At 48.0% G+C, this 221,938-nt stretch overlaps 8 protein-coding genes across 10 annotated transcripts; 5 read left to right on the top strand and 3 right to left on the bottom strand.

Moving 5' to 3' along the window:
* The first annotated feature begins 28,141 nt into the window (after positions 1 to 28,141).
* Positions 28,142 to 36,570, top strand: POLR2I (RNA polymerase II subunit I). The gene is made up of 6 exons (XM_063140071.1): positions 28,142 to 28,248; positions 30,649 to 30,703; positions 34,113 to 34,186; positions 34,948 to 35,022; positions 35,140 to 35,191; positions 36,347 to 36,570. Exons 1-6 carry the CDS (start codon positions 28,190 to 28,192, stop codon positions 36,407 to 36,409), a joined length of 378 nt encoding a protein of 125 aa, XP_062996141.1. The 5' UTR covers positions 28,142 to 28,189; the 3' UTR covers positions 36,410 to 36,570.
* Positions 36,571 to 38,452: 1,882 nt separating this feature from the next.
* On the bottom strand, positions 38,453 to 43,081 carry OVOL3 (ovo like zinc finger 3). Its single transcript, XM_063139767.1, has 5 exons — positions 42,988 to 43,081; positions 41,620 to 41,750; positions 40,779 to 40,922; positions 40,516 to 40,699; positions 38,453 to 38,745 (listed from the first exon to the last, which is right to left on the bottom strand). The coding sequence occupies exons 1-5, from the start codon at positions 43,079 to 43,081 to the stop codon at positions 38,453 to 38,455; spliced, it is 846 nt and encodes a 281-aa protein (XP_062995837.1).
* A 6,930-nt stretch (positions 43,082 to 50,011) lies between these two features.
* On the bottom strand, positions 50,012 to 79,872 carry WDR62 (WD repeat domain 62). Its single transcript, XM_063139768.1, has 30 exons — positions 79,765 to 79,872; positions 77,956 to 78,047; positions 73,585 to 73,647; positions 72,906 to 72,963; positions 72,203 to 72,373; positions 71,768 to 71,902; positions 70,887 to 71,069; positions 70,192 to 70,352; positions 68,116 to 68,290; positions 67,069 to 67,206; positions 66,653 to 66,828; positions 66,231 to 66,322; positions 65,868 to 65,993; positions 64,695 to 64,762; positions 64,142 to 64,263; positions 62,548 to 62,623; positions 62,182 to 62,293; positions 59,428 to 59,491; positions 59,055 to 59,177; positions 58,775 to 58,944; positions 57,684 to 57,736; positions 55,765 to 55,968; positions 54,885 to 55,027; positions 53,914 to 54,050; positions 53,268 to 53,414; positions 52,712 to 52,832; positions 52,508 to 52,616; positions 51,376 to 51,442; positions 50,878 to 50,963; positions 50,012 to 50,597 (listed from the first exon to the last, which is right to left on the bottom strand). Exons 1-30 carry the CDS (start codon positions 79,870 to 79,872, stop codon positions 50,331 to 50,333), a joined length of 3,747 nt encoding a protein of 1,248 aa, XP_062995838.1. The 3' UTR covers positions 50,012 to 50,330.
* Positions 79,873 to 81,821: 1,949 nt separating this feature from the next.
* THAP8 (THAP domain containing 8) lies at positions 81,822 to 88,601 on the top strand. Its single transcript, XM_063140158.1, has 4 exons — positions 81,822 to 82,017; positions 83,894 to 84,086; positions 85,027 to 86,076; positions 87,175 to 88,601. The coding sequence occupies exons 1-4, from the start codon at positions 81,935 to 81,937 to the stop codon at positions 87,319 to 87,321; spliced, it is 1,473 nt and encodes a 490-aa protein (XP_062996228.1). The 5' UTR covers positions 81,822 to 81,934; the 3' UTR covers positions 87,322 to 88,601.
* Positions 88,602 to 95,389: 6,788 nt separating this feature from the next.
* CLIP3 (CAP-Gly domain containing linker protein 3) lies at positions 95,390 to 126,678 on the top strand. Its single transcript, XM_063140319.1, has 14 exons — positions 95,390 to 95,454; positions 101,868 to 102,024; positions 109,521 to 109,660; positions 111,556 to 111,649; positions 112,863 to 113,024; positions 116,596 to 116,714; positions 117,962 to 118,198; positions 119,265 to 119,400; positions 120,893 to 121,033; positions 122,616 to 122,750; positions 123,190 to 123,313; positions 124,002 to 124,066; positions 124,364 to 124,436; positions 126,187 to 126,678. Exons 2-14 carry the CDS (start codon positions 101,889 to 101,891, stop codon positions 126,239 to 126,241), a joined length of 1,617 nt encoding a protein of 538 aa, XP_062996389.1. The 5' UTR covers positions 95,390 to 95,454; positions 101,868 to 101,888; the 3' UTR covers positions 126,242 to 126,678.
* A 6,020-nt stretch (positions 126,679 to 132,698) lies between these two features.
* On the top strand, positions 132,699 to 141,620 carry ALKBH6 (alkB homolog 6). Its single transcript, XM_063140323.1, has 7 exons — positions 132,699 to 132,746; positions 134,689 to 134,907; positions 136,051 to 136,119; positions 138,819 to 138,879; positions 139,343 to 139,494; positions 139,689 to 139,805; positions 140,625 to 141,620. The coding sequence occupies exons 2-7, from the start codon at positions 134,854 to 134,856 to the stop codon at positions 140,895 to 140,897; spliced, it is 726 nt and encodes a 241-aa protein (XP_062996393.1). The 5' UTR covers positions 132,699 to 132,746; positions 134,689 to 134,853; the 3' UTR covers positions 140,898 to 141,620.
* A 4,068-nt stretch (positions 141,621 to 145,688) lies between these two features.
* On the top strand, positions 145,689 to 175,047 carry SYNE4 (spectrin repeat containing nuclear envelope family member 4). 2 transcript variants are annotated; one of them, XR_010026084.1, is made up of 14 exons: positions 145,689 to 145,761; positions 153,567 to 153,844; positions 156,073 to 156,223; positions 157,633 to 157,809; positions 159,799 to 159,936; positions 162,097 to 162,291; positions 163,874 to 164,153; positions 165,314 to 165,414; positions 166,339 to 166,417; positions 168,290 to 168,450; positions 168,983 to 169,138; positions 169,932 to 169,993; positions 172,499 to 172,867; positions 174,831 to 175,047. XR_010026084.1 is itself a non-coding variant. In XM_063140316.1 (13 exons), exons 2-13 carry the CDS (start codon positions 153,723 to 153,725, stop codon positions 172,722 to 172,724), a joined length of 1,848 nt encoding a protein of 615 aa, XP_062996386.1. In that variant the 5' UTR covers positions 145,689 to 145,761; positions 153,567 to 153,722; the 3' UTR covers positions 172,725 to 173,760. The 2 variants fall into 2 exon arrangements, 1 of the variants encoding a protein (XP_062996386.1); XM_063140316.1 differs by lacking the exon at positions 174,831 to 175,047 and having other exon boundaries at positions 172,499 to 173,760.
* Positions 175,048 to 181,066: 6,019 nt separating this feature from the next.
* LOC134408169 (transmembrane protein 87A-like) lies at positions 181,067 to 217,943 on the bottom strand. 2 transcript variants are annotated; one of them, XM_063140318.1, is made up of 20 exons: positions 217,782 to 217,943; positions 213,609 to 213,675; positions 212,313 to 212,401; positions 212,041 to 212,142; positions 210,863 to 210,925; positions 210,057 to 210,263; positions 207,487 to 207,574; positions 205,003 to 205,067; positions 203,393 to 203,576; positions 198,807 to 198,906; positions 196,907 to 197,000; positions 194,991 to 195,061; positions 192,275 to 192,381; positions 191,132 to 191,190; positions 190,781 to 190,884; positions 188,683 to 188,762; positions 187,527 to 187,588; positions 186,132 to 186,184; positions 184,516 to 184,546; positions 181,067 to 183,396 (listed from the first exon to the last, which is right to left on the bottom strand). In XM_063140318.1, exons 1-20 carry the CDS (start codon positions 217,932 to 217,934, stop codon positions 183,355 to 183,357), a joined length of 1,821 nt encoding a protein of 606 aa, XP_062996388.1. In that variant the 5' UTR covers positions 217,935 to 217,943; the 3' UTR covers positions 181,067 to 183,354. The 2 variants fall into 2 exon arrangements, with proteins under 2 accessions (XP_062996388.1, XP_062996387.1); XM_063140317.1 differs by lacking the exon at positions 194,991 to 195,061 and adding an exon at positions 196,715 to 196,794.
* Positions 217,944 to 221,938: the final 3,995 nt, after the last annotated feature.

Here is a 221,938-nt window from a genome sequence, read left to right on the forward strand (position 1 = left end):
TTACACTTGAGGACTTATCTTCCAACAGAAACATAACATAACATTTCCCTGAAGTTCTGGACAGTTTGCTCAACAATGGAGTAATCATAAGATGGCAGGCCTGATTATAAAAGCTACAGGACAGAAGGATATGCTCCATCGTCTCCACTTCCATATTCCTACAGGGGCACCGTCGTTCCTGATAAGGGATACCAGCATATCTGCCCTGAAGTAATTCAATAGAATAAACATTGCATCTGGCCTTGGAGAAGGCAATACGATATTTAGCGACCGACAAGTTCTTTAGATAGTCAGCCAGCTGAAGAGGCCCAACGTAATGAACGTGCAATGCACTGGGAGAGCAAGAAACATGAGAGCGAGCGCGTAAGTCGCAGAAGGCTATATCCCACAGTCTTTGTTTGATAGCTTTAAAAGCAAAATTCAGGGAAGAGGAAAGACCTATTGAAGCTGCCTTCCTGGCAAGAAGCTTGGACCAGCTGTTCACGTAGTTGTCCTGAGCCAGACAGGGAAGCAGACCTGAGCCCCTCCCAAAAAGACTAACTTCCATCCAAAATTTTAAGGCAGACCACCAAGCCCTAAGCGAAAGAGAGCTTTCCCCGGTTTCCAACAAAAGTACCGAATTAGGGACACACTTTGGGAGTTGAAGAAGGGTCCTCAAAAACCTTGTCTGCAGCCTATCTATCTCAGATGTTAATCCCCCTATCCAGATATTGGAGGCATATAAAAGCTGGGCTGCAGACTTGGCATTAAACACTTTGATGGCAGACGGTATAAACATTCCCCCTTTAGTAAAGAAAAAGCGTGTTATTACAGCTGAACTGACTGAAGCTTTATTAAGGGTGGCCGATCTATGGGCACTCCAGGACAGGGTATGATGGAATAGCAGCCCCAGGTAAGAGAAAATTTTCACCTGTTCCAGGATATGCCCATCAAGGGACCACCGACGTTGAGAAAATCTATTTTCAAAGACCATGACTTTAGATTTCTCAAAATTAATTTTCAGATCGTTGGTCAAACAAAAGTTGGAGAATTTCATTAAAAGATGTTTCAAACCAGGTCTAGAGCGGGAGAGAATAACAGCATCGTCTGCGTAAAGTAAAATAGGAATTTTCCTTGCACCAAGTTTGGGCAAGTGTCCTTCATGGTCAGACAGGGCCTCCTCAATATCATTTATGTAAAAGTTAAATAGTGTAGGTGCGAGGATACAGCCCTGTCTTACTCCTCTAGACATAGGAATTTCATTTGAAAGCTGTCCCTGTGTGCCACATCTAACTTGCATCCTGCTGTCGCTGTATAGAACCATTATAAGATTAAGAAGTCTTTTGTCCACCAGGATTTTATCTAATTTCTCCCATAGTTTAGTTCTAGGGATGGAGTCGAAAGCGGACTTCAGATCCATGAAGGCGACAAACAGTTTGCTACGTAGAAACTTAAGATGTTTCTCGGCTAAGTGAAAAAGAATCAGACCATGATCAGAAGTGGAGTGATTCTTTCTAAAGGCAGCTTGGGCTTCCGTGACAACATTATTGGCCTCGAGGATGTCAGTTAGTCTATTAGATAGAAATCGAGCATAGAGCTTGCCTATTATTGAGAGGAGGCTGATAGGTCTAAAATTCCCAGGATCCTTTGGATGTCCCTTTTTGTATATCGGAACCACAATTGCGTGTCTCCAACTGTATAACGGTAAAAAGAGCGGCTAACCACAGGGTTGGCGGCTTTAGAAGCGGTGCAACTCCCAGAGATGTCCTGGTGAAATTTTCAAGTTATTACAAGAAAGAGCACCTTATGAGGGAGTTAAGAGCATTGGGAGAGTTGAAGTCCCAGGGAGCAACAGTGCAGGTCTTTAATGATCTGTGCCAACAAACTTTGGATTGGAGACGCAGTGTCAAGTCTATAACAGGGGAATTGAAGAAGAGGGAAATCCCCTATGCATGGGGATATCCGATTTTTCTGCGTTTCTCATATAAGGGGGAAAATCATAAGGTTTTCTCCCTTCAGCAAGGCATGGAGCTTCTGGAGAGCTTAGGTTTGGGTCCGCAAGGAGAAGCCGGTGGTAACGCAAAGAGTGATGACGAAGAAGAAAGAGGTGCAGTAGGGGGAGTGGTGTAAAGTGGATATTATAGGGATGATAAGAAGTATAATCATATTAGATCCTACTGGCTTTGGGTTCCTGGCTGCTTTCCCCCCCCCCCCAAGGGTTAAAATAATGGCCGGAGTGTTAGACTCCCGGAGATATATTGGGGGGAAAAGAGATGGGAGGGGTAGGGGAAGTGGGGTGGGAGGGAAGGGTTTGTGTGGGTTGTTGTATTTTTATGTATGTAAGTTAAGTTTTCAACACGTTCGGGATCGAGAAGAAGTTCAAAGAATTAGATATGGATAAGAAGATAAGAATCTCAACACTCAATGTTAAAGGTCTGGAGGCGGTCGTAAAAAGGAGAAGGATTGAACAATTGCTAAATAGGGATGGTTCTGATATAATTTTTTTGCAAGAAACTCATCAATTTAAAGAAAAAAATAATGTTATTCGTTTGAAATGGCCAGTGTTTTACGAAGTGTCTTTGGGGACATCAAAAAAAATGGAGTGGCCATCTTGATTTCAAAAAGAAGTGGGTTTGTGATGGAAAATATTAAAAAAGATGAGAATGGGAGATATCTTATGATAAAGGGTCAATTGGAAGGGAAAATGTATACTTTGATTAATATGTATGCTCCAAATAATAAACAAAAAGAATTTTATGAGGAGGTATTAAGAGAGATTGAAGAATTTAAGGAGGGGTATGCTATTTTGGCTGGAGATTTTAATATGGTTATGAATAATAGACTAGATAGGTCAAATCCCTCTGAGATAGAAAAAAGAAATAATATCACTATGTTAAACAAATTAATTAAAGAAAAGGATTTTGTTGATTCTTGGCGAGTTCTTAGAGGGGCTGACCCAGGATTTACATTTTATTCTCCAGTCCATCACACATACTCCAGGATTGACCATATTTTTGTATCCAGAGATTTTTTAACTAAGATATGTAAAATGGAATTGGGGACAATCAAGGTAACGGATCATGCATTAGTAAGTTTAGTTTTCGCAGTTGATAAGGATTACAAACAAGCATTAAGGTGGAGACTGAATACTAAGATATTTAAGTACGATAAAGTAATTGAGAAAATGCAGAAGGAACTGTCAGAAACATGGGAAATAAATGAGAAGGGGGGAACAAGAACGGCAGTGGTTTGGGATACCATGAAGGCTGTGTTTAGGGGGAATTGTATTAGGGAAATGTGTAATCTAAAAAGACAACAGGAGGTAAGGCAGGTTACTTTAGAGAATGAGATAATGAAGCTGGAAAATGAATTTTGGCGAACTAAAAATAAATATAAATTAATAGAAGTACAGGCAAAAAAAAAGGAACTAGAAAATATTAATTTAGAAGAGGTTCAGAGGAACTTAATTTATATGAAAAGGGAATACTTTCAAAATAGTAACAGGAACTCGAAGATGCTTGCCAAACTCACACAAAAGGAAAAAGCTAAAAATGGGATAGGGGCAGTAAAAAATAAGCAGGGTAATTATTGTCATATGATGAAGGATAAAATAAAAAATTTTCAGCAATTTTTTGAAGATTTATACAAAGAAAGAGATACTCAAACGAAGAGGAAGGAAGAGTATGTGGGTAAATTTGTGAAAAAAGGATTAGAAAAAGAGCATAAGAAAATTATGGATAGTAACATACTGCAATGTGAAATAGAGGAGGTCATAGATCAGCTTAAAGTAGGGAAATCACCGGGGGTAGATGGCTTGGGACCAGAGTTTTATAAAAGATTTAAAACATTAATAGTGCCAAAGTTGTTGAAATTATATAATGCAATAATGGAAGGGGAGAAGATTCCAGAGTCATGGGAGCATTCCATAATAATTTTAATCCCGAAACCGGATAAGGATTTGACTCTCCCTGATTCATATAGACCAATTTCGTTAATAAATCAAGATGCTAAAATTTTTTCAACTATTTTGGCCAAAAGATTAAATAAATTTATAGCAAATTATGTAGGGGAAGACCAATGTGGTTTTATAGCAGGCAGACAGATGCATACATTAATAGGGAGAGTCTTAAATGCAATACAGGGGATAAAAAAGTCAAAGAATAAGGCGGGTATTTTAGCGCTAGATATTTTTAAGGCTTTTGATTGTGTGAGTTGGCAAACTTTAAAGCTGATTTTAATCAAAATGGGATTTGGTAATAAATTCAGAGCAATAATAGAGCAGTTATACTCTAAAAACACAGCTGTAGTGGTAGTAAATGATGGAATAACGGATAAGATACGACTAGCCAGAGGGACAAGACAAGGATGCCCACTCTCGCCAGTCCTGTTTGTATTGGTGATGGAATTGTTGGCAAATGCAATAAGAGAAGATGGGGAGATAGAGGGGATAGGTAGTAGAAAGAAAATTAAGTTGAATATGTTTGCAGATGATACATTGATGACTATCAGAGATCCGATAAGCAAAATGGAAAGAATTAGACAGCAGTTAAAAGAATTTGAAGAAGTTACGGGGTTAAGAATAAATTGGGCAAAATCCGAGTTGATGTTATTTAATTACACTAAAAAGGAAGAGAAGGAATGGGAAGGGAAGGCTTCAGTTTTGAATACTAAAGAAAAAATTAAATATTTGGGTATTAAGATTACTAAAAATTTAGAAGATTTGGAAAGTGAAAATTTAAATGGATTGAAAAAAGAGGTAATAGAAAAGCTAAAGAAGTATAAGAAACTGAATCTTTCTTGGTTTGGAAGAATAGCTTTAATAAAGATGAAAATTTTGCCAAAGATCAATTTTATTTTCAGGATGTTACCAATAAGAATTTCAGATTTAGAGTTAAAAAGTTGGCAGAATCTTATAAATAATTACTGCAATGCGGAGAAGAAAGCAAGAATTAACAAAAGTAAATGGTATATAAATCAAAAGAAGGGTGGATTGGGTCTCCCGAACCTTGAGTACTATTATATAGCAAACAGGTTAAGACACATTGCTGAAGCAATTTTAGGGGTAGGGGACTTAGAATGGATGGAAGAAAATACATTAGATAATATTGAGCTAAATTTGCAGAATGTATTTTTTAAGGAAAAAGGGAAGGGTAATTGGCTTAACGAAATAGATAATTACTTTTTGAAGTTCCATTGGGAACTTTGGAATAAATATAAAAAGGAATTGCTTTCAATTAATTCCCCTTTAACACCAGTGATAATGCTAAAGAAATTTCCTGAAAATTTAAAGAATAGATTAGGTAAAGTCTTAAAGGAGAAAAATAAAATGAGATTAAGTGAATGGTTAAAGGGGATGAATACAAGAGAGAGGTTGGAAGATGTTTTAAAAGATTTGAAATTATCATGGTTAAACTATGGGCAATTGGAACAATGGACTAAAAATTGGGTAAAAGAAAATAGAGAGTGTGGAGAGAAGACGAAATTTGAGGAATTAATTGAAAAAAAAGGAATTGATAAGGGACAAAATATAGGGATAAAAGGGTTAATGAGTCAACTATATAATATATTAACTGAGAAAGGAGTGTGGGATAGTAGTGGGAAAGTGGTTTGGGAGACTGATTTGAAGATACAGATAGGACAGCAGAGATGGGAGGGATTATGGAGACAGAGAGTGTTGAGAAATATGTCAGTAAGAATAAAGGAGAATTACTACAAACTGGTATGGAGGTGGTATTTAACTCCGGTCAGATTAAATAAGATTAATAATCAGCTTTCAGCAGATTGTTGGAGGGGATGTGGTGAAAAAGGAACGTATTTACATATGTGGTGGGACTGTAAACATGTGCAAAAGTTGTGGAAGATGGTTTTTTATGAGATTGAGCAGATAGTGGGATTTAAAGTAGAAGTCACACCAAGGATTGCACTACTTTCACCGCAAGAAGAACTTAAATGTAATAAAGAAACGAAAGAGCTAATAACGAATCTGTTGACGGCTGTGAGACTGATTGTAGCCAGGAACTGGAAGATGCAAGGAGACTATTGTATTGAAGAATGGTATAAAGAAGTGTGGGACATTGCTATAAATGATAAATTGACATGTAATATTAAAATGAAAAAAGGTATAGCAAAAACAAATGATTTTGAGGGTATATGGAAAAAGTTCCTGGAGTTTGTATTTTCTAAAGGCAGTGGGAAACCACCAACAGAAGAAACTATGAGTTTTTGGAAACAGGAATGAGATCCCGAGGGGGGGGGGGGAGCACTGTTGTGTTTAGTATAAATATGTTTAATAGGCAAAATTTGAATATTTGATATTAAGGTAATTTTATGTTTATGTAACAAGTGTTTTTATTTGATGTTTTTGTTGTTGTTATATGTTGTTTAATAAAAAATTAAAAAAAAAAAAAAAAAAGAGCGGCTAACAAAGGGGCCCACCAATCCTGATTGATTTTAATAAATTCAGCAGGGATAAAATCTATGCCGGGTGCCTTACCCCCTTTAAGTTGTTGGATTAATTCAATCACTTCCTCCTTAGAGACTGAATTCCAGGGGGGGAGGGAAGAGAAAGTGACATCCTGCATATCAACCTGAGCTGATTGTATAGTGTCTGGGTCGGTAAAAATGGCTCTGAAATGATCCTCCCAGACCTGAGCTGGAATTGTACAACTGGGTGCTTGGCAGTTGGATCGTAAGGCGCCCGACACAATCTGCCAAAACATTTTTGAATCATTATTCAAGGAGGCATTTAACAGCAGGGACCAGGAGTTTCGTTCAGCTTGGCGTCTTTTTTGGGCTATGAGGGACTTATATTGCTTTTTTAGCTGAAAATAGGTCGAAGGGAGATAATTGTAGCCTGATTTTCTGTAGGTTATATTGTTAGATCAATGTTCTTTTCACCCAAGGACGAGATCCAAACAGCCCTTAAGCACGACTTCACCATTCCAACGACAGAGGGTTCAAAAGCGCTTTATTGATTAGTAATCAAGGCCTGGTCTCTTCAAAAGGGAGCAATCAGACAAAAAACATAGGGAATATGGTACAGTATTAAAGCTTTCAAGGGGCAGGGCCCAGTAGCAGCATTAACCAATCAGAATGTAACACCAGAGCCACCCCCCTTATCTTTTGCAAAACATTTCCTCTGTAACAGTACATTCCGCCTGGGAACATAAAGCTATTGTTCTGGATAGATAAGATAGTCACACAGGAAACACCCTTGAAGACATTCTTGGTACGTGACATCTCGCTTGGTGTGCAATAGAGATTTTACAGTTTCCTGTTAAAAATGGAGGTGGTTCTGCTAACATTTCCCCCCTTTAAAGCAATACAAAACTCAAGCTTGCTAGCTTCTTTTAGATCATCTGTGGCTAAGGCTTCACAATACAAATACATTTGCTGGTGGATTACAGATTTTGCAAGATTTTTCACAAAAGACAAAATACAGGGAAGGCAAAAAAGCAAGGATAAACAAAAATCATTACAATGGAACAAAATACAATGCAAGAAATCCCTCTTTTAATTACTCCATATTGGATAACTAGTGAGCCATCTAAATAGATCATCAGTGGGTGGTTCAACTGCTTAATGAGGAAGGCAAATTGATAACAGACAACAAAGAAAAGGCTGAAGTGCTCAATTCCTATTTTGCCTCGGTCTTCTCTTAAAAGCGGGTCTATGACTCCTTCCTGGAAAAAGTGAAGCAGAAGTTGAGGAGGCAGGATTGCAGTTTGAGATTGATAAAGAAATGGTCAAAGAACCTTAAGCACCTTAAGTGTTCTTGCATCAGTATCCTTTGAAATTAGAAGCCAGAAGAAGAATACAGCTATTGCTTTTTAAAAATGGACTTGTGAAATGATTAAAGCAATTAAAAACTCCAGCTTGCATTACTGTGTTTGCACTACCAGCCTCAAGTGTGCTGTGCCAAAAACGTGGCACAGACCAGTGGAGTACAGTAGAAGAAGCTGACACCTGAACCCTGCCTGCCAGTCCAGATATGAGATCAACCTCCTTGTGGACCCAAGGCTCGCCTCATTGAATCCTGCCACGTTGATACCTGAACTACAAAGAAAAGAACATTGATCTAACAATATAAGACTCCCTTAACTCATTTTTCTTCAGGTAACATTCTCTATCAAACCAAGTAGAGCCCTTATAGATCGTAGGGGCAGTATTGTCTGGGGCTGACCTGCCTGCATGAGTTAAAGCATCTTGGAAGGAGTCGATTAAATCATCATAAGCTTTTATAGAGGATGCAGCCGATTCCTTCCACAAAATTGCTGATCTTTATCGAATTATTGAATCGGAGTTTAATCTTTCCTCTAGAAGACTGCTTAATTTATCAGACCATTTCACCCTTATTCTGTGTGGGCACTCAAACAGGACATCAGTTAAATGGGTATGGGGTAGTCTTAAATTAGGAGTTGGGGCACATAAAGTAAGGGTTAAAGGCTGGTGATCGCTACAGGTTCTTGTACCTATATAAAAATGATAAACTAACTGGAAGGCATTTCTAGACGCCAGCCCATAATCTATTGTGCTTGAACCAAATAAATTTGAGAAGGTAAATTCACCTGAGCCTTCCCAAAGGTCCACCCCATTTAAAATAATTAAATCTAGACTGAGCTGAAGTTGAGCCAGGCAAAAGCCAGCGTAATTCAGAAACTGATCTTTTGAGTTTCTGTGTGGAAAATTTCGATTTTCCCTAAGTTATTATTATTATTATTATTTATTTATATAGCACCATCGATGTACATGGTGCTGTACAGATAACACAGTAAATAGCAAGACCCTGCCGCATAGGCTTACAATCTAATAAAGTTGTAGTAAACAATAAGAAGGGAAAGAGAATGCAAACAGGCACAGGGAAGGAGAGCGAGGAATCAAATATAAAGCCAAGACTACGAGCTTCCTTGACCGGAGTAAGCGTGACAGGCTGAAGAACTAGGCCACCAATTTTTCGTTCTATTATTCCAATATCTGGTCCACTATTGGGGGCTGTAGATAAACAGCCTCCATTATTGCAGTGAGGTTCGAAGACCAGATCTAAGCGGGGAGGGCGGGGTGGAGGTTGAGCCTGGATGCCTTGGCAGAGAAGCTTTTCTGGGAGCCACGTCAACAGTTTATTTAAAGAGCTAAGCACAGTTTCTAAGTTAGAACTAATCGATTGGAGTGTCCTCGCTGTTAGAAAACATTGCTCAGCCAGTAATTCAAAGGAAGAAGCTTCACTTTGGGAGTTTTCCGTGGATTTGCCAGTTGGCTGGTTTGTTTGAGAAACGCCAGCGTCTCCTAAGATAGACTCACCAGTAACTTCGCCTCCCTCGGCCAGAGGAGCATATCTGTTAGACAAAGTGATTTCATCTCTCGGAGAAGCAGCATGAGGACGCTGCTGTTTGTCCCCCTGTTTGTTTATTTGTTTGGAGTGGTGCCAGGTACTGGTTTTGGAGAACTTGTCTACAACCAGGGATTGATTTAAAAGATGTCCCCGGCATGAGGAGGCTGCCAAGCAATAAAACTGTTGAGCCTGCACTGTTTGGCGCGGGGCGCGTTACTTGCATTTTGTGGAGGTGATAAAACTCATTTCCTTCTCATGGTCAGCCAAATGACCAAGAGGTAGGCAAGCTAAAAAAATCCACCCTACAAAAAGTTTAAAACCCCTTTCAGGGAGTGGCAACTAATACTCGAAAGCTGCCAAGTGTTAATTAAATTCTTGGTAAAAAGCAGTTTGCAGTTCAAAGAAGGAGGCAGCACGTCAAGAGCTGCAAAACTGCAAGCTGGAAATGCAGAGGCAGTAAGAGCAATTAAAAACAAGTGAAAGAGTAAAACAATAAAACAATAAAACTGCTTAAAATAGGTCAATAAAACAGTAAAACTTCTAAACTAAATTCTATTGAGTCACGGAGACTCACACACCACTGCAGCCTCCAACGCCATTTTCCCGGAAATCACCTGGCACAAATGATATCAGCTATACTAGAGTGACCAGATTTAAAAGAGGGCAGGGTGCCTGCAGCTTTAACTGTTGTGATGAAGAGGGCATTTCACCAGGTTCCTTCGCCTTCTCCGTGAGCCCCTGCCAAAGGAAGTGAGGCAGGTGGCTACTAGGAGGAGGGCCTTCTCCGCTGTGGCACCCCGGTTGTGGAACGAGCTCCCCAGAGAGGTCCGCCTGGCGCTGTCATGCCCTGCATGGAAATGGAGTCGGGAGATGAGGGGGAGCTGGCAGAGGCTGGACCTAGTGCAGAGGGGCCTGGCTCAGGTGATGAGAATAGACTGGCAGAGGCTGTGGCAGAGCCCAGGGAGAGGAGCCAAGGCCAGCAGGAACCTCTGCCAGCTCTGAGGGCCTGATGCCAGCAAAGACTCTGGAGGAGCCGCAGGGATCTGAGGAGGAGACGGAAAAGCCCGGTTTCAGCCAGTTACGGGCGGAGAAGGCCACCAGATGCCGGTCTAGCCGTCTCCAACAGAAACGCCAGGCAATCAGAGATCAGCTGCGAAACTCTAACTCAGCACTCTGACTGAGGATAAAAGAGCAGCCGGGAGCCCTGCCAAGTTGTCATATAAAATGGAATAAATCAATAAATAAACAAAGGAGGGGTGGAATTAAAAGCAGCAGTGTTGCTCAATAAACAGCAAGAAGAATTTTTTAAAAAAGGCTATATCTGTCTTTTACCAGCAATAGGGGGACGTGCCCGGGGGAAGGGGAAGCAGCTGCCAGTTCAACTCAAGACAGCCACCAACAGCTCTGAGATTAAGAAGTAAATGCTCACTTCAACTCATAACAGGCATCGCTCCACCACTAAGAAGTAAACGCTCACTTCGACTCATAATAGGCATTGCTCCACCGTTTTACTCTCTTTGGAAGGCTCTAATGGCCTTCCAGTGCAGGAGAGAGTGGGGGCACGTCCACGATGAGATGCCCTAGGGGAGCTCATCCCCTTGCACCACATCTTTTCAGTTGTTCCCCAAAGTTAGGGTGCGGAGCAGTGCTGTGTTTCTATCTCTTATTCTTGGCTTAGTATATGATTTCAGGTTGTGTTTGTGCATTTGGTGGGGCTACTGTTTTAAAAAAACACTGGGAAAAGCCCGTTCAGATGAAGAAAGAGAAGTTTCCCAGAATCCCAAGTTACCCGTTTTGCCTATGCCCTCCTCTAACTTTGGGATCATGTGATCATGACCGGGAGCTGACTCTGCCCCTCAGCCCTTTGAAAAAGGTATTTTTCCCGCCGATTTTTTAAAAACTTCTAGCGCGCGACCCGCACGACGCAGAAAGTTGAGAGTAGTCTCAAAATGACCCCCATCCATGACTCTCTGTGCACAAGAATTTTCAGAACGATAGCTTAAAAACCAACCCAGTTATGCCCGAGTCTTTCCCTCAATGCAATCCTATGGGCGAAAAGCCGAAAACGGCGTTTGAGCCGCGCGGTTGACCCGATTTTCAAAAAAAAATAGCACGCGACCCACACGACGCAGAGAGGTGAGAGTGGTCTCAAAATGACCCCCATCCACGACTCTCTGAGCACAAGAATTTCCAGAACGATAGCTTCAAAAAGAACGTAGTTATCCACGATTATTTGCCGCAATGCAATCCTATGGCGAAATGTTTTCAAGATGGCGACCGGAGCGCTCCGCCTGAACTAGGAGCTCCGAAAAATGGTCGCTTCTCTTCGCCTTGCTTCTAGGGGTCCGCGGTCCGCTCCTACTCCGCCTCTGGGTAAGGCGGAGCAGGCCAATCCGCTACTGCTTCTACGCTCCTAATCGGAGCGGATCACACCCCTAGTAAAAAGCAGTTTGCAGTTCAAAGAAGGAGGCAGCACGTCAAGAGCTGCAAAACTGCAAGCTGGAAATGCAGAGGCAGTAAGAGCAATTAAAAACAAGTGAAAGAGTAAAACAATAAAACAATAAAACTGCTTAAAATAGGTCAATAAAACAGTAAAACTTCTAAACTAAATTCTATTGAGTCGCGGAGACTCACACACCACTGCAGCCTCCAACGCCATTTTCCCGGAAGTCACCTGGCACAAATGATATCAGCTATACTAGAGTGACCAGATTTAAAAGAGGGCAGGGTGCCTGCAGCTTTAACTGTTGTGATGAAGAGGGCATTTCACCAGGTTCCTTCGCCTTCTCCGTGAGCCCCTGCCAAAGGAAGTGAGGCAGGTGGCTACTAGGAGGAGGGCCTTCTCCGCTGTGGCACCCCGGTTGTGGAACGAGCTCCCCAGAGAGGTCCGCCTGGCGCTGTTATGCCCTGCATGGAAATGGAGTCGGGAGATGAGGGGGAGCTGGCAGAGGCTGGACCTAGTGCAGAGGGGCCTGGCTCAGGTGATGAGAATAGACTGGCAGAGGCTGTGGCAGAGCCCAGGGAGAGGAGCCAAGGCCAGCAGGAACCTCTGCCAGCTCTGAGGGCCTGATGCCAGCAAAGACTCTGGAGGAGCCGCAGGGATCTGAGGAGGAGACGGAAAAGCCCGGTTTCAGCCAGTTACGGGCGGAGAAGGCCACCAGATGCCGGTCTAGCCGTCTCCAACAGAAACGCCAGGCAATCAGAGATCAGCTGCGAAACTCTAACTCAGCACTCTGACTGAGGATAAAAGAGCAGCCGGGAGCCCTGCCAAGTTGTCATATAAAATGGAATAAATCAATAAATAAACAAAGGAGGGGTGGAATTAAAAGCAGCAGTGTTGCTCAATAAACAGCAAGAAGAATTTTTTAAAAAAGGCTATATCTGTCTTTTACCAGCAATAGGGGGACGTGCCCGGGGGAAGGGGAAGCAGCTGCCAGTTCAACTCAAGACAGCCACCAACAGCTCTGAGATTAAGAAGTAAATGCTCACTTCAACTCATAACAGGCATCGCTCCACCACTAAGAAGTAAACGCTCACTTCGACTCATAATAGGCATTGCTCCACCGTTTTACTCTCTTTGGAAGGCTCTAATGGCCTTCCAGTGCAGGAGAGAGTGGGGGCACGTCCACGATGAGATGCCCTAGGGGAGCTCATCCCCTTGCACCACATCTTTTCAGTTGTTCCCCAAAGTTAGGGTGCGGAGCAGTGCTGTGTTTCTATCTCTTATTCTTGGCTTAGTATATGATTTCAGGTTGTGTTTGTGCATTTGGTGGGGCTACTGTTTTAAAAAAACACTGGGAAAAGCCCGTTCAGATGAAGAAAGAGAAGTTTCCCAGAATCCCAAGTTACCCGTTTTGCCTATGCCCTCCTCTAACTTTGGGATCATGTGATCATGACCGGGAGCTGACTCTGCCCCTCAGCCCTTTGAAAAAGGTATTTTTCCCGCCGATTTTTTAAAAACTTCTAGCGCGCGACCCGCACGACGCAGAAAGTTGAGAGTAGTCTCAAAATGACCCCCATCCATGACTCTCTGTGCACAAGAATTTTCAGAACGATAGCTTAAAAACCAACCCAGTTATGCCCGAGTCTTTCCCTCAATGCAATCCTATGGGCGAAAAGCCGAAAACGGCGTTTGAGCCGCGCGGTTGACCCGATTTTCAAAAAAAAATAGCACGCGACCCACACGACGCAGAGAGGTGAGAGTGGTCTCAAAATGACCCCCATCCACGACTCTCTGAGCACAAGAATTTCCAGAACGATAGCTTCAAAAAGAACGTAGTTATCCACGATTATTTGCCGCAATGCAATCCTATGGCGAAATGTTTTCAAGATGGCGACCGGAGCGCTCCGCCTGAACTAGGAGCTCCGAAAAATGGTCGCTTCTCTTCGCCTTGCTTCTAGGGGTCCGCGGTCCGCTCCTACTCCGCCTCTGGGTAAGGCGGAGCAGGCCAATCCGCTACTGCTTCTACGCTCCTAATCGGAGCGGATCACACCCCTAGTAAAAAGCAGTTTGCAGTTCAAAGAAGGAGGCAGCACGTCAAGAGCTGCAAAACTGCAAGCTGGAAATGCAGAGGCAGTAAGAGCAATTAAAAACAAGTGAAAGAGTAAAACAATAAAACAATAAAACTGCTTAAAATAGGTCAATAAAACAGTAAAACTTCTAAACTAAATTCTATTGAGTCGCGGAGACTCACACACCACTGCAGCCTCCAACGCCATTTTCCCGGAAGTCACCTGGCACAAATGATATCAGCTATACTAGAGTGACCAGATTTAAAAGAGGGCAGGGTGCCTGCAGCTTTAACTGTTGTGATGAAGAGGGCATTTCACCAGGTTCCTTCGCCTTCTCCGTGAGCCCCTGCCAAAGGAAGTGAGGCAGGTGGCTACTAGGAGGAGGGCCTTCTCCGCTGTGGCACCCCGGTTGTGGAACGAGCTCCCCAGAGAGGTCCGCCTGGCGCTGTCATGCCCTGCATGGAAATGGAGTCGGGAGATGAGGGGGAGCTGGCAGAGGCTGGACCTAGTGCAGAGGGGCCTGGCTCAGGTGATGAGAATAGACTGGCAGAGGCTGTGGCAGAGCCCAGGGAGAGGAGCCAAGGCCAGCAGGAACCTCTGCCAGCTCTGAGGGCCTGATGCCAGCAAAGACTCTGGAGGAGCCGCAGGGATCTGAGGAGGAGACGGAAAAGCCCGGTTTCAGCCAGTTACGGGCGGAGAAGGCCACCAGATGCCGGTCTAGCCGTCTCCAACAGAAACGCCAGGCAATCAGAGATCAGCTGCGAAACTCTGACTCAGCACTCTGACTGAGGATAAAAGAGCAGCCGGGAGCCCTGCCAAGTTGTCAGAGATTATCTGAGTTCTTCGGCGGAAGCTTTGGCTCTGAGATCTCTTGACCACGCACCTTGCTCCAGATACCGAGTTCCTGAACCCAGCCTTGACTCCCGGACCCCGTGACCACGTCTGACTACTTCTGGAATCCTGTTGCGACCTTGGACTGCCTTTTGACTACGTTTTGCCCGTGCCTACTAGGGGTGTGCACGGACCCCCCGCTCCGCTTCACTTGCAGATCCGCCATTTTCCGGATCGGGCTGCTCCGCCCCGCCCCCACTCCGCCCACTTCCGCTCCGCTCCGCTCCGCTCGGAGCTCCGGATTCGGATCCGGAGCTCCGTTTCCCCCCCCCCATAGGCTTGCATTGAAAGCTAAAAAATTATACAACTTTTTTTCTGTTCAAGTTAGAAACCTCACGTTTGGCACCATGACACCTCATGGGGGTATACACACACACGCCAAGTTTCAAAGCAATCCCATCATGCCCTGATTTTTGGGGAATTTTTGAAAATCGGGCACCCCATTCACACCCCTTTCCATAGCGCCGTCAATTTGCATGTTAGAAACCTCAAACACGCCACCATGAAAGCTTATCCAGGGATACATACGCACGCCCAGACTCAAGGCAGTCCCATCATCCCCTGATTTTTGGGGAATTTATGAAAATCCAACACCCCTTTCCATAGCTCCGTCAATTTTGCACGTTAAAAAAAACCCTCAAACTCACCACCATGACAGCTTATCCAGGGATACATACGCACGCCGAGACTCAAGGCAGTCCCATCATCCCCTGTTTTTTGGCGGGGCTTAAACCTGCAAAATTTGGAACTTCCAAAACTCCAAGTGAGCGCAGGAAGGACTTCTCCCCTGAGTCAAAGCCACACACACACAACATCCCTGCGAGGTGGGCAGGGGAGGAGGGAGGGAAGGCAGGCAGGCATGCAGCTGGCATTTCTGGGGGCATAAGGAAGTGAGCCAAGGATAAGCCAGTAATGCATATAAAATGGAATAAATCAATAAATAAACAAAGGAGGGGTGGAATTAAAAGCAGCAGTGTTGCTCAATAAACAGCAAGAAGATTTTTTAAAAAAAGGCTATATCTGTCTTTTACCAGCAATAGGGGGACGTGCCCGGGGGAAGGGGAAGCAGCTGCCAGTTCAACTCAAGACAGCCACCAACAGCTCTGAGATTAAGAAGTAAATGCTCACTTCAACTCATAACAGGCATCGCTCCACCACTAAGAAGTAAACGCTCACTTCGACTCATAATAGGCATTGCTCCACCGTTTTACTCTCTTTGGAAGGCTCTAATGGCCTTCCAGTGCAGGAGAGAGTGGGGGCACGTCCACGATGAGATGCCCTAGGGGAGCTCATCCCCTTGCACCACATCTTTTCAGTTGTTCCCCAAAGTTAGGGTGCGGAGCAGTGCTGTGTTTCTATCTCTTATTCTTGGCTTAGTATATGATTTCAGGTTGTGTTTGTGCATTTGGTGGGGCTACTGTTTTAAAAAAACACTGGGAAAAGCCCGTTCAGATGAAGAAAGAGAAGTTTCCCAGAATCCCAAGTTACCCGTTTTGCCTATGCCCTCCTCTAACTTTGGGATCATGTGATCATGACCGGGAGCTGACTCTGCCCCTCAGCCCTTTGAAAAAGGTATTTTTCCCGCCGATTTTTTAAAAACTTCTAGCGCGCGACCCGCACGACGCAGAAAGTTGAGAGTAGTCTCAAAATGACCCCCATCCATGACTCTCTGTGCACAAGAATTTTCAGAACGATAGCTTAAAAACCAACCCAGTTATGCCCGAGTCTTTCCCTCAATGCAATCCTATGGGCGAAAAGCCGAAAACGGCGTTTGAGCCGCGCGGTTGACCCGATTTTCAAAAAAAAATAGCACGCGACCCACACGACGCAGAGAGGTGAGAGTGGTCTCAAAATGACCCCCATCCACGACTCTCTGAGCACAAGAATTTCCAGAACGATAGCTTCAAAAAGAACGTAGTTATCCACGATTATTTGCCGCAATGCAATCCTATGGCGAAATGTTTTCAAGATGGCGACCGGAGCGCTCCGCCTGAACTAGGAGCTCCGAAAAATGGTCGCTTCTCTTCGCCTTGCTTCTAGGGGTCCGCGGTCCGCTCCTACTCCGCCTCTGGGTAAGGCGGAGCAGGCCAATCCGCTACTGCTTCTACGCTCCTAATCGGAGCGGATCACACCCCTACCACAAACCCACATTGATCTGCTCCTATATATTCTGCCAAAAATTTATTTAGCCGTTTGGCCATAATAGATGTAAAAATTTTAGCATCCTGATTTATTAAAGAAATAGGTCTATAAGAATCGGGATTAGTCAAATCTTTATCTGGTTTTGGGATCAGAATTATCACTGAATGTTCCCATGATTCAGGTATCTTCTCTCCTGATAATATCCTATTATAAAGTTCCATTAATTTTGGAACTAAACAGTCTTTGAAGACCTTATAATATTCTGGACCCAAACCATCTGCTCCCGGTGATTTACCAACTTTTAACTTATCAATAACCTCTTCAACTTCTCTTTGAGTTATTACTGACTCCATTAACTCCTTATATTCTAATTTTATTCCCTTCTTTATAAACCTTCCAATATACTCCTCCACCTTTTCTTGTTGAATTTCTTTACCCTTATACAATTCCTGATAAAATTCCTGAAAAATTTTTATTTTAGCTTTCATTGCATGACAATAATTCCCTTGGCTATCTTTCAACGTTTCTATCCCATTCCTCCCTTTTTCTTTTTGTGTGAGCTTGGCAAGCAACCTCGAGTTCTTATCACTGTTTTCAAAATATTCCCTTTTCATATACATTAAATTCTTTTGAATCTCTTCTATATTTAAATTTTCTAATTGTTTCTTCTTAGCTTGTATTTCCACTAATTTATATTTATCTTTAACTCGCCAATATCTTTCCTCCAAGTTTTTAATTTCTATCTCTAACTTTTCCTGTTCTGCACGTTGTTGTCTTTTTAAACTACATGTTTCTCTAATACAGATTCCTCTTGCTACAGCCTTCATGGTGTCCCAAATGACTGACCCAGCTGTTCCTCCTTTTTCATTAATTTCCCATGACTCCGACAGTTCCTTCCGAATTTTATCTACTATTTTATTATATTTCAATATCTTTGTATTCAGCTTCCATCTATATGCCTCTTTATAATCTTTCTTAACTGTAAATTCTAGACTTAACAAGGCATGATCAGTTACTTTTATTACCCCCATTTCCATTTTACAAATCCTCGTTGCAAAATCTTTTGAAACAAATATATAATCTATCCTGGAGTATGTATGATGAACTGGGGAAAAGTATGAAAATCCAGGCCTATTCCCGTTAAGTAAACGCCACGAATCTAAATAATCATTTTCTTTTACTAATTTATTCAATATAGTCATATTGTTCCTCTTTTCAGCATTAGTGGGATTTGACCTGTCCCGTTTATTATCCATAACCATATTAAAATCCCCAGCTAATATAGCATACCCCTCCTTAAATTCTTCTATTTCTTTAAACAACTTTATAAAAAACTCTCTATGCCTCTCATTTGGGGCATAAACATTAATCAAAGTATAGACCTTTCCCTCAATTTTACCTTTTAACATAAGATATCTGCCCTTATCATCCTTTTTTACTTCTTCTAATATAAACCCACTTTTTTTTGAAATCAAAGTGGCCACTCCATTTTTTTTCGATGTCCCTAATGACTTTTCATAATAGGCTAACCACTTTAATTTTATCATATTCGAATTCTCGGAGCCTTGGTGTGTCTCTTGGACCATTATAATATCTGATCCCTCTTTATTAAGCATTTGTTCTATTCTCTTCCTTTTCACGACTGCCCCCAAACCTTTAACATTGAGTGTTGATACCTTTATCTTTTTATCCATAATCACCCTTTTGAAATCTCTTCCGATCCCTTGTGCTCAGCAATTCAAACTTGCTTACATAAAAAAACAAACTCCATACATAAAACCCCCACCCTCCTACCCCAATCCCTCCTCTCCTACCTTCCCCCCCTCCCCACCCCCCCCACTCTAATCCCCCCCCATATCCCCGTGAGTCTAGTACTCCAGCCATCTACTTTAAAGGGGGGGGAGGCAGTGCTGCGCCTGGCCGGCAGGTTTCTATATTAGCATTTCTATTTGCAATTATCTCCAAACATAATTAACAATTCTCTTACTCTCCAGATGTCCCAGCCTCATTCCCTCCCCCACCCACTCCAGCCCCATTTGCTTCCCCATCCAGACCCAGCCTCTTCAGCAATTCTTTACCTTGATCCAATGAGGTTACTCTGTGTTCCCTCCTCCCATATGTAAATCTTAAGAAAACCGGGTAACCCCATGCATATGGAATTTTGTTCTGCATTAACATTCCAGTTATTGGTTTAATACTCCGTCTCCAATTTAATGTATGTTGAGAAAGATCATTATAAATTTGCACTACTTTGCCTTTATATTGTAACTGGGTCAAAGATCTCAATTCTTTCATGATTTGCTCTTTTTTATAATAGTTACCAAATTTCACCAAAATATCTCTAGTCCCTTTGTAGTTTTGCCCCCCCACGCGGTGGACTCGGTCCAGATCCGATCCATCTATTGGTATGTCAGGCATCAGCTCTTTGAACCAGTTCAGAATGATTTCTCTAAGATCTTCTCCTTGTATCTGCTTCAGCTGCTTTATTCGAATCGAAGATCTACGAGATTGGTCTTCCAAGGCAATCAGACGTAATTCCCATTCCTTAAATTGAATATTTGTTGATTTTTCAAAAGCCTCTTGCTTCTTCTGGTCCAATTCCGCTTTTGCCTCTATCTCTTTGATCTTATCCGAGTTTTCTGCGGTCTTATCCGAAAGAACACGCATTTGTTGTCTAAATTCATTCATTTGCTGATCCATTTTTTTAAAAATGATGATATTATTCTCTACAATAACTGCCTTAATTTCTGCTAGGGAGGGAAAGTTGCTGTCCATTGCTTTTCCCCCTTCAGCCATATTCTTTTCTTTATTTGGTACTGTATCCAAAGAAACTGGGTCTATAACTTCGTCTTCCTGGTCTGTTCCAGGGGCTGTATCTTCCAGGTGGGAGAGGTGGGTTAAATTATGATTTGAAGGTTTCTTTTTTTGTATATTCAACTTTTCCCACTTCTTAATCTTTTTTTTAATGTTGGACATAGGACCCTTCTGAGTAGGGCATAAATCTTAGAGCCCCCACTTCCTTAGCAACTTTTACTGGCTTCTCTTCTATGTGCCAAACACACCACCTTCTTCCCGAGGGGGAGGAAATATATTCAGTTCACAACAGCATTCACTAGAGGGGATCAGATCCAATCATTCACAGTTTCTCAAAATCCCACATCTCCCTCACAGAATGCTGTTTCTTCCCCTTCACCCCCCCCCTTCTCGGCACACCGCAAACAGCTTCCACTTTCCACTTTACAAAGATTACAGCAAACAACTTCAAAGCCAGTATTTCAATCTTTCCAACTTAAGATAAAGGATGAGAAGTGAGGATCGCTGTAAATCAGATCAACGTCTAACAAGCATAAGTTCTTTCTTTTCAAACTGCGACATCAATCATGTTACTTTCGGTTTTGCCTCTGCAGTTTATAAAGACATTCCGTCAAGCTCACCTCCTCCCATCGGCTCTTCTCAAAACTTTCCAGCTCCGATAGCTTTTATAATCATTTCCTGTCGTTTGCTCAAAGATTTATGCCCATTAAAAAATAGATAATTGCTTTTTCCGGCAAAGCCGCTCAGAGCCTCAGAAGAAACCTGCCACCGCCATGGCTGCCAAGCTCCGCCCCCCCAGGAGGATGCTTTCTGAGGAGATCAATTCTCATCAGGATTGGGAGTTGAATGTGCCTGTCATCGCTTCCAAAAAAACCAAAAAAATAAATAAAAAAAAACTCAAACCCCAATTTTTAACAAAATATTGCACGTGAACCACAGCACGCAGAAAGTTGAGAGTAGTCTCAAAATGACCCCTATCCACGACTCTCTGTGCACAAGAATTTTCAGAACGATAGCTTAAACCCCCCCCCCAGTTATCCCCGATTCTTTCCCTCAATGCAATCCTATGGGCGAAAAGCCGAAACGCAGTTTGAGCCGCGCGGTTGACCCGATTTTCAAAAAAATATAGCACGCGACACGGACAACGCAGAGAGGTGAGAGTGGTCTCAAAATGACCCCCATCCACGACTCTCTGAGCACAAGAATTTCCAGAGCGATAGCTTCAAAAACAACGTAGTTATGCGCGATTATTTGCCGCAATGCAATCCTATGGCGAAATGTTTTCAAGATGGCGACCGGAGCGCTCCGCCTGAACTCGGAGCTCCGAAAAATGGTCGCTTCTCTTCGCCTTGCTTCTAGGGGGTCCGCGGTCCGCTCCTACTCCGCCTCTGGGTAAGGCGGAGCAGGCCAATCCGCTACTGCTTCTACGCTCCTAATCGGAGCGGAGCACATCCCTACTTTAAAGCTCTTTAAAAGCAGTAGTGTAGATCCCCTTGTGCCATCATTTTTCCACCTTGCTGTCCTCATCTGACTCTGGGCCAGTTTTATATTGTTTTGACCCAGGCTGGCTCACTTCTAGTGCTTCGTTCAATCCTTGTTCCTCGTATTTTCAAAACCTGGATGCCTCTGCTTCTCCCAGCTCTGGTTCTGACCTGTTTTGTCCCCACAATTTCAGTCCGGTTCACCCTTTCTCCTCCTCCCTCCACCTTGCCCAAATCCATCATCTTCCTTCTCCCTAATCCTCTCATACCAACCCATTGCCTTTCCCCAAAGACCCCCTGGCAGAACCAACCTGCCGCAAACTCACCCAAGATCTCCTTTCTCCTCTGTGTGTGTGGCTGATCAGTGTAGACCCATTCAAAATCATCCCTGCTTCCAGGCTTTCTCATACTGAACCTTCCAAAGAGTCCCTCTGCTGGTACTGCCTTCCACTGCCCTCGGTTATTTGGCTGTACCTCTAAGAAACACCCTCATGGAGAGACTAAGTCCCATCCCACCTGCTATGCAAAAGCCACCTGCTCAACCAGTTTGTCTTTCTTCAATCATGGATGGAACACTTACACCAGTTCAAGGATGAAACAGCTAAGACTGGAGCGACAGCTAATCCATACAGTCCATGGACACTTCAAGAGCATGCAATTAACATCAGGGACTTAACTTAACTTTCTTTATTGCGATCTATAGATCCATAAAAAGAAAAGAAACAGACAACAAACAACCAAACACAAGAATCAGACATGAAATCATACAGTTAGAGCTATTATCAACTTTAGTCTAATACACAAAGAGCTCTAATCTTGGCCGCCACTGTAAGAAATTTAGCAACAGCCAAAGTTACACTTGAGGACTTATCTTCCAACAGAAACATAACATAACATTTCCCTGAAGTTCTGGACAGTTTGCTCAACAATGGAGTAATCATAAGATGGCAGGCCTGATTATAAAAGCTACAGGACACAGCACGCAGAAAGTTGAGAGTAGTCTCAAAATGACCCCTATCCACGACTCTCTGTGCACAAGAATTTTCAGAACGATAGCTTAAACCCCCCCCCCAGTTATCCCCGATTCTTTCCCTCAATGCAATCCTATGGGCGAAAAGCCGAAACGCAGTTTGAGCCGCGCGGTTGACCCGATTTTCAAAAAAATATAGCACGCGACACGGACAACGCAGAGAGGTGAGAGTGGTCTCAAAATGACCCCCATCCACGACTCTCTGAGCACAAGAATTTCCAGAGCGATAGCTTCAAAAACAACGTAGTTATGCGCGATTATTTGCCGCAATGCAATCCTATGGCGAAATGTTTTCAAGATGGCGACCGGAGCGCTCCGCCTGAACTCGGAGCTCCGAAAAATGGTCGCTTCTCTTCGCCTTGCTTCTAGGGGGTCCGCGGTCCGCTCCTACTCCGCCTCTGGGTAAGGCGGAGCAGGCCAATCCGCTACTGCTTCTACGCTCCTAATCGGAGCGGAGCACATCCCTACTTTAAAGCTCTTTAAAAGCAGTAGTGTAGATCCCCTTGTGCCATCATTTTTCCACCTTGCTGTCCTCATCTGACTCTGGGCCAGTTTTATATTGTTTTGACCCAGGCTGGCTCACTTCTAGTGCTTCGTTCAATCCTTGTTCCTCGTATTTTCAAAACCTGGATGCCTCTGCTTCTCCCAGCTCTGGTTCTGACCTGTTTTGTCCCCACAATTTCAGTCCGGTTCACCCTTTCTCCTCCTCCCTCCACCTTGCCCAAATCCATCATCTTCCTTCTCCCTAATCCTCTCATACCAACCCATTGCCTTTCCCCAAAGACCCCCTGGCAGAACCAACCTGCCGCAAACTCACCCAAGATCTCCTTTCTCCTCTGTGTGTGTGGCTGATCAGTGTAGACCCATTCAAAATCATCCCTGCTTCCAGGCTTTCTCATACTGAACCTTCCAAAGAGTCCCTCTGCTGGTACTGCCTTCCACTGCCCTCGGTTATTTGGCTGTACCTCTAAGAAACACCCTCATGGAGAGACTAAGTCCCATCCCACCTGTTATGCAAAAGCCACCTGCTCAACCAGTTTGTCTTTCTTCCATCATGGATGGAACACTTACACCAGTTCAAGGATGAAACAGCTAAGACTGGAACGACAGCTAATCCATACAGTCCATGGACACTTCAAGTGCATGCAATTAACATCAGGGACTGCTTAATGTTCTATTTGATTTGCCTATTATTAGCATCTACGTGCGATTTTATTTGCCCAAAAACCAGGGCAGTGAACAATGTCCATTTTTTAATTTTTAATGTTTTTATGCCAGCGGGGGGGATTCTACACACCGTTCTGAAGGCGCCCCGGAGCCACTTGGGGGCGCCCCGAAAACGCTCGTGTAGTACGTACCTTAACCGTCCCCAGAAGAGGAGGCGTAGGAGGCGTGCTTCGGCGGCGCAGACTGCGGGCGGGCTGCTCCAGGCTCCGTTTCCCTTTAGCCAGCAGGCCCTGCGAGAGCTCCCAGCAGTGGGGCTGGGTCGTGGGAGGGAAGAGAGTGGACGGGCGAGGAGAGGGGCGGTGGCGGCGGCGGCCCCTGCGCGGTCCCGGGGGTGTGGGAGGCGCCCTCCCCTTTCCTCGCCCATCCAGTAATCCAATTACTGGAAGCGGAAGCGGAAGCGGAAGCCGAGCTCTCCGACCCGGGTGGCTCTTACCCCGGCAGCAGGAGGCCAGCGGGGAGGCGGCAAGGACGCGGCCGGTTCCCCAGCCTCCTCCTCCTCCGTCTCTTCCTCCGTCTCTTCTTTCGCCGGCTATACCATCGTTTTGACGATGCACTGGAGGCGCACGGAAGTGACTTCAGTACTACATGTAGATTTGGCCCAGGTCCCAGCAGTGAGAGGTGCATTTCATGCCATTGGGGAGGGGGGGTGCCCTGGCATGCACTGGACCTCTGTGTGCATTGCCGGAAGTGACAGGACCTGTGTCCCTTATGAGCAGTGTGTTGGGGGCACCATGGATATGTTAAAACAGACATACATGGGCTATTCCTAGAAAGCACATGTGCTGTTCTAGCCTGAATCAAAAGAAACACGCTTGTAATAAATAGCCAGGGGATGGACATGGATGAAAGGCCAAACCCAGAATAAGGCCACTTCAGAGTAACAATGCCCCTGGCTGTTCAGTTGATTTTTTGAGCAAATTTTATTTGCTCAAAAAAAAAGGGTGGTGAACAATGTCCATTTATTTATTTTTAATGTTTTTATGCCAGCTAATTTGCTAAAAAGTCATCAAGGCATTTTACAACAATTTAAAACAATAAAAGCTCGTAACGATAAAAACAAGAACATCAAAAATAGTAAAACTATGAAAACATTAAAAACGACACCTTTTGGAAAAGATACATCTAGAAAAACGTTTTCTAAAGGCCAAGAGAGTGCGGGCCAATTGTAGTTCTTGAGGAGCAACACAGGAGAAAACCCTTTAAAACTATAAAAATGTAAAACAACAACAACAGAACAACTCATACAGACAAAACCATATCTTGCAACCAACCAGACATAATGGTCATAGACAAAAAAGAAAAACAGACATACCTCATTGACATAGCAATCCTGAATGACAAAAATGTTGTTGAAAAGGAAGGGGGAAAGAGAAAAATATACACCACTAGCCATGGAAATCAAAGAATTATGGCAACTGTAAATGGTCACAATTATTCCATGAGTCACACCAGTCACCAGCATCACATCAAAAAACTATACAGAAAACCTTCAGAAATTGGGCATACCAAAATACATCCACACCAACGTCCAGAAAGCAGTCATATTTAAAGCATGTTCAATAGTCAGGAAATTTCTGAATCTTTAAAAGACAGCATGACTTGGCAAAGCCCGTCATGTCCATGAGCGAGAAAGAGATAAAATAATCATTATGTATTTATTTATTTCTTACCTGTCTTTCCCTTTGGATCGAGGTGGGGAATAGCATTAGTACAACAATACAATAGAACTCAAATACATAGAATTTCATGGATCATCAGGTGTCTTTTATGCTGGCATCTGCACATTGATGGAATTAGATTTTCTTGCAATTCGCCCAAATCCGCACTTGCAAAAATGCAAAAAATAAAAAAATAAAATAAAAAAACCCCACTCCCGCCCATCCCAAATGCACAGCACTTCTCCAACATGTGCATTTTCATGCTTTAGCCTTTGGGGGAAATGCAAGTTTTTGCCTCAAGTTTGTTGCCTGTTACAAATGTCCCACCCTGGAACATGCCATGTACAACCCCTGAACATTCATAGGCTGCCTTTGTAATCACCTCATTTCCCAATCAAACTAGATGCAAGAGAAGGTCACGTTGATTGCATTGTTATGCAAGGCAGGGATGGAGGTAAACTACATTTTTAAAAAAAGGATCTACGTGGCTCTCCATGATCCACCAACGTGTTTTAAACAAAGCTCTGGAGGGAATCTACACGTAGTACTGAAGGCGCTGCCTCCCTGCCGGCCTCCTGCTGCCGGGGTAAGAGCCACCCGGGTTGGAGAGCTCGGCGGAAGCAGAAGCCAAGCTCTCCAACCCGGGTGGCTCTTACCCCGGCAGCAGGAGGCCGGCGGGGAGGAGGCGGCAGCAGCGGCGGCAGCGGCAAGGACGCGGCCGGTTCCCCAGCCACCGCTTCCTCCGTCTCTTCCTCCGTCTCTTCTTTCGCCGTCTACACCATTGTTTTGACGGCGCACTGGAGGCGCACGCAAGCGCCTTCAGTACTACGTGTAGATTCCCTCATTATCACAGATCCAGTACATCTGATTCCTGGAATGTTTATGGGTGGCACCGACCTCAAGATTGGATTACTGCAACGCGCTCTTTGTAGGACTGCTCTGGAAGCCGGAGCTAGTGCAGAACGCTGTAGCTCAGCTGTTGTCCGGAACTGCCCCTTTCCAGCATGGAACTCCTCTGCTGAGGGAACTGCACTGGCATACACACATAAAGCATTATTCTTCTGTCAACAGGATTTGAACCTGGCTCCTCTGCCAAAATGGCAATCCAATGGACAGCAGACAGCAGTGGTCTGATGGGAAGAGAACTGCCTGCCCACAATGGCACACACAAGCCAGGGGTGGGTTACAGAGCGCCACTGAAGCAGAGCCCTCTACCCACTGGAGGCGGTTGGCTTCTACATTGGCAGGGCAATGAATGCGCTCAGGGCTTCAGTCAGAACTCTAAAGGAGCTATCTGGGGGTCAAAGGTTCTGGCTGAAATCTGGAGCCACCCCGCTGATTTCTCAGCCACCAGCCTCCGTCGGTCATACCACCAACATCTTGTGCAGTGCAGCAAATGGATCTTTCTGATCTGAGGCTCGCCTCGAGCGTCAGCGTCCTGCGCCTCCCAACCCTCTCTGCATTGTTCAGGACACCCTGAACCCCAATACCAGCAATACTAATACATTGTTACAGAATATACTTCCCCAGCCAGGTGTCCTTCAGCTCAGGCGCCAGGCCCCACGTCTGGTAGACTTTTATGGCCACTCAGCTATTCTACTCCCCCCTCCCTCCGGATGGGCCATTTTTTCCCTTCACAGATGCAAATTGCCCCAAGCCCACTTCTCTCGCCTTGACGGAGCCAGGAGATGGCCTCACGCCCACGGCCAGGTGGAGAGATAAGCGGTACTTCTGCAATTCTATAACAGACAATAGACAATGAATAAAGAATTCTTAAAAACAGCAATTCTTTGTACACTTAACCCCTTCCTTACAGTTTTATTATGGTTTTCATTTTTGTGAACCGCCCAGAGAGCTTCAGGTATGGGGCGGTATAGAAATGTAATAAATAAATAAAAATAAATAACAAAAGTGCCCTGGTGACATCATCAACCCATTTCTATTTTGTTGTTGTTTATTCGTTCAGTAGTTTACGACTCTTCGTGACTTCATGGACCAGCCCACGCCAGAGCTTTCTGTTGGCTGTCGCCACCCCTAGCTCCCCCAAGGTCAAGTCCATCACCTCCAGAATATCATCCCTCCATCTTGCCCCTCTTCCTTTTGCCTTCCACTTTCCCTAGCATCAGCCTCTTCTCCAGGGTATCCTGTCTTCTCATTATGTGGCCAAAGTACTTCAGTTTTGCCTTTAATACCATTCCCTTAAGTGAGCAGTCTGGCTTTATTTCCTGGAGTATGGACTGGTTGGATCTTCTTGCAGTCCAAGGCACTCTCAGAACTTTCCTCCAGCACCACAGTTCAAAAGCATCTCTCTTCCTTCGCTCAGCCTTCCTTATGGTCCAGCTCTCGCAGCCATAGGTTACTACGGGGAATACCATTGCTTTAACTATGCGGACCTTTGTTGTCAGCGTGGTGTCTCTGCTCTTAACTATTTTATCGAGATTTGTCATTGCTCTCCTCCCAAGAAGTAAACGTCTCCTGACTTCCTGGCTGCAGTCAGCGTCTGCAGTAATCTTTGCGCCCAGGAATACAAAGTCTGTCACTGCCTCCACGTTTTCTCCCTCTATTTGCCAGTTATCAATCAAGCTGGTTGCCATAATCTTGGGTTTTTTGAGGTTTACCTGCAACCCGGCTTTTGCACTTTCTTCTTTCACCTTCGTCATAAGGCTCCTCGGCTCCTCCTCGCTTTCAGCCATCAAAGTGGTGTCATCTGCATATCTGAGGTTGTTCTGGTGTTTTTAGACTGTTGGTTGTTTTATTATGGTTTTCATTTTTGTGAACCGCCCAGAGATCTTCAGGTATGGGGCGGTATAGAAATGTAATTAATAAATAAAAATAAATAACAAAAGTGCCCTGGTGATGTCATCAACCCGTTTCTATGGAGGCACGTAAACTGATGAAGGAGCTGGACGTTATCCGCCCCGCCCCCATTCAACTTGACCCAGCGGCAAGAGGAGAGAAAGCGGTTTTAAGGGAATCCTAGAGCGGCCGCATTCAGACCTATGGCGGCCCCCAACGGCTTCCGTAGCTAACCGGACGAGGAAAGCAGTGACGCAGACTACGTCAGCCGAAGGCTGGAAGGCGCGCCGTCCGGTTTTGCGCCTGCGCACTCCCTCCGCAGGTGGTTGCCATGGAGTCGGAAGGGGCCTACGAGCCGGGCTTCGTCGGGATCCGCTTTTGCCAGGAATGGTGAGTCGGCGGGAGGGTAGAAGGGAAGCGGGGCGAGACCGGGGGGCGACGGCGGGACGCATTCGCCGCTCCCTCACCCAGCGGCCCTTATCTCCGGCCTTTCCCCCAACCGGGCGCCGGCGAGAGGGGTTGGACTGCAAGCCCCATCATCCCCAGCCGTCCGGGGATGGGGATGATGGGGCTTGCAGTCCAACCCCTCTCGCCGGCGCCCGGTTGGGAAAGGCCCACGCGAGCTATAAGGTCTCCGAGGAGAAAGTCAGGAGATCCGAAACGTTGCACCTACTGAACCCGTGTCTTCTGTCCACACGACTCTGCTCCACGTGTTTAGTCTTGGGATGCCTTAGGACGTACTTGAGACATAGCTTGCCTTGCCATCCTTTACCCTGAAGTAAGTTCCATTGAGTTCAGTGGGACTTCCTCCCGGGGGTAGCCCCAAGTTAGGCCTACTTCGAGTAGTCCCGTTGAAATGAATGGGGGGGGGGATCCCACCTGGCTTCATCGCCTCCCTTCTTCTTGGGCAGACGGCCTTGCATTGAAGGTTCACCAAGAACGAGTATTGTTTGCAAAGCGTTATTATTTATTCCACTTTTATACCGCCCAAGAGCCGAAGCTTTCTGGACGGTTCACAACAATTCACAAAAATAAAATAAAATAAAATAAAAGCAAACAACAACATTACACAACATTACGTTATACAACATTACCCCTCCTCCTCCTCCCCTTTCCTTTTGTGTCATGTCTTTTAGATTGTAAGCCTGTGGGCAGGGACTGCCAAATACTTTTGTAAGCGGCCCTGAGAGCCTTTTTTGGCTGAACGGCAGCATAAAAATGCTTAAATAAAATAATTTATTTTATTAATTACATTTCTATACCGCCCAATAGCCGGAGCTCTCTGGGCGGTTCACAAAAATTAAAAACATTCAAAGTATAAAACAACAGTATAAAACTGTTAATATAAATACAATATATAATATAATAAAAATAATATAAATACAATAATATAAAATACAATATACAAGCTCAACCAGATAAAAACAGCAGCAATGCAAAATTACAAATTTAAAACACCAAGTTAAAATTTATTTATAGACTGTTAAAATGCTGGGAGAATAAAAAGGTCTTCATAAATAACATAAATAATACATAGTCTCCCCCCCAAAAAAAAAATTAACGTAGAAAAATGTAAACGATTTCAGTAATAGACCTGTTCCAGACAGCTGACACAAGTGCCTCATCAGATGCCATTAAATGATTGGGAGGAGAGGGCAGCCTTCTGTTTATTTAATTAATTTATTTATAAATTTATTACATTTTTATACCGCCCAATAGCCGAAGCTCTCTGGGCGGTTCTCAAAAATTAAAACCATAATAAAACAACCAACAGGTTAAAAACACAAATACAAAATACAGTATCAAAAGCACAACCAGGATAAAACCACGCAGCAAAGTTGATATAACATTAAAATACAGAGTTAGAACTGTAAAATTTAAATTTAAGTTAAAATTATGTGTTAAAATACTGAGAGAATAAAAAGGTCTTCAGCTGGCGATGAAAAGAGTACAGTGTAGGCGCCAGGCGGACCTCTCTGGGGAGCTCATTCCGCAACCGGGGTGCCACAGCGGTTGCTGAAAAGACTACAGTGTCCATGTCAGGCAGACCCTGGAGAGCTCAGTGGGGCCACCACTGAGAAGGCCCCCTCCCATGTTGCCACCTCCTGAATCTCCCTTGGAGGCAGCACTTGGAGGAAGGCTTCAGATGTTGATCATAATGTCCAGGTTAGGTTCAGGTCGGGAGAGGCGTTCCGTCGGATATTGACGGAATAACCCCCACTCCCTGTGTCTGCAGTGAAAAAGCCATGCACATCAAGAGCTGACCCTCACGCCCCACACAACGCTGCCCAGAAAGTAATAGAAGAACTTCGGTCACACTCTTCAAATACTTAAAAGGTCACACAGAGGAGGGCCAGGATCTCTTCTCGATCATCCCAGAGTGCAGGACACGGAATAATGGGCTCAAGTTACAGGAAGCCAGATTCCACGTGGACATCAGGTGCGACAATGGAATCAGTTACCTAGGGAGGCGGTGGGCTCTCCCACACTTGAGGACTTCAAGAGGCAGCTGGACAGCCACCTGTCAGGGATGCTTTAGGGTGGATTCCTGCATTGAGCAGGGGGTTGGACTCGATGGCCTTATAGGCCTCTTTCAACTCTACTATTTTATGATTCTATGACTCCTATGCATATTTAAACAAAAATTCCCTACAATTCCAAACATTCCCCAGCCAGCCAGCCCCCCACAAAAGGAGGGGGGAGCGTTCCTAAAATTTTGCAAGTGCCTTATTGCTTGAGTGTCCCATTCCACAAATGTTAAAAGCTTATTTCTTTCTCTCTTTTTATCAGCAACAACATGTTGTACCCCAAGGAAGACAAAGAGAACAGGATCCTTCTCTACGCAGTGAGTGTATGAAAGTTGAGATCCCAGTTTGTATGGGATGCTTCTAGACAAGGCTTTGATTGTGCCATCACCCAGCCTCATTCATGGAATTTTAAGGGGCGTTGAGATGACATCTACCGTTTAAAACTCTCCCATGTTTTCCCACTGCTTCTTATGCCTTTTTTCTTATTATTCTTATTCTTATTATTATTTATAATAATAATTTATTTATAAATTATTTATTTATTTATATAGCACCATCAATGTACATGGTGCTGTACAGAGTAAAACAGTAAATAGCAAGGCCCTGCCGCATAGGCTTACAATCTAATAAAATCATAGTAAAACAATAAGGAGGGGAAGAGAATGCCAACAGGCACAGGGTAGGGTAAAACTAGCAGTAGTAGAGAAAGGACATTAAGGAAGGAAAGGCGGAATACCGGCACAATGGAGCTGTTCACAAGTAACTCTGAGCCACCATGGGTCAATTCCCCCACAGGGCTTAGCTGAGTCTGTCTGCCATTAGTGGCCACCACAAAGTGCAGGGAGGCTCTCAAACAAAGGTGTGGCCACCTCACAGACTGTCCCTGAATGAGGAGCTTCACTTCAGGCTATTATCGGTCACAGCCATTGAATGGCCTCATTTTCTCCCATCTATGTATTCCTTTGAAAAAGCAATGTTAGCAACGTACCGGATTATGTGATGATGAATCCCACCAGCATGATCTGTGGAGGATCAGGGGGTTTGCACTAGTGGGCATATGATTCGGTTGTTGTCTGGAGCTGCCCCTTTCCAGAATGGAACTCCTCTGCTGAGGGAACTGCACTGGCTGCCTATTCGCTACCGGGCCAGGTTGAAGGTTCTTGTGCTTGTGTACAAAGCCCTAAACAACTTGGGACCAGGATACCTGAGAGAGAGAGAGCGCCTCTTGCCAACCTGCCCGGTCACTGAGGTCATCCGAGGGCCTGCTCCTGGTGGTTCCACCTAGATCCATCCTCCGATTGGAATCCACCAGGGGAAGAGCCTTCAGCGTGGTGGCCCCCCTCCTGTGGAATTCCCTGCCTCTGGAGGTCAGGCAGGCGCCAACCTTGTACTCCTTTTGGCGCCTCCTGAAAACATCTTTATTCCAAGAAGCCTTTCTTTAACATGCAGCCTTGGATTTCTGTTTTAGCTTCTTTTAAATTTTGTTTTAACTGTTTTATTCCGTTTTTATTTTCATTTTACCTTTTACACCGCTCCGAAATTTTTCAATGGGGAGCGGTATATAAATATTCTAAATAAATAAATATGATTCGTGGAACCGCTCTTGTAAAACAGTGCAGTTTAAAAGACGGAGCAAAGTATTGGTAGTAATGCCCAACCGAGCATCCTGCTGAAGCAAAGAGAGAGTATTTTCTGTATCGTGATAAGAAGTAGGGACAAGAACCGTACTCGACTGGTTCAGACCACAATATACAGAAAATTGCGGGAGTATGGCGTGGCTTCCCGCTTCCGCAAGGCATCTGCCTCACTGCTTCTGGGAACGTAACGCTGGAGTAGATGGCCCCTGGGTTTGAACGAGCAGAGCTCTTGTTACATGTTCTGCCTGCCTCCCCGCAAAGCTGGGATGTAATAATGGGTTACCTTTTAAACTAGCGGCCACCTGTCTATTATTATTATTATTATTATTATTATTATTATTATTATTATTATTATTAATTTGTATCCCGCCTTTTGCCCAATGCTTGGCCTCAAGGCGGCCTTACAAAGTTTAAAACATACATTGTTGGGGGAGGGGGGAAACAAAACCTTAAATGTTTAAAATACACAACAAAATTATAAGACATTAACATAGATGGAGGGCCAGATTATTCTCCAAAGGCCTGCTGAAACAAACAAGTTTTAGCCTGCTTCCGAAAGCCCATCAAGGAGGGAGCCAGCCTAGCTTCCCCAGGAAGAGAGTTCCAGAGCACTGGAGCAGCCACCGAGAAGGCCCTCTCCCATGTTCCCACCAAGCGTGCCTGTGAAGAAGGTGGGACTGAAAGAAGGGCCTCTCCAGAAGATCTCAAAGCACGGGCAGGCTCATAAGGGAGAAGACGGTCTTTCAGACAACCTGGACCCGAGCCATATAGGGCTTTATAGGTCATAACCGTCACTTTGAATTGTGCCCAGAAACAGACTGGAAGCCAGTGGAGCTGTTTTAACAGGGGGGTTGTGTGCTCCCTATAACCAGCCCCGGTCAACAATTTAGCTGCAGCTCTTTAAACCAGCTGGAGTTTCCGAACACTCTTCAAAGGCAGCCCCACGTAGAGCGCGTTACAGTAATCCAATCAGGATGTAACTAAGGCACGTGTCACCGTGGCCAGGTCCAACATCTCTAGGAACGGGCGCAGCTGGCGCACTAGCTTTAACTGTGCAAATGCACTCCTGGCCACCGCCGAAACCTGGGCATCCAGGCTCAGGGCTGAATCCAGAAGTACACCTGAGCTGCGGACCTGTGTCGTCAGGGGGAGTGTGACCCCATCCAGCACAAGCTGAATCCCTCTTCCCTGATCTGCAGTGGCAGTTTGTAAGCAGAGCCCTTTCCGAACTCTCCTTCTGGAGATCTTTTCCCTGAAGTTGACACGGGTACAATGCTGCGTGTAGAGGATGAGCGCCGTCATTTTTGCTAAAGTGTTTGCAAGCTTGGAGCTGTGGAGGCTGTGGGAGGCAGGCAGATTGCTGGGCGCGGATAACTGACGTCAAGTCAACTTCCCCCTCTTGACATCAGTCTTTGCTTATTCTGATAGTCTACCCTTGGTATTATTTATTTATTTATTACATTTCTATACCGCCCAACAGCCGAAGCTCTCTGGGCGGTTCACAAAAAGTAAAACCGTAATAAAACAACCGACAGTTTAAAAGCACAAATACAAAATACAGTAGAAAAAGCACAACCAGGATAAAACTACGCAGCAAAAATTGATATAAGATTAAAATACAGAGTTAGAACAGTACAATTTAAATTTAAGTTAAAATTAAGTGTTAAAATACTGAGAGAATAAAAAGGTCTTCAGCTGACGATGAAAGGAGTACAGTGTAGGCGCCAGGCGGACCTCTCTGGGGAGCTCGTTCCACAACTGGGGTGCCACAGCAGAGAAGGCCCTGCTCCTAGTAGCCACCTGCCTCACTTCCTTTGGCAGGGGCTCACGGAGAAGGGCCCCTGTAGATGATCTTAAGGTCCGGACAGGTACATATGGGAGGAGGCGTTCCTTCAAATAACCTGGCCCCAAGCCATTTAGGGCTTTGAATGTCAATACCAGCACATTGAATTGGACCCAGACCTGGACTGGCAGCCAATGAAGTTGTAAAAGGACTGGCGTAATATGGTCTCGCTGGCCAGTCCCCGTTAGTAAACGGTAGGGGTTTGAATGTGCAGTTTTTTCTGTTTCTCTTCTCTCACCCCACAAGTGCCGGAATTGTGACTACCAGCAGGAGGCTGACAACAGTTGCATCTATGTCAATAAGATCACACATGAAGTGGAGTAAGTATTGACAGCTGTCTCAAATGGCTCAGAAAGCCTTGCCACTGCTCTGGCAACTTCCCACGGAAACGTACGTTTTTATTAATGCTAAGGTGGGATTGGGAATTAAAACTTGGAAACAGAAGTGCCGGGTCAACAGAGGGAAAACACCTGCTAAGATAGAGTGGCCCTATGGAAAAGGAGGACAGGGCTCCTGTATCTTTAACAGTTGCATAGAAAAGGGGATTTCAGCAGGTGTCATCTGTATGCATGCAGCACCTGGTAAAAATTCCCTCTTCATCACAACAGTTAAAGCTGCAGGAGCTATACTAGAGTGACCAGATTTAAAAGGGGGCAGGGCACCTGCAGCTTTAACTGTTGTGATGAAGAGGGAATTTCACCAGATGCTGCAGGCATACAAAGGACACCTGCTGAAATTCACTTTTCAATACAACTGTTAAAGATACAGGAGCCCGGTCCTCCTTTTCGTAGGGTCACCCTAGCTAGGAAGAGCAAGAAGTGCTTCAGGATTTATTTATTTTTTGAAAGCTTGTAATGAGGCAGCTAGTTGGATATTGGGAACGGCGGCAGCTTTCAGTGGGAAGAGGCCAAAACTGAAGGACGAGAAGTGCAAGAGCCTGGCAAAGGATTTGCATTATCCAGCAATGATTTCTAAAGCTTGAGCCATCCCGTGTGTGTTATAAGCTGCCCCAGTCTTTAGGGAGTGGCCAGGCTAAATGTTGAAAGAAAAAATTTAAATAGCTGCAAAATCTTGGTTTTAGTGAATTAACCCAGATCATCGCTGACGTTTCTCAGGATCCAACTCTGCCCCGAACAGAGGACCACCCCTGTCAGAAGTGAGTACTAAGCCGTCCAGCAAATGCACTTAGCGTAGAACAGCCTTGGGCAAAATGCTGAAAGTCAGGCTCTGCCCAAGCTCTGTGTTAATCAGGCCTTTTTACTCTGCCTTCCAGGTGCGGCCACAAAGAAGCTGTGTTTTTCCAGTCTCACAGCGCGAGGGCTGAGGTGAGAGGATGCATTTCTAGCTTTGCAATTGCTAGGGAGTTTCCTCTTGAAATCCAGTGAACAAGAACATCCCATCCTTTTGCATCCTACACAACTAGGTCACGCTAGCTGAAATAATACCTTTCAGGATTCCCTCTCAAATCAAAAATATTACTCAAGGCCTGGTATTCTCAATGGCGAAACCGTGTTGTTCTGGGTCAACAAAAGCGCAAACGTCTCAGCAATATTCATGCTGTTAAACGAAGCGGAGATCTATGGGTTAAAGCTGGGGTATTGAAGCTCTCTCAGCCCAGGGCCGAATGCCATTTGGGAGAACCCTTGGGGACTGCACTCCAGTATTGGGGGGGGGGCAAACACTCCCCCAAATAACAGCATAATCTTAGTTCAAAGCACTTACTGCCAGAATGTAGGCCTTACCTGAGGGACTTCAACCTTTCAACTGATAGCCATTGAAGGCTATCAAGGGCTACTAGCCCTGATGGTTATGTGCTACCTCCAGTATCTGAGGCAGTAAGCCTGTGTGCACCAGTTGCTGGGGAACATGGGTGGGAGGGTGATGTTGCACACATGTCCTGTTTGTATGTTCCTGGTCGACAGCTGGTTAGCCACTGTGTGAACAGAGTGCTGGAGTAGATGGACCCTTGGTCTGATCCAGCAGAGCTCTTTTGTTGTTTGTTTATTTATTTATTTATTTATTATATTTCTATACCGCCCAATAGCCAGAGCTCTCTGGGTGGTTCACAAAACCACCCAGAGAGCTGGGCGGTTTTGTTGTTGTTGTTGTTGTTGTTTATTATATAGCCTAGGCTCTCTGGGAGGTTTACATAGGATAAAAACACTTAAAAACAATATACAAAAATTTAAAATCACAAAAACATACAATTTTAAACCACAAAAGCATACAAAACCAAACCCAGGCTAATTACATATTGCCTGTTCTTATGTTAATGGGGGAAACCAACCAACGGTTGGGGGAGGGGGGAGAGCCAGATTTGGCCCCTGGACCTGGGTCAGGGTCTGTGGAGATGGGGAGGGCCCCCGGTCCTGTTGGGTTCCAGGTCTTCCTCTTTCCTCAATGTCTTCCGGGGCAAGGAACGTTTATCTGGAAATACCCACACCCGATCCGTCTCCTCCTCTCCCCACTTTGCCTTCTAGGATGCCATGAGGCTGTATTACGTCTGCACAGCCCCGCACTGTGGCCACCGGTGGACGGAGTGAAGTGCTTCAAGCTGTCGACTCCCAGCCATCCTTCAGTGCTCACCCGGGTTCTGGGGAACTGCCGGCTCGTTCATCTGCTGCTCTTCTCTGGTTAATCGCCCTCTTTGAATTGGGCTGTGTTTTTTGATATGTGAATAAAAATGGTTTATTTTTTGCAGGAATCTCACCCTGGTGCTTCCTCGGGACCTTCTGCCTGGGGTGGGACACTTCTACAGAATTGAGATAGCTGGGCTGTAGACTTGCTTCAAACCATGAAGTGTGCCTGCGATTCCGGTGAGATAGACGAGAGACAGGCTCTGGTGCTATTGGAAAGTATAAAACCTTTAATAGTTCTTTTTGCATCAAAGGTGGAATAAAACAAGATCCTTCTTCAGGAGCTGAGGCCTGACACAGGCTGCTGTGAAACAACCTGTTCTTGTATAGTAGAAAACCTTACGCTTTTCTTTCTCCAAGGCGTTCCGTGAACAAATTGTGTTGTGCTGAAAAGTTTCGCGTGATAATGAGCCTAGGCACCTAGACTCGTCATCACAAGAAAGAACTTTTCAGCACAACGCAGTTCGTTCACAGAACGCCTTGGAGAAAGAAAAGCTGAAAATTTTCTAATATGCAAGAATAGGTTGTTTTACAACAGTCTGCGTGTCACGTCAGTTCCTGAAGAAGGATTTTGTTTTAATCCGAAACGTCGAGCCTTTGATACAAAAGAACTATTAAAGATTTTATACTTTCCAATAGCACCAGAGCCTGTCTCTCGTCTATCACCTGTTCAGTGGTGCTTTTTCCCTCTTACCACACACGTGCATGCAATTCCCTTATTATAGCCTTCTCCTAATTAACTAGGGTGGTGGGTAGCCTGCTTGGGTGTGTCTTTTAAGATAGGGTGATCCTATGAAAAGGAGGACAGCGCTCCTGTATCATTAACAGTTGCATAGAAAAGGGAATTTCAACAGGTGTCATTCGTATGCATGTCACACCTGGTGAAATGTCCTCTTCATCACAACAGTTAAAGCTGCAGGAGCTATAATAGAGTGACCAGATTTAACAGAGGGCAGGGCACCTGCAGCTTTAACTGTTGTGATGAAGAGGGAATTCCACCAGGTTCCCCATATGTACAAATGACACCTGTTGAAAATCCCTTTTCAATACAACTGTTAAAGATACAGGAGCCCAGTCCTCCTTTTCATAGGGTCACCCTATTTTAAGATAGCTCAAGTTCTGCCACTTCCCCCCCTGGTTAGCTGCTAACCCTGGCAACTGGAAAACAAGATGCTCATCTTCAGTGGGAGGGTTGGTTGTGTTGCTGCTTTTCAAGGGGGAAAGGGACAAAACATTTTCAAGGCTGCTCACATTTTCATTTGTTTAATTCGGTCAAATCCTTCAGCACCATTGAGCCCTGAGGCGGCTCATGACAAATAGATTAAGCAATAGCGATGATGAAAAACTAGATACAACAACCCGCCCAAACCCCAGCAGATCAATTATTAACTAAGCAAAGTGCCGCAAATTAAACGCTGCCAAAAGATTGGGCAAGTTAAGAAGGATTCACTTGGTACATAGAAGACAGCAGCTTAGGGCTTTAATGTGCCTGGGGAAAGTAGCTTGGACGCCACTCGCTGCACAAAAGTCCTCATCCCTGGCCATCGCTCACCTCGGCTCCGAAGGGGAGGGCACCCGAGAGCAGGCGGTGGGTCCCAGGCCTTGGATGATGAAGGCAGCCCAAAGATGTCTGGGTATGAAATGTCTGCATTCTGAGGTTCTGCTTCAGTTTTTGAAAATATGTTTCTAGCCCTTAAGGCTGCCATAGTGATTTCAAACAGCAGGTAAGGGACCTGATGAAATCTTGGCGAAAGGTGAAGCAGGGCTTCCTCCCCTCTGGACGTGCTGCAGATTCAACACTCGGCGTCACTAGTTGCTGTGTCTATGGCTGGCAGAATGACCTATGCCAAATAAGACCATAAAGGCACGATTTGGCCAGTTTTCAGTCTTTCAAGTGGAGGGTTTTCTCCGCCTTGCTCCTTCCCCCCTTCCCCCCCCCCCCCCCAGGACTCAGTAGGCAGGAGGGTAGAGAACGGTGAGCCGGCTGTGGAAGTCAGCCGGCCCCAGCTTCTGAAAGTCCTTCCCGAGGAGGCCGTTGGTGGGATGGAGCTGGCGCACGTGGCTGTAGTACTCGTCGCTGCCGCTGCAGGTGAAGCCGCAGTCCTCGCACACGAAGAGCTTGGAGCGGCGCTCGCGGTAGGCATAGTGCTGCTGGACGCCGTGGATTTTCTTGAGGTGGGACTCCAGGGAGCAGCGCTGGGTGAAGGCTTTGTCACAGACGCAGCAGCAGTATGGGCGGATGCCTGCAGAGGAACCGAGAAGGCAGCGTTCGTTAAGGACGATCAGGGGCCTGGAAACAAAGCCCTAGGAAGAGAGACTGAAAGAACTGGGCATATTTAGCCTGGAGAAGAGAAGATGGAGGGGAGACATGAGAGCACTCTTCAAATACTTGAAAGGTTGTCACACAGAGGAGGGCCAGGATCTCTTCTCGATCCTCCCAGAGTGCAGGACACGGAATAACGGGCTCAAGTTACAGGAAGCCAGATTCCAGCTGGATATCAGGAAAAACTTCCTGATTGTTAGAGCAGTAGGACAATGGAACTGGTTACCTAGGGAGGTTGTGGGCTCTCCCACCCTAGAGGCCTTCAAGAGGCAGCTGGACAACCATCTCTCAGATACCAGAGTGGACTCCCACACTCCAACTCTCTCGTAGCTTCAAACTTCAAAGGCAAGGCAAAGAAGTAAGTAAAAGAATTAAAACAAGTAAAATTAAAACCTTAATGGAGCTCCAAAAGGAACTGTTGCTGCTGCAGGCGCCATACTTTCATCACTCCTATTTTACAAGGAATCCCTGGGAGATCTGATGTGTTCTATACAGACTCTCTTTTGGCTGATCAGAACTCTCAGATAACCTCCAAAGGTGGCTCAATTTTGTGCTGTGGCAATTGCTTGTCGGCGTGGGATGATATCATCTGATTGTGATCATGTTTTAATCTCTTAAAATATGTGGGACATGTATTAATTAATTGTTACCATATATTGTTTTGTTCATAGTCCCATTTTATTCCGTCCGTTTGGGAATATTATATGTGCTCATATTGTTGTGTTGTTTTGCTGGTCTTGTGACTGTAAATAAAAATCACCATCATCTGTCAGGGATGCTTTAGGGTGGATTCCTGCATTGAGCAGAGGGGTTGGACTCGATGGCCTTGTAGGCCCCTTCCAACTCTGCTATTCTATGATTCTATGAAGTTCACAGCAGAAGAGAGGGGAAGCGACCAGGGCTAGGGAGGCAGCAGCATCCACTGGCCGTTTCCTCTGCTGGCTGGTTTGGGTCTTGATCCGCCCCAGCTGGGTCCAACTAAAAGCCCTTCCAGTCCAGAATTCTGCTTCCCAAGCTGGCCTCCCAGAAGCCCCCAGGCAGGGCAGGAAGGCAACTGCCCTCTCGCTGCTGCCCCCCCACTCCCAAGCATCTGGTAGAGACCCCAGTTAATGGTAGAGCACCAGTTTTGCATGAAGCAAGTCCCAGATCCAGTTAAGAGGCCTGGGAATCAGGTGATGGGAAAGTCCCCGACTGAGACACACACACACACACACACACACACACACACACACACACACACACACACACACACTCCATCTGATTATACGCGTGGCTCAAGTGAAACGGCAGCGTCTGTCGTTCAATTGGAACCACTAAAAGGAATATGTCTGATCTGAAGTTAGCAGCTTCGAAGGCCTTGTTGAAAAACAGGTAGCCGGCAAGTACGCTGAAGATTGCATCAGGGAGTTAGAACACCAGAGAAGGAAGGATCTAGAAGAGCAGCAAAGGGATCTGGATAAAATTGGCTAATTGATTTTTTTGCAAGGTGATGACTTGAAAGGCAAAGCCAGGAGAAGGAACTTGACAATAACCAGGTTTGCACAACATGGCAATCCACGGCGTCAGCCTTATTTGTTTTGCTAACCGCGAACAAGGCACCCAGAAAATCCATGGCTTGTTGGGTTCAGAGCGGCTTGTTGTGACATGTGAACTCAGCATAATGACTTGTGGGTGGCTTGCCGGGTCCCACCTGTGTGCGTCCTCAGGTGCCTCTTGAGGTCAAAGGTGTCGTTGAAGCCCTTGGTGCAGTACTTGCACATGTGCTTCTTGACGGCGCTGTGGCACTTGAGGTGCCGGCTCAACATGCGCTGCAACAGGAAGCGCTTGCTGCACACGTTGCACTGGAACTCTGCCTGCTCGGGAGGACGCCTGCCCTGAATGAAACAAAAAGGGACCATGCTTCCTATCAGGAATCAGAACCTCTTGCCTGAGAACTTTCCACATCTGACCCACGGAGCCACCTTGGGTTCCTTCAGCGGGCAGGGCTTGGCCAGCAGGAGTCTTGGAGTTAAGAACGGGGGTGCGGGCATTTGGCAAGTTGGAGATAAGAGCTGGGGTGAGGGCCATTGGGAACTTGGAGATAAGAGCGTGATGCAGCTGTTGGGGATAAGAGCGGGGATGTGGCCCATGGGGATTTGGAGATAAGAGGGGATGTGGCCCATGGGGATTTGGAGATAAGAGCGGGGATGAGGGCCGTGGGGATTTGGAGATAAGAGCAGGGATGCAGGCCATTGAGGACTTGGCTAGTGATGTCTGATCTTCCCAGTGCCGATTGAGTGGACTGGCGCTTTGTGAAGCCGTGGACACCGACGCCACTGGGTGGCAGCCTGTTCTCCAGAGCTGGCAAAGTCCTGTGTGTGGCAGGTGCTGCACCTAGCCAGGGACATGGCCGGGGCACCGAAAAGACTGGCTGCTGCTGCTGCTGCTCCCACTATCAGCCAAGTCTCATTTGCCTCACCTCTCACACACACAGAAAGGCAAAATGGGACAATGGGCGTGGCTGTGCCCACTGATGTGCTCCGGCCCACAGAGAGCCTGGCGAGAAGCAATTCTGTCCCTTATGACCCCTGGTGTCCTATTCTACAGGGGATGAGAATCAGGAAGCTTTATGACAGCCGTTCCCAACCTGGTGCCCTCCAGATAGGTTGACTACAACTGCCATGTTCCCAGTGTATTGTGGATGATGGGAGTTGTAGTTTAATCCATTACTCCCAACACCAGCCCGGCATGGAATCCAATGGGGCCTAAACGTCCACGTATTCTAAGCAGACAGTCTGCCCACGCCCCGGCTCACCTTGGTGCTCTGAAGACCGTTCCCCACTGCCCTCGGTGGTGAGCGAAATGGGCTCCAGGTGAGGCCTTGAGGGTCTCCTCTGGGTGTCCTTCCCCACACGCTCACGCTGCTCCGTCCAAGAATCCTGGGATCTGCAAGGGGTTGCGTGACGCTGCCTTCAAAAGGATCAAAACCACAAACAATAAAGGGATGCTGCCTCTTTATTATATTGCTCAAAGGGAAGGGTGCAGTGCCAGGAGTGATCGAAGAAAAGGGAGGACATGGAAGGGAGGGGGATGAAGCCACATTTTGTGGCAGGGACAGCCTGATCTGTGGGCAGCAATTGGACTCTGAAGCCCTACCCCGCAGCTATGGCAACCCTGTGATTTGGGGCAGGGGAAGGAGAAAAGCATGTCCCAGAGAAAAGCTTTGCAGAGAGGGATCTCCGTCCTTTCTTTGTGCTTTAGGGCCTCCAGACACAGTTGCCCAGAGAAAACCACATCTGGCTAAATACTTCTTTGTTTACTAAAAGGTTCCCAGAGCGGCTTATACAAGTTCCATAAGAAGAAGACGGTCCTTGCCTGCAGGTTTGCAGTCTAATATACATGACACAAAAGGAAAAGGGCATGAGGAGGGCAGAGGAAACATGGGCAATCTTGGACACGGATTCTTAATGTTACAAAGTAGCTGTGATCATGGAAACAGTAGAGCAGGAATTGCAAGCCTTTCTCGGTCCAAGGGACAAATTCCATTCTTGGAAAGACCTGAGGGCTGCGTTCTCTCTGTGGACGGGCAAAGTAGGTGTGGCCAAAAGGAGGATGGGCCAGGGCCAAGTGTGATGCTTACCTATTCTAAGCCTGCCCTGAAGTATGCAGGATAAGGCCCTGTGTGTCTACTCATAAGTAAGCAGGACAGAATCAGCAGAACTTTCAAATAACATTCTATATACCTTGCCCCTGCTCAGACGGATGCATGAGTATGTCTACTCACTGAAAATCAATGCAAGCCTGAAAAGTAAATTCCACTAAATCACTCAGCAGCTCCCTCCCCAGGCCCTGCCTGCCCCCTTTCACCTGCAAGGGAGACGTTCTCCTCTCTAGCCAGTAGCTGATGGGGATAAGGGCTGTTCTTTGCTGAGCGATGAGAAAGGGCCCCTTTTTCAGTGCTCAGCAAATAAAAGTCCTCATCTCAGATCAGCTGCTAATCAAAAATAAGAGCTGGTCTCTATAGTGGAAGGAGCAGGAGCTCTCTGGGGATGATGGGAGTTACAGTCCAACCTATCTGGAGAGCACCAGCTCAGGGAAAGCTTATTGAGGGTCAAGTCAGGAGAATAAATCTAAGCTGGGTTAAAGACAATGCAAACCAAAACTGTTCAGTAAATATACCTACCTGGGATGTACAAATCCCCTCGGAGCTGGTCAGAGATCTCCCCCCAGTTTTGGGATCTTGAGCTGCGTCGTTTCACCAGGAAAGATTTAGGCATGGCTGATGCAAAGGTACACTTGGTCCCCTGGACCTATTTCCACTTTGGAAACGCCAGTCTGAACAATACCAAAAACCTCAAGGCCAAGGAGCAGGAAACATTTCTTATTACGCAGATTTGGAATCTAGGAATCCCAGTTCCTTATCCTTGCTGTTGCTGCAATGTACAGACTTAGCAGAATCTAGGAAGTCCGCCACCACCCTAGACCAACCACCCCATTAGATTCTACACCGTGGTTGTCACTGTGGACTCAGGGCCATGTGCTGTAAGATTAAGCCAAATCCAACTCTTAACCTTCCCGATAGAAGACAAAAGGATGATTTAAGCCGTTTTGAAGAGCAACTTGGAGTTCGGGACCCTAAGATATGTTAAAGGACCAACCCCTTATCCCATGCCAGTTTTCCAGTACAGAATCTACAACCCCAGTGCCTCCCTCTAACACCCACCCACCTTCCAGTGAAAGCAGGAAGAACACTTTAAAAGCCCCGACTCAACTCCTGGTCTACCCCCAAGCAAAATCCAAAATCTCAGCAGACGTCCTAATGAGCAGGAATGATCTGGGGGGGAGCATGGCACGGTGAGGGCTATTTAAAACAGCAATGTCCTAGCAATTTGAATTGGCCATGTGTGTGTGTGTTTTGAATGAGAGACCTCCAACTCCTTTGCATACTCTCTGCTCCTAACTGCAAAGCCAACAATGCTCCCCGTCCGCTCTATGCAAATCCTACGCTTGACTACAGAGCAAAGAGCCGAGGACGGTTAGACAGCCGGTCTCTCTGGCTGGACAGCTGCAGGTCCTGGAAAATCCACCTGATCTTCGACAGGGTGAGATATAAGAACCAGACCAAAATCAGTATGTTAAAGCCAGAGCAAGGCAACCCCTCCTCCTCTTCCTCCACAATCATCAGGTAGCCTAGATGTGGAATAAGGCAGGTTGTGAGCTGACACACTATTCCGCTGTGAGATCTCCAGTAGCTGCTCCCAATTGTTTCTCAGTTTAATTCAATGCGCTGCTGTCGGCCTTTAAAGTCATATAATCATAGAATAGCAGAGTTGGAAGGGCCATCGAGTCCAACCCCCTGCTCAATGCAGGAATCCACCCTAAAGCATCCCTGACAGATGGTTGTCCAACTGCCTCTTGAAGGCCTGTGGGAGAGCCCACCACCTCCCTAGGTAACTGGTTCCATTGTCGTACTGCTCTAACAGTCATGAAGTTTTTTTCTGATGTCCAGCCGGAATCTGGCTTCCTAACTTGAGCCTGTTATTCCATGTCCTGCACTCTGGGAGGATCGAGAAGAGATCCTGGCCCTCCTCTGTGTGACAACTTTTTAAGTATTTGAAGAGTGCTCTCATGTCTCCCCTCCATCTTCTCTTCTCCAGGCTAAACAGGCCCAGTTCTTTCAGTCTCTCTCCATAGGGCTTTGTTTCCAGACCCCTGATTATCCTGGTTGCCCTCCTCTGAACACACTCCAGCTTGTCTGCATCCTTCTTGAACTGTGGAGCCCAGAACTGGACGCAATACTCTAGATGAGGCCTAACCAGGGCCGAATAGAGAGGAACCAGTACCTCACGTGATTTGGAAGCTATACTGCTATTAATGCAGCCCAAAATAGCATTTGCCTTTCTTGCAGCCATATTGCACTGTTGGCTCATATTCAGCTTGCGATCTACAACCATTCCAAGATCCTTCTCGTTTGTAGTATTGCTGAGCCAAGTATCCCCCATCTTGCAACTGTGCCTTTGGTTTCTTCTTCTTCTTCTTCTTCTTCTTCTTCTTCTTATTATTATTATTATTATTATTATTATTATTATTATTATTATTATTATTTATTTATTTATTTATTTATTTATATAGCACCATCAATGTACATGGTGCTGTACAGAGTAAAACAGTAAATAGCAAGACTCTGCCGCATAGGCTTACAATCTAATAAAATCATAGTAAAACAATAAGGAGGGGAAGAGAATGCCAACAGGCACAGGGTAGGGTAAGCAGGCACAGGGTAGGGTAAAACTAACAGTATAAAGTCTGCACAACATCAAGTTTTAAAAGCTTTAGGAAAAAGAAAAGTTTTTAGTTGAGCTTTAAAAGCTGCGATTGAACTTGTAGTTCTCAAATGTTCTGGAAGAGCGTTCCAGGCGTAAGGGGCAGAATTTCCTAAATGTAGAACTTGGCATTTATCCCTCTTAAATTTCATTCTGTTGTTTTCAGCCCAGCACTCCAGCCTATCAAGATCACTTTGAAGTTTGTTTCTGTCCTCCAGGGTATTAGCTATCCCACCCAATTTTGTGTCATTTGCAAATTCGATAAGCATTCCCTGCACCTCCTCATCCAAATGATTAATAAAGATGTTGAAGAGCACTGGGCCCAGGACTGAGCCCTACGGTACCCCACTCGTTGCCTCTCCTCAGTTTGAGAAGGTTCCATTGATAAGTACTCTTTGAGTCCGATTCTGTAGCCAACTTTGAATCCACCTAAAAGTTGTTCCATCTAGCCCACTTTTAGCTAGTTTGTTAATCAGAATGTCATGTGGTTCTTTGTCAAAAGCTTTGCTGAAGTCAAGATATATGACGTCCACAGCATTCCCACAGTCCACAAGGGAGGTTACCCTATCAAAAAATGAGATCAGATTAGTCTGACGGGACTTGTTCTTGACAAATCCATGTTGGCTTCTAGTGATCATCGCATTGATTTCAAGGTGTTTATGGACTGACTTCTTTATAATCTGCTCCAGAATTTTCCCTGGGATGGATGTCAGACTGACTGGTCTGTAGTTCCCAGGTTCCTCCTTTTTGCCATTTTTGAAGATAGGGACAACATTAGCCCCCCTCCAGTCATCTGGCACCTCACCCATCTTCCATGATTTTGCAAAGATAATAGACAAAGGTTTTGAGAGTTCTTCCGCTAGCTCCTTCATTACTCTAGGATGCAGTTCATCGGGCCCTGGAGATTTGAACTCATTCAAGGAAATTAGGGTTCTGGACCTGCTTCCCAGCTGTAAGAACATGCAAGATTCCAAGTAAAACAGCACTCCTTGATAGGCACAGGGGTGAACTGAGTAGCCTTTGGCAGCTCAAGTAGAATGTGGGGTTTAGTTTACAGTTTTAGGTGTTTTGCAATGCCTCACTGAAGGCATGTCCTAAGGGGCTTCATTTTAGCTGGAAGTCATTGCATACATTTTAGTCTGGAAAAATCTCTTATTGGATATCCGTGTGCTTTTAAATTACATCCCTGGGATGTGGATATTAACAGGTGGACACCGAGAGGCCTTTCGGTTGCAAAGACATGATCTTACTGCTCTTGCTGCCTTTGAAGGTACGTCTAGTTGTCAATTTCACATGGATGCTTATTTCGAGGTTTGGTCTACTGACATTAATGTGTATACTAAAAAAGGACCAGTTGAAGTCTTTTTACCCCTCCTCTGCTTTTTCTTTCCTATATCAAGGGTGACGTAAATGGTTACTGTGTATAGATAAGTTTCACGACATGGTCTTTCTTTCTTCCCCTCCCCCTTTGTTGCTGCTGCTGTTATAATTGTTGTATTTGCAAATAAAAGGCTTTTCAAAAAGACAGTTGTAGGTGTTTTCGTGTATTTTTAAATAGCTTTGCTACTCTCACCATAGGAAAGGTAGGACGTAAAATCATGAATATCGTCCCCTTGTGGCTGCTGTAGCCGTTGCAATTCTTCCACCTCCGGTCCCAAGTGCTGAAATCCGGTTCTGTGCCCTTTTCTACAATGGAGAAAAGGCCTTTGTCGTTCTTTCCCACCACCCAAAAGCCACAAGCTTCCAAACAGCAGTAAAGCCGTCTTAAAGTCAGAGCTGTGTCCTGCGGGGCTACGTTTGGGAGACGAAACCCAAAGGGAGTCTCTGCTATCCAACCCACTCTTGCCAGGCAGGCCAGCTGTGGGAGCAGGCAGATGCAAAAAGGTCTCTCTTCTAGAGAAGCTGTAAAGGTGAGAGAATTTCACCAAGCATACCTCCCCTACCCACCCATTTGACCAGCTCAGCCTTCTCCAAGCTGGAGCCCTCCACATGTGTTGAACTACAACACCCTCATCAACCCTGGTTCCGGGAGTTGTAGTCGTGAGAACATCCGAGGGGCCCTGCTGGATCAGATCAAGGGTCCATCTAGTTAGTCCATCATTCTGCTCACACAGTGGCCGACCGGCTGCCCACGGGAAAGCCGCAAGCAGGGCATGAGTGCAAAAGGATGCTCCTCCAACATCTGTTCTCCAGCAACATCTGGAAGGGACCCAGCTGGGGGAAAGCTGGACTAGCTACACCTAGTCGCATAACCAGGAACGCAGCACTCTCCAGCCTGGTGCCTGCGTTGGACTGCAATTCCCACTTCCCTAGCCAGCAGGGAAGGCTCTATGAAAGGGGACAAGAGGCCTGCTTCACAGCCTCCGACACAGCTGTTCAGCAAAGCTATCACAGAGTAACATGACTATGAACCCCGTTTGCAAGCGCATCGAGCCAGGGCTCAGGCAGATGGGACTTCTGCTGCTTCCTCAGAGCTCGGCCCAGGCGCCCGTCTTGGCCGTGGCGCTGAAAAGCAAACACCCCTCTCCTTTCAAACGAGAACTGCATTTCCATGTCTTCCTCGGGGCTCAGATTTGAATAGACCGGTTTCCATGGACAGCTTTTTGAGCAGTTTGATTTTATGCAGGTGCTTCACTCTCTCCCTCTCCCTTTTTGGTTAACAAAGCATGCCAGGGAGCTGACCCGAGGTTGATCTTACCGTTTCGCAAGTGGAGCTTTTGACAACTGTTGGGGCCCAGGACACACTGCATATATAGTTGTCAAAACTGTTATAAAGCGCTTTAAAGCAGTAGTGTAGATCCGGCCATAGACACACTTTCTCCCCCATATAAACATCTCTAAAAACGGGGTGCGTCTTTATACCATTCTTCAATAGAATATTCCCCTTGAATCTTCCAGTTCCTAGCTACCATCAATCGCGCTGCAACCAGCAAACTTGATATCAGCTCTATAGTTTCTTTTCCACACTTTATATCTTCAAATAGTGACAGCAATGCAATCTTTGGTGTTTGTTCTATTTTCATTCCCACTATTTCTTCAATTTCTGAAAACACCATCTTCCATAATCTTTGTACATATTTGCATTGCCACCACATATGTAAATACGTTCCTTTTTCCCCACAACCTCTCCAACAATTTGCGGAATGCTGATCATTTATCTTATTCAATCTAATCGGGGTTAGGTACCACCTCCATAAAATTTTAAAATAGTTCTCCTTTATTCTCACTGATAAACTTCTCAACACTCTTTGTTTCCATAGTCCCTCCCAGCTCTGTCGCCCTATTTGTACCTTCAAATCTGATTCCCATACCATTTTCTCTGGGTTCTCTCTAAACTCCTTCTCTAACAGTAATTTATATATTTCACTCATTAACCCTTTTAAAACTATACTACCTCCTTTCCCTTTTTCCTTATTTACTATTAACTCTTCAAACTTCGTCATCTTTCTACAAACTTTATTATCTTTAATCCACTTTTTATTCCATTGTTCTAATTGCCCATATTCTAACCAAGATAATTTTTTCTCCTTTAACAATTTTTCCATATCTTCAGTATGGGATATAGCCATTAATGATAAATTGACATGTAATATTAAGTGGAGAAAAGGCGTAACTAAAATAAATGAGTTTGAGGGAATCTGGAAACAGTTCCTAATATTTGTGTTTACTAAGGGAAGTGGGAAACCACCAGCAGAAGAAACGATTAGATTTTGGACTCAGGAATGATCCCGAGGTGGGGGGTGCACTTTTATGTTAAGAATGATGTTGTTGTAGTATGATAAGGTATAGGTAATAGTTATTCAACATATATGTACTCAACATTTATTCAATATGTATGTAGCAGTTGTTTGATGTTTTTCTTTTTGTTATTATTATTATTATTGTAATGTTTTATGTATGTTTATATAGTGTAGAAAACAAATAAAAATTATAAAAAATAAAAAAAAAAATAAAAAACGGGGTGCGTCTTACAATCGATGGCGTCTTAGAATCGAAGAAATATGGTAAGTATGTCAGGAAGAGCAGCCAGTCCAGCCTTTGGCTCCCTGGAGACACCAACCGCACCTGATCTTTGAGAAAACACTGAGTCAATGTTTTCATCCGGCTCTCCACAACCCCAGTCAAGGTAGCAATCCCAGTCCTTTATGCAACAGTGTAAGAGCACACCATACCGCTATAGCTAGGCTGTGCCATTTCAGACCCCAGGTCAAGTTGGACTAGTTTGAATCTCTCTCCCTGCTGTCCAACTCAGTTTGTCTAGGGATCCTTTTCATACAGGGGACCAAACAACCCACGGTTAAGCTTCATCTTCAGAACCCAAAGGGCTAGAATGAATTCCAGCTTAGTGTGGTGGTTGTAGAAACATGGAATACAGCTCTGCTTCAGACTGAGCTGAAATATCTTTAAACTACAATGAAGTCTGTAGCACTTTAAAGGCAAAAGACAGTATAGCATAGGCTTTATATCAGCTTTCCTCAACCTGGGGCGCTCCAGATGTGTTGGACTGCACCTCCCAGAATGCCCCAGCCAGCTGGGGCATTCTGGGAGGTGCAGTCCAACACATCTGGAGCGCCCCAGGTTGAGGAAGGCTGCTTTATATCATAATAATCCCATTAATTTTAAAAACGGTACAAGACTCCGTTGCATTCGCTGACACCAACTAACACGGCTACCTGTCTGGAAGGTCTTCAAACATCACTCCATCCTCCATATCTGTATTTCAGTAAAATAGACAGTTGCGCAGACCCCTTTTAAAGTGCAATAACCAAATTTTATTATTTTCGGAACGTAGAAAAAACAGGGAACATTTAAAAACTCCTGCCGGAAAGCCATGTGCTTCCACAAACATAAAAAAAAAAAGCACCACAGGGAAAACTCTGAACACCTGCATGGACTTCAAAGGCTCTTCTCGCTTAACTCATTCTTATAAAGAATGCTTTTGATAAGAGGCTGCTGACAAAAGCTGACAAAACCAAACAAACACAACCCAAACTTGTCAGTATTTGTGTGTAAAAGTTTGAACTTTCCCCCTGGAAGCAAAGGAATGCCGGAGGTGAAATACTAATCCATTATTTCTAAGAACAGCCAACTCCTCAGGAGTTACATAGAAATACATGTCCGTATTTTCTCATGTCTAACCAGTGCATTAGAATTTGGGGCGTGGGGAGGATGGGGAAGCAAAACGGATGCTGCTCGTGGAGGTTCAGGCCACGTCCTCCTTGTTAGCTTCCTCCAGCTTCTTCTGGACCATATTCAGCAGCAAGTCGGAGTAATGTTTCAGGAGAGCACTGGTCTCGCTGTCCTGAAGGCGCTTAAGCCAGAGGGACGGGCTGTCGGTGGTGGTAGCCACATCCATGTTATTCTTTATGGCTCTAGAGTCCAGTTCCTTCTTCATCCAAGAGGAAGTACTAACCAGCTTGTCCTTTACATGGAGGAACTCCTCCTCCGTTGAATCATTGCAGGACGTCACCTACGTAGCAAAGTACGGACGCTTTCATATCCGCAAATCCACGTAAGTCATCCTGGCTGTAACCAGCCAAGGATCCCCCCCACCCCCAGGAGAACTGGAAAGGAGAAAAGCCTCCCGTGACCCAATATAAAACAACCCCTCTAGAGACATGACGAGCCCACCGGAGTTAAAAGTAACTGAATCGAGGAAATATTTGGACTGAAAAACCCAGCCACGTCTCTCTCCGTCCACCCACTTCTTTTAATGGCCATTTTACGTTGCCACCTGCGTTACATCTTACCTGGTCGTAAAGCTGCAAAGTCTCTTGAAATTTGGTGCAGAAAGACTGCAGGCTCATCTCAAAGTTTCTGACAAGAACCTGTGCTTCTGAGAACAGGAAGAGAGGGGGTGGGGAAACGATTTCCATATTTGGAGATTTATTATTATTATTATTAGAATGTAAGCCTATGAGGCAGGGTCTTGCTATTTACTGTTTTACTCTGTACAGCACCATGTACATTGATGGTGCTATATAAATAAATAAATAAATAAATAAATAAATAAATAATAATAATAATAATAATTTACTAAAGGTAGGTGAAGGAGAAAAATCAAAGCCTAGTAGAAATGCAAACTACTTCATTCTGTCAGACTCAGAAGGGCACTGGAAGAGCTACAACTTGCATTTCCATCACTGGAATTATTTACAAAGTCAAATCGGTCCCCCGCAGCAGATTTTATCCAAAGAAAAGAATTAGGACAGCAGCCACAAATGCAACATTCTAGGCAAGCTTCTTACCTGAAACACCGCGTGTTTTAGCATCAACCTTTTCCTTCAAATCCGAGTGAGTTTCTGCTGAAGGCTTCTAGAAGCAGGTATTTTGAAAGACAGTTAGAAATCAAATTGCAAGGGTTCGAAGTTTTCAGTTTAAATGTGCTAAGGCAGCCTTCCTCAACCTGGGGCGCTCCAGATGTGTTGGACTACAACTCCCAGAATGCCCCAGCCAGCTGGCTGGGGCATTCTGGGAGATGCAGTCCAACACATCTGGAGCACCCCAGGTTGAGGAAGGCTGTACTAAGGCATCAAAGAACAACCCCTCCATCCTTTTCAGGATCACAATATGCATTTCCCCACCACCATCGGATATGTACTGGTTCCTTGGGAAGAATACGCATGCATTTCAGCAGGGGTATATCTCAGGACTTAGTGCCGGGATACATTCATTTTCGGCAGGATATGGGAGGACTGCCGAGATGTCTCTCCACCCCTGAGAGAGTTTGTGGGAGAGTCTTATTAACAGCTCTGGGGTGACACCTGCATACCAAGCTGCCTTACGCCAAGTCAGACCGTTGGTCTATCTAGCCTAGTTTTGTCTACTCCGACTTACAATGGCTTGCCAAGGTCTCAGGACTTGAGAGGTCACTACCACAACATGTGGAGAAGGCCACCAATTTGGACGGATTTAAAAGGGGGTTGGATACATTCCTGCAGGAGAAGGCTATCCGTGGCTACTAGCCTGATGGCTATGTGCTTCCTCCAGTATCTGAGACAGTAAGCCTGTGTGCACCAGTTGCTGGGGAACATGGCTGGGAGGGTGCTGTTGCACCATGTCCTGCTTTGCGGGTCCCTGGCTGATGGCTGGCTGGCCACTGTGTGAACAGGATACGGGACTAGATGGGCCCCTGGTCTGATCCAGCAGGGCCCTTCATTGCCCGTGCTGCCAACAGAGACCCTTTATTGCAGATTCCAGGCAGTGACCCTGGGGCCTTCTTCATGCTAAGCAGCTGTTTTGCCACTGAGTTACAGCCCCCGGCCTTTCTTCGCAGAACGAGTTCAAGGCCTGGAGTGAAAACGCCCACGGCGCTTCCAGGCTGCAAAAGAAAACAGCTGGCCCCAAAGGTTCTCCCACGTCTCAGTGGGCTTGACTTGCCTCCGGTTTCTTGGGCTCGCGGGGTAACAGGCGCTCCTCTTTGCCCTGCTCCGCAGCAGCGGTTGCCGGCATGGGCTGGCGGAACCTTGGAGGAAAGGCAGCGGCAAACCTGCGGGAAAGGAGCATGGCCTCAGCGCAGGTTCTGATTACAGTTCATGGATGGGTAAATGGGGTATATATATATTTTTACAAACATCCTCCAACCTGCTGGTTTTTTGGCAGCGAGAGAGAAATCGGGCAGAAATGCTGAGGCGAGGGTTGAGAAACCGGGGGTCCTCGTCCTCTTCAGGCGGCTTCAGATCCTTTATGCAACTGTCAAACTTTTCTGCATTCAAAAAAAGGGGGGAAGGAAGAGAGAGAGAGAGAGAGAGAGAGCGCTTTCCTGAGTTCTCAATAGCTTTGGCACTGAATGGTACAGAGAAACATGGAGACATTAGAGCAGTAATCCTGCCTTGGGTGAAGCAGGTGCGGCCTGTCATTCCTAGATGACTTGAGGCCTGTTCGTACTGGCAAGCCGCCAAACAGCAGCAGCCGGCGTGTGAACGCACATTCCAGAGCAAATGACGCCGGATCAGTCCCTCGAGTACCAGCGCCCCTGAGCATGAGCTCCAAACCCAAGGAATAAAAGGAGCGGCCGCTGAGCAGCTCCCTGACAAATTGCCACTGTACACCGCGCGAAGTGCTCGATTCGGTGGACGGCTCTTGGTTGAGGGACAACTCCGTGACTGTGTGCTTATCATCCCCATCGCTCAGGCGTTACCTTCAGCGTGGGCGTCAGCCAGCGTCTCAAAGTGGTGCTTGAGGTATTTCTCTTGCTCGGGGGTTTGGGGCAAAGAGTTGCTCTGCTGGAAATTCTCCTCTAGGTCAGTCACTTCGGCTTCTGCCTCCGAAAGAAGAGACTCTGGGTCTAACAGGAGATTGCACAAAGCCAAGGGGAGAAAGAGGCACCGCGTGCAAGCTGTAGAGTACAAACTCATTTCTGAGTGCTGGACCAGCTTCCGGGTTCTCACCCAGACTCCCAAATCACCTCGGCTTGATCTTCCTTCCAGCCACCGCACGCCTCTTCCACCAAAACTGGCTGGGCTAATTGCCACCTCCCAGCCTGGTAAAACTCCATTCCTCACCTTCACCCTTCAGGGTCATTGTGAGGATTAAACACAAGACAATTCTGCCAACTGACCCCCTTCGCCCTTCTCCCAACCCCACGGCTCGATTTGGGGGATGAGGAGAGAGAGACCAGCGACCGTCAGCACACTGTCCTCTCCCTGGGACAGACGAACCCCTCCTCAACCCCACCCCCACCCCCCCGGGCATATGTACTTCATGGAACGAATCAAGGGGTCGGGTCCGAACGCTTCACTGATGGAATCAGCACCAAAGAAGCCACACGTCTCTCGGAAGCTTACCTTCCTGTTGGTGACCAAAAGCAGAAGCCTCAGAACCGAAGGAAGCCACAGAGTAGATTTTATCTGGCGACTTCTCTCTTGTCTTATCAGCCTCCTTGTGATAAACTGGCTGAAGGGGCAGCGCCTTCACGGATCTCCTTTAAATGCAACACATGAAAGTGCTCCTTGAAAAAACATTCGCCCATCAGCTCAACTGTATTTCAAACTCTGAGCGGTGAGGATTCAACAGGTCGAGGCAATTGAGAGATGCGCCCTGAGGACTGCTACCCGCAGAAGAGCTAGGCCCATCAGCCAGTCTTGCAGCTCGACCCTAACCATGTCTACTCAGCGGTAAGCCCCACGGAGTTCAATGGAACTTCCTGCCCAGTAAATATGCTTCGGGTTGCAGCCCTGAGCATGCAGCAAGGACCAACGGAGGCTGGTGGATCCGACGTCAGTGGGACGATGAATCCGCTCCGGGTTTCAGTCAGAACGCTAAAGGCGCTCTGCTTCACACCCTGGATAGCTCCTTTGGAGTTATGACTGAAACCCGGAGCGGATTCACTGCTGCACGGACAGCGGCACCACCAGCCCCCGCTGGCATGCGCTAACGGTGCAGCGGTTCTCAACCTGTGGGTCGCGGCCCCTTTGGGGGTCGAATGACCCTTTCACAGGGGTCGCCTAAGGCCATCGGAAAACACATATTTCCGATGGTCTTAGGAACCGAGACAAAATTTCATTTATTTGTAATTAGAAATAAATATTTCACAACATATGATTACATATTGTTTTTGTGATTAATCCCTATGCTTTAATTATGTTCAAGAAAATACATCCTGCATATCAGATATTTACGTTACGATTCATAGCAGTAGCAAAATTACAGTTATGAAGTAGCAACGAAAATAATTTTATGGTTGGGGGTCACCACAACATGAGGAACTGTATTAAAGGGTCGCGGCATTAGGAAGGCTGAGAACCACTGCGCTAACCTCTGTCCAGCAGATGGGCTGTTGCCAGCCTGCGGGTCACACGGGCGGCTCTCGCTGACCTCGAGCTCCTGAGCCACCTCATCTTCAGAAGACAAATCTGGCTGTTTGAAGTCTTCGATGATGTTGCCGGGGGAGCTCTCGGACTGCAAGAGAATCAAACGATCCAATTACTCTCTTGTTAACGGCATTCATTCCCATTATTCGCCCTCAGATGCCAAGACGACACGAGGACAGATTGCAAGAAAGTTAGAAATCACAGACGCCCCCGAGCCAGAAACACGATGGGTGTGATTGCAGGAACCCCAAATTCTGGATTGTAATTAACTAATGCAAAGAAAAAAAGGTAAAATTGTATACTTAATTTTGCATTAAGAAATAGCCAACGATGAGGACACAGCAAAGGAATTGGAGAGGGACAGGCAGCTCAACTAAAAACTTTTCTTTTTCCTAAAGCTTTTAAAACATGATGTTGTGCGGACTTTATACTGTTAGTTTTACCCTACCCTGTACCTGCTTACCCTACCCTGTGCCTGTTGGCATTCTCTTCCCCTCCTTATTGTTTTACTATGATATTATTAGATTGTAAGCCTATGCGGCAGGGCCTTGCTATTTACTGTTTTACTCTGTACAGCACCATGTACATTGATGGTGCTATATAAATAAATAAATAAATAATAATAATAATAATAATAATAATAATAATAATAATAATAATACAAAACCAGTTCCAGAACAGATTTACAGACGGTGGCTGGCAGATCCCAGGCTCTTGTCGCTTTATCTTCCCAGGCATTTTAGCCTTTTCGTTCGGTTGTTTTAAATGTGCTATTACATTTCAAACCTCTGCACGGCTGCTAGGTTTTGGTCAAACATTTCTCACCTCCAGGAGCCGCTGCTCTAGATTCTGCGGCTCCAATTCAACGTCATCCATGCTGCGGTTTTTCACTGGGGTGAAGTCAAAAGGCTCAGCATCCAAGAGGGTTTTAATCGGCTCTTTGTCTGCCCTTTCTGCCCATCGTCCTTGTGGCTGATAACTCACCCTGGAGTTAGACGTAGAACCCTCCGCATTATCTGCCTCTCCTAGCTAGAGGGAGGGAACGTTTAGAGGGCATTTATTTTTTAGACTGCTCGTGTGTACCGGTGGAAAAAAAAACCCAGCAAAGGGAAATAACCATGACGTGTTGACTGTAGGTCAGCTTCAGCCAAGACTTCAGCTACATTTGCACGGCTTTTGCATCGATTTAGATTCAAATATACTCATGTACACACAGTTCACAGTCGTGGGCCGCCAACGGGATTATTACCGATAGCCTAAAGAGGAAGACATTTGCCGTTCCTTCAGGGCCTGGTGTATCAGCTTCCACTCTTGCCTGTGCAGACCCTATCCTTTCTCATTCCCAATATCCATGCAGAAGCTGTGCTCTAGGGACTGATGCACCCAACTGCGTAAGGGTGAACTGTAGGACTGGTGCCCCTTCCCCCAATGCCTCGCTTTTGGGGGGTGCGAATTCCTGCTCCCTGCCTGCACGGAGGTAAGACACCACCGTGAACCCTAACTGGAATTCAGGGGGAACCCTTTATCTCAGCCTTCCTCAACCTGGGGCGCTCCAGACGTGTTGGACTGCATCTCCCAGAATGCCCCAGCTGGGGCATTCTGGGAGTTGTAGTCCAACACGTCTGGAGCGCCCCAGGTTGAGGAAGGCTGCTTTAGCTTAACCATGATTTAAGCTGGTGCCAGTATGACGCCTGATTACAGGAGAGCGCGTCTGCGTGCACACAAAGGGGCAGGAAACACCCGAGCCTACGGCCCATTCTCAATTGTTAAATTAGGGTTAAGCAAACGAGCGAGAGAAGGTGGCGGGGACCAGCGAAGACGGAACCAACGCAAACCAGCGGTGGAGCTTTCGCTGTGCTCTATGGCCTCAGCTAGACCCACCTGAAAGCCCGCGAAGGAGGAGGGAAGCTCTCGCGTTGAGATCCCTCCTCTGTTTACAGAGGTGTTGCGCCTGCCATTTTTAAATTCTTTTATTAAAGGGCCAGCAGCGCACGAACGCTCGTGCGCATAAGGTCAGTGGTTTTTTAAATTTAAATTACTTTCCCTGCTCCCCCCACCCTGCCCCTGATGCGCGGAGTGGGGACAACTCCCAGGACCACGGAAGAAGCGTGTTAGCATAGGTGCCTCCATTTTTTAAAGGAAGCGATGAAGTAGCCATTATACAGCAGGCGAAGTGTCACGTACGCGAGAGCGTCTCCTTGGATGTCTCCTTGTGTCTGTCTTATCTAATGAAAACCTAGCCTCGGCTCCAGTGCAAAAGTTAGCTTACAGTAACCTTGCTTAGAGTAGAGCAAAGGGGATTGTTTAGCATAAATTAGCTATGCTCCAGTGTTGCGTTCTGATTGGCTCATGCTGCTACTGGGCACTGCCCTTTGCAGGCTTCAAATGCTGTGCTGAATTCCCTATTCTCTGTCTGACTGCTCGCCTTCAAGAGACCAGACCTTGATGACTAATCAATAAAGCGCTTTTGAACCCTCTGTCGCTGGAAGTGTGGAGTCGTGCTTACGGGCTGATTGGATCTCGTCCCTGGGTGAAGAACATTGATCTAACAAGCGGGGCCAAAGGGGAGGGCGAGATCCCGGGGCAAGGGAGGAATCATCCCTCCCTGATCCCCTGTGCGTCATGTGGACGCACAGGGACGACCCTGGGGATCCCCCTGGGATAAAGGCCCGTCTAGCTATGGCCTATCTTTACTCCCTGGGACTTTGCGTCTCCTCGGCCATCCGTGATGACGTGCTACTCACCAATCTCTTTGCCCACATCGGCAGTTTGCCATTGGTGAGGAAGCAAGGTGGAGCTGGAGAGCAGCAAGAGAAAAACAACAACACACACACACACACAACAATGAGCACAAGGTTAAACGTTGCGCAAGAGAAACAAGAAATCTGCCCTTCGACACATTTAATAATTAAGGCAGCAAAGAAACAGTCCTAAGCAAACCTAAACGGCTTGGGGCCAGGTTATTTGAAGGAACGCCTCCTCCCATATGTACCTGCCCGGACCTTAAGATCATCTACAGGGGCCCTTCTCCGCGAGCCCCTGCCAAAGGAAGTGAGGCAGGTGGCTACTAGGAGCAGGGCCTTCTCCGCTGTGGCACCCCGGCTGCGGAACGAGCTCCCCAGAGAGGTCCGCCTGGCGCCTACACTGTACTCTTTTTGTCGCCAGAAGACCTTTTTATTCTCTCAGTATTTTAACACTTTATTTTAACTTAAATTTAAATTTTACTGTTTTAACTCTGTATTTTAATCTTATATCAATTTTTGCTGCGTGTTTTTTATCCTGGTTGTGCTTTTTATACTGCGTTTTGTATTTGTGCTTTTAACCTGTTGGTTGTTTTATTATGGTTTTACTTTTTGTGAACCACCCAGAGAGCTTCGGCTATTGGGCGGTATAAAAATGTAATAAATAAATAAATAAATAATAAATTAATAAGCAGAACTGGGTCCTGTGGAAGCTTTTTGCCTACCAGGTTCCAGAAACCCCAACAAGGATTGGAAAGAAAAGACCTTTTAAAAAAAGTAAGGCATAAGTTTTCGGATTTCCGATTTATAGGGTGCGTCTACTTGTACTCTGTCTTTTGGGCAGGTTCCTTGCCCTTTGCCACGCCTCCCATACCAGCCATTTTGCAGTGGTGCCCAGAAGAGTTTCGCAAACTTCCAAATGAGTCCATGGCTCAAAAAGCTTGCCCAACGCTGGGCTATGGAGCCCACACCTTGGGCCAGCCTTAAGCAGGATGGAGGTTTGGGATGTTCCCGATCCACCGTGGTTCCTGCCCAGACCTCTCCCACTCCCTCTATGCGTACAGGTCTGTGGGGAGTGCTGCGCGTCTCCATACCTATATCAAGGTCATCTTTAGTGGGAGTATGAAGAGAGGCTTCTTCCTCTTCCTCCTCCTCCTCTTCTTCTTCCTCCTCCTCCTCCTCCTCCTCCTCTGTGACGTAACCAGCCAGGGGGTCAGAATCACGGGGGAGCTTTCTGCTTGGCCCAGCAACATAAGCCTCCTGCCTGAAGAAGAGTATAGTTAGAAGAGTCCTTTCCCTTATACAGCAACAGCAGAGTCACCCTGATCTGGAAAGCAGCCTTCCAAGACCATAACGCTAACATTGTTTCAGTACCTGAGCCGATGAGACCAGGTGTGCTCCCGGGCTTTCTTCCGCTCTTGGACCTGATCCAGTTCCCTCAAGTGCTGTTTCATACAGCTGGTAATTTCAGGGCTCAGATGCCACACAAAGATGCAACTGGAGAGAGGGAAGGGTGCCATTAAAATGCCGGCCTTTGTCTCGCCTTGAGGCTGTTTGCTGCTCTTTCCTGCCTAATGCTGAAAATGCCAGCCGCGCCTCAAAGCCCCATCCAAATGCCCTTCCCTTGAGGCTGGCTGAGTGCCAAACAGACCGCAAATGATCTCATTTCCATGCCTTTTTGGCAAGGGGTCGAAATCTCAGAAATTTCGAAGCCGCAGAAACGTCTTCCACGGCTCACGCTGCTCACCTGTCTCCCGAGACGGTGATCAAGTGTTTGCAGTCAAAGGTAAATGTCATCCCTGTAACGACTTCTGCAATATAAAGATTCACTGGTTGTTGCATTGTTCTACTTGACTGGTTTTAATTGATTACAATTTTGTATTCGTCTTATTACTACTGTTTATATGACGGACCTTTACACAGGCTCAAAACATCTTTCTTTCAGTACTAGCTAGAACCAGCCCTCACAGGTCTCATTCTAGAGCAGGGGTGGGCAGCTTTGGAGGGTCCAGGAGCCAATTCGCAACCCCTGGAACCCACTGCAGGTCACGCTCCGCCGCCCCTGAAATCGCCACCATCTAAATTAACCACAGCAAAAAATGCCTTTTCTCCTTTAAACTGCGCAGGGAACATGTGCCTTGTCTTAACATATAACTGCGCCCGTGGAAAGTTCAAACGTGCATTAAAACAAGATGCGTGATTTCTGCACGCCTTTTTATAAGGGAAAATGCGCCTTTCCCCCTCCAGCCATGACACCAGAATCCAGCAGCAATTCAGAGATGGGCCTGCTGCAGAAAAGGCCCAACGGGTCCTGTGCTAGCCCACTCCTATCCTAGAGCTCTTACTAGATCCTAGTACTTGGGATCATCCAATAAAATCAACCCATAGTAAGTTCAGGGCAGAGAAAAAAAGAAGTCCTTCACACAACAGATGAAGGAATTTGCTGCCACAAGGTGCATTGATGGCCTCCTCCTCCAGGAATTTGTCCAACCCCCTTTTCAAGCCCTCCAAATTGGTGGCCATCACTACATCTTGTGGCAGTGAGTTCCATAATTTAACTATGTGCTGTGTGAAAAATGAATGAATTTTATTTACAGTCACAAAACCAGCAAAACAACACAACAATATGAGCACATACCGACGGAATAAAATGGGACTATGAATAAAACAATATATGGTAACAATTAATTAGTACATGTCCCACATATTTTAAGAGATTAAAACCTGATCACAATCAGATGATATTATTATTATTATTATTATTATTATTTATTTATTTATTTATATAGCACCATCAATGTACATGGTGCTGCACAGAGTAAAACAGTAAATAGCGAGACCCTGCCGCATAGGCTTACAATCTAATAAAATCATAGTAAAACAATAAGGAGGGGAAGAGAATGCAAACAGGCACAGGGTAGGGTAAAGCAGGCACAGGGTAGGGTAAAACTAACAGTATAAAGTCCGCACGATATCATCCCACGCCGACAAGCAATTGCCGCAGCACAAAATGTAGCCGCCTGGGAGGTTATCTGAGAGTTCTGATCAGCCAAAAGATAGTTCGCATAGAACACATCAGATCTCCCAGGGATTCCTTGTAAAATAGGAGTGATGAAAGTATGCCGAAAATCACAATAAAAGGAGCAGTACAGCAGTACATGATCCACAGTTTCTATCATGCCAGCTTTACAGGGGCATAGGCGCTTAGAATATGGGATATTATTATATTTACCCTCCAAAAATACGGAGGGAAGCACATTAAATTTAGCCTGCGTGAACGCTTTCCTGTATTTTGGACTAGTTAAAGAAGTTACAAGTTCAACCGCAGCTTTTAAAGCTCAGCTAAAAACTTTTCTTTTTCCTAAAGCTTTTAAAACTTGATGTTGTGCAGACTTTATACTGTTAGTTTTACCCTACCCTGTGCCTGTTTGCATTCTCTTCCCCTCCTTATTGTTTTATTATGGTTTTATTAGAATGTAAGCCTATGCGGCAGAGTCTTGCTATTTACTGTTTTACTCTGTACAGCACCATGTACTTTGATGGTGCTATATAAATAAATAATAATAATAATAAAATATGTTGCAGGAAGGAGAGCCTGCCCCCTATCTCTAAATTCAGGATATGGGGTTGCTGCTCTTATATGATCTTGTAACTCAATGTCACTAATACGCTGGTATATATCCTCCTTGGCTTTTGAAAGGCCTAATGTCAAAATGGCATTTTGCGAGAAACCCAAAATACACAATTTTCCGTTCACAGCCCTTTTCCGTTTGGACTGAAATGCATCAGTCAGAGTGAAAGGGGCCCAGCCTTGAGGAGAGAATGTAATTTTTAGCCAGAAGTTTAACTTGTACCTCCAGGCACGGGATTCAACCGAGATTTGACCTGTCTTTAGACGTAGAAGTACGTTGGGCACACTGTGTGAAAAAGTCCTTCCTTTGGATGGGATGACCCCGCTGGGTTCTTGTATTATGGAGAGAGGGAGAAAAATGTCTCCCTCTCCACATTCTGCAAACCAGGCAGAGTTTTGTACGCTTCTATCGTGTCTTAGAACCAGAGAGTTGCGAAATGTTGCACTTCAGATCCAAAACGCCAATGAATTGCATACATGACATGGCCATGCAAACTTACTAGACCAGCCTTCCTCAACCTGGGGCGCTCCAGATGTGTTGGACTGCATCTCCCAGAATGCCCAGCTGGGGCATTCTGGGAGATGCAGTCCAACACATCTGGAGCGCCCCAGGTTGAGGAAGGCTGCACTAGACCTTCTTTGCACACGAAGCCAAGCGAATGATAACTTCTCAGTCTCAGTTGGGGAGATGAATGGGAATTTGCAGGATTTGGCTCTTTTTCTTGCTCTTCAAGGGACTGTATCCTGGAATTTGCCTCAAAATTAGCATGCAAGTTTATAGTGAGGACAAGTGAGAGGAGGCAGAGGGAGACAAGAGGCCTGCTCTTGGAAATTAACTGAACCCAAAGGTAGCAATACTGCCAAACCAACCTGAATGTCCAAACATTTTGGCAACACACTCTCTGGAGTGGAAGTCGATAATGGAAATGCTCTTGTCAGAGCAACTGGTAGCCAGGAATGTTCCGGAAGGATCCAACTGGACCTACACAGGGATAAGAAACAAAGAGGCCCCACTCACTCCCTTAAATCTACTTGGCCATTGGTTAAAGAACGGTTCTCTATTCTCAGATCAATAAAAGAAGTGCTTCACATGCCCCACCCCTATTTTGTAGAAACAAGGGCTCAGTCAGAGATGAAGCCATGTTCCAGGGCACACAGTTGTGAGCATCAGTTTCTGCTTTTGCCCTGGGGAAGCCATGTTTCTACATGCCATTTCCCCCATGTGACTCGTTTTACCTTCAGGAGGGATCCGTCTTCACCTTGCGAGCCTTTGTAGCACCACTTCTGCTTCCCGGTGACCGTGTTGTATACCCTGGGGGAAGGTTGTGAAGTTAACGTTGCATGTGCGTGAAACGGCTTGTGAACTGCAAGGTGGCTCTTTGGTACTAGGGGTTTTCTGGCACGCCCACAAAGCCTTTGAGGGAGCTGCAGAAAGCCGTTTCATTGTGCAGACGGGCGTCCTAGTCTCTGGGGAATAGGTGCACTTTAAATGCACAGCTGGAATCCACCCTAAAGCATCCCTGACAGATGGTTGTCCAACTGCCTCTTGAAGGCCTCTAGTGTGGGAGAGCCCACCACCTCCCTAGGTTACTGGTTCCATTGTCATACTGCTCTAACAATCAGGAAGTTTTTCCTGATGTCCAGCCGGAATCTGGTTTCCTTTAACTTGAGCCCGTTATTCCGTGTCCTGCACTCTGGGAGGATCGAGAAGAGATCCTGGCCCTCCTCTGTGTGACAACCTTTTAAGTATTTGAAGAGTGCTATCCTGTCTCCCCTCAATTTTCTCTTCTCCAGGCTAAACAGGCCCAGTTCTTTCAGTCTCTCTTCACAGGGCTTTGTTTCCAGACCCCTGATCATCCTGGTTGCCCTCCTCTGAACACGCTCCAGCTTGTCTGCGTCCTTCTTGAATTGTGGAGCCGAGAACTGGACGCAATACTCTAGATGAGGCCTAACCAGGGCCGAATAAAGGAACCAGTACCTCATGCGATTTGGAAGCTCTACTTCTATTAATGCAGCCCAAAATAGCCTTTCTTGCAGCCATATCGCACTGTTGGCTCATATTCAGCTTGTGATCTAAAACAATTCCAAGATCCTTCTCGTTTGTAGTATTGCTGAGCCAAGTATCCCCCATCTTGCAACTGTGCATTTGGTTTCTATTTCCTAAATGTAGAACTTGGCATTTATCCGTACTAAATTTCATTCTGTAGTTTTCAGCCCAGCACTCCAGCCTATCAAGATCACTTTGAAGTTTGTTTCTGTCTCCCAGGGTATTAGCTACCCCACCCATCACTACAGGTGAGCAATGGAAGAGGGCAGCCATGAGACGAAGCAGAACCGCAGCTGTCTCCCATCTTTTCCTCTCCCATCCCAGCCATCCCGTCTGCCATACGCGAGTGCCGGGCCTTGCCTGAACTGTAGCGCTTCAACACTCTTCCTTTCCCCCATCCCCAACCGCAGGGATAATAATAATAATAATAATAATAATAATAATAATAATAATAATAATAACCCGCCTCTCCCTCTGGATTGATGCAGGGTACAATACAAAACACCATAAAATACATATAATTGATTAAAAACATATAAAACTAATACATTATTAAAAGGCATCTTAAAATTCAGCTGGGTAGGCCTGCCGGAAGAGATCAGTCTTTATGGCTTTCTTAAATTCCAGAAGACTGTTCTGTTGTTAAGAAGATTGGGGAGCGTTAGGCAAAGGTAGGTTCATTTCTTTCAGTGCTCCAGAAAATCTAGAATTCTGCACTTCCAAGGTGCAAATTGGATACTTGAACGTGTTTGTGAACCGTCTGGAAATTATGGAACGTTTTACCTGACATTTCTGTCCTGACAAGCCACAGCGACGTACTTCTGGGTTATGTCGATATCCATGTCGTACAAGGTTGTTTTCTCGGCGACATGGTGGGTTCTGACGAAGTTAATTCCGTCCGCAACCTGGAGAGAGGAATCAATCCAACAACACTCTTAAATGGTGCTGGGGTTTTATTTTATTTCTTTATTTTATTTATTACATTTTTGTACCGCCCAATAGCCGAAGCTCTCTGGGCGGTTCACAAAATTTTTGTCCCAGCAGCATTTAAGCCAGCTGCGACAGGCTCATGCAGGATATAGGCAGAGTGAATCTGTAAAGCTCCGTTATCCAGATACGAAAGGGGAAAAGGAACAGACCTTTGGATGGAGGAAGACAAGCCCCCCCCCAATCTCTGCAGGAACAGGCATACGACAGCATGGTGCCTCTGAACAGGGGGGTTAAATTTCAAGGTAACAGCCAATAGCTGTTCGATAGAACTATCCTCCAGGAATTTGTCCAGTTCCCACTTAAAATCAGCGTGTGGCAGCAAATTCTGCAAATGAATTGTAAGAACCTTTTGATGACTGCGAAAATAGATGCTTTTGTCAGCTCCACAGCTAATCATTTGAATGTGCCCATTTCCTGCAGGAAAGAAAAAAGGGGATTAACAGCAGGGAAATGAAGTCTGATGGGAGAATCCTATAGGGTTTCACTTTTATTTACTGTTTAGCTTTATATCCTGCCCTTCAAACATATTATCCAAGCGGCTCCCATTCAAATATTATGAACACCATTAAAAATAATCCCAGTGGAAACCAACTGAAACAACTGGAGTTGTGCAAAAGCACAGAAACCGAACACGTATTTTAACTCTCCAACTGAAGCCGGTGAGACTTTAAAAGGGCTCAAAACAATTATGTCGGACACTATTGCTGTTAAGAGCCATGAATCATTCAACTTGGGACCAGGATACCTGAGAGAGAGAGCGCCTTCTCCCTTACCAACCTGCCCGGTCACTGAGGTCATCCGAGGGCCTGCTCCTGGTGGTTCCACCTAGATCCATCCTCCGATTGGAATCCACCAGGGGAAGAGCCTACAGCGTGGTGGCCCCCCTCCTGTGGAATTCCCTGCCTCTGGAGGTCAGGCAGGCGCCAACCTTGTACTCCTTTTGGCGCCTCCTGAAAACATCTTTATTCCAAGAAGCCTTTCTCTAACATGCAGCCTTGGATTTCTGTTTTTGCTTCTTTTTAAATTTTGTTTTAACTGTTTTATTCTGTTTTTATTTTCATTTTACCTTGTACATCGCTCTGAAATTTTTCAATGGGGAGCGGTATATAAATATTCTAAATAAATAAATAAAATAAAGGAAAGGAAAGGAACCTCTCGTGCAAGCACTGAGTCATTACTGACTCTTGGAGGGACGCCAGCTTTCGCTGACGTTTTCTTGGCAGGCCTTATAGCGGGGTGGTTTGCCGTTGCCTTCCCCGGCCGTGATTGCCTTTCCCCCAGCTAACTGGGTACTCATTTTACCGACCTCGGGAGGATGGAAGGCTGAGTCGACCCGAGCCGGCTGCCTGAAACCAGCTTCCGCTGGGATCGAACTCAGGCCGTGGGGAGAGTTTCAGCTGCAGAAACTGCTGCTTTACCGCTCTGCGCCACACGAGGCTCTTAAAATAAATAAATAAGTGTATTAAAAAGCGGGGGGGGGGATTTCCCCCAGAAATACGAGTAGTTAATGCAGACTTACCGTTGAACTTCACAGCAGTTATGGCCGAGGAATGGTCATCCAAGGTCTGCTCTAGTTTATAGTTTTGCTCCACATTTAACACGTGGATCAGTCTGTCCCGGCTTGCTGAAGCTAGCAGAGCCAAACCTACAGACAGCAGAGAGGACACTGAACCGTGCAATGGTTTCAAAGAGGTCTAAGGTGGCTTATTTCCAAAAGAGTCTGCAAAATCCCCCCATCGAGACAGTACTTAAGAGATGGACGGGATTATGAGAGAGAGAGAAAGAGAGAGAAAGAGAGTGTATAAGTATGCGTAATTACCCAGATCAGGCACCCTGGAGTATAATGTCAGCGATAAAATGTTCAGATGATTAGAAAATTTACCAGTTTCTGGCTTGGAATATTCTAAGCAGAGAACTTCTGAATCATGGGCTTCAACTTTCATCACCTCGTCCATAGATTTTAGCTCGTGTATCCTGTAAGAGAAAAACATATTTTGATAACTTTAAAAGCGAAGTCATTTGAACACCACACTGTTACAGTTAGCATTCATTGAGAGCTGTAAAAGGTAACATTTGCAGGTAACTGATAAGAAGAGTAAATTGCTCCTAAAGAAGAATTTTTGTTTTGAAATACATTGGGTATAAAGAAAGTTAAGAACAGCTTCTCTCCTGCTTGTATCTGCATTCAGCATCTCTCCCCCTTTTGGTTTTGAAATGTTTGGGAGCCAATTGAAGAAGTTGGAGTTATATTGACCCCCCAAACTGGAACATGATGGAACTAGAAAGACACGCCCAGGGACCCACCTCAAATTTCCAGCTCTGTCACCAGAGGCCAAATGCCGGCCATCAGGACTGACTTGCATCACACGGATACCCGATTTCACATCAAGGTAGCCGACATTTTCAACTCTGTCTGGCACACTGGCTGAATCTTGCAAATGCTGGATGTTCTTTTCCACATACACAACCTTCAGCAAGTTCTTTAAAGAGGAAGGAAGAACATAAAGTATTATATAATACTAAAAGAAAACCCATCAAATGGATAATTACGGGGACAGTTTGTAAGTGACCAGGAGGCAACTGCTTCAGCCTCAAATCAGTTACAATCTCTAACCTGCCCAACCTTCCAGACCTTGAAATAGACTCAACATAGTCACCAACTGGTGGAAATCAACTGTAGGGGCTAATCTGGCATCATAGCATGAACACATGAAGCTCACATCACTGTAGACGTTCTTATGAAAATCCACTTGGGGGCCATTTTCCAGGTTCCAAAAACGTACAGTGTTGTCTGATGAACACGTTAGGAAGGATCCTGGCGGCAAACAGCCTTGATCGTCTTCGAACTCGGGATAAACCTAAGATGTACACAGAACAGGAAAGGAGATTGAGATACAAAATCCAAGGAGGTACGACGGACCTAGTTTCTTTCATCCCCATGCTGGGCGATCCATCGACTTGACAACAGAATCAAAAGGAGAGTCAAGATGCAAAGCTTTCAAAGGCAAGAGCGACTAATACCAGGGAGTGGGGACACGGACTATCCTCGACAGAACCTGAAGAACACCAGAAGAGCCCTGATGCTGGATCAGACCAAGGGTCCATCTAGTCCAGCACTCTGTTCACACAGGGCCAGGCAGCTGTAGGCCAGGGACCAACAAGGCAGGACATGGTGCAACAGCTGTCAGGGCTGGCAAATTTACCCACAGAGGGTTAAGCCCTGGAAGAAAGAAAAACTGGACTTTGGCAGGTGCTACATATCAGTGCTGGACTGTAAATGCCAAGGTTAATTGAATAATTGAGTGATGGAACTGTGTCATCATACTCTGTGTAAAATGTATATAAAGCTGTACAATTGTATAAAATGTTTGATGAGGTAATGGATGTGGTTGTTGTCGTCGTCATTGTTACTATTTATTGCTGGAAGATTCTTGTACTGGAAGGTGTGATTTATGCTGAAAACCTCAGTAAAACTCTTTGCTGTCTGTGAGTATTTTTCTTTCCTGAAAGGCTCTTTGTGCAGAGCGGGAGGTTGTGAGCTGGACTTCTGTTGCTGGAATCTCTGTTTCAGTACCCAACAACAGCACCCTCCCACCCATGTTCCCCAGCAACTGGTGCACACAGGCTTACTGCCTCGAATACTGGAGATAGCACACAACCATCAGGGCTAGTAGCCATGGATAGCCTTCGCCTCCAGGACACCCGGTGCATTTTTAGAAAAGTATGTTAGACGTTCACATCATTTCCAAATAGAAGCATCCCCTCACCTCAACGTTCCACACGAACGAGCTGTGGAAGAGGTCGGACCACACTCTCCCAACTTGGCTGGTGTTCTTCACGTCCCAAATGTATACACTGTGATCCTTGTACACGCAGGAGAGCCAGTGATGGCAGAGGTCAAAAGCCAAGGCAATGGTGTCCGGGTAGGTAGCATCGGGCCTTCTTGAAAACACCAAAGGGAAAAGAGTATTCTTCTTGGTTACCCTCCCGCCAAAATCCAAAACACTGAGCTTGTTTTTACACATTTATGACCAAAAAACCCACACCCCATAGGAGAGGACTCAAGCAAATGCTCAAGGCGCAAACACAAAATCAGAAGAAAGAGCCACACAACGATACGCCCGTCCTGGAACGAGAACCAGTGTTTCTACCTATCTAGAAGCGGGGTGGCTGGCCCTGCTCCCTTGCCAAATGGCCCAGATTCATGAACTGGACTGCACGTAGCTGTGACAGTCGCTACTCCAGCCATGAAGCCACCAGCCTTGCTGAGCAAGGAAGAGCAAAGCTTAGAAGCCATGCCTTTGAATGACATTAAGGGGGCAATTCTATGAGTACGTAGGCAGAAAAAGTCCTGGCTGAGGAATACTGGGACTTGTAGGACTTTTTTCCTGTCTAAACATGCACTGTTGCACTGTTATTGCTTGTTTTAGCAAAAAAAAACCACACACACTGAAGCCCACAGTCACCTCAGATATGAGAGAAGAACACAGGAGAAGTTAAATGCCGCAAGACAGTAGCCTTGTGCTGGAACTGTTCTTCAGGGACCAGCCATTCCAGCACAGGTGGGAACCAAGGTCCTAAGCAAACACAATGTTTGCTTTTTGCAGGTTATTGGCTTGACTTATACCCCGCCTTTCTAACAAGGAAATGGTGCTCAAGGTGGCCGACAAAAATAACAACCAAAATCTTTACCTTCTATATAAATAAAGGGAAGCGTTTAGTCTGTATGTCCTTGATCGACTCGAAAACCGTACATCCAATTGTTATAAAACTTTAAGATTATGAAACTTTTAGGATTTGTTCTACCTCTCGCTGGGATGGTTTTGGGCATAGTGAAAATTCCAACCACCATTTTGAACCAAAAAGGCAGCAAATCAGAAAATGTATAGATATACGGCTTCAACACCATTTGATCGATTTCAACCAAACTTTGTATTATCATGATTCAGCACGGCAGCGAGCAGATTTTAACCATACTTCATCTTTTTCATTTTTTTTAAGATGTTAAAAAGAAGCCCCAAATATTGAAAAAACACAAACACAACAAAGCATGTTAATGTACGACGAAAAGAACAAGCAGAGTTTGAAGACAGGGAAGATTAATAGGCCAAGATGCAGGGCTGGTCCCTCCCCTCTGCAGTGGGGATGGAGTGGACAGACCCCTCCCTCAGGGGGCTATGGGGTGGACGATGACGGGGGCCGTGCCTAGGGGTGCTGGGAGGCGTGCCTTCACTCAGGCCCAAACTATCCAACTGCGACAACTGCATACGTTTTGCTAGAAGGCTTCTCTGTATCAACCTAAAAGCAATTCATGCAACCCAAGCAAAGCCAGGTCTGTTCGTTCGCTAGTTGAAAATAAAAACATCATGAGGGGACAGGAGCAGGCAGAGGAAACATTGGGGCCTGCTCCTGTTGGACTCCCCTCCTTCGGGAGCAGGACAATCCCATCAGCCCTGTTGCCGGTCCACTTCATTTCTCTCTCTCTTTACCTCTTCTGTCTTGGACTCCTTTTCCTTACGTGTCATGTCTTTATTAGACTGTAAGCCTGAGGGCAGGGACTGTCTTTTTTGCTAAGTGTAAGCCGCTCCGAGAGCCTTTTTTGGCTGAGGAGCGGGGTATAAATACGATAAATAAATAAATAATACATTAAAATTACAATGCAAAACGCAACCATCCACAGCACCCAACCCAACGGGGCAGTTTCTATGCCAAAGGTTCACAGGCAGGCTGGGGAAGCGGGACGTTCCTATGAGCCAGCCTCCAACCCTCCAAGCCCAACAGAGCGCCGGGGCATTTTTCAGCCCCCCTCCCCCCGCCGCCAGTCATCTCTCAGAACTTTGTACCTCAGCGCCTCTTCGCTGGCAACGTCAATGCCCAAATAGTGAGGCTTTGGCAAGTCTGCGAGGTACTGCAAGTTGTGCGTGTTGAAGATCCGCACCGTTCCGTTAGCGCAACCGCAGAAAATGAATTCTTCGCTGACGCAAATGCAGTTGGCCAGAGACACCTAAAGGGAAGAACACGAACACGTGTCCAGTGAGGCCACAAGGGAGCAGGAGTCGCCTCTTCAACAGCTCAGAGGAGGGCAACCAGGATGATCAGGGGCCTGGAAACAAAGCCCTATGAAGAGAGACTGAAAGAACTGGGCATGTTGAGCCTGGAGAAGAGAAGATGGAGGGGAGACATGAGAGCACTCTTCAAATACTGGAAAGGTTGTCACAGAGAGGAGGGCCAGGATCTCTTCTTGATCCTCCCAGAGTGCAGGACACGGAATAACGGGCTCAAGTTACAGGAAGCCACTTCCTGACTGTTAGAGCAGTGTGACAATGGAATCTGTTACCCAGGGAGGTTGTGGGCTCTCCCACACTGGAGGCCTTCAAGAGGCAGCTGGACAACCATCTGTCAGGGATGCTTTAGGGCGGATTCCTGCATTGAGCAGGGGGTCGGACTTGATGGCCTTGTAGGCCCCTTCCAACTCTGCTATTCTATGATTCTATGATTCTACCGGGAACAAAAGCGGCTCACAGAGATGCAGACTTACCTTCAGGTCAACCCATTTTTCCAGCACACGCCTCTCGTTGAATTGGCAGAGGAGCCCGGAATAGGAAATGCAGAAGGTGCTGCCTGACATTTTGCCCTGCCCGCAGGCCACCCCGCAAAAGATATTGTTGTGGAGTTCTCCAAGCAGTCCACAGCGACCGACCAGTGGAACCGTCTCTTTAATCTGCAACGAGCATAAAACTTGGCTTTAAGGCGGCCTGGGTTTTGCATTAGAAAAAATACCGCAGGCGAACAACGGTTTCTCTCGAGGACGTCCGGAAATGCAAAGAAACTGCTTAGTACCTTCAAGGAAACAGATTCTCATTTTACGTTTTCAAACACAAGGCAAACCTACGGACATGACGAATTTGCTTGTTAAAATGTCACAACAGCCAGGGAGACATCTGTGGCCGTGATCACAATAGCGAGGGTGCAAACAGATGTTTAAATATAGAATTTGAGGGCTTTGTTCAAACCCTGAGAATATTAGGTTTTGCAGGGGTTGATGGTACAGTTGCAAAAACAAAACGAAAACGACCCAGCTCATTGGGCTGAGAAGGGCTTTTTACCTGGTAGATAAAAGAAAAATCAATGAAGAAGAAAAACCACAAGAATCACCATGTAGCCAGTTTACTTAATATACTGTATTTCTTCGATTCTAAGACGCGCTTTTTCCCCATATAAACATCTCTAAAAACAGGGTGCGTCTTAGAATCGCGGGTGCGTTTTAGAATCAAAGCTTTTTTTCTGTTGGTGGTACTGAAATTAGTGCACGTCTTACAATCGATGGCTTCTTAGACTCGAAGAAATACAGTAGCTAGAGAGCTACTCTGAAAAATTCCCTTCCTTTTGCTCTCTCTGTACCCAACTACTGAGGTTTACCTTCACTTCCCTCGACACGTCCAAGAACCAGAACTTCACGTGGCGGTGGCCGACGGTAACAAAGTAGCTGTCCTCCGAAAAGGAGATGGCCATGACTTTGCAAGACACTTTGTTGGATGCAATGAGTGCGTCCTTCTGCGAGACCCAAAAATAAATACCAACAATAATTTTTGGAAAATGTACAAAGGGCGTAAGAAAACTTTCACAGGACCCACAGTAGTGCATCACGTCAACCTTCTCCCGCTGGAATAGCGTAAATATAAGCACACCCGACTGTGGAAGTCATCCTGGGCTTCGGATTTGGATCCTGCCATTGCAGAATTTGTTCTTTCCAGGTCCTGGAACAACTTCTCCCAGCTAGACACATTTCAGACCGCCCTCCTGCCCTCGGATGTGGCAGGACTTAATTGCCTATGAAACTGTGCGGTTTCTTACCTTCCAGTCCCACACGTTAACAACCATGTCATGCGGATAACCCACCGACACAAGGTACTTCATGTTGGGAGAGAATGCCACGCAGGCCACACCGTGGTTGTGGCCGTGGAGCTCTGACACTTGCGTCTTCTCTTCGACATCCCAGACTCGGACTGCCGGCCTGTGCCCGTTCTACGGAGGTGGAGGGGGGAGAACTCAGAACAGCGCTTGGTGCAGGCCTCCGTTTGAGCCATAGCTGATCAGTGCTTAACCAACGGCAGCCTTAAAAGAGGCGCAGAGCACTTTTCGCTCACCATAACTCGTCTGGCGGTATTTCTTGCGGAGAGAGAACTTTCAGATCAGAGGGGCAAGGCTTCCAGGCCAGCTTAAGTTTCAGCTCTCTCTTTTTAAATTTGAGACTAGAAGCCAACTGCATCTCAAACGTTTTGCACTTACATCTTGCCCCATCTCTTTTCTCAGAGGTTTGTGATGGTCTGTGGCTGCCGAGTTTAAGACCACGGGGCCACCTTCTTATGTGGCTTTTGCTGTAACCTGAAACAAGCTGCTGTGGCTGGTAGTCCAAAAACGGATATAGTTGTGATGGAGATCCTCTCACTGAAGGGCGTTCTAACCACCGCAAGCTACAGGTGATAAACCTAGGCCACTCAAATGTGCATTCTTTGTACGCCTTGCATGATTTATAACAAAAACTTTAATAACTCACCTCACCAGTTACGACATATTTCCCATCAGGAGAGAAAGACAAAGCACTCACAGTCTTCCTAAAAGAAAAGAAAGACTTTCCGTTTCTCTCTCTCTCTCCCTCCCTCCCTCTCTCTCTCTCTCTCTCTCCATAGAAATGAATTCCAGAGGAACAGCACTGTGAGTTTGTTGTAGCAAAACAACACCATTAACACCATGTTTAAGGCACAATCCTATGCATGTTTAGGCAGAAAAAACCCCTACAACTCCCAGCATTCCTGGCTGGAGAGTGCTGGGAGCTATAGGACATCATAGGATCGTGCCCTTATTGTGGCAAAATTGGTGCAGACCACAACCGACTTCTTCTGACGCATGAAGCGATATCGCTTCACACCCCTGACAAAGTACACAAGAAAGCTTTGGCCACAATTAAGTTTTGCCTTTATAGAAAGAAAACTACCAAGAGTCCTCCTGTGGCACTTGAAAGCCAATTCCCACCCCACCCCACGCACCCCCTTACGTTATTTTCCCAATTAAGACTCCATTTCCTTAAACCACTTAACTGTCTGACAACACGCTACTGTCTGTGAAATCACTGCCAATACCTCGCACCCACACTTCGTCAAGAACCCACATCCAAGTAGCAACTTTACGAATAAAAACGCTATCAGAAGTGATAAGGACATTGAAATATACATTACCTGGACGTATTAAAGATATGCCTTTGTTTATTCTTTCGAGGATCGAAAATCACAACCACACACCTAGGAAGAAGGATCAAGACATTTACAGGAGGGAAGATTTCCCCTAACTAAAAAGGGGTTGGGAGGGGAGAGAGGTTAACAGGCAGAGCCTGAAAAAAGGGTCTCAGATGAGGAGAATATTCATATATGAAGAGCTGTTCAATGTTGCTGCTGTGTCCGTCCTGTGACGGCGGTGTTCAAACGCAACACTAGACCATAGTTTAGCACTACGTGGATGAGGCTGAGTGAGCTCCTAGCACAGTCACAAGGAGAAGACTGGAAGCATTTGCTGTTTTAAATTATCTACGATTGGTGTGGCTGAGCCAGGAGCAAACGTGGCTCGTTTTAATGATGGTCGTCCAAAGAAATCATTTTCAAACCGGTTTACCATCCCGTCTCATTCAAATAAATTAGAGTGAAAAAGAATCACAGTTCCTGGACTGGGAAGCAATAAACTGTGGGTAAGTTGGAAATGGAAGCAAACCCTTCCAGGCACGGCTCGCTGTTGCACTGGAAGAAGAGGGCAGGGGAGGCTGAAGCCCACCCAAGCTTATTCCTGTGGCACTATGGCATAATGTTAAGTCCAAATAAGGCCAATATGAACGGGCCACAAAGACCTTCTCCTCTGGGACAACACAACTGCAGTTTCCAAACCACCTTCAAGGGCAGCCCAACATAAAACACATTACAGTAATCTAATCTAGAGGTTAACAGAGCATAGATCATAGAATAGCAGAGTTGGAAGGGGCCTACAAGGCCATCGAGTCCAACCCCCTGCTCAATGCAGGAATCCACCCTAAAGCATCCCTGACAGATGGTTGTCCAGCTGCCTCTTGAAGGCCTCGAGTGTGGGAGAACCCACAACCTCCCTAGGTAACTGATTCCATTGTTGTACTGCTCTAACAGACAGGAAGTTTTTCCTGATGTCCAGCTGGAATCTGGCTTCCTTTAACTTGAGCCCGTTATTCCGTGTCCTGCACTCTGGGAGGATCGAGAAGAGATCCTGGCCTTCCTCTGTGTGACAACCTTTTAAGTATTTGAAGAGTGCTCTCATGTCTCCCCTCAATCTTCTCTTCTCCAAGCTAAACATGCCCAGTTCTTTCCGTCTCTCTTCATAGGGCTTTGTTTCCAGACCCCTGATCATCCTGGTTGCCCTCCTCTGAACACGCTCCAGCATGTCTGTGTCCTTCTTGAATTGTGGAGCTCAGAACTGGATGCAATACTCTAGATGAGGCCTAACCAGGGCCGAATAGAGAGGAACCAGGACCTCCCGTGATTTGGAAGCTATAGTTCTATTAATGCAGCCAGAAAGAGCATTTGCCTTTCTTGCAGCCCTATCGCACTGTTGGCTCATATTCAGCTTGCGATCTACAACCATTCCAAGATCCTTCTCGTTTGTAGTATTGCTGAACCAAGTATCCCCCATCTTGTAACTGTGCCTTTGGTTTCTATTTCCTAAACCAAAGGCACAGTTTGGTTTAGGAAGATCACTGATGTGCTGCTATCCCCGTCTAGATAGGGTCACAAATAAATAAATAAATAAATAAATAACAACAACAACAACAACAACAACAACTAAGCTACCGACCAAAGCTGGTCGAAGGCACTCCACACCACCAAGGCCACCTGATCCTCCAATGACAATGATGGATGCAGTAGGGCCTACAAGCTGTGCACCGGCCTCTTCAGGGCAAGTGTGACCCCATCTAGCGCCAGGTGCACTTCTAGCATCCGGACAGAGGATCCACCCACCAGCAGAGCCTCAATACTGTCTGGACTGAGCTCCAGTTTATTGGCTCTCATCTAGTCCATTACTGAGGCCAAACGCAGCTCATCCGCCACACCAGCCTGAGCTAAAAAGACTTGTGCATCAACAGTGCACAGATGACAACGCACCCGAAAACTCTGGATGATCCCACACAATGGTTTCATGTGAATGTTAAACATGGGGGATGTGAAGGAAAGCTGGGGTCCACCCAACCTCCCTGCAGGGTAGGCTTCCGGATCAAACATCCAAATCCCCGGACAGCCCCCGCCCCCCTAGCCTTGCCCAAGCCAGCCCTTTGGGAAATAAAACCACACACACACACACACACACACACACACACGTTTAAGGACTGAAGCACTTTATTACAAACACTAGACTAACACGTAAGGCTTCAGTCAGACACATAAATGACACAGACAATAAAATATTAAAAGGGGGAGGGGGAAATTGGGACAATACTCTAAAAACAGGCTTTACAGAAGAAATGGAATAACAGGTTAAAAACACGCTTCACAGCAAACCGTTGCACACAGCAATCAACTAAGACTCTAACCCAACCCAACCCATGCCCTAAGGCAGCCTTCCTCAACCTGGGGCGCTCCAGATGTGTTGGACTACAACTCCCAGAATGCCCCAGCCAGCAGAGCTGGCTGGGGCATTCTGGGAGATGCAGTCCAACACATCTGGAGCGCCTCAGGTTGAGGAAGGCTGCCCTAAGGCAAGCAGATTTCCCTAGAACCTCCAGACACTTGAACATAAGAAACCTAACTAAAGACCAAGCGTTTACCCCACTCACCAGGGATCTCCCTCTTTGCATATGCGTAAGTCCAGGGAGGACGGCTGGCCCCTGGTTGCCCACTCCTTTATCCTGCTTCGGGCCTACAGACCCCGTGACTCACTCAAGCCAATCCCAGGCAAGTCTCGGGTGGCTGGCACCCCCTCCCTCATCAGGCCACGTCCCAGCTGTAAACGATCAACACTCCAAGGAGTGCGACCGTGGCTGTTCGAGCGAAACCGATAAACCGCCCAGAGAGCTTTGGCTATGGGACGGTATGTAAATGTAATAAATAAAATAAATAAATAATAAATAAACCCACAGGTGCTACTGCCGTGAGACCAACTCTAAGGAACGTTCCCCGAAACTCCCTCCTCCTGGCCCAGAGGCCGAAGCCAAACTGAGCAAAACTAACTGGGCAGGACTGCCGCCATGTTGGCTATTCTTCACAGGGGATAGGATCAACTCCTGCGGAACATCACATGGAAGGATCTATGGAGCCAAGCAATACCCCACACGCACCACCCTCTGGAAATGATCATCGAGTCAGCAGCAGGACCACTGCAAAGCACTGCCACCAATTCAGACAGCCACTCTAGCATCCCATTATCGATGGTACTGAACGCTGCTGGGAGATCAAGGAGTACCAACAGGGACACACTCCCCCCTGTCTCCCTCCCGACACAGGTCATCATACAGGGCAATCAAGGCAGTCTCAGTACCAAAACTGGGCCTGAACCCCAAATAAAATGTATCTAGAAAATCCGTCTTATCCAAGAGTGCCTGGATCTGGTCAGCAACCACCCACTCAAGGATCTTGCTCAGGAAAGGGATCTGTGCAACTGTCCCACAATTGATCAGGTCTCCTAGACCTAGGGAGGGCTTCTTAAGGAGTGGTCTTATGGCCAGCTCTATTTAAGACCATAAAGTCATTCTCCCCCGTCCCAAGATTGTCCAGAGTGCAGAACATGGAATAATGGGCTCAAGTTAAAGGAAGCCAGATTCCAGCTGGACATCAGGAAAAACTTCCTGACGGTTAGAGCAGTACAACAATGGAATCAGTTCCCTAGGGAGGTTGTGGGCTCTCCCACACTAGAGGCCTTCAAGAGGCAGCTGGACAACCATCTGTCAGGGATGCTTTAGGGTGGATTCCTGCATTGAGCAGGGGGTTGGACTCAATGGCCTTGTAGGCCCCTTCCAACTCTGCTATTCTATGATTCTAAGGATGCAGACAAGCTGGAGCGTGTTCAGAGGAGGGCAACCAGGATAATCAGGGGTCTGGAAACAAAGCCCTATGAAGAGAGACTGAAAGAACTGGGCATGTTTAGCCTGGAGAAAAGAAGATTGAGGGGAGACGTGAGAACACTCTTCAAATACTTAAAAGGTTGTCACACAGAGCAGGGCCAGGATCTCTTCTCGATCCTCCCAGAGTGCAGGACACGGAATAACGGGCTCAAGTTAAAGGAAGCCAGGTTCCAGCTGGACATCAGGAAAAACTTCCTGGCTGTTAGAGCAGTACAACAATGGAATTAGTTGCCTGGTGAGGTTGTGGGCTCTCCCACACTCGAGGCCTTCAAGAGGCAGCTGGACAACCCTCTGTCAGGGATGCTTTAGGGTGGATTCCTGCATTGAGCAGGGGGTTGGACTCGATGGCCTTGTAGGCCCCTTCCAGCTCTGCTATTCTATGATCCTTCTGTATTTCTCTTGTAATGTATTCTACAGCTCCTTCGCTAGAAACACCTGGCCTCTGGTTTTTTAACCACACCTGCTCCAGCAATGCACTTACCCTGTCGGATATGCTATCTGCCCCGTGTTCGCGTCACAAGCTAAGCCACTGCTGGTCTGAGTAGTTATTCCCAACACTTTCTCAAGCGTAACCTGCCCAAAGAATAAAAAGGGAGCAAAATGTATTAGCATATATAAAACCATGTTTTCCCAGTGTAGTGTGAATTTTCAAAGAGAGATCCCAGCAATTACAAGTGTGAAATCAGCTTTCACTTGACTGCTGGCCCAGTCAGCATTCTGACTGGGCCAGCAATCAGAGGGACAAAGGAGATATGGTGTCCATATACACTCACCATGAATGCACAGGAAGTGGTGGTGTCTACACCCCACCCAGTGGTCAATGACACACCTCCCTCTCTCTAGTGTTTGTTCCTCTACTACATTAGCAATTATTTTTCAAACTTGCATCCTTAAAAGCTGCATAATAAGCAGAAAACTGGCCTGAAGCTTTCCTGGCATTCAAGCACGCGTCCCATTAGCCATGATGGCTACGTGAGACCTCCATGTTCAAAATCAGAATGCCACTAAATATCAGTTGCTGGAGAACTGCTGCAAGGCTGTTCTTCTGTTGCCCCAGACTGCAAAGCTGAAAGGAAGAACTCTTTGGCCTCTGCTGCGGGCCAAGCGATCAAGGGCTGGGTGAAAGCCTCTGCACCCCTATCAGTGGTCGGCCGCTGTGCAAACAGAGTGCTGAACTAGATGGTCTGATCCAGCAGGGCTCTTCTTATGTTCTTAAAGCTGGAGGGGGGCACGTTCTGGCCCCAACCACTGGCCAGGGGGCCAAGGGCTGCTGAGCTGGGATGTGTGTGTAAATACTTGTGCATGTGAATGACTATAAATCTATTGCAGGTCGGTTTGAGAATAGTCTACTGGAAGGCAGGGTATTGACCTGAAGGCTGGCCTCCAGAGTCCCTGTTTCCCACGCTGCTCTACGTTACTGGCATCCAAATGCGCACCCAGCCGCGTGCCCTGGAAGTTTCACAAACAGCGTCAGCAACATGCAGCCTCTTAATCACGTTTGAAAGACCGTCTTCTCCCTTATGAGCCTGCCCGTGCTTTGAGATCTTCTGGGGAAGCCCTTCTTTCAGTCCCACCATCTTCACAGGCACGCTTGGTGGGAACATGGGAGAGGGCCTTCTCGGTGGCTGCTCCGGTGCTCTGGAACTCTCTTCCCGGGGAAGCTAGGCTGGCTCCCTCCTTGATGGGCTTTCGGAAGCAGGCTAAAACTTTTTTGTTCCAACAGGTCTTTGGAGAATAATCTGGCCCTCCAGCTATGTTAATGTCTTATAATTTTGTTGTGTATTTTAAACGTTTATGGTTTTGTTCCCCCGCCCCCAATGTATTCCAGCAGGCCTATCCAGTGAAATTTTAGAATGCTTTCAGTATGTTTTAATCATGTATGGTATGTTTTAATTCGTTTTAATGTGTATTTTATATCATATTTTTATACTGTTTGTTTTATACTTTCAATTGTTTGTTTTTGTGAACCACCCAGGGAGCTTCGTCTATTGGGCGGTATAAAAATACAATAAATAATAATAATAATAATAATAATAATAATAATAATAATAATAATGTTTTAAACTTTGTAAGGCCACCTTGAGGCCCAGCAAAAGGCTGGATACAAATAAATAATAATAATAATAATAATAATAATAATAATAATAATAAACCACGCCCACTGATGTTAAGCCCGCCCATTCTCTCTCTCTCTGACTTTCTTTCTCATTAGGACCACGCCCCTCCCGGGCCTTATGGACACGCCCACCCTAGTGACGCGCCCCGCCCACCGGCGGGCCCCGCCCCTCACCGCTTCCTCTGGGCCTTGGTGCTTCGATCTTCGCCTCAGGCTGAGGAGCGGCGGCGAGTCAGCGCCGGAGCCCGCCGCTCGCGTGTAAAAGCCCCCGCCGCTGGCCATTTCGCACCCACCGACCCGTTGAACCAGCGCCGCGTCTCCTCAGGCGCCGGCGCCGCCTGTCCGGCTAACCGTCTCCGTCCCTGAACTGCGCGCGGAAAACGGGGGCTGCTCTGCTATTGGGTAGATACAGCGCCAATCACGGCCCAGTTTGCCCAATGACGCGAGAGGTTTCCCCGCCAACGCCTTTCCTCCGCTTCAGAAGCCGCCTCAGCCACGCGCGCTGTCATCTCGCGATTAGCCAATGAGAAGGCGGCGTTGCCGCCCCTCCTACCTCTGAAACGACTCCTGGCCCTGGGTTCGAATCCAACACCACCCTACGTGCACATTGGACGCTTTTCGTTAGTCTTCGGATAATAGGATTTATTTTGGTTTATGTTTATATATATATATATAAATATAAGGCTTCTTTTCGTCAGTCTTCGGATAATAGGATTTATTTGGTTGGTTTATATATAGGCCTCTTACCAACCAGCCTTTCAACGTCGCAATAAAAACAGCCTTCCCCAAACCCCGATGCTTTCCAGTCCAGATGTGTTGGATTTACAACTCCCAACATCCCCAGGCAGACATGGGAGTTGTAGTCGAACACATCGGGCTGGAGAAGGCTGTGATTAATCCAGAAGAGGACAGATCTCAAACCATGAAAGAGGAGAGGGGGGAAAGAGCTTCTGGGCATCGGAAGTTAAATTATGGAACTCACTACCACAAGATGTAGTGATGGCCACCCATTGGCATGGCTTCAAAAGGGGGTTGGATAAATTCCTGGAGGCGAAGGCTATCAACGGCTGCTAGCCCTGATGGTTGTGTGCTGTCTTCAGTATTCGAGGCAGTAAGCCTGTGTGCACCAGTTGCTGGGGGACATGGGTGGGAGGGTGCTCTTGCACCATGCCCTGCTTGTTCATCCCTGTACAATGGCTGGTTGGCCCCTGTGTGAACAGTGCTGGACAAGATGGACCAGTTGCTGGGGAACATAGGTGTGAACCGAGTGCTGGATCAGGTGGGCCCTTGGTCTGACCCAGCCTCAGGGCTCTTCCGATGTCCTTATGCAGAGGGGGAGACCCCAGCCTGCCTTGGCCTTGAAGGCGGCACCGGAGGCGCGGCTGCTGCTCGTATCAGGGCGCCATCCTGGGGCTGTTGGGACAGACAAGAAGCCCGACAAGCCTGGCTGGGCCCCAGGCGCCACTTCTCGGCCTCCTCCCCACCCCTCATCACAGGCCAATTACAAGTAGGACGGAGCACTCCAGATGTTGTTGGACTACAACACCCATCTTCCCGGTGGGTGCTGTAGTCCAAACGCAACCACTCTTCCCCACCCCCGGAAGGCAGTGTTAGCATTGGTGACCCCATTTCCAAAAGGAAACTATGAAGCAGCCATTAAGCAGCAAAAAAGGATGTCTCCTTGTGTCTGTCTTATCTAACGAAAACAAGAGCCTCGGCTCCAGTGCAAAAGTTAGCTTACAGTATTGCAAAGGGATTGTTTAACAAAGATTAGCTATGCTCCAGTGTTACGTTCTGATTGGCTCATGCTGCTACTGGGCTCTGCCCTTTGCAGGCTTCAAATGCTGTACTGAATTCCCTGTTTCTCTGTCTGACTGCTCGCCTTTGAAGAGACTCAGATCTTGATTATAACCAATAAAGCGCTTTTGAACCCTCTGTCGCTGAAGTGTGGAGTCGTGCTTAGGGGCTGATTGGACCCTGTCCCTGAGCGAAGAACATTGATCTAACAGCAGGGCGTCACGTAGGAAAAGCCTGAGCGGCGATCCGAGGAGTCGGCCCCTCTTGCCTTTTCCTAGCTCTACGTTCACCACCGGCTCCAGAGAATGACGTCCCAACGCCCCGGATGTTGGCTTCGGCGTCCGCTGCGCATGCGTACGCGGAAGCGACCAGCCGTGGGTGGGGAACGAGCCAAAACAGGAACTCGGGGGAAAGGGGGCGGGCGTGGTGACGTCACGACGTCAACAAACGCCCGTTGGAAGGCGCGAGGTCGGGATCGACGCGTTCAAGGTGCCGCCGCCGCCGAGGCCCCGTGAGAGGCGCTGTCCGAACCGAGCGAGCGGCCGCCATGACCAAGTACTGCCGGGCGCCCAACTGCTCCAACTCCGCGGGGCAGCCCCGGCCGGACAACCAGCGCCTCAGCTTCTACAAGTCAGCGAACTTCCGGGAAAGGGGGGAGGGGAGGGGATGTTGGGGGGCGTGACGTCACGGTGGACCGCAGGCTGCGACGTCACGGGGAGGGCGTGACGTCATCCCTTGCCCATTGGGGGGGGCTTTCTCCTGTTTTCAGAAGCCTCCGGACAAGGGGTCTTGGGGCCAGCCAGCAAATGTAGAAGTTGCCACCCGAAGTGGGCGATGGGCGGCCTTGCCCCAGTTGAGTTGGATGACAAGCCCCATCATCCCCAGCTAGTATGGGGGCTGTAGTCCAACACATCTGGAGGGCGCCAGGTTGGAGAGGGGCGCATGGCGGGAGGGGAGGGTCCCTTGGGAGACTCCTGGCTTGGGCTCAGCCCCCCTCCCCTTGTTAGTGACCTGACTGCATTGAACTGATCAGCTTGGCAGACCTGTGTGAGCATTGAGTCTTGCGTCCAGTTCTGGGCTCCACAGTTCAAGAAGGAGGCAGGCAAGCTGGAGCGGGTTCCGAGGAGGGCAGCCAGGATGATCAGGGGTCTGGAAACAAAGCCCTGTGAGGAGAGACTGAAAGAACTGGGCATGTTTAGCCTGGAGAAGAGAAGATTGAGGGGAGACATGAGAGCACTCTTCAAATACTTCAAAGGTTGTCACACAGAGGAGGGCCAGGATCTCTTCTCGATCCTCCCAGAGTGCAGGACACAAAATAACGGGCTCAAGTTACAGGAAGCCAGATTCCAGCTGGACATCAGGAAAAACGTCCTGACTGTTAGAGCAGTATGACAATGGAACCAGTTACCTAGGGAGGTTGTGGGCTCTCCCACCCTAGAGGCATTGAAGAGGCAGCTGGACAACCCTCTGTCAGGGATGCTTTAGGGCGGATTCCTGCATTGAGCAGGGGGTTGGACTCGATGGCCTTGTAGGCCCCTTCCAGCTCTGCTATTCTATGATTCTATGATCCCTGAGCAGCGCAAGCCAGGCGTGCTTGCTTGGCAGTCAGGCCCAGTTCGCCACCTCGGGTCTTACTTCCCAGTAAGCACGCACAGGAGCAGCCGCTGCACCTCATGACTTGACCTCATCCTATTGAGGAAAAGACTGGAGCAGGGAATTTTGCTGACTAGCAGCCTTTCCCTATCCCAGTGTCCTCCAGATGTATTGGATCTCTGGAGTCTTGTCTAGTTATTATTGTTATTATTATATTTATTTGTATCCCGCCTTTTGCCCAATGCTGAGCCCCAAGGCGGCTTTATAAAGTTTAAAACATACATGGGGGGGGGGAGAAACAAAACCATAAACGTTTAAAATACACAACAAAATTATAAGACATTAACACAGATGGAGGGCCAGATTATTCTCCAAAGGCCTGCTGGAACAAACAAGTTTTAACCTGCTTCCGAAAGCCCATCAAGGAGGGAGCCAGCCTAGCTTCCCCGGGAAGAGAGTTCCAAAGCACTGGAGCAGCCACCGAGGAGGCCCTCTCCCATGTTCCCACCCAACGCGCCTGTGAAGATGGCGGGACTGAAAGAAGGGCTTCTCCAGAAGATCTCAAAGCACGGGCAGGCTCATAAGGGAGAAGATGGTCTTTTAAATAACCTGGACCCGAACCATATAGGGCTTTATAGGTCATAACCAGCACTTTGAATTAGCTCGCCCCTGGAGCCGTGTCCTCTGTTTCCTGCCTTGTAAAATGAGGATCATTCCCACCAGGCTGTTTATGCTTTGAATAAAAGGGCACGTAAGCATGCCGATATATCTCTGTATTAAGGGCCGTACGTTCTAGAAAATGAAATGAGGGAGACAACAGAGGACAGGCAGGGAAATGGAGGGATAGGATAAGCTGTTTTAGTTACACATACTTTGATTTAATTAGGCATTTAATTGCCTGTTCTCTGCACAGGTTTCCCCTGCACAACCCTGAGCGTCTCCGGCAATGGCTGTCCCAGATGAACCAAGAGAAGTGGGTCCCAACGAAACACCAGCACTTGTGCAGCGAGCACTTTGCACCATCCTGTTTCGAATACCGGTGGGGAGTGCGCTACCTGAAGCCCGACGCCATTCCCACGATCTTCCAGCCGTCGGACAGCCCGCTGGTGAGTCTTTGCCAGCCTCCCTGCATGCCCAGCTGCTGATGAGTTGGCAGTTTGTGAAAGAAGACCTCCGAGAATTAAGTGGACCGTTTTCAGGCTGCTTCGAAACTGTTTTGCTGAGGTGGCGCATTACTTAAAACGTTAATTCAATTAGAGCATTTTACCCACCCACCCCTTTGGCCAAAATCTCCCAGAGTAGCTGATATAATGTCAGTAACAAATAAGGCAGCCCTTATCCTCAGGGATACAATCTAAAAGACATGACACAAGAGGAAAAAGCAATGAGGAGCAAAGAGGAGAACCGCCATGCCCAGGTACTGGTTCTTAAAGATACAAAGCTCTTGAAGTGACCCCCTTGAATGGACGCAGTTCAAGGACAGGAGAAGCCAAATGGAGCTGGTGTCTTAGCAAAAATGTATAAATATGTTTAATAGAAAACATTTTCATAAAATGTATGTATATGTATATTTCTAGCCTATCCCATTCTTAAAAGCTACTGAGTGCTGACAGCACACACGCACGCACGCACAGAAGTTTTTTGTGTTTTTTTTTAAATGGAAATAACCAATCATCTTTTAGCTTAGAGTTCTTTCTGCCAGTAAGGAAGCCTTAAGAGAGGCGTCTCATCTTTTAAGAATGGGAAAGAATCTGTACGAAAGCTATGAAAGCAACGGACGATTGGTGGTTGGAGAAAAGTGGGAGGTAAGGCCACAGAGGAAGACGGCTTGGCCTTTGGGGGACCTCTGGAGGGGATTTGGCCCCCGGGCCTGAGTCTCTGCACCCCTGTTGTTCAGCATCTCGAAAACCTTTGGCCCTTTCTACACCGGAGGAAGGAATTTGCTGTGTCAGCCAGGAGCTCTTTGTTTCCGAACCTTCCCATCCATGTGTACGGATTGGTAGCCCTGTATTGTTTGATTTTTATTTTTATTTTATTTTATTGCAGAAGAGGGAAAATGCTGCCAGGCCTCCCTCAAATGTACCAGCCAAGAAGCTCATCCTTGAATGTCATGGGGAGAGGAGCCTGCCGGGGCCCCAGGCCCTCAGCCGCCGGGAGCCGAACGCACTGGAGACGCTCGCCATCGCCATAGATCCCAGCGTGGCGGCTGCCCCGATCTACGTGGAAACCCAGTCCCCTGCCTCTGACCTCGACTTCCACGCCCTCTCCGGCCCCCTCGTTGGGGCTGTCAACCTGGTGCCGTTAGTTCAAATCATGGAGCCGCTCAAGGCCGTGACACTGACGGTGGCTTCCCCAGGGGAGGCTGTCCCGGGCCATCCTTTCCCGGACCCGGTGGAGCAGCAGGTGGTTGATTTCGTGGCCGCCCTGCCGCCACCGACTCTGGAAACTGTGCCGAGCTCCCCCGTCGGGGTCTCTGGTCAGTTCTGCGCAGACGTCGCGGTGCCGTGCGAGGTGGTGGCGGCGGCGGCAGACCAGCCGCCGTTGCAGGCCCTGGTGGCCGATCAACCAATGACAGCAGAGCAGGGTGCCCTCATCATCGAGAACATCTCCATCGAGCCCTTTCTGGAGGCCGGCCCTTCTGCCGCTGCCGCCCTGTGCTCCCTGCAGGAGTCCTCCACCGAGATGGTGGCCTACTTCGAGACGATCCCGACGGCGCCCATCACGGCGGCTGCCTCTTCTGGCGTGACGCCCCCCGAGACGGTGCTGTCCTCTGCCCTCAGCCTGCCCATCGTCTCCACCGTCCCCATCGTCTCCAACCAAGCCTCCCCGGAGTCCTCCCTGACCGAGGAGGCGAGGCTGGAAGAGCTGAGCTCTGCAGAGTCATCGGAGGAGCAGCTGGAGGAACATCGCTACCACAAGAACGAGGGCACCACGGCGGAGCTGGTGGACGTGGTGATGGGCCTCCAGAAGAAAGTGAAGGTGCTCCAGCAGCGGCACCGTCGGCACTGCGCCAAGCTGGAGGCCATGGAAGGGGTGGTGGAGCAGCTGAGGAAGGAGAACCTGGTGTCCGAAGAGAAGCTGAAGCTCCTGGAGATGGTAAGTTGGCTTTGTGGGGTGGGGAGGGGGGGGGGTCGTTGGGCGGGCGGGCGGGCACACACACACACACACACACATACACCCTCCGGTCACGGGTGGAAACTCAGAGGCAACCGCTCCATGTAGGCATGGGATTTGTTATCTGGTCTACTGGGATGTCTTGGCTTCTCTTTTGGTTTTTAAGAAAATGTTTCTAGTCCTCATGGGTACGGAGGAAAGTCTTAGGAGTATATATACAACATTAGCTGAAGTTCTTAGTGCAGGGCTCTGCAATGCCTCCAGAGATCAGGGAAGTGGAGTTTCCATATGCAGGAGCATTATTTACAGAATCGTAGAATAGCAGAGTTGGAAGGGACTTACAAGGCCATGGAGTCCAACCCCCTGCTCAATGCAGGAATCCACCCTAAAGCATCCCTGACAGATTGAAGGCCTCTAGGGTGGGAAAGCCCACCACCTCCCTAGGTAACTGATTCCATTGTCATACTGCTCTAACAGTCAGGAAGTTTTTCCTGATGTCCAGCCGGAATCTGGCTTCCTGTCACTTGAGCCCGTTATTCCATGCCCTGCACTCTGGGAGGATCGAGAAGAGATCCTGGCCCTCCTCGGTGTGGCAACCTTTCGAGTCTTTGAAGAGTGCTATCAACAAAGCAAAGAGAATGGAGGCACCGTACAGTTTAGATCCAGTAAGGGTGGGGAAGAGGAAAAAGGAAAGAATGGAATAGGAGAAGCAGGGAGTCACAAGCAAATGGCGTTACACGTATTTAGACTTCGTTACTAATTTTTTGTGCTGAATGCTATGGTTTTAATTGTGGTGAAGAGTGCCCAGAGAGGATCACCTATTGGGTGGTATATAGAAATATAATAAATAGCTGAGCAACAAGGGGCGTGTAGCCGAAGGAACTGGGGGAAAGGTGGGTTTTGAGAAGGCGTTGGACTGGAGAGAGAGGCGACACGATGTCGTCCATCTCTTTGGAGAGAGAGAGAGAGAGAGAGAGAGAGCGCCAGCCAGCCTGTCCCAATCCCACCGTTTCCTCCAGCCGTGTTATTGTCTGGTGGTGTCCATGTCCTTGAACACCCCTTCTGTTCTCACCCTTCCAGGCCTGCCTGCAATCTAGCACTATTATGCCAGAGAGCGGCAGTACAGTCGCCATTATCTGCCAGGAAAATGACCAGGCGCTGGTCTATGCTGTGCCTCAGCTCCCAGAAGCAGGGAGCGAGACCATCATCCACGTCGAAGAGCAGTAATGTTGGGAGCAACGGAGGGCGATCGTGTTCTGTGTCCGGCTTGGCCAAAGGCGCCTGTCCAGGAAATCTGCGGAGCCAAACTCCTTCAGCTGCGCGAATCACCGCGCGGCGCGGCCCCATGCTGAGCCTCTTCCGGTTCTGCCTGCGTATCTGATGGCCTTACTGCTGCTATGGCACCTTATTCTGTGGGGAAGGTTTTTATCTGAAATAATTACGTATAAAATTGTTTTGGTGGGGGAATGAACTACTGGCTGTGTGTGTGTGTGTTCACCTCTTTCTCTGCCCCTGAGTCGTGATGCTGCTCCTGTCACCCAGTTCCTGATTTCAGTTGCTGTCCGGTGATGAGCCAGAGTTAGCCGTTGTTCCTCACCTGCTTGACCTTCTAGTGAACCGTAGCCCTTTCTCGGGGGCTAAAACCTGCTGCATTGTGCCTCTACACTTCTCACGCTCTACTTCCATGCCTCTCCTGTGCCTGTCTAAAGGGCTTCTGGGATTTTGGGATTCCACCTCCAGCATAACTTATTGCAGTGGTTGGTGGCATCTCAGCAGCTTCCATACTAAGAGGAGGACAGGCAAGAGCTCAAGGTCTTGGTCCCTCATGCCACAGATCCTTTGCATTAAAAAAATATGGCCGCCTCCACTCGCACAACATCCCTCCCGGGGATGATTCCGGCAGGAGGTAAATCCGGGATTCCCCCCCTCCCTCTACACCTGTATGGTGTAGAAAGAACTTTAAACTGCCTCATTAAAGCAGTGGCTTCCATAAGTCACTTCCATATCTACAAACATACTATAGGAAGGATAGAGAAGTGTGTTGACTTCTGGTGTCCTTTGCATCCACAAATCTTTCTCACAACTAGCAGAGGCTCTCGGCTGCTTTCACATTTCCTTTTTTTCAGTGGTTTTATGGTGATTCAGTCTTGGGGTTCCATTTCATACAGTGTTTTTTATCTTCTAGGGAGCAAGTCTTCCCAGCTACCTGCTAAATAAATTAATTGATTACTGACTGAGTGAATAAGTGGATGCAATTATAAATCATCTTATTATTATTTAAGTCTTCAGGGTTTGGGGTTTTGTTTTGTTTTTAACATGAGCCTGTGTGATTAAAAACTAACCCAGGGATTGGAGGACAGGCTAAGCGGGAAATTAAAAAAATGACATTATGATTGTAGGTTTTGGTCATGGGCACAAAGAGGAAAGAGGAGGGCCTCTTTGGGAGTGATGTTGTATTTAACAGTGCTGTAATGAAGAGAAAATAATAAATGGGGTATATTGAAAAATGGCTTGTCAGTGGTTGAGTCTCCTTCTGCAGGGGGTGTTTTCGGCTGCATTGAAACTGGGAACAGTGGGATCTTTCTCTGTGGGTACATCCTCCCTCTCCTCCAAGGTTGGACAGGGTACCTTAAGTTGAGCTGTATGTTACAATTCTGCAGGAGCAGAGCAAGAGTGCGAAATGGGACACTGGGTACTGAACTGAGCTGCCAGAGAATCTGTGCTTCCATTTTAAAACAAGCAAGCTTCTAGCCCCTAAGGCTGCGAAGATGAAATGGTTGCTAGTGTGGGCTAGTAAGGCCTTCTATGGTTTCAGAAGCCAGAGGTGTGTTAGCCCAGCAAGGGTTCCTGCAGCGCAGGGCAGGGCAGGGCTCTGCAAAGCAACTTTTCTCTCCTTAGGACTAGCAAACCCAAAAATAATTGCGCAAAATATGGATGGCAGAATTTTAATACATTTACTCCAGAACCCTCTGTGTTATAATACTGATATCCTATTGCAACTAAAAGTCTTGTGGCGTCTTATAGACTTAAATTTTTGTAAGCCATTCAGAGCTTCAGCTATGGGGTGGTATATAATTTATTTATTTATTTATTTATTTATTACATTTTTATACCACCCAATAGCCGAAGCTCTCTGGGCGGTTCACAAAAATTAAAACCATAATAAAACAACCAACAGGTTAAAAGCACAAATACAAAATACAGTATAAAAAGCACAACCAGGATAAAACCACGCAGCAAAATTGATATAAGATTAAAATACAGAGTTAGAACTGTAAAATTTAAATTTAAGTTAAAATTAAGTGTTAAAATACTGAGGGAATAAAAAGGTCTTCAGCTGGCGACGAAAGGAGTAAAGTGTAGGCGCCAGGCGGACCTCTCTGGGGAGCTCATTCCACAACCGGGGTGCCACAGCGGAGAAGGCCCTCCTCCTAGTAGCCACCTAAATTATCTATAATAATAATTAATAAAAGATTTATTCTACAGACATGATCGGAGGTTGGGGAGAGAAGTAAACTGTTGATAGAGGGAATTGGGATTGCAAAAGGTGCAATTAAGGGTTATTACCTTCAGTTGCCATTCACAGAGGCTGAGTGATATGGTGAATCAACTAACATAAATAGCAGGATTAAAAATACTACAGGAAATACGAGTTTGAATGTTGTGATGAATGGTTTTGTTGACACCAGGGATGTCAATATTCATAAACCAGTGGGAGAACATTTCAACTTCCTAGGGCACTCTAAATGTCCTTAAGGTGCCCCGGGTTGAGCAAAGGAATTTCTAGACAGATATCAATGTGAGTCTATGACTCATAGAGTCATAGAATCATAGAATCACAGAGTTGGAAGGAGCCTACAAGGCCATCGAGTCCAACCCCCTGCTCAATGCAGGAATCCACCCTAAAGCATCCCTGACAGATGCTTGTCCAGCTGCCTCTTGAATGCCTCGAGTGTGGGAGAGCCCACAACCTCCCTAGGTCACTGATTCCATTGTCGTACTGCTCTAACAGTCAGGAAGTTTTTCCTGATGTCCAGCCGGAATCTGGCTTCCTTTAACTTGAGCCCGTTATTCCGTGTCCTGCACTCTGAGAGGATCGAGAAGACATCCTGGCCAAAAGTTGCCTGTTTCTCCACTCTCTCCATAAAATGCGAGTGGACAGCGATGGTTTTGCTTAGGCTCATGTTCGTGCACACACCCTGCAACCAAGGAACCCGTCTTAGGCAAGTTTGGCATTGCTGGTCTTCTCTTACATTGATCGCCTTTCATGGTGCAGCTGTTAATGTCAGCCTGATCACAGGTGCGCGCAGCACATTTCGTTAGGGTGTGCACTCAAGGAATTGTATTTGTTTAAAGCAATCGTTTACTCAATCATAAAGGACATTTTTAATTCATTTATTTATTAAGCACTGTAGACACTGATGCCCTACTCTGTGTTCAGCTTGCCTAACCGCGGGAGGACCATTGCAAGTGGGCAGGGGGCAGAGAAGATGCTCCTCAGTAGGGCTGTGCACAGAGCCCCCCAATCCGATCTGCACCCGATCTGCAACTTTCGGATCGGGTCCGCTCCGCCCCGTGTCGATCCACCTATGGTCCGCTCTGCTGCGGAGCTCTGAATTTGAGCTCTGCAGCGGCGGTGGCGCCAGGTAAGGCCCCCCTTCCTCCTCCCCACTTACCTGGCTCCGTCGCAGTCCGGCAGCTGCTTCAACTGAGCCCGAAGACTCAAACAGGAAGACTAGGCTGCAGTGGCCTGGTCTTCCAGTTTGAGTCCCTGGGCTCAGATGAAGCCGCTGCCGGAACGCGACAGACTCAGGTAAGACCCTGCCCCCTTACCTGGCTCCGTTGCCGTTGCCGCACGGACTGCGGTGCCGGCGCCAGGTAATGCCCTCCTCCCCCCTTACCTGCATCCGTCACGTTCCAGCAGCGGCTTCACCTGAGGCCGAGGCTCAAAGCAGAAGGGCAGGCTGCGGTTGCGGCCTGGTCTTCTGGTTTGAGCCTCAGCCTCAGGTGAAGCCCTTGCCGGACAGCGACAGAGGCAGGTAAGTCCCCCTCCCCTCTGCCCCCTTACCTGGCTCTGCCGCCGTCGCCACACGGTCTGTGGCAGTGCCAGGTAAGCCCCCACTTACCTTTTTTTCAGAGCTCTGGATCAAGGCGAAGGATCTGCTTGGTCTCGATTCTCTTCGCCTCGATCCGCAGCCCCCCCGACCCGCTTCGTCTCCTCCTTTGTCAGAGGCGAATCAGGCTGCCTCGCTATTGCTTCTACGCTCCGAAGCGAAGTGGAGCACAGCCCTACTCCTCAAGCCTCAGCACTGGCCTCTTTGAAGCGTGGCTCCTAGCAAAGAGGCTTCCAGCAGAGTGGGTCCTCTTTGCTCCTGCTGCCAGGAGCAATCGCGCACTTCAGGAGCAGTGGAGCAGTCAGAGGACTGTTCTCACTGTATCTGGATCCCCCTCTGGATTCCTACTCAATGGCCCCCTCAATTCGGTGCTTATTGCTTGAGATATTAGGGTGTGCCTGGGCACACCCGGCACACCCCTTGCGTACGCCTATGAGCCTAATCCCCGAATGACCGCCTGTTCCTAGCTCTTCCATCCATTCTTCATGGCATCCCCACACGAATTATCAGCGCACCATTTTATATATGACACGCATCAAGAGTTTCAGCGGGGGTGGGGAAACAGGTCGGAGTAGAACCGTCTGAAGTTGATTTGTTTGTAATGTAATGGCTCCTTCTCCCCTGCGCCCTGCGGTTTTGCCAGCTGAATTCCTGGAAAAATCTCCTCCCTCGTTCCGTATTGAGAGGAGCATCACAGCGGCCACTCTCATTTCCAATCAGCAGTTCTCCTCTTCCTTCAGTTTTAGACACTAAGCAGCTACAATCCGGCTCTTGCCTCTCTTCCCAAAGCGTTGGCTGTGCAAGCTACTGCCGTCATTTCCATTATTAATTAAAATTTGGATCCCAAAAGGCCTTGTAGTAAAGCTGAGGACGCGGAGCGGGAATTGAAACCAGCAGCAGGGCAGGATCATGTGCTTTTTGTGAGTGGATCCTTTTCTTCGATCAGCTTTTACTGGCTATTACTTACTGTCCAGTGTGCTTCCGCCTGCCCCCAAAAGCTATCAAGACCCATTTAACCCATAAGGGCTTATGGGTTAAATGGAGCTTTAGTGGCCCCGTTCAAAAGACACCTTAAACCATGGCTTTAACCACGGTGGTTATGCCAGAAAGCCAGGCTGTGTTCAGAAGACACATTAAACCACGGCTTTAACCATGGTGAATAAAGCAAAAAGCCTTATTCACCATGGTTAAAGCCATGGTTTAAGGCAGCCTTCCTCAACCTGGGGCGCTTCAGATGTGTTGGACTGCATCTCCCAGAATGCCCCAGCCAGCTGGCTGGGGCATTCTGGGAGTTGTAGTCCAACACATCTGGAGCGCCCCAGGTTGAGGAAGGCTGGTTTAAGGTGTCTTCTGAACGGGGCCATAGTTTTATAAAATGTTGAGTGATTTCGAAAAAGCAGAAAAAATGCCCTTCTCTCAAAAAGACAGAACTCAAGACCACCTTGCAGCAATGGCTAAGAAACAAAGATATTCAACCAGTGGTCCATCTCAATACTGTCACCTCTTGACTGGCAACATCCCTCCATAGTGTGTGACAAGGCTCTATCCTAGCATCCGGTACCAAAGACCCTTGAAGTGAAGATTCCAGCAGTCAGAGCGGGAGCCTTCTGCCTTACAAAGTATGTGCTCCACCACTGAGTTCTGCCTCCATCAATATAAGAGGTTTTCTCTTGAGTCAAGCCACCATCCAAGTCACTTCTAGTGACTGCAACTCTCCCAAGATCTCAGCCAGAAGCCTCTTCCATCCCCTGCTACTGAAGAACATTTTTATTGCAGTGGCCAGGATTGAATCTGGGAAGATTTTCAGGACAACTGAACACACACACACACACACACACACACACACACACACACACACACACACACACACACGTTTATAACTCACCATATCTTGTCAAAGGGTAACCCGGCATTCATAGAATCATAGAAAAGCAGAGTTGGAAGGGGCCTATAAGGCCATCGAGTCCAACCCCCTGCTCAATGCAGGAATCCACCCTACAGCATCCCTGACAGATGGTTATCCAGCTGCCTCTTGAATGTCAGCCTTCCCCAACCTGGTACAGTCCAGATGTTTTGGACTGCAACTCTTATCATTCCCAGGCAGCATGGCCATTGACTCACTGGGAATTATGGGAGTTGCAGCACATCCAGGTGGGGCCATGTTTGGTAAGGCTGTATCCATTCATTAAACAAAAACAAGCCAGCCAGTCAAAAGATATAAGAACAGAAGGAACCACCTCAAACAAGAGAATAGCCGTAAAAATCAAAGGGAATGAAGGCAGCAAATAAAAGGTCTAAACAGCTGGACAAAACAGCTGAAAGTGCTTTGGGGGTCTGGGGAATGTTGGCTAAAGGTATGTTCTTCCTGTTAACTTCTAAGAGGTGGATCCGTCTAAGCCAGAATTCTGCCGCCGCCTTCGTCTTTGGGCAATCCTTGTAGCGAGAACAGCTCCCCACAGGCTTGGGTCTGATCCCTTCTTGGAGTCCTTTTATGTATATTATTATTTATATTATTATATTATTAATTATTTATTAATAATATTTATATATCACTTAATATTAAAAAATCTAGCGATTCACATACAATATTAAAACTCTGATCTCACTGTTTACAATTCTCCCCCACACCAATAATAATAATAATAATAATAATAATAATAATAATAATAATAATTTGCAAAATGCAGCGGCCAGATTGATTTCGGGAACCAGAAGGTTCGACCATATAACACCTGCTCTGGTCTGCTTGCACTGGCTGCCTGTATGTTTCCGAGCCCAATTCAAGGTGCTGGTTTTGACCTATAAAGCCTTACACGGCTTGGGACCACAATACCTGATGGAACATACCCGGTCACTACGTTCAACATCTAAGGTCCTCCTCCGGGTGCCTACTCCGAGAGAGGCTTGGAGTGTGGCAACGAGGGACAGGGCCTTTACGGTGGTGGCCCCCCAGACTATGGAACGATCTCCCTGACGAGGCTCGCTTGGCACCAACACTGCTATCTTTCTAGGGCCATGTTAAGACTTTCCTCTTTGCCCAGGCATATGGCTGCACATCTTAATCACCCACATGTTTAGTTTTTTAACGGTGTTTAATGCTTTATGTGTGTATGTTCTGTGTTTTAGAATTTTAAATTTTGTATACTCGTTTTTATCTTAATTTTAGAATTTCTCTAAACCACCCAGAGAGCCCTGGCTATGGGAGTGGTATATAAGTGCAATAAATAAATGTAAATAAATAAATAATAATAATATCTGTGTTACATATACTTGTAACTCAGGATAAATCTTCATGCATCTGATGAAGTGGGCTGCAGCCCCCCCAAAAAGCTTGCATCCATTAGGTAGTCTTTTAAAGAGGCACCACAAAAGACTCTTCCTTGTTTTTGCTGAGACAGATGTAACACGGCTACCCCTCTGGAAATCGCTGTACATGGTCATGCTGGCTGGGGATGATGGGCGCTGCAGTACAACACATCTGGAAAGCTGATGTGCACGGTAAACATTTTTATAGCTTTGTGGAAAGGGGTATACAAATCCATACTAGATTTATTTTTCATTTTATTTATTTGTTACATTTTTATACCGCCCACTAGCCGAAGCTCTCTGGGCGGTTCGCAGAAATTAAAATCATTCAAGGTATAAAACAACAGTACAAAACCGTAACATAAAATGCAATATAAAAGCTCAAACAGATAAAAACAGCAGCAATGCAAAATTACAAATTTAAAACACCAAGTTAAAATTTATTTCTAGACTGTTAAAATAATAATAATAATAATTAATAATAATACTAAATTTATTAGTTGATGATGAGCTACAGAAATTGGCTACAGAAGCCGATTTGGAGAGCACAAAAGTCTTCTCGCGCATTGTTGCGCGTATCCTTACAACAACCCCGCGAAGTAGACCAGTGCTGTGCCCCCCCCCCCGCTGCAAGTGGGAGTGGGGGTGGGGTGGGGGGCTGAAGCTGGTTTCTATGGGGCTCTGCTAGCGAAGAAGGGATCTGAGCCAGGCCCGTGGCACTGTCTCTCTCCCGCCCCCTTCCCTTCCCTCTCGCCCCCTCCCAACGCTCAGGAGGCGGGATGAGCATCAGGCGGCTGCTGGCGGTGGTGCTGATGCTGCGGGCGGCGCATGAGCGCTGCTGCCACTGAGCCGCCTCCATTCCGCTCTGCCCATCCATCCATCCCCAGCAGCCAGGCGGCAGGAGCGCAGCAGAAGAGGAGCCCTTCGCCTCCCGCGGTAGGTGATGCCCCATCCAGCCCCACGGGGAGGCGGGGGGGGGGCAGGGGAAGCCACCAGCCTCCACCCCGGGGAGGGGGGACACACACACACACGACTCTCTGGGGCCCTAGCCAGGCTCAGCCCCTCCCCTAAGGCCTCCATCCTTTCCCCCAAGAAGACCTTCAAGGATGCCCAGCCAAACCCTCCCCTGCTCCATGCAATCGCCCCACCGCGCAACAACCCCCACCCCTCCCCTCCAACCCATAGCCTGCTCCCTCCATATCCTTCTCCCCCCCACACACACCCCACAGCCCTGTGCTCTGCCCAACTGCGTCCAACCCCCACTGGCCCCCACACCTGAACCCCATCTCGAACCAAAAGCTGCCACACCCCACCTGTACCCCCTGCTCAGCTTGCGTTTGCCCACCTCTGCTCACCTGCGGCACCCCACAGCATCCCTTCTCGGCCATTATCAAATCCCGCCTCTCCCCCCCCCCCCCCGCTACCTGCCATATTCCCACAGCCCTCTCCGGGATCAACAACACCCCGATTTGTGTCTAGAACCGCCAGAAGAGCCACAATCCCCCATTCCCACCACAACAATGTTGTTGTCGTTGTCGTTGTCATCCCTGTTTCCCCCCCCCGCACCCTACCCCTGTTTCCCACCATCATCAGTGGAGACCCCCCCCAAATCCCTCCAGCCCACCCCATTCTTCCCCCTCTTCCTTTCTCACGGCCATCCATCCCCAAATCTTGAAAACGGCACCCTGCCCTCTGCTAGCATCTCCCCCCTCGCAAATATCCGCACGTTTTTCATAAATGTGCCGCCCTCTCTTCCCGGGTATTTCCTACGCTGCCTTTTAGTTCTGGCTTCACCCATGAGGCCAAGAGACCTTGTGCTTAGCTTTTTCTCCAAATCCCAGCCCTGACATTTCCTTGTCCAAAAGCAAAGTGCTAATGCATGGCCTCCCTTCTGACCCTCACCCCACATTATTTATTGATTTATTACATTTTTATACCGCCCAGTAGCCGAAGCTCTCTGGGCGGTTCACAAAAATTAAAACCATGACTTATCAAGACGCTAAAGCAGCCTTCTCCGACCTGGAGCCCTCCTGATGTGTTGGACTACAACTCCTAGCACACTGGTTGGAGGATTCTGGGAGTTGTAGTACAAGAGCGTGTTCAGAGGAGGGCAACCAGGATGATCAGGGGTCTGGAAACAAAACCCTGTGAAGAGAGGCTGAAAGAACTGGGCATGTTTAGCCTGGAGAAGAGAAGATGGAGGGGAGACATGATAGCACTCTTCAAGTCCTTGAAAGGTTGTCACACAGGGGACGGCCAGGATCTCTTCTCGATCCTCCCAGAGTGCAGGACACGGAATAACGGGCTCAAGTTAAAGGAAACCAGATTCCAGCTGGACATCAGGAAAAACGTCCTGACTGTTAGAGCAGTACGACAGTGGAATCAGTTACCGAGGGAGGTTGTGGGCTCTCCCACACTAGAGGCCTTCAAGAGGCGGCTGGACAACCATCTGTCAGGGATGCTTTAGGGCGGATTCCTGCATTAAGCAGGGGGTTGGACTCGATGGCCTTGTAGGACCCTTCCAACTCTGCTATTCTATGATTCTAAGAATCTGGAGGGCACAAGGTTGGGGAAGGACGCACTACACATTCCTGAAGGTGTCTGACCGTGCAACGCTGTGTACCGGAGGCGGCCCCACAGTCTCCAAAGAGGTTTGCTCCCTAAGTGTGTTATGGCTATCTCTTGTGCAATTAGATGCGGCACAGAAATATTCTTAAGGGTTTTTATTTTGTTTTGTTTTTAAAAAGGAAACCGTTATGGTGAGCTTAGTTACACATCTTGCTTTAGTGGTGGTCAGGGCTATTGAAGAATAAATGGATGAAACAAGCAGCAGGTAGAGAGATGGAATAGTGGAGGGAAGTGTGTGAAGTATCTCCCAAAATACTAGAACCCGGCGGGGCCATATCCCATGAAGCTGATGAGTGGGAGATCCAGGACAAATCAAAGGAAGGACTTCTTCACACAGTGCAGAGTTAAATTTTGGAACTCACTACCACAAGATGCAGTGATGGCCACCAATTTGGATGTCTTTAAAAGGGGGTTGGATCAATTCGTGGAGGCGAAGGCTAACCATGGCTACTAGCCCTGATGGTCGTGTGCTATCTCCAGTATTTGAGGCAGTAAGCCTGTGTGCACCAGTTGCTGGGGAACATGGGTGGGAGGGTACTGTTGCACCATGTCTTGTTTGTTCATCCCTGGCTGATGACTGGTTGGCCACTGTGTGAACAGAGTGCTGGACTAGATGGACCTTTGGTCACATTCAGAATGGTATTTCTTATGTTCTTATGTTCATATATTTGAAAATGCCCAAGAGCGTCCCTGTTTTAATCTGTGAAATCTCAGAAGGTATGTAAGCACCCAGCCAAAATGCCCAGTTCTATAAACTGTTAAAGCTACAGTTTTTATCCTCAGGGCTAAAACAATCCGTAATATTTCCCATCCCATCCATTGATCCCTACATCTCATTGTGGAAAAGAATAATTGTTCCTGTTTTTACCTCTGTGTACATGTTCATAAGACAGATACATTTGAGTTTTTAAATGTCAGCTCTTACTTGCCATTCCAACGGAAACAAGAGCAGTTGTGCTGCAAGAGAGTCAAGGGAGATTCCCAAAGTCCCCTTGCAGAACTATGTTTCCTGATGGGAGTTCACAGAATCATAGAATCATAGAATAGCAGAGTTGGAAGGGGCCTACAAGGCCATCGAGTCCAACCCCCCGCTCAATGCAGAAATCCACCCTAAAGCATCCCTGACAGAGGGTTGTCCAGCTGCCTCTTGAAGGTCTCTACTGTGGGAGAGCCCACAACCTCCCTCGGTAACGGATTCCATTGTCATACTGCTCTAACAGTCAGGACGTTTTTCCTGATGTCCAGCTGGAATCTGGCTTCCTGTAACTTGAGCCTGTTATTCTGTGTCTTGCACTCTGGGAGGATCGAGATGAGATCCTGGCCCTCCTCTATGTGACAACCTTTTAAGTATTTGAAGAGTGCTATCCTGTCTCCCCTCAATCTTCTCTTCTCCAGGCTAAACATGCCCAGTTCTTTCAGTCTCTCTTCATAGGGCTTTGTTTCCAGACCCCTGATCATCCTGGTTGCCCTCCTCTGAACACGCTCCAGCTTGTCTGCATCCTTCTTGAATTGTGGAGCCCAGAACTGGACTCAGTACTCTAGATGAGGCCTAACCAGGGCCGAATAGAGAGGAACCAGTACCTCACGCGATTTGGAAGCTATACTTCTATTAATGCAGCCCAAAACAGCATTTGCCTTTCTTGCAGCCATATCGCACTGTTGGCTCATATTCAGCTTGTGATCTACAACCATTCCAAGATCCTTCTCGTTTGTAGTATTGCTGAGCCAAGTATCCCCCATCTTGTAACTGTGCATCTATCTCCATGGCTGTAGTATATCCAGAACAACTTGGAGTAAAGGGGGGTCATCTTGTATCTGTATCTTTCTTGATGAATATCATTTTATAGGTATAGTTAAGGGTGGCCAAATCCTTTGACCCCTTAGAGATTTGAAGCCTACAGGCAGCAACCATCTAGTTTTTAATCTGTGTACAGCATTTAGTACATTTTGGGCAGAATTATATTGTTGTTGGTTGTGGTGTATTTATATCAAATTCTTTTTAGGCTTCCTTTAAGGGTAAACCTCTTTCAAGATGCTTATTATTATTATTATTATTATTATTATTATTATTATCATCATCATCATCATCATCATCATCATCATCATCATCATCATCTCATTATAGTGCTGCAGAGAGAAGAACATGTATTTTACTAAATTCTCTGTTTTTAAAACGGCAGGAGCCCCCTTTTATGCATGGTTAATCAGAAATAAGTCCAACGTGGGAGTTGTAGGCCATCTTTCTGTCTAACCTTGCATAGCATTGTGCTTTAAGCGGTACATAAGTATTAATATAAAATAAATAAGTCTCGTTGTGTTCAACGGGGCTTTCTCCCAGGTATGTGTATACTGCAGCCTTCCTCAAACTGGGGCTCTACATGAAGTATTTTGGGCTGCATTAATAGAAGTATAGCTTCCAAATCACGTGAGGTACTGGTTCCTCTCTATTCGGCCCTGGTTAGGCCTCATCTAGAGTATTGTGTCCAGTTCTGGGCTCCACAATTCAAGAAGGACGCAGACAAGCTGGAGCGTGTTCAGAAGAGGGCAACCAGGATGATCAGAGGTCTAGAAACAAAGCCCTATGAAGAGAGACTGAAAGAACTGGGCATGTTTAGCCTGGAGAAGAGAAGATTGAGGGGAGACATGAGAGCACTCTTCAAATACTTAAAAGGTTGTCACACAGAGGAGGGCCAGGATCTCTTCTTGATCCTCCCAGAGTGCAGGACACGGAATAACGGGCTCAAGTTAAAGGAAGCCAGATTCCGGCTGGACATCAGGAAAAACTTCCTGACTGTTAGAGCAGTGCGACAATGGAATCAGCTACCTAGGGAGGTTGTGGGCTCTCCCACACTAGAGGCCTTCAAGAGGCAGCTGGACAACCACCTGTCAGGGATGCTTTAGGGTGGATTCCTGCCTTGAGCAGGGGGTTGGACTCGATGGCCTTGTAGGCCCCTTCCAACTCTGCTATTCTATGATTCTGTGATGAAGTGTGGGACTACATAGCCAGCTTGGGGATAATGGGAGTTCTAGTGCAAAATATCTGCTGGGCCTAGGGTTTGGAAAAGGCTAGCGAGTAGTACAAGATTGCAGCCTTAGTCAATGAAAGCTTAGCCCACAATAAAAGTGACAGTCTTTAAGATGTCACAGGACTCTTTGCGGCTTTAGATGACAATAGTATTCCCCCCCCCCCCCAGTTCTGCTTTGCTGTGAGACTTCAGGAATAAGGGGCAGGCGATGTTCTGGGTCCTTATGTCCTCAGGAATGGCCAAATGCTGGCCCATAAGGCATACCTGTTTAAGGTAGCCACTTACAAATATATAAAAGGAAGAAGAAAAAAGGAAATGCATCACTAACCAACACCCCCCCCCCCGAAAAATCAATTTCCATAACATTTGCAAATGCTAATTGATAAATATAGACCAGGGAAGGCTGGTGGCTTTGATGTCAGTGCTTTTTATATTGTATTTTGTATTTGGGTTTTTAAATTGTTGGTTGTTTTATTATGCTGTTCATGGTTTTAATTTTTGTGAACCGCCCAGAGAGCTTCGGCTATTGGGCGGTATAGAAATGAAATAATAAATAAACAATAAATAAATGAATGTCAGTGGGGCAGTGAATCCACTCACCTTGGATAACTCCTTTAGAGTTCTGACGGGTTCTGTCTGAAACCCGGAGCAGATTCACTGCCCCACTGACATCGGAGCCACCAGCCTCCATTGGTATAGATGCAACTTTAGAAAGAATTACTATAATTTAGATAGAAATATATTTCATGAAAGTGGGGGAAGCTGTGACCAGGTGGCCTATGTGCCTGCTACTTGGTCTGCTGCTTAGGGGCTAACTGTGTGGATTGGCAACTTCAAGGCCCATGCTCCCCTAGCTTTCCCCCCTTCTTTACTATTAAACCGGACTTGGACCGGGCAGTCCTTCAATGAGAGGACACCTTCAAATGGAAAAGTCAAATGGAAAAGATGCAGACAAGCTGGAGCGTGTTCAGAGGAGGGCAACCAGGATGATCAGGGGTCTGGAAACAAAGCCCTATGAAGAGAGACTGAAAGAACTGAGCATGTTTAGCCTGGAGAAGAGAAGATTGAGGGGAGACATGAGAGCACTCTTCAAAGACTTGAAAGGTTGTCACACAGAGGAGGGCCAGGATCTCTTCCCGATCATCCCAGAGTGCAGGACACGGAATAACGGGCTCAAGTTACAGGAAGCCAGATTCCAGCTGGACATCAGGAAAAACTTCCTGGCTGTTAGAGCAGTACGACAATGGAACCAGTGACCTAGGGAGGTTGTGGGCTCTCCCACACTAGAGGCCTTCAAGAGGCAGCTGGACAACCACCTGTCAGGGATGCTTTAGGGTAGATTCCTGCATTGAGCAGGGGGGTGGACTCGATGGCCTTGTAGGCCCCTTCCAACTCTGCTATTCTATGATTCTGATTCTCAGTATAAAGTAGGACAGGTAGCCGCTCTCTGGACTCACGCTGCTGAATAAACAAAGACCTTCCCACCTCTTCATGAAAGCCACCCAGTTAAAGCTGTTTTGATGCCATTAAAGAGAACGGTCCATAAAGACCAAGTTTGCATGGTGGAGAGGTAAAGGTAATGAAGCTGGTGGGGTGTGTGTGGGTGTGGGTGTTTACATCTGGGATAGGCCCAAATCCCTTGGGATTTCAAATTCTGCAGCTTGGCTCAAACTCCTTCTTCCTTTTTCTCCTTGCACAGAGGAAGTCACTTCTGACAACCATGACCAAAGACGACTCCGTGGAGCCCCCTCCCGAAGAGGAACATCAGCCCCTGGAATTCCAGAGCCCTGTCCTGGAGAGGAGGAAGAAACCCATCGTCCACCCCTCTGCCCCGGCTCCACTCCCCAAAGATTATGGTGAGTCCATTCCGTGCTCTCTATGGTTTTCAAAAAAAGTAGCCCAGGCACTCGAAGGAATGAGAAGAGAATCTCCCAGTCCGGTTTGGGGGTGTTCTGGTGAGGTAGAGGGCCAGGGGCTAGTGAGCCACAGGCTCTGGGATTGGCACAGCCAAACAGGAGTGTGGTGCGCTGCAGTGAAATGTCTCTCCCAGTGTTCAGGGCTGTGCATGCTTTAACTGATGAATGAATTAACTTGTGCCTTCCTACGTTTTGCATGCAGAAGTTCCTGGGTAAAACACCCAGTGTGAACTCCAGCTGAAAGGGTCAGATAAGTGGTGGTGGGAAAAGACCCTTCTCGGTAGGATTCACTTGCACAAAATGTCGTGATCGCCCCCACTTTGGATGGCTTTAAAAGTGAATTGGGCCAGCCCGAGGGTCCCAGGAAAAGCTGCAAGCTGTTGTGTCCTTCAGAATTCTTCCTTAAGCGAGGTGTATTAGGAGGTTAGAGGAAAACGTATTTCTAGGAAAGTCTGGAAGCTTCTATGAGATTCTACAACGGTCCTGAACATTCTAGAAAATAACATTAGCTAAAAACAAACACAGCAAAATGAACATTGTGTTAATAAAGGTTCGATAATTATTAATCTCGTAATGTTCAATTATTTGTTCGGTATCAATACCACAGTTGCTCCCACTGTAAGAACGGATTTTGTAAACTGTGCTGCAAATTAGAACAACCACAAAAACAGAGCACAAAGAAATCAACCATTAATCCAGTGGGCGTGCAAAGTCCACCGTGCAAAGGGCGTGCAATGGGCGTGCAAAGTCCACCGTCACCAACTTTACAAGTCAACGTAAAGTGTTTGTACTATTTCATGGATGGACAGGCAAATAGCCTAGGACAGGTGTCCTCTGAGCACAGTCCTTCCAGGAATTGTCTCTCTCCCCTACTTATTTATTTATTTATTTATTTATTACATTTCTATACCGCCCAATAGCCGGAGCTCTCTGGGCAGTTCTCAAAAATTAAAAACATTCAAAGTATAAAACAACAGTATAAAACCAAGAAATACTTTTGTAAGCCGCCGTGAGAGCCTTTTTTGGCTGAATGGCGGCATAAAAATCCTTAAATTAAATAAATAAATAAATAAAATAAAAACCATAATATAAAATACAATCTAAAAGCTCAACCAGATAAAAACAGCAGCAATGCAAAATTACGAATTTTAAACACCAAGTTAAAATGTATTTATAGACTGTTAAAATGCTGGGAGAATAAAAAAAAACTATCCCTGCTGGTGCTGGTATGTTTTTCAGGGTGGCTGCTAAAGTATTGGCAAAAAATACTGCTGTGGCCCCCCCGGCTGTGGAATGAGCTCCCTAAGGAGGTTCGCTTGGCACCTACATTCTATGCTTTTAGACGCCAGGTGAAGGCCTTTTTATTCTCCCAGCATTTTAACAGTCTATCAATAAATGTTAACTTGATGTTTTAAATTTGTAATTTTGCATTGCTGCTGTTTTTATCAGGTTGAGCTTTTAGATTGTATTTTATATTATTGTTTTATACTGTTGTTTTATACTTTGGATGGTTTTAATTTTTATGAACCGCCCAGAGAGCTCCGGCTATTGGGCGGTATAGAAATGTAATAAATCAATAAATAATAAAGAGAAGAAATGCACCACCAAGAAAGAGGACTCATTTGCATACGTTAATTTATATGTACAGATGCAAATGAAGAAATAAATAATGTGGAAGAGTGTGAGCAGGTGACCTATGTACCTGTGTACCTGCTTGTTCAGGTGCTAACTGGTTCTTTATCTTTAAACTGGAATTGAACAGGATAGCCTTACAAACAGGGGACGGTCCTCTGTAAAAAGGCCACCCAGCCACCATGTCAGTTTAGTAGCTGAGTTCTGATATAATACTATTTTAAATGGATATTTTAAATTATTAATACTTCTATTCCAAAAAAGTTCTTTTTGCAGACACACATATATTAAAACCAAAACAAAATCAACATGTATTGCCAATAACACTAACAACAAAAGACATCAACAACAAAAACAATAATAAAAACAACACAACAACACAATAACCATATGTCAGTCTGTGCTTTAGTTTCCACTACACATACAATTCTAAGTATGGGGACCAACTATCCGTACGCTTGTCGGGACAGAGCTGTTGGTGATAGTATCTTTTCTCATAAGTTGTCAGGCTCATAAGACTTTCTATCCAGTGTATTATTATTATTATTATTATTATTATTATTATTATTATTATTATTTATATAGCACCATCAATGTACATGGTGCTGTACAGATTATACACAGTAAATAGCAAGACCCTGCCGCATAGGCTTACAATCTAATAAAGTTGCAGTAAACAATAAGGAGGGAAAGAGAATGCAAACAGGCACAGGGTAGGGTAAACAGGCACCGGGTAGGGTGAAGCTAACAGTACAGAGTCAGAACAAACTCAATATTTAAAAGCTATAGGGAAAAGAAAAGTTTTTAGCTGAGTTTTAAAAGCTGTGATTGAGTTGGTAGTTCTCAAGTGTTCTGGAAGAGCGTTCCAGGCGTAAGGGGCAGCAGAAGAAAAAGGACGAAGCCGAGTAAGGGAAGTGGAGGTCCTTGGGCAGGCGAGAAGCATGGCATCAGAGGAGCGGAGAGCACGAGCGGGGCAATAGTGTGAGATGAGAGAGGAGAGATAGGCAGGAGCTAGACCGTGAAAAGCTTTGAAGGTCAACAGGAGAAGTTTATAGTGGATTCTGGAGTGAATTGGAAGCCAATGAAGAGATTTCAGAAGTGGAGTGACATGGTCAGAGCGGCGGGCCAAGAAGATGATCTTAGTGTATTATGGATGGGGTGGATTTTTCTTTCCAGCCTTGAAGGAAAGGTCTAATAATCGTTTTTTAAAAAATTATTATTCCGGGGCTGAACCCTGGCTCAGTTTGAAGCGCACCCCCCTGTGTGACGTGGGCAAAGAATGTCAGCATTCAGGGACGGTCGGGCACGGTTATTATGCGAGGTGGCCGTAGGGTGCAAAGCGTGGCCTGTTCCATCCAGTGCCTTCCAGGACTCAAGTACAAGGCTTTTGTGTTCGGTTTTGGCGCTGGGCTCTGGGAGAGCCATAAACAAGCAAGCTGAAGACAGACGAGGCGAGGGAACGCGGACAGCGGCCCAGGAGAAGACGGCCAAGCTGCTAAGAGGAAATTGAAAGCACTGGGCACCATGATTTAGACCCTGACTGGAAGGCTGAGAAGGGACAAGAGCGCAGTTGTGGAGGGCTGTGGAGGTTGTTATAGAGACAGCAGGAGCTGAATATTGGTTCCTCTCGACTACAGTGAGAAGAGAACAAGAGCCAATTCAAACACGCTGTTTCTGACACAGTGCGGCCCAAGACATTTTGCCGCCTGAAACAAAAAGCAAGATGGCGCCCCTCCCGTTATGTATACAAAAGTTGACTGAACTAGTAGAGGAATCTTTCTTCAACACTGGTTATGGAACAGAGTCTTGCCTTTGGGGTACAGAGCAGGCCATGTGGCACAGTTCTCCCTTCCAACATCTTGCTGCCACCTCCCAATATCTTCCACCTGAGGCAACGGCCCTACTCTGCCTCGTGGTAGGGCCAGCCTTGGGCAGCTCCCTCATAAGACATATTGTGTCTGTATAGAGGGATCTCCTGTTCTGGTGCATCTGTCTGTATCATCCTGAGGCGCTGCTGAAGACACAGAGGTGTCAAATATGTACAGGAGGATTGAACCACAAAAGCGCCTGCGTGCACATTTGAACGGGATTTGTATGCTAAGTTTATTTTAGCTGTATATAGGGTTTGTGCATATTATATCACACTTTTCTCTTTAAAATACGTGGAAACGGGATTATCTCTTTTGCCATTGCTGCTTCTATGTATTTTAAAAGGGAAAATAAATATAATACACATGCAACCGGGCTGTACCCAAACATGAAAACATTGTGTGAAGTGTCCTTAAATGGCAACAGATTTTAAATTAGACCTGGTTCCTGGATGCTTCTCCACACAAAACAGATTTCCCTGCAAATAAAAAACTAGCATCTTGGGGGGAAGGGTTTTAGAATCTTCTTTCTAATGTTGTAGTTTTCTGTGTCTCGGGATATTTTTGTATGGAATAGAATTCGATCATATGAGCCCCTCCCTGCAGTCTGAAGTGGTACAGTCCAGGTGTGCCTTCTTGTCTGCTGTTTGAGAAATCTAGGCCTTGGATCGTTCCTTGGGGTAATTGGTTGATTAATCAACCAAATCTTCAGTTGATTAATTGGTGGAGCCCATAATCAATCAATGAAGGCAAATCTTAATTGGTGTGACTGCAAATTTCTTTTGTTTTTTTTAGGGTGGTTTGGTTTTGACTTGTTGTACTAGGAAATGAATAAAAGATGGGCTTTAGAGCCCTGTCGTAGCTTTTGTTGATCAAATTGTAAGCTATCATGTTTAAAAGTTGAAGGAAGAGTTCTCTAAAAGGAAACGATATTGAGTTTTGGGTAGTGTGCTAACTAAATTAGGGTGACCATATGAAAAAGAGGACAGGGCTCCTGTATCTATAACAGTTGCATAGAAAAGGGAATTTCAGCAGGTGTCATTTGTACATATGGAAAACCTGGTGAAATCCCCTCTTCATCACAACAGTTAAAGCTGCAGCAGCTATACTAGAGTGACCAGATTTAAAAGAGGGCAGGGCACCTGCAGCTTTAACTGTTGTGATGAAGAGGGAATTTCACCAGGTTGTCCATATATAACAATGACACCTGCTGAAATTTCCTTTTCAATACAACTGTTAAAGATACAGGAGCCCTGTCCTCCTTTTAAATGTATATTTACTGTTTTATAGTGTATGCTTTTATTTGTACGCCGCCCTGAGATCTTATTGATATAGGGCGGGATATAAATGTTTTAAATAAATAAATAAATAATAAATATGGTCACCCTAATTCAATTGAACTGGTTAATCAGCGAATCGCCAGATTATTAATTGCAAACTATTCATTTGGTAGACACCACCGTCATTGCTGTTCTGTAGCTCCCCTCCATTTCTATAGGCAAGAGGATTTCTTTATAGATCCTATACAGGGTTGGTCCAAGATTTTTGTTGCATAAGTCAAAGGACAAAATGGTGCCTGTGCATACATATTCTTCCACTTACAAAAGCTGACTGGGCTGGTAGTTGAAGCTTACTTCAATTTTGGTGACAGAATAGCATCCTCCACTGCATCAGAGGGACAACAGGCTAGTTTTATGTTGACAGCCTGCCTGTCAACCACACCGCTGCCCTCCAGGGCTGGCCCTGATCCTACTTCTAGTTGATTAGTCATACACCTAGCGGACTGGAGCTTGCTACCCTAATGCCAATCCAAGTCATTCTCTATCTCTCTCGTTCACGAGACATGCGTTTCATAAGGAATTGGACTCAGCTGACTTTTGGTGGAACGCGCCAAAGTGTTGGATGACCTGTTTCTAAAATAATACAGCCTGGTGACTCAAGAACATAAGCAGAACCGATGAGTCATTGCACTTAATGATATACAGAAATCCCTCCCCCTGCCATCCTTCCCCTTCCACACTGCTTTTCCCATAAATTGACAATGCATAAAATATAAACATTACTTTTTGGTCTGAGAGAAGGTGAGAGCAAGACAGGGAATCATAGAATAGCAGAGTTGGAAGGGGCCTACAAGGCCATCGAGTCCAACCCCCGGCTCAGTACAGGAATCCACCCTAAAGCATTCCTGGCAGATGGCTGTCCAGCTGCCTCTTGAAGGCCTCGAGTGTGGGAGAGCCCACAGCTTCCCTAGGTCACAGGTTCCATTGTCGTACTGCTCTAACAGTCAGGAAGTTTTTTCTGATGTCCAGCCGGAATCTGGCTTCCTGTAACTTGAGCCCCTGATTCCGTGTCCTGCACTCTGGGAAGATCGAGAAGAGATCCTGGCCCTCCTCTGTGTGACCACCTTCGTGCACATTTTACTTTCTTTTCAAAAGTATGAACATAGGAAGCTGCTTTATACTGAGTCAAACCTTTGGTCCATCTAGCCCAGTAATGACAACACTGACTGGCAGCGCCTCTCCAGGGTTTCAGGCAGGATTCCTTCCTAGCCCTGCCCAGAGATGCCGGGATCAAAGCTTCTGTATGCAAAGCAGAGACTCCACCACTGAGCTGCCTATGTTCTTTTAAAACTATGTAGATCGATTTTTATTTTTTTATTTTTTGGGTGGCGGAGGGGAGGGTTAGATTTACATTACAAGTAAGATTATCTATGACATATACCTCTGAGATGATGCTTATTGTATGAGATAATCTTAGGAAAGCATTGAAAAGCAGATTATGTTTTCTTTAATTCTCTGGTGCTTTAGGAATAGACATAATGTCATCATTTAGATAAGTTTTGGCCCAAATACCCACCACAGAACCCGGGGTCATCCCGTAAAGCTGATTGGTGTGGGCAGGTGATTTGTCCTGGCCGGTGTGTCTGCACCTGCCAGGACAAATCAAAGGAAGGACTTCTTCACACAGCGCAGAGTTAAATTATGGAACTCACTACCACAGCATGTAGTGATGCCCCCCAATTTGGATGTCTTTAAAAGGGGGGTGGATAAATTCCTGGAGGCAAAGGCTATCAAGGGCTACTAGCCCTGAGGGTTGTGTGCTGTCTTCAGTATCTGAGGCAGTAAGCCTGTGTGGACCAGTTGCTGGGGCACATGGGTAGGCGGGTGCTGTTGCACCATGCCCTGCTTTGTTGGTCGTGTACACAAATGGATGGGATGAGTGGTACACCGGAGACCCCCTGCTTCATGGAGACGTGACACAGGAAATCCTCCAACGTGCACACAAATGGAGCGGGTTCCTTTCGGGTTCCTCCACGCCATCTAGTTGCCCAGAAGCACGACACGAGGGCAAGAGCCCGCTCCGGTTATGCATTGATGGGTTTATTAGTTTGGAAGATTGATAGCACTGAATGATTCTGAAAGTGGTTGCAATCATAGAAAACCCAACCCACAAACTTGCCCACATACACAAAACCCAGCAGCCCATATTAGATGGATGCCCTATATTGTATTTTATATTATGGTTTTATACTGTTGTTTTACACTTTGGTTTTAAATTTTTGTGAACCGCCCAGAGAGCTCCGGCTATTGGGTGGTATAGAAATCACCATTAATTTTAAGTGGTTTAACAAATAACAGTTTAAAGATGTTTCTAGTCCTCCTACTATTTGTGAGTGGGGGGTTTATCTACTCCCTCCCCTAAGCTAAAATCCGTAGCGTAGTTTGAGTCACGGCTCACTCGTCCTCAGCACCAAAATCTGTCACCTGAGCCCTCGATCCTGCTTTGAAGTTCAGTCCCTGAAGATTAGAAAGAGGTCAAAGGGGAGTTGCGTGTCCCTGAGCGCATGCAGAGTTCTTTTGCCTCAACACTTAAAAAAAAAACATTTTCTTCTCCCCCCCTCCCCCAATCTCTTCCCCTCCCTTCTGGCTGCTGTAGCTTTCACTTTTTTCGACCCCAACGACCCGGCGTGTCAAGAAATCCTCTATGACCCCATCACCACGGTCCCAGAGTTATTTGCCATCATCCGCCAGTGGGTCCCGCAGGTGCAACACAAGATCGATATCATTGGCACCGAGGTGAGTGATGGGGCACAGCTCGGGGGTGGGAACGGCTCTGGGTTTGCACGCCGGCTCACCAGCCCCACGCAAAGGAGGGGAGGTGGTGCTGGGAGATGTGGGCGTGTGACTATATTTTAGTTTTCATGCCCCTACCTGTTTGTTACTGTGATTTTAGATTGTAAGCCATATGGCAGATTGTATTGTTTTGTTTTATTCTGTACAGCGCCATGAACATTGATGGCACTTTATAAATAAAATAATAATAATAATAATAATAATAATAATAATAATAATAATAATAATGTCTACACCTTCCAGATATTCCAGGGTTGTCTCTAGGTCGTCCCTGTGTGTCCATATGATGCCCAGGGGATCCCGGGGGCAACCCAGGACAACCAGGGACTTTCCCCGGGATATTTGGGACCACGGATTTCCTGATATTTCTGCGGTCCCCGGACCATTCCAAGGGGCATGGGCAGTGTGGTCACCGGGCCCGGATCATCCTTTCTTCCCAGCGAGTAGCGGGGTTCTGGAAATGGGCACGGAGCTGCGCGGGGGCAGTCCGTGCCCGTTGGGGTTGGGGTTGGGGAGCAGTTGCAGGAGTTTTTTTTTAAAAAAAAAACCACAACTTTGCGGTGGAGCGCAACTGCGCTCCCGTCTTCATTCCACACACACAAAAATAGTGGCCACAATGTCTTTCCTTACTTCTGGGACGTCACGCTGCCGTTTGGATGCTGGGGGAGGATTGCGGAAGCAGGTAAGTTGGCGATTCTCCCCCCCTTCCTCTACACCTTACGTCAGCCTTCCTCAACCTGGGGCGCTCCAGATGTGTTGGACTTCAACTCCCAAAATGCCCCAGCCAGCTGGCTGGGGCATTCTAGGAGATGCAGTCCAACACATCTGGAGCGCCCCAGGTTGAGGAAGGCTGACCTAAGGTGTAGACATGCCCTCAGTGCAGCATTACCCAGCTCCCAAGGGTGGAGGAGCGAGGAGAAAAGGTTCTACAAATGCCGTTGCCTACAGGATTGCAACTAGGAGCCCTGAGCGATGGGCTTAGCAAGAGGCCAGGAGGTTCCCAGCCACGGCCCAGTCATAGAGCGGGAGCAGCAGAGAGGCTTGGGTCACCGAAATCTGAAGGAACCTTCACCTGTCCCGTCCCCCCCGCTACACCTGCACACACACACAATCTCATAACGTTACAGATGGGCAAGGGTCCTCCCAGACGGAGGGCCCCTAGCACTGCCAATCAAAAGATACCGTGCCCGTCTTCCGTCTTTTCCTCCTTAATATTAACACGGGTTTTTGTGCAGAAAGAACAAACACTGAAGAGACAGTGGGGCTGAGGCAGGGTCATTGTGTGAGCATAGGTGACTCCATTTTCAAAAGGAAACTATGAAGCAGCCATTAAGCAGCAAACGAGGCATCACGTACGCGAGAGTGTCTCCTTGGGTGTCTCCTTGTGTCTGTCTTATCTATCAAAGCCTCGGCTCCATTGCAAAGTTAGCTTACAGTATTGCAAAGGGATTGTTTAACAAAGATTAGCTATGCTCCAGTGTTACGTTCTGATTGGCTCATGCTGCTACTGGGCACTGCCCTTTGCAGGCTTCAAATGCTGTACTGAATTCCTTGCTTCTCTGTCTGACTGCTCGCCTTTGAAGAGACTCAGATCTTGATTATAACCAATAAAGCGCTTTTGAACCCTCTGTCGTTGGAAGTGTGGTGCTTAGGGGCTGATTGGACCCTGTCCCTAGGGCGAAGAACATTTATCTAGCAATTGCACTTGAAAAGTCTTGATGCATCTTCAGTCTTGCATGCTCACCAGTTCCAAAGTGGATTAAGAGAGGATGCAGGATGGCGGGTGGGGAACGATGCCTTGAATTACCCCTTTGACTAGCTTCCCTTGTTTTCTCCAGATCCTGAAGCGCGGCTGCCATGTCAATGACCGGGACGGGCTGACGGATATGACGCTACTTCATTATGCCTGCAAAGCTGGAGCCCACGGTGTCGGTGAGCAAGTGCACAGAATCGACACCCTCTGTGTCGGGTGATGGCGTTTCCCTCCAGTCTTCTCCTCTAGGGTCCCACCAGTCGAAGACCTTTTAAAAAATATCTCCCCAGTCTTTTAGAATCATAGAACAGTAGTAGGTCATCGAGTCCAACCCCCTGATCAATGCAGGAATCCACCCTAAAGCATCCCTGACAGATGGCTGTCCAGATGCCTCTTGAAGGCCTCTAGTGTGGGAGAGCCCACAACCTCCCTAGGTCACTGGTTCCATTGTCGTACTGCTCAAACAGCCAGGAAGTTTTTCCTGGTGTTGAGCCGGAATCTGGCTTCCTTTAACTTGAGCCCGTTATTCCGTGTCCTGTACTCTGGGAGGATCGAGAAGAGATCCTGGCCCTCCTCTGTGTGACAACCTTCTAAGTATTTGAAGAGTGCTATCATGTCTCCCCTCAATCTTCTCTTCTCCAGGCTGAACATGCCCAGTTCCTTCAGTCTCTCTTCATAGGGCTTTGTTTCCAGACTCCTGATCATCCTGGTTGTCCTCCTCTGAACACGCTCCAGCTTGTCTGCGTCCTTCTTGAATTGTGGAGATCATTAGTTCCATTGTCATACTGCTCTAACAGTCAGGAAGTTTTTCCTGATGTCCAGCCGGAACGTCAGGACTGTTCGAGTAGTACGACAGTATAACCAATTTTAATTGTTAAACTGTGACGATTTTATTGCTGCCTGATTCGCTGTTTTGAGCTTTTTAATGTTGCTAAATTTGTTTTGTATGTTTTTACTGTGCCCTGCAAGAGGGGTTAGATAAACCACATAATTGTTTTGAAATGGTCAGTCAAATTGTTGGCTGCAACCCTCTCGTTCCTAGTGAAAGGCAGCTTTCCAAAGAGTGACGCGCACTGCAACACCTCTGTTCCTCCTCAAGTTATTTAAGATCACTATTTATGACTAATCCAGGATTTCATGGTTCGGGACTTAAGAATCTTGTGAGCACACCTGGCAGAATTTTAGCTCCTTTTTCCACCAAGCTAAGCAAGAATTTACCCCAAAGTAGCACAGTAAAGATACAAGTGCAACCTGGCCTCATATCCTCCAAAGCTCATTTAGCTTTTCAAGGCCTCTTTGGAAACAGCCGTTTTTCTTTGGGCGATGAATCCTGATGAGAAAGGTTTCCGTCCCTCTAATCCTCCGGCCTTTGCTGCCTCCCTGCTGTCTCAGGTGACCCTGCCGCTGCTGTGCGTCTCTCTAACCAGCTGCTGGCCTTGGATGCAGATGTGACCCTTCGCAGTCGCTGGACCAACATGAACGCCCTGCATTACGCGGCCTACTTCGACGTCCCGGAACTCATCCGTATTCTCCTGAAGGCCTCCAAGCCTAAAGGTGTGTCTGTGGTGGGAGGAGGGCATGTCTACACCGGCTGTTTGTGTCACACAAATGACACAAATGACACACAGGGGATCCCAGGAGCAGGCAGGGATGCCCCCTCCATTTCCCCGGGATATCGCCGTACCCTTTTTTCTCAGTTTTTCCCGCGGTCCTGGGACAATCCTGGGGATCGCGGGTGGTGTGGCCAACTGTCCCGGCTTCTTCCCTCTTCCCCGTGAGTAGCAGGGGTCATCAGAGCGAAGGAGCCGGGACAGGAAGAGTCCAGGGCCATCAGGGGTGGGGTGGGGAGCAGGGTCGGGCATTTTTCTTTTTCTTTTTCCTTACTTTTTCGCTGGAGCACAGGTGCGCTCCAGCTCCTGTATTCTTTAAAAAAAAATGGTGTGTGTGTGTGTGTGCAACGTCCTCCTTCCTCCCTGGACATTGCACGTCATGTGTGAACGCAGGGGGGAGGGTCTCGCGATCAGCATATCGTGAAATCCTCCCCCATCCCTCCCAGATCGCTGGGAGGTGTAGACATGCCCAGAGTTGATTTCAAAGAGCAATGAGATTTCCTGAAGTGAGCAAAGCTCACTTTAACCACACCTTTGAGTAGTGCTGCAATGTTTTATCAAGGAATCGGCTAAATTAATTGTTTAAACAAATTAGGGCACATCCTATGCGTCTTCAGACTGAAAAATTGCTGGCTAGGGCATGCTGGGAGTTATAGGACTTTTTTCTGCCTACACATGCATAGGGTGGCTACTAGGAGGAGGGCCTTCTCCGCTGTGGCACCCTGGCTGTGGAACGAGCTCCCCAGAGAGGTCCGCCTGGCGCCTACACTGTATTCTTTTCGTCGCCAGCTGAAGACCTTTTTATTCTCTCAGTATTTTAACACCTAATTTAACTTAAATTTAAATTTTGCTCTTTTAATTCTGTATTTTAATCCTATATCAATTTCCGCTGTGTGGTTTTATCCTGGTTGTGCTTTTTATATTGTATTTTGAATTTGGGTTTTTAGATTGTTGATTGTTTTATTATGTTCCTCATGGTTTTAATTTTTGTGAACCGCCCAGAGAGCTTCGGCTTTTGGGTGGTATAAAAATCTAATAAATAAATAAAGAAAGAAAGAAGGGTTGCGCCATTAACTGACTAAAAAGGTGCCCCCGTTAAATTTTAAAAGACAGCAGAGAGAAAGAGGGATAAGTATTAAAAATTAATAGAAGTACTTATAGCAATTACAAGTACTTCTTAAAAGAGGCCTTGCCTCGTCTCTCACTCACAGGAGGGGCTCCTAAGATGATTTCTGCGTGGACATCTGTGTGCCACATCTAAACCCAACAAAAATATGTTTCTTGTTTCGTATCTATCCATATGCAAATTTAATTGATAGATTAATCAACTCAAGGTTCCCTTCATGAGGTGGGAGACCTACTTTTGGGTGGCAAAATGAGTCGATTTCTCTCTACACACACATTTTCAGGGCAGGCATACGGTATGTGCTGAGTGAGGGTTTTAACTGGCGTTAATTGATGGTGAATTCAGAACTGGGATGTGGTAGTTATTCTACATTATTGTGTCTGGCGTTGAAGGTTGTCCTAATGTGTTAGAGCAACTAGGTTCCTCCAGGTTCTTTTCCTTGCTATTTATTTATTTATTTATTTATTTATTGCATTTCTATACCGCCCCATAGCCGAAGCTCTCTGGGCAGTTTACAAAGGTTAAAAACAGTGAGTGTTAAAAAAACAAATATACAAAAATTTAAAATTAACAAAAGCATAAAAACAACAATATTGATTTAAAATAGGGTGACCCCATGGAAAGGAGGACAGGGCTCCTGTATCGTTAACAGTTGTACTGAAAAAGGAATTTCAGCAGGTGTCATTTGTATATATGGAGAACCTGGGGAAATTTCCTCTTCATCACAACAGTTAAAGCTGCAGGTGCCCTGCCCTCTTTTAAATCTGGTCACTCTAGTATAGCTCCTGCAGCTTTAACTGTTGTGATGAAGAGGGGATTTCACCAGGTTCTCCATATATACAAATGACACCTGCTGAAATTCCCTTTTCTATGCAACTGTTAAAGATACAGGAGCCCTGTCCTCCTTTTCATAGGGTCACCCTATTTAAAACAACTATTCTGGGGTTGGTTAAAAACTCAGCATATGTTGCTAAATGCCTGGGAGAAAAGAAAAGTCTTGACCTGGCACTGAAAAGATAACAATGTTGGCTCCAGGCAAGCCTCATCGGGGAGATCATTCCATAATTGGGGGCCACCACTGAAAAGGCCCTCTCCTCTTTTAGGGGAACGGTGTCTGATGACGAGGGCAAGGGACTGGAAGGGGTCAGGCCTCTAAAGTGTTGTAGGGCTGGATTGCTCCTTTTTTGGGGGGGTTGTCTATTTTAAATTAGAGCTATCAGGAAACTTTCAAATGCTGAAATGTACACATTCCAGCATTGAAATAACCTTCATTATCCTTCCTCCCCTTTAAAACAAGAAAGCAAGTTCCTAGTCCTCAGTAATAGAAGGTCTGCAAATATACAGGCGACATTGGCTCAGATTCATCCCTTCTTGTTCCTAACACCGAGAGCATCGTTGCTGGAGCTGCAAGAAGGAGACAGACGCTTTCTCCTCCTCGTCACCTGGGAGTTCACACTCCCTGGCAACCTTCATGCCAGGAGACACAGCAATGTGTAAGAGACTCCCGGCCACCTCTCAGCTGCTGCTGTTTTCTTTGTTGAAAAAAAGCAGGGCTTAACTTGAGCCGGTTTTCACGGGCAGGGCTCAGCCCTGAAATAACAATTTGAAAGAAGAAGAAGGGAGCTGTGAAGTTTTGCCCAGGTAGTTGTAGGTCAGCTCTTTAGGAGGGATCATTGGAAGCTGGTGGCTCCCATGTCAGTGGGGCTGCGAATCCGCTCTGGGTTTCATTCAGAACTCTAAAGGAACTCTCCAAGGTCAGGTGCCTTCCTTGTCCCAAAGCTGTACAGGGCAGCTTTCCCCGAACTGGTGCCCTCCAAATTTGTTGGACCACAACTCCCAGCATCCCCCAGCCAACACGGTAACAACAATGCATCTGGTTACCAATTTGGTGAAGGCTGAGATAAGGCGTCATAGGTCAAAACTAGCTTTGAATAGTGCCTGGGGCCAACTCAAAAGCCAGTGAAGACTGTTAAAATTAGAATCATAGAATAGCAGAGTTGGAAGGGGCCTACAAGGCCATCAAGTCCAACCCCCTGCTCAATGCAGGAATCCGCCTTAAAGCATCCCTGACAGATGCTTGTCCAGCTGCCTCTTGAAGGCCTCTACAGGCGATATATGTTCCCATCAGCTCTTTCCAGTCCATAATCAGCTCACAGTTTACTGAACCAACTGTAGTTCCCGAACCGTCTCCAAGGGCAGCCCCGCATAGATGGGGGAACAGTATCCAAAGACAGCCAGCCTTTTGTACATCCGTATCCCGTGGCTTCCACGTCCTTCCAGATCCTTGCTTTATACAAAGCTCAGATAACTGTGAGTAAATGTGAACTAATTCATAGTGGCAGGTTGGCTCTAATAACCTGCTCGACCTGTACATTCCTTCCCTTTGAAGTTCTCAACTCGACGTGTAGCGATTTCAACCACGGCACGGCCCTGCACATCGCGGCTTCGAACCTGTGCCTGGGGGCCGTGAAGTGTCTCCTGGAACACGGAGCCAACCCTGCCGTCAGGGTGAGAAAAGCCGGGGTCGCGAGCGAACGGGGGATGGCCAGGTGGGATGCACGCTGAGGATGGGCTGCAGAAGGGCGGGACCAAGCGCTCACAGCATCGTGCAAGGCAGCCTTCCTCAACTTGGGGCGCTCCAGATGTGTTGGACTGCATCTCCCAGAATGCCCCAGCCAGCTGGCTGGGGCATTCTGGGAGTTGTAGTCCAACACATCTGGAGCGCCCCAGGTTGAGGAAGGCTGGTGTAAGGGTTTCCCAAAACACAGAATCCTAGAATCGTAGAGTTGGAAGGGGCCTCTGAGGCCATCAAGTCCAACCCCCTGCTCAATGCAGGAATCTGCCTTAAAGCACCCCTGACAGCTGCCTCTTGAAGGCTCCCCAGGATGGGAGAGGCCACGACCTGAAGGGCCGCGTTTTATTGGAACAAATCAGCTTGGATTAGACACGTTTTTTGGTTTCAACGAACTGTTCCATAAGCCCTGGTCTGGACTATTGTCAAATGTGGGAAGTGGCCATTGATGCCACGCTGTCGAGCGCTTAAACAGCAAAAGCGAGATTTTAAAGATGCTTGCCTGGTGAGAAGGGAGGCCTTTGTGCATGTGGATAGGGGAGGGGTCCCCATTTCTGTTCCCGGTCCTGGTCCCCAGCGAGACCCCGCCCCAGCTCAGACTGCATCACCCAGAAATAATGTTCCACCTGGACCAGGAGTTGGGAAGAGGAGAAGCAGACGGAGGGGGCAGAGCAGGAAGCTAGGGCAGCCTCCCCCGACCGGGTGTTGAACCACAACTCCCATCATTCCCAGCCAACATGGCCAATGCCATTGCTTTTAGCTTGGTTTTTGGATTCCGTTTATATAAACAGCCCTGGGAGCTTTCTTAAAGAGCACGCGATAAATGACGGATAAACGCTGGAGCCCCGGGCCGTGCCCCAGGTCGCCAAGTGCTGAGCCCAGCCCTGTAAATAATAACAGAGCCGCTTTCCCCAAACTGGCGTCCTCCAGACATCTTGGACTCCAACCCCCATAACTCCCTGTGATGTAACTGCTGCCAGATCAGCTAAGTAACGACGAAGGCGCCAAGCAAGCATGGCCAGGCAGAGAACCCCAGAGTTTGGCTGCCGCCATAGAAAAGTCCCCTCCCTCTCCCTTGGCCACCCACCCAACTTAAGGGGCACATGGAGAAGATGGCGTTAACTGCTGGGCAGGTCTGCATGGGTGAGTCAAGTGACCCCTCGGCGAATCCTCTCCCCCACAGAACAGCAAAGGCCAGGCGCCAGCTGACGTCGTGCCCGACCCGATGGACATGACCCTGGATAAGGCGGAGGCCGCCATGATCGCCAAGGAACTGAAGCAGCTGTTGCTGGACGCCGTGCCGTTGAGCTGCAACCTGCCCAAGGTCACCCTGCCCAACTACGACAACATCCCCGGCAACCTCATGCTCATCTCCCTGGGCCTCAAGCTGGGCGACCGGGTCCTTGTGGACGGGCAGAAGGTAAGGATGAGGCAGGCCCCGGTGGGCCTTTCTTTGGGTTGGGTCTCTCTTTGGGTTGGGTCTCTCTTTGGGTTGGGTCCCTCTTTGGGTTGGGTCTCTCTTTGGGTTGGGTCCCTCTTTGGGTTGGGTCCCTCTTTGGGTTGGGTCTCTCTTTGGGTTGGGTCCCTCTTTGGGTTGGGTCTCTCTTTGGGTTGGGTCTCTCTTTGGGTGGGTCTCTCTTTGGGTTGGGTCCCTCTTTGGGTTGGGTCCCTCTTTGGGTTGGGTCCCTCTTTGGGTTGGGTCTCTCTTTGGGTTGGGTCTCTCTTTGGGTTGGGTGTGCTGGTCCACCCTCTCCTCCGTCAGGCAGGGCTTGATAGGCCCATGATGGTTCCATCTGGGGCACCCAGTTTTTCAGTGGTTCTCCCCTTAAGCGTGGAGGCCCCGATCCAGCTAGTCATAGATAACCACAATGGGTGGTCCTGGGATCAGCTTTTGTTGTCCCAGGCCAGGCGAGACAAGGACATCGCTATGCACATTTAAGAGTACATCCCAGAATCTTCTGCGATGTCACTGAGGATTCTGGGATGTGCTCTCAAGTCATGCAGGGAGATGACATGGCAGGTGCCCTTTGAATGGGGCCACCCCAGACCGCTGCCTCATGCATCCAACCAATTCAAGGGAGCCCAGATGAGCACTTCACTATATGTCCAGGTGCACATCTGCATCTCCGAATTAGCTCCGCATGCAAAAGGCTGCTTCCATTCCTTGATCTCCCTTGATTGAACTGGAGCAGGAAGCCTTTGCCACTTAATGTTCTGCTCCCGGAAGAAGCAGAGCATTTCTTTGGAAGGAACAGCCTTGAGTGCCATTTCCTCGGTGGAAAAGTGGGCTACGAATCAAATCAAAACGAATCTAATCGCTAATCGATTGATCGCTCAAGGGCGTAAAACAAGGGCTCCGGGAGCATGTGAAAAGTGCCCACCTCCCATTAGAGTCCAAGCACAATGATGCCCGCGTAGCCCTAGGTTGTTCTCCGTGCTTCTTCTCCTCGCTGCATTTGACCCGATCCCGTTTTGCTTCCCCGCAGGTGGGCACCTTGCGCTTTTGTGGCACGACTGAGTTCGCCAGCGGCCAGTGGGTGGGCGTGGAGCTGGACGAGCCTGAAGGCAAGAACGACGGCAGCGTGGGAGGAATCCGTTACTTCATTTGCCCTCCCAAGCACGGTAATTTTAAACACGGCCGTGGAGGCTTTGCGCTAATGCTCAGACCCAGCGCCCATCAAAATGAAGGACACAAATATCGAACCAATAGGAAAACAAACTGTCTGGGTCCCGTCCCTCCCGGCTGAGACGCCAAGCGCCCCTTTCTGGGAGCTTACCTTCTGGGCTGATGCAGCAAGGCAGGACAAGGCTTCATAGCGTGGTGGCAGAGTCCCCACTTTGCATCCCGAAGGCCCCGGGTTCAATCCCTGGCATCTCCAAGTAGGCCCAGCTGCCTGAAACCCTGGGGAGACCGTCGCTACCCGTCAATGTTGACAATTCCGGGGTAGATGGACCAAGGGTCTGGCTCGGTATAAAGCAGCTTCCTCGTTTCTGAAGGCTGGGACCTTCCCCCTGCGGTGTCCCCTGAGGCCAGGTGGGAGGAGATCAGGCCACCAAAGAGAGGCAGGCTGACTAGGCAATGCGGGGTGCAGAGTGGGGTGGGCAGCCCTGGCCAGGGGGCGGCACAACCTTTCTTTGGAGCCCTGTGGTTTTCTTGTGGGACTCTGGATGGCCCAAGGATACAGGTGCTAGTGACCATAAGAACATCAGAAGTGCCATTCTGGATGAGACCCAGGGCCCATCTAATCCAGCACTCTGTTCACACAGTGGCCAACCAGCCATCGGTCAAGGACCCACAAAGCAGGACATGGTGCAACAGCACCCTCCCACCCATCTTCCCCAGCAACTGGTCCATCTAGTCCAGCACTCTGTTCACACAGTGGCCAACCAGCCATTGGCCAGGGACCCACAAGCAGGACACCGTGCAACAGCATTCTCCCACCCATGTTCCCCAGCAACTGGTGCACCCAGGCTCACTGCCTCAAATACTGGAGGTAACACACAACCATCAGGGCTAGTAGCCATGGATAGCCTTCTCCTCCAGGAAGTTATCCAACCCCCCTTTTAAAGCCATCCAAATTGGTAGCTATCACTACATCTTGTGGCGGTGAGTTCCATAGTTTAACTCTGCATCTTGTGAAGAAGTCCTTCCTTTGATCTGTCCTGAATCTCCTACCCATCCGCTTCATGGGATATGACCCCGTTGGGTTCTAGTATTTTGGGAGAGGGGAAAAAATGTCTCCTTCTCCACGTTCTCCACACCGGGCCTAATCTTGTACACCTCTATCTTTTACTTGGCCTCCTTTTTTCCAAGTTAAAAAGCAAGCCGGTTGCTTTAACGAGTCTGGATAATGGGCGGAGGGGGGAGGCAGCCTGACTCCTACAGCCGTGGGGCTAAGAGCTTGGGAAGGAGGGGAGAGGGGACCAGGCAGGGGGTTATCCCCCTACTCCCCTCCGTATCGGAGGCCGCGATGGAGGATCGGCAGCCCAGGGTCTTGGGAAGGCCACCAATGGCTCGCCCAGTTGGGCACCTTGTTGCGGACATCACTTGCCCCGTGTTTCTGGGCGAGGTGAACCTTGGGGCCCTGCTTGTCTCCCCTCTCGACCGCCTCAGGAGTGTTTGCTTCGGTGTCCAAGATCGCCAAAGCCGCCGACCAGACGCCTTCGTCCGTGACCTCCACCCCGCGGACCCCCCGCATGGACTTCTCCCGCATGACCGCAAAGGGCCGGAAGGACAAGGACAAAGACAAGAAAGGTAGTGGGACGCTCAGGAGCTCCCAGGGGAGGCACCCAAACGGGAGGTGGCGGGGATCCTTTTGTGTGGGGGGGAGGTTTCTTCTCAACCTTCTGCCGTTGGCTAAGCTGCTTACATCCCTGATTGTGGGGTGGGGGTGGGTCGGTGTGCAGGGCAGGCAGGTAGAGGAAGGAAGGAGGGAGGGAAGGAGGAGAGGGGGCATAGCTAGAGCAGCCGATATCCCTGGGATCGCCCTGGGATCATCCCTGTGCGTTCACATGACGCACAGGGCATCCTGGGAGCAGGGAGGGACGATCCCTCCCTTGGCCCGCGATGCCGGCATAGCCTTTCCCCCTGCTTTTTCCACGGTCTCGGGATGATCTCCAGACTACAGAAGGTGTGGGCGGATGTTGCAGGTTGTCCCAGCTCCTCGCGAGTGACTGTGAGGAGCCAGGAGCCGGGCACAGCGCCCATCGGGGGTGGGGCGGGGGGAGCAGGAAAATGTGTTTTTTAAAAAAAGAAAAAACACATTTCTCGCTGGCGCGCTCGTGCGCTCCGCCGCCTTTTAAAAAGCAAAACAAAATGGCAGGCGCGACGTCCTCTTCCTCCTAGGACGTCATGCGCCCCCTGTAGGCAGAGGGGGAGATCTCGCGATAACCACATCACGAGATCCTTCCTTCTCCGTTGCACTAGACCCGTAGGTCTAGCCATGGCCTGGATGTCTAGAAAAGGAGGAGGCGAGGGGTTCTGAAGGGCAGCTAGGGAGGACGACTGGGGAGCGAGCCAAAGGCGGGCGTTGGAGAGAGAGGGCCAGCAGCCAGCCCTGGCATCTTCCAAGGGCCTCGTTGTTATGGCAGGGCCCACGGCTAATGCCTGCCCTGGGTCCTCCTCTGAATTTTTTTTCCTGGCCTGGCACTTAGGGTGACCCTATGAAAAGGGGGACAGGGCTCCTGTATCTTCAACAATTGCATAGAAAAGGGAATTTCAGCAGGTGTCGTTTGTATGCATGCAGCCCCTGGTGAAATTCCCTCTTCAACACAACAGTTAAACCTGCAGGAGCCCTGCCTTCTTTTGGATCTGGTCACTCTAGTATAGCTCCTGCACCATTAACTGTTGTGTTGAAGTGGGAATTTCACCAGCTGCTGCATGCATACAAATGACACCTGCTGAAATTCCTTTTTCTATGCAACTCTTAAAGATACAGGAGCCCTGTATTCTAGCTAGACTAGAATGACCAGATACAAAAGAAGGCAGGGCTGCTGCAGCTTTAACTGTTATGTTGAAGAGGGGATTTCACCAGGGGCTGCGTGCATACAAAGGACACCTGCTGAAATTCCCTTTTCTAGGCAACTGTTAGAGATACAGGAGCCCAGTCCTCCTTTCCATAGGGTCACCCTAACGAATGGAAAATGACATTTTCCACTTAACGATGTAACACAGTGAACGTGTCATAGCTATCCAAGTTACGATCCCAATCACAAATAATGCTACGGCAGAACATTCCACACGAGAGAGGATGCCTGCCAAAGAGTCATTGGCATCGTTCCGAAGCAGGTCTGAATCTAAAAAGTCTAGAGCTCATTTCTGTTTCCCGCCTCTCCAGCTCTCAGGAAGAAGTCCTTGTCTGTTGGCAGCCTGGACCGCGAAGGACTGAAGATTGAGATTGGGGATCAGGTTCTGGTGGCGGGACAGAAACAGGGGGTCATCCGTTTCTACGGCAAGACGGATTTTGCACCAGGTAAGAATGGCAGGTGGGTTTGGTGGGAAGGAAGATGGAGGATAAACAGTATAAAACTTAGGAGCGGTATGATCATAGCCCTAAGTTAAGCCTAGATCTGAACATCCTGGGTTTAAGTTCGTCCTCTGTTGTAGTCGCATTGTGTGATCTTAGCTAAGTTGTTCTTCATTTCACCTCTCTCAAATGAGAGTAATAGTGGCCTACCTCGCATGGTGTGTGTTTTGGAGGAATTGGATGGGGTAAAATCCAACAATAACTGGTTCCAGTTATCAATCTGGCCACTGTATTTTGCACAAGCTGCAGCTTCCGAACCGTCTTCAAAGGCTGCCCCACGGAGAGGGCATTGCAGTTGCTTCTCCACCGCAAGAGCAATGCAACACAGAACGTTAGCGGTAGAAATAATAAAATTTTCTTTCTTTTCTTCTCCATCTCTCTGCAGGCTACTGGTTTGGTATTGAACTTGACAAGCCCACAGGCAAACACGATGGCTCTGTTTTCGGAGTTCGATATTTCACATGCGCCCCTAAGCATGGAGTCTTTGCTCCTCCTTCCAGAGTCCAGAGGTGGGTTGGGTTACCCTGAAGGCCAGAAATGTGTGAATGAGTAAAAGAAGAGAGAATGCTTCCACACAACTACGTATGGACTTCCTTCCCCCTCTTCTGTTGTGTAACTACCACTATCCCACAGATACGCGTTGAGGGTGCAGAAGGCCCCAGGCGTTTCTTACTGGCTGGGAATTCAATTACTGACTGGGAATACTGGCACAGCACAACTGCCACAAACCACGAGAAAGACAGGATCTAGCTACTGGATGGGTTTGCACCTGCCCTCCACAGATTGGGTGTGGGTTGTCTTTGAACCGTGGGTTGTTGAAATGTGGGTTGATGTGTTGTTTGAAACCAGCCACACTAACAAAACCTGGTTTGTTTACTGCAAACAACCCACAAAGAGAATCCGTGGTTTGTTGTTGGATTGTGAACTGTAGCTTGTTCGTGTCTAACAAACCATGGTTTGCTAGCATGGGTGGGTTCACACGACACAACAACTCGCACTTCAACAACAACCCGTAGTTCAATGACACTCAACCTTGAGTATAGGTTGAATTTGGGTTGTCTTATGGTGTGAGCCAGGTCACTGTCATTCATGCCCTGATGGTCTCCAGAGGGGCAGGGAGGCGTTCTGATCATTAATCCACTTTAATGCTTTCATTGTTCTTAAGCTGTGAGTTAATTGCAACCATCTCTGCTGCAGAATTGGAGGCCCGAAGGATTCCCAGGGAGACGGCAATTCAGCGAAGAAGGTCCACCAAGTCACTAGTAGGTACACCCTGGATTTTGCTCATCACCATTTACTTCCACTTGAGTAAAAGACCTGTCCACTGTTTCCACCACCACCACCACCACCACCACCAATTTGAGATCCAATTTGTTTAATCTCCCAAGATGGTGTGAATAATCTTTTCCCCTTCTGGATTTCCAGTGGCTGGAAAGATGTCACCTCGTGCAGGAGAGGGACTGTCGGGCAATTGAGAGGGAGAAGGAGGCCTCACTCATTACGTCTGTGTCCTTTCCCATTTTACAAAGGGTTGTCCCCTCTTTTCCTCTCTTCCACAGTTTCACAGCCAAAGCGCAACTTCACAGCAGTCAGAACCCCGAAAGACATCACATCCGAAAGTTCCATCTCTAGGTAAGAACTCCGTTCCCCCCCAGGCTTCTTTCCTGCTCAAGCCCAAGGGCTTGGGGAGGGTTTGGAGAAGAAATACCTGGAAAGCAGGTGGAGCCATGGACAGGTCATGGGGTGCCGTCTAGTGAATCTTTTGCAGCTCAGAGGTGAAACCTGGCACTCGTGTTAGGGATTTGTGACCTTACGCACCTTAGTGGTGGATCAGTCAGGTTAAAGTAGTTTAGGTGCATAGCCTAGCCCTAGTGGATATGGCTATCGGGTCAATAGGAGGGGGGCGGAAACCCTCCTGGGTCAAAATACCTGGTTTACTAAACAAAAATATCCAATACCAAATCCAAGGCAAAAATGCCAAATGAGAAGGCAAGATAGTTGATTGTTGGCTATCCATAGTTTGGAGCAGGTTACAAATATATCATGATCTTTTTTCGCCTCCCCATTTAATTCTCTCTGACCTGGTTTAGTGTTACGTAACTGGGAATGAGCAAGCTTTGGGCCCTCTCATTTTCTAGCATAGCTGTGAGGAAGAGACTGGAAACATTCACTTTCTGTTTATCACTAACTGCTGTTTATCATGAAATGGACAAACTGTGAGGAATATAAAGCAGCAATAGATAAATTGCTGCTTACAGGTTTTGGACAAAAACTGCCATCAGCCCCAGCCAGCATGGCACGTGATTATGGGAATTGTGGTCCAGAATATCTGGAGGGCACCAGGTTGCCTCTCCCTGTAAACTATAGTTTATAAACAAGCCAGGATCATAAACCATGGGTTCATCCTGGTTTCTTTCAATAACCCATAGTTTCAACTAACCAGTTTGGGGGCATAACGATAAGCCATGGTTAGCATTAAATAGGAAAGGAATATTTCCAACATTATCTTCATGGCTGCACCAGAGAGGAGCACACAAGCCTGCCTGTGCTTGTTCTAAACTGACTCAATAACATGGTGATAAGAGACTCTTATTCATAGAATCATAGAATAGCAGACTTGGAAGGGGCCTACAAGGCCATTGAGTCCAACCCCCTGCTCAATGCAGGAATCCACCCTAAAGCATCCCTGACAGAGGGTTGTCCAGCTGCCTCTTGAAGGCCTCTAGTGTGGAAGAGCCCACAACCTCCCTAGGAAACTGATCCCATTGTTGTACTGCTCTAACATTCAGGAAGTTTTTCCTGATGTCCAGCCGGAATCTGGCTTCCTGTAACTTGAGCCCGTTATTCCGTGTCCTGCACTCTGGGAGGATCGAGAAGAGATCCTGGCCCTCCTCTGTGTGACAACGTTTTAAGTATTTGAAGAGTGCTATCATGTCTCCCCTCAATCTTCTCTTCTCCAAGCTAAACATGCCCAGTTCTTTCAGTCTCTCTTCATAGGGCTTTGTTTCCAGACCCCTGATTATCCTCGTTGCCCTCCTCTGAACACGCTCTAGCTTGTCTGCGTCATTCTTGAATTGTGTAGCCCAGAACTGGACACAATACTCTAGATGAGGCCTAACCAGGGCTAAACTGTTTGAATTGCTTAGAATTTTTAAATTTGTAATTGTCCTGTGTTTTAATGGGATTTGAAACATGATTCATTTTTTAAATTGCTCCGAGCGCAGGAATGGCAGTATAATTTTTAGAAAAAAATAAAATAAATACATCTGATCAAAGCTACCCAGTTAGCTTCATAGAAGGGCACGATTTGGTCTCCCAGGTCCAAACCCCTCATGAATGGTCATGAGATGAACGCCTCCACGTTTCCTTTTGTCTCCTGCAGGTTACTTTTCTGTTGCTGGTTTCCATGGATGCTCCGTGCGGAAATGCAGTCTTAAAACTCGCGTTCCCTCATTACTCCGCTGTTTCTTCGCTCTCCAAGTAATCAAAGACTGCTCTTCAGTTCTTTTCTCATCTCTCCTTCCCTGGTTGCCGTTCTAGTGAACCCCAGTGCCTTGTTAAAACATATAAACACCATCCCTCTGGTAGTTTGTGAGAAATGCTATCTTATTCCTTCTGTCCCCCTTTTCCTGGCATCCATTACCCCTGGGATTTTGGCTATATAGGTCTCTTCTGGCACCTCTTCTTTTTCCAGCAGATTAATTGGCAACTAAAATTCATACGATTTATCAAGTCTGATTTTTAAAATCAGGTGACAGCTATGGTTTGGAGACAGGTCTCTGATCTTTTCCTCCAGTGTGTATAGAAAACTACGCCTTCTGGAAAACCACACGAGCAAATCACAGACCCTTGGTAGAAGCCAAATCCTGTTGCTCAAGATGAGATTAACTTTGGCTGCATTTGCACGGAATGATAAGCCAGGATTCGGGAGAACCGGCTGCGTTTGCGCCTGCTTCTCTCCACGTGAGGGTGAACACCTACATGAAACTGGACATGGCTGTTTTAGCATGCCATCCGAACCAGGGATCTTGGCTTGTTGCTGCCAAACGTGCCAGGATTCGTGAACAAAGCTGGGTTTGCAATCTTGGCTTGTAAACAGAGTGTGACAAGCTGGGATCCCTGGTTTGGAAGGCAATGGTACCAACGGGGGCAGGCAGCCTTTTAGGCCCGTAGGTTAGGGTGACCATATTTTGGAAACCAAAAAGGAGGACAACATGGTCGCCACGTTAAAATTATTTTTAAAAAATAATTTTGAAACCTCAAACTTTAAAAAAAATCCTAAAACTCAATGGATGGACAGATCTGTTTCAAATTTGGTATGGCTAAAGCTCTACCTAAAAGCTATCATGGTGCCAAATTTCATCCCTTTATCTTTAAAAATGACGATTTTAAAAATAATAATTTTAAAACCTCAATTTTTTAAAAATTCCTAAAAAATCAATGGATGAACGGATCTGTTTCAAATTTGGTATGACTAAAGCCCTTCCTAAGAGCTACCATTGTGCCAAGTTTCATGTCTTTATCTTAAAAAATGACGGAGTTATAAGCATGTTTGTTAATTCCCATTAGAGCTGCTCTTTGGAAAAATCTGGATTTCCCTTCCTCCTCCCGGATTTGTCATCAAAAACCCGGACAAATCCGGGCAAATCTGGTCAGATGGTCACCCTACCGTAGGTACATTGGGCAATTAGAGAAACTGTCCTGCGCACCACTTCAAAATTCGTGCGTTGCAGATGAAAGCGTCAGCCCGCAGCCACCCTCAGGCTGACGCTTCACTTCTTAAGAACGTCTTTGAGCCCCACGTGTGGTCCAGAGGCATTCGTGGGGATAAGGAAAGAGGAGCAGCTAAATGCCCTCACTTTGATCCGAAGTGATTCCCGTGGCCAGTAAGGAATGTTATTTATAAGCAGCACAATGTCGGAGGGGGAGGGGCAGCCCAGCAAGTGCCAAGAAAGGCGTCCAAGGGTGTGTCAGTGCCCACGGGCGCCACGTTGCACTCCTGGATTAGCCAGTCACATTCACGGGGGGAGCCAAGTGAGCCTGTTGCTCAGAATCCTGGCTTATCATTCAGTGTGAACGCGGCCATCCTCTCTCTTCTGCCCTCTTCCTGTGCTGTCCTCTCCTTGTTTTAGCTGCCTCCTGCGAAAGTCCGCCATCTCCTAGAACAGCCTTCCTCAACCTGGGGCGCTCCAGATGTGTTGGACTGCATCTCCCAGAATGCCCCAGCCAGCAGAGCTGGCTGGGGCATTCTGGGAGTTGTAGTCCAACACATCTGGAGCGCCCCAGGTTGAGGAAGGCTGTGACCTAGAATCACTTATTGTGATTCCATACATGTTTACTCAGAAGTAAAGCCCCATTGAGTTCAGTGGGACTTACTCCCAGGGGAGCGTGTACAGGATCACAACCTTAAGCAGGAAGGAACTCTCTGCCACCTGCCCGCTGTGTTATGAAATGGCGCAGGAGTTTTCCATGGTACCGAGGAAATCCTTCACTAGCCCACTTTGCCTGTCCCAATTCGGGCTTTTCTTTCTGATTAGGAAAACGAAAACTCTGTGGAGTACAGATGCGAGAAGACACCTTGACTGAAACGTTGTGTGTGGTAGCAGCTGTGCTTAGCTTATGTATGTGTAAATTAACATACAGGGAGGAGAAATCTCAATAACAGCCTTTGATGGTGTGTAGTGTGTGTGTGTCTCTCTCTCTATGTGTATATCAAACTTATATTTCCAGAAGTCAATCTCTTTAAAAAAAAATTAAAAGGGGGGGGGAATATTATAACCGAATTTTATCTCCTGCATTTATCAGCTGCAACATGTTAGATCTTAATCCATCTTGATACCATTTCAAACACACACCATTTGCTCAGTGGTCCCTTAGCTTAAGTCACTTGAAAGTGGTTCCATTGAAATCTTGGGACAGCAGAGAAAGCACATTGTGGGCCTAACGGAGCAGAGCTTTACCAGTCCTTGATGCCGACACGGTGGCTAGACCAAGGTTCCCTTGGTTCTAACTTCAGAGAGTTGAGGAGGAACTCAGACTGGTGCTAAAGCGAACTTGAAATGCAAATTCCTCAGCTGCGAAATGTGAATGTCCACCTTTTGAAGTTTTGGTGGAGGAATCTCTGCATCAGCACCTACGTTTTGACAGTGAAACCTGAGTTCCAGCTAATAATAATAATAATAATAAGAAGAAGAACAAGAAAAATGTAATTTGGGACTTTTAGTGGTTCTAGGAAGTGCGCCTTTCACTTCTAGTGAAATGTTTTGCGATTTTGGATTTAAACCAGATGGTATCTGAATTAAACAAGGGTATGCAATTTATGTATTTATTTATTTTTAAAGAAAGAAGTGTGCCTAATTCCATTTCAGGCTGAGCCAAGATTCCAGGACTTTCTCCCAGCTTGGGAGAAGAGTGAAGAAAGGAGACTTACTCCCCCAGCTCCACCTGGAGCTCACCTGCCCATCCCGCTGCATGCGCTTCTGTTTCCTTCCTTACCACACCTGTGAACTCAGTTTGGAGGCTGGAAGAAGCAATCCTGAACATTGACCAGAGCGCTAGGGAAGGCAACTTGGGTTGCCACTTTTGGCGTCCTCTGCCTTCAGCATTTTGCAGTACGTGCAGAGATCCAACACGTGCAGCCTTTTCGGGCACAGGCACCCAGTGATGAGACTGCCGCACCTGTTGAATTTCTGTCTGTCGTGAAGCTGCTGAAAGGCACAAAACCTCCATCAGGAAAAGCAATGTCAATACAAGCAATGAAGGATGTTTGGACATCCACTTCGGACTGACGCGTAGAGAGAAGATGTTAGCATTCTGGCAAAACCCCAAGCTTGCTAAAACGTTTAGGGTCTTTGGGAAAGACTGGTATGTACAGATATATTAAATAGTATCAGCAGTTCTGGCCTGTTATCTTGAATCTGGTCCACTTCATCCTACACCCCCTCCCCAATATCCTCTTTGTTGTTGTGTTGTGGGATGCCACAGCGGCCTCCAGTCTGCACCCAAATTTCACCATCAGCTCATCATCACGGAAGTGTAAAACCCTCTTCATTCCCTCGTCCTCGTAGCTCTGTTGTTAGCCCGTAAGGAAACCCTCCGCAATCTTTCATTGACCAGCAATAAATAAACCCTTCAGTTCATTTCAGCTTCACGTCACAAGAAACCTGGGTGCGTACCCCCCCCCCTTTCTAAACCCGGGGTAGCCCTTGCCGTAGAATTCTCAGCTGGGATTGCCTTGTCTTCCCTGAAGACACTGACATAACAACCTCAGTAGCAGCCCTTTGCGGTAGCTTTACTTTTCTTTTTCTGTAGAAATCACACTGGTTTGTGTTCTTTCTGCCTACATGTAATTTTTATTTTTTATTTTTTTAAAAAACCAATAACTTTGTAAACTGTCAAGTGAGATGGCTTGCCGTGCCCTCTGCTGAGCTCTCTGTTGAATCTTGCATGATTTCCGTCTTCCCTGATCCGTGTCCACCCAGGCTTGCTGGAAGAAAAGAGAAAAGAAAAAAAAAATCTTAGCATGACGACAAATAATAATATCACTATGCTATTGCTTATCTGTTATTAACAAATTAATAAAAAGTGTTTCTATGTGCATTGTGTACGGAATTCTTCCTTTTTGCTCTCTCTGGCTGGGGAATTTTTTGTGTGTGGGGGCAGTTGTACAACAACACGTTTGGAAGGCATCAGGTTGGGAAACGCTGGGTCAGCGCAAAAGAAGAACCAACCATGGAAATATTAGCAAGACTCCAGAGTTCAGAAAGCATTGGAAGGAGAGAAGGCCAAATGCGTGGCCGGAACTGAGTAGGAATCTGTTACAGACCAGTTAGAAAAAGGTACCCAGGAAAAGGAAAGCATGAAGAAGCCAGAATTAGGAATTTGAAAGCTGCAGGGAAATTATTACTGATATATCCACCTCAGTCTGAAAGGTTCTTGCAGGTTAAAAGAGGACACGCTCCTGCTGTGAAAGGCTTATAATGGGGGTTTTGTGGATACCAACGTTCCCCGGTCTCGGGGTGGGGTGGGGTACATTCCAGTGATGGGAGGGTTGGGGAAGGTGGTCCGAGGCAGATAACTATTTAAATTCACTGACTTCCGATTAATTCTGGTGTGATAAGGATTGCCTCGCTGCATCAGAACAGGGGCCAGTGTTTTGCTTGCAAGGAGGCATCTGGCACCTCCAAAAAAAGGCACCATCAGGCTCTGTGGGGGATAAGCTATCCATTGTTGTTTGTCCCCCCCCCCCAACAACTGGTACTCAGAGATGAACTGCTTCTGCACATGGAGGTTTCATTCAGCCATGATGGCTGGTAACCTTTGCAAAGGCATGCAATGCAGGCTCCCCCAACCTGGTGCCCTCCAGATGTGTTGGGGGGATGCTGGGAGTTGTAGTACCAACACATCTGGCAGGCACCAAGTTGGGTAAAGCTTTAGGGTGACCCTATGAAAAGGAGGACAGGGCTCCTGTATCTTTAACAGTTGCATAGAAAAGGGAAGTTCAGCAGGTGTCATTTGTATATATGGAGAACCTGGTGAAATTTCCTCTTCATCACAGCAGTGAAAAGCTGCAGTTGCCCTGCCCTCTTTTAAATCTGGTCACTCTAGTATAGCTCCTGCACCTTTAACTGTTATGATGAAGAGGGAATTTCCCCAGGTGCTGCATGCACAAAAATGACACCAGCTGAAATTCCCTTCTCTGTGCAACTGTTAAAAATACAGGAGCCCTGTCCTCCTTTTCATAGGGTCACCCTATGTTAAAGATACAGGAGCCCTGTCCACCTTTTCATGTGGTCACCCTATGTTAAAGATACAGGAGCCCTGTCCTCCTTTTCATGTGGTCACCCTATGTGAAAGATACAGGAGCCCTGTCCGGTGACCATATGAAAAGGAGGACAGGGCTCCTGTATCTTTAACAGTTGTATAGAAAAGGGAATGTCAGCAGGTGGCATTTGTATATATGGAGAACCTGGTGAAATTTCCTCTTCATCACACCAGTTAAAGCTGCAAGAGCTATATTAGAGTGACCAGATACAAAAGAGTGCAGGGTACCTGCAACTTTAACTGTTGTGATGAAGAGGAAATTTCACCAGGTTCCCCATATATACAAATGACACATGCTGAAATTCCCTTTTCAATACAACTGTTAAAGGTACAGGAGCTCTGTCCTCCTTCTCATGTGGTCACCCTATGTGAAAGATACAGGAGCCCTGTCCTCCTTTTCATAGGGTCACCCTATGTTAAAGATCCAGGAGCCCTGTTCTCCTTTTCATGTGGTCACCCTATGTGAAAGATCCAGGAGCCCTGTCCTCCTTTTCATGTGGTCACCCTATGTGAAAGATACAGGAGCCCTGTCCTCCTTTTCATAGGGTCACCCTATGTTAAAGATCCAGGAGCCCTGTTCTCCTTTTCATGTGGTCACCCTATGTCAAAGATCCAGGAGCCCTGTCCTCCTTTTCATAGGGTCACCCTATGTTAAAGATCCAGGAGCCCTGTCCTTCTTTTCAAAGGGTCACCCTACGTTAAAGACACAGGAGCCCTGTCCTCCTTTTCAGAGGGCCACCCGAGGTAAGGCTTAGAAACCATCTAAGCTCATAGGGGTCACCTCCAAAAGAACCCAGGAGTCCAGTTTCCCAGCATGCTTTGCTCTGCCATAGCCAGCTTTCCTCAATGAGAACCCAGGAGTCCTAGTGCCACACCCTCTTCTCCACCTCTGTGCTCTGCTTCCCTCTACCGCTATAGATCTAGGGACCCCTACTCCCCCCCACCCCCACCAGCACCAAGCTCAGAAGCGATGCCCCGCCTCTGTGTTCCGCAGAGAGCTGATTGGTTCTCTTAGTTGAAGAAAGGCGGGACCTACACAGCTTGGTTTTCATTGGACAGAGGAGGCTGCCACTCAACGGGCCACCCGGAAATGTGTCGCCCTGCTCTCTGTTGGAATGAGTGAGTGAGCTTGGATTGCAATGGGAGGGGGAGGGGGCAGGTCAGGACGCCTGGGTTCTTTTTCTTGCCTTTGCCAAGCCTGGTGGGAGTCAGGACTCCTGGGTTCTTTTGGATCAGGGGAGAGGGAAAGCCAGGCCTCGAGACGTCTTGGGCTTGCAGTCTTTCCCCCTCCCCAATTTCCTCTCCTACATCCCCAACAGGCAGAAATTCAACAGGACAGCCTGCGATTCCAAATAGGGTTTTCACAGTGCCGTCAAGAGACACGTTTGTTTTGTGTGTTTTATTGAGGAATTTCTATGCTGCCCTTCAAGGCAGCCAACACGTGTCATAATAATGGTTAGTTATGGGGCGGATTAAATAATAACTGTAGGGTGACCATATGAAAAGGAGGACAGGGCTCCTGTATCTTTAACAGTTGCATGGAAAAGGAAATTTCAGCAGGTGTCATTTGTATGCATGTTGCACCTGGTGAAATTTCCTCTTCATCACAACAATTCAAGGTGCAGGAGCTATATTGTAGCTATACTGTGACCAGGTTTAAAAGAGGGCAGGGTACCTGCAGCTTTAACTGTGGTGATGAAGAGGAACTTTCACCAGGTTCTCCATATATCCAAATGACACCTGCTGAAATTCCCTTTTCAATGCAACTGTTAAAGATACAGGAGCCCTGTCCTCCTTTTCATATGGTCACCCTAAATAACTGAATATGAATAAATATAACAATACAAAAATAAAAACAAAACTGTTTTAAACCCCACCCCCAGGTAGAATCAGTATGTAAACAAATCAGATCTAGAAGTCCTTTAAAGGCGCGATCCTATACATGTTTAGACGGAGGGGAAAAACCTACAACTTTCAGCACTCAATGCTGGGGGTTGTAGGACTTTCCCACCCCACCCACCCCGTCTAAACAAGCATTGGAGTGCAGCCTAAAAAGCCGTTTAAAAGCCTGGGGGAATAAAAAGCTGTGTTCAAAGGAAACACAAAGCAAAACAAAAAGCCAGAACTGAGAGGTATCTCCATGTCAAAGAGCTTACAAACTTAAGGACAGACAATTTGGGAGAACCAACAGAAGAAGGTGGGGTTCAGAGTAGCAGTGGTTGGGTGTGAGCAAAGACCTCCAACCAGTTGCCGGGGAACATGGGTGGGAGGGAGCTGTTGCACCCAGGGCCGGTGCCAGACTATTTTGCACCCTAGGCAAGGTGAGCTACTTTCACCCCCACCCCCAAAAAAAATGCCAACTTTGATTTTTAAGAACACATGTTTCCTGGAAGAATTAAGAAGCACAAAACTTGAAACTGCTAAATTTATTTTAAAGTGCAAGAAATACATCGTGCCAATTATAGCAAACAAATTGGAAAGGAACATCTATGGGTCTAAAATGCATTATTTAATAGGAATATCACCTCCAAACCATCCCCCCAACTTACACGTGCACACACACGGACACACTCAGCATCACTCACTCCAAACAAACACACGCATGAACACATGCATTCACTCAAAGACCCCCTGCACCCCATTCACCCATACATTCTCTCTCTGTGTGTCTGTCTTCTGGGTGTGTTCTGGAAGTCCAAACGTGGAGCCGCCCCACCCCCACCCCAGCGTCCCTGCCTTCGCTTCGGCTGGGCGGGCACGGGGCGCCATCTCACCCGCCCAGGCCCAGCTGAATCCTCGGGCCGGGCCGGCTCACAGCCAACGCGCGTGAGTGCTGTGCTGTGTCCGGCGCCCCTCTTAGCTTGGCGCTCTAGGCGGCCGCCTGAGTGGCCTCTATGGTAGCACCGGCCTTGGTTGCACCATGTCCTACTTGTTCATCCCTGGCTGACGGCTGGTCAGCCACTGTGTGAACAGAGTGCTGGACTAGATGGACCCTTGGTCTGATCCAGCAGGCTCTTCCGATGTTCTTATATCTTTCTCTCACCAAACTGGCTTCCCCCAGGTATGTCCGAGTCCTTTCCCTAACACATTCCACTGTGATGTTGCCAGCTTTCCTGAGTGAGCAACAGGAAGTCCTCCTCCACCTGGGTCAGGCCCTGGATTTGTGATGGCTTGAGAAGAAACCGAGAAAGCTCCGCTTTGGTTTGTGATCGATCCAGATTCAGAGATGTCGGAGACGTGTGCTGGAATTCTGGCACTGGAGCCATTCCGCGTCGTGCAGGTACCATGTCGTCAGAGGAGTGATGGGTTGCTACAGGATTGTTTCGGGTTATGAGCTATTCGTTTTAAAAGCTGGGTATGCGATGAGTGAGCCATCCCATCAATTTTTCATGCTCACATTCACATATGCACGCACCAGAGCTAGAAGTGAAGTAAGCATGGTTTAATATAGAGATCAGGTTTAAACTTCTCTTTGTACTGCAGATTTGCTTCTGCCTTTTCAAAAGTGGTGGTTGTAGTAGTAATAATAGCAACAATAATATCCTGGTTATGCTTTTTATATTGTATTTTGTATTTGGGTTTTTAGATTGTTGGATGTTTTATTATGTTCTTAATGGTTTTAATTTTTGTGAACTGCCCAGAGAGCTTCGGCTATTGGGCAGTATAAAAATGTAATAAATAAATAAGTAAATAAATATGTTACCCTCTTTTCTATTTAAAAACATCCAAAGTGGTGACTTTATTGGCTGCTTTTTCCAAATTAAGTGGTAAAATATGTTTGCAAGGTCCGCATATATGTGTGGTACTGGTTAGACTGCTGTTTGCACCAGCACGTAATTTTAGATGTGGATTGTCCCGACTGGCAGACCGTATACTATATAGGATTGCCAACAGACCCAGAAGAAAATGCATTAGTTGGCTCTTGTGCCTTTAACAACGTCTTTGATGTGCAGAGATCAGGAGGTGAAACTTTTCACAAAATGGAGATAAAACATTATGCTACAGTGGCTAGCAGAAAAGTTAGCAAACAGTGTGAGTGTGTGTGTGTGTGTGTGTGTGTGTGTGAGAGAGAGAGAGAGAGAGAGAGAGAGAGAGAATTCTCAAACTGACTGGTGTAAGTATAGCTTAAATGAGACAATCAGGCCAAAACTCTTTAAAATGAAGGACATTGTGGTTTCTGTAGAGATGGAAATGAAGCATTGTTATATAAGTTGCTTTTGAGTTTGGGGGAAAACAGGCATTTTGTAGGTATTGCTCATTTTTCATGTTAAGTACCAGTGCCCTGACTATGACATGCAATGTTTAGATAATTCACATGGCAGCAGCTAGGAGCTGACGTTCTGCTTTTTTCGTGTTTAGGTCAGGGCCTACAACGCACGTTTTGTACTTTCAGCCTTTCCAAAATTCTCTCTTCTGTTTACAGTCTCCACCAGCTGCCTATTACATTCCAGATTTCATCACCGAGGCCGAGGAGGCATATCTTTTGCAACAGGTATTATGTGCGTTTATTTTAGCCTTCCTGGCATGTGTTAAGAAGCAACTTATTAGTTTAACCCAACATCCATCCAAACCCAGCATCCTGCTTTGGACAGTGAAGCTCAAAAGCAGGGCAAAATGGAAATGCTCACCCCCTGCCATGTCCCCCTAATATCTGCTGATCTGAAATACATTGCTTCTGAACACAGAAGCTCCATTCTTATGTATCGTGGCTGACAAACATTCTCCTGAATTCATCTAATGTGTGATTTTAAAAGTCGCTTAGCTACGAAGAAAGGTGAGTAAGGGGAGACATGATAGAAGTGTACACAATTATGGAGGAAGTGGAGGCATTTTTCTCCCTCTCTCATAAACCTAGAATCCAATGGGGTCATCCCAGGAAATTGATTAGTGGGAGATTCAGGACACATAAAAGGAAGGACTTCTTCACACAGCGCCTAGTTAAACGATGGAATTCACTTCCACAAGGTGTAGTGATGGCCACCAATCTGGATGACTTCCAAAGGGGCTTGGACAAATTCATGCAGGATAAAGCTATCAGTGGCTACTAGTCCTGATGGCATTATTATTATTATTATTATTATTATTATTATTATTATCATCATCATCATCATCATCATCATCATCATCATCATTTATATACCGCCCCATAGCCGAAGCTCTCTGGGCAGTTTACAAAAGTTAAAAACAGTAAACATTAAAAATATAAAAAATTTAAAACCATCAAAAATAACAGTATAAAAACATACAGTATCAGAATGTTAGACTAGATGGACGTGGTCCAGCATGGCTCTTCTTATGTTCTTAGTGTTTAGTGTTCACATCAGATGCCCACTGGTGAGTTTAAGTAAACTGATCTCCATCCATAGATCACTAGTGATCATGTAGAATAGGTAGAATGGTTTGCTCTTTATGTCTCCATCTCCTTCTCGACAGTAAGAACGTCAGAAGAGCCCTGAGGCTGGATCAGACCAAGGGTCCATCTAGTCCAGCACTCTGTCCTCGCAGTGGCCAGGCAGCTGTTGACTGGGAACCCACAAGCAACAGTACCCTCCCACCCATGTTCCCCAGCAACTGGTGTTCATAGGCATACTGCCTCTGATTCCAACTGGACATCAGGAAAAACTTCCTGACTGTTAGAACAATACGACAATGGAACCAGTTACCCAGGAAGGTGGTGGGCTCTCCCACACTGGAGGCATTCAAGAGGCAGCTGGTTAACCATTTGTCAGGGATGCTTTAGGGTGGATTCCTTAAAGCATCCCTGTCCTGGACGGGGTTGCACTATCCCTAAAAGATCGGGTCCGTAGTTTGGGGGTGCTCTTGGATCCAGAACTGTCACTTGAGGCACAGGTGAACTCAGTGGCAAAGAGCACCTTTTATCAGCTTAGGCTGATATACCAGCTGCGCCCTTATCTGGACAGAGATAGCCTAGCTACAGTTATCCATGCTCTGATAACCTCTCGTTTGGATTACTGCAATGCGTTATACGTGGGGCTGCCTTTGAAAACGGTCCGGAAACTTCAACAGGTACAAAACAGGGCAGCATGGTTACTAACAGGGACTGACCAGTGAGATCACGTTACGCCAGTCCTTTTCCAGCTTCATTGGCTGCCAGTCCAGGTCCGGGCCGATTCAAAGTGCTGGTATTAACATTTAAAGCCCTAAATGGCTTGGGGCCAGGCTATCTGAATGAACGCCTCCTCCCATATTTACCTGCTCAGACCCTAAGGTCATCCACAGGGGTCCTTCTCCGTGAGCCTCTGCCAAAGGAAATGAGGCAGGTGGCTACCAGGAGGAGGGCCTTCTCTGCTGTGGCACCCCAGCTGTGGAACGAGCTCCCCAGAGAGGTTCGCCTGGCGCCTACATTGTTTTCTTTCCGTCGCCAGCTGAAGACCTTTTCATTTTCTCAGTATTTTAACACCTAATTTAACTTAAATTTAAACTTTGCTGTTTTAATCTCATATTTTAACCTATATTAATTTTTGCTGTGTGGTTTTATTCTGGTCGTGCTTTTTATATTGTATTTTGTATTTGTGTTTTAAATTTGTTGGTTGTTTTTATGCTCTTCATGGTTTTAATTTTTGTGAACCGCCCAGAGAGCATCGGCTATTGGGCGGTATAAAAAATGTAATAAATAAATAAATACATAAATTCCTGCATTGAGCAGGGGGCTGGACTCGATGGCCTTAGAGGCCCCTTCCAACTCTACTAGTCTATGATTCTGTTCTATGATACTGGCAATGGTGTGATGGAGGGTATAAATCAGCCCTTCCCAATCTGGTGCCCTCCAGATCATCCTCTATGTTGCTTGGGGACAATGGGAGTTGTAGAACAAAGCTCCTGGAGATTTCAGGCTTGGCAAAGCGAACATCAATGTTCCTGTTTTAGAGAGAGGAAACTTGAGGTCATAAATACACATCTGGGTGATGCTTTGGAAGTGGGCTGGTTGCATTCAGCATCTGTCTGATGCTTACGGTGCTTCCAGGGGCGGCTTTTATAGCACTGTCATTCCGCCCCTTTCACGAAAGTTGACAGGCTGTCCAGACGGCGTCGACGTCTCCTCATGCCCCTCCAGTGTTTTCTTACTGCCTCTTCTGCAACTCAGAAAACCCTTCAAGGGGAAGCAGCGTGGAGCGGCTGCACAGGGCTCTGACGGTGCACAGATGAACGTCTTGTGTTTGTCATCTTCAGGTTTATGGTGCCCCCAAGCCAAAATGGACTCAGCTGTCTGGGAGGAGGCTGCAAAACTGGGGTAAGTGTGTGGCTCAGCGAGAGAGAGAGAGAGAAGGAGACAGATCATTTGTCTGTTGCACGTATGAGGACACAATATCGCTTAAGCTTTGTGCAGACTGCATGTGTTGACTGAAGACTTGGGACCCAGACTTTCTTTCTGTCTTCTTTTTTTCGTATTCTTGTTTAGTGTTTTCCTCCCAGCAAAGGGGGCTTGGAGGAGAAATCTGTTGTATGTCAGTGACTCTGAGCTCCTCTGAGCAAGTATAAAAACAGCGAAGAGGGTGTAGCAACTTAAACACTTAACAATTTTATTGTGGCGTCAGCTTTCCCAGGTGAGAGCCTCACAGGGGGAAATGGAGGCAAGACAGAGCCGTGTTTAGCGATGCCAGATGATCCATGTGGAATTGACCTGCCTGAGGGTTTCGTGTGTTCTGATGTATTTTAAATCCGTGGCTCTCTCCTCTTTCCTCGGCTTCCTGCAGGAGGACTGCCTCACGCGAAAGGGATGGTTCTGGAGAAATTGCCCTCCTGGCTTCAGGCCTACGCTGACAAAGTGTCCTCCCTCGGCGTCTTTGAAGGGAAGCTGGCGAATCATGTCCTGGTGAACGAATACCGGCCTGGAGAGGGCATCATGGTACCTTAGCCTGTCCGGGGAGTGGGGCTCATGCTCTGATATCGGGAACTCTGTGTGTGTGTGTGTGTGTGTGTGTGTGTGTGTGTGCACTTTTGATAGTCTTCTTCCCCCATCTATTCCTATCTCAACATTTGGGCAGCAGCGGGCCGCCTCTCTCTTTTCTCCGCCTGACGCCAGGTCCTGTTTGCTTGCAGCCTCACGAGGACGGCTGCCTGTACTTCCCCACTGTCACTACCATCAACTTGGGGTCTCACACCCTCCTTGACTTCTACCATCCCGTCAGCAGAGGGCAGCAAACGGAAGACGAAGAGGTGAATACGACAGAAAGGCAAAATCATTCTAATAATACTAATAATCTAGCCTTATAGAATCATAGAATCATAGAATAGCAGAGTTGGAAGGGCCATCGAGTCCAACCTCCTGCTCAATGCAGGAATCCACCCTAAAGCATACCTGACAGATGCTTGTCCAGCTGCCTCTTGAAGGCCTCTAGTGTGGGAGAGCCCACAACCTGCCTAGGTAACTGGTTCCATTGTCGTACTGCTCTAACAGTCAGGAAGTTTTTCCTGATGTCCAGCCGGAATCTGGCTTCCTAACTTGAGCCTGTTATTCCATGTCCTGCACTCTGGGAGGATCGAGAAGAGATCCTGGCCCTCCTCTGTGTGACAACCTTCTAAGTATTTGAAGAGTGCTATCACGTCTCCCCTCAATCTTCTCTTCTCCAGTCTAACCACGCCCAGTTCTTTCAGTCTCTCTTCACAGGGCTTATTCTGCTCCTTGGTGTTTAACAGCTTCTGGCAGTGATGACGATAGGGTCCCCACAGTTATCACTGGGGTGGGAAACTCATTTTTGGGGCTGGGGGAGTGCAAAGAAGGCCAGGTGATAACGAGTAGTATTTTTGTGTCTTTCTCAGATTTCTAAAGCCAGAAAAAAAAGTTCTAGGACTTTTTCCCTGGCTAAACAGGCATAGAATTGCATCCGTATTGAGTGCTTTTAATGGTGTTTTGATGTTAAGTTTAAATTCAGGTGTTCCTTATCCGTATTTCTGTAGCTGCCTTGAGGATTGTTTTTTGACGGAAAGGGGAGATTCGGAGTACAGGAACAATGAGGATGGCTTTGTCTTTTCCAGGAGTCCACCCCACGGACGGAGGAGCAGCGTCACTTCCAGTCCCTGCTGTTGAAGCCCCGCAGCCTCCTCGTCTTGCGGGAAGACATGTATGTCCGCTACCTTCACGGCATCCGCCCCGCCCCAGAGGACGCCGTTACAGAGAAAGTGGCTAACGCAGCCCTGTGTGGCTCTGCGCTCGGGGAGACGTTGCAGCGCGGGACCCGAGTTTCGCTCACTATCCGCCACGTCCCCAAAGTGCTGAAAACCACCATTGTTCTTGGAAGACGGAAGTGACGGGTTTTACTTTGTGGTGGGGGCGGGCGATGTGACGGAACACCCTTCCAGATTAAAAAATGAGCAAATCCTTGCATGTAGAACACTAGCATATCAGGAAGAAGGGTGTTAGCTTTGGCTTCTCTCTGACGTGGGGGATCATGGTTTCGTTTTGCATTTGGAAGAGGAATCTGAAACGGTACAGCCCAGGTTCTACTGTTTTGCTGTTGTGAAAAGGACGCCTAAGAGAGGGACTGTGATGGCATGGTTTGGGGGAGAGCAACCGCTGTGAACTGCAAATCTGCACAAAATATTTAAGATGGGAGAGACGAGAATAGTAAGCCCGGGAGACTAGGAAGAGCAGGCCTCTCTGGTGCGTCACATCTTCTGTCACCCTCAGCATACGGCATGGCCTGACAGAAGGAAAATGCGCTGGTGGTTGGAAATCACAGATTGTGTTCCCAGCAAAGCTAGAAAGCCAGGGCACCCGGCTCCCCTTCTCAGCAACGAGCTGTTTTCTGCATTTGATGCGAGAGCGGCGGACGTCTTTTGTAACACTGGAAAGCCCGGCGGCCTGGTTTGGACTTAGCTGCCTATTCAGCAGAGAGGAAGAACGTGGGCCCTCCAAGTGCGGCTGGATGGCATTTCCCCCTCAGCTCCAGCCAGCTTGCCCGTGGTGATGCATGATGGGAGCAACAGCCCTAGCAACATCTGGCCAAGACGTTCGTCATCCCTGCTCGACGGTATAGACCAACCTTCCTCAACCTGGGGCGCTCCAGATGTGTTGGACTGCAAAGCTGGCTGGGGCATTCTGGGAGTTGTAGTCCAACACATCTGGAGCGCCCCAGGTTGAGGAAGGCTGGTATAGACATTGGCTGGCCAGCCTGCAGACCTGGGAATCAGGACTCGCGGGTTCTTTCCCCCCAGCCCAGATGCCACTCTTAAGACACAGACGCTCCACGTTACTTGGGGCTCAAAAGGCCTCGTTCCGAATATGCCACATCTCTATTGGTGGCATGTTTGATTCGGAATTGCTCACGTTAACATCTGAACGTTCAAATAAAAGGGCAGTCAGACGTGTGCTAACGTCAGGAGTATCGGTGTGCACTTTTTGGAAAGATCTCACGATTCTGAAGCATCTCTTTGGGTTTCCCCAAGCTGCAAAATCAAGGCCAGATCTGCACCAAGCAGGATATAGCAGTGTGAAACCGGTATGAAAGCGGTATATGGTACGTGTCAATGGGCCCCAGCAGTTGTCAGTGCTCCTGCCTCTTAGATACTGCTTTCATACCACTTTCATAGTGCTACATCCTGCTTGGTGTTGATCTTGCCCAAGTCTCAGTGGTAAATTATTTATTTTTATTTATTTATTTAAGGATTTTTATGCCGCCATTCAGCCAAAAAAGGCTCTCACGGCGGCTTACAAAAGTATTTCTTGACAGTCCCTGCCCACAGACATGTAAAAGACATAACACAAAAGGAAAGGGGATTGGGAGGGAGGAGGAGGGGGAAAAGGAAAGCAAATTCAGGCACTACAATCTTAGTTGCAAAGTTCAGCAGTGACAGTTGGTAGGAGGAGGAAGGGGGCTCTCAGCTGGAGCTGGACCCAGGCACGATGGAGAGGTGCCTGGCTGCTGCTTCCTCCCCCACTGGTGGCCTTTGCAGAGACAGTTGGTAGCAGGAGGGAGGGGGCTCTCAGCTGGAGCTGGACCTAGGCATGATGGAGAGGTGCCTGGCTGCTGCTTCCTCCCTCACTGGTGGCCTCTGCAGATTAGGGTTAGGGTTAATCCTCGGGTTAGGGTTGAGGAGGCAAAGCTCCCCAGGCGTGAACTGGAGCTACGGAAGGTGGTTAGGGTTGGAGTCCTAGCATGGGGAATGCTGTATTCTATCCGATTGTTCAACATACAATGAACAAACAGAGAACTGTTTCTACCTGGATTGTTCTCTCATCTTCAAAACGAAGATGTCCCATTTCAAGATGAAGGGTCTTTTGTGTCATTTGGACAACAAGACCATTATTATTATTATTATTATCATTTATTTATATAGCACCATCAATGTACATGGTGCTGTACAGAGTAAAACAGTAAATAGCAAGACCCTGCCGCATAGGCTTACAATCTAATAAAATCATAGTAAAACAATAAGGAGGGGAAGAGAATGCAAACAGGTACAGGGTAGGGTAAGCAGGCACAGGGTAGGGAAAAACTAACAGTAGAAAGTAACAGTAGAAGTCTGCACAACATCAAGTTTTAAAAACAAGACCACTTTTAGGACTGCAAAACGTGCAACGTAACAACATCAGAAGAGCCCTGAGGCTGGATCAGACCGAGGGTCCATCTAGTCCAGCACTCTGTTCACACAGGGGCCAAACAGCTGTCGACCAGGGACCCACAAGCAGCACCCTCCCACCCATGTTCCCCAGCAACTTGGAGGGACACAGTTTGTGGAAATTTGTGGGGTGAACTGTCAGAAATATTACGATGCAGGTTGACATTGCTTGGTGCTGGAAACAACTTGATTCTGTCCTGGTAAACCTTCCTATGTCTATTACACCAATAATATCCAAAAAATTTGCTCTATATTAGCTTTCGCTGCAAATATCTATATGACATACTTCTTTATGCTGTTACCCTTGTAATGAGCTGCCCCGTGAAGCAATAAAGCGTACGTGCATGTCTTCTGCTGGCACTGTCAACAGCTTCTACAGCTGGGCTGTGGCTTAAATTAAGCCTCAGGGGGTGGAGGCCCTTTGAAATATTTGCAAATGAAGAATGCACATTGAGCAGCATGAGACTTCTGGAGGGGGGTGGTGTCCATAGAGTATTGTGTCCAGTTCTGGGCTCCACAATTCAAGAAGGACGCAGACAGGCTGGAGCGTGTTCAGAGGAGGGCAACCAGGATGATCAGGGGTCTGGAAACAAAGCCCTATGAAGAGAGACTGAAAGAACTGGGCATGTTTAGCCTGGAGAAGAGAAGATGGAAGTGAGACATGATAGCACTCTTCAAAGACTTGAAAGGTTGTCACACAGAGGAGGGCCAGGATCTCTTCTCGATCCTCCCAGAGTGCAGGACACGGAATAACGGGCTCAAGTTACAGGAAGCCAGATTCCACCTGGACATCAGAAAAAACTTCCTGTTAGAGCAGTACGACAATGGAACCAGTTACCTAGGGTGACCATATGAAAAGGAGGACAGGGCTCCTGTATCTTTAACAGTTGCACAGAAAATGGAATTTCAGCAGGTGTCATTTGTATGCCTGCAGCACCTGGTGAAGTTTCCTCTTCATCACAACAGTTAAAGCTGCCCTGACTAGTATGACCATATACAAAAGAAGGCAGGGCACCTGCAGCTTTAACTGTTGTGATGAAGAAGAAATTTCACCAGGTTCTCCATATATACGAATGACCCCTGCTGAAATTCCCTTTTCAATATAACTGTTAAAGATACAGGAGCCCTGTCCTCCTTTTCATATGGTCACCCTACAGTTACATAGAGGGGTTGTGGGCTCTCCCTCACTAGAGGCCTTCTAGAGGCAGCTGGACAACCATCTGTCAAGTATGCTTTAAGGTGGATTCCTGCACTTAGCAGGGGGTTGGACTGGATGGCCTTATAGGACCCTTCCAACTCTACTATTCTATGATTCTATGGTGTGGAAATGGCTTGCAGGCAGTACACCTGTTCACAGCCTACCTAATTTTCCACTGGCATTGAGCTGGGCAGAGGGCATAGTCCAGGGCTAGAACACTTGCTTTGTACACAGGAGTTCCCAGGTTCAGCCTTGGCTATCTCCAGTGAAAAGAATTGGCTCGCAGGTGCTAAAAAGGTTCTCTGCTCAAAACCATGGAGAGCCATTGCTAGAACTATTGCCAGTTGGAGCGTTGGGCTTGATAGAACAATGCTCTAACCAGTGGGCCTGTTCAGACACCACGCTAAGCCACCATGGTTAGGAAAAATGCTGTTCACATGACACACTAAGCCATCCTAGTTAGCTCAAAAGGCTTAACCCTGGCTTAGCGGGTTGTCTCTACAGTGCCATTAGAAGATAGCATCACCTAACCCACTCTGGGTGTGCTACCGTTGCTGATAGCACCCTGGGCCTTTCTGTAGAACTCCGCTGTTCAAATCCAGGTCCTTTTGGTTGCATCTTTGCAGTTCAAGGAACATAAATCAAAGGAACAACTAGCAAAAACAGTCGTGGGAGGAGTTTCCTTCCCGAATTAAATACCGAATTAAATACCATCATTTTGTTGTGAATCAGCAGCAGCAGCATTGTAAAAGCCCTGTGGTTCTGTAAGGGTTAATGCCATGGGTCCAGATCCTGCAGTCCTTGTTTGCATGGCAGAAGGGTGTGTCTCTGTGTGTGTGTGTGTTTTATTTTTTGCATTTAGTTGCAAGGGAGAAGCACCTGGTTTGTCTGAGGGCGAGCGCATTGATGGGCTGGGCTTTTTCCTGGTTACAGTTGGAGAATCAAGTTACCTGACAACCCTCCCTGAGCCTGGTTTCTCTTTGTCCCAGGTATCTGCAGAGAGCTGCTCACCTGCTTTGGGAGCAGGGAGAAACACGGGCAAAGATTATGGGGCTGCCTTTTTCAATCCTTTGCCTGCAGTCCGCCCCTGTTCCTTCCGTCAAGGTGTGAGATCGGGAGAAGGAGGAGATAGATGATGCCCTTCGCCGTGTCTGCTGGGCGTGCGCCTGTTGCCAGCTTGCTGCAGCTGATGTGGCGATTGCACTAGGGCGCCTGTTTAATGATTGACAGGCAGGAGACATGCAAAAGGTCAGGCTGTGGTGCAAAGGATTCCTGCTTCTAAGCTTCAGGCAGACACTGGATTTTGATCTGGTGGGATCGCAAAGCCGAATGAAATCAGCGAGCTGGTCCTTTCAGGTAAGTTGTAAATCACCCCTGCCACACCTGCTTTCCAATGCAGGTGATTTGCCTCCGATGTGAAGTAGATCCTGGTTTGTGGACCCTCAGCTGAGAATGAGCTGTCCTAACATTTGACAGTGTTTTGATTTGATTGGCAGGAAGCCACAGGCTGAATTGGTAGATTACTCGATGTGAACTTTATTAATTAGCGGAGGCCCGTTTTAACTGATGGGGCTGTGACTTTTAAAAGCATGTATGGTGAGGCTCTTTTGGTTTCCAGCCATTTACAATAAGAGGGCACGAAAAAGACATATTAAAGGTGGCATTTTAGCAAGCACTGGCAAATCTTGTTCGTTACGTTCCGAGTTCTCTCACATCTTGGAAAAGGCACCGCTACCCACGTTTTCACTCAAATCCCCGAAAAGAGAAAATGGTGTGATTACTCAAGTGATAAATGAAATGCACTCTGTGCATGCTCAAAAGCTAACTCATTATTGCACTCAGTAGGCCAGTGCTGCAGAAAGACATTCCCGAGCCGTGTTAACTGCCCATATGTAGAGCTCCGGGTAGGTCTGGAGAAACAGTCCAATTCCAAACCAGACCCATTTCTGCTGCGTGAAAACCCGCAACGACCGGAAGCCCTTCTGGCTACAGAGGAGTTTGGCCCGAGCCAGTTTTGAAAACTGCGTATGTGGTGGTGTGAAAGGCAGTCCAAGTATCTTCAGGCCTGGGAAACTGTAATGTCTTCTCCATTTACCCAAACAAGGGTGGCTGACCTATTTGGAATCGTACAGGGTGTTCCTGAAGGCGTGGCACTTTCCCTGCTACAGTGGTGGCGTTATGGGAGGGATGAATCCCATAACCTGGAGGCCAAACAGCAGCTGCTGGGATTAGGGAAGAGAGTCATGAAAGTAGTCATGAAAGAAGTCTTAAGTGCAGGATGCGACCGAGGAACACCAAATGGTTCAAGGTGTGTAGGGGAAGGGATTTCTTGCCTCCCTCTCTCACAACACAGCGTCACAGCATCCAGTAGGTTCAGGATGGACCAATAAAGCTATTCACACACGTGCAATGTGCTTGTGGAACTCACTACCCCAAGAGGAAGCTGCGTCGTACTGAGTCAGACCATAGTCAGCCTCCCCCAAGCCTGGTGGCCTCCAGATGTGTTGGATTCCAACTCCCATCGCCTCCAGCCTGGCTTGGGGATGATGGGGATTGTATTCCAACACATCTGGACAGCACCAGGGTGGGGGAAGTTGGTCTACACTAACTGGCAACAGCTTTTCAGGGGGGCAGAAAGAAGCCTCTCCCAGTCCTATCAGCAGGGCCGGCCCTACCATCAGGCAGGGTGAGGCAATGGCCTTGGACAGCTGACGCTGGGGAGCAACAGAAGCAGCCCTGTGGATATTACCCTCTGTTAAAGGACACGAGGGGACATTCAACTCTGCCTGTCCCACATCTGTAACCCAGCTTGCTGCCCTCTGGTGCACGGTACAGTGGAAGATATTATGATATTGCCAGTGCTGAAATAAGATTCAACTGCTAATTCTGGTTGGTTTCTGTACATGAGGGGTGTGTGTGTGTGTGTGTGTTTGGGGGGGGGCAGCGTCTTGTCTTTTGCCTCAGGCAGCAAAACGGATGCCCGGGACTTGAACCCGAGTCTGTTTGCACACCATGCACAACGTGTTCTCAAACTTGAGTTATGGCTCTTCTGCACGGTCCCCGTCTTGGATAGTTTTGAAACAAATAACTTGACGAATTCATTAAGCTGGAAAAGCCCTAATGACAGCTCTGATCCATTACAGCTAAATGGAACCTCCGTGTTCAGAGGTAGGATAGCTTTGAATACCAGATGCTCGGGACCACAAGGGAGGCAGGCCTCTGCTCGTGAGCTTCCTGAAGGTTGGAAAAAGGCTGATGGGTGAGAACAGGGGTGCAGAAGCCCTCGGAAGCTGCATTCCGGTAGTGGGCAGGCCCAAAGTCGAAAGGGACGCACCCCAAGATACCCCAAATACCAGCAGAGCTGAAAGCTTTTATCGCTTGGAACTAAGCCTTGGCTGAAATGCGTCGCCTTTTTCTAGAATGGAGAGGAAACACGCAAAAGCCGTGAAAGCAAACAGTCAGAGGGAAAGGTCTGGGGCCAGGGAAACGGGGCAGAACTGGCCCACAGGTGCAAGAGCGTTGGGGTAGATGGACCCACACCTTGGCCAGATCCAGCAAGGTAGCTCTTAGGTCAGCAAACCTGCCTGTGCACAGTCTTGAGCCTTGGTCCTTCCTCGTTTCAAACACCACTTTGCGGTTTTCTCCAGGAAGTATTTCTTGGGATTTCTCTGGAGGTAGGATTCCAGCAGACTTTCGAACCGCAGCAAGTATGCTCAAACCACAAGAGCTCTCCTTGGCTGTTTACACATCCACATCTCAATCCGGGAGCCAGGAAATTATAATAAATATAGGCACACGTACAATGACAAAATCCACATTTTGCATTTGATCAGATGTGCTGGTACCAGGTGGCGTTCTGCTCTAATGATATGCCCCAAAGGGGACCTGGAGCCAAGCGCAGGGAACTAAATGAACTGCAGCTGGCAAAAGTGTTGAACAAGACGCTGCTGTTTCGATGTAGCATTGAGCAGCCCCATGTTTCGATGTAGCATTGAGGGGCACCGGAAGCAGGCAGAATGCCCCTGAAAATGCCCCACTGAAATGGATGGGTACAATTGGTTTGCCGGCCCTCTAACTCCCTCTTTTCTGCTATGCTTAATCTTCTTGGTCTAATTGTAACTCCTCTGGGCCGGCTTCTCATTCCTACACGCCTGATGGCAGAAAAGGCACTCTGCACGTGTTCAAAGGTGTTTATTTTTTTTATCAGGGCTGGGTGCTGGGATTTCAAAACCATTTCCAGGACTCGCTCAAGCCCGACCTCAGCATCTCTTGGTTCTAAGATGGGTGATGGACCTCTTTCACCTCAAGGCCTGAAATCAACCAATAAAAGATCAGGGGTCAGAGGGGAAAAGGGCAAGGCATTTTGGGGAAATTTGAAGGGCCAGTTTTGCAGGCTGGGTTTGCCCCACAGGTCTGAGGTTTCACACCCCTCTTCTAGGAGCACATCTGTCTGGCGGTTTCTGCACCAAGAATTACTTTAAAATTAGAGCAAACAACTTTCTTTCTTAGCTCAGGTTTGAAGGCTACTGTTCAAAGATTGCAAATGTCCCTTTCTTGTTGCAGCGAACGAAACTATACATTCCTCCTGCTACCTTCAGTAGTTTGGATGCCATTAATTGGATTGCTTAATTTTGGACATGGGAGCAGCCCCAGGCCTATGTTTTGACTCAGAACCCATGCTCCATAATCCCAGGCTAGCGGAGAGGCAAAGGGGGGTGGGTAGGATTGTACTCTGTGCATGCTCAGAGCCCCTGTACTCTTTACTATTGCTTCACACGCTCCTGTAAATAGAGTCCTGACTGGAGCTTAAACGAAGCCCAGCCTGTTTTGCAAAGCAAGCAACGGCCCTCGACAATATGCCACAAGGGAAGCCAACCAATTTCACTATACTGATATGTATTTGCCAAGTCTTTTGGCAGGAGATGCTAGAGAGAACCCAAGGGGGCTGGTCTGTTTGCTTTCATGCAGCAATAATTCTGCCACAGCCATAAGAGAAACACAATGTTTGTTTAGCTACAGTGAGAATATTTGCAATATTTGAAAATGGCATAAGGGCCGATAAAGCAGAGCACGACTGGGGCAGCTTTTGGCCTGAGCTGGAAAGGGAAGCCGGCTAGCTAGCACTGTTTTTAAATATATTTTTTTGTGCTGCAAACAAACACGAAGCAAATATTTTCTCTGGGGTTTTGGAAGGCTAAGAGAGAGACAGATGGAGCTTAATTTTGAACCAGAGAGTTGGAATCTGCATTTCAGCACTTGTATTAATAATGACAAGAGTGCTTTTGAGAAAGTGCAGAGTACCCTTTTCTTTATCATTAAGGATCCACAGACCACTCACACACCCAAAGTTAGGGCAAAAACCTTCCAGGTTAAAAGGTGTGGCTTTCAGACACGCTGGAGCCTGGGGATCTCTTAATTTTTCATTGTACCTTCCTGTTTACATTGGATTGAATTTTAGCAGCACCTGGTCTCTTTTTTAAAAAAAAAGCAGAGAATGAGAGCATGAAAGAGAGTTGCCAGGATGAACTCAAACTATTTGGAAACTGCAGATTTCAGCTTGGAAGTGCTGCCTGTTCATTCTAGACATATGGGGACAAGCTATGGTTACCTGGGTGCGGTGACGAGGATAAATGTACTCTGCATATGCTCAGAGGTCCTCTACTTGAAACTGCATATTTCTGGGGTGGCAAAGTTCTGGCACTGAGAAGGGATGGTGGAAGTTCTAGTCCAACAGAACCTGACTGGACCCAAGGTGCTCACTCTGGCCTAGGGTTACCAGCATGGGTTGCCTTGCTTAAGCAATTCCGGTCCAGCATCTGGGACTTGATGAAACAGTGCCGATAGCTCTCAATATTCAGTGTGTGTGTGTTTCTGTAGCAGTTAAGATGGTCCAAGAAGGGCAAGTAATGGTCAGAGGTGAGTCATCCAGATTCCCCTTTCTAGGCAGTGGGATGGGGGCAAGATGTATGATGGTAGAAACAATGATCAATTGTAACTTTGCATTTGGAAAGAGATTGACAAAGGCATGGAACCTGGGCTCTGTAACCCCTTTAGGGTGCCATCCCTCTACTCTCAACCTCCGATCCAAGAGCCGAGGACTTTGGCTGCCTGTTGGGAGTGTTTCAGCTGTGCCTCCACCTAGGCACAAACTGTAAATAAACAGTAATACGACAAAATTCCAGTAAGCCTCCACTACCTCCCTTCCAAAGGAAACGAAACCCGGGCAAGCCCCATGCCGCTGGAACTTCTACCCTCTTGGAGAAGTGGGGTGCACAGAACCATTTTTGGAGGGGGGGGGAGAGTTACACTGCGTCTCAAGCACAGGCCTTCCAAAGTTGCTGGCATCAGAAATTGGAAGGAGCAAACGGAGCCACTCTTCTGAGCGGAAACCATCACGTTCTCAGGGGTGATACTGAGAGAAAAACACCACCCTTTGTAAAGGCTCAAAAAATAGTTCAACAGCAATGGTCTCCTCCAGCCTTCCCCTTCCAAATGTGTTTGGCTACAACTCACAACAGTTCCAGCATGCTGGCTGGGGAGAATGGGCATTGCAGCTCAACACATCTGGCAGGAACCAGGTTGGGAAAGGCTGGAGGACACTGTTGCTGTTGAACTACTTTTTGAGCCTTTACAGAGGTGGTCTTCTTCTTCTTCTTCTTCTTCTCCTCCTTCTCCTTCTCCTTCTCCTTCTCCTTCTCCCTTCTCCCTTCTCCCTTCTCCCTTCTCCCTTCTCCCCTCTCCCTCCTCCCTCCTCCCTCCTCCCTCCTCCTTCCTCCTTCCTCCTCCTCCTCCTCCATACCACCCCTGAGAACATGATGGTCTCTGCTTAGAAGGTGACCTGTCTGCCTCCTGATAATCTTGCTCAATCGCGTAGCGTCTTCTCGCAACCGTATCCTCTTGGCCATCACTCCTAACAGAAGGGTCCCATCTCTTAAACCTTCAGCAGTGAGCGGGGGCAGAAGTGCTGTATGAAATAACATCCCTCACATCCTCAGTCCAGCACCTCAAGTTGGCATCTGGGACTTGAGAGCAAAACCCTTGACAGCAAGAGGGAAGAGATACCTGGTTTGGCTGTTTTCTCTGCTAGGTCTGGCTTTGCTGTTTTCCTTTGCTCCTGCATTTGGGAGGGGGATTAATATTGTTTGACATGTCATCTTACCTCTCTCCATCCCAGCGATGGCTCTGTCATGAGGCAGAGTGGGGGCAGCAGTTACAGGGTCACAAAACCCTTTACTGAATAAGTTGTATCTTCATTGTATTGGAATGTGTGTGTGTATATGGGGGCGATTTGCCTGTCATAACTAATCTTAACATTGAAGACACCCCAATAAGCTTCCAGGCCCGTGCTTTGCAAGCAACTACTTCAGAAGGCATGTCTGGGATTTTGAGAGTGTCCAGATGGAGGGCACCTAGCACAACCAAGCAAACTACATTGTGCCGCTATTCCATCTTTTTATCCTCGGTAGGATTTTCTGCAGAAATAATAATTTTGTTTTTTTAAAAAAACACCTGAGCGAAATGGTGTGGAAATGCAGGACGGTTACAAATGGAAGAGGCATTGACACCTGAACCCCTGTCAAATCCCATGAATGAGGCAGGGCAATTGCACAATGAACACTTCATCTGGGAGCACCCCTTTGAGGGTGACGTGCACCCCCCTTTTGGGGAAAAAACAACTTGCAGGTTAAAATTTAGAGGGAGCAAACTCCGTCTTCCTTGCTTATCTCATTTTTTACTTGTTGCAAATATTTCCCCTTAATTTCTAGCCAGTTCCCCCTAATATTCCACAGATGAGGGCATTTGGGTAACGTGAGAACAAAACCACAGAGCTGCAGAGTCATGTACTCTTGGGCAAAGCGGGCCTGGTTCTGTGTCGCCTCGAGGAGGTTTATTTTTGTTTTGGTTTTTTGCAGAACATTTCAGCCTATTTGCTCAAGGTTTCAAGGGCCCTCCAGCATACTTTTGCGGAAGGGTGGGGAGGAGATGGAATCCAGGGGAGGCTGGTGGTTCCAATGTCCGCAGGAGTGGTGAATCCACTTTGAGTTTCAGTCAAGACGAGTCAGAACCCCAAAGGAGCTCTCCATAGTACTTCTGAACCAGTTAGAGTTCTGATTGAAACCTGGAGCAGATTCACTGCCCCGTTGACATTGGAACCACCAGCTTCCACTGATAGAAGGAAGACAAGGCCCAGAACAGACAAAAATCTGACACTCTTACAAATGCACAGGCAAAATCCAAACATTACTTTTTTTTTGGTCTTACGTGCTTTCATGACCCGATCTGAATGTCTCTGTTCAGAGGGAAACATGTGGGTTATATTTTTTTATCATAAATAATAGGGAGAGCCTCTGACCATGTACAGAGTGCATTACCTTCACAATTGAGTCTGCCCTTACAGGAGACTCTGTGAAACAGCTCTGCTAGGAGGCTGAGCTGTCAGATCAAAAGACGTGGCTCACAACACGTAGCCCTGCCCACCTTTCTCTTTCTTTTTCTCTTGAAACTGAACTGCTGTCCAGGAAGCAGGAACACGGGTTCCTTGCACACTTCAGATACTGGTCTCCTTTTGTATTCCTGAAGGTACACGGCATTGTCAGCCGAGCAGGTGATGCGGAAAATTCTCAATAGGCTGCTTTTTTTTTTTTATGGGTCCCCAGGGCAATAAACCTTCCCGTGTTTGTTTGCTTAGAAGCAGATAAGCGGTTGTGAACTTGGCTACCTAAGCAAGAACCCAAGGAAGGAGGGAGCTGCCGTGTTGTGTGTGTCGTTCTCCGAAGAGCCCTCGAGGTCTTTGCCGCGTCTGGTTTTCACTCGCTGCAATAAATTGCCCTTTGCCCTCCTGTCTAGCATTTTCATTTTAAACCACGGCTTTATTCCTTAGCAGAGACAGACTTGAGTGCTCAAACCATCCTTTCCTGGCAGGTCCCTTCTCCTCTAGTCCCAGATGTGTGGGTTGTTAGGGAAAGGCACTCTGTGCATGCCCAGAGCACTTCCTTACTGCTTTGTCCAGGTCTAAGCATATTGCCCAAAGCGTGGCCTTCTCTCCTCTTGAAAGGGGATCTGGTTACTGCTTATGCAATGTGTACCTTTTGCAGGATCGGCGCTTGGCTTTCTTTTCTTCTGGCCCTTTCCTTCAAAGAAGAAACGGTGTTCTTTCGCAGGCAGGAGTGACCAGCGGAACCTGAACGGGCTCCACGAACGACTCTCGTGCGGCATTTGTGGTCTCCCTGGCTCTCTGCAGCGGACTCTCGGAAGGGCCCTGATGCATCCTCCCTCAAGGAGATAGAGAGCTGAGGCGTTCGGACCAGGCGCTGGAGATGCAGAGGGTTGGCAGAAGCTGGGATCTTCCTCTGGATCACTGGGAAGATCGTAGCTGCCCCACGCGCCGTGGAGAGCAGGTGCCGGATCTCTGCACGGTATCTATGGAGAAACGGATCCGGTGAGTCTGTTACGGTAGTGATTGTTGTGGTTCTATCTCACCACCTTTCTACCAATACTACTTAGAGAGGACCCATTGAAATGAATGGCACTTTGGTGAGTCGTGTCTAACTTAAGTCCCATTCATTTCAATGGATCCACTTCAAGTAGGACTTATGCTGGATTCTAGCCAACATATCCAACACCAAAAAACAAACTGATCAACATCAGTTCCTATCATTTCCAGCCAGCGTGGCCAATGCTGAGTGTTGTGTAGTCCAAAACAGCTGGAGGGCACCGGGCTGGAGAAGGCTGCCAGAAGAACAGCGAGTTCTGAAAAGCAGGGCTCTTAAATAAATAATGGTCAAGATCCTGAGGCTGCAATAGCTTATACACACCGACCTGGCAGCAAGTCCTATGGAGCTCAGTGGGGCTGGTTTCTCTCTAGGCGTTGTAGGAGTTGCTGTAAAAAAAGACAACAATGCGAAAAGCAGCATTTAGAGGAGCAGACCAAACGAGCTGTCCCAAAGCCTGAATAATAAAACAGGGTCGACAGCAATGAAGGCATCAGGCAGGTCCCGCGTGGGAAGACAGGGGCTCCACAATTGGGGTGCAACCACCAAAAAGGCCCTCCCTCAGGTGGACAGCTGCCTGACTTGTGCAGGTGAGGGAACCCAAGGATGGTCTTCTGATGACTACTGCAGGGCTGTGTGGACATAGGACAGCCGCCCCCAACCTGGTGCCCTCCAGATGTATTGGGCTACAACTTCCTTCACTCCCAGACGAGGATGATCAGGGGTCTGGAAACAAAGCCCTATGAGGAGAGACTAGAAGAACTGGGCATGTTTAGCCTGGAGAAGAGAAGATGGAGGGGAGACATGAGAGCACTCTTCAAAGACTTGAAAGGTTGTCACACAGAGGAGGGCCAGGATCTCTTCTCGATCCTCCCAGAGTGCAGGACACGGAATAACGGGCTCAAGTTACAGGAAGCCAGATTCTGGCTGGACATCAGGAAAAACTTCCTGACTGTTAGAGCAGTACGACAATGGAACCCATGACCTGGGGAGGTGGTGAGGTCTCCTACACTCGAGGCCTTCAAGAGGCAGCTGGACAACCATCTGTCAGGGATGTGTGAAGGTAGATTCCTGCATTGAGCAGGGGTTGGACTCGATGGCCTTAGAGGCCCCTTCCAAGTTTATGATTCTATGATGGGCACTGCAGTCCATCACATTTGGAGAACATCAGATTGGGGAAGGTGGTGTTGGAGGTCTTTCTGCTCTGCCTTGGCATATTGTCCCGGGTTCTGGCTGGCCAGAGTAGGCAGGTAAGCATGCTAGGGTGACCATGTGTCCTGTTTTACAGAGGACAGTCCTCTATTTGAACTTCCCCCCAACTAATGGGACAGATGCTGCACAACATCCTTCCTCTGCTGCTTCTTGCTTCTAGAGTGTTTCAGGAGCTCCCTGCTGAAAGATCCTCAAATGTATTGTGCATAACATGCCTTGCTAATACAATTATGTTTGGTATATTCAATTTAAGATCAGACAAATTTAATTCAGACAATAATTGCAAATTTACGGAGTGTACTTTTAAATGTTTTGAAAGGAATGACATCCAGGAATGTCATTCTGCTAATGCAAATCTGTAAAAAAAAACCGCTAAAAATAATAATATGATCGCATATTTTTTCAATTTCATCCCAATTTTTTGTTGCTTTTTTTGTGAAAACCCCTTTGGGGAAGAACCAACCTTCCTTCCTTCCTTCCTTCCTTCCTTCCTTCCTTCCTTCCTTCCTTCTTTCTTTCTTTCTTTCTTTCTTTCTTTCTTTCTTTCTCCAATGTCTTCAAAATTCCTGGAAATTTTACATCTTTAGAACTTCTTCCCAGCTTTCTCTGTTTTGTGCATTTTCCAATGGATTTCTTAAGAACGTAAGAACTGGATCAGACCAAGGGTCCATCTAGTCCAGCACTCTGTTCCCACAGGGGCCAACCAGCCATCAGCCAGAGACCAAAAAAGCAGGACATGGTGCAACAGCACCCTCCCACCCATGTTCCCCAGCAACTGGTGCATACAGGCTTACTGCCTCGAATACTGGGGACAGCACACAACCATCAGGCCTAGTAGCCATTGATGATGTTCTCCTCCAAGAATTCATCCAACCCTTTTAAAGCCATCCAAATTGGTGGCCATCACTCCTTCTTGTGGTAGTGAGTTCCATAGTTTAACTATGCACTTCTTGTCTCCCTGCAGAGAAGAGCAGGCATGGCATCTCCAGGTGGCCCTTCAAGACTTGATCTTCCGCTTCCAGGACTGGCTGTTGACCGCCGAGGTGACCGTCGCCTCCGCCAATTCCTCGCTGGTCTCTTACGCCAATTCCAAGAAAGAGCTGCAAAGGTTTGAGGTAAGGCAGAATCTTCCGGAAGCAGGTTGGCTGACTCCTCCCGAGAACTGCCAAGATGTCCGTTCGCTAAACCCTCTCGGTTGGGGAAGCATTTAATAGTTTGGGATTCGCCGAGATTAGTGGAGTCCTTTTATCTCAAAAGGAGCAGCGACGGGCCAAAAATAACAGACACTGAACAAACGAGGCATTGAGAAGCTGTTGCCCACCCTTCTGAGGGAGGCCAGGTGGAGAGAATGCTACTTTGTTCTCCGTCTGCTGACACTTGTGTGAATTTCCAGATTTTAAGTCCCCAGCAATCCAGGTCACCTCGTACGAGAGAGAGGAAGGAGAACGGTTTGCTGAAACATTCGTAGTATTCCAAAGAGGGCTCTTGACTGTCAGCCAGGAGCTTAATTGCTAAAAGGAAAGTTTCCGTGACTCAAGGCTCTCAGCAACCTTGCACCTAAATTTGTGGGTAATTGAGTATCATTGTGCTTATCTTATATTGCAGGATGAGCAGAAGATAAATCTGGATTTACTGGCAGATCTCTGGGTGATTTGCAGTAGATCAGCTATTTTACCAATAGCAAACAAAATTGAACTTTTTTAAACAAACCAACCCTCTGCTGTTGCTAATTTAATCAGGTATCCCCTGGCTTCAGTTTTCCTCTCCTGTAAAATGGGAGTATTAATTGGACGCCTTTGACTTCTGACTGGTTCTGATTGAAACCCAGAGTGGATTTACTGCCCCACTGACATTGGAGCCACCAGCCTCCACTGCTGTAGCGTAGGTGCAGCCACCTTCCAACCCAGATGTGAACCGCCCAGAGAGCTTTGGCTATTGGGCGGTATAAAAATGTAAGAAATAAATAAATAAAATCTTAAAAGCCCGATCCAGATTGGGGACCGTGGCCTATTTTAGTGTGTAAAGCATTAAAAAAAGAAAAGAAAAAAATATGTAGTTACTAGATACAGATTTAAAGCAATGTCTGTTTTGACCCAGAGAGTTTTGTGCTAGAATCCTTTATAATCATGCAGATTTTTATTTTAAAAAACCACAGCTTCATGCAGAAAAGGGACTGAATGGACTGTGGGTGAACACATCCGAAATTGACACAGGGCAGAAATTGACCTTCCTTAGTAACATGTGGTCTTGTACTACAGAGGCCGTGGCCTGCCACGGATCTGACACCCCACTGGAATTTCACTTCTTTCTTTCCACCAATTTGGATGGCTCTAAATGGGGGTTAGACAAATTCATGGAGGCGGCGTCTATCCATGGCTACTAGGCCTGATGGCTACGTGCCGCCTCCGGGAACAGAGGCAGTATGCCTAGGTATACCAGTTGCCGGGGAACATGGACCCTTGTGTCCTGCTTGTGAGATGGACCCTTGGCCTGATCCAGCGGGGCTCTTCTTATGTTCCTTCAGGCGCTGCAAAGGCAGCTCTCGGACAAGCTGCTGCTTTTAGAGACCTTGAACAGGCAATACCACCGGCTGGTACGGGGCGGCAGCATCAGCCCACCGCTCAGATCCACCGTTCGGGGACTCAACCGGCGCTCGGATGAGCTGCAGACGCGGGCCGCTGCCGTTTACAAGAGGCTGAAGGTAACTATGGTTCGACCTGGACCTGAGAGGTGGGCTGAATGGAGTGAAAATACAACTGCATTGACATTTTATGCGTGAGGATGAGCAACTTGCAGCCCGTGGGCTTCATGGCTCCAGATTTTGCAGGGCTCTTGGGGAAGACACCCTTGATGGGCCCCTCCCTCGGTGAGTCTTTTTCTCCATCTGTCATTGCTGCTGGTCCTTCAACATGGCCACTTCCTTGCTTGCTTGGCAGGCAGAGAGCCAGGGTGCAAGGAGGCCCGGGCATCTGCTGCTCCCTTCTCACCACTGCCATTGTCTGGGCTGGAGGGAGAGGCAGCAGGTGAACAAGCAGGACGCAACGGGAGAAGAGGAGGAGCAGGGCCAGGGGACATACGTCGCCTTGTGCTGTTAGCCTAACAGTTTTCCCTTGGCATATGAGCAAAAGTTGGTGCATTTATTACCTGCCACACAGAGCTCTGTCAGACGAGCGTTTCATTGCACACTCGTTGCTGGGCACTCACGGATTTTCGCGGGTCCCTCTCATGATATCGTCTGCCTCCCGCCCCTTCTAGCCTTCTTCGTGCCACAAAAAAAAAACACCCCAGTAAGTCTGACTTATTTTTAAAGACGGAAGTTGCCGCTATCCCCTGCTGCGTGCAGGAGAAGCAGCGGGATCAAAACGGCTCTCCGAATGGGCCACGTGCACGTTGCTTACTTCCTCTTTCGAAAGAGGAAGTAATGAGGGACAAATGCACGGGCGGAGAAGCGATGGGAACCAAACGCGTTTTCCCCTGTGTGATGACACTCACAATTCCACCCTCGATCGTTGCTAAGAATTAGTGGCCTGTGTAGCATTGCCCACTGTTTTTTTTGTCACAAGAATAAGACACGCAGACGGTTTTTGAAGACCTGCATCCGGGGTTCCTATTCAATGCTCCTCCGTGTAGCTCTTGCATTCTGGGAACAAAGTACAGCAGTGGTTCCCAATTGGTGGTCCGCGTAACCCACCCAGGGGGTCCACGGCACCATTCACATATTCACCATTCATTTCTGGGGTCCACTGACGACGAATTCCTACCAGAAGTAAAATATAACATCCCTGAGCACCTGCGTAATTTAGCGACTAGCTTCAGAGATTACTTCCCTGCACCTAATCCTGAAAACTCACAGATAAGGAATCCTTTTGAATGTGGTGATGTACAACTCACAACTCTATCTGCGGAAGAGAAAGATATGCACTTGTTGGCGTGACTTGTGATGGTTCATTGAAACCATTTTTCAAAGAAAATAGACTAGACCAGTTCTGGGTGAAGTTTTTTTCCTGATTATAAGAAGTTTAGGTGAAAAAGCTTTGAAACATCTAGTCCCCTTTTGTTCCACATATCTTTGTGAACAAACGTTTTTGACATTTTGTTATATGAAGAACAAGCCTAGAAATCGGCTCAATGTTGATCCAGATTTGAGATTAAAAGTAGGAAATATTGAACCAGATGTGGAAGGGATTGTTCGGGACAAAAAGAGGCATGATTTCTCCATCACATTTAGGTTTAGTAGCTGCTAGACAGGTCATAATTTGTTCAATTGTGAACTAGATGTTAGTAAAATTAAATTCGTCTTTATAGTCCTAACTAAATCATTGTCATTTTTACGTGGTGATATCACAAATATCACCAATTTTATGGTCTGTTTTTTAGTATACCTAAAATCCTTTGTTTATTAGGGGCTACCCCTTATTTTCTCCAAGAAATTGCTTCGCACAGGTAACTCTGGGCGGTTGATTTTTGTGAACCGCCCAGAGAGCTTCGGCTGTTGGGCGGTATAGAAATGTAATAAATAAATAATAAATAAATAAATAAATAAATAACTACCATAGAGGTAACAAATTTTTCAAAAGTAGGGGGTCCGTGGCTTGGCATTTGAAAAACAAGGGGTCCACAGTACTTAGCTAATTGGGAACCACTGGAATACGGTATCGGATCTGCCATTTTTTCTCACCCCCTCCTTCAGCATTTCGTGAACCAACGGGAAGAGTTTGAGTTGGAGAGAGAGACCATCCAGGTGTGGCTGATGGAGCTGGACCTCCGGCTCACAGATGTGGAGCACTTCTCAGGAGGCACGTCGCTGGATAAAATGATACAGCTGCAGGTAAAACTGAATACAGAAAACAGGCCGCACGCGCTCAGCCAACCACCACCATGATTTACCCACAAGGCCGTCTGTTTTCTGAAATCTGGTATCTTAGCTCAGGATTTGGCATCCCGAATAAGTTAACACTCTGGGGAGGGAAACAAAAAAAGTATGTTTCTAGACCTTAGGATTCTTGCAAAAGAGAAATATTTTTTTTCCACATACAGAAATGACAAAATGTAGGAGAACACGGATTGGTGCCCTACGCACCCTCAGTCACTGTACTCTCTGCTTTCTTATCCTTGAGCCAACATCAGTTTCCTCATCTATAAAATGGGGATAATTATGGCATAACAGTTTATTTCAGTTATTTATTTGGAAAGACGATTTCAGTCCCGCCTGGAAGCTATAGTCAGCGACGGCCCTACCATTAGGCACAGTGAGGCAGTTGCCTCATGCAGCAGATGCTGTGATATGCTGTGAGGTGTTAGAGGAGAGAGCTGTGGGTCACACGGTCTGCCTTACGCCCTCTAAGCAAGCCTGCCGCCTTCTGGTGTGGTGGAAGATACTGTCTCAGAACCAGCCTTGAGGAAAGATTCAACTGCTAGATTCTACTGTTACTTTCTACTGTTAGTTTTTCCCTACCCTGTACCTGTTTGCATTCTCTTCCCCACCTTATTGTTTTACTATGATTTTATTAGATTGTAAGCCTATGCGGCAGGGCCTTGCTATTTACTGTTTTACTCTGTACAGCACCATGTACACTGATGGTGCTATATAAATAATAATAATAATAATAATAATAATAATAATAATAATAATAATAGTCCAGTCAGCCTTTGTATATGGAATGGGACAGGTGCCATGTTGTCTTCGCCTCAGGCAAGAGGAGGCTGGTGGCTCCAATGTCAACGGGGCGGTGAATCTGCTCCGGGTTTCATAGAACCATAGAATCATAGAATAGCAGAGTTGGAAGGGGCCTACAAGGCCATCGAGTCCAACCCCCTGCTCAATGCAGGAATCCACCCGAAAGCATCCCTGACAGGTGGTTGTCCAGCTGCCTCTTGAAGGCCTCTAGTGTGGGAGAGCTCACAACCTCCCTAGGTAACTGGTTCCATTGTCGTGCTGCTCTAACAGTCAGTCAAGTTTTTCCTGATGTCCAGCCGGAATCTGGCTTCCTGTAACTTGAGAACTTTATTCCACATCCTGCACTCTGGGAGGATCGAGTAGAGATCCTGGCCGTCCTCTGTGTGACAACCTTTCAAGTCTTTGAAGAGTGCTATCATGTCTCCCCTCAATCTTCTCTTCTCCAGGCTAAACATGCCCAGTTCTTTCAGTCTCTCTTCATAGGGCTTTGTTTCCAGACCCCTGATCATCCTGGTTGCCCTCCTCTGAACACGCTCCAGCTTGTCTGCGTCCTTCTTGAATTGTGGAGCCCAGAAATGGACGCAATACTCTAGATGAGGCCTAACCAGGGCCGAATAGAGAGGAACCGGTACCTCACGTGATTTGGAAGCTCTACTTCTACTAATGCAGCCCAAAATAGCATTTGCCTTTCTTGCAGCCATATCGCACTGTTGGCTCATATTCAGCTTGTGATCTACAACAATTCCAAGTTCCTTCTTGTTTGTAGTATTGCTTAGCCAAGTATCCCCCATCTCGTAACTGGGCATTTGGTTTCTATTTCCTAGATGTAGAACTTGGCATTTATCCCTATTAAATTCCATTCTGTTGTTTTTAGCCTAGCACTCCAGCCTATCAAGATCACTTTGAAGTTTGTTTCTGTCTCCCAGGGTATTAGCTATCCCACCCAATTTTGTGTCATCTGCAAATTTGATCAGCGTTCCCTGCACCTCCTCGTCCAAATCAGCCAGAACTCTAAAGGAGCTCCACACCTTGGTTAGCTCCTTTAGAGTTCTGGCTGGTTCTGACTGAAACCCGGAGCGAATTTACCGCCCCACTGACATCGGAGCCACCAGCCTCCACCGTCCACGAGTTGCCCACCCCTGCAGTACACCTGAAGCTGCACCTCCCACCCACTCAATCCCATGCTAGGAAGGAGATTCGCCCCAGGAGACCTGAGAACAACACGGAAGGTGGACACCCACAGATCTTCCCAGGGGTCACTGCATCCCTCCCGTTTCCTGACGCTGTTTTGGCTTTTTCCTTGGTCTCCAGGCATTTCAGCAAGATGTACAAGCCAACGCAGAGCGCGTGGATTGCCTGCTGGTGCGCGGGGAATCCTTGATCCAGAAAAGCCAGCCCGAAGATGCTGAAATCTTGGGCGAGGCGTTGCAGGACCTGAGCTGTTTCTGCCAGGAGGTCTTCCGCAGGGTGTTTCGCTTTCGCTGGCGACTGGTCAGCATGAGGCTGGTAGGTGTCGCGTAGGGTGACCAACTGTCAGGATTTCCCCGGATTTGTCCTGGTTTTTGTTCTTTCCATGGTGTCAGGGGGGATTTTCTATAATTTTCAATAATGTTCTGGAATGATACACCTTCCTCTTTAACGCTGCCATTAGCATGGCAGGAGGGAATGACATGCTTTCTTGAGGCACATCATTCCCCCACCCCGAGCTCCAATTGAGGTCTTAAAGGGGAAAGTGGGTCATTCGTGGACATTATAGAAAAGGCCCCAGTTGGAGTGGATGGTGGTGGTGCAGAATGAAATCCTTTCCCCTCCTCCACTCCAATCGGGTTCTTTAAGATGGCGGGGGAATAACGTACTTTCTGCAGGACTCAGAAAGCTGCTTCCCCCCCCCCCACACACACACACTAGGTGTCCTCTTTTTTGGTTTCCCAAATATGGTCACCCTAGTGTCGCGTCTCCCCTGCTCAGAAGCAGACGTGGCCGTTTCAGGGCATTAGCGAAGGCAGAGGCGCGGGAGGTTAAAGTTACGTTCACACGTGCTTTGGCAGCGTGCAAGAGCAAGCAATGACCCGCATGTCTGAACTGCACGGAAATTGTTCCTGGGGTGGAGAATTCAGCACTCTGAGAATCTGGGGTTTTGTTTACTTACTTTGAAAATGCAAGTTTCTAGCCCTTAAGAGTGCGTGGGCAAAACTCCGGAGACAAGACCGGTAGCTGAGCAAAATTTCTAGTGGGGCTCATTGCATTACGGAAATCCTGGTCGAGATGATGCACACATTGCATTGAGCCGGGGGTTGGACTCGATGGCCTTGTAGGCCCCTTCCAACTCTGCTATTCTATGATTCTATGATTCTATGAAATCTGCTAAATTTCCACAATTTATTAGGGCCAAGCTAGACGTAACAGGAATTTCGTGTGAGCAATTAAGGCGCCCTTTTTATGGATTTAAAGCATTTCCGTGCCTGCCTTTCAGGGCAGGAGCCCTCCCAGGGTGACGTACAACAATCACATTCGCATAGTAAAAACTGACATGGTAATTTATTTATTCATTTACTTATTGCATTTCTATACTGCCCAATAACCGAAGCTCTCTGGGCGGTTTACAAAAAATAAAAGCAGTAAGAACAGCAAGAGCAGCAAACATCCTAAAAAAACTATCAACACCAGCATAGAAACAAAAGCTACTAGATACATCTGCAGCTAAGACTGGGATAAGGCATAATCAGGAAGGCCAGAGTAAAGTGGTACATTTTCAGGGCTTTTTCAAACGCTTGCAAAGATGGAGCTTGGTGGACCCCTGATGGACACTTATTCCAGAGGTGTGGGGACACTGCAGAAAAGGCCCTGTCCCTTGTAGCCCTCACAGGTGGGCAAATGAGGAGGGTGTCTCTTGCTCTTGCAGCTCTCTGGATGGTCACTTGTGGGGGGGAGGCTGGGTTGTGGGGCTCAGGACTTTGTCCCCAAAGCCCAGCCCTACCTGCATCACTGGACTTGGCCCCAAGAGGGCTAGAATTGACAAGTCCCCCACATATGCAGGCGGCACAACAGGACTGACAACAAGGCCGGGCTGACTGTATCCTGTCCTCAGGTCTTCGAAGACGAGTGGCTGTCCGATCGGGAGAGTGATTTGGAGTCTGACTGCTTCACGGAAGAATCCCTGGCGTTAGATCCTGTTTATGCTGGAACCGCCCGGCGTCCTTTCAGTCCTCTGTGCCAATCTTCCCCAAAGAAAGCCCCCTTCCTCTGTCGCAAGCAGCCGGCCCCCATCGTAGGGGGAACCATGGATCTGGAATGGGACCCTTCGGTGGATGTCGGAGGTTCCACGTCCCACGACGAAGAGGATTCCTCATACTACAGCGCCATCACAGGTAGGCAGGGCCTGTGCGAGAGAAGCGCTTCAGGGTCCCTCGCTTCGGGCACGGAGCTGGCCAGAGTCCTTGCCCCGTGATGAGTTTCAGGCCTTCCCCGCAAGCCTAAAGACCTGAAGCCATCCCAGTGGTGCCCTCAGCTTTCTGGGTGTTCCACCACATTCATGAGGACTAGTCATCTCTCTTTTTCTTTTTGTTCAAAAGATGAAAGTCAAGAATCGTAGGAATTTAAGCTTCAGGCCTTCCGAGTTCCTGCTGTGCTTAGAGAGTTGCATTCAAAGCCAGTGCGGTGCCATAGTTAGAGCGACCTGGTGCCCTTCAGATATTTTAGACTAGAATTCCCAGCATTCCTGACCATTTGCCACGATCGCTGGGGATGATGGGTGTTGAAGTCCAACACTTCTGGTCGGTACCAGGTTGGCGAAAGCTGGGTTAGAATACTAGAGTACTAAAATACTGTACTAAACTAGGATGAGGGAGAATCTAGTTCAAATCCCTCCTCTGTTATGAAGACCACCCAGTAACTGTGGGTCAGCCACACTTTCTTTCAGCCTCGCTAGCTTCCACAGGAGTGTTGTAAGGATAAGGGGGCAAGTAGAAGCATGTACACCACCCTGAGTTCTTTGGGAGGTTGGGGACAAAAATGTAATCACAGAAAGCAGAATTTTTCCAAGTGCTCCTTTCCTCATCATTTCTATACTTGCAAATTCACATCTTATGCCATCCTGTTGTTCTGTCAGTCTTTCCCCACCCTGGTCCTGGGACAGGGCCTTCTTAGTTGTGGCACCTGTACTTTTATCCAATTGCTGCTTTTATTGCTGCTTTTGTGTTTATTGTCTTGTACTGTAAACTGCGTTGGAAATGTTCATGGGAGGGTGGTGCTGAAATGTATAAAGTAACTACATAAATGTATTTTCTGAATTCAGCTTCTTCCAGCCATCAGGCTTGGGAAGCAGAAACTAGTGCACCTGTGCCTGACAGATTCAGCACCTTGCTCACCCTGAAACTTGTGAGAGCTTTCACCAGGCATCCCAAGTTTTTCTCTTGAAAGCCAGCCACCAGGACTAGAAGCTTGATTTTTGAAAATGAAAAGCTGGGAGTCTTCGGAGGTTGCTTATAGCTTGGGAAAGATTCCTTTCAACTGCTTTACCACCATGCAGGAGTGGGCCAGTGGGAGGAGCCTCGCCGAAGGTGCAAATCGTCCTCTGGTTGGGTGTCCCGGTCTCTACCTTTGAGATATGGCATCCAAGAAGACTTCTGTGTAGGTATTGGGGAAAGGCTGGCGGAGTGGGGCAGTGGGTCTTAATCCCAGGGCCTGGTAGAAGGAGAATTATCATCATCATCATCATCATCATCATGGGTGGTTCACAAAAGCTAAAAACAGTAAACATTAAAAGTATACAAAATTTAAAAACCATCAGACATAAAAACAACAGTATAAAAACAGGAGCATCCATTTAAAACAACAATTTAAATTTAAAACAACAATTGGGATAACTGCAATGTACTTAGCCCTTGTGCTTGCTGGGTCCATTCCCCAAATTCCCTACATTCTCTGGCTCAAATAATGGACCCAGTCCACCAGGAACATCTAAATAGCTATTCGTAGACATCTCCTCTTCTAAAACAAACTGACTTAATCTCTGTGAGAGGCCGTGCTTGGCGAACCTGGCTTAATCTACCTGAAAGACATTGCGGTACGAGCCGCTAATGCAGCCTTCCTCAACCTGGGGCGCTCCAGATGTGTTGGACTGCATCTCCCAGAATGCCCCAGCCAGCTGGCTGGGGCATTCTGGGAGTTGTAGTCCAACACATCTGGAGCGCCCCAGGTTGAGGAAGGCTGCGCTAATGTCACGTGCAGCTAATAAATTCAAGCCACAAAGGGGAAAATATAAAACTGACCAGGTCCAGAAGGGTTAGGATTAGGACTGTATATCAGAGCAGTGTCAGCCTCCATGCTGAGCCAACTATCTCTGGTTTTAGACCAAGCTGGAGAAATATTTAGCCTTCTCACAGAGCTAAGAGAGACTAAACTGTCTCCGTTATCTTTAAGAGCTCAGCAGAATATCTTTAGAATGCAGAGATGTGTAGGTTTGCAAAATGTGTAGGTTTGTTATTTGGGACAAGCGTGGGCGCCTCTGTCATAATGGCACCCTCTCCTTTTTTAAATCTGGCAACTTTACAGGCACAAAACGGCTTCCAAAGAGAATGGGAGCAGTCGAATTGCTCTGGAATAGACCAGAAAATAAAAAGATGCAGTTCTGGTAAGTCGGCAAATTTTCCTTTCAATGTCTTCTCTTTCTTTCTTTTTTCTTCTGCCAAGACTCTTGTTCATGCGCTGGTTAATTCACGGTTGGACTACTGCAACCTTCTTCTCACTGGCCTTCCTTCTTCTCACATCAGTCCGTTGGTTTCTGTTCACCACTCTGCCGCAAAGATCATCTTCTTGGCTCGCCGCTCTGACCATGTCACTCCACTTCTGAAATCTCTTCATTGGCTTCCATTTCACTTCAGAATCCAATATAAACTTCTCCTGTTAACCTTCAAAGCTTTTCACGGTCTAGCTCCTTCCTATCTCTCCTCTCTCATCTCACACTATTGCCCCGCTCGTGCTCTTCGCTCCTCTGATGCCATGTTTCTCACCTGCCCAAGGGTCTCTACTTCCCTTGCTCGGCTTCGTCCATTTTCTTCCGCTGCCCCTTACGCCTGGAACACTCTTCCAGAACATTTGAGAACTACAAGTTCAATCGCAGCTTTTAAAGCTCAGCTAAAAACTTTTCTTTTTTCTAAAGCTTTTAAAACTTGATTTTGTTCTGACTTTTATACTGTTAGCTTTACCCTACCCTGTGCCTGCTTACCCTACCCTGTGCCTGTTTGCATTCTCTTCCCCTCCTTATTGTTTTACTAGGATTTTATTAGATTGTAAGCCTATGCGGCAGGGTCCTGCTATTTACTGTTTTACTCTGTACAGCACCATGTACACTGATGGTGCTAAATAAATAAATAAATAAATAAATAAATAAATAAATAATAATTAAAAGGAAAGGCTGATTAATAAGTCTTACTGGCTGTTTGCAGGGGTGGGGTGGGGAGTGCTTTGAACTTCTGCCTGTCGCTTAAGAGATTTCCAGTCCCCTACCAGCCTGCTTGGCTTCTGTGCTCATCACTGCCTCCTGGTAGTGCCCACAATTTCAGAGCTCTGGTCCAGGATGGCTTTATTTATTTATTACATTTTTATACCACCCAATAGCCGAAACTCTCTGGGCGGTTCACAAAAATTAAAACCATAGCAAGACAATCAACAGGTTAAAAGCACAAATACAGTATTAAAAAGCACAACCAGGAGAAAACCACGCAGCAGAAATTGACGTAAGATTAAAATACAGAGTTAGAACAATAAAATTTAAATTTAAGTTAAAATTAAGTGTTAAAATACTGAGAGAATAAAAAGGTCTTCAGCTGGCGACGAAAGGAGTAAGCCTATGCGGCAGGGTCTTGCTATTTACTGTGTTATCTGTACAGCACCATGTACATCGATGGTGCTATATAAATAAATAATAATAATAATAATAGTGTAGGCGCCAGGCGGACCTCTCTAGGGAGCTCATTCCACAGCCAGGGCGCCACAGCGGAGAAGGCCCTCCTCCTAGTAGCCACGTGCTTGGAATTGGACCTTTAGTATCGTAGTGCCCACTCTCTGGAACTCCCTGCCACTAAAAATTTGGCAGGTGCCAACCCTTGTGGGTTTCCAGTACCTGCTGGCTGAAACCCCATGCCTTCCCAGGAAGATGATTTTGTCCACCGTATGAAGACTTGTTTTTGTACATTGCTCAGAAACGTCTTTCATACAAGCCATTCATCAATATCATTAAATAAATAAATAAAATAAATAGCAAGGCGTAGTTGCTGTTGGAGTTGGTAAGGGCCGTGATCTGGTGGGACGTTCTCTTGCACAAACCCCATTGAAAACACCACGTCCCCTTTCTTCATGCTGAGGTTCAGTTCCCAAAGCTGTATCTGCCTTTGAATGAATTGTTAATTCTTAATTTGCGGCCCAAACGGTCTGTGGCTGAGTACTCTGGTGACTGAAGCTCCGTTTTAGGGCAGGATTTCAACTGGGTTGCCGTTTCTGGTAGGAAATTCGCATCCATGGGAGCTAGAACATTGCGCAGATCCGCTTGCGGAGAAAGGAAGCTGCCGCCTGATAGAACCAATGGGATTTGACCCCAAACGTGTTGAGACCTGGCTGGGACAGAACTGCCGGGAGAAGACGGGAGCAGAACCGGAGCCAGAACAAGTAAGCTCTTCTGACGGGGTGGATTCAGACCAGCTCAGGGTGTAGAGAAACGTACGGAGCTGCCTTATGCCGTGTCAGACCATCTAGCTCGGTAATGGGCCTGTTCAGAAGACACCTTAAACCCTGCTGGTTAAGGCTTTTGGTTAAGCAGCAAGGCTTAAGGTATCTTGTGCGGTGCGTTTTACTAAACCCTGCTCACCCACGAACCCCAGTCTGCAGCAGGGTCAGCGGCTCTAACCGTGGCTTAAAGTACTGTGTGTGTCAGCACGGCTTGTGGTTAGTGCTCACCCCGGAGAACCACAGTTCCGCTAACCACAGAGCCTGAAGTGTCGTCCGAACAGCTCCACTCTCTACATTGGCTGGGTTCACACAACACGACAACCCACACTCAAGGTTGAGTATGGGTTGAACCATGGGCCTATCTACTTTGGCCGCTTGATGGGCAGGGCCGTGGGTTGCAGCAGTGTCGTCCCTGCTGATCTAGCGCCATCACCTCTTCCTGACCTGCCTTGTCTTCCCGTTCACTTTGCAGGGCACGCACATCCCCCAACCTGCCATGGAGCGGCAATTGCAGGTGAAATCCCAGGCAGGCAGGCAACGAGCCAAGCGGGAGAAGCCGCCCCAGCGGACAAAAAAGAAAGCCAGGCCGACCCTCATCACCCAGCCTGGTTTGGCGAACAACTGGGAGGTAGGATGATCCCAGAATGTAGCCTGAGGTTCAGCAACTGAACTGTCTTGGCCAGCAGTTTCGCTGGGAGATTTTGAAGCTATAAGGAAGAAACTCCTGATCATGTACAGAGTGCCTTCCCCTCACTATTGAATAATCACAGCCAGTTCCCGCCCAGCTGGGTTTAGGGAGCTCACAGAGCATGGGTTGGATCATAGGAAGCTGCTTTATACTGAGTCAGACCCTGGGTCCATCTAGGCCAGTGTTGTCGACACTGACTGGCAGCAGCTGTCCAGGGTTTTCAGACAGGAGTTTTTATTGCTGTACGTGGAGATGATGGGGATTGAACCCGGGAACTGCCACGTGCAAAGCAGGGACTCTACCACTGAGCGACAGCCCCTGCCAATCCAGATCCAGGTTCTGCTTTCCACGAAAGGAAGGACTTTGCTTGTGGAAGGTCCCTCGGTCGACTTTTGGGGATCCCACTTCTGCTCAACTACGCAGCTGACCCCATTCGGCGGGGAGGGGGGGCATGACTCTCTGTGTAGCATTTTCAGGGGGCTAGAGGGGGTGGGGCAGTCCCCTTCCGCCAGCGCAGTTGATCCAGTTTAAGTCTGGATACGACCCCTTGGTTTTTCCAGGCAACTCAAGCCCTGGCCACCTCTCCTCTGACAAAAGCCCTGGCCAGACAAGTGCCTGAACACATTTGCTTTGCTGTAAAACAGCCTTCTAGAAGGAAATTCGAAGAGACAGACCCTGCGTCTGTTCGCTCAGCCTGATTTCCCCCCTCCTGTTGCTGTACATCTGTTCTTAGATCTCCACCACGAAGCAGCCCGGCTCCCCGTCAGCAGAAATTGCAATAACCACTGAAAATGGGTAAGAGGCCTCTTGATGCTTCCCTCTGTTTTTAAAAACACACATCTCTGCGTCACAGTTTCAGGCAGGGATCAGCACCTGGTCGGCCTCGGGTCCGCCTTCCTCGGTGCCGCTTGGAACATCTTGCTGTAAATTGTAGGAACGGGTGCCAACCTTGGGTGGCTTTAAAAACGGATTGGACCAATTCACGGAAACTGGCTACTGGGGCGATCTATTCCATCCAGTATCTGAGGCAGTGCCCCTCTGGATACCAGTTGCTGGGGAAGATGGGTGGGAGAACGTGAACAGCATGCTAGACTAGTGATAGTAGCAATGAGGAAGAGGAAGAGGAGCAAGAACAGCTGGTGACAATGGTGGTGACAAGGTAGACCCACTGAGGGAGGGGCTCCATTGAGGGCATCTTGCCTACCCCCCCAAACCTGGAACCAGCACCAGACTTGATCTAGCACAGCTCTTACATTCTCATCCAAGCTCCGTCCATGATCTTTAGCAATCTAAGACTTTTAAGTCTTGACGTGAGGTAGATCAAGGCAGTTGCTCCTAGGGTGGAGAAGTGATGCTGGAGCGTGGCCTGCCACTCACAAGGGAGTTGAAGCGCAAGAAATGAACAGAGGGAGGGAGGGAGGGAGGGAGGGAGGGTGAGGGTCAGGAAGAGCCCGAAGCTGGGGGGCGGCGCTTGTTCCTCTTGGAACTCCACTATCTGTCTAGACAAGACGGTCCAAACTTCTGTCAAGCATCTGTCGGGGATGCTTTAGGGTGGATTCCTGCATTGAGCAGGGGGTTGGACTAGATGGCCTTGTAGGCCCCTTCCAACTCTGCTATTCTATGATTCAGCTCCTGTCCATCGATGATGTGCTTGAAAGGTGTGTGTGTGCTGATACCTACCAGTGTAACATAAGCTTCAGCTGGACGCGCAACCTTGAAAACATGGAGAGGAAATATTATGACACCTGCAAGGGCAAATGCTGACTCCCAGAGGTCACGGGGTGGCCTTTAGCACCCAGAGCATCTACAGCAGCCTTGCCCAACCTGCTGACACCCTCCAGATGTTTTGGACTTCAACTCCCATCAGCCCCCACCAGCATGGCCAACGGTGGGGGATGCTGGAAGTTGTCGTCAAGAACATCTGGAGAGCAGCAGGTTGGGAAAGACTGGGGCCTGGCTTCACCGCTCCTTCCCCATGAAACCCCATGGTATTGCTGCTGCAGGGTGGGGGCAGGAGAGCCCCACGCCAGGAGGGAGCACGCCCACGCCCTCTTCCCGGCTTCCGGCGACCAATCACCGGTCACCGGAGTTGCTTTTATCAACTCCATGTGCTCCGTCAAGTTCGCCCCTTTCTGTCAGAGGCTGATCTTACCACCGCAGTCCAGGCCCTGGTTCTTTCCAGACTGGACTATTGCAACCTGTTGTATACAGGGCTTCCCTCGAAGCAAATCCAACGCCTACAGGCTGTACAAAACGCAGCAGCCAGGTTGGTCGAGGGGCTCCCAAAGTGGTCTTCTATCATTTCAGGGCTTCAAGAGCTCCATTGGCGGCCAGTGGCTGCCAGAGTGCGCTACAAGGTCTTGTTGACCGTGTATAAAGCCCTGCATTGCTTGGGCCCTGGATACCTGAGCGCTCGCCTTTCTCCTGTGTCTCACCATTGGCAGACTCGCTCTCAGGAGCAGGGCGCCCTGATGGTCCCCCGCACAAATTGGACTGTGCGGGGGTCAGGGCTTTTTCAGTGGTTGGCCCCCGGTTATGGAACAATGTGCCCCTGGAGATTAGACAGGCTCCCGCTCTCAATTCTTTCAAGCGCCTTTGTAAGGAGTTTTTATTTTCACCAGAGTTTGGGGAGGGGGTGGTTTAAACTGGGTTGAGGGCTTTTAATGGCTTGAGGGTGAGGGTTTTTAATGGAATCGTCTTAATGTGGGTTGAGGGTTTTGAATGGAATTGTTTTATATGTGATTGTAAAGCGCCTCGATGCCAGAAATGGTGAGGCAGCGCTATAAAAATGCTTTAAATAAATAAATAAAACAAAAATGACCCTCCACCCCTGGATCAACACTGGAGCGAGGTCACACAGTGGAAGGGCCCTGGTGACCTCGCTTCCAAGGGAAAAGTTGGGGTAAGCCTCCGACATCGTTGCAGCACAGCTTCGGGGGGAAAGCCCGACAGTGGCTGTGAGTTGGCGGCTGCATCGTATAACCGACGCAGCGCCACTGCGTAGCCACCACGGGGCAAAGAAGACGTTTAGACCGCTCCTGGGTCTACCGGGTGCTTTTCCTTCATCACCTCCTGATATCCACAGCTAGCTACCGTGAGTAGGGAATGACAAGCTCACAGAAGGTGCCCCGAGTAGAAAAGCGGGGCAGCGCAGAGGGCTAACGTCTCGGCACGTCTGACTTCATTTGTATACGAATGAATGTCCTACAGTTCCGGAACACCTTTCCGTTCAGAGCGGCATCCCCGCAGCCGACCTTCAAATGCTTTGCAGGTTTCTGGATCTGGCTCTTGTCCTTTCAGATACGATCCACCTCAGCCGTCGGTTTCTTCCGCCGGGTCTCAGAAGCTCCCTGGAAGTCCCGCCCTGAGGAATAGGCTGCTGCTCCTGCTCTTCGCCGCGGTCTTGATGCTGTGGTTTCTGCTCTGCAGTCCCAACTCTCTCTCCGAGCCCTCCTGTCTCCGGATGAATGGCTACGCCCGATCTTCCCACCTCATGCTGAAGTACAGTGGACCACCGCCCACTTAGCACGAGGGGTGGCCCAGGGGCTCTGGATAATGGAGAAGAAAGAGGCCTGTGGGAATCCCGTGGGCTCCTCCAGGACGGACAGTGGCTTGCATCCGCTCAGAGATGGGCTCCAGGGTCTGGTGAACTGAGAGAGAACTGTTTCGGTACACAAGAGTTTCTGTTGCTCACTACCAAGTCTAGTAGTGCATGTTAGGCAGATTCCTCCTCCACGAATGTCCTGGATCCTTTTTTTAAATGCAGGTAGCCTGAACATCAGAAGAGCCTTGTTCTATCAGACCGAGGGTCCGTCTAGTCCAGCGCTCTGTTCCCACAGTGGCCAAGCAGCTGTCAACCCAGGGGCCGACAAAGCAGGACATGGTGCAATAGCACCCTCCCACCCATGTTCCCCAACCAGTATATATAGGCTTACTGCTTCTACTACCGGAGGTAGCAACATAGCTATCAGGGCTAGTAGCCACTAGTAGCCTTCTCCTTCCAGGAATTTACCTAACGCAATTTTAAAACCATCCAAATTGATGGCCATCACTGCATCTCTCTACGGCTGTGAGTTTCGTAAGGTTGCATTTCTCCTTGCATTTTGAACAGAGGATCTCGCCCGAATTACAGAGCGATCGCCGCTCTGCATCTAGTATGTTCTTCAGGGCAGGGGTGGGCAGAAAGTAGATTGCCAGATGCTTTGAACTTCAGGCCCCAGAAGCCCCTGCCAGCATGGCCAATGGCCAGGAACGCTGGGGAGTTGACCTCAGAAACATCTGGAAATCTATTTCCTGTTCAAGCCAGCCAACACTTTTACCTAGGCCAGCCTTCCCTGATTCCCTTCAAATCCATTGGGCAACAACTCCCAGAATTCCCAGCCAATTATGACAGCTAGGGGGTTATTGGAGTTGTAGTCCAAGACATCTGGAGGGCATCAGGATTGGGGAAGGCTGGCTGAGGCTGTGTGTCGTGGAAGGTGCAAGTCTCAGCTTTGCAGAGGCCTTGTTATCTGCACTCAACTTGCTAGTGATTTAATATATTTGGCATTAAAGGTTTTGTAATTAAGAGGAGAAAAAGCAGTTTGATGTTGTCTGTGTTCATGGCAGGCCGTGGGGGGTGGGGTGGGAGGCACCCCAGAGCTCCTGTCACACTTCGACTCTCAAAGGGGAGTAGAATCCATATTTAGGCCACAAACCTGCATTACTCATGTATTATTATTATTATTATTATTATTATTATTATTATTATTATTATTATTATTATTATTATTATTATCATCCCACCTTTTGCCCAATGCTGGGCCTCAAAGTTTAAAACATACATGGGGGGGGGGAACAAAACCATACACGTTTAAAATACACAACAAAATTATAAGACATTAACATAGATGGAGGGCCGGATTATTCTCCAAAGGCCTGCTGGAACAAACAAGTTTTCGCCTGCTTCCGAAAGCCCATCAAGGAGGGAGCCAGCCTAGCTTCCCCGGGAAGAGAGTTCCAGAGCACCGGAGCAGCCACCGAGAAGGCCCTCTCCCATGTTCCCACCAAGCGTGTGAAGATGGCGGGACTGAAAGAAGGGCTTCTCCAGAAGATCTCAAAGCACGGGCAGGCTCATAAGGGAGAAGACGGTCTTTCAATATGTACTTTTCCCTGTGCATTCAATCCAGATCTCTTGGGCAGGGCGGGCAGCGTGCGGCCCTCCAGATGTTGTTGGACTGCGATTCCCATCAGCCCTTGCCGGTATAGCCAAGGGTGACGGATGATGGGAGTTGTGGCTTCCCAGAAGTCGTCCGACTGCAAGCTGACCTTGGAGGACCCGAGAACATTTTTAAAAATATTACAGGAAAATTAACCCCGATGCCCTTCTCAGTCAGAAGCAGCTGTGTCAGTGTTACCCCTGATGATCTAACATCAGTATAAAGGGGGAAAGGAGGACCCGAGGAGGGGCAAAGAATGTGCAGTTGCAGCAAATCCTTACAGATGGGGAAAAGCAGGCTGGGGGTTGGGTGCCCTCGACAGCGGATGTGCGAGGCCCTTCACCCTTCATCCATTAAACCACACGGCCTCCCAATGGGAGGGGGCAGAGGCGCTTCACCCTCTCTCTCTCTCTCTCTCTCTCTCGCCTGAGCAGGATGGGTCCAGATCACAAACCCTTTCCGGAACTGGGGGAAAACGCTGCGGGGAGGGAGCTGTACCCAGACCTCCGCACATCAGGTGAGGAAGAGAATAAGCTGCGTGTGTCGTGTCTTCCTCCCCGCCCCCCCCCCCAACCCCTTTGGTTGCTGCACAATCCATCACTGGTCCTCTAGCAGCCAGGTTGCCATGGCAACCAGTGCAGGGGGGGAGGGTTGATGGGGTGGGCTGTCTTCGCTGAAACGGCTGCACCCTGGGAGGGTCAGCACTGAGAGCAGACCAGAGAGGAGGAGGAAGCAGCAGCAGGGAGGGAGAAGGTGCCAGCGTGGAGTTCGGCCAGGTAAGGGGGGGGGACCTGCCATGAAACCGCGGGGAAGGTATCCGGGAGGAGGGTGGGGAGGGTGCCGGCCACCGCTGGGGCCCCCCTTCCCCCCAAGGGGAAAGGATCAGACCGTGTGGCGTGGAGGGCATGGCCAAGAGGCCAGGAAGCTGGGAGCATCGTGGGCCCTGCGGCAGGGTTAGGTTGGCGTGTGCAAACTCACCTGCCGTGCTGGATATGCGGACGGTGGGGATGGAGGAGGAGGAGGAGGAGGAGGGGGCAGGGATGAAGGCTGGGGGTTTAACCCAAGCGGGCTACTTTCTACCCCCACCCCACCGCCATTCTCAGACTGTTAGATGCCATAGCCGCCTGGGTACCAAAGCGCAGAAGCCCAAAGGGGTTCTTCTGTGCACCCCTTTCTCCAAATAATAAGGGATGCAAGAAATCTAGCTGTCAGATTTCGACAGCCCCCCCCCCCCGTGCCCCCATTCCTAGGCACACCAGCTCCCCTATAATGGCTAGCTAGGAATTCCTCCCCTTGTGCCACAACTCACAACTATATGGACTTCCAGCCCAAACCTGAACGTTCGCCTCCGGCCCATGAAACACACTTTACACACCTTCAAGAGAGTCAGAACCTCAGCTTTGCTTCCTGCGCAAGGCTCCATCCCCCAAGCCAGGGGTGCAGGCAATTTTAGCCCCTGGACTTAATGGTTTTACTGGCTGTCCATGGAGTGGGAGGTGGTTGGTTCAGATTCAGTTGTGTTGTAATGTATTAACCAGCTAAGATTCCTTTAACCGAATAACAGGCCTACTTGATGCAGCTTTAGAATGTGATGAAGTAACAGGAGCAATTCTGTCCCCTTTCAGTTCTAAAAATAAAAGATGCCGGGGCTTGCGGCTGTTTGAAGCTGTCCTTATTTTGAACTGGACCCCCCCCTCCCTGCCCTCATCTGTGAATAAAGGATGTGCGGAGGCAGCTTGGGGGCAAAAAGGCTCTCTGAACATGTTCAGAAGCACTCTTACTGGCTCACACCTTCCAAGGCTTGAAGCCCTGTTTTGAAATCCTTACAGATCCAGCTCTCTCCATGTACGGGGGATGGGGGGGATGGGGGGGGGAGTCTCCTTTTCCTTCTGATCTCGGCTTGTCTCGTTTTGAGCAGAGCCATAAGGCCGGCTGAGCAATAGGTTCTCGGTCATTGCACCAACAGCTGGAATGTTTCACGGCCTTTTTATAGTGCATTTTGCTGTCATAAAGTCTCTGCTTGAAAATGCATGGGGCAGCGGAGGGCACAGGCAAAAGGCCAGGTGTAGATGTGAAATCGCGGGATTAAAGCAGCCTTCCCCAACCAGGTGCTGTCCAGGGTGTAGGACTACAACTTCCAGCATCCCCAGCCATCACAGGGGATTCCTACAAGCAGTAGGAATAAGGTGCTGGCAGGAATAACATCAGGCTTAAAGAATTAAACCGGGGGTTCCCAACCACAACCGAAGCGTAAGTAACCAAGTCTTTTAAGCATGGACAGAGCATGTCTTTTCTAGGGTTTAAGTCCCGGTTTCCTGTTCCTCATTTGCATGGAAGTTCTGAACAAAGCTCAGTCAGTAAACTTGAAAAAGATGGTTTCCTAACCCACAAGACACCATAAGAACATTTAGACGCCCTTCTGTCACATCTCCATAACTGAGGGGCTGCCCTCTCCCACCCTTCGAGATAACAATTCTGTCCAATCAAAATGATTTTTGTGCAGCACATTCATGTGCTCTGATCCCAGATTAAAATTACAAATAAGGGACTTGAGCGTTGAGCCACCTCAAGCGTTGCACACACGTTCCCCAGGAGAGTGTCCTCCAAACTCAAGATCCACTGGTGGAATCCTAGAATCGTAGAGTTGGAAGGGGCCTACAAGGCCATCGAGTCCAACCCCCTGCTCAATGCAGGAATCCACCTTAAAGCATCCCTGACAGATGGCAGTCCAGCTGCCTGTTGAAGGCCTCCAGTGTGGGAGAGCCCACCACCTCCCTAGGTCATCGGTTCCATTGTCGTACTGCTCTAAGAGCCAGGACGTTTTTCCTGATGTCCAGCTGGAATCTGGCTTCCTGTCACTTGAGCCCAGTATTCCATGTCCTGCACTATGGGATGATCGAGAAGAGATCCTGGCCCTCCTCTGTGTGACAACCTTTCAAGCATTTGAAGAGTACTATCATGTCTCCCCTCAATCTTCTCTTCTCCAGGCTAAACATGCCCAGTTCTTCATAGAATCCCAGAATAGTAGAGTTGGAAGGGGCCTCTACGGCCATCGAGTCCAACCTCCTGCTCAATGCAGGAATCCACCTTAAAGCATCCCTGACAAGTTAGTGCTCCACCACTAAGCTAGGTTCAGCTCCTCTTTCAAAAAGGAAGGGCGGGGGGTGAGGTGGGGGCTTCATGAATGGCAAAACAGCCAGCGAATCAATACTTTGCACAGCCAGGTTCTCCTGCAAATGGTGAACCGGCTGCACCCAAGTGCGATTCAATCTGGAAGTCAGTACGTCTAGGTCCACAAAAGGGTCAGTGGGGATTAACAGTGTATTCACATCATTTAAGCTATGTACCCAGAACCATCCAAATTTCTCATAAATCTGTGTTTATTCTTTGTTTACCAGCCCGGTTTACATTCAAAAGGACTGAAGCATTTGGCCACTATGTTTTTTTGTGTGTGCGTGTGTATTCTGCAGGAAGCCTTGAAAAAAGGGCCTCCAGACTCTTTTTTCCACCCCCTCACGAGGGGAACAGAACCCTCTTTAATTGCGCAAATGGTAACAGACGTAATACTGGCTGGGAAGGACCCGGTGGGGGAGTCCTCCCGCACCCCGAAAAGGTAGACAGCGTTTTGAAGAAGGAAAGCAGAGTTGAGGAGCTGGTTAACTGCTCCTGGATGGATGAAGAGTCATGTGGTTTTGACAGAAATGGATCCCTGGGGAGCAGCAAATGAGATTGTGAGGAACCTTGAGGACTAGAAGCGCTGGCAGTATCCAAAAAACAAAACAACCCTTCCCTTACCAGGAAGACAAAGGAGTAACAAACAAAAACGGACTGGAAGAAAACATGCAGACCGCTCGGGAGGGGACAGCAGAGGCCCATCTTCCCTCCCACTGTGACAGCCACAAGCTTCCTGCGCTAGCAGACGAAGTGGCCAGGAACAGCTTGACTTCGAAACCTCCCGACAGGCCGTGTCCCACAGGAAAAGATTTCCTGAAGAGGAAGTGCCCGTTCTGGCTGAAAAGGAAAGGAGCAGCCAGCTCCCCCCGGGGCCAGGCGGTTTCCAAGAGCCGCCTGTGCGTGGAGGCCAGCCACGAAAGCCCCATCCAGGCCGTCAGAAAGCCGGCCACGCAAGACGCTGTCCTGGGTTTGGACTCAGACGAGGAATCTGCACAAGGCAAAACAGAAACCTCCTTGCTCAGGAAACTGCTGTGCCTGAAGGCCACGTCGTCTCGGCTGAAGAAGCCGGCCTACGGCCTGGGGGCATCGCCTCTCGGCAGAGTGAGCATGAGATGCGGGCCGGTCGCTGCCCTTGGCCGAACCTTGGACCCTCAAGGGGAGTCGCCTTTGAGGTGGAAACCCAGAGCGGAAACCCAGAGCCTGGGGGAAGCGACCTCAATCGCAGAGTTGGAGGCAGTGGCTGTCGCCAGGGTTGGTGGATCATGGAGGACTAAGCCATGGAGAACATTCAGGGCCGCGATCGCCTCCAAAACCAAGGAACGATCAGTTCTCCCAGAGGACGACAGAGGTCACGGGACCACGGGGAAAGGGGATCTTTGCCTCTCCACAGAACCAGAAGCCGCTCCTACCACCGGGGCGAACGAAGCCCCTGGAGAACCGTCACGCAGCATCGCAGCCGAAGAGGACAAAAAACCACCGTCCGTATTTCCATCAAACGTGGATAACGGAGCCCCGGAGGATAAAGGAGGCCACAAAACTGCATGGCACGGATTGGAGAGCCCCCGGAAGGCAGGAGACGAGGACATCTCGGGAACTCTTGCTGAGCTGGATGCTGAGCAGACAAGCAGCTTGCTCAGTCTGGAAAACGGCCCTGGGGAACTGGATCCAGTCCTGAAGAACACGTCGGAACAGGGTTTTTTCCAGACACAGGTTTGTGATCTTCCAGAGGTAGAAGCAGAAGCAGTGGAAGTGGAAGACCAAGGCCCCGAGCAAGGAGACTATGGACACTGGGCAGAAGTGTTGCCTGAAGAGGAACAGGATCTGGGTGATTTAGCTGAGAATCCAGGTGGGCAGGGCATGCTGATGGGGATGCGGGATTTGGGCTGGTTGAATAGCGAGTTACTGGGAAGCCCAGTCATCAGGAAGGGGGAGAGGGAAAGGCATGTTTCCACCGGGAGCCATCCTGAAATCCGGGAGATGAAGGAAGAGAATGCTGGAATGCTGGATACCAGTAGAGGGAACGAACATACCGGTGACGTGACCTTGGGCCTCGCCACCGGTGTGACCAGTACAGGCAGCTATTTTTCCCCACCACCTGCCTCAGAAAGGGACAGAAGCCATGTCGTAATATTGGGCTCATGTGATACTTCTGAGGCCTACATCCTGGCCGAAGCAGGAACCCTGTTTCCATCCGGGGGCTTCGAGCGAGGCATTCAGGAAAACTGGCTAAGCCAGCCAACTTCAAAGCCATCCCAGGCGGCTGCTGTGGCCGAAGACAGAGAACGCAGCCAGCAGCAAGGGAGCCCTGCGGGGAAGCTGCCGCCGTCCGCTGAGGAGACGCATGAAGCCACGGCGTGGCTGGATGCCACGGGGCCGGAAGAGGAGCGAGACAAGCAGCTGATCTACAGGGCCGCCGTGGAGATCGTGGGAGCTGCCATCGACGTGGCAACGGAGCAGCTGGCAAAGAGGGAAAACCAGGACCAAGCAGGGTTGCAGATGAACAGGCGCGTCCCCTGAGGCCGAAGCGAGGGAGAGGGATCCGTTTACAGCTCGGCCAAGGGAGCAAGCGCTGACCTAGATTCTCCTGCAGCCCTCACCAGCCTCTCCTCTCCACTGCTGTAGTTTGGTGTACCTTCCGAGGAGTCCCCTTCTTTTCCCCAGTGGTGTTGGTCAAAAGGATCGTGAGCAGATGATGGTTTAGATGTTCTGCATTAAAGTACAATTAAACCTGTTCCTGGTTCAAGGGAGAAGTGAGTTTTTCTTGGGTCTTAGAATCATAGAATAGCAGAGTTGGAAGGGGTCTATAAGGCCATCTAGTCCAACCCTGCTCCAACCCTGCTCAATGCAGGAATCCACCCTAAAGCATCCCTGACAGATGGTTGTCCAGCTGCCTCTTGAAGGCCTCTAGTGTGGGAGAGCCCACGACCTCCCTAGGTTACTGGTTCCATTGTCGTACTGCTCTAATAGTCAGGAAGTTTTTCCTGATGTCCAGCCGGAATCTGGCTTCCTGTCACTTGAGCCCGTTATTCCATGTCCTGCACTCTGGGAGGATGGAGAAGAGATCCTGGCCCTCCTCTGTGTGACAACCTTTTAAGTATTTGAAGAGTGCTTGGAGAGGGGGCAGCCAGGGCTGATGGTTACCTGAACATTACAGCACCTGAGGAAGCCCCCCTCCCTCCCCTCCCCACCCCAATCCCAGCTGTTTGAGACTAGATGGAGACACCTGTTGAAAGTACTCTTTGCACGCTCTTGTTCCAAGAGGAATCTGACGACCAACCCTGGTGGCGTCATGGTTAAAGCAGCCTAATGCTCTCCAGATGTCTTGGACTACAACTCCTAGCATCTCTGGCTGGAAGGACCAGGTTTGAATGCTAGATGCCAGGAACTGAATGCAGGGCTTTCCTGCCTGTGGAGCAGATGACCTGCCCCCGCCCCCCCCGCTTCCCAGCAGCCCCCCTCCCCACAGCAGAACACAAAACACACAGCGACACACAAATTAGGGGGTGTGATTTTTTTTTTAAAATAGTACTGCATAAAACACACACGGCTTTCCCTCTCCAAAGACATATGTACAAGTTCAAAATAAATAAAGGTTATTTGGAAAGAAATCATGGCCTTCCTCCCCTGACCCTCGTCATCCATGTCTGCTTTCCCCAACCTGGTGCCCTCCAGATGGTTGACTACAACTCCCATAATCCCCAACAGATTATGGAAACTGTAGCCCAACACATTTGAGAGCACCAGGTTGGGGAAAACTGATCCAAGCCATCTCGAAGCATCACGTCAGAAGGGAGGCGAAGCTGGGGGGGGGGGGGGACGAGAAGGCGGCCATTAGCAGAGCAAAGCTCCCCACAGGAGACCCAGATGGAATGGAAGAAAAACGTAACCCCACACAATTCAGAAAAGCATTTGTTAAATGCAGAACCAGGGCGAGGGATGGCGTACATCACATGTCCCAAGTTTGGGAGGGTCCCTCTGCCAAACCGGTTGGGGAGACAGCGGAGAGACGTCCCCTGGGAACAAAGGGTGGCGGAGGTGGACCGGACGGCGCTTTGGGTCAAATGTCGAAGGGAAAAGACGCTTTCCATCCAGCCTTACCCCAAAAGAGAAAGAAAAGGACGGAAAGGAACATCCCGGGTGCCATGGCGCTTAGCCAATACTGCTACCGGGGCTGGCCAGGTCCCCTCAAGAAGGATTTGAGAACAAGACCTACGACCCAGCCCAGCCAATGAACGCCGCCGCACACAGCCGTCCGCATGCCCATAGGAGGGGGTCTCCTCCTTGGCTTTCCCTTCATCGCCTCTTCTGCTGAGCCCCCCAAAGACACAGTTCACTCATTTTAACTCTGTTTTAAGAAACAGATTCTGTGGGTCAGGACAGAGAGGTGCTGTGGCAAGCCAGATCCAGAGCCGGGGGCTTCCATGCTCTGCCCCCGCCCCCTGCCCAACACCCACAAAATATTCCTCGGACCCACTGGTGTTGAGACACAGTTCAGCCGCCGTGCTCTTACTCGCCAGAAGGGCTGGTCGTTCCACCCCCCACCGTCCGCCTTTCCATGTCGCTTTCAGAACGGCAGCCCCGTTACGGAGTTGGACATTGCTGCCCTGCACAGAACGGCCATGCAGCCCAGCCTAGGGCAGGCCTTCTCCAACCTGGTGAAGAGTTATGCTGGCTGGGGGTGGGGGTGGGGTAGAGAGGCTCTAGTCCAGCACCTCTGGAGGGCACCAGGTTGGAGATGGCCAGGCTAAGGGTGCCTCCAAAGGAACGGGCAACCTTCTCAGACCTGGTTTGCATGTAACGACAACCCAGAGTATGGGTTGTCGATGAATCGTGGATTGTTGAATCATGGGTTGCTGTTATGTCCAAACCCTACACTATGGTTTAACTGTGGGTTGTTAACCACGAACAAACCAGAGTTTACAACCCAAACCATGGGTTCTCTTCTGAGGTTGTTCGTGGCTAAGAACCCATAGTTAAACTATACTTAAGGGTTTGCACATAACAACAAGCCACAATTCACCGACAATCTATTCTTGGCACAGGCTCTGGGTTGTCCCGACGTGCGAACCAGGCCTCTGTCTACCTAGAGACAAACTCTTTCACACAGACCATACGCCTCCTCGTACCTAAAGTGCAACTCACCAACCACATGTGCAGAGACATACGGACACCCTCCTGTGGTCACTGATCACTACCTGGCCTAGAAAGATTAGGTTGACACCAGGGGAAGGTGGTGGGGGCCGGGCTGCACCTCCTCCTCCTCCTCCTTTCAGCTTTGGATTCACACACTGCCCTGCAGCGCCCCCATCAGGTCACCGTGGAAAGGCAACATCAGCGGCACCGCTACAAAAGTACGCAAGGTTGAGGTGAGAGCACAGACAGAGCAGTCCCCGCGCTCCCGCGTCCGAAGACACTTGTTCCACAGACGTCGCCGGAGAGACAAGCGGAAGGGAGCGCGTTTCGTCGTCATGTCCCATGATCCTCCTCTCTGGTGGAAGGCCACGGCCATCTCAGCGACTCCCGGCCCCCATGGGTGAGACAGGCAAGCAAGTCCTCGACGGGCCAAAGTCCCAGAGTTAGAAACACAAAAGGTAATAAAATAATCTTTTAACCATATACAAATATATATATGTATATATATATTTATACGCATGTGCGAAATGAAATTTTTAAAAAAAAACAAAGGGGAAAAAAAAACACCACGCGGCCATCTGTGACTCTTCATCCGTACAAAACCCGTCAGGAAGAGAGCGCGGATGAGCAAGAGGCCACGATCCGGACTTTTTACTCCATCTTGGACATTTCAAATTTTGTGGTCACGATTTCCTGCAGAAGAAGAGGCGAAGAGAAGGAAAAGGAGAAGGTTAACAGCCTTCCGTCCATCTGTTCTGCATTTCAAACATTCAGGGCTCCTGGCTTTACCGTCTCTCAGGAATCCTTCCAGCAGCCCCGTTGGGACCCCCCCCCCCCTTTACTCACCCCACTCCATTTCCCTCCCCCTTGTGCTCAGTTAGAGATTGTAAACTCCTTGGGGCAAGGACCCTTTGGCTGGAACTCTTTAAAGCACCATGCCGGTTTGATGGGGCTCTTTTATTAGCAACATTATCTACAGCAAGAGGAAGGAAGGGATGTGTTCATCCCTATATGCTTGTTGGGTTCAGGGAAGGGGGCGGAGGCCGAGAAATGACCACTGCATCAAGGCCACCTAGAGACTCTCTGCTCACCTTCAGAGCCATGATGCTCTAGTGCAGCCTTCCTCAACCTGGGGCGCTCCAGATGTGTTGGACTGCACCTCCCAGAATGCCCCAGCCAGCAGAGTTGGAATCTGAATAAATCTGAAAACCACCCAGGACCTCCGATGGCACCTCATGGGTGCAAAGCAGCCTGGGAAATGTTTGCCAGGGGTGGAAAACAACCCACACGCTGCACGTGCTTTTGGATGCGTTCTGATGCACATGCCTAACGACATCTTTGTGATTTTGGACAGACTTCCTCAATGGGCTGCCCTCCAGAGGTTTTGGACTTCAACTCCCATCAGCCCCAGCCAGGATGGCCAACAGGAGGAATGCTGTGAGTTGTAGTCCAGAATGTCTGGAGGCCATCAGCCTGACTGAGCAGATAAAAGGCACTCCGCGGTCACAATACAGGGGTGCAGCATGGCAGTCTGACATCTGGGTGAAAAGGCCCGTGCGGCAGGGTCAGTCTGATCAAACCAGTGGCTGCCTCCATGCTTAAGAACCCAAGAGCCCTGCTGGATCAGGCCCCGGCGTCCCCAGAAGCAAGCAGGGCTCGCTGGCAACAGCCCACGCCACCGCGGCTGCTCCCAAACAGGTACACAGCCTCTGAACATAGAGGCTCCTCTGCCATTGGCCGAACTGCTGTGAGGTCACAGCAGCTCAAGAATGCAAAGGGACCCAAAAAGAAATTCCACCGAGTTAGGCTTACCTCATCAGAGTCTAGCAAAGGGGGCAGCACCCTGAAAGAGAAGAAGCAGGGACGAGGAATGTAATTGCCGATGCAAAAACTATGCAGTGAGTTTTAGACTAGGGTTGCACACGTCCACGGGGACATCCGTGAAATGGCAAACAATGAGGCCTGTGAAGGGTAGATTCAAACCTGGGCACGGGTTCAATCAGCTAGAGCGACAGTAAGCAGAGATGTTAGACCTTTGAATGTGATCCCACGCGTGTCCACAGAAGTGAGCTTCACCACATATAATTTGACTTACTCTTGAGTAAGTGTGTGGAACAGGGGTGGGCAAGTTGTGGCCCTCCAGAGGTTTTGGTCTATAACCTCCATCAGCCCCACTCGGCATAGCCAATAGTGAAGGATGATGGGAGTTGTAGGCCAAAATGGCTGGAGGGCCACCTGTTGCCCACCACCGGCATTGAGGACTGTAGCCTAAAAGTCCAACTGGATGCATTGACGCTCTTCTCTTCCTAGCACCAATTCTGACAATAATAATAATAATAAATAATAATAATATATTTATTCCTTACCTGCCTCTCCCTTTGGATTGAGGCGGGGAACAACATTAAAACAGGAATCAATACATCTTAAAAATTCTTGATTTTACATTGATCTGGATAGGCCTGCTGGAAAAGGCTAGTCTTTAAAGCTGCCTTAAAATCACACAGAGAGTTAATTTTATGAATCTCCTCCGGCAGGCCGTTCCACAATCCGGGGGCGACAGAAGAAAAGGTCCTCTGGGAAACTGATGTCAGCCTAGTTTTAGCTGAGTGAAGTAAGTTCACCCCAGAGGACCTGAGTGTGCAGGGCGGACTATATGGGAGAAGGCAATCCCGCAGGTAACCCGGACCCAAACCATTTAGGGCTTTAAAGGTGATAACCAACACTTTGTACTTCGCCCGGAAACTAATTGGCAGCCAGTGGAGTGCCAATGTTGGGGGAATATGCTCACCCCTAGATGTACTGGTAACAATCCACTGATGGAACAAAGCATCTTAGAAAAGGGATTTTGTCTTCTGGTTTGTGTCCAAAGGAGCACAAAACAGACACTCAGAGTGCAAGAGACCAAATGGAACTGCACTAGTCCTATCAGAGAATTACTGGAGCGGTGGTTGTCTCTCCTGTTTTGCGCTGTATCCAAAATACACATTTTCCTTTGAAGAATTCCTTCCAACAGCAAGAAGCGTGGGCTGCTCTGTGCAGACGGTGCGTGAGTGGAATCTATGTCGTCAGGCTCTTTTATGCCTGGATCTTCCACAATGCTGACGGGTCTTGAACTTGTTTAATTTCTGAAGCCATTTGTGTGGCCTACTACAATAGGGAAATTTAAAACTGAAAGGGGCAGATGGTTTCTCCTTCTAGTGGCAAATGGGAACGTTTGTTGGTTAGATTGTAGAGCTATTGGTTACTTCAGAATGCTCAAAGTGGCATCTGCAATGCAGTTCACATCACTCAATGCGCTTTTTAAGCAATGCGTCACACACTTACATGCCACATAATGACTTTTTTTAAAAAACAACCCCAAACTATAATTGTTTGACAGCTGAAATATACACCTATGAATTATCTGTTCTTGTTGTTTTGAAACTTACACATCAGCCATGGAAGATGGAATGTTTTCTTCAACCCATTTCAAGTCTTCATCCTGCAAAGGAAGAAAAGAAACAAGGCCGTTGAAGGCGGCGAGGCTTAAGGACATGAAGTGTACAGACTGCCTTGCGAGGTCAGGCCCAAAGGTGCATCATGGCCTACATTGTGTTTCCAACAGTGGCCGGCCAGCTGGCTCCTGGAAGCCGCCTGCCTGCAAGAGCATGGAAGCAACAGTCCAAATTGGTGGCCATCGATACATCTTGGAATTCACAACCACAAGATGTGGGGATGGCCCCCAATTTGGATGGCTTTGAAAGGGGGTTGGAAAAGTTCCTGGAGGTGAAGGCTATCAATGGCTACTAGCCCTGATGGCTACATCCCACCTCCCGTATCTGAGGCAGTAAGCCTGTGTGCACCAGTTGCTGGGGAACATGGGTGGGAGGGTGCTGTTGCACCATGTCCTGCCTTGTGGGTCCCTGGCTGACGGCTGGTTGGCCACTGTGTGAACAGAGTGCTGGACTAGATGGACCCTGGGTCTGATCCAGCAGGGCTCTCAACTGGGTATGTTTGGCCTGGAGAAGAGGAGATTGAGGGGAGACGTGATAGCACTCTTCAAATACTTGAAAGGTCGTCACACAGAGGAGGGCCAAGATCTCTTCTTGATCCTCCCAGAGTGCAGGACACGGAATAACGGGCTCAAGTTACAGGAAGCCAGATTCCGGCTGGACATCAGGAAAAACTTCCTGACTGTTAGAGCAGAACGACAGTGGAACCAGTGACCTAGGGAGGTTGTGGGCTCTCCCACGGTAGAGGCCTTCAAGAGGCAGCTGGACAGCCGTCTGTCAGGGATGCTTTAGGATGGATTCCTGCATTGAGCCCCAGGGGGTTTGACTCGATGGCCTTATAGGCCCCTTCCAACTCTGCTATTCTATGATTCTATGATTCTGATGTTCTTATTCCTGCTTATCTCCAGCACCTATTGTTCAGAGGTATACTGTCTCTGAACAAGGAGGCTCCATTCAGCTGCTTTTTAAATGAAAATGTGAGCTGCTCAAATTAAAAAAAACCATTTGTAATACACACAGTGATGAAGTGACTAAAATTTCTCTTAGCTCTAACCTGCCAGAAGGTATACCGAGCCCCAAACTGCAGAAAAAACTGTAGTGGGAGAGGCTACTATCTCAGAAGGCTGAAGGGGGTGGGTTACCAACATGGCAAGGCATTGCATTATTTGTGAAGCACGTGAAATTACTAGATAGTTTACTATAAAGTACTATAAAGTGAGAAATCCTGGCCAGCTATCTTACAGTCTAAACCTGACAAAAGGTTATGGAAGATGACGAGGGAAAGGTGTGGTTTTTTTGGGGGGGGGGGAGGAAGGAGCACAGGATTCTTACCACTCTGGCGCCTTTGAGGATCCCATTGACTTCGGGTTTTCCGCCCCTCATCTTCATCCCTTCTGCAAAAAACAACAAAACAGCTCCCAGGTCACCCTCAAGCCAATCTCAAGGTTGCTGGAAGAGAAACTACTTAATTGGATCTTATTGCAGATCCAAATGGCTAAACAGAAGCTTTAAACCCTGCTATGCAGAGACGACTTTCCACTGGAGGAGGGTGGGGAAGAGAGAGAGAGAGAGAGAGAGAGAGACTCTCTAACGCTCCACAGCAGCAGGCTCCAGAAAGACACTCGGCACTGAAAAACGAAGCGAAGCCAGGGTGTGGTTTGTTGAAACCTGGCTTGTCGTTGTGTTTGAACCCATCCCCGCAAACAAACCATGGTTTGTTAACCAGCTATAAACTACAAATAGAAGCCATGATGAACAACAAACTATCAAAGCATTGTTAGAAATACAAACAATAGATCAACGAGCAGATCAGAAGCACGACATAAGAAACCAGATACTGGAGACAAAAGAATAGTTAAAATACACAGAAAGGTTTTAATCTGGTACCTAAATGCCAGGTTAGCTTCTGTGGGCTGAGAGATCCATAAACGATCCGCCACAACAGAAGAGGCCCTTTCATGTGCGCGCACACAAAGTACAAGGCAAGGACTCATCTTTTAAGTGCATTCCATTGCTTGGTCATTATTTTTGTTATTGTCTGTTTGGATTCTTTTGAAGAAAAGCGAGATAAAGCTTAATACGTAATTAAATTTTAAAACCTTTCTGGCTGCCAAGATCTGCAACCTGGAAGTCTGAGTGGGGGAAGCCTTCAAAAAATCTCAATGCTGGAAGAGCAGACGCGCTAAGAGCTTCTGCTCCCTCTCCCCAGGGTGCTCAGCACCAGCAGAATTACCCAAATCTGCAAAGGAAGACAGGCAGCCAAACGCGTGCCGCCTGAATCGCTCGCACACCCGGGCTGCAAAATCCAGGTTTGCTTGGTGGAGATTTGCGCGTCTCCCCACCCTGCAGAACAGAGCATACGCACAACTGGAGAACTGCCACAGCAGACCCTCTCCCCTGGGCAGGGCCTGCTCGGGGCACCCCTGGCCTGCCCTACGGACCTCAGGCCATGCCCCAGAGAGGGGGCCCAGGGCTCGTCCGGACTTACCGAAAGCCTCATTCACCATGTGCTCCTCGTCCTCGTCCTCCTGCTCACTGCCTTCGTCCACCAAGGGCATGAAGGCATATCTGTGGAGAGAGAGGCCCAGAAGTGGGCATTATGGGATGGGGCCATCTGCCTTGCAGACGCTCACAGCTCCAGCCCAGGCTTCAAAGCAGCGGCGCTGAACCTCTTCCAGCCCGAGGGCCAAATTCCACAGAGGAGCAGCTTTTGGGGGCCAGATTCCAGGGGGCCCGGAGGGGGGGGAGGGCAGCCTATTGCAGCGTGCAGCTCTTCCTGCCAGTCAGTAAAGCCTTTGAAGAGGCATTTCAACCCTTTTAGGCTGGGAAATCACTCAATGACAGGCGGTCAGGGGAAAGGGGAGGGGCCAAAGGAGGAGGCGTGGCTACCTGGGGAACCGTGGAGGGCTGGCTTTGGCCCGTGCGCCTGAAGTTCCCAACCTTTTAAAGCAAATGAGAGAGCAGCTTTCCTGAGTCATTGCAAATCAGAGACTGGTGATACTGCGGCCTAATCCTGGACCCTCTCGCAGGCGAACCGTGTGCTCTACCACGGTGCTAGTGGGACCTGATAGGCTCTAGTGTTGAAGAGTGGGAAAGTTTTTAAACGCTTTGTCCAAATGTCTCTACTGCTTATTAAAAATACATATATATATATTTTAAAAAAACTCTTTGAAAAAGGGCTCGACGTTTCGGACCTGTCGATCCTTAGGAGCTGATTAGACAAAATAACATGAAAAAACAAAGAGTCAAAATGGAGCAGTTCAAAGACTTCTTTACATCCTTATCGCCTTATTCTGTCTAATCAGCTCCTGAAGAAGGATCGACAGATCCGAAACGTTGAGCCCTTTTTCAAACAGTTTTTTTTTAAAAAAATACATAATTTTAAACAGTAGAGACATTTGGACAAAGAGTATCTTTACTGCTTGTTAGCCGACTAATAATAATAATCACAAACAGATAAAATAGTAGCAAAATAACATATTAACATAATAAAATAATAGCATGTCCATACACCATCTCACCGCAATCAGAAGAATAATACAAGATAATAATATAAAACTGATAGTAGGCTCAATTGCAGTACCAGTACTGGCCCGCAAGTAATCTCAGATTAGTAAAATTTGATCCAATATGGCAAACAGAAGCTTCCGTACCTCCAGCGCCCGCTGTACAAATTTTGCAGTCCTGAACGATATATAATGATCAGAGCCTAACAATAATATCTGAGTTACATTTTTAGGTGACATGTGGTTGAACCCAGGAATCAGGGGCACAAGGTATTGCTTCCTCAGCTCGACATACACTGGACACTCAACTAGAAAGTGTGTCATATCCTCAGTTTTGGGGCAGCCGGCTGGGCAGTCAGCTTTAGCGCGTGGATGGATCCTGTAACGCGCTTTCACCTCCATTAACTGGAGTGACTTTAACCTGCACCGGGTAAATAACCATCTCAACTCACGTGAGGTAACAGAAGTTAAGTATAAAGGAACTTTTCCCAGGGCAGTAATTATACTTTTGGATATCGTATTTGAATGGCTCGCTTTGATGACAGCCAATGATGATTGTATTTCACAATCATACAGTCTTCTTGAGATCTCCTCGGACAAAGAGATTAAAAACTTTCCCACTCTTCAACACTAGAGTCTCTCTCTCTCTTTTTTGTTGGTTCTACATCGTGTTTTCCCCTCATTGTTTTGACTAGTGGGACTGCCCCGTGTTTTGGGCCATCGGCAGGCCAGGCTTGGCCAGGAGCTACTGTACCTTTGGTTATTGGTTCTACATCGTGTTTTCCTCTCATTGTTTTGACTAGTGGGACCTGCCCCGTGTTTTGGGCCATCGGCAGGCCAGGCCTGGCCAGGGGCTACTGTACCTTTGGTTATTGGTTCTACATCGTGTTTACCCTCATTGTTTTGACTAGTGGGACCTGCCCCGTGTTTTGGGCCATCGGCAGGCCAGGCTTGGCCAGGGGCTACTGTACTTTTGGTTATTGGTTCTACATCGTGTTTTCCCCTCATTGTTTTGACTAGTGGGACCTGCCCCGTGTTTTGGGCCATCGGCAGGCCAGGCTTGGCCAGGGGCTACTGTACCTTTGGTTATTGGCCGACGGTCTCCAGAGGAACATGATCACCAACAGGATGATGGAGAAGAGGAACCTCCAGAAGGCGTCGTCGATCCAGAGTTCCCGCCAATCCTGACGAGCAAGGAAGGAGGGAGGATGAGTACTGGGGTCCAGGCACGCTGCTCAGTCTGACCCTCCCATCAGAGAGGTGAAAAATCCCACCCCAGGAAAGCTTTGTAAACTCTCTTTGAGCCTCAGCCCCAGTAGGATGCAGGCAACTGTTTTTTAAAAACAAACAAACAGGGAGAGGCAGTCCAGACCCCCGCCTTGCAACCCCCCTGCCCCCCGCCATCCCCTTCCCTTGGACGTGGCTACTCACCGTCTGGCACGCGGCAAGCCGGAAAGTCTTTGTGGTCCAGATAATGAAGGCAACTGAGGCTGCAGAGGAAATAATTGTACGCACATCATGTCTGATGCCAGGGGGCTGGGACACCGCATGGTTGAGAAGGGGGGGTTCTTTTCTGGGAGCAATACAAAAAAATCCATAACTTCATAGATTTTTAACTAGGCCTGCCACCATGGTTTCCGACATCCTGTCTTCTAGCTGGGTGCCACACTGAAGAACGTAAGAACACAGAGGACGGCCAGGACCTCTTCTCGATCTTCCCAGAATGCGGGACACAGACTATGCTGGACATCAGGAAAAACTTCCTGACTGTTAGAGTAGTGTGACAAAGGAACCCATGACCTAGGGAGATGGTGGGCTCTCCCACACTGAAGGCCTTCAAGAGGCAGCCGGACAGCCGTCTGTCAGGGATACTTTAGGGTGGATTCCTGCATTGAGCAGGGGGTTGGACTCGATGGCCTTGTAGGCCCCTTCCAACTCTACTATGATTCTATGTCTGCCTTAGCAGCAGAAAGGTAGGAGTTCAGAGTTATCTAACGGTACCTGAAGAGGCACCTTCAAGAGCTCTTATGGAAGGGTGCGCGGTGCATTCAGATCCCCCGTGTGCAAATTTTGCCACACTTGTGAATTTGTTAGGTAACCTTTGGCAAGCCGCTGTCCTGAGGATGCTCACAAAGAGCAGGTGAGGAGGGAAAACCCATCTCTGGACTCTATAAACTAAACTCCTGTCTGTATTGAAGAGCATTCAGGTTTCCTGGCTGGGTTGTGACACGAATCCTTCTCCGACAGCTCGCTTCCTTCCAACTCTATGAACATAAGGAGTGCCCTGCTGGATCAGACCATGGGTCCATCTAGGCCAGCACTCTGTTCCAGCAGCGGCCAACAAGGGAGACCAGTTGCCGGAATCTCTTTGGAAGATTAAGCTGGGCGGCCCTCCCCACTGAGGCGTCTTGCCCAAAGGCCCTCCAGCACCCAGGGGTGGCACCAGATAATTCACAGGATTTTGACAAACTGAACACAGACACAGTATTTAAAAACACAACGGGTCACAGGAAGTGGAGGCCCTCTGCTCCTTCCCCACTTCCTGCTCCCGGATGCAGCCAAGCCGGGCCTCACCGATGACAGCGAAGATGAGGGTGTTGGTGAAGTGGCGGTAGAGCGAGAGTTTCACCAGGTTCCGACGCAGCTTCAGCAGCTTCATGGTTTGCACCAGGCTAATGAGGATGTGTCGCTCGTTAAGGAAGAGAGCACTGTGTGCGGGCGGGCAGCGGGTGGAGTGGGTGGGTGGGAGAGGGCAGAGCCTCCTCCCGGAGGAGAACGTTTCATACCCTCCTGCCTGCCGCTGAAATAGGACACTTCCATCACTGCAGGGGGTAAGATACAGCGGAGGCTGGTGACTCCAATGTCGGCGTGGGCATGGATCCACTCCGGGTTTCAGTCATAACCGGTCAAAACTCTAAAGGAGCTCTCCTTTAGAGTTCTGTGGAGCGGATTCACTGCCCCACAGACATCAGCGCCACCAGCCTCCATGGGTAAGATCCCGGCCAAGGCCTTCATGCCTGCAACGTCCAAACCAGCTTGAATCAGGCTGATTTTCATAAGAACGTCAGAGGAGCCCTGCTGGATCAGACCAAAGGCTTCTCTAGTGCGATATTCCAATTTCACAGGAGCCAAACGCTTGCCCCAATGAGAAGTCCACCGCAGGACATGAGTGCAAGCGGAATTCGCACTCCTGTTTCCCGGGAATTGGTATTGAGCAGCAGGGCGCCTCTGACGTCGGAGGTCACACACAAGAACGTAAGAACACAAGAAGAGCCCTGATGCTTGATCACACCAAGGGTCCATCTAGTAGGGGTGTGCTCCGCTCCGCTCCGCTCCGCCCATAGTCCGCTCCTTTTTGCCATGGAGCTCCGGCTCCGAACTGGAGCTCCGCAGTGGAGGGGAGTGGCGCCAGGTAAGGCCCCCCTCCCTCCTCTCCCTTACCTGCAGAGACCAAGGGGGAGGGGGGCCTTATCTGTGTCCGTCCGCGGTCCCTCGGCTTCTTCAATTGAGCCCGCACTTCAGCCAGGAAGTCTGGGCCGCGGCCTAGACTTCCTGGTTGAGCCGCGGGCTCAACTGAAGAAGCTGAGGGACCGCGGACGGACGCAGGTAAGGGAGAGGAGGGAGGGGGGGGTTTACCGGGCCCTGCCGCTATCGCCACATGGGCGACAGCGACAGCGGCAGGGCCCGGTAAACCCCACTTACCTTTCTTGCGGAGCTCCGGATCGAGGCGAAGGATCCGCCTTGACCTCGATCCGCTCCGCAACGCTCCGCCGGCCCCCCAATCCTCTTCGCCTCCGCCTTCAGGGTAGGCGAAGCCCCCCGCTCCGCTCCTGCTTCTCCGGTTCGAGGAGAAGCGGAGCACATCCTTACCGTCTAGTCCAGCACTCTGTTCACACAGTGGCCAACCAGATGTTGACCAGGGACCAACAAAGCAGGACATGGTGCAACAGTACCTTCCCACCCATGTTCCTCAGCAACTGGTGCACACAGGCTTACTGCCTCGGATACTAGAGGTAGCACAGAACCATCAGGACTCGTAGCCATTTATGAACTCCTCCAGGAATTCATCAACCCCCCTTTTAAAGTTATCCAAATTGGGGGCCGTCACCACCTTTGACTAGCAGCCACTGACAGGGTTTTCCTCTGTGAATTTGTCTAACTTCTCCATGAAAGGGCTTCTTGTTGGTGGACATCACTGGCTGTCTACACACACTGCCCAGGGGACGCTCATCTTTCTTCAAACCGTGGTGTGCTCACATTCATGACTATGTGAAGACGTTTGCTAGCGTCAAGCCCGCTTCAGCCCGGGGAGACATGACAGAGGAGTACAAAATTGAGCATGATGTAGACCGGGAGACACTTTTCTCCCTCTCTCAAAATAGAAGAACCCAATGGGGGTCATATCCCATGAAGCTGAGTGGTGGGAGATTCAGGACAGATCAAAGGAAGGACTTCCTCACACAGAGCATGGTGAAACTATGGAAGTCACTGCCACAAGATGTGGTGATGGCCACCAATTTAGATGGCTTCAAAAGGGGGTTGGATAAATTCCTGGAGGAGAAGGCTGTCAAGGGCTACTAGCACTGAGGGTTGTGTGCTGTCTCCAGTATCCGAGGCAGTAAGCCTGTGTGCACCAGTTGCTGGGGAACATGGGTAGGAGGGTGCTGTTGCACCATGTCCTGCTTTGTTGGTCCCTGGCCAACAGCTGATCAGCCACTGTGTGAACAGAGTGCTGGACTAGACGGACCCTTGGTCTGATCCAGCATCAGGGCTCTTCTGATGTTCTTAAACTTAAGGTCAAGAACCCACAGGACCCTGAGACCAGATGCAATGCCGCTCCTGACCTCAAGCAGCACTGCTCTGCTACCACAATCTTGTAATGGTTTTCCTTCTCCACTCCCGATTTTGGGGTAAAACCCAGGAGGCCTTGCTCCAACCCTCCCCCTCCATCCACCCCCAAGTCCTCCAGCCAAAGCCCACACCCCATCCTCCCACGCTAGGCCGCCTTCTGACTCCTGGGAGAGAGGCCTTTCGGCCCAAGTCTAGGGACCCCCCTCTCCCCTCCCACGCCGCCTCCACTTCCCTTTCCGAGTTCTGCGCAGAGAAGGCAAATCCGCGTCTTCATGGCCAAGCAGGTCAACGGCCCAAGGAATGGGTGGGTGCTGATCACATCAAAAAGGTCCAAGAACTGTCTGGGAAGTGGGAGGAGGAGCAGGAGGAGGAGGAGCAGGAGGAGGAAGACCAGGCAAGGAATCCACCAGGCAAGACTAGCCCACCAGGCAAAGAGGATATCCACCAGCAGAGAGCAGAATCAAGCATAGCCAGGGGAATAGCAGCCAGCAGCACCAAGTCATCTTGTGCCTGGGATAAAAAAAAAACGAGAGAAAGAGAGAAGAAGAAAGAGGTGACGAAAAGGAGAGGCGGAAAGAAGGGGAAGGCACAGTGCAGGCAGGGAAGCTCGATTCCTTTGCAGCTCAGTACAGGCTTATAAATAGGGAGTCGCCTAGGGCGAGCGGGTACTGCTTCCAGGGGACTACGCAGAGAAGTGACTGTGAGATTGAGGAATGGAAGGGTTCATTATGGCCTTCAGGGCCGTCAACATGCGACACACATAGGACCCACGTGGCTAGCTAGAATGCAGGTGATTTGGGGGAAAGTAACAGATTTAGCTGTCCAGGAGAGGGATTCTGAAATGGGAAGATGGTCTTCCACTACCTAAAGATTAAAGTTATCTGTGTGTGTGTGTGTGTGTGTGTGTAAAAAAAGCACTCTCCAACCCTTAGGCAATACTACCTAAAGTTGGCATCCATTGACTCTTTACCTAGAGTTTACCCCCACCCCCTCCACCCTTATGGTTGTGCTAATACAAGCACAAGAATTCCTTTCGCTCTCTGATGCACAAAGGGCTCGGGTATGTTCCAACCACTGCTGGAAACAGATCTGCATAACCACAGGCTTCTCTGCTTTTGGGTGGGTTGGAGGAATCGCCATATTGCTGCTATCGTTACAGCAGCTCTCAGCGCAACCAGAAATCCGCTCTGCGCCCAGCCGAGGCCGTTTCAATTGAGTTTGCAAACCGCCTCCTGCAATCCCATTCCAAGGCTGGGGCAGGCCACAGATGCCCGGACTTCTCCGTCGACACGCAGCCCTTTTCTCTCTCTCCGCTCTACAGCCTCAAGAGGAGACACACCCCCAACGCTCACTCCCTGCTTTGCGTCTTTCTACGTCGGCCCCAACGAAGCCGTCACCCCACGGTGGATCCCGGATTTGTTCTGGTGGACCAAGATGGCTGCCCACCATTTTTAAACACAGTTGCGTGTGGGCAACTGGGCAAGTAGGCCTTCCCGTGGGCTACTAGACCCGTTTTGAGAGGACGAAGCCCTGCCTACTCCGCGTCCCCACGTAAAACCACAACTTCCTCTCTCACGCTGCCCCTCTGCTAGACGAAGAAGAGATGAAGAAAAGGGTGCAGAGCTAACACAGGCCGTTTCTACGCCAGCCTGAAAATCCGGGCTGGTCACGGCCGAGTCCCTGTGTGTCCAACTGATGCACAAGGACTCCCGGGGGCGGGGGGGGGGGGGGGATGAGCACGGGTTTTCCCAGATATAAATAATCCCTGGGAAAACCGGATTCTTCCCGCAGTCTCAGGATCATCCTGAGAGTGCAGGAAGTGTGGGCGCACGTCCCGGCTTCTTCCCTCCTCCCTGCAAGTAGCAGGGCTCAGTAGAGGGAAGGAGCCGGGCCGGGAGGAATTGGGGGGGGAGCAGGATTGGGGCTCCCCCCCCCCCGCTTACCTTTTGCTGGAGCGCGAGTGAGCTCCAGCTCCTATACCTTTTTTAAAAAATGGCCACCGCGACTCACGCGGCATCCCTCCTCCCATCCCGGGCATCACACTGGCCGTTTGGACACGATCCCGGAAGGAGGAAAGTGTGGGATCGCCCCCTCCTCCTTCTACACCCGTACGGTGTAGAAGGGGCCACACGCAGATGCCGCCACAAGTCCCTAGGAAAGGATATCCACCAGACGATGCAGGAATCCACAAAAGCCAGGAAAATTTCGCAGAAGAGGGCGACTTCGTTAGTTTTCTCCTCGGGCTGGAGGGACAATCAGAGGCTGAGATCGCCGGTCCAAGGTTCAATTGCCCAGAGGCGCACACAAAGGTGCACACACGGTCCCGTCCCTGCCCCGGCAGCGTTGCCCCCTTACCGGCTTCACCCTCAGGACGCCCTCGATGATGGAGAAGACAAGGTACATCAGCCCGACACCCACGACGCGGTTCAAGAGAGCCCCCAGCCGCGGCCTGTCGGGAAGAAGCAGAACTCAGTCAAGCAGCAGCAGCAGCAGCAGCAGGCCTATCGCAGAGAAAATCGCTCTGGCTCAGGGGTGTCGAAGCGCTTTCCGCCCGAGGGCCGCCTGCCGTTGCAGAGAAGCTTCCAGGAGTGGGGGCGGGGCAAACACAAGAGAGGAGGGGCCAAAATAACAGCACTGTTCTAAACTCTGACTGTCAGTCACTCAGCCTTAGGAGAGGGCCTTCTCAGTGGTGGCCCCCCAATTATGGAACCATCTCCCCGACGAGGCCCGCCTGGCACCAACACTGTTACCTTTTCGGTGCCAGGTCAAGACTTTTCTTTGCTCCCAGGCATTTAACAGCATATGTTGAGTTTCATCTGACTCCAGAGCAATCTATGGCCTGGCTGAGAGTTTAAAACTTGTTTTAAATGTTAGCTGTTTTTATGGTTTTAAGTTTTGTATATTGATTTTTTAAATGTTCAGTCTTTTAATCTTTGTAAACTGCCCGGAGAGCTTCGGCTAAGGGGCGGTATATAAACGTAACAAATATATAAATTCCAACTTTTTAGGATGGGGGAACAAGCGCAGAAACTGTGAAAACAAGACTGGTGGTCAGGTCTTCTGCATGCAAACCACGTGCCTCCACCACTCCGCCGTGGTCCTCACTCCCCCAATGCAACCTCCCCACCCCATCCCTGTTCCCTGGCCATTACGCTCACTTGTTGGAAAAACTTCCTGACTGTTAGAGCAGTGCAACGGTGGAATCAGTTACCTAGGGAGGTTGTGGGCTCTCCCACACTAGAGGCCTTCAAGAGGCAGCTGGACAACCATCTGTCAGGGATGCTTTAGGGTGGATTCCTGCATTGAGCAGGGGGTTGGACTCGATGGCCTTAGAGGCCCCTTCCAACTCTACTATTCTATGATCAGGAAAAACGTCCTGACTGTTAGAGCAGTGCGACGGTGGAATCAGTTACCTAGGGAGGTGGTGGGCTCTCCCACACTAGAGGCCTTCAAGAGGCAGCTGGACAACCCTCTGTCAGGGATGCTTTAGGGTGGATTCCTGCATTGAGCAGGGGGGGTTGGACTCGATGGCCTTGCAGGCCCCTTCCAACTCTGCTATTCTATGATTCTATGATAACAAAGCAGTTAAGAACATAAATAATCAATCAATAAATATAATTTAATACATAGTGTAATTATCAAAATTAACGCTAAATCTAATTTTCAAAGAGCACCTTTTATACACATTCAATAAAAATAATACAATAAAAACCGTGCTTAGTAATCACAGTATTTTATTTATTTATTACATTTATATCCCGCCCCACAGCTGAAGCTCTCTGGGCGGTTCACAAAAGTTAAAACAGTAAACATTAAAAAAGCATACAAAATTTAAAAACCATCAATCTGCATAGGCCAAATGCGTTTCGACAAGGTGTCTTCTTCAACGGCCAATTTGCCGAAAATATACATAAAAAGCAATAGTAACTGCCTCAGATACAGGAACAGGAATTGTAATTTTTATTATTTAAATAATATAAAAGTAAATAAGACTTACCCAGGCTGTTATGTACTTCTGAAGAGTTGTTTAGAAAGGGGCTGTGATGACTAAGCACGGTTCTTATTGTATTATTTTTTATTGAATGCGTATAAAAAAAAATGCTCTTTGAAAATTATATTTAGTGTTAATTTTGATAATTACACTACATATTACATTATATTGATTGATTGATTATTTATTTCCTTAACTCCTTTGTTATCAACTGTTCAGTGATTGGTTAAGGTTAGCTCCGTTTTCTTGCGCCCTTACACTCACTTGACAATGCCGTATCCCAAGCTAGCGATGATGACCAGCACCCGGGCCAACATCCGTTTCACGGCACACAGGACCTCGGCGAAGATCACCGCCCCTTGAACTGGAAAGGAAAGAGGAGAGAAGGCGTCACTGGCAGAGGAGGCGCACGGCGGGGGCAGGCTGGGGAGAGCTTCCGCTGGGATGGTGCTGCTCGCCTCCTAACAGATGTGGAGAGGTGGGATTTCTTCTTTTATCATGACATCTGTATCGTTGCCTTTTCTCCTCTTGCAAGGAAGACATATATTTTATTTATTACATTTATATCCCGCCTTTTTTCCTGCAAAGAACCCACAGCGGCATACATAATCCTCCTCCTCTCCATCTTATCCTCACAACAACAACCCTGCGAGGTAGGCTGGGCTGAGAGTCTGTGGCTGGCCCAAAGTCACCCAGTGGGTTTCCATGGCCGAGTGGGGGGCTAGAACCCAGATCTCCTGACTCCCAGCCCAACACCTTAGCCACTACACCACAATGGCTCCGCTTCCCTCCATTTTATGCTCATGACAACCCTGTGAGGTAGGCGACTGGCCCAAGGTCACCCAGAGAGTTTCACGGGCGAGTAGAGGCTAGAACCTGGGTCTCTCGAGTCTCAGTTCAATACTCTAAGCATCACACCAGACTGGGATCATATACAAAGAGCTGCATTGGTCTCCAAATAGGGGACCGGTCCAATTCAGGACAGTGGCTTTGAAAAACCTCTTGAAAACACATCTGTATTCCCAGGCATTTGCTGATTTTAATACTCTGCTTCTCTTTCTTGTTATTCCTGTCTTTATCTTTCATTTTAATTGTTCTTTTAACACATTTTGTATGCTGCCTGCGATTTGAAAACGAAGGGCGGCATATAAACATTTTAAATCATAAAGTTCGACATGGATGATGATGGTGATGATTTCAGGTGAAGACCTTTCTTTTCTCCCAGCATTTTAACAGTCTATAAATAAATTTTAACTTGGGTCTTTTAAATTTGTAATTTTGCATTGCTGTTGTTTTGATCTGGTTGAGCTTTTATATTGTATTTTATATTATGGTTTTATACTGTTTGTTTTATACTTTGGATGGTTTTAATTTTTGTGAACCGCCCAGAGAGCTCCGGCTATTGGGCAGTATAGAAATGCAAAAAATAAATATTATTATTTTTATTATTTTATTATTTAAAGCATTTTTATAGCACCACCTCACCATTTCTGGCATTGAGGCGCTTTACAATAACATATAAAACAATTCCATTAAAACACCCAACCCACATTAAGACAGTTCCATTAAAATCCTCACCCTCAAACCCTCAAATTTATTGCATTCTTATACCGCCCAACAGCCGAAGCTCTCTGAGCGGTTCACAAAAACTAAAACCGTTCAAAGTATAAAACAAACAGTATAAAAACATGATATACTGTTTGAAGACCTCCATCACTTGGAGCACCCTTCTCCCTCCTGCTAACCACCATAACCTTGCTAAGGAAGGGCTCCTACTCCACATCCCACCAACATGTTTGGACACCTGCAAGTCAGGGCAGAACCTTTCCTGCTGTGGCCCCAAAGTAACAGAAGGAGACCCCCCAAGGAAGTGTTTCTGTGAACACCTGATATAGCAAAGCCCACTTTGGGAGGAGAACTGCTTTGACCATGAAAGTACTCTTCAAATACTTCAAAGGTTGTCACACAGAGGAGGGCCAGGATCTCTTCTCGATCCTCCCAGAGTGCAGCACACGGAATAACAGGCTCAAGTTAAAGGAAGCCAGATTCCAGCTGGACATCAGGAAAAACTTCCTGACTGTTAGAACAGTGCGACAATGGAATCAGTTACCTAGGGAGGTTGTGGCCTCTCCCACACTAGAGGCCTTCAAGAGGCAGCTGGACAACCATCTGTCAGGGATGCTTTAGGGTGGATTCCTGCATTGAGCAGGGGGTTGGACTCGATGGCCTTGTGGGCCCCTTCCAACTGCTATTCTATGATTCTACGACTTCTCAGAGGCCTCTGGATGGCCGCTGTGGGTGCTGGCTAGCTGGACCACCGGCCAGACCCATCCAACGCGCTCTTCTTAGTCCTGCCGGTTGCTCTTGCAATGGCTTGTGGCTGATGCAAATAAAAATATGTGTTCTACTCTGTTGGTTGCTTCTGAGGGATTTTAATATCCTTTCTATACTAATGTTGTCGGCTAGATAAGGCACCTCAGGTGCTGCAGGAGCAGGTCATGAAAGCACCGTCAGTTTGCTTGTCTGGGTACTAGGGCTTTGCTGGATCACGCTGTTTCAGCGTCTGGCCATTGTAAACTTTTTGGTCAACCAACTCATTCTCCTGATGTTCATGATCGTATCTCAGCATGTCTTTCAGATATCTCAGCTTGGTTGCTTCATCGTCGTTTGAAACTTCATATGGCAAAGACTGAATTGCTCGTTTTTCCTCCTAAACCTTCTCCTCATCTCTCATTCTCTCTTACTGTCAACGATGTTACACTTACTCCGGTCAAGGAAGCTCGTAGTCTTGGCTTTATATTTGACTCCTCGCTCTCCTTTATTCCTCATATTGAGGCAGTAGCTAAATCCTGTCGTTTTTTTCCTGTATAATATTGCCAGGATTCAATCATTTTTGTCTGTCTCTTCTGCCAAGACTCTTGTTCATGCATTGGTTATTTCTCGGTTGGACTACTGCAACCTTCTTCTCACTGGCCTTCCTTCGTCTCACATCAGTCCGTTGGTTTCTGTTCACCACTCTGCTGCTAAGATCATCTTCTTGGTTCGCCGCTCTGACCATGTTGCTCCACTTCTGAAATTCTTTTCAATGGCTTCCAATTCACCTCAGAGTCCAATATAAACTTCTTCTGTTGACCTACAGGGCTTTTCACAGTCCAGCTCCTTCCTATCTTTCCTCTCTCATCTCACACTATTGCCCCACTCGTGCTCTTCGCTCCTCTGATGCCATGTTTCTCACCTGCCCAAGGGTCTCTCCTTCCCTTGCTCGGCTCCGTCCATTTTCTTCCACTGCCCCTTATGCCTGGGACGCTCTTCCAGAACATTTGCAAACTACAAGTTCAATCGCAGCTTTTAAAACTCAGCTAAAAACTTTTCTTTTTTCTAAAGCTTTTAAAACTTGATTTTGATCTGACTTTTATACTGTTAGTTTTACTCTACCCTGTGTCTGTTTGGTGCATTCTCTTCCCCTTCTTATTGTTTTATTATGATTTTATTAGAATGTAAGCCTCTGCGGCAGGGTTTTGCTATTTTATTGTTTTACTCTGTACAGCACCATGTACACGGATGGTGCTAAATAAATAAATAAATAAATAATAATAATAAGAAGAAAAAAGCGTGGAGAGGAAACTCCAGATGTTGAAAAAAAGATTTACTGGTGAGACCAACACATCTCGGAAATCCTTCCTCAGGGGCACTATATATAATTTATTTTAGTTATTTACTCTACTTTTAAACCGCCCAACAGCCCAAGTTATCTGGGCAGTATGCAACATATAAAAAAGCATAACATACGAACGTAACAACAGCAAAACCAAGATAAAACCAGCCGCAAATGATACCAGTACATAAAAACAAATTAAAGCCAGCAACAAAATGAAATACTAAAGGCTTTAGAAACAGTTCTTAAAATGGTTGGAGAATAAAAAAAGGTCTTCACCTGGTGCTGAAAAGACCATAATATAGCTGCCAGGTGAGACTCTCTGGGAAGAGCATTCTACAGGTGGGAGTGCCAACAGTGGGGGCTGGTGGCTCCGATGTCAGTGGGACAGTGAATCCGCTCCGGGTTTCAGTCAGAACCAGACGGGACTCTAAAGCTCCACCCCTGGATAACTCCTTTAGGGTTCTGATTGGTTCTTACTGAAACCAAGTGGAGATACCGTGCCACTGACCGTGAAGCCACCAGCCTGCACTGGGAGCCACCACTGACAAGGCCTGGCCCCGTATATTTAATATAACACAGTGGTTCCCAAAGTGGGTGGTACCGCCCCCATGGGGATGGTGGGATTGCATAGGGGGGCGTTAAGAGGCAAGGGGACGGCAGGGGGGCGCTCAAGGTGGTCTTTTCCAAGAAGCGCCTCTCCAGAAGGTCTTAAACCCCAGGGATGTTTTTATGGGAGAAAGTAGTTTGGTCCCACAACCCATATAGGGGAAGAATCCACACATGTATTAAGACCGTTTAAGAAGAGTCCTTTTAACGGTGAATTGAAATGTTTCAAAAGCACCAAAACGCGAATGAAGAGACATACCCTGCTGGGTGTGCCCCGCCACGCTGGCTGCAAAACAGAAGCGTTCGCTCTCTTTTCCCTCCCTCCCTCGGCAAGCCTGCAGCAGGTAAGGGGCACTGTTTGTGGAACCAAGAAAATTTTTGGGAACCACTGATATAACACATATTTCCCCACCCTCCGTTTGTGGTGCCATCCTATTTCCATTGTGGGTTTTTAACCAGTACGCTACACCACATCACACTGGAGAGACCCAGCCAGCCAACCCAACCAGGATTCATTTTGCAAAGCAAGTCACCACCAGCCAGGCTGCACCGCTTGGCAGAGGGGCGCCCCATGAGCACTACTTACCTGACACTCCTTGGCTCTGGATGCTCTGGAACTCGGCGTAGAAGACGGCCTTCTCCAGCATGCCCAAGAGGATGACGCCGCCGATCCAGAACTGGATACGCAGGATGTCTCGCCAGTAGCAGGCCAGGAGGGACAGCCACAGCACCCCGTAGAGCACATAGACGATACACATCACCATATAGAACTGCAAGGCAGGAGGAGAGGGGAGGAAGGAGAGGGCCGAGGTCAGAGGATTTATTATTATTGCTATTATTTATTGCATTTTTATACCGCCCAACAGCCCAAGCTCCCTGGGCGGTTCACAAAAATTAAAACCATTCAACGTATACAAACAGTTTAAAAACATGATATAAAATACACATTAAAAACTGATTAAAAACATACCATACGTGATTAAAACATCTTTAAAACATCCTTAAAACGTCCTAAAATTCCACTGGGTAGGCCTGCCAGAAGAGATCAGTCTTTATTGCTTTTTTAAATTCTAAAAGACTGTCTAGTTGACGAATCTCCTCCGGCAGGCCATTCCATACGTGATTAAAACATCTTTAAAACATCCTTAAAACGTCCTAAAATTCCACTGGGTAGGCCTGCCAGAAGAGATCAGTCTTTATTGCTTTTTTAAATTCTAAAAGACTGTCTAGTTGACGAATCTCCTCCGGCAGGCCATTCCACAGTCTGGGAGCATTATTATGTATTTATATACTGCCCCATAGCTGAAGACAGTGGGGAGGGGGCAAGTAGGGAAACAGAGACCACCTGGGAGAGACAAGCAACCACGTCTCCCGACACAGCTGTCCTTGGGCCACCCGTACACAGCATTTGAGAGCAGCCTCCCCCAACTTGGAGCTCTCCAGATGTGTTGGACCAACACATCTGGAGAGTACCTGGTTGGAGAAGGCTGTCGTGGAGTTTCATGTCAAAAAGGTTTCTTTATTTTTCTATACGAAACATAAAAACGTTCTAAAAACTTTTAACCTAACTTGTACAACACTCAACGTTTCAGACCTTGTGGATTCTTCGTCAGCAGCTGTACAACGGAACGAATTACTTTTCTAAGTAATTATACATTCGAAACCGTATAGATATTTTTTTACAAGATTGCAGTTGTGTTCATTCTGTCTCCGTCAGCAGTCAAACTGTTCTATAAGGTTTCAAATGTACCGTATTTCTTTGCTTGTAAGACGCACACTAATTTCAGTACCACCAACAGAAAAAAAAACCCTAAGACGCACCTGCGATTCTAAGACGCACCCCATTTTTAGAGATGTTTATATGGGGGAAAAAGTGCGTCTTAGAATCGAAGAAATAGGGTATAATTACGTAGAAAAGTAATTCATTTCGTTGTACAGCTCCTGACGAAGGATCCACAAGATCCGAAACGCTGAGCGTTGTACAAGTTTGGTTTAAAGTTTTTAGAACGTTTTTATGTTTCGTATAGAAAAATATAGAAACCTTTTTGACATTTCTTTGCACCAGAGCTGGTTGCCTCTTTTTCCTATAGCCTTTTTGTGGTACTTTCCCCCACTTTTTTCACAACTGTTGTAGAGTTTCAGCCACACTCACGGGGGGGGGGGGGGGGGATAAATCAACGACGGCCCCCAACTCACCACCATCAGAGGCCATTCCGAGGCAGAGATGTACTGGTAATGAGGATGTTTCATCTGCACGTCAACTGTATGTTGCAACAGGAAAGGAGACACATGAATGAAAAGGTTACTGAGTGACTGGTGGTTCTGGAGAAGAAGCTGCAAGGCACAAAGATGGCCATCCTACACCTGGGAACACGCCCCCCCCCCCCCGCCCCAATCCTCCCCATGGTTGTCACAGCCCACCCAAGCTAGGTTTACTCCTAGGTATGTCTCACCAAGTTTAATGGGATTTGCTATCATAGAATCCTAGAATAGTAGAGTTGGAAGGGGCCTATAAGGCCATCAAGTCCAACCTCCCGCTCAGTGCAGGAATCCACCCTAAAGCATCCCTGACAGAGGGTTGTCCAGCTGCCTCTTGAATGCCTCAAGTGTGGGAGAACCCACCACCTCCCTATGTCATTGGTTCCATTGTCATACTGCTCTAACAGTCAGGAAGTTTTTCCTGATGTCCAGCTGGAATCTGGCTTCCTGTCACTTGAGCCTGTTATTCCACATCCTGCACTCTGGAAGAATCAAGAAGAGATCCTGGCCCTCCTCTGTGGGACAACCTTTCAAGCGTTTGAAGAGTGCTACCATGTCTCCCCTCAGCCTTCTCTTCTCCAGGCTAAACAGGCCCAGTTCTTTCAGTCTCTCCTCATAGAGCTTTGTTTCCAGACCCCTGATCACCCTGGTTGCCCTCCTCTGGACACGCTCCAGCTTGTCTGCATCCTTCTTGAAGTGTGGTGCCCAGAGCTGGATGCAATACTCAAGAAAACATGCACAAGATTGCAGCCCCAGATATCCAAGATTAAACAAACAAACAACAAAAATCCACCCTGCCCCCCCACAGAAACACAATCCCGTGATTTCTCTTCCAGTATTTAGATCGGCATTTAATTCCCACCTGTGTCAGCTTTTGACTACTGGGTGGTTCCTGCCTTTTAATTTCAACTGTTTTGGGGTGCAAACTGCTGCACGTTTTAACAGAAAAAAGCCCTGCTGGCTAGGAAATGCCGGGGCGTGTCGGGCTTTTTTCTGCCTAAACACGCATTGCATCGCGCCTTTATTGACGCAGTTCTGAGTTTGTCATTACGCAAGTTTTAATTGTGACATTTGATTGACTTTGATGTTTATGTTCTCCAATGGGTCAGGTTAGCTGCTCTCAATTTCAGATCAGCAGGATACAGACACATCAAAGCCCTAGTTGAGAACATTAAAGCCCTCAGCTTTTACTTAGAGAAGAAAACAAGATCCCAGCCCAAACTGAGAAAGCCTTGAAAGAAAGTGGCAGGGAACGTTTTGCTCTTTGCTGAATATTTCTCTCGCAGAAATATTCTGCAAGCAAGGAAGGGAACAGAAGACTCAGAGCAGAGAGGAGGGCAAGTCCTCTCTGAGGGGGCTGGCCTGAAGGATTCGCTCTGCCTTACACTCCCCAATCTCAAATGTCCTAAAGTGAAAACAGGGAAGCAAAGGAAGAATGAGGCATCCGTGCTCTGACACCCATTCTTCAAAGACAAGAGATGAGCCTAGAAGGGCTTCCGTGTCTTCTTCTCAGTGACCCACACAAAGAACGGAGCCATATTTGGGAGGAACTATTGAAACATGATGTATTTTGGGGTGGGGTGGGGGAGGAGTTGGTTTTTGGAAGATAAACACCCCATCTCTTATCGTCAGTGGAGGCTGCTGGCTCCTACGCCAGTGAAGCAGTGAATCCGCTCCGGATTTCTGCCAGAACTCAAAGGACCATGTTTTTTTCGAATGTCGCTTCCACAGGGAGGAGAGAAATAGATTTCTTGGCCTTCTTATGAGAAAATGCCCTGGAACAGCCTTCCTCAACCTGGGGCGCTCCAGATGTGTTGGACTGCATCTCCCAGAATGCCCCAGCCAGCTGGCTGGGGCATTCTGGGAGTTGTAGTCCAACACATCTGGAGCGCCCCAGGTTGAGGAAGGCTGCCCTGGAAGGACACCCAAACAGTATTTGGAATATTTTCTGGCAGGTACAAACAAGTTAACAACAGACTTAGTGGCTAAGTTCCTCTTCTCCATACAAACGTCTTGCAAATCGACTTCATCTTAATTGTAACTTCTATCCCATGCTGCTGTTGCTTATCTTTTGTACCAGGTGTTCTAACTATGCCTATATATTTTAAATTTGTGTATGTTTTAAATGACTCTTTTAGCCTGTTCGTATAATGAACAAATGACTGTGATTTTATGGTTTTAAATTAATGATTGTTTCTATTAACAATTAATGTATTGTTTCTATTGGGTCTGCGATCGCATAATAAAAATGTAACGTATGCTCCTTTTAAGTTCTGACGGAAACCCGGAGCGGATTCACTGAGCCACTGGCACTGGAGCCAGCAGCTCCCACTGCCTGGCGTACCAACAGAAGGTGCCTCTGGCCAGCCCTGGTGAGAACAGCCCTTTCTTTGCCCCAGGACACATCTACATTTCACTCACTAAAGAGCGTCCAGCTGGGAGACGAGGTGTTGATGCTGAGTATGAAGACGTACGGCCCGTCGTCCCAGGTTTCGGCTACCACGGAATCCTAGGTTGAAAGCCAAAGACATTCTAGGTGAGCCAAGAATCTGCAGTGCCGCCTCAAAATCATGACAACCTGGCATCTCTAGGTATGGCTGGGAAAGGCCTGTGCCTGAAAACTTGGTGAGCCAAGGCTAATCAACTCTGGGCTAAGAACGTAACAAGAGCAGTGCTGAATCAGACCGAGGCCCTGTCTAGCCCAGCAATCTGATACTGGTGATAATGGCCTGGTTTGCATGTAATGCCAAGCCATGGTGCAGTTTGTTGAAACCTGGCTTACCACTGGGTCTGTTCACATGATACGGCAGCGTGTCTGAACCCATCCTCCCAACCAATCATGGTTTGTTAACCCATCACAAATAGAAGCCTTGGTTTTTTGTTGGCTTATGACGTTTGGCTTGTTGGGATGTCTGAACCCAGAACCTGTGGCTTATCCCTGGCTTGTCTGTGCTGCTGGTCTGCCCTGAAACAGAAGCACCCGGCAAGAGCAGCCTGAAAACAAAACTGCTCTGAAGGCTGGCAAAATGGGTGAGGAACAAACCAGAAACAGGGAAAACAGCCCACGGTTTGTTTGCGTGTCTGGACAAAGCAATTTATTTATTTATTTATTTATTTATTGCACTTAGATCCTGCTCCCATAGCCAGGGCTCTCTGGGCGGTTTACAGAAATTCTAAAATTGAGGTAAAAACAAGTATACAAAATTTAAAACTCTAAAACATAGAACATACACACATAAAGCATTAAAAACCGATTAAAAACTAAACATGTGGGTAATTAGGATGTGCCGCCATATGCCTGGGCAAAGAGGAAAGTCTTAACCTGGCGCCGGAAGGATAGCAGCGTTGGCGCCAGGCGAGCCTCGTCAGGGAGATCGTTCCAGAGTCTGGGGGCCACCACCGAAAAGGCCCTGTCCCTCGTTGCCACACTCCAAGCCGCTCTCGGAGTAGGCACCCGGAGGAGGACCTTAGATGTTGAACATAGTGACCGGGTATATTCACGTCGGGAGAGGCGTTCCGTCAGGTATTGTGGTCCCAAGCCGTGTAAGGCTTTATAGGTTAAAACCAGCAACTTGAATTGGGCTCGGAAACATACAGGCAGCCAGTGCAAGCGGACCAGAGCAGGTGTTATATGGTCGAACCTTCTGGTTCCCAAAATCAATCTGGCCGCTGCATTTTGCACGAGCTGCAGCTTCCGAACCGTCTTCAAAGGCAGCCCTACGTAGAGCGCATTGCAGTAATCTAACTTGGAGGTTACCAGAGCATGGACAACTGAAGCCATGTTATCCCTGTCTAGATAGCGGCGTAGCTGGGCCACCAACCGGAGTTTGTAGAAGGCACTCCGTGCCACTGAGGTCACCTGAGCCTCAAGTGACAATGATGGGTTTAAAAGAACCCCCAAGCCATGGTGAACATAAATCAGGGTTTAGCATTATGTGTGAACGCAGCCAATATATAGCTGTCATGATTAGTAGCCGCCAATAGCCTTTGCCTCCAGGAATTTATCCAAAGCCCCTTTTAAAGCCATCCAAAATGGTGCCCATCACCACGTCTTGTGGTAGCAAATCCCATCACTGTGTGAAGAAGTGCTTCCTTTGATCTGTCCTGAATTTCCCACCACTCAACCTTTTTTAAAAGAGCCTCCTCTGTGTAACTTTCTCTCACGGAGATTCCCCTGGTCAGTCTGTCTGCCCTTTTCTGGATCTTCTCTAACTTTACAATATCATTTTTGAGGTGTGGTGACCAGAACTCGTAGATGGATTCCTGGGCCAAATCTACACCAAGCAGGCTATAACGGCATGAAAACGGTTTGAAAAGGGTCTCCGGAGTGTGTCCTGGGCCCCAACAGCTGTCACTACTGTTATAAACAGTTATAAAGCAGTAGTGAAGACGCTGCCCTGGTCTGATTCAGCCCCCCGGATGCCGAGGAAAAGGTTGCTAAACCCACGCGGCACAAGCCAGCCAGGCAAGCTCGGAGAAAAGCCGGCTGACGTTAAGAGAAGGTGGACATTCAAGCGATGCATGTCGAAGGGTCCCACGGCTTGGCACAGACGTCCCACCGGGGCCTCCGCCTTTAGCAGGCGTCGACGCACTGGCATCCCATGAGCGATCCGTGGAGACTCAGCTAGGAGACTAAAGGCAGAGTGGCCGGGCTGGGCTGGCTGTTCTTAAGAACATCAGAAGAGCCCTGCTGGATCAGACCAAGGGTCCATCTAGTCCAGCAATCTGTTCGCACAGGGGCCAACCAGCCATCAGCCAGGGACCCACAAGCAGGACATGGTGCAACAGCACCCTCCCACCCATGCTCCCCAGCAACTGGTGCACACAGGCGTACTGCTTCTGATACTGGAGATAGCACACAACCCTCAGGGCTAGTAGCCATGGAGAGCCTTCGCCTCCAGGAATTCATTTAACCCCCTTTTAAAGCCATCCAAATGGGTGGCCGTCACTACATCTTGTGGCAGTGAGTTCCATAGTGACTAACCACCCACCTGGTTCTCGTTCTCCCCGGCCTTGGGTTTCGTCTCGGCCTGCCCCGCTGCTTTCCCATCCGCTGGGGGAGGCGGCTTCTCCGCAGGGAGGTCCTTGGGCTTCAGCCCCTCTTTTGTCCCCTGCTTGCTGGCCATCACTTTGTCCGTCTCGCCTTTCTTGGCATCCGACGGTTTGGAGACGTCCCTTTTCTTCTTGCCCGCCGGGGGCTGATGGGGAAACAGAGACGTTGGCAATGTCTGGGGAGGAAGGAGACAGCCCCCACTCCCACATTCCCACAGCAGCCACACACTCATGGGGCAACCCCTCCCTCTCCCCCCACCCCACCCCGGGAAGAGGCAACGGCTGCACGTATCGCTTAACCAACGTTTTACTGGTGAAAAGAAAATCAGGCGCCCTTCCTCTGCCCAACCACAGACTTTATGGGAAGCGGAACACGGTACGAAGAAACCACACAGCAACTCAGAAAACCACCACCGTTCGGGGACAAGGGTAGAGCTGTAGGTCTAGTGAGGCCGACGGCACCGCCCCAGCGAGACCCTAGAGCGCCACACCGCCCCCTTGCAAATACAGGGCAGGACTTAAGGAAGGGTACGTCTAACAGGTGACGGGGCCCGTTCTGAGTCCCACCTGCACTGGGTCACGCTGGCCTTTTCAAGTCTGAGAGCGGATTCTCCGCCCCACCGACATCGGAGCCACCAGCCTCCACTGCCCACCTGCTCCCCCACAGGTCCATGGGCCACCCAAGCCAACCCCACCCCCACCCCCCTTCCCCGCCCCTCCCCCAGTCCCCAGCATTCCGACGGACCGAACTGGTGACGTGCTGCTCTTGCTTCAGCCTTCGGGGCGCTGGGAGTGTCGAGATTTGCAGCTGAAACAGAAGGGGGAAGAGATGGTCACGTTTGGGGTGGGGGCGCTTTGCCTCCCCACCCCCCACTCAGTTTGCTTTGCCGTTCCTACACTTTTAATAAACCTGCCCTCCACAGTATACACTTGGAGATAACCTTTGTCTCCAAATTGGCCCAATGGACACGTCCTAGACGGGCTCCTTGCCCCCACCCACTCCTTGGTCAAAAGAGTAGCCGTGCTCCCCCCTGCCCCAGGCTCCAGGGGGGATCCCCAGCTTCCACCTAGCTTCGGGGGGGGGGAACCTGTGGCCTGACAGATGTTGTTGGGACTCCAACTCCCATCAGCTTTAGAAGGCCACAAGTCAGGGGTGATGAGTGCTGTTGTCCAACCACATTTGGAGGGCCGGTTTTCTTCTCTACGTTAGTCCAACTAGAACCCCCCCGACATGCATGTGCGTGCGCACACACCAAATACAGTGGGGCCCAAATCCTCCCCCCCCCCCACTCATTCTGTGGCTTTGTAAGGCCGTTTCAGCAGGGAACATGGAGAGACGGGGGTGGAAGCTGGACCATTCTACCAGTCCTGCTGAAAGATGACTACATTCCCCCCCTCATCCCTCCTCTTCCCTTTTTCCTTGCGTGTCGTGCCTTTTTAGATTGTAAGCCTGTGGGCAGGCACTGTCTCATTTTACTGTGAGCTCCTCCTTTTCAGCGGAGGAGCAGGATAGAAATGCTCTAAATCAGCCTTCCTCAACCTGGGGCGCTCCAGATGTGTTGGACTGCATCTCCCAGAATGCATTCTGGGAGATGCAGTCCAACACATCTGGAGCGCCCCAGGTTGAGGAAGGCTGCTCTAAATAAACGAAGTCTCCCACCCACCTACCCAGCCTCTTCCACGGATTGCCTTCTCCCCGTTAGGAATGAGACAACATCACCTTTTGCTCCCATGCCTCCCACCTTTGAGCCCGCTTGCCCAGCCCTGCTCCCCCAAACCCTCGCGGCATGGGGCTCCTTCTTCCTGACCCAGATCTCTACACAAAAGGTTCCCTCCTCCCCAACCCAGCTGAGGCCCCCCATCAACTGGGCCAGCCTTCTCCCTCATCATCGCCACACCCGGCCGCCATTTTGGATTTCCCACCTCGTGGAGATGGCCGCACGGGGTCTGGGCGCTGTGCCAAACGTGCAGGCCGCCCCTGTCTTCGTTCTCCCGACTCTTCAGATAGGCCAGGCTTTCGTTTCTCTGCGAGGAGAGAGGATGATGACCGGGGCCTGGCGCACGGAGTGCCAAGCAGGCCGTTCGCCAGGAAGGGGTTCAGTTTCCCCTGTGTGGCAGGCGCGGCCCTCCTGTCCCCACCCCTGGCATCCCACAGGGGCTTCCAGAATCGCCCCCACCCCACCCCAGCTGCTCACATTTACGTAGACTTCGTTGTGACAGTGGAAGCTGCGAAGGTACCAGGTGATGCTGAGGGGCGCCTCCGGGCTGCAGGTGTCCAGCGGAACTGCCAAAGAAAACACGGTTAGCCCAAGACTCCAGGAGGCCAGCTAGAGGCCCACGCTGCCCCAAGCTCTGCGCTGAAACTGGACTCACCCAGCCACCTCCAAACTGGTGCCCTCCAACTGCCTTGGACTACAACTCCCATCATCCCACTGGCCATACCTAGAGATGAGAAGGGCTGGAAAAAACCTGAAAAAATCCAGGGGGGGGGGGGGGAGAAACAGTTTTCTCCCATTTTCCCCGGAAGGCCTTTTGGGGGGTTTTCCCGAAAAATTGGGAAAAAATGAAGAAAAAATGGATTATGGCATGTTTTATTTTAGCATGATGAATAAAATGTTTAAGACAAGGTGTTCAGATATTTACTTCTCCAAATGACTTCTAAAAACTATGTACAGTATCAGATTATCACAATTCCTGTGCACCGAGGACAAGCAAGTCCTGGGTTGCAAATTGAGACTACAACTCTCACATGCAAGAGCAGGATGCATTTCTGCCTCTAGGGGGCAGCACTGCCACTGAAGCAGGGACTGAAACTGATAGTGATGGATTTAAGTCAGAAAATGAGTCCGATTAAATTTTATGTATATTCATTGAACCTTGGTTTCCCCCTTTTTCTCAGTTCTTTTTATGGGAATGGGGGCTTTATGTCTTGACACTGGAGGACTAGCGGAGACATAAATAATTTTCTTTGTTACTAACGGTGGTGGTTTCTTCTGTTTTTTTAAATTGATTTTTTGCCTGCTCCTCATAAACTGGCAGAACCAAAGGGGCTCCTTACAGTTCAGGCATTCCTAACAGTTCAGGAGCTTGTAGCTCCATTTGTTACCAAAAAAATAAAAATAAAAAAGCAAATTCAATTTGTAATAATAGTTTGATTACGCTGTACTTTTATTATACCAAATGTAATAATTTTATGCCAAACCAACTTGGAATTACATTTTATGTTCCTAAAGTCACAAAGTGACTTTCAATCTGTAAAAAGTGCTAATATTGCATTATTTCAATTTTCCTGAAAATTTCCGTTTGTCTCTGAAACCCTCCCCCCCCCCCGGGGAAAAAAACCGTTTTTCCCCCATGGCTTCCAAATTTCCGGAAATTTGACATCTCTAGCCATACCAGCTGGGAATGTGGGGAGGGGCAGGGCAACATCTCTGCATGTGAGCATGTTGGGGAAGGCGTGCCGTTTGCACGCGCCCCTTCACCGCACTTACATTTGAGGAAAATCCTGGTCCCCTTAAACATCGTCTTGGGCAAGAAAAACAAGTTGTCCTTTTGGTTCTGAAAAGGAAGGATAGCAAAAGGGGTGTTGAGAGTCCCACGCGGCCCAGCGTTTGGGCCAATTCCTCCAAAAACAAACCATCTCAGGCCACCATGGAAGAATTCTCTCCTCGCTCCTGAGTCATGAAAGCAAATACCCTGAGGCCTGGGCGGAGTGGCTTCGAGTGGAAAGTTTTAACCTTAACACAACTCCTGGGGCGAAGGAGGTGCGGAGGAGCGAGACCAAAGCAGTCCTCGCGTTCTAGGCAGCATGTTCCAATGGGCACAGTTTCCAACAGGAGCGAGCGTTACAACTGAGGCCATACATCGAGAGACAGGCAGGCGCAACGGCAGAACTACCTACTGCAAAAACCCCTCTGCCACAATTTGTTTTGAACCCCTCCAGGTAAACTGAACTTTACACTTGTGGTTTAGTCCTACATCACTGGTCTTCCGTCTCCCGCGGCACTCCGGGGGAAAACAGGCGCTGCTACCTATGAAAACGGCTTCTGTTGCCCTCAAATTGAATCATGTTCAGTAGGCCTGACTTGCTACCAACAGAGATGGCCTTTATCGGCGGTCCAAGTTAGCCATGCAACCTGCTATTTTCCAGCGTTAACAAATACTAACCCGAGGGCAAAGTTCCATCGTTTTTTATTGTTTTATAGCTTTGTAAACCCCGAGAACAATAAAGAAGACTCACACCTCAAGATAGCCCTTATCTTGCATGGGGGTGTATTCCGTTATAGGAACACCTGGCCCCAAACTGGCAAGCGGAGGCAGACGCTTAAGAACCTACAGAACAAACCCTCTTGGCCCAGAACCTGGAAGGCAACAAGTGTCAGGAAAGGGGCTACTACAGCTTGCTTAGGAAGGCGGTTACTACAGCTCAAATGTTGATGCCAGAGAAAGCCGGCGTTTGATCAAAGCATTTGGGTCAGTCCCCTCTCTTACACAAGCCCTTTCCCTTTGCTTACTCGCTGCAAGTATTTAACTGGTTTTTCGTGTAATTCGCAGGCGAAGTGAGGCACACCACCTGGAAGGGCCGAGTTCCCCTTCACAAGAGGATGACAATTCCACCATGCCATCCTCTTGCTGGCTGGCTGGCACTGGCAGGAGCAGCTGCTGCAAAAGACTTCCTGCCCCCTCCCAGCCAGGGAACACAACGGCCTTAGAAGGCCCAAAACAACAGATGCAACACTGATTCACAATAGCAGAGGGAAAAGACAGTACTAGGAAATGCATTGGTAGGGAGGTTATGGATCCCCTTAGCTGGAACCAGGTGGGTGGGGCGAGGGTGGGGCGATACCTCCAGTGAAAGCACTGAACTGCACAGCCGGCCCCGTCCACGTGGGCAGCAGATGTAGGCATTACCCAGGGCAGCGTGGCAAGAGAAAGAGTTTTCTGTCTTGCTGCTGCCTCCTGCTAAGCCCTGGGCGTCTGATTTCTTGATCAAACTCGTTCCACTACGCTCAAACAACTTGCATTTACTTATAAAGAGAGGCAAAAATCCCCAACGTCATGAGCTGCAGAAGCAGACGTTCACATCCTGAAAACAACCCAACAGAGAGGCGATCTTTGGTACCCTTTCTTTCTCCCTCCCTCCCTCCATATTCCTATCGTTTTATACGGCCTTTCTCTGCCTTCTATGGGACGGCCTTCCCTGTAACACTCAGACACAGGAGGCCAATTTTTCTCTCCTCTCCTCTAATGACTCTCCCACGTCCCTTTTAATAGGCTCCTCTCCCACCTACAACACAACAATCCCTAACAACTGCCCACAAAAGGATTCGAAATAAATCTCTACTCGAAGATCTCTGCTGTTTTAGCAGACTAAGACAGCTACGCTTAGGAATACCCAAGTCTCCTCCCCAGAAAGCAATTTTATGCTTCTTCTTCTGCCCAATAACATTCTATCTGCTCCCTGTCGTATAGCGTGGCCATTCCGCCTCCATCATTGAATGGGCAGCTTCTTTTAGCATGGCCACTGTTGTGGTTAAGAGGATGAGCAGGGAGTCTGGTTCAAAAAACACGCAAGGGCTCCACTGGATCAGGCTCAAAGGCCTCTCTAGCCCAGCATTCTGTCCCCACAGAGGCCATCCAGATGCCCTGCTGCGAAGCTCACAAGCATCACCTGAGTGCAAAAGCCCATGTTCCCCAGCAACTGGCATTCAGAGCCATACCGCCTCTCAAGCTGGAGATAATATAACGCTATTACGACTAGTAGCCGCTGATAACTTTATCTTCCACGAATTTGTTGAATCCCCCTTTAAAACCATCCATATAGGTGGCCAACACTAAAACTTTGGGACCACACTGCATATGGACATGGGAAACGGGCATATACCGATCAAGCCTTTGGCCATAGGCCATCCCGCATCAGGAGCAGAAAGCAGGTACCCCCCTGACCACAACAGCTCTCCCAAGAACGGCACTACTTTTCCCCATCAGAACAACTGGGGTCCATTCACTTGTAGTGAGGGAATTAAAACAGGGCCCTCCAGGGTCTGGTTCAACAACACAAGGATCTCTGTGCAAAGAAGATGTGGCACCCCTGGACCTTTCTCTGTGTCGCCCGAGACACCCAGCGTTGGGGAGGCAGGGTTTTGACGTCACTGCCACAGTGCAATGTTTTGCCTGCTCCATGGGAATGAACGGCAATTACTGCAACCTTACACAGACGTGGGAAAAGTGCATGCAACGACCCCCATGGAGTGGAGGCCAAGTCTGAGACTCCTGCAGGTGACCAGAACATGGGGATTAATAAATATATATATGTGTTGGGGAACTGAACCACTCCCGCTAGCCTTGCTTCAAGTATCTTTCACGTGCTGGTCTGGAGCAAGACTGGCAAAAGCGATGCAGCTTCACATGCTGGTAATCCCCACATCTGGGTCGTCTGCAGGAGACTCGCTGGCAGACACCTCATACCCCACCCCAGCCCCTGAGAATTACACCTGCTCTTATCTTGAGCCATCGAAGTTTATTATGCAGTCACAGACTGGTTCAGCCAGCTCTAATCTGCACGGCCCCATGCTTGCTTTCGAAGGTTGGCCACACTCCAGTGTGTGAGAGAGCAGGATGTGTGTTGCTTTTTGTTTGCGAGAGGGGTTTTACACAGATTAATAATAATAAGATTTATTTCTTACCCGCCTCTCCCTTTGGATCGAGGCGGGGAACAACATTAGAACAGGAATCAATACATCTTAAAAATTCTTGATTTTTCATTGATCTGGATAGGCCTGCCGGAAAAGGCTAGTCTTTAAAGCTGCCTTAAAATCACAGAGAGTTAATTTTACGAATCTCCTCCGGCAGGCCATTCCACAATCTGGGGGCGACAGAAGAAAAGGTCCTCTGGGAAACTGATGTCAGCCTAGTTTTAACTGACTAAAGTAAGTTCACCCCAGAGGACCTGAGTGTGCAGGGCGGACTATATGGGAGAAGGCAATCCCGCAGGTAACCTGAATCCCAAACCATTTAAGATCCATATCAGTGTAATGCCTCCATTAGGGGGTCAATCAAAAGATGGCAAAAAATGGGCAAGCTTTCAAGATCTGCAGATCTCTTCATCAGGCAGGCAAGATGTTACTGATGAAGATATGGGGAGCTCCCAAAAGCTTGCACATTTATTTATTATTGATCTTCTGGTTGACCCTTAATGGAGATATTACACCAATACGGATTTGGGGGTTTTGCTCACGGCTAACACGGCCTTTTTAGTGCCTTGGGGTAATGCACATTAAGTACTTAATGTGCATTTCTATAGGGATGCTTTAGGGCGGATTCCTGTATTGAGCAGGGGGTTGGACTCGATGGCCTTGTAGGCCCCTTCCAACTCTGCTATTCTATGATTCTACTTACATGCCCATATATGTGAACCTGGATATATTGTTTTCAATTAATCCTATTAATATTGCTGTTTTCTCCCCCAAAATGACCTATTCCCCCACTTTCTCGTCTTGGGGCTCCCTTGTCCAGGGCTGGGGGGAGGGCAGCACTGACCCACAGAGGGCCCTCCCCACACAACTCAAGCCCCTCCCCCGCGCCCCTCTTGTCGCGACAAGCCCCGCCCCCTCCCACGTGACGCCGCCCGTCGCGACAAGCTCCCCCCTCCTGGCGACACTCACGTTGCCGGCCGTGAGGCGCCATCGTCCGGGCTCCGCCGGAGCTCCGCCAGCCGGCCCGGGCGCCAGCGCGGCCCCCGAGAGCAGCAGCAGCGGGACCAGCCGGAGCGGGAGCCGCGTCCCCGCGCAGCGCGCCAGGCGCCGACCCGCCGCCATCCTCTTCCGGAACCGCGAGTCACGTGGGCGCGCGGGGGGCGGGGCCCGGAGGGAGGGGTCGGGGGAAAGTGACAACTGCGGGGCGGGGCGGAGGTGGCTCCTCCCCTTCCTTCCTCCCTTCCTTCCTGCCCCGCCCGCTTGTCGCGGCAAAGGGCCGGGTGCAAAGAGACAACCCGGAGGAAAAACGAAAGGCTGAAGAAGAAGAAGAAGAAGAAGAAGAAGAAGAAGAAGAAGAAGATGATGATGATGCACCCCTCTCCCCCGTCCTCCGCACCAGGCGTCATTTTGTCCACCGCTATCAGGTCTCCCCTTAGCCTCCTTCTTTCCAAGCTGAACAATCCCATTTGATCATAGAATTGCAGAGTTGGAAGGGGCCTCCTAAGGCCATCTAGTCCAGCCCCCTGCTCAACGCAGGAATCCACCCTAAAGCATCCCTGACAGAGGGTTGTCCAGCTGCCTCTTGAAGGCCTCTAGTGTGGGAGAGCCCACAACCTCCCTAGGTCACTGGTTCCATTGTCGTACTGCTCTAACAGTCAGGAAGTTTTTCCTGATCATAGACTCATAGAATAGCAGAGTTGGAAGGGGCCTACAAGGCCATCGAGTCCAACCCCCTGCTCAATGCAGGAATCCACCCTAAAGCATCCCTGACAGGTGGTTGTCCAGCTGCCTCTTGAAGGCCTCTAGTGTGGGAGAGCCCACCACCTCCCTAGGTCACTGGTTCCATTGTCGTACTGCTCTAACAGTCAGGAAGTTTTTCCTGATCATAGACTCATAGAATAGCAGAGTTGGAAGGGGCCTACAAGGCCATCGAGTCCAACCCCCTGCTCAATGCAGGAATCCACCCTAAAGCATCCCTGACAGAGGGTTGTCCAGCTGCCTCTTGAATGCTTCTAGTGTGGGAGAGCCCACAACCTCACCAGGCAACTGATTCCATTGTCGTACTGCTCTAACAGTCAGGATGTTTTTCCTGATGTCCAGCTGGAATCTGGCTTCCTGTAACTTGATCCCTTTATTCCGTGTCCTGCACTCTGGGAGGATCGAGAAGAGATCCTGGCCCTCCTAGGGGAGATGCTCCAGCCCCTTAATCATTTTAGTTGCCCTTTTCTGCACTTCTTCTAGCTCTATAATATCCTTTTTTAGGGGTGGGGACCAGAACTGTACACCATAGATTTGTATAAAGGCAGTAGGATAATGACAGTTTTATTTTTAATTCCATTTTTTAAATTATTATTATTATTATTATTATTATTATTATTACCTAACAGAGCCAGTGTGGTGTAGTGGCTAAGGTGTTTGGACTGGGAATCATGAGATCCGAGTTCTAGACCCCGCTCAGCCAGAAGAAGGATCAAGGGGACAGGAGCAGGTGGAAAAAACATCACGGCCTGCTCCTGTTGGACTCCCCTCCTTCGGGAGCAGCCCTGTTCCCAGTCCACTTCATTTCTCTCTCTCTTTACCTCTTCCCTCCTGGACTCCTTTTCCTTGTGTGTCATGTCTTTATTAGACTGTAAGCCTGAGGGCCGGGACTGTCTTTTTTGCTAAGTATAAGCCGCTCCGAGAGCCTTTTTTGGCTGAGGAGCGGGGGATAAATATGATAAATAAATAAATAAATAAAATGGAAACCCACTGGGTGACTTTGGGCCAGTCAGACTCTCAGCCCAACCTACCTCACAGGGATGTTGTTGTGAGGATGACATGGAGAGGAGGAAGATTATGTAGGCCGCCTTGGGTTCCTTGGAGGAAAAAAGGCGGGTTATAAATGTAATAAATAAATAAATAAAAACACGGAAATTGCCTTTTTCACAGTGGCAGTATACTGGGTGGACACTTTCATCGAGCTGCCCATCACAACCCCAAGTTCTCTTTCTTGGTGCCCCCATCTTGCATCACTTTACACTTGCTTATATCGAACCGCACCTGCCATTTGGATGCCCGCCCTCCCTTCGTCCCAGAAAACAGCACAAAAACGGGCACAAAACTCTGGCATGTGTTTGGGGGAGACACTACGGGGAGTGGGGTCAAGAGCAAACAGACCCCAAGAGGAGTCCGGTTTGATATACGGAGTAACCTTGCAGCCTTGCCCAGACTAGCACCCTGCAGATATTTTGGACTGCAAGTCCCAGCATTCCTGACCGTTGGCCATGGTGGCCTGGGAGGTGAAATCCAAAACATCTGGATAATTGGGGGATTCCGCTCTGGTCGCTTCCCGCCAGAGGGCGTCGCCTTCTTTCTCCGCCCACTGCTGCTGCCTTTCCTCGCACACATTCCAGGCGCCTGATTCAGAGCCGGAGGCGGGCAGCGGAATTCTCTCGCCCCAGAAGCAACCTCTGACCGAGGAGCAGACACGCTCCACTTCCGAGGAACTGGCACAACGGGTTTGGGAGCAGGTTGCCATCATCATGAATGATGATGTAAACTTTTCCAAGAAGCCAGGGACTAAGAAGAGGTCCCCCACCCTTGAATAAATTGAGCAACACTCCTCTTCGGTTAGAGAGGCGGAAACACATCTTGATCTGAATCCACTAAGGGTGCAACCTTATGCATGTTTAGACAAAAAAAAAGTCCTACAATCCTATGCATGTTCAGACAGGAAAAAATCCTACAATCCTATGCATGTTTAGACAGGAAAAAGTCCTACAATCCTATGCATGTTTAGACAGGAAAAAGACCTACAATCCTATACATGTTTAGACAGGAAAAAGACCTACAAGTCCCACATGCCTCAGCCATGTATAGAATTGCACCAGATTCTTAATACCAAGCAACAGTATTTCCTTCCTTGGAAATTGAGTTAACTAACCCCCATTTAAAGGGAATTTGGGTGTATAGTTTGGCAGTAAAGGAGATATTCTGTTCTGTTTTTACAATGGAATTTAAAAACAGAAGATAGATTCTTTTTGGTCTGAGCAGGTTCTATCTTCTCGTCTAGCTTTTCCCCAACCTGGTGCCCGCCAGATGTGTCAGACTACAATTCCCAGCACCCCAGCCAGTTGGGAAGTTGTAGTCCGACAAATCTGGAGGGCTCCAGGTTGGGGAAAGCTGTAACCTAGTCCAAGGATTAGTAATTTGTGGCCCTCCAGATGTTGCTGGCCTACCATTGGCTTGGGCTGATGGGAGTTGGAGTCCAAGAAATTGCCCATTTCTGATAAGTGCTTCGTCATAATCCTGCTTCCTACAGTGGCCACCCCAGAAATAACCCTTTCCGGCGGCTTCACCCTTGCATCTGGCCTTCAAAGGTAGTCTACCTCTGATCATGGAGGTTCGAGTTAACTATCAAGGTTCATCAAAGCTTTTGAAGGAAGACGGGTCCGCCAATTACGGGATATAGCACTATGAAGGCGGTCTATGGTATGTATCTTATGGGCCCCAACAGTGGTCAGTGCACTTCAGTGCTGCTGTAAAACAGCCGTGTGGCTCCTGCCTAAGTCTCCATATTGAAGTCTCCTCTAACTTTTGAAAACTAGTGGAGAAATGTAATTTAGTGTCATTTTTTTTCTGTTTGTTTGCTTAGGGTGACCCTATGAAAAGGAGGACAGGGATCCTGTATCTTTAACTGTTGCATAGAAAAGGGAATTTCAGCAGGTGTCATTTGTATATATAGAGAACCTGGTGAAATCCCCTCTTCATCACCACAGTTAAAGCTGCAGGAGCTATACTAGAGTGACCAGATTTAAAAGAGGGCAGGGCTCCTGCAGCTTTAACTGTGGTGATGAAGAGGGAATTTCACCAGGTTCCCCATATATACAAATGACACCTGCTGAAATTCCCTTTTCTATGCAACAGTTAAAGATACAGGAGCCCTGTCCTCCTTTTCATAGGGTCACCCTACTTAAACTGTTCTTTGCCTATTATTCATTTGCAGGTGCTTAAGTACTTTAGGCTGCAATCCTATGCATACTTACCTGGGAACAAGTCCTATTTAACTTAATAGGATTTGTTTCTGAGTAGACACACATAGGATTGCAGTGTTAGATAATTAAAGGGTTCCCTAGACCTTTACATAT

The sequence above is a fragment of the Elgaria multicarinata genome, chromosome 13 (assembly GCF_023053635.1).
Source record: "Elgaria multicarinata webbii isolate HBS135686 ecotype San Diego chromosome 13, rElgMul1.1.pri, whole genome shotgun sequence".
Classification (NCBI taxonomy): domain Eukaryota; kingdom Metazoa; phylum Chordata; class Lepidosauria; order Squamata; family Anguidae; genus Elgaria; species Elgaria multicarinata.

Excerpts from the sequence above, each read along its gene's own strand:
- POLR2I (XM_063140071.1), top strand. The coding sequence starts at position 28,190 with ATGGAGTCGGAAGGGGCCTACGAGCCGGGCTTCGTCGGGATCCGCTTT. Across the intron at positions 28,249-30,648 it reads ATCCGCTTTTGCCAGGAATG|CAACAACATGTTGTACCCCA; the intron begins GTGAGTCGGCGG and ends TCTTTTTATCAG. Across the intron at positions 34,187-34,947 it reads AAGATCACACATGAAGTGGA|TGAATTAACCCAGATCATCG; the intron begins GTAAGTATTGAC and ends TCTTGGTTTTAG.
- OVOL3 (XM_063139767.1), bottom strand. The coding sequence starts at position 43,081 with ATGCCTAAATCTTTCCTGGTGAAACGACGCAGCTCAAGATCCCAAAAC. Across the intron at positions 40,700-40,778 it reads AAGGAACCCAAGGTGGCTCC|GGCAGGCGTCCTCCCGAGCA; the intron begins GTGGGTCAGATG and ends TGTTTCATTCAG. Across the intron at positions 38,746-40,515 it reads GCACCTGAGGACGCACACAG|GCATCCGCCCATACTGCTGC; the intron begins GTGGGACCCGGC and ends GTTCCTCTGCAG.
- WDR62 (XM_063139768.1), bottom strand. The coding sequence starts at position 79,872 with ATGGCCAGCGGCGGGGGCTTTTACACGCGAGCGGCGGGCTCCGGCGCT. Across the intron at positions 68,291-70,191 it reads GCCAGCGAAGAGGCGCTGAG|AAGGCCCGATGCTACCTACC; the intron begins GTACAAAGTTCT and ends GGTGTTTTCAAG. Across the intron at positions 52,833-53,267 it reads GGCTGACGCCCACGCTGAAG|AAAAGTTTGACAGTTGCATA; the intron begins GTAACGCCTGAG and ends TTTTGAATGCAG.
- THAP8 (XM_063140158.1), top strand. The coding sequence starts at position 81,935 with ATGACCAAGTACTGCCGGGCGCCCAACTGCTCCAACTCCGCGGGGCAG. Across the intron at positions 84,087-85,026 it reads AGCCGTCGGACAGCCCGCTG|AAGAGGGAAAATGCTGCCAG; the intron begins GTGAGTCTTTGC and ends ATTTTATTGCAG. Across the intron at positions 86,077-87,174 it reads AGCTGAAGCTCCTGGAGATG|GCCTGCCTGCAATCTAGCAC; the intron begins GTAAGTTGGCTT and ends TCACCCTTCCAG.
- CLIP3 (XM_063140319.1), top strand. The coding sequence starts at position 101,889 with ATGACCAAAGACGACTCCGTGGAGCCCCCTCCCGAAGAGGAACATCAG. Across the intron at positions 113,025-116,595 it reads GAAGGCCTCCAAGCCTAAAG|TTCTCAACTCGACGTGTAGC; the intron begins GTGTGTCTGTGG and ends TTCCCTTTGAAG. Across the intron at positions 123,314-124,001 it reads CCTCCTTCCAGAGTCCAGAG|AATTGGAGGCCCGAAGGATT; the intron begins GTGGGTTGGGTT and ends TCTCTGCTGCAG.
- ALKBH6 (XM_063140323.1), top strand. The coding sequence starts at position 134,854 with ATGTCGGAGACGTGTGCTGGAATTCTGGCACTGGAGCCATTCCGCGTC. Across the intron at positions 136,120-138,818 it reads AGGCATATCTTTTGCAACAG|GTTTATGGTGCCCCCAAGCC; the intron begins GTATTATGTGCG and ends TGTCATCTTCAG. Across the intron at positions 138,880-139,342 it reads GAGGAGGCTGCAAAACTGGG|GAGGACTGCCTCACGCGAAA; the intron begins GTAAGTGTGTGG and ends GGCTTCCTGCAG.
- SYNE4 (XM_063140316.1), top strand. The coding sequence starts at position 153,723 with ATGCAGAGGGTTGGCAGAAGCTGGGATCTTCCTCTGGATCACTGGGAA. Across the intron at positions 157,810-159,798 it reads CCGTTTACAAGAGGCTGAAG|CATTTCGTGAACCAACGGGA; the intron begins GTAACTATGGTT and ends CCCCTCCTTCAG. Across the intron at positions 169,139-169,931 it reads GTTTGGCGAACAACTGGGAG|ATCTCCACCACGAAGCAGCC; the intron begins GTAGGATGATCC and ends ATCTGTTCTTAG.
- LOC134408169 (XM_063140317.1), bottom strand. The coding sequence starts at position 217,934 with ATGGCGGCGGGTCGGCGCCTGGCGCGCTGCGCGGGGACGCGGCTCCCG. Across the intron at positions 197,001-198,806 it reads TTGGGATACGGCATTGTCAA|GCCGCGGCTGGGGGCTCTCT; the intron begins GTGAGTGTAAGG and ends TCTTCCCGACAG. Across the intron at positions 188,763-190,780 it reads CCGTCGGCCAATAACCAAAG|ATATGCCTTCATGCCCTTGG; the intron begins GTACAGTAGCCC and ends CTCTCTCCACAG.